This window comes from Anolis sagrei, chromosome 4 (genome assembly GCF_037176765.1).
Source record: "Anolis sagrei isolate rAnoSag1 chromosome 4, rAnoSag1.mat, whole genome shotgun sequence".
NCBI classification, from domain to species: domain Eukaryota; kingdom Metazoa; phylum Chordata; class Lepidosauria; order Squamata; family Dactyloidae; genus Anolis; species Anolis sagrei.
In genome coordinates, this window is record NC_090024.1 from 79,827,484 (window position 1) to 80,115,841 (window position 288,358).

At 39.2% G+C, this 288,358-nt stretch overlaps 8 protein-coding genes across 19 annotated transcripts; 5 read left to right on the forward strand and 3 right to left on the reverse strand.

Annotated features, from left to right (window-relative positions):
* Window positions 1-3,282: 3,282 nt before the first annotated feature.
* On the reverse strand, window positions 3,283-65,087 carry KDM1B (lysine demethylase 1B). Of its 3 annotated transcripts, none has more exons than XM_067467499.1 (21): window positions 65,012-65,087; window positions 30,345-30,438; window positions 27,930-28,054; window positions 26,210-26,299; window positions 24,770-24,881; window positions 23,643-23,759; window positions 22,110-22,148; window positions 21,108-21,258; window positions 19,514-19,692; window positions 18,995-19,171; window positions 18,147-18,221; window positions 16,419-16,556; window positions 14,671-14,842; window positions 13,722-13,849; window positions 12,415-12,546; window positions 12,176-12,250; window positions 10,247-10,363; window positions 9,594-9,719; window positions 8,866-8,988; window positions 7,366-7,518; window positions 3,283-5,540 (listed from the first exon to the last, which is right to left on the reverse strand). In XM_067467499.1, exons 1-21 carry the CDS (start codon window positions 65,020-65,022, stop codon window positions 5,457-5,459), a joined length of 2,418 nt encoding a protein of 805 aa, XP_067323600.1. In that variant the 5' UTR covers window positions 65,023-65,087; the 3' UTR covers window positions 3,283-5,456. The 3 variants fall into 3 exon arrangements, with proteins under 3 accessions (XP_067323600.1, XP_060630865.2, XP_060630866.2); XM_060774882.2 differs by having other exon boundaries at window positions 21,054-21,258; XM_060774883.2 differs by lacking the exon at window positions 65,012-65,087 and adding an exon at window positions 34,081-34,221 and having other exon boundaries at window positions 21,054-21,258.
* On the forward strand, window positions 34,276-56,763 carry TPMT (thiopurine S-methyltransferase). Its single transcript, XM_060774885.2, has 9 exons — window positions 34,276-34,402; window positions 39,469-39,620; window positions 40,844-40,936; window positions 45,430-45,562; window positions 48,561-48,613; window positions 49,598-49,672; window positions 53,076-53,161; window positions 54,960-55,004; window positions 56,485-56,763. The coding sequence occupies exons 2-9, from the start codon at window positions 39,481-39,483 to the stop codon at window positions 56,595-56,597; spliced, it is 738 nt and encodes a 245-aa protein (XP_060630868.2). The 5' UTR covers window positions 34,276-34,402; window positions 39,469-39,480; the 3' UTR covers window positions 56,598-56,763.
* On the forward strand, window positions 61,688-67,646 carry NHLRC1 (NHL repeat containing E3 ubiquitin protein ligase 1). Its single transcript, XM_060774884.2, has 2 exons — window positions 61,688-61,776; window positions 64,553-67,646. The coding sequence occupies exon 2, from the start codon at window positions 64,879-64,881 to the stop codon at window positions 66,082-66,084; it is 1,206 nt and encodes a 401-aa protein (XP_060630867.2). The 5' UTR covers window positions 61,688-61,776; window positions 64,553-64,878; the 3' UTR covers window positions 66,085-67,646.
* Window positions 67,647-85,722: 18,076 nt separating this feature from the next.
* Window positions 85,723-169,892, forward strand: KIF13A (kinesin family member 13A). 10 transcript variants are annotated; one of them, XM_060774874.2, is made up of 40 exons: window positions 85,723-86,203; window positions 91,275-91,368; window positions 112,884-112,896; window positions 113,734-113,794; window positions 114,468-114,560; window positions 115,687-115,867; window positions 117,653-117,740; window positions 118,941-119,075; window positions 120,709-120,821; window positions 123,123-123,234; window positions 123,820-124,032; window positions 124,682-124,792; window positions 126,685-126,819; window positions 129,271-129,401; window positions 132,249-132,335; window positions 133,020-133,186; window positions 133,699-133,909; window positions 136,705-136,867; window positions 139,023-139,163; window positions 139,836-139,985; window positions 147,002-147,166; window positions 147,602-147,775; window positions 149,244-149,395; window positions 149,902-150,034; window positions 150,133-150,279; window positions 151,827-151,871; window positions 153,404-153,503; window positions 153,804-153,930; window positions 155,401-155,456; window positions 155,858-155,982; window positions 157,050-157,226; window positions 157,701-157,793; window positions 157,960-158,112; window positions 158,546-158,623; window positions 159,160-159,204; window positions 160,266-160,377; window positions 161,812-161,960; window positions 162,380-162,484; window positions 165,034-166,090; window positions 168,070-169,892. In XM_060774874.2, the coding sequence occupies exons 1-40, from the start codon at window positions 86,149-86,151 to the stop codon at window positions 168,351-168,353; spliced, it is 5,931 nt and encodes a 1,976-aa protein (XP_060630857.2). In that variant the 5' UTR covers window positions 85,723-86,148; the 3' UTR covers window positions 168,354-169,892. The 10 variants fall into 10 exon arrangements, with proteins under 10 accessions (XP_060630857.2, XP_060630859.2, XP_060630858.2 ...); XM_060774876.2 differs by having other exon boundaries at window positions 165,037-166,090; XM_060774875.2 differs by having other exon boundaries at window positions 117,656-117,740.
* Window positions 169,893-179,802: 9,910 nt separating this feature from the next.
* On the forward strand, window positions 179,803-193,672 carry SIRT5 (sirtuin 5). The gene is made up of 9 exons (XM_060774871.2): window positions 179,803-179,899; window positions 184,544-184,680; window positions 186,558-186,691; window positions 187,102-187,327; window positions 188,404-188,491; window positions 189,490-189,543; window positions 190,471-190,588; window positions 191,308-191,423; window positions 191,651-193,672. Exons 2-9 carry the CDS (start codon window positions 184,554-184,556, stop codon window positions 191,724-191,726), a joined length of 939 nt encoding a protein of 312 aa, XP_060630854.2. The 5' UTR covers window positions 179,803-179,899; window positions 184,544-184,553; the 3' UTR covers window positions 191,727-193,672.
* A 1,453-nt stretch (window positions 193,673-195,125) lies between these two features.
* On the forward strand, window positions 195,126-202,552 carry NOL7 (nucleolar protein 7). The gene is made up of 8 exons (XM_060774873.2): window positions 195,126-195,368; window positions 197,937-197,997; window positions 198,550-198,608; window positions 199,019-199,050; window positions 199,362-199,464; window positions 200,627-200,748; window positions 200,835-200,912; window positions 201,933-202,552. Exons 1-8 carry the CDS (start codon window positions 195,166-195,168, stop codon window positions 201,998-202,000), a joined length of 726 nt encoding a protein of 241 aa, XP_060630856.2. The 5' UTR covers window positions 195,126-195,165; the 3' UTR covers window positions 202,001-202,552.
* Window positions 202,553-203,180: 628 nt separating this feature from the next.
* RANBP9 (RAN binding protein 9) lies at window positions 203,181-242,574 on the reverse strand. The gene is made up of 14 exons (XM_060774872.2): window positions 241,796-242,574; window positions 233,808-233,919; window positions 219,101-219,153; window positions 217,525-217,692; window positions 216,735-216,757; window positions 215,242-215,426; window positions 213,956-214,068; window positions 213,350-213,458; window positions 209,501-209,691; window positions 208,999-209,146; window positions 208,082-208,203; window positions 206,603-206,754; window positions 205,281-205,392; window positions 203,181-204,148 (listed from the first exon to the last, which is right to left on the reverse strand). Exons 1-14 carry the CDS (start codon window positions 242,244-242,246, stop codon window positions 204,018-204,020), a joined length of 2,070 nt encoding a protein of 689 aa, XP_060630855.2. The 5' UTR covers window positions 242,247-242,574; the 3' UTR covers window positions 203,181-204,017.
* Window positions 242,575-264,524: 21,950 nt separating this feature from the next.
* Window positions 264,525-281,998, reverse strand: MCUR1 (mitochondrial calcium uniporter regulator 1). The gene is made up of 9 exons (XM_060774870.2): window positions 281,584-281,998; window positions 279,623-279,742; window positions 278,702-278,805; window positions 277,174-277,275; window positions 276,157-276,198; window positions 273,924-273,995; window positions 272,416-272,469; window positions 270,245-270,359; window positions 264,525-267,765 (listed from the first exon to the last, which is right to left on the reverse strand). Exons 1-9 carry the CDS (start codon window positions 281,870-281,872, stop codon window positions 267,710-267,712), a joined length of 954 nt encoding a protein of 317 aa, XP_060630853.2. The 5' UTR covers window positions 281,873-281,998; the 3' UTR covers window positions 264,525-267,709.
* Window positions 281,999-288,358: the final 6,360 nt, after the last annotated feature.

Here is a 288,358-nt window from a genome sequence, read left to right on the forward strand (position 1 = left end):
TCCATGGTGAATCCTGAAACCAAACAGCAGGCGGTACTTAGGGCTCACTGTACTTTAACGGCCATGGTTGTATCCAACAGAATCCAGGGATTTGCACTTCGTTGAGATTCTAGAGCTCTCTGCCTGAGGATTCTAAATGCTTCCTGAAATGTGTATTTTTTGCTATAAAATGCATTTTTCCAAGCCCTGTACTGAAGTGATTTGATAAGTTTTGTTAGTTTTGATCTGTGTATTACAGTCTACTCTGAGCCAACAGTGTGCTGCCACCTGTAACTCATGTTTCATTATTTGGGCATTTGGTACTTTTTGGAAACAAACTCCACATTTAGAAGCCTTCCTTATGCTGAATTTAATTTTAGAAATAGTTCATTCTGGAGGGCATGGCCTTTAACCTTGTCAGTAGTAAGATTCAGTTCTATCACAACTAAGTTCTTTTAGGCTGCTTAAAGGTTGCTGTAAGGCATTGGGGGAAAATACAAAGTTTGAAAAATGATAGCAATTCATTGTATTGAGTGAATGCATAGCAGGGAAGTGGTACCATAACTTCTGGTTTCATGCTCATGTCTTCATACCCAAATACATGAAGAAAGTTTGTCCATATGCTTGACTACTGCATAATTGGAGTCTGGGCTTGTGGAAGGTAACAGGTGTCTTTGGCTGAACTTACAGACCATTGGTTGTCACCTCGCACACTAAAGTGACAGTGTGAAGATAGAACAGCTGCCCATGGCTGTGATGGCCATATGACACCATTCTTGAACTTCCTCTGCATGTTATTGTTTGAGAAGCTTAAAATTATTCCTTTCGCACTTCTTCCTCTATCACATCTCTTTCAGCAATATATGTTGTGTATATCAGATAGATGAAACTTGTGCCTAACCATATTCAGGTGAAAGAGAAAGTAGCCTGCATGTTGGATCAGGTAGAAAAGCCATGTGAATTGGGTTGCGGACCACTGTATTTTAGGAAAGGGGGTATCTTCGTGTAGTATAGAAAGCAGCAGCCATTTCCCCAATAGATGCTAGCACAGTTACACTATTTTTATTCTCGACAAAAGTTTTTCATAGAATGGACTGACACTTGAAGAAACAATTTACATTACAATTACATAGACAATTATATGAACTTAAAGCAGGACAAGGGAAGATGCAGCCTGTGGACCTCGTGCAACCCCAGTGTCCCACTCTCCTGTGGTTCCAAAGCTCCGTAATTCCTAAATGTTTATATTTTCCACTGATTTGGGGGCAATTTTCTCATTTAAAATACCCCAAAGCAGCTGGAAATACAATTTTCCCACTCAAAAGAGCTAAACAAACAACTGGGTCAAAAGTGGAACAGTTATAATTAGAGTACTCAAATGTGACAGCCAAAAATTGGTTCCTGCTCTTCACTGAAATTGTCTATCCTCAAGAAAATAAAAAATACTAGACTGGAGATGCCAAGAGGGATAGATTTATACTTACACTTCTGTTTAAATGAGATGTTAGGCATTTTGCATATGAAATCAACTTTTCTGAATTGCTTATTATACTGCTATAGTATCCGACTGTAACATAATATAGAATATAAAAAGAACAAAGAGAATTCAATAGAAATTATTGAAGACTTCACTGAGAGCCTATATTGTATCATGACCATTGCCAAAAAATCATTATGTACCTTGGTTCACAAAGACTGACATAGGATCTCCATTTGCAACACTCCTTATATCCACCCAGGCCTCTCATTCCACTTCTTTCGTCTAGTTGGAAATTATGTCTCAGCAAAGAAGAGATGGAGAAAAACCTTGTAGAAGCGTAACTACAGTAAACAATGTAATAAAGCTTGAGTTGGGAAAGAATGGAATTCTCTCATAGTTAATCTTATCACGGGGGGGGGGGGTGGAAAGACATTTAAGCCTGCTTCTTCAACTACAACCAGCATGGAAGTCATGAGTGGAGGATGATGAAAGTAAAAGGCATCCTGGATGCATTTTATATAAAGTTTTCAAGTGGTTTCTAAAAGGTTAATGATGATTACTTAGCAAGATTTATTTGATCTGGTTGTTTCATTTCAATGTGCATATTGTTAATTTGCAATAAAAGGTTTGCTGAAACGTTGAACTTTTTTGAGATGCAGAAACTTATTCGTACTCTTTATTATTTCTTCTGTTGCCTAATTTTCTGTTAGATAATGCCCCAAAACATCAACTAGACCTATATTTTATATAGATTTAAACTAGAAGACAATTGCATGGTAAGGAGTTCAACTGGATGGCCCTTGTGGCCTCTTCGAACTCTGTGATTCTATTAATTCAAAGACATAAGCATCTGATGGCCCACAATCAATTGTTGCTTTGAAGCTGCTATCTTCTGTTTCCATATTGCTTGTATTCCAAAAAAGGTTTGTTGTCCTCTGAAATAATTCAAAAGATTGGAGAGGTTGTACTGAACATGTCAAATCCTGTGCTTTTTGTGCTTTTCCGCCCAAGGGCTGAGAAAAGCGGTATATAAATGAAATGAAATAAATTTTGAGGCATTTCCCATTTTTATTGGTGTCCTTTTAAAAAAGTGCTTAAAATTGCAGCCTATATGCATGGAGAATACAGGCTGTAATTCCAAGGAGCTTTATTATATGTTGACAATGTTCCACTGAATTAACAGATGCTAGCAGATATCCACTGCAGCTCTGCCCACCTCTAACTAATAATGACAGAAGAAGGCATGCCATGAAGGTGGTGGCATTAGCCTTGTGCCATCTTGTGTGTATTTGTCTCTCTAGTGTAGAAGCAGAAGTAGCAGCACAGTTCATTGTTAAAAAGAAAAATTGATAATGAAGAGAAAATACATTAATAGAAAATTTCTGAAGGGGGGGGGCTTAATTTGTGATGTTACAACACCTTGGAGGACACAATATGAAGCAAAACCACCCCACCCCCCTGGGTAATATTTTAAAAAACTTGATAAAGTTTTAGGTTTAGGTGTGAAGAAGACATGGCAGAAAGTTATCAGCAGCCAATCATTTATTGTGATAGGAATGTGTTGGACGAAACCCATGGGTCTTCTTCTCTTTCATTTAAAACTATGTCTGAATCCTCATTTCAGTTACGGTTCAGGTATAATTCTAAACTACGATCAATATTCATATTAACTATGGTTTTGTTGAGATGAGCCAACTTTACAGCCATGGATTGAAGTCAGCCCTTGATTTTAACTCCATGCAAGTAATTTTCTGTTGAGATAAAAATGTTTATCATGACATCATGGAGGCTACAAAGGTTTTCCTAGAAAGGATCAAACACCATTGAAGAAACATGTTCCAGTTTTTATTGCATTGTCTTTAAGTCACCTTACATATCATGCTCCACTGCAAAAAAAATGCCTTTTAAAAATATTTTCCTAGATTTAAAAGGCATTCATTGTATATACATAATAGAAAAATGAGCATCTTAAACCTTTGTTTCAGAATCTTTTTTTAAAAAATTGCTTTGGGATCAAATCTTAAAAATGAACCCACTGTATTCCTGAATGACAGTTTAGATGTCTTAAATAAATGTAAAAAAAGAAGTTTCCATAATTGAACACATTTTTCTTTCTGTTATCAATAGGTACTTTTGTTATTTAAACATGTTTACAATGCAATGATTTACAGGTATTTATAGTTTAAAGGTTTCACAGTATGACTCCCAATGTTGCCTTAATGCTAATGACTAAAAATGCTTACATACCCATGCCAACATAATCTCAGCTCAAGTGCAGCCATCTCCATTGGTTGGTTTCATTTTTATTTGCTTGCCAACATACAGGCAGGAATGCTTAATGTAAAGGAGAATAATTTTAGATATGGAACAGTAAGCCTGTCCTAACCAAGTATTCTCACTGTTTTCTCATTTGACACATTCAACAAGAAATACAGAAAAATAAGCACCACCCGCCCCATTTTCACATTGTACACATTTCTTACTAAAAGTGTTTGTGACCACACTCCACTTATCCAACATTTACGTAAATATCAGCAGTTCAGCTTAAAGGGAACCTGGAGGGTTTCATAACACATCATCTCTTTTCAAATTGTCCTCTCCTAAACAGTTTTCATATACACAAAACAACTAGGGCTTTATATGTTTTTTAAAAAATTACCTATTTGGTTTCTTATAGCAAAACATAAAAAAGAGAACAGTTTTCAAACTAAAGATTTTCTTAGGGTTTCTTTGGAAAGGAATGCAGAATTGCTGCTCATGCTTCCATTCTCAAGTTGTTCTTCAGGAGAGAAAAAAAGTAAAATAATAGAAGATCTGTGTGAAGACATGAATATCTTTAACCATGTAAAGTTTAAATAACAGTACACTGTTTAACTGGATTTTGACCAGAGACTTGCTATTTCATCACATCCACTTTAAATCCGGTTTCTGCCTCCTGCAGAATTCTGGGGTTTGTAGTTTAGTGAGATTGTTAAAGACTCCTCCCTAAACTACAAACCCCAGGATTCTGCAGGAGGGAGCAACCGGATTTAAAGTGGATTCCTTCTCTAGTGTGATGTGGTCCTTAGTTTTTACAACTAAGAGTCCAATGTACCACTGGGAATGAAGTACTTTGAAGTACAATTATTTTCAGCAGAAAAGCTGTAAAGCATCTGTTTTCTACCATTAAAAGCAATGCTTAACTGTCTCTGGATGATGCCATGTCATTTTAATTTGCCACAAAAGCTATCTTCTGACCTTGTTTTTCAGTTTAAAAACTTGACCTTCATGCTTCCACAATTATGGACCTACAAATGACAATTATGGATCTATGAACTTTGTTTCCATGATTTAGAAATCTCACTGTACTAAATGGAAAGTCTCAAATCTGACATTTTTACTAATCCATTCAGATGTCCAGCAGATACTAAACATCCTAATATATGCAAAAGAAGGACTTTTATGACATTTCTGTGGATGAATTCAAAAGGAACAATTCCCAAAATAGGAATTTATAAGTTTAAAAGAAATTAGATACTATCGAAAGCCCTAGGACGATACTTCAGCTTCTCCAGCAGCTGTGTTTCAGACATATGGTCTGAAACACACAACACAATTCCTATCCATCTGTCCTCGATGACAGAAGTGCTATTCATAATCCACAACTTTCAAAATTCAATATCCCAGTCTTTTATAGTATAGACTTAACTCCCTCAAATGCACCACAAAAAGAAAAATCCAGAGCTGAAGGTGGTTGGCCAACACTGCTGAAAAGCACTTGCTCCTTCAGATGTTGCACTGATCAATCTTTAACCAGCATTATCCTCTCAAAAGTTAAAACAAAAAAAGAGGGAAATAACAAACCCACTTCTCGCAAAAGCATCAAGAGATTGTCTCTTAGGTAGCAAAGATTTAAGCACCAATTGCATCATGGAAAGTAATCCTGAAAGTTGGGTCTGAACAGTAGCAAGTTGTCATCAAAAATAAAATAAAAAATCTGTAAACTCTGAATTAGTATTCAAGATGCAGTTATTTTGCTTGCTTCTCGAACACCACTCAAATACGCTCCAGTAACAGTCTGTGGAAAGTGTCTGTTCGTGGCCTGTTTTTAAAAGAGAACAAGAAAACAAAGAGACATTGGTCAAGCACAAGCTATCTAGGCAACTATTCATTTTGATTAGATCAAAATGCATCTACGGTATATGCATAGCCTACACATCCTCAACCTATCCAAAATATATCATTTATATTTCATGTTCCTACCCATCCTGTCTAAAACAGGTCTGGTGAAGTGGTAAATTCACAAAAGTACACTACTTACAATAATAGGTTGTTTATCCAAAAAGCGTCTTAAAAGAGGTTTTACTTTTTAAATGCACAAAGCAGTTTAAATTGGAAAGACCAATATGAGCACTTTACAAGGCACTTTTTCGTTAGCTATCGATTAATTTTGGGCATTCCAGTTGCACTTACACACCTATAGAAGATGAAGCAGATTCTTGCACCCAATATAGGGCCGTTACCTCTTCAACAATTGTTCAAGTAAGATGGTAGACCTCATTACCTCTGAGGATGCTTGCCATAGATGCAGGCGAAACATCAGGAGAAAAATTGCCTCCAGAACATGGCCATATAGCCCAGAAAAACCTACAAGAACCCATGGATTCCGGCCATGAAAGCCATCGACAATACATTAAGATGGTATAGTTATTGGCGTAAAATAAGGAAGATTCAGTTGTACGCCGGTCTGTTTTAGTGAGCCTGATCTACTCCCATTTTGACAATAGCTTTGAAATTGACTGAAGTTCTATCAAATATTGATGCATGAAATCTACTATCCATCTTGACAAGTACTTTGTTGGACTGAAATCAGTGCTGAGGCTTGCGAGATCCTTTCAATAAAGTTATTGCTTGTTGTCTGTTTACCTTCCTGCTCATTTTCAGGCATCTTAGCTTCGTGTCCTACCTTGGAAGGTACAGTAATGTTGATATTTTAGTACTACCCAACATAGGCACACTCCAACAGCTGAGCCAAAGGCAAGAACGAGGAGCTGATGACTGATGCAAGGGCCATTGTGCAATTTCTTTTTTTAATTGCATATGTAACAAAAGGGTTTCTAGCCACTGTGACCTCACAGGTCATTCCTCATCAGGTGGAAGAGCAGCCTCTTGCTTTAGAAAAATAGTGCCTCCAGTTCCCAGGTAATGCAGGATGACCATAGGGATCCTTCCTGGGTACTAGCTCACCCTATGCATCTATGAAAGTAGACTAAAGCTTATGCTACAACAACTAGAAAGCTCACACTGTAACATTTTTCCTCAGCTTAGTCTCAAAGGTGCTACAAGATCTCTACATACTGATATTCCAGACTAAGCCTGCTATCTTTGAATTCTACCACAGAATTTTAGGAGAATAGGAATATCTTCCAATGTATCTCTTCTAAATATCAGTGTAATCAAAGCATTTCACCTAACCCCACATAACAGACCAGAAGTGTGATTATAATATATACAGTGCCTGACTTCTTTAACTGGAGGATTCTAAATAAGAGACCATTTATTTTTTCTGACAGATGTTAAAATTTGCTTTGATTCGGACTAGATGGCACACTGGTAGAGCAGCTTTGTGTATTTATACAAGCTTTTGTAAGGTCTAGAACAGTGGTTCTCAACCTGTGGGTCCCCAGATGTTTTGGCCTTCAACTCCCAGAAATCCTAACAGGTGGTAAACTGCGTAGGATTTCTGGGTGTTGTAGGCCAAAACACCTGGAGACTCACAGGTTGAGAACCGCTATTCTAGAACACTCACACTCTCATAGATTTAATTAACTCTATTTTCTTGTCGTTTTAATACTTTCTATCCCAGTCTAGTTTCTGCCTTATTAGACTGAACTGATTCAAGATGCTATGCATTATAGAGACTTCACCTCGCCAGCAAAGAAGATCTTTCCTTGTATGTCCTCAGCAATGATGTCATAAGCTTCACCACTTCCCCCTGTCTTTACAAAACTATATGCCATTTGGATCCAAGGGTCTTTGTTCCACCGTGTAACAAAGTACTTGATTGGGTCAGGAACATCCTACATTAGAGAAACAAAAGGGAAAAAACCCAATGACATCTTTATGATTTACAGCTTGTCCATGTAAGCATACAATCTCTCACTTTATTAAGGTGTGGTGTTTTAAAGATACATGGCCATTTAATGATCTGACTTAATTTGGGCATTACCACTATGGGCTTCTTGATCCACAAAAAAGTATGGTTTTCTACATTCATGGAACAAATAGATGCATAAAGATCTGAGAAGTCATCCACAGGGTTTCAAAATAAAATAAATGATAGTCGCAAAAGATGGCATTCAATGAGCTACTGGGATACAGTAAAGGATAACAATGAATAGCGCTGTGGCTAATGATGCAACTAGACTCAAGCCAAAAGTCCAGGGGAACCATGTCAGAAATATTAAAAATTAACTAGGAATTTTTTTTGTTACAAAAATGTGAGTCAAGCACTCAAAGGGTTAAATGGATGCAGTGACTCAGAGAAGCTGCGGTTCAATATAAGCAGGCGTGCCTGTTTCTTAGTAGCCGTCAATCTGAGGTAAACCTCAGTGGGGAAAAGGTCTCAGTCTGTGAGGCAGGCCTCTCAGTGTGAGTTAGGCCTTAGTCTATGACAGGGGTCCTCAAACCTTTTAAACAGAGGGCCAGGTCACAGTCCTTCAAACTGTTGGAGGGCCAGATTATAATGTGAAAAAATGAATGAATTCCTATGCACACTGTACATATCTTATTTGTAGTGCAAAAACACTTTAAAACAATAAAATAATTAAAATTAAGAACAATTTTAGCAAATATAAACTTATTCGTATTTCAATAGGAAGTATGGGTCTGCTTTTGGCTGATGAGATAGGATTGTTGTTGTGTGCTTTCAAGTCGTTTCAGACTTAGGTTGACCCTGAGCGAGAGCCAGGTAAATGACCTTGGAGGGCCGTATCCAGCCCCGGGCCCTAGTTTGAGGACCCCTGGTCTATGAGAAGGCCTGGTGTGAGAAGATTCGGTGAAAGAATTCCCAGGTTAAAGGCCTCGTGTGTAAAGCTACTATGTGAAGCTCCTGTGTAATTTCAGTGTAAGAGGAGGCTCTGTGAGAGCAAAGATGTTTATCTGCATGAGGAAGAAGCCCAGCATGGAAGTAAAGAAGGAAGTATAAAGGACTTTATTTGCATTGTGGAAACCTTGTTACTGTAAATAGTGCAACTATATTATTTTACTACAAAGAAAAGCATCCTATGGAAGAGATAACATTGGTCTGTGTGTTTTTGTGCTTTTTGACACATTGGCCTTTGGTGCTGCTAATAAGTTACTCTGCTATGCCTTCATGGGGAGGGTCTTTTGTTAATAAGCCCACTCGCCCAACAAACCAGACTCACCTGTTCCTTAAATAGCTCTCGGAGTACAGCCATGCATTGCTGTACAACTTGTTTATCATCTAGTTGCTTAATAGTTGCCACAGCATCACCAGTAATTACAGACATCAGAACACTACATTTACGCTGCAAATAAGACAGAAACAAGGACATTTTGTATACAATATTTCCAGAAAAATAAATATATAGTTCTTCCAACAAATTTAGTTTTCCATGCTCCTCTCAAACTAATATTTGTCAGTTCATAAAATATGAAGAACCACTGTTATCCCTTCTAAGTACATTCAGCCCTCCACATCTGCAGGTTTAACTTCTGTAAATTTGATTGATATGGTCTCACTCCAAAACAACCACAGAATTATAGTGAAGGATCTGGAGAGTACTAGAGAAGTCTTATCTTAGGTTAAAAGTGGGTTTTTTTAAATAGTTTTTACATTTTTGTAATGGGTCTTGCACTCTAACCCCAATGAATGGGGAGAGTTGTATATAGTATTCATTTATACATTGTGTGGGTGGAAAAATAGTTCTCATTTTTTTAAAAAAATCTGTCATATAACAAAGTAACTAATTTTATAAAATAAAAATAACCAAACTTTCCCAATTCTGCCTGACAAATTTTGATTTCTCTATTAAGAACCCCTACAACATAAAAAGTGAAATTTCATCAGTTTTTTTTAATATGGAAGTTCAATAAAACAGGAAGAACTGCCTTCGTGCAACGTTTAACATACTTGTGGATCCATGTCGTAGAAAACACTGAAGAGTCCACGTTTGTTGGAACTAGGCGGAATATGGCCAAAGTAGTCTGCTCCTTGAATCTTGCTGTCCCAGAATCTATAAGGAAACTGTAATGCAATCTAGAGAAGAAAGGGCAAGAATTATATCTTTCTTGATTCAGGCTTCAATCCTATTCACACCTACAATAGAGTAAGCTCTTCTGAACTTAATAGGCCAGATGAGGGAACCATACAGCCCCAAAATACTGTTGGATTACAACTTCCAGCATTCTTCACCACTAACTAAACCAGCTAAGTTGCTGAGACAATCCATCTACAGCACTGTTTTTTAACCTATCTGATATAAGTAACCAACAAACATTTCTGCCATATGATAGGGGAAACGAAAGGTCTGGGTCTTAACTCTGAATTTTCCTACTTCCAACAAAGGTAAAACTTTTTCCTTGGACTATAATTTGCGATGAAAATTGATAGTGGTAACAGTACAGAGACTCCTTGAGAAATGCAGTGTCCTCTAAGAAATTAACAGTTAGCATCATTATTCCTGTGAAACTTTTGACGTATACATGCTCCATTTTGGCTATAGGTACAATAGAATACTAAAGTTCATTGCTGCCTTTACACCCATATAAAAGAGAAGCTCTCACCTTTTCGATGACTCCTGCTCCTAAGCTATTGATAGCTTTCATTTTCCTCTCAGACAAGGCTGGGTTAAACTGAATAGCACCTTTGTGAAGAATAGTCAGAGGTACAGCAACTAAAACCTGAAGATCCAGAAGGAAAAATCTTATAATCCAGTAGAGCCTTTAGGTGACCTTATCACAGAGTTTTGTTAGCAATATTTGTTTTGAGAGGTCACTAGTGGGTTTCTTCCATGGCCAAGAGGTCAAACCCTGGTCTCCAGATTCATAGTCCAATGCTCAAACACTACCAAACACTGGCTCTCTATTGAACCCTTCAGTCTGTTTGGGGAGAGGAACAGAGTTTCAACTAGCCTCCATAAGTGCAGGTTGAGGGAGAGAAAGATAGTACTTTCTTGACATAATCCAGTTGACAAAATTAAAAAGTTCCACCTACTGCCAAGTACACTCAACCATAAAATGCCTTTTTAATTTGAATCCCTCCTTGACCAAGGAAAACCTTGGGCAGGTTACACTTTTTCCACCTTAAAGGGAGGCAATGGCAAACAATTCTTATCAAGAAACCAGGACTGTTGTAAGACAGAAATGACTTGAAGGTCCACAACAACGTCGTTGTTGTTGTTGTTGTTGTTGTTGTTGTTGTTATATTTACATATACCCCACTATATCTGTCCTACAGGAGACTCAAAGCATCTTAACATCAGCATACAATTTAAAATATACAAATATGCCAACATTAAAACAGGAATAAATATAAACAGTATTAAAAACTGCCCATTTATAAACCATTAAAACATATTCAAAATTGATCCTAAAAACCTTGTTCTTTGAAAGCCTGTTTGAATAAAAAGGTTTTAGGCTGCCACCTGACGGACAGCAGGAAGGAGGCCATTTTGGTTTCCGTGGGCAAGGAGTTCCAGAGTTGAGGGGCAGCCACTGAGATGACCCCCTCTCTCATTTCCAGCAACTGAGCTTGAGATGGAGGTGGGACCGAAAGAGGGGCCTCTCATGATGATCTCAGGACCTGGGCTGGTTTGTACATGAGATGTGATCAGCCATGTAGCCTGGACTTGAGCCATCTAGGGCTTTAAAGATTATAACCAGCACTTTGAATTGTGCCCAGAAACAGACTGGCAACAAGTGGAGCTGTTGCAGGAGGGGGGTTCTCCGTTCCTTGTAGCCAGCCCCAGTGAGCAACTTGGCTCCAGCTCTTTGGACCAGCTGAAGTTTCCGAGCACTCTTCAGAGTCAGCCCCACATAGAACGTGTTACAGTAATCCATGCAGGATGCAACTAAGGCATAGACCAACATGGCCAGATCTGGCTTCTCAAGGAATGGACGCAGTTGGCACACAAGTTTGTATTATGCAAAGGCCAACATCAACAAGAAGTGATCAGAGCTGCTACCAAGAAAGGAAGAATGGCCTTGGGAAACTCCTTGGGATTGAATTTGATCCAATGGCCGTAAGTTCCACATCTCAAAACTAGATGTTTGCTTACAAAAAATCAATGCCCTAATGTAGTGTTTACTACAGTAGAATATCTTTATGTTTTTATATCTAAAAGAGGGACACATTAAGAGAATGCATTTTCTGTTGCTGCAGATTCTTGCTGTTTAACAACCTGATATTCTTGTCCAGATTTCAAACTCAGGACCTTCTCAATGATATCCCAGCACATAATGAAGAACTTGTCAAGAATTCAGAATGCTAAGTATGGATAGAAGAATGGGCTGTTTGGGGAGAGGGGCAGTAACCTGATGAAAAAAGGTAAATAATTCCATTCTGACTAACACCTTTAATTTTACCTCTTTCTAACATCAAGAAGCAACCATTTAACCTCAGGCTGTATGTTGTATGAGTCACTCTGACCCAAGATATGGCCTTACTTTAACTTTCTGAAAATATATAACAAAGAGAAGGAAGAAAAAGGTCACCTTCTGCGCTGTCCACGAAGTCCCATCTGTTGAAGTCACTTGGACCTCATCCCCTGAGTAGTTGATACTGCGGACCTTGTTTCAAAAGAGAAGCAGAAAATCTTATGAAACATGCACTTGTAATACTATAATACCACTGCAGATATTAAATTGGATGCCAGCGGAAATAAGCTTGAAAAGTACATTTTAAACACTAAAAGTAAAGCACATTAGCCGTACTTCAGCTTTTCAGTACTTACTGGAACTTTTAATCGAATGTCCAGGCCTTCAGCCATTTTTTCAATTATAGCAGAGTATCCTGAGCTCAAGAGGGTATGATCACCAGCAAACTGAGCAAAAAATTCATTGTGATCCCAAGAACGTGCTGAAACCTACAAGAAAAGCATCATTTTCTTCATCTATTGATTACAAAATTCAGTGTATGCTGAAAAAGCAGGCTTGAGAGTGAGCTAGCCTGGATAGCATCTCCCTCTGTGGTGTGTCTCAATTCAAATACCGTATATACTCAAGTATAAGCTGACCCGAATATAAGCTGAGGCACCTAATTTTACCACAAAAAACTGAGAAAATGTATTGACTCAAGTATAAACCAAGAGTGGGAAATGCAGCAGCTACTGGTACATTTCAAAATAAAAATAGATACCAACAAAATTACATTAATTGAGGCATGAGTTGGTTAAATGTTTTTGAATATTTACATAAAATTGTAATTTAAGATAAGACTGTCCAATTCTGATTAAACCATTAGCCTTCTTCAATGTAAATGTATTTACGTATCCTTCCAATAATCACCATAGTTTAATTTAACTATACATTTTAGGGAAATGCTGTGTATATATGAATAAGGAAAAGTGGGAAGGACACACTGAGAGAGGAGGAAACGAAGGAGAGCTGGGTTGCTGTACAGAGAAGTGAGGGTCCTGACAGGAAGGTGTGGGGCTGAAAAAAGGGATTTCAGCCCCATACCTTCCCATCAGGACCTTCCCCCGACTATAAGCCGGGGGAGGGGGGGCTTTTCAGCTTTAAAAAAGGGCTGAAAAACTAGGCTTATACTCGAGTATATACAGTATATGCCAGCAAGACTCGACCCTTTTAAATGGCATGCAGGTACTGGCTACATATTTTCAACTGCGGCCATGGGACCTCCTATGGTCAAAAGCGCATTAAATATTTCAACAGAGTTATTCTCCAGCTTGATCTAACAGGATTCCAAGAAATCTTCCAATAATGCTAAGATATGCTACCATATAACACATACAATATTACATATGTTAAGAAGATAAAGATGCTAACATATCTTCTGATTATCAGTAGTGGGAAGATAGGCCACTAACTCATCTTATATAGTCCTTCTATATTTTCACAGATGCACATGCAAAGCCAACTGGATAGGATTTCCAGACTTATCAAATACCAGACGCATTTCTGACCTAGAGCATATCTACATTTAGTAAGGAATCAGCTGGTCTGGACCCTATTTTGCAGTATCTCTTTCTGTGTGTATATACATTAACTAAATGTTATAAATAAGATATTTCATGCTCACCTCATGGAGGTTGCTGCCACATGCATATTCAAGATTACTAATATGAAATTGAAGGACTTTTTCTTCAAGTTCACTGAACTGGATACCAGATTCCTGAATAAAAACTTTATAGATCTCTTGGATTTTATCTGAAAGTGAAATACATATTCAGTGGTCAGCAATAATTACTCTTTGGTTATACATTCCTCCTTTTTCAACAGCCCAATTAGTAAAGGCTACTTTCACTGTACTATTCTTAGTTCTAAACTGAAGTCTTTGTGATCACAATATTTATAAATACAAGTTGAGAATCCCATAGTCAAAATGCTTGGGACCAGAAGTGTTTTGGAATAAAGATTTTTTTTTTCCTTTGGATGACCTGTATTTCCTTAAACACAGATAATGAGATACCTTGGAGACTGAATTAATTTAAAATAAATTCTTTGTTTCACATCTATCTTATACACAAACTCTGACAGTAATTTTATACATGTGGTGCATAAAGCACATTTTTTTGTAAAATGTCCCATCTAAAAGCAAAGGTGCCAATATCACAGCCACTGAAGTGGACAATTTCAGATTTTAGAGTATTTTGGATTTTAGAATTTCAGATAATGGATGATCAAACTGTATTAGTCTTTTAGTACAGTCAAACTTTCATACTTTTGAGTCTCATTAAGTTCAACAAGGATCAAGCTACATATTAAATATTTTTCCCATTAAACAGGCCTCAAAAGTGCCCATCATATGGCAGCAATTTTTAACACAAGCAGCCAGCTCCCCTATACATTGTTATAATAAACATATCAAGTGCAACCTCATCATTTCAAGGTAACCCTGGAAAAAGTGGGGCCATAATACCAATAAGATTCAAGTGTTCCAAATAACAATATGAGCATATGAAGGAGTTGGCATTTTCCCCCAGTGAAATGCATGAGCCCTGAAGTCCAATTTCCTGTTTCCCCATTACCTCCAAGAGGAATATCCTGATGCTGGTTTTTATCTTTCCGCCAATCAGCAACAACATCAAGTATAGAATTGAAATGGAAGTCCATCCGCTTATCTATGGTGGGGTCAGTTATCCTTCCTCCTTCCTGGATCAGGTCACATTTCTCTCCAATTTTATGCATTTTGATGCCCATCTTTAGAATAAATATAGAGAAAAGGTATAATCCAAGTTATTCTCACATGGGATGCAAACCTTCAGTATTCAGAGATGATATCAAGCAACAACAGGAACTTCTAAGTAAGAGCTGGGGGAAGGGTAGAATTCTAAGACTTTAAAATAAAATTCTCCAAATGCGAGAAACACAAACACTGAATGACATTTAAAATCTTCACTGATAGATTTATATTCCAAAGCATCAGGATTATTTATTATAATAAAAATGTATGAGCCTCACATCATGAGCTATGAAGTGTTGTCATTCCAAACAAGGAAAACTATCTGCTGGAAAAGGCAGATAGTTTTTTGGTTCAATGCAGTAACTAATGGACCATTCAAGCAACCCTAAATCAGATGACCCCATGAGATGTAACATCAAGAATAGATAACCAGACTAATAACGTAGGCAAATTATGTTAGAGCATGCAAGAAATCAGTTAGTGCGTGTATCAGCTGTAAAATAAAATGCACCAAGCTGATTGGCTGGGCAACACCCAGGGAGCTGGTCGAACCTGAGACTTTCGGATACTATTACATTATTTATGCCTGGGCTGTGCAGGTGCTTGCAGAAAAGCAGAAAGAGAGAGACAGTTCGGAGTGTACTTTGCTTCATGAGCTGCTGGAGGAAGATTCTCCATATGAACAAAGAAAATCCATTTTAAATCTCTCATAAAAGGACATGGTGTGAGTCAATGTAACTGATCACATGATTGTACATATGTTGTTCTGAATTACGAAGAGTAAACTATTTGTTCTTTATTGAGTGGCATATTTTCTTTCTCTAGCAAGACAGTGTGTGGATCGATCAAACGTGAACTACACGTGATTTATTTTATATTACGCCACAAATTATTTACATTAAAATCTGTACTCTTGCTCTGAAGAACAAACATCTCCTGTTATATAATTCTTATTATTTCATTTCCAGAACAGGTACTGTTCTGAAGCTGTCCAATACAACTATATTCACAGGTAGGGAACCATACTACCTCCTTTTTCTCATGGGCTCATCACCTGGTGGTCTCCAGCTTTTGTATGGGGTTTTTTTTTATTCTAAAAGGCTAAAAGTGAGTGTCTAATGGTTAAAGCATTGAACTACAACTCTGAGGACAAGGAATTGAATATTTGAAGATTCTCACTAGGTATTTTTGGACAGGTAACACTCTCAGCTTTAGAGGAAAGTAATGGCAAACCTTGTCTAAAGAAATCTAGCCAAGAAAATTCTACAGAGAAATCAGAGCTGCCTTGTGTCAGAGATGGCTTGAAATTGCAAAATATCAAGGAAAAAATTGAAATGCTTCTCCTAATGTCTAGTTACTGGCAGCAAGAGCATTATACTAAACTATGTTGATATTTTTGGTTCCGACTCTTTTAGACCCGGCCCTTCTGCCACTAGAATGTGCTCAACCCAAACTCCTCCAAAATTGAATTAAGCCCTTCAGCTGAAAGAAGTTGCCAAGTCTCTTAAAAACAGTTCTTTGAAGTGAACAGAAGTTTATGATTAAAGGGATCTACATAGCCATATGTTTTCTCCAATAAAAATGCAAACCCACTTGCTCACACATTAGTGCTACCGGACTGTTGACGCAGCCATTAACAATCTGTGCTCCTTTTCCTACAGTCACTCCCTTGAAAGTCTTGTCATCCCATACTCTTCCTCCTATTCTGTCCTTTGCTTCAAGTACCATGACCTGCAACAACAAAATGGAACAAAAGGACAGTTCAATGAGAAACATTGCAATAAATAGTAGCTCTTCCAACAGTCAAGAGGGTAAAAAGGATTGTGTAATCCCGTTGATCGAAGAGTCTGCCCAGTCTGAGAGATAATTATAAACACTGAAACCTGCAGCAAATCATCAACCTAGGACTTTGGACTGTCATGTACATATCAGGTCTACCAATATGGATACTCTGTCCTTGATAAAAGACAATAACTGTAAGCTGAAAAGCCAAACAGAAAGGCAGAATCATTATTGTCATGTGACCAATTCTATCATCCATTGCAATAGCCAGAATCAGCCTTTTATTTATTTATTTATTTATTTATTTATTTATTTATTTATTTATTTATTTACTGTGCTTCCATACCGCTGTTCTCAGCCCGGGGGCGACTCACAGCGGTGTACAACATAGAAAGGACAGGGTGCAAATTACAAAATACAATCTAAAATCAATCTAGCAATAACCAAAAAACATCGTCATCAAAAACATCAACAACATCGTCATCAAAAACATCAACAATATCACTAATACAAAAAACCATTCGCGTCGTCTCATCGTTAAACCACAATCTAGTATCCTTTTCCGTTGTTCCATTCCTGTCGTCATTACCAATTATTGCACTTCTTGTTCGAATGCCTTCTTGAACAGCCAAGTCTTTAGTTTCCTGCGGAATATCATCAGGGAAGGAGCCAGTCTGATGTCCACGGGAAGGGTGTTCCACAGCCGAGGAGCCACCACCGAGAAGGCCCTGTCTCTCGTCCCCTGGTCTCAGCAGTTAAGTTTTATTCCTTACCATAAGTCATCCCTTCCATTGCATAGGACTACTATGGTCATTCTGGTTACAAATGATGGCAGTTGTTCGCCAACATATGAGGAGATTGCCATGTTAGGAGAAGCTGACTAGAGGTGGAAAAGACTACTACAAACTAAAAACTATCACACCAGCCTGTTGCTGTGCAGTAACTGCATTGTTGAAGGAAATGTGAACATATCAGCAACATAATGGTTTGGAAACAATCACTATAATAGCATTATTGTGCCCCCATTATTTGCTTCTCATTTCCTGGTCCTCTTTTTCCTAACTTGTATTTTATTTTCCACATCCCCTCATTTGCAAACAAGTATTTCTGCCCAAAACATTTTGGAGTGGAAATAGACTGCTTTGAATATTCCTTCCTCTATAACAGTGGTTCCCAACCTTTGGGCCTTAGGTGTTTTGGACTTCAGCTCCCACAGTTCCTAACAGCTGGTAAGCTGGCTGGTATTTCTGAGTCCAAAACATCTGAAGGCCCAAAGATTGGGAACCACTGCTCTGAAGGAGGAGACAACTCTGACAGTGACTAAGAGAAGGAAGGTGTGTGGCAAATTCAGCCCAAAATGAAGGTGTTTTAGAAGAAGGGGAGGAATAACATCAGAGCTAACCTTGCTAGGCATCTCTCTCCCTTCCCTTGGGTTCATTCTTGAGTTCAAGGTGGAGGTGATATATGTGCCTTCAAGATGTCTATTTGCTTATGAAGGCAGAAGTATTAAAATGTCATTTTTATATGAACATGTCTTACCTTAATGCCAAAGTTCTGAAGTTGCCTTGCAGCGGCTATTCCTGCTGGACCAGCCCCAACCACAATTACAGATTTCTTGAAGGAAGAAGAGAAAGATGCCGTATCATTCCTCTATTACTAATAGCACAGTTTTAGAGGTCTATAAACAAAACAGGTGGCGGCACAGAGAAATTACTTTTCCTTCTAAAGGATTCCTTAAGCAATTTCACACACTAGAATAATTTGGACAGGGATATACCTCATGGATGAGTACAGGTATTCATAATATATAAATATCTGGTTATATAACATGATAACAAAAAAAGTAATGCCCAAATACAGCAGCCACTCTATGCATAAATGTGAGACCACATTAATAGCGGCTATAAATATCACTTCGTAAATAATTAAAACTGTTCAACAAGAGTGTGCTACTAAAATAAGTAAAGCAAAGATAGAGGAGAAAAAGGATTGTATAGGTTTAATTTACCCCTGCACTGGGGTAAATAGGACGGCTGGCTGGATATCAATGACGTTTTGTTAAAAATAAATACATCTGCTGAAAGTCCCCAGCTCTGGCACTGTTTTTCCCCTGCAACTGATGAATGTATATTGTCTTTAGTCATTAAAGATGTGATGAGAGTGCACAGGAAGGAAAGGTGGATGTTGAAAAGAAAGTCCTAGTTTGAGACCAAGATTAGTATGTAAAATAATTTTGCTTCCCCGATATACAACAAAGCTGGAGCTCAGTTTAGACATTTGGCAAGAATTTCTAGAAGCTCAAAGTTTTTTTTCATTTCACCGTCCCATTATCCTGTTCATCAGAACTTTTAAAAATTGAATAATATACTGAATTTTAAGATACCTACATTGTGGTAGTCCTTGGGAAGAAGAGGCTGGTCCCGATTGACTGCCAAAACCCCCGTATTAATCAGACCTTTCCTGGTCATAAAATGAAGGATGCGCTCTGTTTCTCTGACACAGCGAATGCGCACAAGGCCACGGACAATGATGTGGTGGGTACACTTCTGAGGAGTTAAAGGTTCCTGTATATTGAACACCAAAAAAGACACACTGCATGAATGGCAGTCATAGATTAATGAGGCCCTGCTTCAGCTATAAAGCAAAATGTGCTTCATTTCCTGGGAACCACTCCTTATTATCTGTGTCTCTGAAGGTAATATAATAAAATAACACTGCAGTCACTCAATGGCATTCATATGTATACCCAAAGACATGAAATTACTGTGCAAATGAAGAAGATATTTTCTGGAGATGGGTAAGCAAAATTGTGGATGTCAAATCCATAGATTAGGGAGTTGTAGTGTAAAAATGAGGGTGTGTTTTTTGATTTTCTTTAAAGAGGTCACTCTTGCAGTTTTGCTTACTTTGCAGTTGGTGTACCACAGAGCCAGGATGAGGTTTCTCAGTGCAAGGTACATGGTAGGATCTCGTGAATATTCTGGAAAATCATAGAGTTCATCCAGTTCCATTACATCTGGCCTTACACACAGGGCTTTGCCACATTCATTTGGCTGATAGAAAGGCTGGAAGTATTTGTTCATCCCTGGAAAGCAATAAAACATATTGTATAAATTTAGCTAGGGGCCCCCAGGTGGCGCAGCAGATTAAATGGCCGAGCTACTGAATTTGTTGACTAAAAGGTTGGCAGTTCAAATCTGGGAAGCAGGGTGAGCTCCCACTGCTAGTCCCAGCTTCTGCCAACAACATGCAAATGTGAGTAGATCAATAGGTACCGCTTCTGCAGGAAGGTAATGACGCTCCATGCAATCAGGCTGGCCACATGACCTTGGAGGTGTCTACGGACAATGCTGGCTCTTCAGCTTAGAAATGGAGATGAGCATCACCCGAATTGGATATAACTAAACTTAATATAAATTTAGCTACACTGCCCTGAGTTCCCACCACTAGCCATGATATTGCAGTTCATGAGAGAGTACAAATATAAAAACTCCTGCAAGTGGATCTTAATCCTAAGTAAGGAAGAGCGTTCATTTGCTTATAAGATAAATAATTGCTTATTATATTTACAGCCCACTGTCCCTGTATGACAATAGATGAACTATACTCACCAGGGAGGAGGTACGTGTATGTTTGCAATTGATGAACTATGTTTGCAATTGATGAACTATACTCACCAGGGAGGAGGTACGTGTATCTCAACTATGTATACATTTACTTACTCCCAAGTAAATGTATAGACAACTAGACCTTTTTGATATGCCTGATATGTTTCTTGTTCACTTGGGAAATTGCTTATAAGAAAAAGCATACATATGTAGAAGGACCAAAGGACAAAAAGCAAGTTATGTGGTATTCTGGTTAAGCCACAACTAGCTATTTTTGTAGTAAAGGGAAAGACCACAAAGGTTAAGTCTACAGAATTAAAATTAAAATTAAGTGGCAAGGAATTATGCATTAGCCAAAACTAGCTATCCTTACAGTGACACTGTGACACAGTGAAACACCATATTATTAATCATACTGAATTTATGTTGATCCATGGGTTATCTATAAAATACTATTAGCTCACATCCAAGTGTAAATTGGTTAAGTGAGGAAAAGGGTTCTAAATTATTTGGAAAATGTCTGCCCATCATCTTGCCATTATTTCCTATATCCCTCCTATTGAATTAATTTGTGTCCACTACATAACAATACTATGTATTGAGGCAAATGAAACTATTTGTTTTTAATTAAAAGGTTTGGGAATAGTATCTTTCAAAACCTTCCTACTTCTTTTTCTTGAATTTGACATCTCATTCTCAAGAAGAGAGTGAACAAGACAAAATCAAAAAGGCATGGCAATTTGCCAGGTGTACAAACTATCCATTCAAAATGGCAATGCTTAAATCACAGCTAAGAGCAGAATATTCCCATGGCGATAGGAATGCATGCTTGGCTCACCAGCTATAGTAGGGGGAGTCTTTAAATGCTCCATTTTCACAGCATTAGATTCACCTATCAAACGGTGGGTACTTGTACAAGAAGGACTCATGCCCACACAGTCTGGGTAGTACGCTGAGAGCCAAGGAGCCGCCACACTGTCCTTCAGCAACGGTGGGAGGATGAGCATGGAATACCACCAGGGATCAGAAACCTCAGCAACCCTCTAGGAACAGAGTGTAGGAAAGTGATAAAGAAAGAATAATGACACATGTAACCAGGTTATGCGTTATTCAAAAGATAATGGACACATGGATTCACACACACACACATGTATATGCTTCTCTAACAACCACACTGGATGGGGGGGGGGGCTCATTGCTGCATCCCCAGATCCCTGGTTTTGAACCAGTATGAAGCAGCTGAATGAAACCACTGAGCTCTCAAAAAGAAGAATTGCCATTTTGGGGTGCTCTGTCAAAAGCCCAAGGAGAAGTCTCAGAAAAAAAATTATACCGGAAATAGATGTTTTAATTTAGAGTTTAATCAGGTGACTGAGTCACATGGCTCTTCTTCACCTTTTGAAATCTTCCAAACAAACAAAAGTAATGCATAGATTATATCGTGGGGTGTGTACTCAGGGCAAGAACAGCAGCAGCACAAACATCACAAAGTGCAATATGGCAAACTAGGACAGTCAGCCCTCCACATTTGTAGGTTTAATATCCGAGTATTTACTTATTCACAGATTTGATTTTATTAATATGCTCTGTCTAGGAAACCTCTAGGTCATCCATGGTGACTCTGTTACTGTTTTGGGGCTCTAAGTCAACATAGCCAGTGACTATTCCGATTGGCAATATAGGAATTGTACTCCCAAAAAAGATAGCCTCCCCCCCCCCCCCCCCCCCGCAATCACAAGATTTGTGTTCAATTAGACAGCTTCAGAGGTATTGGATCTTCTGCTTCAGGCACCAGCTAAGATCTCTAAGAAAATGCCAAGACAGAAATATTTTACAATGTTACATACATACTTTGAAGCACATCACCTCTGTTTTCCCAATACCACTTGCTTACCAGATCCTCAGGCATGGCGCACTGATCTGAGCCTTCTACCTGGAAAGAGCATAACTGGGTCAGAAAACAGAACAGTCCCCTGATAGTCATAGCCACAAAACATTATATCAGTAAGCTGGGTCAGTTCTCTTAAGGATATTTTTGTGACAGAAACAGTAGCAAGGTATTTTATAGCATACCATGAAAGATGAGAGGCAAATTAATGTATTACACTCAAACCTGTGTGCTAAAATACAGCAGAATTTTCTCAGAAAGTCTAGTGTTGCACTCTAGCCTTGAGGTCGCCCTTTTCACCCAGCATCACACCAGAGTCTAGTAGTATCTAACCACAGCAGTTTATTTAGAAAAACATGTGCAAAGGGGGAAAAGGCAGTAGAAAAGGTGCTATAAAAGAGCAGTAGTCCATATATACAAAGTTCAGTAGACCATAAGGTAAAGTACATGGAATCCAGGAAATCAAGATCATATGCATAAGTCCAAAAGAATGAAAATAGTAGCTTTTCCAAGGCAAAAGCTCTTATAGGAACATAGGCAAACACAAGACACTAGATTCATGAGCATGAGAGCTGATACAGGAACTTGATTCTATGGCAATGTTGTCTGCTCTGGAGACTGCAAGAAAAGATAATTTAATTTAAGCTCAGGGCCTACCAAGAAGCTATGAGGTCATGTCTGTGACACCTGGGTTTCAAAAAATTCTCATGGAGTTTCAATGACTTCTCATGGAGTCTTTCTGACCATCTAATTAATCTATCCTGCACTCCCTCCCTGCGGAGGCCTATATCGCAGGAAAACTCCTCATCTCCTGAAGGCCGATTCCCAAGAGAAACTGAATCCCAAACATCCTCTGTTTCCTCTGCAACTTTCTGATCTAAGGCCTGCAATTCAGCTTGTGATTCAGCCTGATCACACACAGACTCAGTGAGAAAACCATCATTTCCCACATCCTCTGAGGATTGCTGCTGGGCCCCAACAGGCAGTCTGGAAAGAGAATAATTTACAGTGAAGTTTGCAAGGGAAAACACTTTGCTCCCCTGCCCGCCTTCCAGTTTAGCCAGCATAGCTGATGTCCTTAGTTCCTGTTTAAGGAATATGCATATTCCTGTTTAAGAAAGCCTAGTTTATCCTGGTTTTCTATGGACAAATAGACAGCAATTGGTATATAGCATTTGATCTACATCTCAAAAAATAGATGGAGGAAACTTGGTCCCATTTTTTTAATCAGCAAGTCAAAGTATACCCAAAACAAAGTTGGTCAGCATAATATACTGACACAACAGAAGGGTGCCAATAGAAAACACAGATAATATATTTGCAGAGAGGCAAAATGTCAACCTCATGCAAACAGCGAAGGAGCCTTTTTTTGCAATACAACAGTGGTTCTCAACCTGTGGGTCCCCAGATATTTTGGCCTTCAGCTCCCAGAAATTCTAACACTGGTAAACTATCTGGGATTTCTGGGAGTTGTAGGCCAAAACACCTAGCGACCCACAGGTTGAGGACCACTGCAATACAGCTTGGCATGGAAGATACCTTGGTGGAATTGTTCAGTTTTGTGCCACATCGGTAGGTTTCGGCCATCTGTGAGGTAAGCTGGATTTCCTTTGTCAACTGACGCCACTTCCCACACTCTGGCTTTGTGCACTGGACCTAGAAATACAATTTTAAAATAGTATTTGTTCATATGTATTTAGGAGCAAAAACTGACAGAATGGATAAGAGATAGGATTCTTAAACATTCAGAATGACTCTTTCAGAAGGAGACACTGCTACCTGGTTAGACACACAGATATACCTCATGGTTGAGATGGCCATTCTAACCTCACCTTCTTCTCTGCAGAAGATTTGAATTAGTTTAATTAATTCAAGAGATTAACTTTAATTAAATGTAGCAACTGATGTTCGGAGACATTGTTGGAGACTACCTTGGAATGGAAGAACAACAGTGGTAAAAGACATGCTTTGAACCCAGGGAGTTCCAAGTTGAGTGCCTGCCATCTATGAGAAAGGCAGAGAAAGAGTTCTGCTTGCAAGTATAGATAATACCAAACTAGATAAAGTAATTATCTTGATGGAAAACAAATTCTAATTGTTTTATAGGCTAGAGATGAACCACTGGGGCTTTTGTTGGGGACTGGTTTCCTGCCACTGGGATCCTCCAGGTGCCACAAACTCCCAACAAAGGAATGGAAAGTAGCCTGAAATCCACCTGTAATTTTCAAAAGCAAGTATTTTAGCTGTAAACTGGGGCTCTGGAGCTGGAACATTCAAAGGTAAAATGCTGCTTTGGGTGGTTTTCATGAGTAGCATTTTGCCCTCTTTCCTTTCCTCCTTCTTTCTCCTCTTACTGGCCAGTCTAGAATCGGAAGAAGTCAAAGGACAAAAGAACAGTCTTGGGGGCCACATACAATCTTCAGGACCACACTTAGCCTATACAGTTGAAATAAAATATTACAGAACATTGTAGTAGATATATCTACCCATCGGCTAAGTTCTATGATAGTCTTATAATTGCTAACAAAGACAGAAGTTAAAATTTCAAAAGGATACATCTTCCATAGATGTACCGCTTAGCATTTCCTTCCAGTGCAATTACTGGCAAGGAGAATTTTCCAGATACTCTTTTCACAGGAGTATGCCAGTATCTATGATGAGCTTACCCAGTAAGGGAGCTGTTGGTCAGCCATAAAAGCTTTAGGGCTGGGCTCACTTTTTCCATTGCTGGTCCAAATCCTTTTCCAAGCAGTGTATTTCTCATAGCCATCCTTATGGCTAAGAAGAGTTCCAAAGGAAATAGTAAACAGAAGAAACATGAAGCTGAGCAATATTATTTTAATACTGCATGGTTATAATTTTAGAAAAATAGATAAGCATTAAGAGAACAAGGGGTTTTGTTTGTTTTTTTCTTAAACATGCATCGATTCCTACAATCAACTCAGAGATGATCATATATATGATTGTAATAATGTCTATTATGGTAATCACAGGATGAATATACATAGTATAGATTAAATGAAGAATGCATTTAATGATTTCCCGATGTCCATCCCAGTTATGGACACCCAAATCTATACAATGTTTTCAATGTCAGAATCTCTTCCATCCACTCAGATTGGTTTTTCCAAAGCAGACAGCCTTCAGCAGATAATTCAAGAAGACATTTCACTAAGGAAAGGTAAATGTAAAGGTGACATTAAGTGTAGTCGTGCCTGACTCTGGGGGGTGGTGCTCATCTCCATTTCTAAGCCAAAGAGCCGGTGTTGTCCTTACATGCCTCCTAGGTCCTGTAGCCAGCATGACTGTCATCATTACCTTCTTGCTAGAGTGGTACCTATTGATCTATTGATCTATTCACATTTGCATGTTTTCGAACTGCCAGGTTGGCAGAAACTGAGGCTAACAATGGGAGCTCACCCTGTCCATGAATTCCAACTGCTGACCTTCTGATCAGCAAGTTCTGCAGAGTAGCGGTTTAACCTACCGCACCACCTCGGCCCCAGACACTCCACTAATGCCAAATATTTTCTAACCAAGAGCATTTACACCGTGGTTTCCACTGCTGCCCTGGGAGTGAGGATTTGGAAAAGTTACTTTTTAAAACTACTCCTCCAAGAATCTTCCAACCAAAATGGCCAATTCTGAGTATTATTGCTCCAAAAATTCCAAGCTCCATGTGGAGCTTCACAAGGTTCTCACAAGCTACTGATATGTATTTATTAAAGAATACACATGTGCTGTTGGCTTTTAAAAAGTATTTGCTGCCATTTACTACAGTTATTTTAAAGAAGTTGTTTTCCAGTAATTGTGCAATACTCGTACATATCAGAGAATACCAGCATCAATTTCCTTGTTACTATATCTTGCTTAATTCTGCTACTTGCCATTTATTTTGCACTGTCATTTTAGACCTTATGCTAAAATTAAATCAGAAGGACCAGCAAATATTCTAGCAAGTACAATCCAGTGAACTTGTGCTGTAAGTCTTGCATAGCTTTATAGGTTTTAGCAGATGATTATTAGCAAGCTTAGCCATGACTTGAAAACATTTCCAAGGCACATCATGTCAAAAATAGCCATAGAATCTAAAGAGGATAAAATACCTTCGGTAGTAATGATCAAAGCACTCATTACAGAAGTGTTCTCCGCAGGAAAGATGATACCATCTTGAGGTATATCCATTTTTAGCACACCTAAAAAATAAAAAAAACCAACAGGAGTCAATTAATTAAAACTATTGCTTGTATCTTGCAATTTGAAAAGATGTTGGAACATCTCAGCTCACACCATCTATAAAAATTCTACACAAGATGGCTGTTACATTTCTGATCTTCCTTCACCCGGAAAGGAGAGAATAGTAAGAGGGAATGGGAAGGATAGGAACACTTGCAATGCTGTGCCAAAATTTGTTCCTCTGAAATACAGCCTACAGATCAAATATTTGTTGGTGATCTCTCATCCAAATACAAATCAGGGCTGATCCTACTTATCCTCCAAAACCAGACAGGATCTAGCGCCTTATTTTATTTAGGCCCTACATAGCTTAAAACCTAGTTCCATTTTCAGACTCATGCAGTTTGAAGGAAGTGGAAACTGCCAGCCATGTCCTATTACATTGCCACTTCTACAGAGACATTCAATCTGTTCTTATTATTCCTGTTGTGCAAAAGATCCCTGACAGAAGTGATGAATGCTATTTGAAATAGAGAATAGTGGAATCATGGATCACTTTAATAGTGGCTAAGTTTTGTCCTATTTATTTATCATGTCAGAAGTGAACTGAGGATACAGTTATAATGTATTTAAAAACACAAACAAAGTTAAAAACTTGGCATTATACTAAATGTCCTTTGATCAGAAACTGGTCACTTGGAATGCCTCTGGTATCATTGCAAGAAGATCCTCCATTGTGCATGAAGCAGGGCTCAGACTGAATTGAAGTAAGTGGTCTGTGGTTTGCTCTTCTCCACACTCGTATGGAGTGAACTCCACTTTATAGCCCTATTTATTTTATTTTTATTTATTTATTTGGTGCATTTGTTAACCGCCATTCTCAGCCCTTAGGGCGACTCATGGCTGAAGATTGGCTCTGTACCTCTGTACAGGAAATCCCAATTGGATGCCCCTCCCCCCACAAGGATCTTCCTCTAGGGGGAACCAAGAATAGGCAACTTGGAAGTCCCTGAACAGACTCAGAAGTGGAGTTGGAAGATCAAAAGACAACCTGCCAAAATAGCACTACCTAGGAGAATCCTCCACCATGTGCCACTGTGGAGCAGAACAAACAACTACACATCTGTATGCTTGCCCACAATGTCCTGTCTCATGCACAGAAGAAGAATTGTTTAAAGCTACAGACAATGCTGGCGCTGTTGCCCGTTTTTGGTCTAAAATTCTTTAGCCGCTTGTGCTTCCTCTATTTTATCAGTTTTATACTTATTTATGCAATGCTTTTGACATGAAATAAATAAAGAAAAACTGTAAGCATAGTAGGGATGAATTAAACTTGCAAATTTTCAGTTGTAACTTTGATTACAATTTCCTGCTTAACAAAACAAGGTAAGTACCTGCCTATACTTTTATTTTCGATTTATTTGCAGAATTAGGAATTTGGAAAATTAAGGTCTGAATCTGAGTCCTCACAAAATCAAGACCCACAAAATCAGGGGCATTTCTAGATTAGTTGACTCACCATTCAACATTTAATACAGTGAGTCTACTCTGTCAGAAGTTGTACTACTAATAGGACTAAAGTCACAGAAGTCTCTCCTAAGCTGATCAACCCAACCCAGATTCAAAAGGAGGAGAAAGATCAACCCAAACCTTTCCGCAGCACTGGCAAAGCAAACTGGGCATGTTGCAGTACATCCTGCTTTTTCACACTTCCGATATTTCTTCTCTGATGTATCTTCATCATCTTCAGGAGTCTCTGCAGCCTTCTTCCTTACCTAGCAAGACACAGCCTCTTAGTACAACAATCTGTATTAATATGCAGGTATTCCAGCTGAAAAGTAATCTTATACATAAAACTAGTTTTTAAAAAACTAAAAAGAACTGGTTTCATTGTATGCACTTTGTTGCATTGAAATACAGGAGAAACATAAGCAATTAGAGAAAGGGCCAGCTCTTCAATACAACAGTCTAAAACAGTGGTTCTCAGCCTGTGGGTTCCCAGGTGTTTTGGCCTACAACTCCCAGAAATCCCAGCCAATTTATCAGCTGTCAAGATTTCTGGGAATTGAAAGCCAAAACATCTGGGGACCCACAGGTTGAGCACTACTAGTTAAAATAACAGTACTCAGTGTGCCATACTGCAATGAAAACTAAGGTTCAGATCCAATAAGGAACAGTCGAAAATTACTGTATTCCATGTTTATGTGACAAAACTGAGATGAGTACAGAATTTAGGAGAAATTTGCAGCATCTTTGAGGCGAAGACTAAAATTTCAAGCACAACAACTTAAAGATAAAACAACTTCTTGAATGTCAGAGCAATGGGACATCAGAAAGTATCATTCTGCAGTTACTAGCTAGAGAGAATATATCTTGTTGCCTTGTGAACAAGAGTATGAAATAGTTCAGCCAAATATTAGTTCTACTGTCAGTTCTATTAACTTCAGTTATAATAAATCACATGCTTGCTCCTTTTCTTTTAACAGGTAGCAACAATGTTTTTGCTTCTGCCAGTTTTTGGTAATACGGTCTCAGTCTGCAATTCTGTTGCTTATATTATTTAGTTGCTTTTATTATTTTCAGGCAGGAGTTTACAATGTAATTTCCCTTGGTTTGGCATGCCTTGGATTGAAAAAACTTTAAAAAATACAAATAAACATTTTTTCTTAAATCCAATCACACCACAAACTACCTTCTAGTTGTATTGTCCTAGGCCTTAAGCAATGTAGACATATTTCAGAACTACTGTTCTCAGCCTTCCCTTAATATACATATTCAAGTGTTCTAGCCATCATCCCATCCTGCAATAACACTCCCCTCCGTATATGGAAGACCAGAGCTTGGAAAAGGGTTTTTTTTTTTGGACAAGAACTCCCAAAATTCCCTGGCTAGTCCAACTATTTTGGAAGTTGTGGTGCATAAAAGTAAACTTTACAAGCAAAATAATAATAATAATACTTTTTTTGTCGTGTCAGGAGCGACTTGAGAAACTGCAAGTCGCTTCTGGTGTGAGAGAATTGGCCATCTGCAAAGACATTGCCCAGGGGACACCTGGATGTTTTGATGTTTTATCATCCTTGTGGGAGGCTTCTCTCATGTCCCCGCATGAGGAGCTCGAGGTGATAGAGGGAGCTTATCCGCGCTCTCCCCGGATTCAAATCTGCGACCTGTCAGTCTTCAGTCTTGTATAATAAGACTAACAGTATAATATATTGTATATACATATAATATTGATAATAATATTATAATAATGTAATACAATATAATACTCATAATAATAATACAATATAATAATTGCATATTATATATTACATGTAATATTATTAATAATATTGCAGTACAGTGATATAGTACAATATAATAATATATAATACTAATATTGTGCTATGCTAATAATATAATATATTGTATGTACTTATAACATTCATCATGATATTATAATGTCATACAATATAACACTAATAATAATACAATATAATATTTGTTTAGATTATAATTATATGTAATATTACTAATATTGGTGAATTATAGTGGTATAGTACAATATAGTAATATATAATTCTAATATTGTGCTATGCTAATAATATAATATATTTTATATACATATAACACGTAAGCCGCTCTGTGTTCCCTTCAGGGTGAGAGAGGGCAGGGTATAAATATAGTAAATGATTAATTGATATTAATTAATTAACATTCTGCAGTATGGAGCCTCTCCAACCAATGTAGACTCCTTGTGTGGTTAAAAACCATCTGAATCAGAGGTGGAAACCCCAAAGCCGCCTAGATGTTGGCAGACTATAAGTCCCATTGCTGCTGGCCAGCATAACCAGTGGTGAGAAATGCTGGGAGCTGAAGTTCGGCAACATCCATGGTGCCACATGATTCCTAGCCCTGCTCTAAGCTCTAAAATTACAAGACAACGAGGGTTGTGGGATCAGGCAAAAAAAGTACAATGGAGGTAGTAGGGCTAACAATGCCTTCAAGACTTTCCCTGCATCACATGAGGACCAGAACAGGTAACTGTTTTAATGTCTTTTACCCACTTCAAATGAGATGAAGTACCTGTCTTCCCGAACTTCTCAGAGGAAGGTTATCATTAGACTGCTCCACCACCAGTGTTTTTTTCTTTGTTCGGACTCTGCTGCTTGACATGGTGCTGCAAGGTAAAAGCCAGGAGGGTGATAAGACGGCATGTTTGAACAAAGAATCATGGCAGTTAGTGCGGAATCAAAACACTGTAACTGCCTAGTACAAAGTGGACTCAAAGCACTATAATTTTCTGGACAAGCACCTTCCAACATGAAAAGCACCTAATCTACTACCACAAATGTATCCAAAGGTTCCGCCGAGTTCCATTCAGGAACTGCCTACAAGCCCAGAACAAGGCACCAAAGGCAGCAACAAATCAAAGACAAATTCTAAGGAAAAGTCTCAAAGTTACTTAGAAGCAATGTCTTTGGGCCTTTTCACACTATAATTTTGTGACACTATAATAACCATTTTTGTTACGCTGCACTTGGGGTGCCTTGTAAGCCGCCCCAAGTCCCTTTTGGAAGATGGTGGCAAGTTATAAAGATTATTATTTATATTTTGCCACCATCTCCCGAAAGGGACTCAGGGTGGGTTACAAGGCACCCAAGTGAAGCATAACAAAAACATTATATGAGTATAAAACAATATCTCACAAAATGATAAAAACAACCACTATCAACACATATAAAAAAGTAAAATAACACAATTTTAAAAATGCAGACAATCTGTAATTAAAACTAGCTGCCATCAATTCAAAACTAAAGTGCCAAAGTGTCAACCTCATATGGGTCCATTTCAGCCTAATCAAGACCAAAAGCCTGCTTAAAATTCCATGTTTTAGGCTGGATCGGGATTCTAATCTCTTTTGAGAGGCTATTCCAGAGCTGGGGAGCCACCACAGGGAAGTCCCTCTCTCTTGTCCCCACCAACCGTGCTTGAGACAGTGGTGGGACCGAGAGAAGGGCCTCCCCTGCTGATCTCAAAGCCTGTGCTATGCCAGTTCATAGAAAGAGATGCGGTCTCGAAGACAGGTCGGACCCAAAGCATATAGGGCCTTGTAGATAATAATCTGCACCTTGAATTGAGCCCACTTTAACTTCCCTGGCTAAATCCCAGGGTTTATATCTGAGGTGGCTCTCTAGCATATTTTAAGAGCCTCTCAGAACTACAAAAAATATATATTCAGGATCCCATAGGAGGGAACCAGGACAATTGGTGGGATCATGGTGCTATAATTTTACCATCTGAAAGAGCTCCTTCGGTTTCTCAAAACCCCCGTTGGATGGAACCAGGACCATTAAATTAGAATTATAATGCTATAAGTGTATAATGTGAAAGAGCCACAGGTTCTCAAAAGTGATGTATGGGCTCAGGCCTACCTTGAAGTCCCTTCTGACCCAAACAGGCCAGGGAAAGGAAAGCAGGGTTATTTTTGGCATATATATACTTCACATTTTTTTACCCTTCACTAATATGGCAAAAGCCCTCTGCTTATGGCTCAGAGGCATGCTCAGTGTGATCATTTGTGACACCAGTAGAACCATAGAGTTAGAAGACAGCACAGAACAGAGCTGTTCTACCTTCGCTTGAAAAACACAGGAGACAAATAAATGACTTGTCCAATTTCCTATAAGTCCACAATCTGTAACAATAACACAGTCCAAGAAAACAATTTTAGATCCCTTCCACATCTGAATAAAATATCACATTATCAGCTTTGAACTGGGATATATGACAGTGTGGACTCAAATAAACCAGTTCAAAGCAGATATTGTGGGTTATTCTGCCTTGATTTTCTGGGTTATATGGCTGTGTGGAGGGGCTCTTAGTGTCTTGGTTTTGAGACCTGTTCCTGGGATTATTTGGGGTGCGGTTTCAGACAAATGCATTGGACAGACCACATCAGCTCATGTCTTAAGATATGGTGACTATGAGTTTAGATGGTGACTGGGAGGCGGCATACGATCTATATGGGGAAACTGGTGCTATTTTTTTACTATGCCCAGAAACAGGGCTAACATTTGAGGCATCAATATGTGTGTTGTCCAACAACAACAACAAAATAATAGTAATAACAATAATAGTTATTTTAAGTCTGTTTATATGATTTATACAATGTGTTTATACAATGTGTTGGTTTATTGTTGATATGCTTGGGTTGGGGGATGTTGTTGTGTTCTTGTATCATGTAGTTTTGTCTTTTACCTTCATTCGCCACTTTGAGTCCCACCCGTGGGAGAAAACTGGGATAAACAATAACAACAACAACAACATTTTCAAAAAATCTTTGTTATCCACATCTCAAGGGGTATAAGTGAAAATACATATATGACATTAAAATGCATGCATTACAAGGCTGACATAAGATTAAAACACATTAAATGACAGACATGTATTAAAAAGCAGACATAAGACTAAACACATTCCATGTTGCTCTTAGGGCCCTTTCATACAACCCTATATCCCAGAATATCAAGGCAGAAAATCCCACATTATCTGAGTGTGGACTCAGATAACCCAGTTCAAAGCAGATATTGTGGGTTGTCTGCCTTGATATTCTGGTATATAGGACTGTGTGGAAGGGCCCTAAGTGCGGACTCAGGGCCTTTCCATACAGCCCTATATCCCAGAATATCAAGGCAAAAAATCCCACAACATTTGCTTTGAACTGGGTTATCTGAGGCCATACTGCCATATATTCCAGTTTAAAGCAGATAATGTGAGATTTTATTAAGCTGTGAGGAAGTGGCCTCCATTCAAAGCAGATATTGTGGGATTTCTTGCCATGATATTCTGGGATATAGGGCTGTGTGGAAGGTCCTTGGGTTATCTGAGGACCCTTCCACACAGCAGTATAACCCAGAATATCAAGGCAGAATATCCCACAATATCCGCTTTGAACTGGGTTATTTGAGTCCACACTGCCATATATTCCAGTTCAAAGCAGAAAATGTGGGGTTTTTATTTGGCTGTGTGAAAGGGGCCTGAGTACACATTCAGATAATACGGGACATCCTTGATATTCTGGGGCCCCTTTCACACAGCTGAATAAAATCCCACATTAACTGCTTTGAATTGGAATATATGGCAGGGTGGATTCAAATAACCCAGTTCAAAGCGGATATTGTGGGATATTCTGCCTTGATATTCTGGGTTATACTGCTGTGTGGAAGGGTCCTCAGATAACCCAAGGTCCTTCCACACAGCCCTATATCCCAGAATATCATGGCAAGAAATCCCACAATATCTGCTTTGAATGGAGGCCACTTCCTCACAGCTTAATAAAATCTCACATTATCTGCTTTAAACTGGAATATATGGCAGTATGGCCTCAGATAACCCAGTTCAAAGCAAATGTTGTGGGATTTTTTGCCTTGATATTCTGGGATTTTTTGCTTTGATATTCTGGGATATAGGACTGTGTGGAAGGGCCCCTAGAAATAGCCACCCTACCCATAAACACAGGCAGACACAAGCTAGCAAATGTATGTAAACATTTTAAGAAATGCTCCACAAGTGAAAGGTCTCTTTGGTTCACAGGAAACAATGATAGCCCTGTTCCTCCAATGGAACAGCCATGGCTGCATCCTGTGCTCAAGCTGGGCAGCACTGGAGCTCCTGCTGCTAAAGAGCCTTGCCTTCTTCCCTGCTCCCTGGGTGCAAGGAAGGCACCATGGTGGGTGGGTGACAATGGACTGGTTGCCCTAGCTAGCACTGTGTCGCCCGAGTGAAGGTGGAATGGAGGAGGCCTCCGCACCGCCCTTACCTCTCTGGGCTTCCGGATCCTCGGCCCCAGAGCCCAGCCCTCGTGGCCCTCTTGCTCTCTCCTTCCAACCACCGCCGCCGCCTTCTCTTCAGCCGCTGCCTCTCGGGCTTCCGCTGCCCTCAACGGGGAGGAGGCGCTGGCAAGAAGCACGCCCTTTCCTCTCCGCTTCTCCTTCCCTCTGCCCTCCGCCTCCTGGGCCTGCGCTCCACGGAGGAGGAGGAGGAGACAAAGGCCCAGGAGCAAAGCCTATTCTTCCCCAGTGAAAGCTGCCCTAGGCTGAGCCAGACGCTGACGCCTCTCACCCATCACACTTCCTCTACAGGTGACCTTTGTTGTTCTTATTATCATGGTCTGAAATGTACCTACATTGGGAGCGGAAGGAGAGTTGGGATGCCCTTGGCTTTGGGAGGGTGGCAGTAGTATGATAGCTGGGACTCAACGCTACGCTGATTGCGCAACGCGGGTCTGAATTAAGGGACACGTGAGCGAGTGAGCGCACCTAGTAAGCTTGCAATGGAAGGAAAAATAAAAGGAAAGGGAAAATACTGTTACATTGCCTAGAATCATTACTTACTTGCTTACTTACTTACTGAAGCGATCCCTCATTGGCAGAGTAGGATAGTCTTCCAGGATCAGTATTCTGGTTGTCCTCCCAACCCTGCTATATGCCTGCGAAACGTGGACTGTCTACAGACATCACATGCAACTCCTGGAACGATTCCATCAGCGCTGCCTCCGGAAAATCCTGCAGATCTCCTGGGAAGACAAGCGGACAAACGTCAGCGTGCTGGAAGAAGCAAAACCACCAGCATTGAAGCGATGGTCCTCTGCCACCAATTCCACTGGGCCGGCCACGTTGTCCGGATGCCTGACCACTGCCTCCCAAAGCAGTTGCTCTACTCTGAACTTAAGAACAGAAAATGGAATGTTGGTGGACAGGAAAAGAGATTTAAAGATGGCCTCAAAGCCAACCTTAAAATTTCTGGCATAGACACTGAGAACTGGGAAGCCCTGGCCCTTGAGCGCTCCAGCTGGAGGTCAGCTGTGACCAGCAGTGCTACAGAATTCGAGGAGGCATGAGTGGAGGGTGAAAGAGAGAAACGTGCCGGGACCACCTTCCACCTGGAAACCAATGCCCTCACTGTGGGAGAAGATGCGGTTCAAGAATAGGGCTCCACAGCCACCTACGAACCCACAAGGAAACGCATAATGGAAGACCATCTTACTCATCCAACGAGGGATCGCCTAATTCTGGTGGGTCACTTCTTGACCTGCATGTTCTTCTGCAGTGAGGGCATTGGTTTCCAGGTGGAACCTGGTCTCAGTCGGGGTTGGCTTGACGTGCCTTCCTCTTGGCATGTTTCCCTTTTTCACCCTCCATTCAAATTCTGCAGCACTGCTGGTCACAGCTGACCTCCAACTGGAGCGCTTCCCAGTTCTCAGTGTCTATGCCAGAGTTTTTAAGGCTGACTTTGAGCCCATCTTTAAATCTCTTTTCCTGTCCTCCAACATTCCGTTTTCCGTTATTGAGTTTGGAGTAGAGCAAATGCTTTGGGAGACGGTGGTCAGGCATCCGGACAATGTGGCCGGTCCAGCAGAGTTGATGGCGGAGGGCCATCGCTTCAATGCTGGTGGTCTTTGCTTCTTCCAGCACACTGACGTTTGTCCGCCTGTCTTCCCAAGAGGTTTTCCGAAGGCAGCGCTGATGGAATCGTTCCAGGAGTTGCATGTGACGTCTGTAGACAGTCCACGTCTCGCAGGCGTATAGCAGGGTTGGGAGGACAACTGCTTTATAAACAAGCACCTTGGTATCCCTATGGATGTTCTGGTCCTCAAACACTCTCTGCTTCATTCGGAAAAATGCTGCACTTGCAGAGCTCAGGCGGTGTTGTATTTCGGTGTCGATGTTGACTTTGGTGGAGAGGTGGCCGCCGAGGTAGCGGAAATGGTCAACATTTTCTAATTTTACACCATTGAGCTGGATCTCTGGCATTGGAGAAGGGTTGGCTGGTGTCTGCTGGAACAGCACTTTGGTTTTCTCGATGTTCAATGACAGTGTCTATAATCAAAGAGTTGGAAGAGACCTCATGGGTCATCCAGTCCAACCCCCTGCCAAGAAGCAGGAAAATTGCATTCAAAGCACCCCTAACAGATGGCCATCCAGCCTCTGTTTAAAAGCCTCCAAAGAAGGAGCCTCCACCACACTCCAGGGCAGAGAGTTCCACTGCTGAACAGCTCTCACAGTCAGGAAGTTCTTCCTAATGTTCAGATGGAATCTCCTTTCTTGTAGTTTGAAGCCATTGTTCGGCATCCTAGTCTCCAGGGCAGCAGAAAACAAGCTTGCTCCCTCCTCCCTTTGACCTCCTCTCACATACTTTATACATGGCTATCATGTCTCCTCTCAGCCTTCTCTTCTTCAGGCTAAACATGCCCAGCTCTTTAAACCACTCCTCATAGGGCTTGTTCTCCAGACCCTTGATCATTTTAGTCGCCCTCCTCAGGACACATTCCAGTTTGTCAATACCTCTCTTCAATTGTGGTGCCCAGAAGAAAGCTGAGAGGATAGCCATCTATAAATACGTGAGAGGAAGTCATAGGGAGGAGGGAGTGAACTTGTTTTCTGCTGCCCTGGAGACTAGGACGCGGAGTAATGGCTTCAAACTACAAGAAAAGAGATTCCATCTGAACATTAGGAAGAACTTCCTGGATGTGAGAGCTGTTCAGCAGTGGAACTCTCTGCCCCAAAGCATGGTGAAGGCTCCTTCTTTGGAAGCTTTTAGACAGAGCCTCGATGGCCATGTGTCAGGGTGCTTTGAGTGCAATTTTCCTGCTTCTTGGCAGAGGGTTGGACTGGATGGTCCATGAGGTCTCTTCCAACTCTATGATTCTATGACAAGAGTTCTTTCTCCCACCCTGGATGTTCCACAGATATATAAACCCCATTATCCTATTTCCAACAGACCTCACAACCACAAAATGTCAGGATGCTTCTGAAACATAGGCATACAGCCTGGAAAACTCGCAACAACCCAGTGATTTCAGCCATGAAAGCCTTGGACAATATATTGTCGAAGACATTCATGGCTGGAATCACTGGGTTGTTGTAAGTTTTTCAGGCTATATGGCTATGTTCTAGAAGCATTCTCTCCTGACGTTTCACCTGCATCTATAGCAAGCATCTTCAGAGGTTGTGAGGACCTCAGAGGTTGTAGGTCTCTGTGCATGACATGGCAATATAGATCCAGCCTGAAAGAGTCTGGCTCAGGGCCTTTCCACAAAGCTGTATAACCCAGAATATCCCACAGTATCTGCTTTGAACTGGCTTGTCTGCATCCACACTGCCATATATCCCAATTCAAAGCAGATCATGTGGAATTTTATTCAGCTGTATGGAAAGGGCCTGTGACTCACCCAGATGGGCCAAAATGTGTCCACGTTAGAATTAAAGCAGTTTTGGCACCACTTTGTCTGCTATGGAGTGCAGCAACACTGCAGTTTGGCACCACCATATCTGCCTTGACTCAGTGTAGTGCAGTCCTGGGGATTGTCATTTTAAAAGGTCTTTAGCCTTTTTCTGCAAAAGTGTTAAGACATTCGCCAAACGACTCCCATGTTTCCATAGCATGGAGACATGGCAAACCAAGTAGTGCAAAACTGCACTGATTTTACTGTATAGATCTACCCCCCAGTGCATTTCCTTCCATGGCAGGTAAAATGGTGGCCCCTTCTACACTGCCATATAATCCCAACAATCAAAGCAGATCATACACATTATCTGCTTTGAACTGGATTATATGAGTCTATACTGCCATACAATCCAGACTATCAAAGAAGATAATCTGGATCTTATATGGCCGGTGTCTGGATGGATTCAAACTTGGACTCCAGGATCATAGTCCAGTGCTCAAATTACTACTCCAAGCTTTAAAGATACTGTGCATAAAATGATATGCATGTATAATAGAAGCCTAGAGTTGGAAGAGACCTTGTGGACCATCCAGTCCAACCCCTGCCAAGCAGCAGGAAAATCGCATTCAAAGCACCCACGACAGATGGCCATCCAGCCTTTGCTTCAAAGCCTCCAAAGAAGGAGCCTCCACCACACTCTGGGGCAGAGAGTTCCACTGCTGAACAGCTCTCATAGTTAGGAAGTTCTTAACCATGATAGTTCTTAACGATGATAACAATCCGGTCGATTTTGGGATGACACGCATCTCTTGTGCCACTTCTTCGAGGGCATCGAAAGCTCCAAACCCAAGGAAATATATATTTTTATTCCTGCATAGCTTTTGTTTTTATATGTCATTATGTAAATGAACATATTCCAAAATAAAAATCCAAAATTGAGATCATTTCTTACCCCCACCCACCCAGATATTTTGGATAAAAGATACTCAACCCATATTGCTTCTTGGGTATTTATTAGCCCTGTATTTCCAAATAAGAGAAATTATGGATATTTTAGGGGCAGGTTCTCATTGAACACAAACATTCCACCATTTCCCACAAATTCTGCATCTGTGGATTCCACCATCCATGGCTTAAAATATTTAGAATTTTGCACATCATTGATGAAACACAGATTCACTTTCAGAAAGCAATCTGAGGAGCAGGGTTGGCTGGTTTTAATCAGATTTGCTTAAACCTTGCTTTAAAACAAGGGCCCTTCCACACAGCCATATAACCCAGAATTTCAAGACAGAATAACCACAATATCTGCTTTGAACTGGAATATCTGAGTCCACAGTTCCATATATCCCAGTTCAAACCAGATAATGTGGAATTTTATTCAGCTGTATGGAAGGGGCCTGAGAGTCTACTGTATATAGAAATGGAGCCAGCATGATGTATTGGTTTGGTCATTGTGCTACTACTACCATGGAGACCGGAATCGGATTCCTTGTTCTGTCATGGAAACCCCGACACATGATCGGGCACTGAGGTTGTGTCAAATAACTCCTCCTTCAATTTAATAATACAGTGCATTGTTCCAGTATTTGCCTATACAGGATCAATATTCGGACTGAGAAGGCCCATACATATGCGGTTTACACTCTCATTCAGAGTATAGGTGCATATCCATCTATCAGTACAGCCACAGGAAACACAGTCACTTTCACACAGAAGTACATAACATCAGGAGCTCAATATTTTCACTTTCCCCAGGCTTTGCTTATAGGACCTCTATTGCATTCTGAATGGCATTTTGCTTCTAGGCCCAGGAGAAAACGTCAGGCAGACCATTGGTCCTAGCACACGACGAAGCGGCAGATACAAATATTGCCGTAAACTTTATTGAAGGAAAGGTGTGGCAGAAACATAGTAACAATATAGGAAATTTAATAGACGAATCACAAGTACGTATTGGACTTTTTTCTCTGTACAAAGGTTTCACAGGCCATGGAAAATTCCCCAACTGCAGCCAACAATGAAAAATGTGATGACGCCAAGTTACAAGCAGACCGAGTGGTACCTGAGGAAGAATGGCTTCAGAAATGGGAAACAAAAAACATCGGGTTTCATAATGAAGAAGGACATTGGTATGTATTTTTGTGTTCCACAAATGCCGTCATCCCTGATCTGGTGCCATACAGAGTTTGAGTACAACTTCTGTCATCACTGGCCATCTTAACCAATAGCTAGGATTGTCAGAAATATTAAAAAATAACTAGATATAGATGGGAACTTCATGAAATAAAGAATAAAAATCTCTGGGCTTTTTGTATTAAACCTCTGAGAAATTAGAGGCTGCTTTATATAGTATATGAGAACTTTCTGGCTACAGCAAACAAAATGTCCGTGTAGTCCAAGTATAATCTTGCAGCAGTTCAATATAAAGGTGGTATACAGTAAAATCTCTGTATCCATAGGGCATACATTCCCAGCTGGATCATTGTAACCTGAAGCTGTCGATCCCATTAAATTACCTGAACTTTGGTCCTAGCATATCACAGATTTGTGTTGGAGGATCTAGAGATTCCTAGAGTTATTCTCTCTGCAAATTTTCTAGGTCCTCCAATGGAATTCCACAGTAGCCTCTGGGAAAAAATAACATAGATTCATATGAAATACCTAGCAATTTCCTAGAAATATTCTGGATGTGGATAAGTGAAAACATGGGATGCATTACAAAAGTCTTACTATATTTCACTTCTCATTTCTGTCTTGGAAATTTGAAGAGGGAAGGAAAGGAAAGTAACACAACAGCACCTTTAAGTTTAAGTGGTTATTATTTCTGTATGAGATTTCACAAATATAATGCCCCCTTCTTTGGATATAAACCCCTTTATTTTCCCCCTCCTCTCTTCTCTTTTATGCTCCAAGAGACTAACACAGCTACATCTTTGGAAATTTGAGGAACATATTCCAGAGCCTCTTTTTTGGCAGGTCTCATTCTGTAAAAGGCGAACTTGTCCTTGTTCAATTACAATATGGTCCCTTATACTGCCACCAATGACACGATCACTTTGGGATGTGTTTGTATATTAAGAGCCATTCTGAAATGTGAACATAGTCTCAGGGCCCTTCCACACAGCCATATAACCCAGAATATCGAGGTAGAAAACCCCACAATATCTGCTTTGAACTGGTTTATCTGAATCCACGCTGCCATATATTCCAGTTCAAAAAAGAAATTGTGGGATTTTATTCAGCTGTGGGGAAGGGCATCAGTAATTTAAAATTAATTATATCCTGCTTATAGGACCAGGCAGTAAAACCCAGTTGCCCTGTTTACCAACAACAATGTTCTTTTCTCCTGCAGCTCTTTCAAGAAGTACCTGGATCTCCTTCTGAATGGCAGGAATGGACTGAAAATATTTTTTCCACTTTGTGGCAAAACCATTGAAATGAAATGGTAAATGTGTGTTTGATGGAAATGGGGGGAATGAAGAAGCACAGCTCTTTCCTCTGTTTTGACATCGCTTTACAGCTCTGTTGGTGGGAACTATAAAACACAGGCCAATGCAAAAAAAAAAAAAACATGGAAAAAGAGAAGATTGTGCAATATTGTCAGTTTGCCCAGATGTACTTTGTATTGAAAGTATTCTTGTGAAATATTAATCTGACTCACAAGACACAACTTTGCTCTGATTTTCTGAAAAGTAACCTTGATCACTCATGTATGGCACAATCCTTCTCAGTTCAAAAAATGAAGTTAGCCTTCCTAAACCAGATATGTTAGACTACAAAGCCTCTCGTCCCTGACCATGGGTCCTTCTGCCTGTTCCTATAGTGACTTGTAGTCCAAAACATCCTGATAGCACCTGGTTTGGGAAGACGCTGTATTTCAGTTTGAAATGCCTCACAATCCACAGGGGTAATTTTGCGTGCATTCCTCACTAAATGGAATAGGAAATGTGTGCATACTGTAAGGACCGGGCTTTAACACAACAGGTTAACCACCAGCTGCAGTATATTTTGACAGTTCAAAGCCCAGATCAGGGTGAGCTCCCGACCTTTAGCCCAGCTTCCGCCTACCCAGTAGTCCCAAAAACAGAAATATGCATAGATAAATAGGTACTGCTTAAATTAAATGAAGGCGGGAGTTTACCAACAAGCTCTTCAACAGGGAAAGTGGAGCGACAGCACACATGCACACACATACCACGGCCAGAAACATGCACAGCCTCGAAGATGCCAAAGATGGGAAAGCCTATATATATCTCTCTATGTACAGTTGTGTTTTGTCAATGTATAATGACATTGAATGTTTGCCGTATATGTGTTCTGTGATCCGCTCTGAGTCCCCTTCAGGGTGAGAAGGGCGGAATATAAATACTGTAAATAAATAAATAATATTTGACCAGAGCTGAAATAATCAAGTACCAAAGTAGAAAGTGAGGGTCCCTAGTGTTCAAAATAATTGATATGCTCAAAAATTGCATGTCTGAATATTGATAGTATTGTAGTTCATGACCATTCAATCCATACAGGTGCAAATAAGTTTTGGGATAGTTGACTGTAATATGCATTGTGTTCACCATCACATTTGCAACATGGTGCATCTTCTCATGGCTCATTTGTTTGTTAGAAGCCACAGAAATGAGTGCAGCTTGGTTTGCATCTTGCTTCATGATAGAAAGAAGATAAAGGTTTGGGAAGAAAAATCCATAATGTTGGGATTAAGGTAAAAGTGGAGAGCTAGTATAGTATAATTACATCTCTGGAGATCTGAGTTCAAATTCCTGCTCAACAATGAAAACCCACTGGAGGTGCATCTACACTGTAGAATAAATAGAGCTGTTTCGGGTTATTGGGGAACTCCTTCAGCCACCTGTGGTGGAGGAGACCTTTGACGACCCAGCAACTGGGTGTTGCGAGTTCGCACACCATTTTGCAGGCAAAGTTGCTCAGATACACCTCGAGCTTGACTCCAATTTCATCGCAGTCCCAGAAAAGGTGATTGAGGCATCTGCTTGTCCGATTTTGTGGGATTCTTTTAGGCTTGTTCTTCCTGAGACCGTGGAAGAGGTCCTTGGGGCTGTGAGGGTGACCACTTCGGCTCTTGACCCTTGCCCATCATGGCTAATTAAATCGGCCAGGGAGGGGTTGGTTGATTGGTTTGTGCTGATCATTAATGCATCGTTGGAGCAAGGGATTTTTCCATCTAATCTGAAACAGGCTGTGGTTCGTCCACTCCTCAAAAAGGCTTCCCTTGACTCCACGGTGCTGAACAATTACAGACCGATCTCCAACCTCCCTTTTTTGGGTAAGGTGCTGGAGCAGGTGGTCGCCTCCCAGCTCCAGGGCTTCTTGGATGACATCAACTACCTGGATCAGTCACAGTCTGGTTTCAGGCCTGGTCACGGCACTGAGACAGCCTTGGTCGCCTTGGTGGATGACCTCTGCAGAGAGCTGGACAGGGGGAGTGTGCCTCTGTTGGTTCTCTTGGACATCTCAGTGGCTTTCGATATCATCGATCATGGTATCCTTCTGGGTCGTCTCTCTGGGATGGGTCTCAGGGGCACGGGCTTTGCTTATAGGACCTCTGTTGCATTCTGAATGGCATTTTGCTCCTTGGCTCCGGTCCTTCCTGTCGTGGCTCCGGTCCTTCCTGGAGGGACGAACCCAGATGGTGAAGCTGGGAGACTCCTGCTCGGACCCCTGGCCTTTGACCTGTGGGGTCCCGCAAGGCTCTATTCTGTATCCCATGCTTTTTAACATCTATATGAAACCGCTGGGAGAGGTCATCCGGAGTTGTGGAGTCAGGTGCCATCTCTACGCAGATGACACACAACTCTACTACTCTTTTCCACCTAACTCCAAGGAGGCCTCTCAGGTGCTGGACGAGTGCCTGGCCGCTGTGTCTATTTGGATGAGGAGGAACAAGCTGAAGATCAATCCCGACAAGACAGAGGTCCTCCTGGTCGATCGCAAACCAGATCGGGGTATAGGGTGGCAACCTGTGCTGGATGGGGTTACACTCCCCCTGAAGCCACAGGTCCGCAGTTTGGGAGTCCTCTTGGATTCATCGCTCACGCTTGAGGCTCAGGCGTCGGCGGTGTCCGGGAGGGCTTTTGCACAATTGAGACTTGTGCGCCAGCTGCGACCGTACCTCGCGAAGGCTGATCTGGCCGGGGTGGTCCATGCCTTGGTCACCTCTAGATTGGACTACTGCAATGCACTCTACGTGGGGCTGCCCTTGAAAACGGCTCGGAAATTCCAACTGGTCCAACGGGCAGCAGCCAGGATGTTAACCGGGGCTCCTTACAGAGAGAGGTCAACCCTCCTGTTCAAGGAGCTCTACTAGCTGCCGTTTATTTTCCGAGCCCAATTTAAGGTGCAGGTGCTTATCTACAAAGCCCTGAATGGTTTGGGACCACCCTACCTGCGTGACCGCATCTCCGTCTACGAACCCACGTGTTCATTTCGGTCATCTGGAGAGGCCCTGCTCGTGATCCCGCCTGCGTCGCAAGCGTGCTTGGTGGGGAATCGAGACAGGGCCTTTTCTGTGGTGGCCCCCCAACTCTGGAACGCCCTCCCAAAAGATCTTAAACAGGCCCCTACATTGGCAGTCTTCAGAAAGAACTTGAAGACCTGGCTGTTCCGGTGTGCCTTCTCAGATTAGGAATCTCCATTACCAAGTCCCAGAAGCACTTTAGTAGAACTAAGATTGCTGCACACCGCACACTGCACTTATTTTATAATCCTACATACCTCCTGCCACATCAGCACTTTTAATTTTGTACCCATTACTCTGGCCCGGCCCAGTTTTATAGTGTCTTGATGTATTGTTTATTGTTTGTTGTTTATACTGCTTAACTGTTTTTAATTTGCTTTAGGTGTTGTATTGTTGTGTTGTGTTTTGAGGCCTTGGCCTATGTAAGCCGCATTGAGTCCTTTGGGAGATGCTAGCGGGGTACAATAAAATAATAATAATAATAATAATAATAATAATAATAATAATAAATGCAGTTTGACATCACTTTAACTGCCATGACTCAATGCTATGGTTGAGTGCTATGGAATCATTGGAGTTGCAGTTTGGTGAGGTGCTGTTTGTCAGAGAAGGCTCAAGACCTTGTAAAATAACTCTGATGATTCCATAGTACTGAGCCATGGTAGTTAAACTGGTATCAAACTGCATTACATCTGAAGTGTAGATGCACCCTGGGTGATCTTGGGCAAGTCCTCCTCTGTCAGCCTCAGAGAAAAGCAAAGTCTGAACAAATCTTGTCAAGAAAACTCTGCATTAGGTTTGTCACCATAAGTCAGAAATTATTGAAGACACACAACAACAAATCTATGCTTGAGCACATGTCAAAACTCTCTAGTGTTTAGCTTGATTTAGTCTCAGAAATGGCTTTTAAATTTTAAAAAGCAATAATCTTGCCAAATTTTATTTTTAAAGATGATATTGACTTGTACCATGCCTTGTATCCTTGGACATATGGAACCTTATTCCCACTGAAATCATCCCAGAGAAAACCCTGTGTTTAAAATTCTCAATATCCTCAGTGTCTTCTCCTAATTGTAGACATATGCTGTACTGCTTTCATGTTCCTGATTTTCTGGAGGCCAGCTACATGTGATAGGCAAATGCATAAAAGAAAATGTGTGACTTGTACTTTGAATGCCATGGATAAAAATCTCAAGGAAACCAATCCTCCCTGAACAACTTTGATCAATAAAAACTTAGGCATCTCTTTCTGCCCCTCCTATTTTTTGACTTGAGATTCCCTGCTTCCAAAAGTACTTATGGGTTCTCTTGCATGCTTTGCCAATCCTCAGACACAGAGAATTGAGGCTGGCCCTGGCCTATGTGGATTTTGATTATTTAAAAAATGTTTTTGGAAGACACAGTGAAAAGCCATAAGTAATTGGGTTTAACTTTTGTTGTTCCATTAGGTTGTCTGACCTCGGTCACCATGTCATTGGTGTGGAAATTAGTGAAAGTGCACTGAAAGAGTTTTTCGCTGAACAAAACCTTTCCTTTACAGAAGAAACAGTTGCAGAAATCCCGGGCGCTAAATTATTTAAGGTTTGTACTGGATCCTTCATATATATTTTTGAAAAGATATGTGTCTTTTCAAAACAATTAACACAATAGACACAATTAACATTTACATGATATCAATGTGACTCCTATAAGACATATTTGCACATCAACCGACAGGCTCATTTCCTCTCTAGTAAAATTGGATTGAAACTGTAATTATTTTAACAATAGTAATTGGAGCCATTTTGTGATTTTAGTAGCAGAGTTCACAAAGAAGTACTTTGAAGGTCCTCATTCAGGTAACAGGCCAAATGTTGTCTATTCCTAATATAAACTCTGATTCCACTATAATCTGGAGACTGGAACCGTAGTTTTGCATAAATATGAAATCATACTTACAAGGAAACTTAGGTAATAGTGACCTTTTTGTTGGTGGTAGTGGTGTACTTGTAATGGAATGGTATAGTTAATAGTAAGTAATGTAGTATTGTATACAGTTAAAAGTATAAAATTAAAAGTAAAGGGAGAGATTGCTTTGTCGAGGGAAGGAAGCATTAGTGCTAGTTCCTGGTTTGCAAAACATGGTTTTCCAGGAGTCAGTGCAACCTCTGAACCAGTCAAGCTAGCTAGTTTTTCATTTCAGCTTTCTTAATGCACCTTCTGCAGCAAAACAGTCAAGATATTACCATTTGAAACCAGCCTTGATTCCTGTGGACTGAAGTATAATAATAATAATAATAATAATAATAATAATAATAATAATAATTTATTTCTAACCTCTCTCCCCGAAATGCTTCCAAATACAAAGGCAAATATTCAATGCCATATACAATCCTAAAAACACAGCACAATAAAATAGCAGATAAATCATGGTTTAAAAGCACATATAAAATTGACTCTATAGGGAGGGTAAACGATCAGGCTTCATAAAGCGAAATAGCAATAACTACAGTTTCAGTATAGAATCCAAAAATATAAAATATAAATGCAAAAGTGGCATTACAAATGTGTAAACACGGACTTTGGTGGGGAAGGAATGGGGTTTTATTACTCATCAACCTCTCCATAAGCTCTGGAGCATAGATGAGTTTATAGGTGTTTTTGAAGGGAGGGAGGGAGGGAGGGGGCTGTTCTAGCTTAGATGGGGAGTTTCCAGAGAGAAGGAGTGGCCATGGAGAAGGCCCTCTCTCTCATGTCCACCAGCCCTGCTTGGGTCGGGGAGTGGGACCAAGAGGTGGGCCCCCTCCAATGATCGCAGTGGCCAGATGGATTTGTAAATGAGGATGCGAGTTCTCAAACATTCTGGGTCTGAACTCTTAAGGACTTTGTAGGTGATAATTAGCACTTTGTATTTGGCCTGGAAACAGACCAGCAGCCAGTAGAGCTGCCATAACAGGGGAGTTGTCCCAAGTTAGCAATCTGGCTGCCCATCTCTGAACCAGTTGAAGCTTCCGAACTATTTTCAGAGACAGCCCCACGTAGAGAGTGTTGCAGTAGTCCATTCGGGATGTAACTAGAGCGTGGACTACCATGGCCAAGTCTGGTGTCTCAAGGTATGATCGCAGCTGGTGCATAAGTTTTAATTGTGCCAAAGCACTCCTGGCCACTGCCGACACCTGGCGTTCCAGGGTTAGCGATGAATCCAAGAGCACCCCCAGACTGCAAGTCTGTGTCTTCAGGGGAGTGTGACCCCGTCCAGCACAGGCTGAAACTCCACACCCTGCTCTGTCTTCCGACTGACCAGGACTACCTCTATCTTGTCTGGATTTAATTTTATTTATTTATTTATTTATTTATTTATTTATTTATTTATTTACTTTGCTTATATACCGCTGTATTTCAAGCCCGAAGGCGACTCACGGCGGTTCACAAACAGTAAAAACAGTAGAAATAGCAGTGGTTCCATACAACATATAACAATTGACTTAACACATTATTCATAAATTACCAATAAGCAATTACAATGCACAATTATTACAAAAAACAACCGTACCCAATCTTCTCATCATCCAAGCGTAGTCCAGGTTCGTCGTCCATTGTTCCATTCCTATGTTCCATTACCAGATTGCACTAAATTACTCAAACGCCTGCACAAACATCCAGGTCTTCACCTTTTTGCGGAATACCATTAGAGATGGTGCTAGTCTAATGTCCGTAAATTTGTTGGTCCTCATCGAGTCCATCAGTGATGACAGCCAACGGTTCAGGACCTGAATAGTGAATCTGCTTCGCATTTCTCTGTAGGACCTTTCCTGAAAATTATATAAAGTGTCCCTTTATATATTATTAACATTATATTGAGTGTTAATAAAATGAAAGACCTTTATTATACTGTCTTATACACACAGTGAGAAGGCACGTTAGATGTATGTAATTGCATTTTGCACATACCTTTCTAGAAGGAAGTCCAGTCTATAGAAGAAACAGCCAAAAATCCTGCAGCACTTTGATGGATCTATTATAACACAAGCCGTGAGCTTTCTTGGTCCAGAATATCCACTTTTTTGGATGCATAAAATATTTTTCCTGGGTGTCAACATTTATAAAATGTATAATATACATACACATAGATACATATACCTAGGTAGATATGCATGCATGCAACATGGTTGTAGAAGTAAGAAAATCTAAGTTAGCAATGATCTCAGAATGGATATCAAAGTTATACTACCAATAATAATGATGTTAAAAGTATAGACTCTGTAAAATTATTTTGTGGCCATTCTCCAAGTATCAAGAAGTGACCTCATACTCATAATTGATGGAAGTCCCAAAGACTAGAAGTAAATTTCTTGAAAAATAATAATTCAGCAGTTTTACACTAAGTTTTTGCATTGAAGTTCCTGTGAGTTCAGGAGATTTTTGGGGACCTCATGTGTTTAAGGCCAGACAGAAGAGCCCTTCCAAGTTAGGATGCATGTGTGGGTTTAAAATGCTGAAATAAAATTTAATGCTTTGATATAATGCTTGTTGAAATCTTACTAATCACACATTCTACTATTCTGGTTTTTTTCATTCTCTTTTCTTTTTTTAATTACAGAGCACAACTGGAAATATTTCTTTGTACTGTTGCAGTATATATGATTTGACCAGGTAAGAATTAAATGGTGCTTTTTATGTTCCCCATCTATTATAATGCTTATGGTGATGTGAATGTCAAAATGTAGCTAACTCAATCAGTCCATTTCACTAAAACTGCTCTTGAATAAATACTTTAATTTATGTGAGTTAAGCCTTGGCATTCCTCATGCTAAGGTACAAGCAAAGAACTAGTAGTTTTGCAAAACTCCAAAAGAGTTAGGATGGTAAAGAACCAACATATGAAATAAAATTCATTGGCTTTTTAGAATTGTGTGTCATTTCCTTAATACCATAATTACTAGTTTAATTATGTAGAAATGCTAATGCTGAAATTAAATTGGTTCCCTTGGTTGGAAAAATATAATTAAGCTGCCTCTTTTGATTAGCAAATGTCCAACTTCATTCAGAATTTAATTAATTTTAATCTGTTAGTTCCTATTATTTTATTCATTGGTGTGTTGTGCATTGAGAACAACTTGACATGTTTCACAATGTTTTGGGTCCTAGGCTTTAAATAATATAAAATATTTATATAATGTATGCTATATTTTTCATACCATGAATTTGAATTTAACACAAGAGCCATATCCTTGCAGCATAAGGAAAGCTTGTGCTACATTCATCATAATCCAATAAATGTATTTTGCTCTAGTTTGCACAACATTCCTTGTTTCATATGATCTGGATTATGTGATTTTAATTGATGCTTCAATGTTATGTTTTAATTGGCTTGGTTTTAATTGCTTCTCTTTACCAGTGTATTATATATGCGGCATCGAACTGTTGCCTTTGTAAGGCCGCCCTGAGTCTCCTTCAGGGTTGAGAAGGGCGGGATATAAATGTGGTAAATAAATATATACATTTGCATGGTTTTCCTCTTGGAGATTTTGAGTTCCCTCAGAAGTACTCTTTAAGACCTACTCTTCTTCTTTGCAGTATCTGTTTTTCCTATTGCACAGTTGTACAATTTCTGATATGCAACTTCCCTCCTTTTAGCACAGTTATTGGCAAGTTTGATGGGATTTGGGACAGGGGTTCTCTAGTGGCTGTTAACCCTTCCGAAAGAGAAAGGTCAGTACATGATAGCATATTTTATGTTATTATTAAAACTGTTCTGTTACACCATCATAACAGTGCTTTGGTTCTATTTTTGACACATCCTGTGTAGCACCACTTGGAAAATGGTTCAAAAGGGATCAACAGCTATTGAGTTCAGCTGAGTCAAGTGTTTTGGGAAGCTGAGAGGGATTTTAGTGACCTTGTATAATGGATTCTTCAACCATAGTTTCTCACATGGAGCAACCTTCTGGCTAGGATGGTTCATCTACAGCAGGCTGTTGTCCTGTGGGAGAGGGAATTTTGTCACATCCAGTAGTCAATTCCACCCCCTCCTGGGGACCAGCTTTAGATCCATCAAAAAAATCCCCAAAATGTTGTTTTTCAAAACCAGAAATTGCAGGTAGACCACTTCTGATTGAGGAGAGCAAATTAAGAGCTTCTCCTACATACACACTAAAATAAGGTCCTGGGCCTTCTTTTATTTCTCCATGTGTTCAAAAATAGCATTAGCTAAGGATAGCGTGTCTCCTCTGAATGAATGCCTGGAGGAGGTAATGAGCTGGATGAAGAAAAATGAATTGAAACTAAATCCATATAAGACAAAGAGGCTTGTCATTAAGGATCCTAACCTGGGAATGGAAGTGTGTCAATCAATTCTAGATAGGGTTACACACCTGCTGGAAGACTGAATTTGTAGCTTGAGAGTTGTCCCGGATCCATCTCTTCAAATGTCAGTCCAGGTAGATGCAATTGTCAGAATGCTTAGTATCAGCTTTGGCTGATAAACCAACTGCACTCTGTCCTAGATTTGGAGGAACTTAAGATGGTTGTGCACATCCTGGAACCTCAAGGTTGGCCTTCTGCAATGTGTTTTACATTGGGCTACCTGTGTACCAAGTTTGGAAACTCCAGCTGCTTCAAAATGTGGCAGCCAGATTGGTTACAGGGACATCCAGGATTGAGTATATTACACCTGTACTAAATTCACTCTAGTGGCTGCCAATTAGTTTCTGGGCAAAGTACAAGGTGTTGGTTTTGACCTTTAAAGGCCTACATGGTTTGGGTCCACACTACCTATAGGATCGTCTTCTCCCATACAAATTATTTCAAGACACACAACAATAAAAACATTATCATCCACCATCATCATTGTATACTGTGTCACTAGCCTCTAAAAGTTATTATTGCCCCCCACAATCGATTGCTGGGGACAGGGAAGTGACTCCAGAGTCCTTGAGAGTTATGTAAAGAGGATGTCTAGATTTCTCCTGTGATCCGAACAGGACCTTTATGCTTTGAACCATTCTGGACTGGCATACAATAGTTTGGAACCTGAGCCAGAAATGTCCCTTTCTTCCCTCAATGCCCCACAGAGACTCACTAATGATCATGAAACACAATGAATGGAATCTGCATTACAGCAGCACTGTTCATTTCAAAGGGATCCCAGTGCATTGTGTCTCTCCGGTCAGACAATATTGGCCTCCTGCTTTGCTGCTCATCAGAGTACTTTGTAACAGTGCCTTACATAGTGGGAACAAATGTTTCGGAGACATGCTGAGAACTCTCTGAAGTATCTGGAAGGAATAATGTATTGAAACATGGGAAGAGTGGTATATCCCCCACGAACACATGAATACAAAAGGAAGTCTGAGTTGTTCACACAGAAACCCAGTCGCCAGAGGCAAACAAAGACTGATAAAGATAGAAAGAGAAGGATGATGAAGCAGTCATCTTGTGGCACCCTAAAGCTTGACATGGCATAAATGTATCTCTAGTAGAGTTGACTTAACCAAATGCATGAAACGCTATCCCAAGTTGGCAACTGTATATTCACCTCTTAGCAGAGGTGGGGAAAGACAAAGCAGTGAGGTTAGAGTGAAATGGAGGCAGATAATTGTGGCTGTATTGTTACAGCATATTCACATCCCAAATTGGGCACCACAATTGAAGGGAGATGTTGATAAGCTGGAATGTGCCCAGAGGAGGGCAACTAAAATGATCAAGGGTCTGGAGAACAAGCCCTATGAGGAGCGGCTTAAAGAGCTGGGCATGTTTAGCCTGAAGAAGAGAAGGCTGAGAGGAGACATGATAGCCATAGATAAGTATGTGAGAGGAAGTCATAGGGAGGGAGGGAGCAAGCTTGTTTTCTGCTGTCCTGCAGAATAATACGTGGAACAATGGCATCAAACTACAAGAAAGGAGATTCCATCTGAACATTAGGAAGAACTCCCTGGCTGTGAGAGCTGTTCAGCAGTGGAACTCTCTAACCCGGAGTATGGGGGAGGCTTTTAAACAGGCTGGATGGCCATCTGTCGGGGGTGCTTTGAATGCAATTTTCCTGCTTCTTTGGCAGGGGGTTGGACTGGATGGCCCATGAGGTCTCTTCCAACTCTATGATTCTATGTCCTGCCATTTGTGAGCTAATTAGGATACATTTGTTGTTCTCTGTCTTCACATCAACTCTTGACTTCTGGTGACCCTCTCATAGTGTTTTCTTAGCAAGGTTTCTTCAGTGGAAGTCTGCAGTTGCTTCCCTTTGAGGCTGAGAGAGTGTCACCCAATGTGTTTCCATGGCTGAGTAGAGGTTCAAACTCTGGTTGCCTAGAGTCTTAGTCCAACATTTAAACACTATACCACACTGTCTCAGAATATGTAGTGGGACACAAACATATTATCTTGATTCTAGAACCGAACTGCCTGATAAACTCTAATTTAGCAGTTTCATGCCACTGAAGTGCCCCTACTGAAAAATTACCACTTTAAGCAGTAACAGAATAAGTGCAGGTCTCTTTCTCTTTCTGTCTCTGGGGAACTGATGTATGATTTGCTGCTCGACGTGATTGTTCATACTGTTTGCCTCTACTTATATCTCACCTTTCTCCCAATATTGGATCTAAGCCAGCAAGGGGAACACATATTACAAAAAGGCCATAAGCTTTTTCAGAGAAGCTAAAGCCAACTAAAATTTCTCATGATTTTTTCCTCAATACAGGTGTCTATTGTACCCATCCTATTTTTATCGAATTTTTACATTTCTGTGCACTGATTTGTGTGTGTGTGTGAGAGAGAGAGAGGAGCGACTTGAGAAACTACAAGTCACTTCAGGTGTGAGAGAATTGATCATCTGCAAGGACATTGCCCAAGGGACATCCAAATTTTTTTTGATGTTTTACCATCCTGTGAGAGGCTTCTCTCATGTCTCCACATGGGGAGCTGGAGCTGACAGTGGGAGCTCATCTATGCTCTCCCCAGATTCGAACCTCCAACCTGTCAGTCTTCAGTCCTGCTGACACAAGGTTTAACCCATTGCACCACCAGCGGCTCCTATGCACTGATGTACAGTATTTGATTCAGTTGTACATTGCCATGCTTTATTTATATACACCAATGACTGTTTTGTTTTTCTTCTTAGGTATGCCCAGTTGATCTTATCTCTGATGAACAAGAAATGTAGTTGTCTTCTAGTTACTTGTGAATATGATCCAAGAAAACATAAAGGTAAGGATAGTCTGGATGAAGGCATAGCTATATATTCTGTAGCTTTAACGCTGTGGCATAGTATTGTATTTAAATTCCCATCAAGAAGTGACCTTTTACAACTAGAGATGAGCAAGAAATTGGGTCAACAGATAAGTCCAGCAAGGGATTACAGAACAAAAGGCCAAACCATGTCCGAGTTCAAAAATGTATGTTGACCTATGAGCCAAGCATATTTTCGGTTTCCTGTTGTTTTATTGTATATTTTCAATTGTGTGCCTTCCCCTCTGCTCTTTTTAGCTTAAAATGTGGTTCCCATTATCTATATTCATAATAAAAGTGAAAATATGTATGTGTGCATGTGGCTGGGGTGCCTACTTCGACAGATAGACTCCCACTTCCACAAACAGTTTTAACTCACAGTGCTGAGGAGCCACCAAAAGCCCTCCCCCAATGACATTTCAGGCTATAGCAAGCACCATGAACATATAGCCCAACCCCAACCAATATCCTCCCCAAACACCATACTGCCCACCACCCAAGGAATGCTTTAATTCAGGGCAAATTTCATCCTAGATTTTACATGTTTCCTGCACCACAGAGACATCCCAGTGTTTCTTTCTCCCTCCATTGGTGTGGAATTTGCATGCACCCTCCCACTGCCTCTCCCTTAATCTTGTCCTACTCTTTTCAACTCTTTCTGCACAAAAAACAGAGCAGAACTAATAAGCGACTAAACATACTGGAGAAATTGGCTCCACATGATGGAAGTAGTAGTTCACCCTTGATCACATTTGTCACAGAACCACCATGAACTAAAAAAAATACTGGAGAGGTCGGGGGTGGGGGATTCACCCTGATTTATAGCCATTGAGGGACTGGGATTTATAGTTCACCTGCAATCAAAGAGCACTCTGAACCCCAGCAACAATAACCCTGGACCTAACTTGGCACACAGAACTACCATGACCAACTGAATATACTGGAGGGTTTGGGAAAACTGGCCATCATTTCTGGAAGTTGTAGTTCCAGAGACACTGTGACCACCACTGATGATGGATCTAGATCAAACTTGGCACACAGAACCCCTATGACCAACTGAACCTACTGAAAAGATTTGAGGGGACTGACGCGCCATGGTGGGAGCTGTAGTTTATCCTGCAGCTAGAGATCACACTAACCCCACTGATGATGCATCTAGAGCAAACTTGCCCAACATGACAAACTGCTGATGGAGTTTCAGGGGTTTAACCTGGCATGATGTGAGTTGTAGTTCACCCAGAACCTTATACATTTTGTAAAATAAAAAATGACTTTTTCAAGTAACCCGGGCAAAGTCAGGTACCCAAGCTAGTAGTTAATAAAAATTCCAGAAAAATAAATAAAATTCAGTGCTAAAAATATAATTAAAACAGACTAAATCGTTAATTATTAAATTACTGAATAGATGAACACCAAATGAATCTTCACTTAAAGCAGGCTACAAAACAGGGAGAATTCTGTTATTCAGTAGAAAAACATAATCATGGAAATCCAACTCACCTCCTTAAAAGTTTAGTTCAGACCTAAAATTGGAGTTAAGTTTAGGTACCAAGAGTAAAATCTCATGTAATGTTTTCAAAAAGCCCAGTACCCCACATCTGCTTGTCTAGTTTTGAGAGTGTGCGCAAACCATAATCAAACTACATTAAAATTAATTTGGTTGCGTCATTGCACTCACTTAGAAAAGCAACTATATTGTGGTTCTCAGTTAGCTTAGTGATGTACCTAGTTTGGTATTTCACCTTTTCCTTATCACATTTTTCCATTTCCTTTACAGGTCCACCATTCTATGTTCCTGATTCTGAGGTGAAAAGTTTATACGGTGAGTCAGCTAAAAACCCTAGAACTTTTAATCTTGATCAGAGTGCATTTAACAGACTAGATGCATATTCATGGCAACAGGAACAAACTTGACACGTCCTCCACTGAAAGCAGACAGCACTATTTTTACTTTGTAAGCAGGATTTAGAAGCACGTGCAGTCTGAAAATAGAAAAGAGAAATGTATCAAACTTCTCAGAAATCATTACTTCCCTAAAAAGTAGAACAGATTATTGTTTTGAGCTAAAGACAAGAAACCTGAATCCACATCTCTAGCAAACAGATCCTGTCACCTTGTGGTAGGAAGATATTTTCAGTGCTGAGTCCCTATAATTTAATCTGCAGCTTTGGATCCGTTCTTATTACCTTCAAAACTTTGAAACTTCCTACCATTTCCATAAATCAGACGTCCTATATGCTATATGATATAGATACCAAATATTTACAGTTGTAATTATTGCTAAAGGGGCTGTGGTGGTGCAGCAGGTTAATCCGCTAAGCTGCAGAACTTGCTGGCTGGGAGGTCGGCAGTTCAAATCTACGGGATGAGGTGAGCTCTCATTATTAGCCCCAGCATCTTCCAACCTAGCAGTTCAAAAACATGCGAATGTAATGAGATCAATAGGTACCGCTTCAGCAGGAAGGTTATTTTTTATTTATCATGTCAGGAGCAAACCAGTTGTATTGCATTTTTTAACAAACAAACAAACAAAACACAAAGTTTGCAAGCTAGGTAGTTTATTAAATGTCCTTTGACCAGTAGCTGGCCGCTTGGAGTGCCTCTGGTGTTACTATAAGAAGGTCCTCCATTGTGCACGTAGCAGGGCTCAGGTTGCATTGCAGCAGGTGGTCTGTAGTTTGCTCTTCTCCACACTTGCATGTGGATTCCACTTTGTAGCCCCATTTCTTAAGGTTGGCTCTGCATCTTGTGGTGCCAGAGCACAGTCTCTTCAGTGCCTTCCAAGTCACCCAGTTTTCTGTGTGCCCAGGGTGGAGTCTCTCATTTGGTATCAGCCATTGATTGAGGTTCTGGGTTTGAGCCTGCCACTTTTGGACTCTCGCTTGCTGAGATGTTCCAGCGAGAGTCTCTGTAGATCTTAGAAAACTATTTCTTGATTTAAGTCATTGACATGCTGGCTGATACCCAAACAGGGTGAGCTGGAGATGGCAGGAAGGTAACGGCACTCCATGCATTCATGCCGGCCACATGACCTTGGAGATGTCTAATGGACAAGATGTGCACCATTCCTCAGAGTCGGACTAAACTAGACTTAATGTCAAGAGGAAACCTTTACCTTTATTTATTGCCATAGATTACGTAATTTATTCCTGCAATACATAGTCAGAACTACTTATTTAACAGCATATATGAGCAAATGTTAGTTTCTTATTTTGATCAATGAATTACAGAGTACAGAATAAATCTCTGGCAAATGCAAAAAAGCAACTTTAATCTTTTTTTTTTTTACATTTCTTTTTCAGGCAAATTCTGTGATATTAAGTTTCTAGAAAAAATCGACAGTTTATCAAATCGACCAAAGAAGTGGGGATTAGATTATTTCTTTGAGGTACTGCATGTGGTCACTTTAAAATAGTCAAGATAATATCAGAATTGTTAAAGAATCTCAGGGAATGACAGCTTGATTGTAAAACAACTGAATGACTTTAATCTTTAGTAAAACACGCTTTGATGTGAATATTGTGTGTGCTTTAAATTGTAATTTTTGCAGATTTCAATAAAAATGATTCTGAGTTTGCTTAGGTTTGCCTCCCAATGAGTGTGTTTAAGGGAAGCTCATTGTCGATTACATTTCACCAGCACTGTGAAAGATACTTTCCCCTATTTTCAGTTAAAACGTTTCTGTATTTCTTGAGTCATGTGGTCATTACTGAAGGATTTATAAAGGATGATTAAAATTGTAGTCTCTTTATTAGTAAAAACCACACACAAGTTGAGAAAAAAATAAACCCATATGCATACGAATGTTTAAGCCCACCTATTTTGGCTACAAACATCTTTCTAAAAGAAAGATATGACTCTAACTATTCTGAAAGCTATTCCTCCTCCCCTTATGGTCTATCCCATTTACCTCTTGTGTTTTAATATAGTGAAAAATACCCATGGGTGTTAGTAATAAAAATTATTTTTTTTTAAAAAAAAGTTTCAGAAGACTTCCTGTGAAATATATGTTTCCAAAGACCTTCAGTCAACAATGCTGGGGCATTTCTGAAAAGCTTTTTCCTGAGTACAAGCAGTCCCCAAATAACAAACATCCAACTTACATAGGGCTCATTGTTAAGAACAGAGGTCAGACAACAGGAAGTGAGAAAGCTACCCCTTGGAAGGGAAATTCACCCCTGAAGGAGTCTACATGGGGAAAACGTGTCTCCGCTGAAGCTTTATCACTAATCCTTGTTTTCACAACAAGCCAATTTTTTTTTCCAAATCAGGGACAGAAAGTGAAATGAAATCTTCTGAACAGACAGCAAAACAAACAGTGCAAGCATGTTAACCCTTCCCTTTGCTATCCACAAGTAAAATATGTATCTGTTTTTAGCCAGAGTTACACTTTTAAAAATATTCTTGTTCTGACTTAAATACAAATTCAACTTAGGAACAAATCTACAGAATCTAACTTGTTTGTAACTTGGGGAATGCCTGTATTAGATGAGGATGACAAAAATGAACCCAAAGGCTATAACCCCCACTCCATTTAAATTGTTTGCCTCAAATATGCCACATACATGGCAAAAGGGGCAGTTTGATCACATTTTTGTTCCACTTCTTAGTCCCTGGAGTGACTTTTTCTGGTTGATATTCTATTTCCAAAGAGTTGGAGGAAAGGAGTGCTGTGTTTGACTCCCAACATCTACAGCCTCTCAAGTTTTCCTGAAATTACATATAGTAGCCAAATTATCACACTCCGTCCATTACCTAAGGGGTTTGCTCATTGTAGTTATCCACAAAGACTTTGAAACTTCTAGTGGATGTCGGGGAAGAATCAATGTGATTAAACAAAAAATCATTATGGGATGTGTCCCATTTGCTAATGGTGTCATTAGAAGTGACTTAAGTGATGCAATGGTGGCATTAAAACAATCATTTGCTGCAACCTTCAGTGCCTCGTATGCAGGCCAAAGGTCTTTTATGATTATAGATTTGGCAAGAAAGTGCCTGCCACTGCTTGTGACATACCCACTATTTTCTTTAGGCAGATGGGGCAATAAGAAGGAGATGGATAAATGGAAATTGCCTTACTCAGCTGACAACATACAGGATTACACTTTCTGCATGTCCTTTCAGATGTTGCTTTGTGAGCATCATCTTAAGATGATGAAATTCATGGAGTTTCTCTAAGTCAGCAGCAGGCAACTTGAAGGCACATATACAGAAGAGGATGGAAACGCCCTACTACAGGCAGGATGCCAGCTGAGTCAGGATTTTCAAACACTGCCTGAGGGCTAGGCCAAGGGAGTGGCAGTAGATCTACTTTTCCTTTCCAGCTGCATATTTGTCATTATTTTTAAAATTCGTATTTATTTCAGATTCAAGAACAAATACAAACAACAGAGTAAAATAGAAAATAATATACGAACAAAATAGGAAATAATATACAAACAAGCTCAGCATGTAGACAAAGCACAAGGGAAACCTTAGCATAGTGTTCCACTAGAACAGAGCTTTCCAAACATTTTAACCTGGAGACACAGGTTCTAAACATGTATCATTTCATGACACAGTAATTCAGTTTTACTAGCAAACCAGAGGTTTGCTACCCCTTATGAGAGACATGGACATATTCACATATTGTAATAACCAAATGTATGGGGAGGAACAAACCTGATGGTACTCAAGCTAATCAAGGTTCACCAAATCTAAAAGTGTTGTGGGGTTTTGTTGTTGTTGTTATTCCTTCTAATTTTGAGTGGGTTTGCCCAGCTAAGTGATCAGCCTAGAGCAGTGATTCCCAACCTTTGGGCCTCCAGGTGTTTTGGACTTCAGCTCCCAGAGTTCCTAACAGCTGGTAAGCTGGCTGGGATTTCTGAGAGTATATCAGTGATCAGCCTAGAGGTTCTTCAAAGAAGACATGTTGGGAAATAAAACCATTTAACATTTTGTCCAGTCTCCCAGGCCAAATTCTAGTTGGGCAGAGTGAGAATTCCACATCAGATGACAAATGATGGGCAGTGTAGAAGGAATAGTAGATTCCCCTAGGTGTTCCTCTCTATTTTAGGACAGTTCTGTGCCCTTCACAGTGTCTTCTGCTTCTCTTAAAGTATCCAGTTGCCTTTAGGTTAGTTTTCCTTCAGCAGTGCTGAACTGTTCCATTTTCTTATCCAATCAGCTTCTGTTTGTGAAATAAGGGATGTCATCTCAGCCCAAGGCAGAAAAGAGTGTTATGCCAGTCTCTAATTTCATGGTACATTTCAAAGGATCTGCTTATTTTACAGAAAAGTCCACTGAAGTTTTACAGTGGGGTTTGGAGCTTGTTTGATGCATCTAAGTTTATATTGCCTTCTTATTTTATGTATTGTTTAAGAGAAGGAAGCAATTAGGCACCCAGACAGATGATATTTGTTTGGGGACACTGTGAGTTCCCCAAACATATTTGAGAAATTCCTAGACTCTTTGAGTCATTGCTAGGGACAGAAAAATCACCAACAGTGAAGAACATTTTGGAGGTAAAGTAATGGCAAAGCAGTAGGAAAATTTACAGCTCAGTAATTTTTGAAAGCAAGTTAATGCTTGGTAGCTGCATTCCGTCAATAGTATTTGCACAACTAGACTAATGTTCCCCCCGCAACCTAAGGATAGACTCATATTTGTTTGCTCAAAGCATTCTTAGCCCTAGAGGTTCCAGAATCGACAAAACAAGTACTGTCCATTAGCTTACAATTGGAAAGGGGGAAAGGAAAACAAACTCAGTCAACAGCTCTGAAAGTTACAGAGCTATGGTAATGATCAATTAGAATGGAAACACTTCTGACACACAGAGAGAAAAGTAGTCCCTTGGAGCTAGACTCCCAGCAAGAAGGAAATAGTGCAACTTCCTAGAAGTTGTTTGATTGCAGATCCCAGAATAATTGAAGGAATGCTGGAGGTTGCAGCTGACTAACAAGTGGAAGACCCCACAATTCTGTCCCTAGTTTCAAAATATGTACCTTCTCTTCACACATTACTTCAGGAAACATAATCGCCAGATGAATGTGTAAAATGGTTCCAATCTGCAATGGATTTTTTAAAAAACAAAAAGTCCTAATGGAGCAAAGCACACAAGCGATATAGACAGGTTCTCTACCTTTGTCCCTCTAAGTAGCTATAGTGAGACAAATGGATACAGCACCCCTCCCAAACTTTGCTTTGCACAATCCCATGCCAAGTTATGTCCCACACCAACTGATTTGTGGGGAAAGTACTTTTAATTTATGGGAGACATATTGTTGTTGATCTCACTTTGAAAGAAGGAATATGAAACCTACATTTCCAACCTATGATGATCCTAAGGTGAGCCGATATCCGGGATTTCTTGGCAATGTTTGTTCAGAAGAAGTTTCTAATTACTTTCCTCTGGGGCAAAAAGAGTGTCACTTACCCAAGATCACCCAATGGATTTCACGGCCAAGTGAGGATTCAAATCCTGATCTGCAGAGTCATCATCCAATGCTCAGGCCACTACATCGTGTTGGTTCCTATAACCATGATTAATTTAGTGTTTCAAATAGTTATAGAGCTTCAGAATGAGTGCACTTTCTATAATGTCCTGCAAGAAGTGAAAAGGCAGACAATGCTCCCTACCTGCAAATCACAGAAGTTCAAGAAACTTGATTGAAAAAGGCTTCAAGTAATGTACAAGTATAACTCTTAACTGAATCTTTTTGAACATAAAAGTTTTGTAGAAAACATTGAAGCAGAAAACATTTGAGTAGAAAGATTTTGAAATTTGTTCATATTGAAATGAACAAAATATATTTTAATGTATTGTCGAAGGCTTTCATGGCTGGAATCACTCAGTTCTTGTGGGTTTTTTCGGGCTATATGGCCATGTTCTAGAGGCATTTCTCTTGACGTCAGGAGAAATGACTCTAGAACATGGCCATATAGCCCGAAAAAACCCACAAGAACTGAGAGAAAATATATTTTGAAAGTGAGGAAATAATCACTGCAGCGTAATCTATGAATGACAGAAGAGAAAACTGACCACAAGCCTCCAGTTCCAAACAGTTGGCCAATGTGCTCCATATGATGGAAGCTTGAGAGAGAGATCATGGCCTTTCCCTGATCTTATATCTCGATCAGTTAAAGGGGGGATGGCTGAAGCTATCTATCTCCTCTCTACCTAGAAATGGGGCTTAACGCAACATAAAATGTTTGCCACAGAACTACTCAGTCATCACTGAAATTAGCATCCTTGCAAAATGTAAATATTCATGTGGACAAATGGGAGTCAGTTGGTTAAATGGTTTCTTATATCAGAAGAGTTAGTATGACTCACTGGCTGTTGTCTTGGCATGGTCTCCTACATACAGTATGTTGATTCTTCCTCGTGTTGAAGCAGCTGTTCCCTCTGTTTCTGTCACTCTTAGCCTCTTTTGGAAATCTTTTTTGTAACAAGAAGAAAATACAGCAGCTGAGGAAACAGTTGCTGCAACAAGAGGTTTCTGTCTATGCAGATAGGGAAACTGAAAGATAACTGGTGGTTATGTGTAGCAAGAAACATGTCTCATCTTTAAAGGTGGGGAAGGGAATACAGCAGCACCTTGAAGACTTAACTGGTTTGTATTTTTGCATGAGCTTTCATGGATATTAATCTACTTCCTCAGATGTACTGCTAGAGAGATATTAAAGCCACAGGTTTATGTATATAATTCCAAAGCTGTGAGAATGGAATGGAAGGCAATACGATAGAGAAAAATGCATTAATCGAGCCATTAGTCTTTAAAAAGCTGTGTGAGGTGATACAGCTTTTTCAAGAGGCTGGTTGCAGAAAAGAAGAAAAATAGAAATCTTGTCCAAGAAAAAAATGGACAGAATTTTACGGCTCTGAATGGGACATCTGAGCTAGGTAAAACTTTGATCTGATCAACAGGATTACTAAAATGGAGTGAGCAGATCTAATTGGTGATAGGATCCAAGCTCAAAGGGGATAACTTAATTGATTTTTGTCACAGACCAGAACACATCACAAGGGATGAGTTTCTCATACAAGAGAAAAGGTAATTTCTTTTTTTTCATCAATTAATAGGTATCTGAAATGGCCAAAGTCATTACTGAAAGCATCACTCCCTCTTTGATTCAGACATTCCTCAGCAAGCTTGTGCAAGATCATCACACCAATTAATATGGTTTAGGCATCCTTCCTTACCAACTCTCACAGAATCATTTTTCAGAATCAACAGAACAGGAATTTCCTTCTTCAGATCCAGATACATATCTATATCTAACGTCTCTCTTCACTATTTAAGAATTCTTCACCACTGTGCATTCTCAAGCCTGTTCGTGTTGATTTGGAGATCACTCCATCTTCATGAGTTTTGTTTTGTTACAGAAGCCAAGGAAGATGCTGACATCATGTGTGATGCAGTTTTCACTACATAAGGAGCCACACTCACCCCAAACTTTATAAGTTGGGAATAATAGTCTGGGTGGATCTTCTCTGTCACATTTATTAGTTTCTCAGTGCAGACATGTGAACATATTTCTGGGATGTGCAAAGTTGAGCATCAGGATAGAATTATTACAAGGAAAATTAGGTGGTAATTTAAAGTGGAACACGTAGAAACAGCAAGGCAATCTAACAAAATTGCTGTTTATGAGCACACAATCATGCCCTATATGTTGTGCCAGCATTTCTCTTCTCCCCAACATAGAACATAAATATAGTGGTCAAAACTTTAAGTTTTTTTTTCCATAATACAGAGGAAATAAGTATAAAGAGTACAACATGGCATGCATACTCTCAGGTCTTGACCTTCCATGGTTTCACCTTCCTGCATCTGTCCCCTCAAGGACTTTTGTAAGCCTTCCTGGCAATTCTATAGTATGCTTCCACCAGAATTTACTGTAGATTCTCCCTGGGGAACTTACCAATTTTTTAAGGAGGAGACCTCTACAGGAAGTCTTCTAGATTCTCCAGGGCAACTCTGTTGTAAATTGCAAGAGAAGTCAGGGCTCTTCTAGGCAGGCCCAAAATGTGGGACCAGTCTTGCTTTCTACCTGAGGTCTCCAAACAATGCCTCAGTTAAAAGCAAATTAATGCAGAGTAAACCAGGCTTTCCTAATTCACTCTGCATTGATTAAACACCTCTAAAGACCCAGACTTTAAGGATCCTATTGGGACTGTCCTCTGCAGTCCCAGGGTCAAGCTCCACAGCCATCCCACTTCTTTGAGCGCCAAAAAGCCTGGAAGAACGGGATGGTGCCCACTCCCTCCCCTTCAACCCCTCATTTCGGCCCCCAAACTTACTGAATAGGCCTACCAGCAGCACAGGCCTCTCTCTACATCCCTCCTGGTGCAAGAAAATGGCAAATGAGGAGGTTGGGGGGGGGGGAGATTTCCCTCACCCCCTCACCCCCCCCCCGACATGTCACTTCCAAGCATGAAGAGGACTGTAGAGGCCTGGCACTTCTGACAAGCCTCTCAGGTAAGTTTCAGTTGACCTGGGATGCCATCTAGCCACCCTTCCCAGGAAACCCTGAATTTGGGTTGGGGGTGGGAACTACAACCCAAGAGGAAGCAGGTTGTTTTAATCCTATCATGTTTTATTATAGTGCAGAAGGGCCCTCCTCTGTTCCAATAGACTTTACCTTTCTGATAGCCATAATTTCTATTACAAGGTTGTCTCAACTGAAACTTTTTTATTTTATTTAGTTCCAGAAACTTATATGCTGCCCATTTCATTATAAACTTTTATACCTTTAAGAGTTATGTACAATAGTGAAGAATATTTTGTTGGATTGATCTTTCATTGCCTAGAATAACAAGCCACCCTACCACACATTGTGCAGAGCTAGAAAAGTTCCATTTTTCACAGCTCCTCCACAAAACCTTTAACTGGCTAGGCACGTTTTATACTTTTTAAAAGGTGCTAAAATGGTTGATTTCAGATCTGTCTGAAGACTGGGGCTTTTTAAAGCCACCTATTTATTTATTTACTGTATTTGTATACCGCCCATCTCAGCCAATTGGCGACTCAAGGCGGTTTCCAACAAATCAGTATACATAAAACATAATAGACAAAAAACATTAAACAGTATAAGATATCACAAAAGCAATAAAAGCAACATCATCAGCGTCTCATTATTCTCAAGCATTGTCCAATTCCATTGTCAGGTCATTCGATTTCCTATATTAGCTACTTTGTATTTGTAAACGCCTATGAGCATTATCAGCACAAACTCCATGCCTTCCTGCCTTTATTTGTTTTAATGGACTTTAATCTTACATAGATTGTTGATTAGTGGAAATGCTGCTGCAGTCATGATCCCAGATTTGACAGATTGAATTTCTGTTATGTGGCTACATTACTAATCTTTAGCTTCAAATTACAGATATCCAGGTGCATCATGATTATACCAATTTTCTCTCAAGCTAAAAATAATAGCACAGAACGGAACAGAGGAATGCATGAATAATGCAGAGTAACTTAGAACCTGCATTGGAAGAGCTCTTACGAAGCTGCTGCTTTTATTATGAGTTTCCTTGGGAGGGCAGCAAAGGACAACCAACACATTCCTTGTATAATCCAGTGCTGGAGTTCACTGGAAGCTGTATAAAGAGGCCTCTGATGTAAGAGGTCTTGTGACTATACCAATGTGACCATATGGCCTAGCGCACACTCCACCGACAGAGCAACAATCCTCTTAACAATAGACAAATGTCCAGCAAGACTTCTAAGAAAATACAGACAATGACTGAGTTGGTGGATCAGACTGAGAACTGTCTGCTTGAATGCAAGGTGTGCTTTGAAAAATACAACCAGCAGAAAAAACACCGGCCAAGGAACTTACCATGTGGGCATGTGATGTGCTTGGAGTGTGTTATGTCTTTGACTCACCCCCGGACCTTTAAGTTGGAGTGCCCATTTTGTCGCAGAGCCTGCAAATCATCTGAGACCAGCGACTGTTTGCCGTTGCTGCACCTGATGGAAATCCTGAGCCTTCCTCTTAATAATGCTCCAGTTCCAGGAAGCAGCATAGGGAGGACAACCGAGGACGTGTCAACACCAGCTTCTCAGGTCTTGACCTTCTCTCTTTCCTTTGGAGGATGGGGGACGCTGATCAATCCAACAGGAATTGCCGTGTGCCAGAGGTCTGGCTGTGCAGCAGTGGTTCACGATGGCAAAAAGAGGATCAAGCTGTTCACTTTCACTGGGAACTGCATGCAACAATTTGGAGAAAGAGGACAAGCAGGAAATGACATCAGGTACCCAAATGACATCACAGCCACATTGGATGGACATATCGTCATCACAGACAGCGGGGATGGTTCGGTCAAAGTGTTTGATTTTAATGGCAGGGGCAAGCTGGTCATCTCAGAGTCTTTTTGCTTGCCCTGGGGTTTGGACACTACACCTCAGAATGATATTATCATGACTGATTCAGAGGCAGGTACTCTGTATTGCTTAAGTGCTGACTTCAAAAAAGGGGAACTAAAGGGAGTGAGGAAACTGCATTCTAACTTGTGCAACCCAAGAAAAGTGGCTGTTTCTCAGACCTCTGGTGCCATTGCGGTCATAGAACATTTGATGGCCAAAGGACCAAGCTATGGCAGCACAAGAGTGAAAGTTTTCAGTGCAGAAATGCAAATCCTTGGTCAGGTGGACAGTTTTGGTCTGAATCTAGTTTTTCCTATAAAAATTTATGCCAGTGGTGTGACCTTTAACAAAGAAGGTCTTATAGTAGTAAGTGATGCTTACAACCAAGCAGTATTCTGCCTAGGAAAACCTGAAGAATTCCCTGTATGTAAGCCTGTAATCACCCAGGGTCTTTCTTACCCCTTGGCATTAACATTCACACCAGATAACTCTCTGATTGTGTTGGATGGTGGTGATCATTCCTTAAAAGTATACACCACTAGCTGAAATATTGATAAGGTATCACAAGGTATGGGGGAAATGGCTCCAGACCCCAGCCTTATACAAAGAATACATGGGAAACCTTCAGGCCTTGTAGGAATAACTGAAACAAGCCTTCTCCCCCAACTCCACCCCACCCTCATGAACCACCTCGGGGATTACGATAATCTGGGAAGGCCCTGTTCTCGGTCCCACCTCCTTCACAGGCATGAAGGAGGTGGGGACAAGAGGCAAGGCCTTCTCAGTGGTGGCCCCTTGGCTGTGGAACTCCCTCCACAGTGATATTAAATCAGCCCCTCCCTCCAGGCCTTCAGAAAAAAAGTGAAAACGTGGCTTTGGGATCAAGCCTTCAAAGAATAATTGTAATGCAATAGATGGGTACAGAATATGTGCAACGACTATTGGAATGGCCCCAGATTACGATTGTGGATGTGTGGTTTTAATAGTGAATGTAAAGTTTTAAATGTTTTAATGTGTATTAATTTTAATGTTTATTTTAATTGTATGTTGTTTTTAAGGCATGGAATAGTTGCCTATGTGTAAAGCGAGTCCCCTTCGGGGTTGAGAGAGGCGGGGTATAAATCTGGTAAATTTATTTATTTTATTTTATTTATTTATCGTGTCATCCGCAACCAGAACATTGTATTACATTTCTAACAGAACAAAACAAACAAACAGATAAAAAAAACCACAGATTTTGCAAACTTGGTAAATAAATAAATAATAGTGAGGTTGAAATGTGGTGCAGTTCGGTGAGGAACAGTTTTGGACTACAACCTCCACAATCCGTGATCTTGGTCAGAATTTCTGGGACCTAACATTAAAGATCCAGAAAGCCAAAATGTCTGGACTTCAGTCTAGCTGATATTAAATATATTTCAAGTGCAATTCTGCGGCTGAATCTACAATGCCATATAATCCAGATTATCAAAGAAAATGATCCAGATTAGGTGAGTCTAAACTGTCATATAATCCAGTTCAAATCAGAAAACCTAGATTTTATATGGCAGTGCAGATGGGTCTATATCAGGCACGAGCAAACTTTGGCCCTCCAGGTGTTTTGGACTCCAACTCCCAGAATTCCTAACAGCCTACTGGCTATTAGGAATTGTGGAAGTTGAAGTCCAAACACCTGAAGGGCCAAAGTTTGCCCATGCCTGGTCTATATACATGAACCTAGGAGCAAGTATGACTGAACTTAATGGGAATTTCTTCTGAGTTTCATGAGTAGAGTTGTACTATAAATTGGCAATTCCGATAGAAATTATGATATTTCTGTGGCTATTTATAAATTCCAGTATTTTCTGTATCAGTCTGTGGGCAGGACAACTTTTCTCTTACATTTTGAATGTCATTATGACCCCTTTGAACTTTTTTTTAGGAAAATAGACAGTTCTGGCATTAGTAAAAGGTCTTGATTTCTGTCGCTGCACAGAGAATGTCATAGGAGGGCAAAAGCATCAGTCAAGCTCAGAGCATGGAAGTAATGAGTCGCAACTATGTATTTGTAATGTCTTTTTGTAAGGTTACCTTTCAAAAGCAATATAACTTATGAGCATGCTGTCAACCTATTCGTGTAATGAATATTGTTTTTTGCTAAAATTTTAGCCATTTGGGATACTTTGAAGCATTTCAAGTTGTCTATAAGATTGATAGGATTTTGTTAATTTTTCTTTTATTCTCTTATGAATCCAGTTCCCTCTTTCCAAAAAGACTCAACAAAAGACAACAGAAACCATGAGTAATACAATGAAGTTGTTTTTGAAAAAAGATGACAATGAATAACAACAATAAACCCTCCTGATGAACAAGAAAGAAGTACTTTTTAAACATAATTTTCCAAGCAGTAAGGTTCTTGATACGTGGGGAAAACTTGCCTTTACAGGTTGAGTTGCAGTGTCATCATGCAAAGCCTTTACGTGGAATAAAACACGGCAAAGATGGGGCATGTTCAGGGTGGTAAGGCATGTGGATGGCTCACTTGTCTGCCATTATGCTTAACTCACACCTCGGAGCTAGTGAAGCTAGTATAAACCTGTCCTCCTGGAATAAAAGTCAAGAGTGCTGTGCTGGTTGAGTCTTGTACAGAACAGACATGATTCATCTGCTGGAAATGGATACCTTTTGGTGACCACTACTTCATCTATCGCTATAGAGCTCTATATACGGTATATTATAAACAAAGTCTAGAAAAGCTACATTCTTGGACCGGATCTCTCAATTAACAACCCAGCTGGGAAATTGTGAGTTATAGTGAGACACACAGACTTTAAGTGCAGAGCTTGCTGTCTGGGAGATCGGCAGTTCGAATCCATGGGACGAGGTGAACTCCCATTGTTATCCCCAGCTTCTGCCAACCTAGCAGTTTGAAAACATGCAAATGTGGGTAGATCAATAGTCACTAGTTTGGCAGGAAGGTAATGCCACTCCATGCAGTAATGCCAGCCACATGACCTTGGAGGCATCTACGGACAACGCCGGCTCTTCGGCTTAGAAATGGAGATGAGCACCACCCCCCAGTGAGACTCGACTAGACTTACTGTCAAGAGGGAAACCTTTATTTTATTACAGAATTCTTAGAAGTCACATTTTAAATGTGCAATAGTTGTTGACATTGAAAGTGAATGAATGCAAAGGCCATGTTACATATTTAAGGCAACTGCATATTACTTTTTTCCAATGTTTTACACAGTGAGTCCTCGGTATCTGCTGGGGTTTGTTTCCAGGACTCTCCAGGGATACCAAAACCTGTGAAAGCTCAAGTCCCATTACATAAAATAGTATAATAAAATGGCATCCCTTATATAAAAAATATAAGGTTTGCTTCCTGAATTAATTTTAAAAATATTTTGAAGCCATGGATAGTTAAATCCGAGCATGCAAAACTTGTGCATATGGAGGGCCGAGTGTATATATTTTAATAGAAAGCAAGCTAAGATTGTGGGCTTTAGTGAAGCAACTACAGAGAAGAGGTGGTTTGCTATTTCCCTTTCTGTTTTTTGGCTTAAAATCACCCCCGCACCAGCTGTTTCTTCTCTCATAGAAAAACATGTCTACCTGTATCATTTAACCAACAGGAAGAAAAGTAACTGGGAGAATTCTGAAAGTGAAAATGGGTAGAAGGGAGTAGCAAACTGAATTTATTTTCTGCTATTTTCTAACGAAATATGTGACCTTAAAGATGTCTTCCATTTAAAAGAAAAGTGAAGACATAAACATTGTTCTATCTTTAATGCATTTTGGCCCCAATACATAATTTTTTGGCATAGATAGGACATATGAGATCTGTATAAACAGAATATGTGCTGTAGTCCCAGCAGCACAAGCTATCCTTTAAAAATATGATTGCTTTCTTAAATTGAATATAGAAGAAGTGTGAGAAAGTTATTAAAATGGGATTAAGGAATCCTGGATTATTGGATTGTCAAATGTTTTTACTATAGTTCTATGGATTCAAAAAAGGAGTTTGTCGCCATTCTTTACTTTAGCACTTTCATCTTACATAACATTCTTTGGTTAGTTAAGAAATTACTCAGGAAATACTTGTGAAGAAAGTATATAAAGGGACCTTAATATCTACTGGGCTGTAGTTCCAGGACCCCCATGGATGGAAAAATACATGGATGTTAAATTCTATGGATGGTGGAATCTGTGGTTACAGAGAGCTAAATGTGCAAACATGTTTTGTTTCTGTAAAGAAAAGTTATCTGAGTTGGTTTGTTGAATAGAGCTATTTCGTGCACAACTCCATAGAGTGGAAGACCCTACTGGGGGTCGAATGAGGAAAGAGGTCAATTATTACCGATTCTTCTTATACCAGGCAGAACCTGCCTTCCCACCACCACCACCATCTTGGTGCTCTTCTGTGACTCCAAGCTTACACCAGATGCTGAACAGGTTCTGATCTTGTCTGTATGAAGGTATCATGGAACGTTGAAGTAACACAACGAGTCTACATTTTCATTAGTAAAAGTACTATTTTCATAAAAGTTTCCTACAGCTGTGGTCTACACCTGAGATATAATGATATGGCAAGTTCACTAGGAGCTACAACAAGACATCAACAAAGGGATTTCCAAGATTTGCAGCTTTTTTTTCTCCCCCTTCCCCTTACATACATTAAAGATTAACTGAGACAGAGTGTTTTAAGAGGATTAACTAGTTATTTTTAAATGCCCCATAAAATAAACCACAGCAACATTATCAAGTAGCTTTGGGCCAAAGAGGCATGATGGATGAAACCTCTGACTGGATCTCCTGACCACTTGTTTTCGTTTTAGACAAACCACAAGGCTTCGTTTTTCACTCTGCTACTAAAATATCTTTGTTTTCCTTTAGGGCTAAAGTCTATAATGGTTTCTTCACACAGCTGCACCCTCCACAAGAAATGAGGAGAATCCTTCTCCGGGGCTATATGGGAGTGGTATGCTAAGATGACACTATTGGAGGATAAAATCAGAACCCAGAGTTGGCATACTATTCCCTTTCTCTCTCCATCCTCTTCTCTTTACCATCAACTTCCTTCCATGACTTGAAGCCTGTGAGGAAGTAAGATTGGCAGGGCATCAATTGCAGTCTTGGGAAACTAGTACTTTTTCAGGTTTCTAAGTAGTGGGTGAGCAATGTTGGAAGAAGATAGTCTGCATATAGGAGTTTCCTTTAAAGCTTGGACACCATACTCTTGAACATGTCACAAATGAAAGCCAGGATACATATGGCCAAGCAAAATCAGAGCGTGAGTCAAGTCAGGGAAGGTTATTAATAAAGAACACACAAGCTAGGAGAGGATGCAACAGTTTGCTTTTGCCTGAGCCTATTTGGAAAGGGTTTTGTCCACTCCTTTCCCCCACTGCTGAGTTAATTGAGTGTAACCTCTTTAAATTCAGTTTGCATCAATGGACATAAGCTAAAGAAGAATGTGGGAGGAGAGAGAAACCGTGATATTTTATAAGCAGCTGAAAACAGAGGTACCAAATGTCCTTACCAAGTGAGGAGAGTTGGAGAGTAGGGGCACTCTCCAACTTCCACCAATTCCCAGCTCATACCAGGGCTCAGTAGCTAAGGTTGAAGAGCCATGGTTTGCCCTGTTGGGTTCACCAGAAAGCCATACAAGAGATAAATTAAAAGGGGAGTTAGTGAATACATGCCCTTGGATCCATCAAGCCATCTGAATCAAGGCAGCGAGTGAAGTGCCAGTATTAAGACCTGCAAGTTTTCTTGCACGGTGACACACATAGTCTGAAAGGAAATGGGGGCAGGGACTCCATCAAGTGCGCCAGTGAGCTTTCTATAAGTCTCAATAGCAATGCAGGGTATATGAAAATGTAGACACATGAAAAAACAAATGTGTCATCTTGACAAGGCCATGTAGGATGCAAGAAGGAAGAATGGTAACAAATGCTCCAGCAGCTCGGTGCATTCAAGCTCTCACTTTGCTTTTAAAAAGGTGTGCTCCCCATTCACCCCTAGATTGCCATCTAGATTTTACTTAAATTCTCTCGATTCTCCTGGATTCTCTTGTGCTTGATGTGCTGAATATGAATACACATGAGGGTATCAGCAGTTTTGTAAAGGGAAGAGAAAAAGAGAATGTTTACCTTCTAACCTTTGTGTCCCATCAGCATTGAAACACCGACTTTGTCACCCAATCTATCCAGGGAGTTCTGCAGTTGGGAACAACTCTCCCTTTACATATAAGTTGCTGGGTTAAGAACCATGGCTTCATACAGATTTGTATCCAATTATACACCTCTTTGTCTGTTTGTCTTCCTTGCATTGCTTTCAAATCAGGATATAGATACACGTTTGAATATGCATCCATTAATAGCTACTGGGAAATCTGTTAAGACTCGCTTTCTCATATACTTGAATACCAGTAGGATTACTTCATCCTTCTGGTAGAGCATATGATTCTCCCAATGTATTTAGCCAGGGTAAGTAGGACGAAGAGGTGTTGGGCCTCTTCATCCTACTTCCTCTACTTTGTGTCTCTTTTTAAAAAGATAATAATAATAATAATAATAATAATAATAATAATAATTAGAACCAATGCCATCAAAGCCAGAATTGAAAAGTCAATGACAGATCCCAAATGCAGACTCTGCAAGGAAGCAGATGAAACAATAGATCACATCCTCAGCTGCTGCAAGATCACGCAGACAGACTACAAGCAGAGGCATAACACTGTTGCTCAGATAATTCATTGGAACTTGTGCCACAAATACCATCTGCCTACGACAAAGAACTGGTGGGATCACAAGCTGGAAAAAGTTTCAGAGAATGAACACGTTAAGCTACTCTGGGACTTCCGGATTCAGACAGACAGATTTTTGGAGCACAACACTCCTGACTTCATGATCGTGTTAAAAAACAAAGTATGGATTGTTAATGTTGCAATCCTAGGTGCCACCAGGATTGAAGAGAAACAACTGGAAAAGATGACACGATATTAGGATTTAAAGACCTAACTGCAAAGACTGTGGCACAAGCCAGTTAAGGTGGTCCCAGTGGTAATCGGCACACTGGGTGCAGTGCCTTGCACTTGGCTTGCACTTAAACACAATCAGCCCTGACAAGATTACCATCTGCCAGCTGCAAAAGGCCACCTTACTGGGATCTGCACACATTATTCGCAGATACATCACACAGTCCTAGACACTTGGGAAGTGTCCGACGTGTGATCCAATACAACAGCCAGCAGAGTATCTGCTGTGGACTCATCTTGTGGTGTTTATAATAATAATAATAATAATAATAATAATAATAATAATAATAATAATAATAATTCAAAGTGTCTAACCTGTGATTGAATACAAAAGGCAACATAGTGATCTTGTTTGCTGTGTACTAATCTTGTTGTGTATCAAATAATATAACAAAGGGAAAAGGACTCCGAGGTTGAGCTCTGTCCCCATGGCCACTGATCAGCTATATGAGTCTTCATGGATATGCTCTGGTTCTCCTTGACCTCTTATAGCCATGATTTAGGATTGTATCTGCCAGTTCTCCTGCTGATATTATATATTGATTCCCAGTCCCTTTCACAGGATCTGTTAACAATCTGTTCAAGACACAATGAAGAATGGCTATCATCTGAGAAGTCTCAATAACTTGTTGAATAACTGGACTAATTCTTTACATTAGACAGAAGGATGATTATGGAAATCAAGTAATGTTGCCACACAAGATATAATTTCTGAAGTCTGTGAAGACTACAAAAAAAACCTTTGACATATGTGCAGAAATAGTAAATTTTTAGAAGAATTGGTACTACAACATGCTGAAGCCAAGCATGTGGTAACGGAATGATGCTCAGGGTCTCATTTTACCACTGCTCAGCTGTGAATAGAGACAGCATATTGTTTGTTTTACCCATTCTTCTTTTTTATAAAAACATAATTTCTACGAGGTTTTTTCCCCTAATCATTATTATGTTTGATGTCACAAGTAATGATGGAAAGAGTCATTAATTTGACTGTTCCTAAAATATGCAGTTTAATTTGTACATAGTTCTGTTCTTATGGACAGATACCACCTTAGAAAGACTAAGTTACTTATTATGTAAGTAGCAAAAAGAGAATGTTTCAGGTTTTTTCTTACAAAATGTCTTTTTCATGCTCAGTGTAACACCACTTCCATAAACATTAACATTTTTTAAGATCCTTAGTTACAAATCATTTACCCCTTCAAAGACATTCTAGTTGTAAAGAAATACTGGTCACTTCATCTGCCATAGATGGCGAAGCATTTTTTGTGCAAAATACAAAGATAAATAACTGATATGCATCTCTTTAGGACCCATCCCTTTTATTATCGCCTTCTCCTCTCAGAATCACCCGCTTCTGACATTACTTAAGAGTTTTCCAGACTATTGGAGGCTTCCTTATACACATTCTTTACCATTCAATAATGAAAATAACTTTTTAAAATATTAAATTTATTAGAAGCTTTGGAGATATTTGTTGTTGAATGTGCTGGATACAGTTTATTAATTTAATTGGTACAGATATAATACCTTAATATCCTTTGTATCCTGTTTTTCGATATTTTTGGAATCCAGTCAACAAATGAGAATTAGAAATAGCCCATAGTAGTAAATGTTTGCGTATTCACCGTCTAACAAGCAGATGGATAGAAGAATGAATTAGGCACATATTGCCCATCTGGATCTGACCAAAGTCCTTTGTTCCAATCACGCAGTAGCCAACAACTTGTCTGTGAAACTTCCAAGCAGTCCATATAAAAAAAAAGGCTGTGTTTAACACAGTGGGTTAAACTGCCAGCTGCACAAAAATCTTGCCGACCAGAAGGTTAGCAGTTCAAGCCACAGACAGAGGTGAGCTCCCACCTTCAACCTAGCTCCTGCTTATCTAGCAGTTCAAAAACAGTAATGTGAGTAGATCTATAGGTACCATTTTGACAGGGAGGTAAAAAGGTGCCCATGAAGACATACCAGTAATTCCATCAGGAAGGCGTCCACAGATAACAAAGCTCCTTGGCATGGAAAATGGAATAGCAGCACCTCCCCATGGCCAGAGTCAAGCACAGCCTCCAGATACCAAAGATGGAAAAGTGGGAAAGCCTTTACCTCTGTTTATGTACTGTCTGTCTTTGTTAATTGTATAATAAATTGAATGTTTGCTGTATATGTGTTCTGCAATCAGCTCTGAGTCCCCTCGGGGAGATAGAGTGGAATATAAAGTTGATTATTATTATTATTTTGCACAAAATAGCCCTTCCTTGGGATACAGAGGGATACTGCCTTCAGTCAAGAAAGGCACACTCTTCTTCTCCAGAAATTTGTATAATCTTTTAGAAGTTGGTGAGCATCACATAATCTGGTAATAGTTAATTCCATACTTCAAGTGCATACTGTATAAAGGACTATTTCCTTTATGTGTTCTGGCTTGCCCACGATTCATTTTCACTTATGCAGTATTATGACAGAGGAGAGAAAAATGTTTCCCTGTTCTCCTTCATCATACCAGGCATCCTTTTATACATCTCATCCTGTCTCTCCCTTTCTTCCCTTTGTCTTCCAAGTGAAAAATAATAATCCATTGCAAGTTGTAACTTTTCCTCATAGGAGAGTCACTAAGCCCCTTGGTCATTTCTGGTTGTCTTTAGTCTTTTTTTAAGATTCGCAGTTATTTTTTCTGAACTGTAATGACTGGAACTACACAAAGTCTACTAAATACAGTTGTTCTATAGACTTGCGTAAAGACATTATAATCTGGACTCTTTTATTTCCATAACAATGCCTAGAATGGAATTGCCAAACACATCTTATTTGGATTTTTTTTTTTTAAAATTGACTTTGCCATAATAATTAAAAAATACTCCTTATATACAAATCTGTCAAAGCAGGTAATGGGTTCCCTTTTATGACATTATTAATTACATTTTACAATGAGCGTATTCATGCTGATCTGCATTCTTACAGTTTACTCCTTAATGTAAAAAGTGGGATTATTTTATTCTGTAGATACTAAAAGCTAGAGGCACATTTTTGACACTATATTTGCCCTAAATACATAATAATGTGATGAGCATTTTTTTAATAAGCTGACCTCCTAGGTTATTTTAGCAGGAGCCCCCAGCCCCAATTTGGGATTTGTATTCACAATAGCACTGTAAAGATCTGTTTCAGCCCCACTTGCATACCAGACATTCTTTATCGCAATGATGAAGAGAGTGAGTGCTTTTGAGGGAGGGGCGAATAATGGAAGTCTTGTCCTTGCAGCTCACACTCATTCATGTTACACATGTCATGAACTGCCTGTGACCGTTAATTGCTTTTTAGGAGTACAACATTCATTTTCTAGCTTTGGAACAGTGTACAGAAATGAGGATTAACTTTAATGAATAGAGCAGAAGCTTCAAATGTGAGACTTTAATGGGATATTTGATCTTATCTTAAAGTTAATAACTTTTTTTTGTATTAGCAGGAAAGCTAATGTATCCTTGTCTTTCATTCTTTCTCCCCTCCCCTCCCCCAACACACAAATTCTTTTGTGCCTATTATAAAACACACTAGCATAATTGTGCAGATTAGAGAAAAGAAACCTGTCTCCCTTTGTTTTCCGTTGTCTGAAATAATCAGAGGGGGTGTTTTACAAAATATGGTAGGTTTTTTGTGGACTTTCTCAATAATTGATAGAGTTGTCTTATACACACAGACACATACTCGAGACGTAACAAAAGTAGAGACTCAAAGATTTCAGTGGTTTTTTTAAGGGGCTTTAGAATGGAGATAGGAAATGCAATGTAGTTACTTAGGTGATTCCTCGTAGTCCAAGGATGATGGTCCTCCAAGTGATGTGTCTTGGTGGTGGATACGTAGGTGGCTGTGGAGCCCTATTCTTGATCTGCATGTTCTCCTGCAGTGAAGGCATTGGTTTCCAGGTGGAAGGTGGTCCCGGTCAGGGTTGGCACGTTTCTCTCTTTCGCCCTCCATTCACGCCTCTTCACAGCTGACCTCCAACTAAAGTGCTCAAGGGCCAGGGCTTCCCAGTTCTCGGTGTCTATGCCAGAGTTTTTAAGGTTGGCTTTGAGCCATCTTTAAATCTCTTTTCCTGTCCACCAACATTTTCCTGTGTCACCAACACAGCATAAATCTCCACTGATATTTCATCCAAAGGAAATAAACACTGTAGGCAGACACACATAGGCAAACACAGGGATGCTTTCCAACTCCATAACCATACATATATTATTGTGCAATGATGATGATCCAATAGGCCACCTGGAGATTGGGAATACCAATGAAGCAGCATTACAGATCTATGATTTTATATCACAAAATAAAAGGTGGTGGAAAAGTAAAAGTTCAGATAACAAGCTAATAATTGTATGGAAATACAATATTTACAATGATTTCTTTGATTATCTAGGTCAAGGGTCCTCAAACTAAGGCCAGAGGGCCGGATAAGGCCCTCCAAAGTCATTTACCCGGCTCTTACTCAGGATCAACCTAAGTCTGAAACGACTTGAAAGCACACAGCAACAATCCTATCTCCTCAGTCAAAAGCAGGCCCATACTTCCCATTGAAATAGTAATCGTTTATATTTGTTAAAAATTTTCTTCATTTTAATTATTGTATTATTTTAAGTGTTTTTTGCACTACAAATAAGATATGTGCAGTATGCATAGGAATTCATTCATATTTTTTAAAAATTATAATCTGGCCCTCCAACAGTTTGAGGGACTGTGCCCTGGCCCTCTGTTTAAAATGTTCGAGGACCCCTGATCTAGGTGCTTCTATCAGTCATAACAAGCCTACCAGGGTTATCCAATCATCTGAAAGACCAATCGGAGATCTAAACATTAGGATGTAAACCTACACACAATTAAGTCCCATTGTTTGGAGCAGGCCTGGTTTGTCTGTACATGTTTAAAATTGTAGGGTCAGACTCCTTCCTCCAATTTCAGAATGTTGTTTGATATACAAATGTGGCTTGCCATATAACTCTTCCATCTTCTGTAGGCTGGTGCCAACATCTTACTTCTTCAGGAAACAGAATAGACATGGTCCATGAACACTGGCATTGGGAGAATTATGAAGGACATTGATGGCCTGGGATCAGGTTGCAGTAGTGTCAGCTTGAAACTGACAACACAAGAAAATTTGAGCTTAGAAATAATGCTGTTTAGCTGCGTGTGCCTGTCTACAACAGATAAGGTACGTGCTACAGCAGCTGTCTCCAGAATCCCTTACTGAGCATGAATGAAGAGCAAACAGGGAGAACGGGGGAAAGTTGATACTGCCTCACCAGCATATTCTGTGCATTATACTCAAAAGAAACATAGATTCATAAATTGGGCCACCAAAATGACAATCATAAAAAGGTGGAGGCTGGTGAACTAATAAATTATCCATGGATGCATTTTGTAAGAAGCTTTCAAGATGCCCCCAAAAGTTCAAAATATTATGCAAGGCTTACCTCATTTAGTTGCTTCCTTTTACATGTGCTTAGTTTATGTTCTGAATAAAACATTTGCTAAAACATGTAGAACGGATTTTCCTTTTTGTGAATACTGTATACCTATACCTGTTCTTTCCACGTTATTTCTGCTTATATAACCAACTATTCCGTTAAAAAAGTCATGTCAGAGAATGCACCTACTGTATTAACTGAATTATACCTGGATTGCCTGGAAGTATCTTTCCAGGGTCTCAATCTGCTGTGTTTAATGCATTGCTGCATTTGAAGTGCAGTTTAAAAAAAACAGCATGGAAGGAAATAAGTATCAAGAGTAGTACCATGGCAGGAAAGCTCATTTTCTTTCCCTGCCTCTCAACCACATCTCAAGTTGAATTTTGCAGTGTAATTAATTCCCCCATGAGTCTAGTATGGGATTTCTTCCCAGTATATATATAATCATCAGAACAAAGATTTTCATCAACACCTCACAGAGGAGGAAAGGTTTAAATTTCCCTTCCAAGGAGATTGCTATAATCCTGATGAACAGCCATTCCAGCTGATGACATTTGCTTTAAAGTCCCTTCGGGGAGAGAGGGCGGGTTATAAATAAAGTATTATTATTATTATTATTATTATTATTATTATTATTATTATTATTTTAAAAGAAACAAAACTGTCGAATTAATACAGTTAATTCTACAGTTAATTGCCATGGCTCAAAGCTATGGAATCCTAGGAGCTGTAGTTTTCCAAGGTCTTTAGCCTTCTCTTCCAAAGAGTGCAGGTACCTCACCAAACTACAAATCCAGGATTCCATAGGATTGAGCCATGATAGTTAAAGTAGCGTCCAACTACATTAATTGTACAGTGTAGATGCACCCTAGATCCAAGGCATATAAGTGGTTTATCCCAGGTCTGTTGCCTCAAATTCTTTCCACTTTTATTGCATATGATGCTGGATTTTTCATTTGGAAGCACTGCCTGATAAGTAGACTACATATTTGAACAGAACTCTGGAGGGTCCTTCTACACAACATAATTATGGCACCGAGGTTCCAGTTTAACTGCCATGACCGCTGCCTCATCTACACTGCCATATTATGTGTTTGAAACTGCATTGTATCGTCAGTGTAGACTCATATAATGCACTCAACTGCACTATATGAGCCTATACTGACCATATAATACTGTTTCAAACTGCATTATATGGCAGTGTAGATGGGATCTACATCCTATGGAACCCTGAGGTCTGTAATTTGGTGAAGCCCTAGAGTTCTCTGGTTGAGAGTTCTAAACACTTCTACCTAAACTACAAATCTCAGCTTTCCACAAAAAGGAACCATCATAAGGAAAATGAAATTATAGTGCTCCATGAATATTATGTAACACCTATCTATTTTTAACGGCGCTCCATGCAGTCATGCTGGCCACATGACCTTGGAGGTGTCTATGGACAACGCCAGATCTTTGGCTTAGAAATGGAAATGAGCACTATCCCCCAGAGTGAGACACAATTAGACTTAATGTCAGAGGAAACCTTTACCTTTACCTTTACTATCTATTTTTAATACTTGCTCTTTCATTGAGTTAAGGTCCTTAGTGATGATTTGCTACTAAAAGCAACAACTTATAGTAGTTTCCAACAATCATATATGATGCTGCTTGGAATTTTTCCTCAAGACGAAAATCCATTAACTGCTGATAAGCAAACTAAGAACATCTGGAAGACCACAGTTGCCCATCCCTGCATTACTAAGATGACCTTAATCTATCTTTGTAAACATCTGGCACAGCTCACTTGCTTCAACTCTCCAGAGCTGCTGATTGAATTGATTTATTTGCACTGACTATTTAAATAACAGCACTGAAGACACAAGATACTACACAAAAACCATATAAATTATCAAAAACCATAGTTGAGATCCATACATATAATGAATGTACTGTCAGTTGATTAGGAGACATTTGTGTGGTATAACAATATGTAGAAATTAAGCAACTTGTTCAGTCCTAAAAGCTGCTGCTGTTCTAACTTTCTTTCTTGCTACACAGTATGTTTCTCATGGCACACCATTGCCTTTACTCCCCTCTACTTCTGAATGTTGGCTCTTTTGTGTATAGTGTATGGATATTGGCTGTATAGAGCTAGTGAAGTGTAGTGGTTTGACTTGCTGGACAACGACTCTGGAGACTAGGGTTTGAATTCCCCCTCAGCCATGGAAACCTACTGCATGACCTCAGGCAAGGCACACTCAGCAGAAAGCAAAGGAAAGCCCCTCTGAACAAATCTTGCGAAGAAACCCTTGTGATAGCTCGCTTTAGCATTATCAGAAGTTGGAAATGGCTTGAAGGATTACAACAATAACTGTATGGTTTATACATGCTTACATGTCACATCTAGAGATTTTATTCTTTTTATACTGATGTCTCCAAACACGGATGTTATATCTCCAGTTATTAGAGATTAGTGGGTTGTTGTCGGTTTTTCGGGCTGTATGGCCATATTATAGAAGCACTCTCTCCTGACGTTTCGCCTGCATCTGTGGCAAGCATCCCAAGAGGTTGTGAGCTATTAGAGGTAACTTTTTTTTGACAGATCTTTTCAGAATCCTGCAGCCGATGGTTGCGTTGGCTAAGAAATTTTGGAAATTAAGTTGTAGTTCAAAAACAAACACTCCAGGCCAGCTCTGATTCAAGTCATGTGATGAGGCTCTGATCACTGCTACTGCCCTTCCAATTAATTCCATGAAGAGTTAACTGAGATTATGCATGGTGAAGGAAAGCCATTTTACTCCTGCTCATAAGCACTCTGTCCCAATATCTGCATGTTCTGTTGCTGAACACTGATAACACGATGTAACATGATTTTTGTTCCTGTATTATAAATTTCATTTCCTAATTGGCTCCATCACAAAAACACGGGAAAAGTTCATTAAACTGTAAAACATTGTTTTTGATGGACATCCTGCAGCACATTTTGCTATAGTTTTTCAATGAATATCTCACAGAGTCTCAACCAATTCAACATAGTTTATGACAGCTATAAAAAAATAAAGTTCCTGGAGCATAACAACTACATCCAAAGTAAGTAGTGCATTCTTAAACAGGACATAACACTTTCAAGACAGGAACAGAATATTTTTTTCAAATTTGGTTACATACGGTACTGTAATGAAAGCAAGTTGAAGGTGGAGCTTAGCACCAAATTAGATATATGCATATGAAACAGACACCTGCTTCATCAACTATTATGAAGGGTATGGGCTTTAAAAAAAACTGGGGCTCTATCACATTCCTTTCAACATGAGAAAATGATCCCTATCAATATTATTTTGTATCCAAATAGATTATTATTCCATGTCAAAAAGCATTGCATAAAATAAGTTTTAAAACTTATAAAATAAAGGAATCATAAGCAGCTAAATAGTTTTAGACCAAAAATGGGCAACAGCAACTGCATCGTCTGTAGCTTTAAACAATTCTTCTGAGGCAGGGCATTTTGGGCAAGCATACAGATGCTGAGTTGTTTGTCCTGCTCCACAATCGCACAAGGTGGAGGATTCTTCTAGGTTGTGCCATTTTCCATATTGTCTTTTGATCTACCAACTCCACTTCTGAGTCTGTTCAGGGACTTCCAAGTTACCCATTCTTGATTTGCCCCTGGAAGCGGACACTTGTGTGTGTGTGTGTGTGTTGGGGGGTGGGGGTGGGGGAATCCATTTAGAATTGCCTGATTTTGCTCCCCAGAGGGATACTCTTGCTGTTGCTGGAGGAACATTGAAAGGACTGGTGGTTCTCGTGAAACTATTCCTTGATTTAAGTCTACTGGGAGGAGGCTGATAGCCAGACAGGGGGTGGCTTTCAGAGTGTTCAACTTTATTTCTCTCACAATTGGCAGCAACTTTTCATCACACATCAGGGAAGGCAATGCCAGCTAGTTTACAGAGCCTATCAACAGGTGTAGGTTTAAGACATTCTTTGATTATTCTACACGTCTCATTCCGTATTATATTAATCTGCTTTGTGTGGGCAGATTTATGCCAGACAGGGCAGGCATACTCAGCAGTTGAGTAAAGCAAGGCCAGGGCTAATGTTCTTATTAATTTCAACATAGTTTGTGGAAGCCACAAAAATAAAGTTTCTTGTATATAACAACTACTTTCAAAATAAGTAGTGCATACTTAAACAGGAAATAACACTTTCAAAACAGGAACAGACAATTTTTCAAATGTTGTTACCTATTGTAGTTCAATAGACATAATAAAAAAGAGATAAGGAAACCAAGCCAATTCAGTTAATCATTCTTGATGTTACATAATCTCAGTAATACTTTCTGATTCAGAGAAGTGGGCCAGCCTTTAAGACTGTGGCCTAAAGCAGAAACCAGGTGAGGACTCCATTTAGCAGTCTAAAGACCTTGGCCGGCACTTAAACACAAGATAAATGTTAGGCAAAATATTACAGGTTGAGCACTCTTGTCTCACTCCATGTTGGAGATAACAACCTTCTCAAGCCTCCTCTGTTTAATGTTATGTCTGTTTATAATGCGTTGTTTAATTTCCTGAAGTGTATGTCTTCTTTGCTTTGCAGTTTCCTTAGCTCTATGTCAGTGATTTTCAGCCTGTGGGTCCCCAGGTGTTTTGGCTTACAACTCCCAGAAATCCCAGTCAGTTTACCAGCTGTTAGGATTTCTGGGAGTTGAAGGCCAAAACATCTGGGGACCCACAGGTTGAGAACCACTGCTCTATGTACTTAAGGCAGTGGGAGGGGCTGCAGATCATGTGACTATTTAGAATGCAATTCCACAACCGAGGGGCCACCACTGAGAAGGCCCTGTCTCTCATCCCATACATTCACTTTTAGGGTGTATGTATGAGGAAATTATGAAATATAATTAATATGTTTAGACTTTGATCCCATCTCCAATATACATATGTATATGCATCGACAGATATTCCAAAATCCAATAAATAAATCCCCAAGACTTCTGGTCCCAAACATGTTGGACAAGGGAAACTCAACCTTTAATCTTCAGGCTTCACATCAGTAATAGCCAGATAACAGCACTGAGTGATTTTTACAATCCTTCTCTGGATTGCAGAGATAAAGCTATGAATAATCTGAATAACCAGACCACAGGAGCTGGGCTGAAAACCACAACTGGCTCACAGAGACACACTGATAGGCTTAAGAATTTATCTTGTCCTTCTTCACTTTTACTTTTATGTAAATGTTAGAAAAAATGAAAACCATCACTCGCAGTGGTCAAGAACCAAAGGAAGCCAGGATCAAATGTATCCTATTTAGAAATGTGTACCCACCACGCGTTGCTGTGGCCAAACTTCCCTCCCTTCCTTTCCTTTTTTTCATTAATACTCTCCTTCCTTCCTTCTCTACCTGTTCTTGGACTGCAACTCCCAGCAGTCCTCCTGATCAATTTACCTATCTATCTAACTCTATCTGATTTATCTCTCTTACCTATGTGGAGGAATAGGAAATTGGAAATATTCATGGATTGGGATGCTCTCAAAGAAATCCAAGGAGAAGAAAGCTTGCAGCTTGGAAGCAGTGCATTTGGATCATCCTCCTCTCTTAATGGGCCTGGTCTAGGGGATGCTGGAAGCCTTAGTTCAGAAGAGAGTGTGGATATACTATTGAGTGTTTTGTTTGCCTGGGGGGGGGTCATTTTGCGCATGCGCTGTAGTGTCTTTTAAGGGTTTTCCCCCCCTTTAATTCCCTTCCATTGTGTTTTTCAGTGCTTTTGTGCTTGATGGTCACTTGTTGGCCTGATAGGTGTATTGTGTCCAAATTTGGTGTCAATTTGTCCAGTGGTTTTTGAGTTCTGCTAATCCCACAAACGAACATTACATTTTTTTATTTCTATAATTATTTTCGAGCTAAGGCAGAAAAGAAAGTTGAGACAGGGGGAGGGAAAAGAAGATCAGAGAGGCAGACAAGCTAAGGTGATTCCTATCGGGCAAACCATTTTCTTCCTGGTCCATGTTCGTAAAAAAGTTGCCCCTTTGCCCTACATTAAGGTCATTATTGTTCTTATCCTGATGAGTCAAGGCTCACATGAGACGTGAGACGGAGTTCAGGCTCTTTGTCATCTTGCTCTTCAGGACTTTCAGCCCGTCCTTCTGTTCATTTCACGTTTCTCGCAACGTCTTCAGGGGCTCCCCCCACTTTCCTGAAGTCCCCCCCCCCAAAAAAAATCAGGCTGCATATTACAATCTCAGCAACAGCAACCGCCCTCTTTTGCCTTGCTGCTCATCGCAATGTCAACTTTTTTTTTATTACTCCCCAGTCTCCTCTTCAACTTGACACCACCGCCCATCCAGAAGAGAGAAGGAGGGAGGGGTGGGAATGTTCCCACCCTGACTATTCCCCTTCTGCGCGTGCGCCAACGCGTCCGCGGCTCGACCATACAGGCGCGCGGGCGGGCCACACAGCGCCTCGCGAAGTTGCCTGGAGGCGTTCTACCCTCCTCTTCTTTCGAAGGCGTTCGGTTCTTTCCGTCACCCTCCAACTTCTCCTCCTCCTCCCCTACTGCTTTGCCTATAAGGCGTTCGGCTCATTCTGTCCCTCTTCTTCATTGCCAAGGGCGTTCCGTCATTCTGATTTTTCCCGTTGCACTCATTTCCCCCTCCTTTGCCTTTTTGGCCAGAGGCGTTCGGCCATCTCCGTCACTTTCCGACATCTTCTTTGGCCTGCCGTTGTACCCTTCTCCCCCTCTTTGCACCCCCCTCCCTCTCCCTGACCTTTTCCCGAAGGCATTCGGCCCTTTCCGTCACTTCCCGACCTCCCCCTTCCTCGTCCCGTTGTACCTTCCTCCTCCTCCCTGTATCTTTTTTTTTCCTCAAAGGCGTTCGGCTCTTTCCGTCACTACCCGACTTCTCCCTTCCTCCTCCCGTTGTATCGTGCTCGTAGGGGTAAAGGGGTAATGTCCCCTGACATTAAGTCCAGTCGTGTCTGACTCTAGCGTGTGGTGCTCATCTCCATTTCTAAGCCGAAGAGCCAGCGTTGTCCGTAGACACCTCCAACGTCATGTGGCCAGCATGACTGCATGGAGCGCTGCTCGTGGTATCTTTTTTTTTTCCTCCGAAGACGTTCGGCTCTTTCCGTCACTCCCCGACCTCTCCCTACCTCGTCCCGTTGTATCCTGCTCGTAGTAGCTTTTTTTTTTCTCCGAAGACGTTCGGCTCTTTCCGTCACTACCCGAGTTCTCCCTTCCTCATCCCGTTGGTTAAACTCCTGTGCCAGCAGGACTGAAGACCGACAGGTCATAAGTTCGAATCCGGAGAGAGGCAGACGAGCTCCCTCTATCAGCTCCAGCTCCTCATACAGGGACATGAGAGAAGCCTCCCACAAGGATGATAAAAACATGAAATCATCCGGGCGTCCCCTGGGCAACGTCCTTGTAGACGGCAAATTCTCTCACACCAGAAGCGACTTGCAGCTTCTCAAGTCGCTCCTGACACGACAAAAAAAAATCCTACTCGTAGTATTTTTTTTTCCTCAGAAGAAGTTCGGCTCTTTCCGTCACTTCCCGACCTCTCCCTTCCTCGTCCTGTTGTACCCCTCCTCCTCCTCCTCCCCGTAGCGTTTCTTTCCCCCGAAGGCGTTCGGCTCTTTCCGTCACTCTCTTTCCGACTCTCCCGTTGTACCCATCTCTCCCCCTTCTCCCTCTTTCCCGAAGACGCTCGGCTCTCTCCGTCGCTTTCCGACCTCCCCTCCCGCCCAACCGCTTGCCTGCCTGTGCCTGGAATCTCAGCCGTGAGGGGGGAAAGAGAGAGACTGGTGTGCAGGGAAGGAGGGCGCCTCCGCCGCCGCCGCGGGGGCTGGAAGATGGCGGTTGGGGCGGGGGAGAGGCGACTGCCGCCGGTGCTGCTGCTGTTGCCGCCGCCTCAGGAGCTGAAGCGGGACCACGACGACGACGACGACGGGCAGCGTCCGGGCTCCTGGCGCAAGCGGCGCTGAGGCGGCGGGGACTGAGCGCGCCTTCTCCTCTCCCTTCGTCTTTCTGCATGGACCCCGGCGCCGGGCTTGTGAGGGAGGCCCCGCGGCGCCCTGCCCTGCCCTGAGAGGGAGAGAGGAAGGGGAAAGCAGCGCCGCCTCAAGACTCAGCCTGCCAAGCCGGGGAAGATGTCGGACACCAAGGTGAAAGTGGCAGTCCGGGTCCGGCCCATGAACAGGAGAGGTAATAATCATGCCCTCAGGAGGGAGAAGAAGGACTTTTGCTCTTCGCCTCTGGAGGAAAGCCTTGCGAGGCGACCTGTTGTGCGTTTAGTTTAGAGAAGAGGGTGTCGCTCAGCATTGGGCCAAGTTGGGCCCTCCCTCCAGGTGTTTTGGACTCCAACTCCCACCATTCCTAACAGCCTCAGGCCCCTTCCTTTTCCCCCTCAGCCGCTTAATGGTGGGAGTTGGAGTCCAAAACACCTGGAGGGAGGGCCCAACTTGGCCCATTCCTGGTGTAGCTCTTCTGAATGCGACCCAAAGGCTTTCCTTGAGGCTCATCCTCACAGAAGGGTTTGGAGATGCAGGGAAACGCAAGAGGACTCTTCTTGTTGTATCCTAGGACCGTTTCTCCTTAGATAACCTCCTGACCTGTGTCTCTTTCTTCTTCCTCGTTGGCTTCTCTCCGCCTCTTCCCCCCTCTTCTCTTTTCATAGTACAAGTCTGAAACTGGTGGGATGCATATAATAATAATAATAATAACTAGCTGTCCCCTGCCACGCGTTGCTGTGGCCCAGTCTGTTGATCTAGAAAATAAAGAAATGAGAAAATGTTGGTTTCTAACATATGTAATTTCTTTATGTTTGTGGGTAAACAGTTTTTCTTGCTGTTTCTTTGTCAGTGTTGATGTGGAGAGTGTCTGGTTTGACTACTCTGGAACATGCAAAGTATAATTGTCCTTCTTTAGGGGCCCCTTTCAAATCTATGACTATTTCTGTGTGTGTGAATCATATCTATCTATATGGCTGGATGGCTCTTTGTCAGGAAGGCTTTTTTTTTTTAAATGATCTTTATTTGGTTTTACAACTTTATAGACATATACATAGACATATGAAACATATTGACCCCCGGTATCAGAAGGTATACTTTACAAATTCCTTGATCCTCAGGGATCTAGGTAATTGATACATATAATAGATGAGATGGGGTCAGATTTCCCTTCCCTCCCCCTCCCCCCCACAACATCCATCAAAATCCACCTCCCCCCCAGCAAGCATACCCCCCCTAACACCCATACCCCCATTCATACAAACTCGTGACAAACGATGCACAAGAATTAGAGACATACAAAATTAAAAAGACTTCCAATTTGTTTCCTTACAGAATAATTACCTATAGTGTTGCCTGACCTATTATTCCTCGTTTCGAGGTATAGTTTCTTTGGCCTAGTTATTTGTATGCTGAATATCTCTTTGATCATTTATTTTTTTCTTTCTGTTCCCTGAGCATAGCTCCCTTCAGCTCTTGTTTTTATATATTCATCTACTTCTGACCATTCCGTTTGTTTCATTGGTTTGCCAGAAATACATTTTAGGTGGTAGGTTAATCTGTCCATATCTCTGATATCCATTAGTTTGTCTAGCCATTGTTCCACTGTTGGTGTGTGTTCCTCTTTCCATTTTTTCGCGAATACCAGGCGAGCCGCTGTTGTTATGTACGTGAAGATGACGTCTTCATTGCTATCCATCTTTAGGTCTTCATCAGTGAGTCCTAATAGGAAGTAGTCGGGCTTGCACGGGATGTTCTTTTTTATAATTTTCTGGGACTCTTCTTGTATATTTTTCCAAAACTTCTGTGAGGCTGGACAGGACCACCATTGATGGAAATAGGTGCCCGTTGACTTTTTACATTTCCAGCAAGTATTCTGGTAGTTCTTGTACATCAGGCTCAACTTGGATGGTGTCAGGTACCACCTATGGAATGTTTTGAGCCAATTTTCCTTGAGTGTAATAGAGTAGGTGTACTTTATTGTCAGGAAGGCTTTGATTACGTTTTCTTGCCCTGGTGAAGGGAGTTGGACTGGATGGCCTTGAGTATTTTCTGTTGATCATGGGGGTTCTGTGTAGAAAGTTTGCCCCGATTCTGTCGTTTGTGTGGTTCAGATGCTCTTTGATTGTAGGTGAATTGTGAATCCCAGTACTACAATTCCCAAATGTCAAGGTCTATTTCCCCTAAACTCCACCAGTGTTTATATTTGGGTGTATTCAGTGCTTGTGCCAAGTTTGGTCCAGATCCATCATTTTTTGAATCCACAGTGCTCTCTGGATATAGGTGAACTACAACTCCCAAACTCAAGGTTAATGTCCACCAAACCCTTCCAGTATTTTCTGTTGGTCATGGGAGTTCTGTGTGCCAAGTTCGGTTCAATTCCATCGTTGATGGAGTTCAGAATGCTCTTTGATTGTAGGTGAACTATAAGTCCCAGCAACTACAACTCCCAAATGACAAAATCATAATTTTTGGAGTGATGGTCACTCCTTGTGTTGTGAGACGTTTTGTTGCCAAATTTGGTGTGATTTCATTCATTGGTTCTTATGTTTTTAAGGTACTCATTATGCACAGAGCATTTATATATATATAGATAATAATAATAATAATAATGATAATAATAATAATAACTTTATTTATACCCCACCACCATCTCCCCAAGGGACTCGGAGCGGCTTACATGAGGCCAAGCCCAACAGTACAGCAATAAACAAAAACAATAAATACAATACAATTAAAATAAATCACATATAAACAATAACCAATAAACAGTAACACACCAAAATTTAAAAAACAAATGTAAAAGTTTAAAATTAAAAAATAAACGCTGGACATGAAGAAGGTAGGATATAACTGGTATAGGGTTTTCAAGAGAAATTAGGGGAACGCAGTAGTAAAGGGCATTCTGAGGGAATGTTGCTGAGAATTTCTTTATTCTGGGAAGGCACACTGGAACAGCCAGATTTTCAAGCTTCTCCTAAAGACTGCCAGAGTTGGGGCATGCCTGATGTCCTTGGGAAGTGAGTTCCAGAGTTGGGGGGCCACCAACGAGAAGGCCCTCTCCCTTGTCCCCACCAATCGCGCCTGCAGAAAATGAACACGTCAAACTCCTCTGGGACTTCTGAATTCAGACAGATAGAGCTTTGGAGCATAATATTTCTGACCTCATGATCGTGTTAAAAAACAAAGTATAGATTGTCGATGTCGCAATCCCAGGTGACAGCAGGATTGCAGAGAAACAACTGGAAAAGCTGACATGATATGAGGATTTAAAGATCGAACTGCAAAGACTCTGGCACAAGCCAGTCAAGGTGATCCCAGTGGTGATTGGCACACTGGGTGCAAGTGCCTAAAGACCTTGGTCTGCACTTAAACACAATCGGCGCTGTATTCAAACTGCTAGGTTGGCAGAAGCTGGTGCTGACAGCTCACCCTTCTTCCCAGATTGGAACCGCCAACCTTTTGGTTAGCAAGTTCGGCAGCTCAGTGGTTTCACCTGCTGCGCCAACAGGGGTGAATGAACCATTAATTAAACTATGTAACAAAATTGGGAAAAATGTTCTGTTCCTGGTTCAAAATGCTATTTCCTGTTTAATTGTGCAGTCCTGACTTTGAAAGTACCATATATTCCGGAATACAAGGCAAGGGGGGGGGTATAAGATGACCCCCAACTTTTGATGATAAAATACAGAGTTAGGGATATACTCTCCATTTAAGACTATCCCCCTCTTCGAAGACTATGCCCCTGCGGCCCCCACCGCTCACCGTTCAAGGACCTTCTCGCCCTCGCTGCTTACCTCCTCTGAAGGCCACTGGGCTTGCCTAGGCCCAAGTAAATGGGGCCTCCAGATGCCGACTCCAAGCAGCACTGGGCGACGGCGTGCCTTGGAATTGCTCCCAAGAATTCAAGGAACTACTGCTCCCAGCATGCCTCTGGGAGAACATCCAAGGCACGCTGTTGCCCAGCGCTGCTAGGAGTCTGTGTCCAGAGGCACTTTCTTGGGCCTAGGCAAGCCTTCAGAGGAGATAAGCGCCAAGGGCAGAGGAGGTCCTTGAATGGAGGGAAAGAGAAAGCCCAGCGGGTCATCACCCTAGCTGGTCTTTGTGGCAATACGGCCTGCCACTCCTCCTCTCCATGCCCTCCTTCCCTCCACCCTCCTCCTCCCTCCCTCCTCAAGCCGCGCCACTAAGGGCAATTTTATTTTTTTCTTTAACTTATTATTTTAATTTATACTCAGCATACTAGATGAACCCCAACTTTTAATAAGATTTTCCAGGCATTAAAAGTCATCTAGTACCCCTGAATCTATGGTAGTTTTTATACTCCAAAAACTTTGTTTTTTGTGGCTGCCACAAACTATGTTGAATTGGTTGAGACCCTGTGAGAGATTCATTGAAAAACTATAGCCGAATGTGCTGCAGGGTGCCCCTCAATCAGAAACAAAGTTTTTGCAGTTTAATAAACTTTTCCCATGCTTTTATGATAGAATTGATTAGGAAATGACATTTACATAGTGTAATAAGCCCACAGAAATGATTTGTGAACTAGTATAGTATACAACAGCATGGTCTCATGTTTGGGGCAGCAATACAGGATTCAGAAAGAGAGTGGAAGTGCTGAAAAAAGCATACAAAAAGACGAAGGGAGTGGAAGAAAATAGGGCAGCTCTTTTAAGAGGACAGCATGCCCTTGGTATCTGCTTGGGTTTGGTTGCAGGACCCCCCATGGACGTCAAAAATCCATGGATTCTCAAGTCCTGTTATAGATAATCACATAGTGAAATGGTACAGAATGGCAAATCAAGACTTGTCTTTTGGAATCTTTAAAATCAAGGTTTGACTATTGGATGGTTGAATCTGTGGATGCAGAATCAATGGATAAGGAGAATTTGCTTAATTGGTGTAGTTACTCTTAAAGAGAATAACAGCTACTTCTGTGAAAACTGCTGTGGGAGTATCTTACTGTTTGGGAAATTGCCTGTCTTCCCATGGTTCAGAAAGAACGCTGGCTGCAATAATGGACAGCCTCGGTTGATCTCAAGGCTTCCCAACTTCTTGCTCCATGTTTTAGGAGGGATGGGATGGAGTACGGGAGTGGGGGAGGGGGGGGAAGCAACACACCCATATCTCCTATACTCATACAACAAGTGGGAGTTGTTTTCTGGACAGCATGAGAAAGAAACAGGAAAGAGCTTGCTGGCTAGGGATGAAGTCCGTATCATTCTGCAAGGGAATGTTCTGAACTTCTCTGTTCTGTCATGTTCCAGAACTGGAGCTGAATACCAAGTGCATTGTTGAGATGGAAGGGAATCAGACTGTGTTGCATCCTCCACCTTCAAACAACAAACAAGGAGAAAACAGGTAAAATACATCTAAGCTTATATTTTCAAGAAAGGTGAAGTATCAGCTATTTCAGAAACTCACCTCTATTTAGGAAAAAGGTGTTCTGGAACATATTTTATATTTAATTGCAGTGATATAAACAAGGAACATTAACCTGCAACACTGAATGTTGAGTTGTGTGAACAAACTATTGGTAGCCTTGTAACTGAATATCACAATTACCTTCTAGAGTTGAGGAAAAAATATCTGGAAAGTTGTTGGAATTGTTTATTAGATTTTAACAGATGTACTTGTGACTGGATTGACTCCTTGATTATCTTGTTGTTTGTAACTGATTTTAATGAGGTGAAAGTGCTGAAATAATTTATGTATCTTGCATTTATTTGTAAAGTCCTGAACAAAATGGTTGGAAGCAATCCAAAATACCAATGTTCAAGACTATAAAAATAGATATTTGTTTTCTTTATGACTGGTCAAGAGGGAGATTGTGCAAAGGAGAGGGATGGAAAAGTTATGTTATTGTCCATTTCTTGTTATTTCTTTATTGTTGTGACAGTTTGTCATTATAGTGAAGTAATTTTAGTTAAGATTATTTTCTTGGAAAGATTTTATATGCACAGGATAGGTTACCAGGGAGCAAAGGTTGTAAATGTTTTCTCAAAATATTTTTTCTCAAGAAATGAAAGTAATTACTAAGAATGAGAAAAGATAGAGGAAAATTGGGAAACTATACATTTATAGGGCTTCTGTGCTGCTCTGATTGACATTTGCATCTGAATTAGGAGGTAAACGGAAATTTGTACAATCTGTGGTATTTCATCTACATTAGATGAACGGTAGCTGCAGCTATAAGGTATTTGTGCCCTATTGTGTCCAAGCATTTTTGTGTACACTGAAAAATCATTATTTCCCTGAAGAATGGAGGGGTATAATGTGCTCTGAATAATGTGTCCCTGGTACTAGACCAAGCATGGGCAAACCTTGGCCCTCCAGGTGTTTTGGACTTCAACTCTCACAATTTTTAGGAGCCAGTAATTAGGAATTGTGGGAGTTGAGGTCTGTAACACCCAGAGGGCCAAAGTATGCCTATGCTTGTACTAGACTGACAGTATTTTGGACCATGGAATAAACAACTGCTGTGCAACTCAGTTTTCATACCCAAATATGATCAGAAGTGTATTTCTGGATTGGCCTTTATGTTGTTTGGTTGGATTTGGGTGGTTTGGGAATGTTAGAATAATAGAATCATAGAGTTGGAAGAGACCACAAGGCCATCCAGACCAACCTCCGGCCATGCAGAAAAATACAGTCAAAAGGACTCCCAAAAGATGCCCGTTGAGCCTCTGTTGAAAAACTTCAGGAAAAGGAGACTTCATCACACTCTGAGGCAGCATATTCCATTGCCAAACAACTCTTGCCATCAGGAAGTTCTTCCTGATTTTAAGGTGGAACATTTCCCTCCATTACGCCATGTCTTAGTCTCTAGAGCAATAGAAAACAACATTGACCCCTCCTCAATGTTAAATGGAAACTTGTGTTGGGAAGGGGGCATGATGTTTTGTGCTGTTTGGGAATGCTTTTTACCTATTGTTTTAAACTGGAGAATACTTGGATTGCAGTTGTTTTGGAAAATGCAATGCAGGCTGCATTTTCCAAACATTCTTCAAAGACAAATCTGTGTAGAGTGCTTGATAATAATCGGCACTGTTATAACCAAGCATATAGGCAGAAATTGCTTCTGGAAACGATTGTTGGTGAATCACCTGAAGCTAAAGACAAATGTTTCTGGTCATAGCACCTTGCAACTCAGGAGGATCAATAATAGATCAGGAAACGTTATTGGACTGGAAATGTGATACTACTGAAAATTTCTACCTCTTCTAGCTTACGTTGTTGTGCTTGATGTAAAGTCAGCTGACTTAGCACTTGCTATCCATTCCTGTGCAGAATTAGGTGTAGCTTGAAAGTGATAGGCTTAAGGATAAAATCAAGCTGTTAGTAAGATCAAATTGCCTGATCCAGAATAGTCCTACTGTAGCATCATACCTTGATGAAGGATGGGTGTTGGATCTATCATCACAGGGTTGATGAACCAGTTCTTGATTTTGCTTCTTCTTTTTTTGTACCGGCTTTGAGTTGAACAGGAGCTCTCCTGGTGCTGGATCCTATCCTTTCAGAGTTTCAGCTCTACCAGCATTTCCAATCAATGTAGAACAGCTGCTGGAGGAACACTGATAGTTCGCAGATCGCGGGTTAGCACATCTGTGGGATGAAGGATCTGTAATATTTCAGTTTTCTTCAATGGCAATGCTAGTTCATCTTCTTTCTTTTTCACATTTTATTTTATGCAGTGTATTTTTTAAGAAAATTTCTAATTTATATATTTCAAAGCATTATTTTTGTTAGTTGAAATGAAAATCATTTTAGGCAATAGAGACAGTTTGTTGCATTTGTGATGGCTGATACAGTTTGTCCTTTTATTTAACATTGCTTCAAGCTTTAAAGGAAGTTAGAAAGAAAAGGTTCCAGCTCTAGGGAGTTGGTTGTTTTGTTGCAGTGGCCTCAGCTGAAACTTATCTGAATGGAGTGTCAAGTGAAACGAGACAGCTACCAACTGTCTTTTTAGCCAGAGGACTTATCAGCCAGAAGGGAGCTGCTATGCAAGCGCTCTTAATATCACCTGCTTGAGGTAGAAGATAGAATAACAGCTGACAACAGTCTTTGCCTTTGTTTATAGGAAACTACAAAAAGTATCTGATCTTGACCTCTTTAAAACTGCTCTTCTTGTTAAAACATCTCAGGACGTGAAATTAGTTAGGGTTTTTTAAAAGTTAAAGAAAGAAAGCATTTATGAGCTGCTTTAGCGATTTCACTAATCACATTCTAGACAGTGACCTAGATACTATTCTAGTGAAGCACCATTCTCAAACTCTTATGTTACTGAAACACCAGAGTTCAGGTTATAAATCTATGGCAATGTCATTTCTGATACATATGAAATCAAAGTGGAAGTAGCTTGTAATTCTTCTTGTTGACTCCATACTGTTGGAATACTTCTGTTTCATGTGTCTTTAGACATCAATGATTGAAATCCCCAAGTTTCCCTTTTCAGTCAGACAGACTAAACATAGTCCTTATTCAAACAATAGAAATATCAAAATACATCTCTGATGAAAAATTTTCAGGGATGTTTTTGAATGAAAATGTTTAACTTGAGGAGGGTTTTTTTAAAAAAAAAACCAGACCAATTGCTGTTCTTAAAAATTTTTACAACTTACTCAGGATTTTTTTCTGGCAAGTTCTGTATAATTAAACATATGCATGTTAAATAGCTACCTTTTTCAAATTTCTAGAACAGGAAAATTGGCAAAAGCCTTATTTTTTATCTCGGCACATGAAATATGTAATGTATTGTAGTTTGTAAGAGATTAGAAAGTCTTAAATATAATTAACTTATGTGGGTATGGAAGGGATCATTATGCTTGTACTGAACTGTTATCCTTGCAGCTCAAAGAGGTCATTAGAGGTGTGTAGGCAATGTTAAATATAGCATTCTTTTAGACACAGTAAATGGTATTTTTGTGAATCGCTCAGAGAACTGTGTTACTAGGTTGCTGATACAAATAAAACAAATAAGCAACATGTAAATTGCCTCTCATGCCACAGTTAATTTAACTAGATAACAATACAATTAATGTAATTAAAGCTTACTGAAGTAAATGTTATTATAGCACTGCTAGTTGAATAAGAAAGACTTCAATATGGTTGTAATTTCTTTTAAATTTTCTTTTAAAAATAATTTATATTTTGCTTTTCTTCCAATGGTGAGGGAATGGCTGAATGGCTTATAATGTATAAGAAAGTTAGTGGGCCATCTTTCTTACTTGGTTATGAAATGCTGTGTAATTTTCATTGTACAAAATTGAGACATGAGGAATTGGTGGCCATCCAGATGTTATCTAACTACAGCTGCTATCATCTCCCACCTTTGCTTGTGCAGGCTAGAGCTAATGGGAGTTGTAATCCAACAAAATATATAATACTGCTATTTCTTCCACTCAGTAAATGACTATAGTGAAGGTGTAGTACTCTTTGTGCACATGTGCAAGTAGAAATTTCATTAATTTAGACCAGAGATTAGCATTTGTGTCTTTCTCAAATACACTGATTTGTTGAAATGTTAATCCATGCAGATTTGTTGCAAATTCCAGAATGGCATGGGATTTCATGCACAGCTAAATATAAAAGTTCACTAAATTGTTTTTTTTGTTTGTTTTTCATATTCATAGTATCTTTATTAGAATTTTAGTTACAATGGATAAAAAGAGAAAAGGGGGGAAAAGTTCACTAAATTGTTAATTATGCATTTGCTATCAAAAAGCACTATTCTGATATATCTTCTCAGGCTTCTAGTGTGGACATTATTTTGCCAGGTGTCTGTGTTTCTAGAATGTCTTATAGAACTGATCAAAGGGCATAGTAATTGCTTGTGCAAAACCAACTTAGCTTCCATGTTTTGAAAAGGTTATGTAACATACTGACTAATTGAGTTTTATATCTAATGATTGCTTAAATGAGAACACTATGCTTCCAGAAGTGGGACCTTCAACAGAATGTTGGCATATGGAATGTCCTTGGTTAGGACATGCCAGCTGCTCATGCCCTTTTAAGGTATTCTTTGCTTTTTGGGATATTTGTGAATTCCACTCTTGAGATTTTTCCCCCTCAAAGATTGTTTTACATATTAAAAGCCTTGGGTTTCTCCGAAGCTTACAATGAGTGCAGCATTGGTAGTGATGACTCCTGCACCTCCACTCACCTCCTGATGATGGGGCTATCATGTGAATGTACACAGGGTCCTGGGCTTTAAGAAGGGGGCAGCAGCTATGGGATTGGCAGTCAGGCTTGCCTTTCTGTTCTTGCTGTGCACTCTACTGTACAGTATTCACAGTTTTTCCATGTTCACAGGGTTCTTGCATCTCTAAAGCTTGTGAATGTGGAGGACTGACTGTACTATCAGAAAAAATGATTTGTATTCTTGTTGCCATAAAAAAAAAACCTTAGAGAGAGAATAATTTTGTGCCAACAAAGAAATACTCTGTACGGCCTTTAAAACGGGCAACTCAGGTTCAGGAACAGTGTGTTTTCGCATTATTGCTACATGTGTATTAACACCTCTTAGCACCTGTAGTAGTAGTAGTAGTAGAAGAACAAGAACTTTTTTTTCTATCCTGCCTCCATCTCCCCAAAGGGACTCGAGGCGGCTTACATGGGGCCAAGCCCTAGGCAACATACAATTAAAAGCAGAACAATAACATATTAAAATAGCATAAAACAGCGTCATCATAAACAATAATAAACAAGCATCACAAGCAATAACAGAAATACCTCATTTGGGGAGGGGGTCAATGTACGCATGAGTTAAAGGATAGGCTCGTCAAAAGGTGGATAGAGCATATAGTAGCATAGGAATAGAGCAATTATAACAGGATCATTTCAGCTTAACTAGAAGTGTAGTAATCAAATATAGGAACTTGAATTCAGGTCATGGTTAGGGACCATCTGTCAAAAGGAGCCGTCAGTTGAATGCAGAACTAAACATCCACGTCTTTAGTTCCTTATGGAATGTGGATAGGGAAGGTGTCAGCCTAATCTCCCTGGGGAGGAAGTTCCAGAGATGAGGGGCCACCACCAAGAATGCCCTTTCCCTCATCCCCTACCAACTGCGCCTGAGACGGGGGTGGGAGCGAGAGAAGAGCATCCCCGGAAGATGCTCGTAGGGGAGGATGGGCTCGTAGGGGAGGATGCGATCATGAAGATAGGCAGGTCCTGAATCATTTAGAGCTTTATAGGTAAAAACCTGCACCTACTTATTGGCAGCCAGTGGACCACCATGGTGAAGTCAGACTTCTCAAAGTACAGTCTCAGCTGGCGCACAAGCTTTAACTGTGCAAAGGCTCTCCCAGCCACCTCCGACACCTGAGCATCAATCGTCAGCGCTGAATCCATGAGGATCTCCAAACTGAGGACCTGTGTCTTCAGAGGGAGTGTAACCCCATAAAACACAGGTTGCCACCCCATATCCCGTTCGGCCAAGCGACTGACCTGGTGGACCTCTGTCTTGTCAGGATTCAAATAACACTTTAGGTTGTATTATTGCTTACAGTGTTACATATACATATATAGATGTATAAGGAATTGAATGCACATCTGTTTCTAAATATTTTTTTAAAAAAACTTTTAAAATAGTTTTGTGTTCAAATTGACCACTAACTATATAAGCTTTTCAATGAATCTATCTTAAAAACAGCTTCAGCAGATGGGTTGTAACATATAATAATCGAGTCAATATACTTAGCTAGAACATGGAAAGACAGTTGGTCAGCAGAGCATCTTTACCTGCTTAGATATCAACAGCATCATACCAGTGTAATGATTTTTCATGTCTCTTGGAGCCCACACTTGATAAGTTATTAATTGTACAGTAATAATATCAAGTGTGTTACCAATATAATGCTTTTATTGTTTCATAGTATTCTACAGTAAGTTCTTTCAAGGTCAAATTCCCTTCCAAAATCTCTGATTCATATAAACTCATAACATTGTTGAAACACTGATTCAGCATGTGCAGTCATTATACTTAACCTCTATCCAATGAAATGACTCGGGCTTTTTTGTAGTGACCTGCCCAAGAGCTGGTAGTCCTTGTTTCAAGCATTTATTTAACGCAGAATAGACATTTGACAGAAGTCTATATAGATGTTATATCTAAGGAAGGAATGGGAGAAATGTGGCCCTTGTTCCCTCCATATTCCCTATACTCTTCTTTTTTCCTACTCCAAAAATGTGAAATGCCCCTTTTGGAAGCCTGTAGGAGCTTGTTTGCAAAGCCCCTCTTGCATGCCTTGTTTGCTTCCTTTAACTTTTTAAGTTGAAGCCTTCTTGCATACAAAATCTTTATAATACAGCTTTCAGTGCATCCCAGAATACGTCTGTAGTTATAGCTACATTAGGTGAGTTTTCTTGACAGATATGGCCAACATCTCCTTTAATCTTGTGTGTTTTAGTAAGGAGAATGAAAATTACTATCCAGATCAGTTTGTTTGATTAGGCAGAAATAGTTTCAGTTCTAGGCTTAGAGATGTGTGATCACAGATTGTTATGGTGGCATAATAGCCAATATTTTAACTACTTGAGGGTTGGAAGAGGAAAAAGAAAAATGAGAGGGAGGGAAGAGATTTTTTTTTATAAAAACGTATGCTAAGCTGCATAAAATAAATAAATAATTAAGAGGAAGTGGATAGCCTGCAAGGTGTATGTGAGAGAGATGATACAGTAGTCTGTGTAATTGGTGTTAATATACTTTCGTATCAATTTTGCAATCCAGGGATACATTTCTGTCCCACCTAAAGTTAAGTACAGCAGCTCCCAAAGACTGGAAATGTTGTGATATGGCTGGTGTAATTTTATCACAGTGCCAACTTGGAGCATAAAAAGAATTTATTTACATCATTTATTTAGATCACTTATATCCCACCCATATCAGCCTGCAGGCGACTCACATCGTGAATCAGCTATCTTTGTTTTTTAAGGGATACATTTCGTTCGTCGAGATAATGTAAATAATTCCCTGTATGAGATGGACATTTTTCATTATTATGAGGGTAAATCCTCTTACTTCAAAGGTCTTCCTTTAGAGATTTCATCTGAGTAAAAATTTTGTCCTAATAATAAGCTGAAAAACACTTTCTTCATGTTTTTGACCTGATAGGAGTCTTGAGGGCAGAAAATGTCTGGGTTATGATAATTAACTGTTCTCAGAATTTTGTGGTGTTTCATAATATACCCCGAGCAATTTGCATGTAATGATAATTTCAAGCCTAGAATTTCTACTTTGATACTTGCCTTCTTCTGTATGTTTAGAGCTATTCATTCCTTGGCACCAAATCATAAAAGATTCCCAGTTCACCATACCCATAAACAAGGAACAGAACAGAACTGGAATTAAAACAAATAGAATTATAACTGACTTCTAGAGTAGCAGCCCTGTGATGTGCGTTCTTAGCCAAGAATATAATTGCCCAGCTATCCCAGATGATTCAAGAAGGACTGACTGTAGTAAGTTCCTAGGTTATTCCAGCCTGTTTTCCCCTCTTCTGTGTACCAGTTTTCTGAGCAATCTTAGAAAATGTTACTAGTAGCTACTTGTTCCTAAAATAATAAGGCATTGGCAAAAGGTGGAAAGTGCTTCTACTAACTTTTCTTTTAACAGTGTTCCAGTTCTACTATTTTAAGTTTCCTCAAACAATGGCTCTTGCTAGATTTTTTGTTTGCTTGTTGTTTTGGTGGGGCATGGGGGGTATTCTGGCATCTAGTGCATTAACAGGTTCTATATCACTTTTTGTCTCCTGAGATCTTTGTTCCTTTTGATACTGAGATATCTGGTGCTTTACATAAGCTACTGCATGAGCTTATGGTAGAGGTTGTAAAGTTTCTTCTTAGAGAACATCACTAGTTTGAAGAGAAACCTAGAGTGTATTGAATTTCTACCTTCATGAAATCCTCATTAAATATCTTTTTGTAGAGAGATTTTAATAAATTTTAGAACTTTTCTATTCCATGGTTTCATTTTTTAGTGCTTGCAGAATACAGCATTTATTTGGATATGTTGCAAACCATGTGATGTTTGCAGCTCCCACAGGACCCTTCAAACTTATGCAAAGTGCTCTGATATAACTCAGTTGTTTCATTTGCCGAGGCCCTTTGTATCCACTGGAGTTTTAGTTTACCCCAGATATGAAAATCTGTGAATGCTCAAGGCCTGTTATGTAGTAAAACCAAGACATGGTTTTGGATTTTTTTTTTAAAAAAAATTGAAGCCATTGATGGTTGAATCTGTGGCCAAGTGCATTATATAGCAACCTGGACAGACTTTTAGTCACCAGATGAGAGTGATTGTATTACTTCTCTCCTTTCATTCTGCTAGTCCAATAGTTTTAAGTTCAGTCTGCATCTTTAGTTTTCCAGATTACAAACTTATCTTTTACTTTTCAATGATAGCAAATTCTACTTCCTAACTAGTTTTGTGTTTATAGACTGCAGTGCGTTAGTTCAGTTTTCTGGAATTCCGCTTTTAGCTGTTACAAAAGATGTTTCTTGAAACCCTTTTCTAGTTCTTCCACTCTAGTTCTGAACTCTTAGCACCTTTTGAGTGGCTCTCTTGCTTATTTCATCACCCCATTACCTAATTAACATATGCAATCTGAGAAGCTAGCTTGAACCTGTTCTTAGGTAACCGGTGAATAGAAATCGATAGGCATACTTGGAGTAATTCAACTTACAGTCTTGGTGAATGGGAAAGTAGCAGTCTTAAAGCTGCTATTTTGCTTATGAGCAAGCTATGCCATGATATTCTCTTAAGAAAAGAAAACAAACAGTTGTAATATTATAAATCATAGTCTGATACTGAATCTCACATTCAGAACCAAAAGGTTTATCCATGACTGTTGCGCTTCAAGAGATCTAAGTGCAGCTTTTAATATCCATATTAAAATAGTTCATACTTTAGCAAAAATGTACAGATAAATCTAATAGTTTGGGCATAGTAACAAAAAAGGAAATAAATATTTGAGGTATATATGATATTTTTAAAAGAGTCTCTGTATCTCGGCTCAGTCATAAATCAAAACAGGGACTACAGTCAAGAAATCAGAAGCTCTTTTAAGAGGGCAACTGTGAAGGTATTAGATGTGGTCCTAAGTATGGAGATATATCATTGAATACCAAAGTCAAAAGCATAAATATCAATTTAGTAAAGGACTGAATCTCCTTTTTCCAAAAATCTTATAGTAGACAATAGTTTGTAAAGACTTCATTGCAATTTGTATTGAATTGCAGATGGACTGTAATTTAATATGGAACCAAATTGAGAAATGTATTATGGATGGTAGAACTTCATTGTTAACAGTGCTAATCTTTGTTTTAAACATCATATTCTGCTGTAAACCAAGTATTATCACACTGCTTAGCAAATTAGTGAAGAACCGAAATTAAATACTGGTATTTTTTATCTTGAATTTAAGTTTATAAACTGAAAACTCTGATAATTTGTAGCAAATAAAATGAATATTGGAATCATATTGGAAACTGGGGCAGCAATAGAAATGGTGCAGGGCAGAGGGAGATATGGTGATGGCAGGGTAACATACCCTTATAGAGGAAGGAGAGAAAGGTGTTTAGTACATATCCCATCTTCCAGTCACCCTGCCAACCTGAAGAACTTGGAGAGTGAGCCAGACCACCCACAAAACCTCACCTTGCTCTTAAGCAATGTCAGGTCAGTTAAGAATAAGACACACATAATATATGATCTCATCAAGGATGAAGGGGCTGACTCAACATACTTCACTGAAATCTGACTGCAAGATGATCGTGCTCCGACCCAAGCCTTCCCAGCTGTGTACTGTGTCAGTATCCAGGTGAGGGAAAGTGGGTAAGGCAATTGAGAAGGCAGTTGCCCTCCAACTTCAGATAGTTTTGGATGACACATACTTCCTTGACCCATTTCAAACTGGCTTCAGAGCAGGATATGGAGTTGAGACTGCTGTGGTTGCCTTAGTGGATGATCTCTGTCTCAACACTGGCATGGGAGTGTGTCCCTGTTGGTGCTTCTAGACCTCTCAGTGGCTTTTGATACCATTGACCAAGGCATCTTCCTGGAATGCCTGGGAGGTTTGGGTATCAGAGGCACTGTGCTGCAGTGGTTCCAGTCTTACCCCTCACGAAGATTCCACATGGTTGTGCTTGGGGATAGCTGCTCATCAAAAAAGGAGCTGCTATGTGGTATCTCACAAGGTGCCATTCTATCTCCAATGCTTTTAAATATTTACATGAAACCACTGGAAGAGATAATCCATAGGCATAGGGCAGGGTGTTATCGATATGCTGATGACGCCCAAATATATTTCTCTGTGCCTTCAAAAGCAGCTACAGCTAAGGGTAGCATGTCTCCTCTGAATTAATGCCTGGAGGAGGTAATGGGCTGGATGAAGAAAAACAATTTGAAACTGAATCCAGACAAAACAGTAGTGCTTGTCATCAAAGGTCCTAATCTGGGGATGGAGGTGTGCCAACCTGAAAGACCGTTTCCACCTGAAAGACCGTTCACAGCTTGGGAGTGCTCCTGGATCCGTCCAAATGTCAACTTAGATAGATGCAATGGCCAGAAGTGCTTATTATCAGCTTCAGCCGATATGCCAGCTGTGCCCCTTCCTAGATTTGGAAGACCTGAAGAAGGTAGTGCATGCACTGGTAACCTCAAGGTTGGAATTCTGCAATGCACTCTACCCTTGTACCAAGTTCGGAAACTCCAGATGGTTCAAAATACTGCAGTCAGACTGGTTACGGGAACCATCTAGGAGTGAGCATATTACACCAATCCTAAAGTCACTCCACTGGCTGCCAATTAGTTTCTGGGCAAAGTACAAGGTTTTGGTCTTGATCTTTAAAACTCTACATGGTTTGGGTCCAGGTTACCTAAAGGATCACTTTGTCCTGTACAATCGGCTTCACACACTTAGGTCCTCTGGGGGGCAATTACTCCAACTAGCCAATGGCAACCGCTACCCAGAGGACCTTTTCATCGGCTGCTCCACAATTGTGGAACAATCTGCTGGTAGAGCTCCGACAGCTAGATCAGCTGTCAGAATTTAAGATACAAGTGAAGACCTATCTCTTCCGGCAGGCCTACCCAGGTAGTTTTAATGGTGAATTTTAAACTCCACTGTGTGCCCAGTTTTTGTTTTGTGTATTTTGATACGTATTTTATGGAGCTATGTTTTAATATGCGTATTTTACAGAGTATTTTTAAATGATTATGGGTTTTATGTTTCAGTAATCTTGTCACCTGCCTCAAGCCGTGAGGAGAGGCGGGCAAGAAATAAAACTGTTATTATTAAACTGTCATATTAAAATTATCTGAATTTCATTTATGGCATTTATTTTTAATAAGCAAAAGTAAGTCTGCTCTAATAAAAGCTTGATTATCAAATATGGCCCTGGTCTGCACTTTATGTCTTTCATAATATTTCATTTGCCTTCCCCAAATATTTATGAGCTACAGGAGCTTTTCTTGGTGGTTTCATTACTTTAGAATTTGAATATAGAACAAGACTATAGAACCAGAAAAAAATATTAAACTGCTTCCCAAGACTAAGAGCTCTTCCACATAGCCATATAACCCAGAATATAGAAGCAGAAAATCCCACAATATCTGCTTTGAACTGGGCTATCTGCCATATATTCCAGTTCAAAGTAGATAATGTGGGATTTCATTCAGCTCTGTGGAAGAGGCCTAAGGCTTTCAAACATTACACCTTTCACATAATTTGGGTTGCAAAAATAAGAGTTCTAAAATAAAAGCTTAAGAGTTCCCAGCTTTACTGGGGGAGGGTTGGAGAACTACTTCTCTATAGTCTAATCCCTTTTAAAAGTATCAAAAGTATAAGGTGACCTCAAGAGTAAATTGAGGGCAGGTTTTGGGTACCAAATTATTAATTTTGCGACCATCTCAGTTATTGTAGATAAACTGAGGTTAAAATTTAGAGGCATGTAATGAACAACTCTTTTTTTTCTCCTTTGAAAAATGCACAGATGGAACATACTTAGAAAGAGCTAAAGAGAAGAGCAGCTGTTTATTGGAAGGGTTACAATGAGGGGGTGTGATTGCATTGCTGATCTTAAAATGTCAACATCTATACATATAGGGGAAAAGAATATAAATGAGGAATGATAATACAGCCTGAAAAAAGGAGGGGGAGGGGACAAGGACATGGAATGCAACATGCCTCTATTGGAGACCTAGTGCAAAGGCAATGACAAGAGAGAGGTGAGATGCTCCCACCACATTACTGAAAAGATGCCTTGCCAACATTTTTATGGGGAAATGTTTTTAGAGTGTATTATTTTCCCAGACAGTCTATTCCATTGTCAAACCGTTTCTTCAGTAAAATGATTGCTCCTAATATTTAGGTGGAATCTCTTGTAATTTGAATCCATGTGTTTATGTTTTAGTCTCTGGAGCAGTTGAAAATAAAGCAATCCGTTTTCAATTCATTGCACTGATGCTTCATGCCAATACAATAAGACAGAGTTACAAATGGTTTTCAGGGCATTTTTAAAATTCAAGAGTAACCTCAAGCACTCTTGCATGGCCTCCAAATATGTTTTAATTAAATGTGTATTTTGACACACACACACCCCTCTAATAGCTCCTACATCACAAATGTTTTCAAAGTGTGTGATCCACTGAATTGGAGTGAGGGAGGAGAGTAGAATGGAGAATAAAATATGGATACTTTCACTTAATTATTTAAGTGTGGTAGCACTGTATGAGCAACGTTAAATACATAAAGGATTACAAAGGAGTTCATTCCAGCTCGCTTAAAATAACAACATACAATAGGATATGTAATATACAGAACTCAACATAAAATCCACAGGAGGGACTTGAAGACAGTGCATGCCACAAGAAAATTCTGTGACTGGTTGAGGATTAAACAAACGAATGCATCCCTCCATCCTATTCCATTTCCATTCTTCTTTAGTTGTTCCAAACCCAGCTCTTCAGTTGCTTTCCAGCTATTCCTTCACTTCATTCTGCTCTGGCAATAGAACCATGTGATACATTTCTTCCAGTGGCAATATTTCTACTACTTAGACCTTTCTGTGTTATTGTTATCTTCCAGAGGAAAAGTCATCCAGACTAAAAATCTGATGTGGAAAATTAACTTGTTAAAGTTTAGGCTTAGTCTCAGCTTTTACTAGGAAAATTCATGACAAATGAATTACAACAGTTATTTTCAAGATGAGATTGAGGGAAAGCAAAACTTTTATTCCCCCTCACCCCACTGCAGGGTGGCTACATTGTGCAATTAAAGTGATATCAGACTGTACTGACTCTACAGTGTAGATGCATCCTAAGTGCACTGTACTCCATCATCATGAAAAGGAAATGGATTTACAATGGAAGTAGGTTTGTTGGGATTTTCCTTATGATTGATCTGTTCACTTTAAATTGTTGTCCAGATGAATGCTCCATCTTCAACCAAGAAGTGGAAAGATAAATTTGTATTGTGGAAGATGGCAGAAGATGGAATAGCAGTTCAAGAGCATACATCTGGGATAGCCTTGAATTGTATAATTCATTTTACTTTCTCTTAAAGTTGAAGTCGTTATTATGCAAAACTGCATATATGTTTATTTTGTAAGAAAGTGAAAATTAAGGATCTGTGTAGTTCTGCACATATATGATGGCTAACAGCAAAATTATTTTTATTCATGTTAAAAAAACACAATAGCAGCACGTCTTTCAAGATAAAGTGAGTCAGTTGTTTTTCTACCCGAGGCTGAAAATCCCTAACAGTAAAATTTCCACAATAATTAAATTAAAACCTGGAGTGTACTGCCTTTTTGTCATATCCAAAATCAGCTGTCTGAGGTGGCTGCTTCTTTCAGATGATTGATGTGTAAATGGCTTCCTTCTTTTGGTTGAGGTTTCCTGCTATATAGGGTTTCAGTGGCTGAAAAAAAAGCCACATTGAGGTTTTAGCAAGAGTTTCAAACCTTCATATTAAAAAAAATTAAAGAAGACACAATAGTAGTCGCAGATGATAAGAAGTAAGACTGGAGAATCTAAAGCAAGCAAATGAACTTCCTTGGGAGAAGTTGCAGTATACAAAGGGAGAGCAGAAATGAGATAGTGGTGCAATATTTTAAAGAGAATGTGTATAGAAACAATCCCCACCCACAATTTCAAACCTGTGAATGACTTACTAAGGTGAATTACTAAAAAAAGACCTACAACCAGATCGAAGTGAAATGTAAGAATCAGTGGACTAAATAAAGCAAAAATAACTGGTCATAGGAAAGATAGCCTTAACTGATTAGAATAAGAGACAAGATCAATAAGAATAATAGAAACAGTGAATAGAAAATGAAAAATATTTCAGCATATAAACAAATATTGTTTACTCAATCATGTCTCATTATGCCATAGGAATTTCATATTTAATGTTCTATTCCACAGGCAAAGAATAAGCAACCTTTGAGTACTTGCATTGCAGCAGTTTAGAGACCTCTCATTTTTAAATGCTTTCCCAGTAGAAAGGTTCTCTGCTAAGAAGAATGTTGGCGATATGGGATAGCTTAGCTGCCTTCTTCACACACATAAACAATCCCCACCCACCATTTCAAACCTGTGAATGACTTACTAAGGTGAATTACTAAAAAAAGACCTACAACCAGTGTCTATGTTTAATTTAATATTTATTTTGCTAAAATACGTGTATCTTTCTATAATGAGATCTCAAGGCAATGTACTGTACAAGTAAAAAGAAATGTTGTTCATTCGTTCAGTCGTCTCCGACTCTTCGTGACCTCATGGACCAGCCCACGCCAGAGCTCCCTGTCGGCCGTCACCACCCCCAGCTCCTTCAAGGTCAGTCCAGTCACTTCAAGGATGCCACCCATCCATCTTGCCCTTGGTCAGCCCCTCTTCCTTTTACCTTCCACTTTCCTCAGCATAATTGTCTTCTCTAGGTAAAAAGAAATAGAAGTCAATATTTAATGAAGTTATCTGTTTTGCATTCTGAAATAGTACAATTCAAAATATTAGTTCTAGAGCATATAAATGTGAGATAAATTGTCTCATCAAGCACTTACTTCCTTTTTCTGTTGCTTAACAATTGCATCTAGAGTGCCCATAGGTGATATTTTCCCAAATAAAGTGATCTTTATGTGATATTCTTGAACAATTTAATTAAGCTATGAGCAAATGGAAAGCTTGCATTTTTTAAATGATAGTCTAAGAATATATTATTTACATCTTACAACTGTCCTGTTAAAAAGTTCATTCAGATATTTAAGTAATCATGTTTCTCATTACAGGTCCAATACCTTATTATGCTACTGAATGGTCATTTTTCTAGTTATACTCCTTTGCTACCAAGCTCTGCTTCTATTAAATCAATCCCTTTCGGGTTAAGTCATGTATCAAATGTCAGAAAGATTTCTTATTTTCTGCCTTTTAAAGATCAAAAATCAGTATTTCTTATTCTGGGTTCTGAGAATTCCAGAGTGACACATGAACAATTATACTAATGAAATGAACATTTATACTAATGTTTTCAAGGTCACTGCCTTGTGTTAATTGGCTAGAATTGTGATAGCTACATTTTAGTTGTTCTGGCAATGACTTGCAAACATGGGTTATTTCCATTTTAATGGAGGAGATGCTAAACTTGACAAATTATCTTTAACTTTCTTAGTAGAATTCTATAGTTTCAGTATTGTTTGTCGGGCTTACATCGATTTGTTCTGCAGTTGAGTAGATGGAAAAATATGGTATGTGACACTGATATGAGAGTAGTCATTGAAATGTTGGATGTGGGAAATCTGAGTTTGTCCATTCAGCCATAAAACCCGCTAATTGACATTGGGCCAGTCACCTTTCGGCTTTATCAGCCTCTTGGGGTGACTGGGTATTTGTAATATTACTCCATTTTTGTATTTCACATAATAGGGAACTTTTACAGTTTTGTTTCAGTTTCTACATTGCTATATGTAGAAACTATTCCCAGGAGAATTATAGTTTGTGTGAAAGGGGAAAGATATGATTTATTGCTGATATACCCTTAACTATGCTTACTTCTGGTATATTCATTAAAATCAATACATTCTTTATGGCAATTCTGTGTGCATCATTTAACAATATCATGTATTTGAAAAGGCTGTATTTGTTTAAGTTACTTTAAGATTATAGCCCCAAGGCTGTAGCTGGCAGAATGACAGCGTGAGAACTCATTAAACAAAGTGATCGCTGCAAAAGTTTCATTCCATGTTAATTGCTTTCCATATTAACTATGACTCCTGGCTGAGCTGATCATTTGCATGACTACATTCTGACCCCAAAGCATTCTTCTGGGTGCACAAACAGCCCGCCATTCCTGTGCTGGAATGGAAACTATTTCATAATGGTTTCTTGGTGGGAGCTGTTATTACTTGTGATTTTTTAAAAAACAATTAAGACTCTTTGCCAAATTATAGAAATAATCACAGTTGAGTAGATGGAAAATGATATTTAATTATTTAATTTTAATTATATTTCTGTTGGAATGTTGGATGTAGGTGTTACTTGCTGGTTTAATTATTTTAAAAGGAACTTTTTCCACAAGAGTAACTTTTCAGGGTAACACATGATAGAAGTAAGTGATTGAAGCACACTGTGTTCCTGCCTGTTCTTTCATGCTTGGGTATGTAGAGTTCCTAGTCTTCTTTTTTTGTGAGAGATTCATCCCTAATTCTTCTTTAGCCAAAAGCACCATCAACTGGTGGACTCCAGCATGCCAGGGCATTCCTTCTCCTAACACCAATGTCTGTTTGCCCTACACTCCAAAATGAGAGGTTGGGAATGAGCCAGAAAGCAAAACTTTGGCAGCAATATGAGAGAAGTAGTAGAACCGCTATCTTAAATCTTGTGTAGGCATTGTTACATGTGCAGTCACTTTTAAACTTTCTCACGTCTAATATACACATACAATGCATACCCAAAATGAGTATCATGGTTTTTCTTTGCTTTTTTAAAGAACAGAGCTCTGAAGTAATGAGGCAGAATAATTTGTCTGCTGGTTGACCTCTATTAACCTATTCTTGATTTATCCAGTGCCACATAAGAAGCTGCAAACACAGCAAAAAGGCATACTTTCTGCAACAGAAAGTATGCTCCTGTGAAAATGATTTTCTGCTTTGCAGTAACAGAAAGACAGCAGCAGTTTGTTTGCAGGAGAAGATCTGAGTCTTTTATTCTAAATATTGTTTTTCAGAGGTTGTAGAGTACTATTTAAGTTCAAATATTCATGTGTTCCATAATCTTTCTTAGGTTGTGAGTCTTTTTAGTGCTTTGTTGTCTCCTCTGCGTAGCATTAGCAACTTTTCAAAGTCTTAAAAGTCTTCCTTAGTTTAACTATTTACCTGAGATCTTTCTACTGGAAGCTTGGATTGTATACTTGCAAGGGGCAGTGCTCTACAGGTTGGCTTGACTGCTTTCCACCATTATAAAAATATCACATTACCATTAGATCCTAGAAAAGGATTTAATGCCCATGAGAAAATTCTATAAAAGCAAGACCATGGCACTGTGCAGGGGGCATAATCTTGGCTGTTCATGTGAGTATGGTTGAAGTCATTATTATAACAGGAATTGCAGCTTTCTTCAGCAGTATATTTTCACAGAACATTCTCTTTATCACAGAAGAATTCCTGTTGATTCTGCATATTCAAAGCAATGCATGAAATAATTGTTTCTATTACCTGTCAGAAAATAGAGATTGTTGTGTGAAAACATGCATTTTTGTGTAGATCTGATTGAACTCTGACCTGTGCAATTTCCATGCTGTGGTTATAATGGTTTTAATCTTACAACTTCTGAAAGAGCATTTAACACCTATGTTCTTTAGGGGCTTGGGCAGTTGTAGGGTAAAACCAAGAAAATCCTCAGTCCAAATGAGGGTTAAAGAGCATACATGGTCGAAGGCAATCCAGGAGCAAAGCCAGAAAAAGCCTCAGAGACAAAGGACACAGTCAAAAGCTCCCTTTAAGAACTTACATAAGTCTTGTCTAAGAGAAAATTAAGCAAGGGTGCCCTGATCTAAAGGAGAAATTCTGTTCCAGCAGCTCCTCCAGCCAGGAACTCAAGATTTGAAATCACACCCACTCATCAGTTGCAACTCATAACAGATTTCTGAAAGTAATCATCCGCATAATGAAATCTGTATAGCCAAGAAGCCCTTTGCCACAGTGAAGGATATTTCCTGATCATGAACATGTTGGCTTGCTTTTAAGGCATTACCACTCCCCGAGGCTTAGTGACCACTTTATTTCAGGCTCTTAGGAGATCACATTAGCGTTAAAGACTGAGGTTTTCATCTCCCTATCGCCCGGTTTGCTCATACAGAATTCTGGGAAATGTAGTTTAAGTAAGCCAGGACCTCCCTAGCTGAAAATTCTGAAGGCCCTGTCATAAACTACATTTCCCAGAATTCTGCATGAGCAAACAGAGTGATTGGGAGATGAAGGCCTCCATTCTGTAATACGAATATGATCTCGTCCTCAACCAGCATGACACTTCATTGCCAGGGATGAACTGTGAGTCTGAATTAGAGATAACATGTAACCTCTGTGCTGTGCTGTTTTGAATATAATAATCAGTTTCTGATGTCTGGTTGGCATTGGCAGCCCAAGGCCCAAGCAGGAGAAGGGGGCACCTGGGCATACCCATGCCATTACTGTGGAAAAATTGTGGTAGGCAAAATGCAATTCAGCATACATGACCTCAAGAGTTGCTTCCAAAGTCAGGATACTTTTTTCTTTACTTGATCCCATATTCTCATATTCAGATTGTACATGTATCACTAAAAAAATTTAGGATTAGTAACTTCTCAGAACTTAATTGCAATAGTGTTTTCTAGCTTACTATAGAAGTCTTTATTTATGATGGAAAATCTCGCTTCATTAAGAATAAAATGTTGCAAAAAAGACTTTATGTATGAGAGAAAGAGAATGAGAGGGGGCTCAAGAGAGCAGACTTGAAGAGAATTAATACTAACACTACTTGAATATTGGTGTCATGCTATTTCTATTAGTACAGATTCATGGTATGCATAAGAATGTGCAATAGGGAAGACTATACAAAAAGGTCTGATCTGCATTGTTCATAAAAAAGTTGCTTTTATGTCTTGTCATTTTATTTTATCACTGGATATACCAGCTATCCTTTAATGATGTACTTGCAACATTATTTCAAAAGTTTGGTCACTGAAGAAGGGACTTTTAATGAGTGGGTGCTTTATTGATTCATTTAAAAATGTATTTGCATTTCATTGTGTTGTAGTAGTATTGCTTGTTTGTGTTTTCATAACATAAGATAGAGCATGTGTTTTGAGTCACCCAATTGTGTTTTGGATCACCTTAAACCCCAGCATATAGAGAAAGGCAGGATAGAAATATTGTTTTAAAAATAAAAATTTCAGTGAAGTGCTAAATAATAATTTGGTAGCAATCATTCATACGCCACCAGAGGTAATTATTAACTAAAGGAGTAACCAGAACTTATCACAATATTACAACATTGGCTGCTTCATTTGTATTAGCCTATGTAAACTTTGCACGGAATGTCACATCTTCCCCAAAAGAGAAACCAACATTAAGCCTCATTTCACTCACAAACTCATTTACTCTAGGATACAATATAGCTAATAAAACTAATAATTTCTTTAAAAAGAGAACACTTTTAAAAAAATTAGTTATAAAAGGATATCATGGGCCATCTCATCCAACTTTCTGCTCAATGCAAGATCTTCAGCTAAAGCATCCCCAGTAAAGAACTATATTCACTCTTTCTGAAGTTATCCAACGAAGGATACCTCACTACCTCTGTAGAAAATTAGTGCCACTGCCAAACCATCAAGAAGTTCCTTCTAATGTTTAACTGAAATATCCTCTTCTGCAATTTCAGACTATCAGACCTGGTCCTATCCTCGAAGGCAGCAAAGAACAGGCTTATCCCCTCCTGTCTATGAGGGTTCTTTTTAATACTGGTAGCCAGATGATGTTCATTTTCATGGTTTCCTTCTTTCTGTTGAAATTGTCCACATGCTTGGGGATTTCAGTGGCTTCTCTGTGTAGTCTGACATGGTGGTTAGAGTGATCCAGCATTTCTGTGTTCTCAAATAAAATGCTGTGTCCAGGTTGGTTCATCAGGCGCTCTGAATTAGTGTGCAGTGCCTTTCATGTTCCTTGATTCATGTTTGGGCTCTGTGTTTGGTGAACATGAACAAAATCAACAAAATCTGGCTACCAGTATTTTTTAAAAAAACACTAAAATCAGGACAATAAATAAAGAGCAACACTCAAAAAGCATGGGAATTCCAGACAAGAATCAATCAGAGCTAGCTAACACATCCCAACAAAGGATCCCCCAGGCAGGAAACAGCCAGATTTTGAAAGTACAAGGCCATTAAATGCTAATCAAGGTGGCCATTTGCAACATTCACACTTGCCTCAAGCAGACGAGTTCTTTCTCCCACCCTAGACATTCCACAGATATATAAACCTCAAATGTCTAGTTTCCAACAGACCTTACAACCTCTGAGGATGCCTGCCATAGATGTGAGTGAAATGTCATAAGAGAATGCTTCTGGAACATGGCCATACATCCCGGAAAACTCACAGCAACCCAGTGATTCCAGCCATGAAAGCCTTCAACAACACAGTGATGAATGTTCATTTTCGAAAAGAACATATTTTTCTAGAGCAATAAATATTAATCCTAAACCCACTAGAATAATATTGCCCACAAATACATATAGAGTATACTATTTGTTCAGGCACTAATAAAAATATTTTCATTTTTTAACGCTTTCTACTTATGTGGATGATAAACAATCCTCTTCTGGCACTGTTGGATTTCCATTCCACAGGAAACAACCAAAAGTAAGTGGCCTTCTTATCCTCCTTGTTCTGCCAGGACACAGACCATTTGCTGTGTTCACAATGTTATATAACATGTCCAAGTATTCGAAAGCTATATCCACTCTGTTCCGATTAATAATGTGATTTATGGCAGTTTCTTGTATTACCGTTACACAATAGGTTTATAAAAATGCAGATCAAAGTTGGGAATTGGGTAGAAAAAGGCTAGTAAGTAGTAAAACAGTCCTTTGTGTTGCCTGGTTAATCACATGAAAGTCTGATTCCTTGACAAGTTGACAGTCAAATATGACTAAAAGGCATATTCAGCAGATCTGATTTAACAGATGGATATACTAGAACTAGACTATTAGTAACGGACAGTAAATGTAGATGTTTGTAAACAAAATAAAAGACTTAATATTTTATGGGTCTTGGTCCTAAATATTTGGATATCAGTGTACTTCCTCAATACACTGTTCTTCATAGGTGAGCCCTTTTTCCCTTTTCTGGTGCATCAGTGAGGGGTCGAGCAAATAAGGAGCCCCATTGCACCCCATGTTTTGCACCTGAGACAAAGTGCACCCTGCATTTCCCTTGTGGTTTGACACTGCCACAGACTGCTACCTGCCAGGTCACTAGATTAACCCACTGCCTATATATGTGGTATCACATCAAAAGAAAGCTACTTTTCCTGCTGAGAATGAAGGTAAATTTTAAGATTCTAGTACCATATAGAAATTTGAATAGTGAAACATTGAGTTTAAAGGATGTCTTTTTAAGACCTGCAAGTATTACCTTGCTAATCAAATTGGTGTAAATACAGAATTGAAAAGTTTTTATTTGAATTTTCTTATGTAGGTGTTTGCCTTCGATTACTGCTTTTGGTCAATGGATGAATCAAACACTGCAAAATATGCAGGTATATATTTTGTTACTTGTTTGCTTGGCTGAGCAAGTAGTCAGACAAGTGACTGAGGAATAAATGGTAGAGGTGTGAGATAGGCACTCTCAGTATCTTCTGTCCTGAGAGCCTGTTACCTGATGATTGCTGTTGCTTATTGTGTATCATTGAAGGCATGATTTGTGCCTTCTTGCACTTAGAAGTTTGCTTGTAGTCTTTATGTATCTGCTACATTTATCTGTCTCCCCTCTCCCCAATTGAAATCATTATGTCTCTAGATGAGAAAGAAACCATGGGATATAGAAACCACCCAGATCATGTTGTTACCGCTCCTTAGAATCTTAGAAGAGAAGTATTATAAGAAAAAAATACTTAAGACACTTGGAAAGCCTGAGAAATTAACATTGACTGGCTTTAATGAAGGTGTTATTTTAAAAGGCTGCCTCTAATGAAGTAAGCTGGAGTAAATAAAAGTTTATGTCAAATCAAATTTATTAGCTATTTTGCTTTTCCTGTTATTATTGAAATAAGTTAGAATAGTCATAGATTCAGGTATTGATTTAATTATTTAAAATATTGCTGTTTTATTTTTATATATGGGTTTTGTTATTTACAATTGAGTAGTTTTCTTCTGGTGGACATATTTAATATTTAAAGTTTTTGTTTCTCTTTTGTGTATTAAATGTTATAGGTCAACAAGTAGTGTTCAAGTGCCTTGGAGAAGGAATTCTAGAGAAGGCCTTTCAGGGATATAATGCTTGCATTTTTGCCTATGGACAAACAGGTGAGATAGTGCTATCTTTCAAGTGAGGCTGTTTCATTGCTCCAGGGTTTTGCCATATTCCCACATTTGGAGAATAGGGAACAAGTCACTAGTCTTTTTTCTCCAGCATGAACTTCACCTTTGGATTCACTTCTCTCAGTCTCAAGCATTTTGCCATGAACTATGGCTATATGGAATCTGTTCTGAGGAATGCTATTTTTCTTATCTAAATGAACAATGTCTTGGACCTCTGGTGCAAGCCTAATATAGAATGTACCTAATGCCTAGGTAATTGTTCTCTCAAGGTCTCCAGAACAATTCTGTGGTCCACTTTCAGCAGAATTTCCAGTAGAACTTTCAGCAGATATTGAAAATAGAACTGCTGTGGAGGCCTAAAGAGAACACTCTCTTTAGGTCCTCCTTCATGATTATATAATTTTCAAAGGTCTTTGCATATAACTGACAATGCATGCAACAAAATTGTATTATAAGCATGCCTATTGTACAACAAGAACAAACTACATTATGATTATAATTACAAAATGTAAAGCTTACCAAGTAGTATACAATTACAGATAAATTGCACTGTGAATTCTGATCAATTTCACAGTGCAATTTATTTGTAATTGTATACTGTTTGTTAAGCTTTTCTTTTTCACCTTTCATGTATTTTAATTGTGTGATACTTATTCTGCTTTTTAGAAGTATAAATGGTTTGAGTTCATATTCAATGTTTGCATTTGGGTTGCTAGTGAATTATTCAGCACTTCTAATAAGAAACTCAATTAAATTACTTGACTTCCAGTCCTAGCACACCATACAAGTGTGTTGGAGAATCAAGAGATAATCTCTAAAAAGATTGCTACGTCTTTCAATGCAATTCTGTAGTACCTTCCAGAGAATGCATACCCTAGAATCACCTAGAAGACCTAACAAATTCCTAGGGAGACCATTTCTCTCAACCCACCCCCCACCCTTTCTTTTCTAAACATGGGTAAGTGAAATTGTGAATATGATCTGTGAGGTTATGGGGTTCTTGTGGTACTCTAAAATGCTCATAGTGATTGTGGGTAGTATAGAAACTTCTTCCAAAAATCCAAATAATGTTTAAAGTAGATGTTACTTTCCTATATTTATTCTCTTTCAGGCTCAGGAAAATCCTTCTCAATGATGGGCAATGCAGAGCAGCTGGGTCTGATCCCTCGCCTCTGCTGTGCTTTATTTCAAAGAATAACATCAGAAGAAAATGATTCACACACCTTCAAAGTTGAAGTGTCCTATATGGAAATCTATAATGAGAAAGTCAGGGATCTCCTAGACCCTAAAGGGTGAGTAATTGTTTTCTGTTACTTAAGATGGGTAAATTGAAAATAGGAATGTGTGCATTGAGGCTCAGATTATAGCTGTAGTCTTGCATTCTTAAATATGGCTTTCCTAATTCATGTGTAAAGCAGAGAAAAGCAATATTAAAGGAGTGAAAGGATACAAAGGTGAGAGGAGTCCTGACTTCTGGGTACTCTTTGGATTTTAAAATATCACCCCATCCCAATTTTATATGTGAATTGACAGAATGACATTTAATCTCACAAGTTTATGCCTGTCCCTTCATGTTAACGTGGATCTGACTGGACATGTTGGGTAGAATCTTAGATCTCATCCCTACTGTATTTCCTAGATGAAGCTGGGATAAGCCCTGAAACAGAAAGGAAGCAAACAAACAACAAACGGTAACCTTGGCCTAGGGAGCGACCAAATCCCAGCACTACTTTCAGTCCAACACTAAAGTTCATTTCAAATATCAGTGTTTTATAAAACTTCGTATGTTTTATATGCATATGATGCATGTGTGGTATTATCTGTGGAGATATGATAGCCATGTATAAATATGTGAGAGGAAGCCACAGGGAGGAGGGAGCAAGCTTGTTTTCTGCTTCCTTGGAGACTAGGACGCGGAACAATGGCTTCAAACTACAAGAGAGGAGATTCCATCTGAACATTAGGAAGAACTTCCTGACTGTGAGAGCCGTTCAGCAGTGGAACTCTCTGCCCCGGAGTGTGGTGGAGGCTCCTTCTTTGGAAGCTTTTAAGCAGAGGCTGGATGGCCATTTGTCAGGGGTGATTTGAATGCAATATTCCTGCTTCTTGGCAGGGGGTTGGACTGGATGGCCCATGAGGTCTCTTCCAACTCTTTGATTCTATGATTCTATGATTCTATGACTATGAGATTAGTATAGGATCTTTGTAGAGTTTGCTTGTTAAGAAGATGTTTTCAGGGTCTGACACTGTATGTCACCATAATGTGTGGTTGCTGGCCCTAGGCACATAATACTGCAGTTCCTACATTGCTAGCATCACACATGGCAAAGCTTAGCAAGCAATACAGGTCACGGAGAGATGTCAGCTATTGTCAAATTGGAGTTGACCAGGGTCAGTATAAAACGGATCAGCATATAGCTGAATCTTTACTTCTTATATTTTGCCAACAGATTTATTATTTGAGCCTTATTTGACAACATTAAAGTAAAATGTCATTCCTTTAGAGCAGTGGTTCTCAACCTGTGGGTCCCCAGGTGTTTTGGCCTAAAACTCCCAGAAATCCCAGCCAGTTTACCAGTTGTTTAGATTTCTGGGAGTTGAAGGCCAAAACATCTGGGGACCCCAGGTTGAGAACCACTGCTTTAGAGTTAGCTCTTGTCATTTAGATGGATGCCCTTCAGAAATGATCATATTTTTCCACAACAGACATTTGTCTTAATAATTAGCATTTGCTGTAGAGATACGATATTTGCTCTTATTGCTATAGCACTGGTGTTTTGGTAACCTAATTTCTGTACAATAATAGTAGAGGACAGAGTAGAGGACTAGGCTCTTGTGAGAGAAGCTGTCAGTGTTGTTACAACAGTCTTCTCTATATTCCCTTTAGTGTTGCAGCTGCGAAAGTAAGATGAAAACGGAAGTGACTTATGTGTGATGTTATGAGAAATCATGTTCTATCAATATCTGTAATAGTCTTTGTTTTCTAATAAATTAATATTTTCCTGTTAACAAAGATTTAATATATTGCTTGGTGATTATTGTTGAATTTTAAATTATGATAACTTTTTCTTTCAAAGAAGTCGCCAGTCACTCAAAGTTCGTGAGCACAAGGTTTTGGGTCCATATGTAGATGGTTTGTCTCAGCTAGCTGTTACTAGCTTTGAGGTAAGTAAAAAATAACTACCATATCTAGTGAAGTTAATGTATTGCGAAGGGTGGAATCAGGGACAACGTATATGGAAGCCACAGCACACTGGTCTGTACGAGGCTGGATAAACAGCTGAATGGATGAAATAAGAGAACTTACCCTCTGAATGGAGAAGAGGGATACCCACATGTAATATTTATGGGGAAAGTAGTTTATCAGTTCACAATTTAACCAATTCAAATGTATGCATTAATGTTTAATCAATTGCTAGAAAAAATATAGACAATATATATACCTCCCAAATATTTAATAGCTATTTATTATTAATGTTCTTATATCAATAAGAATATTTCTGCTAGCAGATTATAAATGAATTCAGTCATAGTCTGTTTCCTAAACACTTTTCTAGGTTTGGAAGAGAGGTGAAGTTTTAATACTAATTTTATTAAAGTTGAGTAATTCTGTCATTAGATTTGAAGTAATTCATGGGCTTTATACATGTGTAAAAGCTAGTGATTCTACATGAAATAACTCTCGACTTAAAGAAGGGCAGTATTCGTGTAAATAGGATGAAATATTTTGTAACTCTGTCCTAAATATTAAGATCTTGTTCTCATTACTGCAGGGAGAGGCAGGTAATAAATTATTATTATTACACATTTGGCAAGGACCTGGGCTCCTCCCAGGCTATTGGACTTTCTTCCATTATATGCTACTTTCTTGGTTCTCTTTTTGCTTTTTTTTCTCTTGGTTTCTCTTTTTGCTGGTAGGCAGAACATTTTTATTAGGGTTGTCATTTTGTATTAAAATAAGAATATATTAAAAGTAAACTTAAACATATTTATTTATTCAGGAACATAAATAAGTTCCAGGATGATCCAGGCTGGTGCCCAAGCTTCCTTTCTAGCTAAGCAAAACAAAACAATTATTTGGAAAATTAGTTAAATTTCTTTCAAGTACTGGATTATTCCTGAAAACAGCTGAGAAATTTGATTTCAACAGTTTTTCAGGAAGGCACCTGGATGAATAGTCAGCCCATTGTGAAATAATTTTACATAAGGGAGGAGATAGTAAAGTTCACATGTAAATGTGTAATAGTATAGTTTGTACTCCCATTTATTTATTTGATCAATGTCATATTTTACTTTTTGTAATATGCTAATTTTATACAATAGGTTGTGAGAGAATGTTGCAAATTGTTTCATGTTGTGCTTCAGGATATTGAGTCATTGATGTCAGAAGGAAACAAGTCCCGAACAGTTGCAGCAACCAACATGAATGAGGAAAGCAGCCGCTCCCATGCTGTATTTAATATTATAATTACTCAGACACTTTATGATCTTCAGTCTGGTGTAAGTGAATTGAGCCTAAGGGGTTTTTTTTAAGTTACATTGGTTGTGTGATCTAAAACATGCACTTATAATTCCCATCCAATGAATTCAGTGTCAATCTGGATTTTGGTCTTTTAAAACTTGCACTATAAATGTAATTTGAATAGAAATGCTTTTAAAAAAATAATTATTCAATTAAACAACATTACACAAAAAATAGTGCTTTTTAATTTGGGACAATAACCTAAAGGAATTGCAAATCACTTCTGGTGTGAGAGAATCAGCCATCTACAAAGATGCTGCCCAGGGGATGCCCGGATGTGTTACAGTCCTGCGGGGAGGCTTCTCTCATGTCATGTAACCTCACCTGATAGCTTTACAATGCCATGAAACACATGTTCTGTTGAGGACGCACATTTCCATGAGACACCATATTTTATTTATTCTAAACCATAAAGGATTTTTTAATGTGTATCTAGAATTTGCCTCTGTGCAATAATTTGTGAGAATGGACAGGTGTGTTTCAGCTATCAGAAATTGGAAACAGTTTTAATAACAAATACAGGTCAATCCTTCTCAGATAACTCTACTTTGTGCATTCAAAGAATAGACTAGAAAACTTGAAAGACATTATACCAGAGAGATTTTTTGTCAGTTCCCATCTCAAGTGCCTGAAATTAGTTCTCTCATGATAGACAGTTAAGCTATGCCCCCATAGAGGTTTTTCCTCACGTGAAAAGCTAAAATATCAGGGAGAGGTCTTGACTGAGTATAAAAGACAAACCTCTGTGGAAGGATGGGACTGCAGTATCTTCAGATTAATCAGAGGGATTTTGCAAGGTGTGTCATCCCTGTGTGTATTTTTTGCCAATATGCACAGAATGAATCTTGTAAATAAAGCAAACCTTTTTTTCCTGGCGCATCTGTAGTGGAGAGAAAATGGAAAGAGTACTTTCATACTTAGTTGTAACTTTTTAAGTATCCTTTATTTTTGCTTTTTGGCAGACGTTTCTGACAGTTTTGATACCAAATTAATGTATTTTCAAATGAAAGTTGAGTCCAGTTATTCATTTTAATAACCTTTAGTTCTCATAGTTGGGAAATCAAATGTCAAAATTATGATACAGACAGGCCCGTAGCCAGGATTTTGATTCGGGGGAGGGGGGGGGGGCTGAGTCTGAGTAAAAGAGGGTCTACCCTAGCAAACCTTTTGTATCGTTACCCCAATACCCCCATGCATATGGGATATATTGAGTATGGTGATCAGATCATGATATGAATAAACATAACAGTTTAAATAATGCACCAGTAAGGCCTTCTCGCGGACCACCATGAGAATTTCGGGGGGGGGGGGAGCTGAAGCCCCCTAAGTCATCCCCCCCCCCCCGGCTACATGCCTGGATACAGAACAAATTTGTTTTGGATGAAAAATGGGTATCTAAAGATATTTGTAGCTGTTGAATTATTATGAAGCCTTTACAATAGCATGTAAGTGCCTTTGCATTTAGAAACCCCAGTAATAGTATTTTGCTGTACTAAAAGATTTTTTACCTATCCAATATTTTTGTTTGTTTGTTGTTTTGCAAAGTCAGAACAGCTATTAAAGCAGAACTCTTGGTTGTTATGTTTTATGTTTCTTTGTCTTTTTGCTTAGAACTCTGGAGAGAAAGTGAGCAAAGTCAGCCTGGTAGATTTGGCTGGTAGTGAAAGAGTATCTAAAACAGGAGCAGCAGGAGAACGTCTGAAGGAAGGCAGCAATATAAACAAGTAAGTGCACTGGTGAAATCAAATTCCCCAAGCCAGATATTAATTGTAGCTCCAACCATTAGAAAAATCTATCAAATCAAGTTTTAAATCAGCTGGTTGCATACAAATGACATCTTTGCATTCGAAATCTTATGATAAGCTACTAATGAGCCAGCCATATGATCAATGTGAGATCTTTAACTTGGAGCAACAGCAGCATCAATTCAATGAAAAGATGCTCACACCTGATAACTTTTAAAAAAAATTAAGGATAGTGGCAGACATGGCATCAAATACCAACCAATAATGTACACTTTTAATAACTGCAGGAATCTTGCATCTAGTTATTGTATCCAGTATTGAAGAGAAATTGTATCCAGTATTGAAGTAAAAATGACTAACAGTAAAAGCTACAGTTTTAACGGTGTGTGGCCTTAAAAGATGTCAGAGCTGCCCATAACTTCAGTGTTGGAGTTATATCTCATAGGGAATGTATTTTCACAGAAAATAAGAAAAACAAAATATATCTCTGCTTTAATTACAGGAATTTACAATAAAAATAATTCATATAGTTCTAAGTTTAAAAGAACTTTTAAAACTTCTTGATTTTTTGTAATAAAACTATTGAGTGTATAAACAGTTAATAAAACCACAATCAATTTTATTGGCATAGTTTATAGTTATCCATATGTACCAGCTACTCTGCTGCTAATGTTGCCTTGTATATTGCATAACAATATAAAAGAATTTGATAGTTAGCTTCATGATCATGTGTTTATTTTCTGTTCTTCTAGTGTGAACAAATACATCAATTTCTTTCCCTGTTCCCACTACTGATGTTGGTATTTTTTTTTTATCCATGGTAACTTTTTAACCAAGGATTGAATTTAGCTTACAGCAACTTCTGCCACCACAGGGACATATTTTCAAAGCACTTCTACCAGTTATAATCTACTAAACATACTGAAAGATCAGGACAGTGTATGCCTTACTATGTCCAGTGTGACTTACGTCCTGAATTTTTCATCACAAGCATGTACCCAAGAAATTCATGATTACTTGGGGTTTGAGTCCTTCCAAATTTTTGCCTCTTGATTTCACACGTGATTTGAAATTGAGTTTAACTAGATGCAAGATGTGGCAGAAATGTAGAAGATCCTTTCTATCTAATTATACTTTGACTCAACCTGGAGTAGATCCAACTTAACCATTATTGTTAAAGCTGTTATGCTGATGCTTTTGTGTAAACATTCTTAAATTATTTAATAAGCTTTTGATTTCATTATTGCATTAAGTTTAAGCTTGAAAACAAACCAAATGTTCACTTAATTCTTTTTTAATTGATTACTAGAATTTGAAACTTACAGTAGTTTCGCATGTCTGCTCCTGTAAATGATAAAACAGCGCAGAATAGAAATGGGAGGCTCACTTTGTACACATTAAAAAAGGCACAAATGAATGAGTACAAATGCCCTTATTCAATGCTAAACATGTGGGAACAATGTGTGTTGAATTTCAGCATACCGTAGCTCAACTTCTACTCTGTTCTCCTTTGATTTAACATTTTGTTATCAGTGTGTTGTATGTTGCACATAGCTAAATATGCTTATATATGTGAGGAAAATAAACTATAAAACCTCACAGTGATATCTCTTATAATATATTCCATATTAGATTGCTGAAGAGATGTGATTTTTAAGCTTGTTTATTTCCAGATAAGAGCATTTTTTGCAGTTCAGTGCATAGTAGCACTAGAAATTAATAGTTCTGTTGCATTTTCTACATTTCAAATCTTTATTTTGGAACTCCACTGGATAGTTATACTTGTTATCCATAGAGTTGTATTTACTGCTTTTAAAACCCAAGTAAATCTACAGACTTATCCCTTTTATTATGTTTTTATGATCTATTGTTTTTCTGTTTGGATTCTTCTGTTGAAAAGCGGCTTTGATTTGATATGGTTTTATTATTTCCTTAAGACCAAATTCCTTGTGAACTTCTACCCCTTCCTTGGTTTTGTCTTTTTGTATCTGCCATGTTCCTGGGTGGTCTTTTCCTTGGTCTGCACTTTATTCAACTGTGTGTGGCACAACAGAGCACTCCTTTGTAGCTTATTGTTAATGTTCATTATGACCTGCAATCCATAGGATTCACAATGCTGTCTTATCCTTCTACACATTTACTGCACAAATTCTTTTAAAATCTTGACATATTTAGTTCATTTTATATTGCAATTCCAGCTTTTTCTTACAAGACTGATTCTTATAAGCATTGTGTCATTGGTTTTGTGTTCAAGCCCATAACAATTTGCTGCTCTTCTAGGTCACTCTCAACACTAGGTTTGGTTATCTCATCACTTGCAGACCAAGCAGCAGGAAAGGGGAAAAACAAATTTGTGCCTTATAGAGATTCTGTGCTCACCTGGCTTCTCAAGGTAAATCCTTACTTTGATTCATAGATAGGAATGAAAGATTAAATGTCTTTAATTGTTACTGTCATGTTTTCATGTGAACCCATGTTTGGTTTTAAGTGAGCTAAGAATAATCTGCAATTGCAGCCTATTCCTACTGTGACATGCTTTTTGCTTCCTTTTTTAATATTTTCAAAATGTTACTTATTTCCCACTTTGATTTTGCAGCCATTTCTAATGTGAGAGGTAAAAATCTTCAGTGCAGTATATGTCAGGTTCAGCTAAAGTGATATAATATCATAAAAATCATATAAAGTGATTTTAATATGAAATGGAATGTTTTTAAATGTTTAATATGTATTAATTTTAAATTAATTTTAATTTTTAATGTTTTGGAATTGTATGTGTTTTAGGCATTGAATAATTGACTCTATGTAAGCCGCCTTGAGTCCCCTTCAGAGTAGAGAAAGGCAGGGTATAAATAGGATAAATAAATAAATAAATACCATAATTTTGAAATTATGCTAAATTTATATTTTATAAATATAAAATATATGATTATGATTATGCTAAGTTTATATTTTAAATTTATATTTTCAACCTGTCTAGGACAACTTGGGAGGAAATAGCCAAACAGCTATGATAGCTACAATCAGTCCGGCAGCTGATAACTATGAAGAAACACTCTCTACACTGAGATATGCTGACAGAGCTAAAAGAATAGTTAATCATGCTATAGTGAATGAAGATCCAAATGCCAGGGTCATCAGAGAACTACGTGAAGAAGTAGAGAAGCTAAAAGAACAGCTTTCTCAGGCAGAGGTAAATAAAGCTGGTGAAAAATTTACCTGTGATATTTCATGAAATGTGTGAAATAAGAATAGTTTTATGTAGTTTTAACAGCTAAAAATTTGGAAGAAGTTATTACCGTAAGTCCGCCTGTTGAAATATGGCTAGAATATCCTTAGTGATTCCAAATCTGCTGTGAAATTTGTGTCACAATAGTTTTGGTTCAAGATAATTTGATGTCGTGCACACACTCAGAGAGCCTTTATGTTTATAGCAGCAAAATCACAGCACAGGCATATACAATAAGAGGAAGTCACAGATAAAAAGGAAAACATACTTAAAAGTTACTAATCTCAAGAATAAAATTTGCAACAGTGTCACAAAAGAATGCATCAGAGTTGTTCAGAAGATATGGAATTTCATAACATTGGGAACACTGTGAAAAAATTGAATTCATGTATCTCAACCGTTAAATTGATGTGCTGCATATTAGAAAGGGGAGAAACCAGTGGCATACAAAAAGAAAGAGAAAGAAGAGCAGGGCGGGTATTTTAAATATGTATGCCCAAGGAGGAGACACTATTTACAACCCTCATGCTATCCCCTCTTAATTGTTTTGTTTAATTAAAAAAGAGGGCCAAGAATCTGAAATAGTTATCATTGCCATCTTTTGGATTTTAAGGCAATGAAAGCACCAGAATTGAAGGAAAAATTGGAGGAATCTGAAAAACTTATAAAAGAATTGACCGTCACCTGGGAAGAGAAGTTAAGAAAAACAGAAGAAATTGCACAGGTATTTAAATACTTTATTACATTTTAAAGCTAAATAACATATCCCTATTTGCTTGAGCCTAACACACCATGGAATCTAATGCATACCTCAATTTTCAAAACCTTGAAGCCAAAAAAAGTATTTCACGCTGAATGTAATGTGCGGTGGCAAAGAATGCACCCTTTGTAATTTGGCCATTACAGTTGCTACCTGCTTAAAATTCCTTCTTTAAAAACAAAAGTGTTAGAACACCAAAGCTCTCAGCAATGGAAAAAAAATTGGGATGCATTAATGCTGTAGAATGAATCCACTTTAATTGCCTTGCTTCAATGCTATGGAATCCTTGGGGGTGTAGTTTTACAATTTATTTATTATTTATTTACTTTACTTCTATACCGCTATTCTCAGCCCGGAGGCAACTCACAGCGGTTCACAACACACAGGAAACAGCAAAGTTCAATACACCAATATAAAAACAGTTAACAACCTAATCAATACACAGTTAGTACACAAATTACTATAATAACCAATCACTAGCATCTCATCACTAAAAACATGATCCAGATTCGTCATCCATTGTTCCATTCCTATGACATTACCAGTCATTGCACTAATTATTCGAATGCCTGCTGAAATAACCAGGTCTTTACTTTTTTGCGGAATACCATTAGAGATTGAGCTAATCTAATGTCTGTGGGAAGGGCGTTCCACAGCCGGGGAGCCACCACCGAGAAAGCCCTATCTCTCGTGCCCGCCAACCGTGCTTGTGAAGCTGGCGGGATCGAGAGCAGGGCCTCCCCGGAAGATCTCAAAGGGTTCATAGGCCGAGATGCGGTCGGAAAGGTAGCTTGGGCCGGAACCGTTTAGGGCTTTAAAGGTCAACGTCAGCACTTTGAATTGAGCCCGGTAGCAAATCGGTAGCCAGTGGAGTTGGCGCAACAGGGGGGTTGTATGCTCCCTGCGTTCCGCTCCTGTTAGAATCATGGCTGCCAAGCGTTGGACTAGTTGAAGCTTCCGAGCCGTCTTCAAAGGCAACCCCATGTAGAGAGCGTAGGCAGCCTTCTCTGCCAAATAATGCTGGTGTCCAACCAAACTACAAATCCCAGGATCCCATAGCATTGAGCCATGGCAACAAAATTAGAGATTAGGTCCCTCAAATAGGAACTCCATGTGCTGCTGAAACAGCTTTCCCTTTTGCTTTGTATTTTACAAATCTAATGTGCACCCTAATTTTGGCAAAGTAATTTAGCAAAAAAGGGGGATTTTAAGTAAATTGAGTAGTAGTTTTGCATCTTTTAAATTAATTGACAAGCTCAACTGAAAACAAGTCTTGGATCCTGGCATCCCAGAAAGAACTTTCACAGTAAGTACATTGTCTCATATTCCATCATTTCAAACAAAATTGTAGGTCTGTGTGCATGACTTCACTAGCCTTGGTTTCAAAGACTAATGAGCTGATGTAACGGATATAATAGATAGGGTAGGCCTACTTAGATAGTCTTCCTTATATTAGTGTCACTTATCTGCTCCAGTCCTATTCTTTTATGTTGGTGAACATTACTGATAACTCCTTTTGCTTCCCTTCAACATGAGGAACATTGCTACTGATTTTAAAAAGTTAATTTTACACCTCATAGTAGAGTGGTGTCAAGACAAGTGTATCCAAAACAAATATGCTATTCTGCTTGTTCTGTCTTTTGAAACTGTGAGAGCATGAAAACTGATATAGAACCTGTCTGTTACGATACTGTGGGAACTCTTGTGTAAACATTTATACGTGAATGCTAGCAGCTGTTTATCTTCCGCTCGTGATTCTTTGGATACAGCCCATAACATTTTAGTTTGTTGTTGCTAAAGTCACTGCTAAAACTAACTACATCTTATGAATTTCAGATTTTCTGTGTATTTTACAGGAGAGACAAAAACAGCTAGAGAGTATGGGTATTTCCCTGGAATCTTCTGGTATCAAGGTTGGGGAAGATAAGTGCTATCTGGTGAATCTAAATGCAGATCCTGCACTCAATGAATTATTGGTTTATTACTTAAAGGTAAAAAGATTATAAATCTAGTAATGGTCTGATTTTGACTAAGTTTTTTAAGGTTCTAAGCTGACATTTGTGCAACTGGATCTTGAAAATATAGCAGACATAGTATTCTTATTGTATTCTGTCTAAATTGAGTCTAAGAATAAGTATTTACAGGGGCAATTTTGTAAAAGGCGTATTAGTCAGTGCTTATAGTCCTAGTGATAAAATAGAAAAAAAAAGAAAAAAATTAAATGCCCTGAGTTTTATTAGTTGCAGCTGAAGTGCATAGGGCATGGATCCAGGTACCAGTCCTCCTCCTTGCCAATGATGCCTCTCTACCCTCAGCATTGTGACTGGGGAAAAAAACTTGCAGAATGACAGTATGAAGGAACCAGTATCAGTATAAACCACTGCATGGTTCCCCTGTCACATGGAATTGAACCTGGCCCCACATTCCCTGAACTGACATATATTGGAAAAGCTGAATCACCAAGATCTCTTAAGGGAATTCCCAAAATAGGAGCGAATTGACATGTTGCCTCCATTTCCCTCCCAAACTGAATCTAGCTCAATGTCTAAAATAAGTTTATAACAGATAATTAGACTTAATAAAGCTGTGACAAAATACACGAACCCACTAGCTTTACCACATTGACCAGTTCACCTCTGTTGGTTAGGATCAGTCCAAAAGAGCTGATCCTAATGTGTTCTTCTCTGCCTTCAGTATAATGAAATGGTCTGCAAGACTGATGCAGAACTGGTAGACTTTACATTCTTGGCAAAGTTTGATTTCCAAGAAATATGAGGCTGGTTGAGGTTTTCCATTACTGTCACATCTCTCATTTTTCAATCTTAGATCATTTAAATAGGAAATACCCTATTTAAATCTTTAGCTTGGCAAGTTATAGTACATACTCGCAAGGATGTTACTGTTGTCGAAAGCTTTCATGGTCGGAATAACTGTGACTTTTCTGGGTTGAATGGCCATGTTCCAGAAGCATTCTCTCCTGACATTTCACTCACATCTGTGGCAGTCATCCTCAGAGGTTGAGGTGTCTGTTGGAAACTAGTCAAGTGAAGTTTATAAATCTGTAGAAAGTCCAGAGTGAAAGAAAGAACTCGTGTCTGCTTGAGGTAAGTGTGAATGTTGCAAACAGCCCCCTTGATTAGCATTGAATGGCCTTGCAGCTTCAAAACCTGGCTGCTTCCTGCCTGGGGGAACGCTTTGCTGGAAGGCCCTGATTGATTCTTGTCTGGAATTTCCCTGATTTTTGAGTGTTGATCTTTATTTACCGTTCTAATTTTAGAGTTTTTTAAATATTGGTAGCCGTCTAACACCTCCCAACAAGGATTCCCCCAAGCAGCAACCAGCCAGGCTTTGAAGCTACAAGGCCATTAAATGCTAATCAAGGTAGCCATTTGCAACATTCACATTGCCTCAAGCAGACAAGAGTTCTTTCTTCCACCCTGGATATTCCACAGATAAATAAACTTCATTTGTCTAGTTTCCAACAGACCCTTCAACCTCTGAGGATGCCTGCCATAGATGTGGGTGAAACATAAGGAGAGAATGCTTCTGGAACATGGCCATATCGCCCAGAAAACTCACAGCAACTTGATGTCTTTGTTATTTATCTTACCTTTAATTTTTACACAAATGCTCTGAATCAGTTTTCCCTACTCTTAGGGATCTTCTCCCAGGTGTACTCATATGAAATATATAATGCTGATACTCCTCTTTTTCAATTGGAATAGGTTGTATTTTTTTTAGTGTCTTCCAATCATGAGAATCATTCCACCAGATTTCAGTGATGCCTATTATTTACTTCCTTGTGTTAGGAATTCAGGGCCATCTTGATTGTGTGCCATGTTTGGCATATCTTGTAGGAGAAAGGACATAGAATCATAGAGTTGGAAGAGACTTCGTGAGCCATCCAGTCCAACCCCCTGCCAAGAAGCAGGAAAATCAAATTCAAAGCACCCCCAACAGATGGCCATCCGGCCTCTGTTTAAAAGCCTCCAAAGAAGGAGCCTCCACCACACTCCGGGCAGAGAATTCCACTGCTGAACAGCTCTCACAGTCAGGAAGTTCTTCCTAATATTCAGATGGAATCTCCTTTCTTGTAGTTCGAAGCCATTGTTCTGCATCCTAGTCTCTAGGGCAGCAGAAAACAATATACTATTAGTACCCTGTGATAATAGCTAAATGATACAGTGTACAGAGACATCAAAGGCCAGAGTCATGCCGTCTGATTCCTTGGTGCTGTTTTTTCTGCCCACTCTTGAGTATTTACACTGTTGACTCTAGGACTTGATGGCTGCAGCTTTCTGGAATACCAGTTCCCTCCTCCCATTTAGTTTAAAGCCCTCCTGATCAGGTTTGCAAGGTTTTAGCAAATACATTCTTGATAAGTAAGTCTGTCTTTGAGTTTGTAGAAGAAACCGGTTTTATTTTTGTTCTGTCTCACCCAGGATCACAGTAGGGTTGGTGCTGACACCTCACAGGACATACAGCTGTTTGGGATTGGGATCCAGTCAGAGCACTGTGAAATAGACATTGCTCCAGATGGAGAAGTTACTCTCTCGCCAAAAGAAAATGCAAGGTAAAAACAACTATAAAACCAATTTTGATTTACAAAAGGTCACTCTGCCTGGCAGTCTGTTAGTGATGTGTGAATGTGTAAATTTCCCCTATGAATGCATTTGTGCATTTTGAGTCCAAAGGTACCCTGACTTACTGAATAGCCTCCAAAGCCACCTTCATGGCCATTCCATATTTTGGGTGGAGTTGACAAGATCACAGAATTTTCAAGCTATACTCTGGTAGCTGGATGAAATGATGACATGAGCACTGAGGTCTCCTAGGGTCCTTCAGATGTCTCAGCACTACATTCTGGCTATATGGGTATAACCAGGCATTTCTGTGATTCTGCCCACTCCCCACAAAGCACAGAATGTTGTGTATGTGTGTATGGCTCAGCCCAGTGTAGAACCACATGTTTCACTGAGCATACAGTATTGTGGTGTCTGGCCTCTCATAATCAAAATTTTCTCTACAAATTCTGTGATATAGTGATGCATCCTGCTTTGCAGTGTTCTTGATACATCAACATACAAGCTTCTCAGCGGGCAACCATATTTTAATTCAGTGTTTTGGCTAATGTTTTCTCTAACTCTTTCTCTTTTAAAATTCTGAAGGACATTAATTTTTAATTATTTAATTAATCTTAGTTATTGTGCCTAATTGTTGCATGAAATCTTGAATACAGGAAATCTGTTCCATTTTACATGGTGATAATACTATAATTGAGAACTTCTGGATTTGCAGTTCTTTTTAGCTAACTTAATTGTGCTTCACGTGGACATTTAACACTTGTTTCCCCTTTGTTATCTTTGTATCTTTTCAAAATTGGAAACAAAGTAGAGAAATACTATATAAAATATTTTCCTTTTAAAATTACTTGTCTTAGCTTCATTTTTGAGACTTGGCAGTTTAACAAATGTTTAGAAATTGCCTCTGCTTGTTCCACATTTTTGTATTTTCTATGAGGTATGCTTTAGCATTCTGTACTGAAATGCTGTGGACTTAAGAGTACAGAATTCCAAACAGATGGCATTAACTGTTGATGTGGTAGACTTACATTATTTGGAGTTAGTCATTTTTGACTGGCAAGAACAAAGAAGCACGGCGCTGGAAATAAAAGTATAACTAAATAGGCTTTGTTTTCTTTGTGCTGCATCCAAAATTCCTAAATAGGCACAAGCCTTGTTACCAGAGTTACAACTGGCAACAAATTGACTCATTTCATTGTGAATTCAAATAAGAATCTAAAATAAATTGTGATATGGAAACAAATTAAAATGTTGTTCCATGTAGTTATTTACTGCATCTGAATGTTTGTGAGCAGTGAGAAGAATACAACTATTCAAAAGGTGTTTTTCTAAGAAGATTAGATGCAAAAGATGTGTATCTCTGTTTTCATGGGTTTTTGGCACATAAAAATTATTTTTTACTAAATCAGATTTCTTTCAAAGTGTATTAACATACGTATATTATTTTAAACTAGGGTAACGTGGAAACTACTTCTTCCGTTAAAGTAATTTGATTCTGGTAGAATTTGTATCACCGAGGAAGTGGCATATGTATGTATCTCATTAAAAAGGTTTTGACCAAGTTTATGCAGCCTGCTTACAATGAACAGCCTGTGACCTAATTACTTAAATGTATGTGTGTATGCTACATTGCTAAAATAGAAGACCTGTCTCCCTTGTTTATGGCAAGGAGGTGCAGCTGCAGTAGTTGTTTGTCAGTAGGAATCAGCCTCTTGTGACATACAGTCTTCATGAGTTAACAAAGACTCCACATTTGTTTGTTTTTACTTCATGCATATTCTAATTTCTGAAGGTAGGAAAACTAGATCAGTTTCCGCTACTGTTCAATTAAAAATACTGAATTTTAAAGAATCTTCTCCATCTATTGAAATAATGGATAACTCATTGATTTATTCCAAAGTGGACAACAAGCAAGTCTAAGCAAAGAGAAAACATGTCTGCCTAGTTAGTCTGAAGCATAACACGCATTAGAGAACATAACTTTTAGAGAAGAGCCAAAAAAAAAAAAAACCTTTAGAGCAGAATCTCCTCATGTAGTATACAACCAAATATAATTATGCTAGACAATGGTTTTAGTTGTTAGACTGAATAACCAGCAATTTCTGATCTGTTTGGAAAAACAGAGGTTTGCTAGTGCATAAAAAAGCAGCAGAGCTCCCCATGTTTTTATTCATTGCCCAAAATGTATTCTCCCATAAAATAACTTGTTTCATATAATTCACTGAGGAGACAAAAATGAAGTACACTTTGATGGAAATAACATATTTGGTATACTCACAACATTCATGTGTTCAGCATACACAGGTACAAAACTTATTAGTCCAGTTTCAAATATCTTTGAGATGGTTCCCTGTGCCAGCCGGCCAGGGCATCTCTCTTGTAACAAAACAACTATCAACAGGTCACATAGTCAAAAGGAGAGAGAGAGAGAAAAAAAAGAGCATAGGGTCTGCAGCCCCTTTTACAACTTCGCAAAAACCATAGAGTAAAGGAAGCTGCACATCAGAACATACATACAGGAAACAGTAAGCAACAAGATCATAGACAAATAGATTGCTAGAGAAGGTTGTCATTTCCAACAATACGGACTTGTTCTATCTCTAATGTACATTCATTTTAGTAAAAAGAAACAACCCTGTAATATAATTCCAAGAAGTCATGGCACATATCTATCCTCCAACCAGACCCGAGGGAAGTTTTAACCAGTGGGAAGGAAAGAATGGACCTACCTCTATATTTCTGTCTTTAAGAACAACCCCTATAATCTGAAATGTAGTAGATTTTAATTTTAAAAAATCCTATCATCTGAGAACTTGAACACTGTGATTTCTTTGTAGATCCTGTGTAAATGGCACATGGGTATATTCCATAACACAACTTTGGCATGGAGATAGAATCTTATGGGGAAACAACCACTTTTTTAGGTAATATTTTTACTTCTCTTTTACTGACTTACTTTTTGAACTATGTTGATAGTGAATAATTTTATTGCATGGGGAAATCTATATAGCTTTAACTAAGAGGTGCGTGCATGTGACAGTTCAAAATTTGGAAAAGTCAACGTTCCTAAATTTATGTGAAATAAGTGTAAACTGTGTCAAGCCTCCCTAGACTTTGAAGAAGTTCACAAAATATTTTCTGAGTTTTGTTTTTCCTCTAATTCGATAATTGTGTTGCAGAAACTTTTTTTCAGATTCTTTCTTTTTTTTCTGTATTATCATCATATTCCTGTAAAGAGGAAACCCATCTTGCTTTGCGCTACCTAGTTCACTGTTAATTACGTTCCTTATCCCTGCTTCCTTAAGTTAAGTGAAGCCTGCATTTAAAACAAAAGTTTTATTTCTGAGCAAGAGAAATGCCCAAATATTGGCTAAGCATATTCATTTTAATAACCTGTATAATAATTAAAAACTCTATTTTCATCTTTAGCATGTTTACTCTAACTTTTTTATTCTAGACATATTTTCATTCCTTCTATTCCTTCTCTAGAATCCTTCAGTGGTAGAATTCTTACCAGCGGCATCTAAATAATTATTATTCTTCCTCCACTCTGTGTTTTTGTGCATCTACCAAGATATTTAATAAGGAACTTTATACATTTCAAACAGAATTAATCTACCTAAGAGAAAGAGGCGGGATTGGTTGAAAGATTCTGAAAAAGAAATGCTGTTAGCAGAACATGATTTCGATGCGGCTAGTGAAGCTTCTTCAGAACCAGACTACAACTACGAATTTGCACAGATGGAAGTTATAATGAAGACACTAAATAGTAATGGTAAGGAAGTCATATTTTAGGGCTGTTGAAAATGCCAAACAACAGCATAGATTTTCTTTAGGCTCTGCTAATTAATTATTACTATTATTATTGATTGGTTTGCCTTCACAATAGAGGAATGTGGAATAAATTCTATTGTTATCTTGTAGTTGTTTTCATTCTGATAGACTGATCTTAAGTATCTTTCCTTGGAAGTAATTTTCAGAATTCTGCCTGGTTTGTTTCTCATTAAGTAGACTTTGGATTGAAGTCTTAATCTTGTTACTTCAGTAGCCATGTTGACAAAAACTACCCATAAACTTCTTAAATCACATTTTTTCAATATTCCCTTCATTCTTTTTTATATCACATATGTGATAAAGGTACATTAGATATTAGAAAAGAGACAGAATGTGGGATTGTGTTCTTGTGTGTTTTAGAAACAACAAAGCTAAAGTATGCTACTATATCAGCAACATAACAGCAAAAGAAGAAAATAAATCCTAAGGTGTTGAGACTTCCTTTCTGCTTAGATCCAGTACAAAATGTGGTCCAGGTCTTGGAGAAACAGTACTTGGAAGAGAAGCGTAGTGCTTTAGAAGAGCAGAGGATTATGTATGAGCGCGAACTAGAACAACTTCGCCAGCAACTCTCTCCAGAAAGGCGATATCAGCATTGCAGTGACAGACTGTCAGATGCTGTCCAGACTACTCAGCAGAAAGTGAATCTCTGGTCAGAAGAGAGGTGAGAACAATGATGATTTGTTCAAAGTATTAACAATGGGACAGAAGTTGAATAATGGAGAAAGATATGATTAATGGTGCTTTCCTAAAATTCAGAACACAGGAATCTAATAGCTTTTACTGTAAATGTAACTTAGATCTACCAAGTACCTGCCTGGGGGGTATCCTGATGGTTTTAAAGACCTCCAGTTTACTTCTAGAGGTGAATCTGGGGATGTTTTTGAGGCTTAATTGGCTGGAACAAATAGAACAAATGTCACATTAAATGTTAACAGGGTCGCTACTTGAGTTCATCACTAGAAATACTGAAAGCGTGTTTTCATTCATTCTAAAATGTCGGTTGCACACACTACATTATGTTCTTCAATTATGCAATTGTAAACAAATACCAATATATGAATACAAGCTCTAATGTAGTCATAAAACATACCGTCCAGTTTGATCCTACTACAAGTAATGCAGTAATATACTGGAGCATCCATTATTGTTGCATTGTTAATTCGGCACAGGAGACAAGTTTGGAAAGAGATTCAGGAATTGTATACAAGTATTGACTATTCTCTTTGATAGCCTGATGCAATAGGTACTCATTTGACCAACCATGTCTGCCAAGTGGAGAAAAGTGGGCTTTTTATGCCCTGTATTGATCCCACTATGCATGCTGGGATTAGATTTAACTGAGCCTTCAGAGTTTGAAGAGGAAGTTTGAAGTTAGTGAAAGTATGAAATGCTGACATAAGTGGTTGGTCAGAAATAAGAACTCTGGGCAGGTGTTTGAGATTCAAATTTACTTTGAGATGTTTGGAAGGATTATTTGGCTTTGAAATTAAAGGACTTTTGAGTTATGAACAGATGGGTGAATTAATGATTTAAAGAAAATAACATTTGCATTTTAGGCAGATTTTTGTCTAATCTGCTCTTTAAAAAGATAGCACGTAACGTAAATCTTGAGATAATGAAAGGCATATTAATTCTGTAAGACCAAATCTGTTCTGTTTTATACAACTTATTCAGCTGAACTAAATAAGTTCAGCTGCTTATTCAGCTGAGCTTATTCAGCTGAGCAACTGAACTTGCTGGCCAAAAGGTTGGCAGTTTGAATCTGGGGAGCCGAGTGAGCTCCTGCTGTTAGGTCCAGCTTCTGCCAACCTAGCAGTTCGAAAGCATGCAAATGTGAGAAGGTCAGTAGGTACAACTTCTGCTGGAAGGTAACAGCATTCCATGCAGTCATTCCAGCCACATGACCTTGGAGGTGTCTACGGACAGTGCTGGCTCTTTGGCCTAGAAGTGAGATGAGGGTATAGGGTTACAGCCTGTGTTGGACAGAGTTACACTCCCCCTGAAGACGCAGGTTCGCAGTCTGGGTGTGATCTTGGACTCATCGCTGAGCCTGGAACCCCAGGTTTCAGCGGTGACCAGGGGAGCATTCGCACAATTAAAACTTGTGCGCCAGCTACACCCGTACCTTGGGAAGTCTGACTTGGCCACGGTAGTCCACGCTCTGGTTACATCCCATATAGACTACTACAACGCTCTCTACGTGGGCTTGCCTCTGAAGACTGCTCGGAAGCTTCAAATGGTCCAACGAGCGGCAGCCAGGATGCTAACAGGAGCGGCACTCAGGGAGCATACAACTCCTCTGTTGCGCCAGCTCCACTGGCTGCCAATTTGCTACCGGGCACAATTCAAAGTGCTGGCTTTAGCCTTTAAAGCCCTAAACGGTTCTGGCCCGACCTGTCTGTCCGAACGCATCTCCTCCTATGAACCAGTTAGGACGTTAAGATCGTCTGGGGAGGCCCTGCTCTCGGTCCCACCGGCTTCACAAGCACGCCTGGTGGGGATGAGAGACAGGGCCTTCTCAGTAGTGGCCCCCCGGCTGTGGAACGCCCTTCCTACAGACATTACATCGCCCCCCTCCTTATTGGCATTCAGGAAGAGAGTGAAGACCTAGCTCTTCAAACAGGCTTTCAACTAAGCAGTGCAATTGATTGATTACTGGAATATGGATTAATGGACAACGAGATCTGATGCTGATTCTATTGATGAGATGTGATGGATTGTTGTTTTCCTGTATTGTTGTATTGATGTTCTGATGTGAATTAATTGATATTACTGTTTTAAATGATTAATGATTTTGTACGCTGTTGTTGATACTGGTTGTTAACCGCTCTGAGTCGCCTGATGGCTGAGAAGAGCGGTATACAAGTGAAGTAAATAAATAAATGAGCACCATCCCACAGAATCAGACACAGCTAGACTTAATGTCAGGGGAAAACCTTTACCTTTACTATTCAGAACTCTCCTAGTCAAATAGCAAAATGCTAAAATCTTTGCAATTTATAATGGCTGGTCCTGCTTTTATTTTTTTTTAAATGTGAGAAGTAGATCTTTGGTTAAATGAAATTAATGTTCTTTTTTTTTTTTTGAAAAAATACTTCAGAATAAGAACATAAAACATAGTTTTCTTTAGTGGTTCTTGATTGTGTATGTTTTTATAGGAAAGCATCCCATGTTGTTGCTTTCTTGACATGAGAGTTGTACTCACAGATGTTAGCAGAGATGCAAGATAGATACCACCCACCAATAAAGATTTGATGATGTGGCAAAGGATTCTTATGTCTACAGTTATCTTTCATTGAAAATTTTGGGTGCAGTAATTTTAAATGTTTAAAAGCAAAATTCTAATCCCAAGATTTAGTTTATATCCTTCCAGTGAGAACACACACACACACACAAAAAGAAAATGATCTTTTCACTCTAGAATAGTCTATCACAATATTTCTTTTGACTCCCCAGGGATGAGTTATTTCGCCAGAGTCTTGCAAAACTAAGAGAACAAATAGTTAAAGCTAATACCCTAGTAAGGGAAGCAAACTTCTTGGCTGAAGAAATGAGCAAGCTAACTGATTATCAAGTTACACTGCAGATCCCTGCTGCTAATCTGAGTGCCAATAGGAAGGTAAGAAAACTGGTAACTGGTGGCATTTTGTATAAGCTCTTAACAGAAAAAAAGTTGTTTGGATTCAGAAATATATTTAAGGGAAAGGATAAGAAACAGTTGGGCACATTAAAAAGTTTGAGTCAAATAATGTATTTTTATTTTATGTGTTTAAACTTTTCTATATTACCTCCCATCTCTCAGGGGCTCCCAAGATCTCCAAGGCAATGAATAAATAGCTAAAAGATTACAGAGATAAAAATATTTTTAAAATATGCATTTCTCTGGGGGTTTTTCTGTATCTGTTAGCTTGTACAATCTTTAATGGTACATCTACAGTAGAAACAGCATTCTTTTCTGTGCTGTTTTCATATATGCAGAGACAGGTGTGGTATAGTTTTATGCTGATAAAAATCTAGTCTTTATTTGTTTAAAATATATAATCTGGGCTTTACTTTAGTAGGACTGATGTCTAATTGATACGTGCACCAAGGTGACATGGTGCATCTTTCACAGAATTACAGTCTGATGGCAGCTGGGATATTATTTGTTTGAATCATGGACGCCTTCATGTGCAAGGGCAGAAAGCCAGTATGTTAGAGTCACCACTTTTTTCCTGCTGATGTGTTGTTTTCATATGTAAGCAGGTCTTGTTCCATATCAAAGAAATACTTCTATGTGTGAAGGAGACAGTAGGCCCTGGTGTGAAATAGGCAAACATATCTCATGGGGGGCTGCTGGGGAGTGGAGTGTATCAAAGGGCAGGGGCATGCCTCTGTGAGATTCAGACAGGATCTTGAACTAGCACTGACAAGGTGAAGTTGACATGGGCTCAACTCTTGGCTGATTTGAAATCCTCTTGACTCTAATGCCCCCATCTTTTTGACAACACCATTGTTAAGACTCAATGGGAAACTCTGAGGCTAAAATTCAGATGTTTCCAAAGGCATATGCTCTCATTGTCTTGGTCATAATCCATACTGGCAGCCCCATGAGACCCAAGAATTATTTGTCAGAAATATTTAAAATTAACTAGGTATTTTTGATTGCAAAAATGTGAGTCAGGTACTGAAAGGGTTAAATAGCTGCAATGACTCAGCAAAAGCTAACTAAGTGTGCCTGTAGCTTAGTATGCCTCAGTGTTAGTTGCCCTCAGTATGAGAGAAGCCTCAGTATGAGAAGGCTCCAGTGTTCAAGAGGCCTCAGTCTAAGAGAGGCCTCATTGTGAGGTAAACCTCAGTATTAGTAGTCCTCAGTGTGAGAGGCCTAGTGTGAGAAGGCCTGGTCAGAAGAAGCTTCGGTGAGCGAAGCCCCATGTTGAAGACCTTGTGTGTGAAGCTCCAGTGTGAAGGCTGCTGTGTGTAAAAAGCTACTATGTTTAACTCCTGTGTAAGATTGGTGAGAGAAGAAGCTCAGTGAGAATAAAGCTGTTTATCTGCATGAGAAAGAAGGCCAGCATAGAAGCAAAGAAGGACATATAAAGAACTGTGTTATGGAAACCTTGCTCTTGTAAATGGTGCAACCATATTATTTTGTTATAAAGAAAAGCCTCATAAGGAAGAGATAACATTGGTCTGTGCGTTTTTGTTCTTTTTACCACTTTTGGCTACTGGTCATGCTGCGGCTAATAAGTTACCCTCATGTACATTTATGAGGAGGGTCTTTTGTTAATAAGTTTCTCAACATTATTTACGGGTTCCTGCTCTACACCTTATTCTTTTTCCCACTTGTATTTTCCAGTGGAAAGCATGGTTCTTCCCACTTTATCAAAACACCATTATTGAGGTGCCATTTTTCTCTCTTCCTCCACCTTGTGGCCATTCTCTAATCCCCTCCTGGCAGCCATTTTCAGCCTCCCATTCCCAGTGGGCATTTTGACCCAAGTTTTCCTAATGGGCATTACTTCAGGGCATGACCACTACAAAGCAATAATGAATCTGAAGATAGTTTTGTAAGGTGTGTAAGGTTAGACATCAAGTAAATAAGAGTGATGTGTAGCATCACTGATAAATGGGCTGCAGTGTTGTAGCTGCCGCTGAACTGGGCAATTAGATGCCATTGCCGAATGTTGGATGAAATAATAATTGGCATATGTGTTCCATTGTACTCTAGAACTTACACTGCAAAAATCAAACTTTAAAATGTGTTTTAAGTTCATTTTCCTTTCTTTCTTCAGAGAGGTGCAATAGTAAGTGAGCCTGCTATTCAAGCAAGAAGAAAAGGGAAAGGTACTCAAGTGTGGACCATTGAAAAACTAGAGAATAAATTAATTGACATGAGAGATCTCTATCAAGAATGGAAAGAAAATGCCCATGAGGTACGGAATCAGTTTTCAAGTGTGGCTGAAACGTTCCTTACCAATACTGTCCTTTGAAAAAGAGCATATTTCTGCAAATCCTATTCACTAAAATCTCATGTTAATGAGGAAATCTTTGTCAGACAGCATTTTCAGTTATAGCTTACGTATATTAGTTGATTATCTTGTTGTAATTTAATGGCAATATACACCTTTGATAATCATCTAAATATAATGAGTTCCTTCTAACAACTGTGTGTTCAGCTGTTTAAAATTAATAAATACATTTTGTAACTTATTGTCAGCATATTACTTTTGTTAACATAACATGTAGTGCTTGCATTTAAAAATAGCATGGCAGGTTCTTTATTTCCTACTAACAGTATTTTATTTGTGTCTTCAGTATGATAGTCTTCAACTTACTTATTTTAAAATGGAATAAGCTTGTGGTCCTGTTAATTGATAGTTTTCAGTAGAATATAAAGATGGATTATTTTTCTCATATATTCTAGTCTTAGTATTTTACATACACTCATTGATACTTTTTGCCTTTATTTCACTTGCTTTGTAGAGGTTAAGTTAGAAATCTAAATATGACAATATAGGATGTATTTTATAATATTCAGTATAATGGGTTTTCACATTGTATCATTTACGATTTTGAAATAAAATTTGTCTTTTAAAAAAAAATAGATGAAGAGACTCACTGGAAAAAGAGGTGATCCTTTCTATGAAGCACAAGAAAATCACAACTTAATTGGTGTAGCAAATGTATTTTTGGAGTGCCTTTTCTGTGATGTTAAACTTCAGTACGCCATGCCAATTATTAGCCAGCAGGGAGAGGTAAGTCTCTGATATCTGACTTAATTTGGTTTCTAAAGGTGACACTTTGCCATGAATAGATTGTTGTTTTAGTGGAAGGATTTGTGTTAATCTAGAGAGCTGCTGTTTGCTTGCCTTCTTTTGAGTACTACAGTTGTATCTTCAGGGAGACATGTAGTATTTTATGTATTTTAATAGTTTGTAATGATTTACTGGTTTTAACCTTTAATACTCACATGTTTAATTCTATTTCAGTGTTTATATTTCTTAGGTTTTAATTTATGCATTGGATTGTTTTTAGCATTGTTAGTCACCTTTTGTCTCTTTTAGCAGATAGAAAGTGGGATGATGATGATGATGATGATGGAAATTGAGATTAAGGTGATGATAGCACCTGGTAGTAGAAATGCAAACAATTGATTCTAATACAGTGGTTCTCAACCTGTGGCTTTCAACTCCCAGAAATCCTAACAGCTGGTAAACTAGTTGGGATTCCTGGTAATTGTAGGCCAAAACACCTGGGGACCCACAGGTTGAGAACCACTGTTCTAATCGTTTCTTGATAGTTAATAGATAACAGGAAGTGACCTCACATAAAGCCTGGGAATAAAGAGACATCTTGTGTACAACAGAGCAAAGGAAGTCAACACATCAAGTAATTCAGTTTTTTCTTCGTGTCCTCCGTGAAATGCACACCTATGGGTTCTCCCTGCGCATGTGCAGCAATCCGGAACTTCTAGAATATTCAATGAATTTTTAAATGATTATTTTAATGAATAAACACAAGTCCCGCCCACTCCCCACCCCCCCACCCCCGGTATATAAGCCCTGGCGTGCGCCTGAGAGGTAGTTCCTTTTTCCGCGCCAAACAGGCAGCATCGCCAGGACTTCTCTTAGCTTTTCTTCGACTCTCTCGGACTTTGACTCAGGACTGCTTTTTCGACCAACAGACCTCTCCTCCCCCGACCACGGACCGATTGACGACTCTCCATTCAGGCTAGATGTCTTCCCTCTGTTTTAAAAATTGCTCAGCTTGCGGGGCTAACCTCCCCGAAGCAGACAAGCATTCCAAATGTCTATTATGTTTGGGAGAAACTCACAACCTCCAAACTTGTGAAATTTGCCAAGGGTTTACTTCCAGGGCGCGTAAAGGCAGAGACGCCAGACTTAAAGTGCTGCTTTATGAGCGGGCCTTGGCCCCGCAAACGGCTCCTATCCCCTCCCAATCTTCCCCTGTTCAAGAAACCTCCCAGCCTCCCTCTCCACATGTTGGAGATAGGCGAGATAAGAATCAGGCAGACACTCCCACTGGGGAGCCGCCTAAAAAGAAATCTAAAGCACCTAAACGGACCACGAAGTCTGCTAAATCAAAAGAAAAACCAAACAAACAAAAAAAGGGACGGCAACTCACTGGTGTTCAGCCCTTGAGCCCTCCTATACTACAAAAGGTGCCTTTTCTCTCCGGTTCCACCCTGCAACTCCAGGAACCGCTTCCCACTCTCCTCCAAATGGAGGACCCCTCCCAACTTCCTCCCCTCAAACTCTTAGACCACATGGAGCTGGAACCGCAGCCTACAGCTGACCCCTCCCTCTCCCCTCCTCCTCTCCCACCCTCTCAAAACTCACCCCTCCCTTCACCCAGCCCTCCCCAAAGCCCGGAACCGGATGAATCACCATCCCCTCGGCAGCCTAGCGCTTCGGCGCAATCCACCGGGCACCGCCGCCGCTCGCCATCCCCGGTTCCGCGGCAGCCTACAACCCTCTCCTTTCCCCCGCCCAAGAAGATGCGCACAGTGCCTCCGTTCCATCAACACCCTTATGGGTATCCAGAGTACCCTTACCATATGTACCCTCCCCCTCCTCCCTTCCCCGTTTATCCTTTTTACTACCCACCCCCCCCTGACTCATTCAGGGGAACCCATCCTACACACTATCCTGATCCTAATTTTCCCCAACCCCCACGTGAGCCTCCCTCAGCTACACTATCTCGACCTCCGGATCCCCAAGAGGAGCTGGATCCCCAGACTTTTCCTATAGATCCTAAAATGCCCCCCCATCTGGAAACAGACACAATCGATTTACAATCCACAGATGACACACCAGTGATTCAGGATCCCCAACCAGACCCTGACCCTTCCCCCCAACACTTAGAAGATTTTAAAAATTTCTCAGCTCTGTTGATAAGACTTGCAAAAGCCCTAAATCTGGCCACCCCTGAGCCTTCAGATACTGTTACAGATCCATGCTTTACCTCTACTGAACAACAAACACCTACATCCACTACATTGCCCACACTCCCATTTCTTTTAAAGATTCTAAAGAATACAGGAGTTGCCCCGGCCTTGGTTCCAGCAACTCCTAAAAGAGCAGAAAATTTGTACCGTATTGATCTTTCCACAGCCTCATGGCTCTCTAAGATGCCTAAGGCTAATTCTGTGGTGACCGATGCTCAACCAAAACCTGTACAAAGAAACCAAGCATCCCCCTCTGACAAAGAAGGGAGAAAACTAGATACTATGGCCAAAAAATTCTATTCCTCAGCATGCCTGTTCGCACGCATGGCTCATTATGGGGTTTACATGAGTGTCTACCAATCTACTCTCTGGAACAGGATATCCCCATACCTAGAGTTATTGCCACCAAATGACCAACCACTAGCTAAAGCCTTCCAACAGGAAGCCATCCTCTTAGCCAAATTACAAAAAGATTTAGCAAGAAACACAGCCGATACTGCTGGTAAACTAATTGCGGGATCAGTAGCCCTTCGTCGTCACGCATGGCTTAGGGCTGCGATTCTTTCCCAATCACAACGCTCTCTCATCGAAGACCTCCCTATGGACGAAGCAGGCCTCTTCAACCCTGAGACTGACTCACAGCTGAAACACTCTCATGAGATGAAACAGACAATGTACAAATATGACCAACAACCGTACACTTATCAACGACAGCGTTGGGGCTCCTACTATTATCGCCCTCAATACTACAATAAACCCTATAACACCTCATTCTACAGAGGACGACAACGGCCGTATACGCCCACTGCAACTACAAGACGCCCTTCGCTTCCCTCAAGAGGTCAGTACCGTGGTACCAGACCTTCAAACAACAACAGACGACGTTTTTAGCGTTTCCTCCCCTTCCCCTCCACCCACTCAACAACTCACTTACCTCAATAGATTACAGTCATTCCTTCCACAGTGGCAAGCCATCACCACAGACACTTGGGTCCTCGATATAATTGACAGAGGATATGCAATTGAGTTTCATGACTACCCGCCCGTGGGTAGAATCATCACCACACAACCCTCCCAGACCATATGGGATGAAATCCATTCCCTACTTACTAAAGGGGCGATCTCTCCGATATCCCCACACACATCCAACACCTGCTTCTATTCTCGTTATTTTCTCATAGACAAAAAAGATGGCGGACTACGACCCATTCTGGATCTCCGCAAACTTAACACTTTCATCACCCCACGCAAATTTCGTATGGTCACCCTGCCCAATATACTCCCCTTCATTCCCGAAGGCGATTGGCTAGCAACAATAGACCTACGAGACGCATACTTCCACATCTCAATTAGACATTCCCCCCGAAGGTTCCTCACCTTCTCGGTTCAAAATTATCATTTCTCGTTTAATTCTCTACCTTTTGTTCTTTCCTCTGCCCCAAGGGTGTTTACAAAGTGCATGGCGGTCGTAGCCGCACACCTTCGCCAACAAGGTATAACAGTTTTTCCGTACCTGGATGACTGGATGTTGGCCTGTACTTCAAAGTCTCAATTGTACACAGACATTCATTACACCTTATCTCTTTTACAGGATCTCGGCCTGGTGGTAAATCACGAAAAATCACATCTTCAACCAACTCAACGCATCCAATTCATAGGAGCCATCATAGATTCTACACTCCAAAGAGCCTTCCTCCCAGAAGACCACTTCATGAAACTTCAACAGGCCATTCTCTCTCTCATCCTCTCACAACAGGCCTCAGCATGGGCTATCCAGTCTATACTTGGCCACATGGCAGCTACCACCAGTGTAACCCCCTTCGCTCGGCTTCGGATGAGGCCTCTACAAAACTGGTTCATCAGAACCTTCGACCCACTCCACGATCCACAATCCCGGATCCTTCACCCACCACTCATTGTCCTCCGCTCCCTCACATGGTGGACAAAAGCACGCAATGTTCGCCTCGGCATGCCATTCATACAGCCACACCCATCCATGTCCCTGACAACAGATGCCTCCAACTCAGGCTGGGGAGCACACCTCAAAGGCTTCAAAATCAGCGGGCACTGGCTCCCGCAAGAACTCCACTTCCACATAAATGCACTAGAAATGATGGCGGTGGAGAAGGCCCTTCGAGCCTTCACCCACATCACCTCCGACCAAGTTGTCCAAATAGTAACGGACAACACTGCAGTCAAATATTACATCAACAAGCAAGGAGGAACTCGGTCTCAAATACTAACATCAATCTCGACCCGCATCTGGGAATGGTGCATTCAGAGAAACATCCTCCTCACGGCCATTCATCTACCAGGCCAAGACAACATACTGGCAGACTCATTGAGCAGATCAACAAAAAACAACCACGAATGGCACCTACACACGTCCCAATTCCAGATCATCACACACAGATGGGGGACGCCTACAATAGACCTATTCGCGTCCCCAGTGAACACTCACTGCCCAACATATTGCGCAAGGCTCCGCCCTCACGCATTCCCAGGTTGTCTCGGAGACGCATTCCTCTTCCGATGGACACCGAACCTCGTCTACATCTTTCCACCCCTTCCTCTGCTATCCCCAGTCATAGCCAAGATAATTCAGGACAATACGGATTGCATCCTGATTGCCCCCTGGTGGCCACGCCAACACTGGTTTGCCACACTCCTACTAATATCCAACAGGGAATACTTCCACCTCAATCCCTTACCAGACCTTCTCTCGGTGGAAAATGGGCTCGTTCTCCACCCAGACCTTCCCTCCCTCCGACTAACAGCATGGAGGATCAGACCACATTAAAGCTATCAGACGAAGTATCACGCATACTCCTTGCTGCTCACAAACCATCCACTACAAAATCTTATGCTTACAAATGGTCATTATTCACAACATACACTAATTCAATAGGACACAATCCAACCACGGCACCCGTCCCGGTGGTACTGGACTTCCTGGTTCACCTTTCCAACAAGGGATTTTCCCTCTCCTCAGTAAAGTGCTATATAGCTGCTATATCATCCTTTAGAAGGCAACGTGGCTTTCCGTCCCTTTTCCAGGATCATTTGGTCCAATTGTTTCTAAAGGGATACAAAAATGTCCACCCCCCTGCCTCCCCCCCTCCCCCACAATGGAGCCTAGAGCTGGTACTATCCCAGCTATCAAAGCCGCCCTTTGAGCCCATGGCCTCCAATGATATCTCTCACCTCTCTTGGAAGACAGCATTCCTGGTGGCCATCACCTCTGCCAGAAGGGCCAGTGAACTCACGGCCCTCAGATCAGACCCACCGTACGTGAGATTCCATGATGACAAGGTCGTCCTGCGAACAGATGTCACTTTCTTACCTAAAGTAGTCTCCCACTTCCACATGTCTCAGGACATCATATTACCAGCCTTTTTTCCAAATCCATCCTCCCCACTTGAGGTGGCTCTCCACTCCTTGGATGTCAAGAGAGCCATTTCATTCTATTTGCATAGAACATCCACTCATAGAAAATCACCAAAGCTCTTTTTAAAATACAGGAAAGACATGATGGGGCACCCTGTCTCTTCCCAGGGTATAGCCTCTTGGATCGTCTCTACGATCCGACTAGCCTACCAATTGGCGGGAAAACAACCACCACCTCGGGTGGTGGCGCATTCAACCAGATCTCTCTCCACCTCCCAAGCTTTTTTGCATGGAGTTCCGTTGGACCAGATCTGTAGAGCAGCGACGTGGTCTACACCATCCACGTTCGCATCACATTACAAGCTGGATGTGTTGGCCAAGAAGGATGCAGCCTTCGGCAGAGCCGTACTGTTTTCCTGCGTGGCATGACCCACCTCCAGGTCAGTAGCTTGCTATTCACCCATAGGTGTGCATTTCACGGAGGACACGAAGAAAAAATAAAGGTTGCTCACCTGTAACCGTATTTCTTCGAGTGTCCATCTGTGAAATTCACACAACCCGCCCGTCCTCCCCTCTGTCATGCCTCTTTTTACCATCTATTTGGCGCTATGGGAACTACCTCTCAGGCGCACGCCAGGGCTTATATACCGGGGGGGCGGGGAGTGGGCGGGACTTGTGTTTATTCATTAAAATAATCATTTAAAAATTCATTGAATATTCTAGAAGTTCCGGATTGCTGCGCATGCGCAGGGAGAACCCATAGGTGTGAATTTCACGGATGGACACTCGAAGAAATACGGTTACAGGTGAGCAACCTTTATTTTCCTTCATTCTCCAACCAGTGCTTAAGTTCCCTTCATATTGAGTTAGATCAAAAAGGAAAGGTTTTTTACAGATTATTTAGAAGGATGGTTTTGTATCTTCCATTTCATTTCTAGATGTGTAAATGTTAGTCTAAAAAACACATTAGAATTGTACTTGTTATAGTTCTGGCTCTTATATGTAAGTTGGACTGTTCCAACAATTATTTATTTATTTGCTATATTTATATCCCACGCTTCTCACCTCGAAGGGGAGTCAGAGCAGTGCACATAAAGGCACAGTTTGATGCCATACGATACATACAATACGTATCCAGCTAATAAAAACATATACAATCTGAAAAGAAAACAGAGTACACATTAACACATACATTAAAACACCCAGTAAAACATTTCAACATTAAAATTATTAAAATCACATAATCCAATATCATAGTTCAGATAATTCCTGTTATCATTGCACCATTCCATACTCGCATATGATTTACAGTTTTTCTGTGATTTTTTTGTTCATTTTCTGAATGTGTGTATTTGTTTGGGAGACTTATGCTATACAGTGCCTCAAGGCTTACATCTTAATATTTCTGTATTGCAGGTTGCAGGGCGCCTGCATGTTGAAGTGATGCGTGTTACTGGTGCTGTCCCAGAACGAGTCATGGAGGGAGATGACTCTTCTGAAAACTCCAGTGAAAGTGGAAGCTTAGAAATCATGGACAACAATGGAGAAATTATTCACAGGCCGAAAAAACTCACTTGCAGGGTGAGGGCAATACTATATTACTTTAATATTATAGAAGCACCAGATGTAGTAGTGCAATATTCTGTGTTGCTTTCATATTTTACATTAATAGTAAGTGTTTCTGCAACTGGTCTAGTTTTCATCTGTACTTGCATGAACTTTCAAACATGTCCTTAGAGAACATCACTGTTTGTAATACCGTTTTTACCTTCAGTAACAGTTTTAGGGGGGAAATCCATTTGGCAAGTTAAGTTAACAAAATGAACCTTTAAGAAATTTAAGAATTCAAAGCTGGAGAAACTGCAGAAGATAAATTGTTCTGGTTTTACAAATACCAGTACATATGTGAAAAGTAATTTTTTAAGGTTTATGAGCCATTTACACATAACTGAATACTCTATTTATGAAAATATATTATTATAAATATGACAGCATACTGAATTTGATTTTGTCCAGGTGATAATTAAAGAAGCAACAGGACTACCACTAAATCTCTCAAACTTTGTGTTCTGTCAATATACCTTCTGGGATCAATGTGAGTCAACTGTTGCTGCACCAGTTGTTGATCCTGATGTGCCTTCACCTGTAAGCAAGGATGCCCACTTTACAGTGACTTTTTCCCATTGCAAGGTAATTTTGTTCAGCTTTCAATTATTGTAGACTCCATGAATTACATAGGGTTTTGTTAAGCAAGGAATATTCAGGGGTTGTTTTGCCAATTCTTCACCAGCTTTAAAAAAATTGAACATTTGTGGTCCTTGGTATTTCATATGTAGACTTTAAAAATGTTTCAAAGAGTGGTGGGAGTAGTTGTCAAACTCAGGTGGTTAAGAGGAACAGGGTGAAACAAACTCTGGCTTAGATCACAATCCACAAACAGCATCGTTCTCCATCTGTGGATGATGAAAAAAGCAAGGACAGAATTAACTGTTTGAAGACTGGGGAAAGAGGAGGGACCAGTCCCACATAATGGTAGGGATAGGATGAAATCCTTCTGATAAACAGTAGGTAAAACTGTTCTCTCCTGTGATGGTGATGGGAATGCAAAATCGATATGTATTTATTTATTTTCAAAGTGGCTACAGTGTAGTATAATAAAATAAATAAAATAACATATAATAACAACTAACAATAGCAGGTATCAGATCAGTTACAGTTACAGTTAAAAGCAGAGAAAAGATATTCAGTATCAACACACATATCAGTTATGTGTGTTGATACTGAATATCTTTTCTCTGCTTTTAACTGTAACTGTAACTGATCTGATACCTGCTATTGTTAGTTAGTTGTTATTATATGTTATTTTATTTCATAGTTAGTTAGTTGTTATTGTCTTCATAACCTTTCTTGTCATTAAAAACCGAGCTTTGTACTTTATTTTAAAGAAGTTAACCGCCCTGAGTCCGCACGGGGAGATAGGGTGGGATATAAATAAATTATTATTATTATTATTATTATTATTATTATTATTATTACTACTAAGTTGGTAGTTGTATCTATTTCAGATTTATCACAGTGGTATGAAGCTTGGACATTACAAGTTGAATCTCTCTTATCCAAAATATTTGAGATAAAAAAATGCTTTGGATTTTGAATTTTTTTCAGCCTTTGGAATATTTGCATATTCCTAATAACTTGGACATTTTTTTGTATATACATCTTATTATACACATAGCAGGAAAGTAATTTTATACCTAAGATGTGTAATAGTTTTGTGCATAAGACAAAGTTTCCATGCATTGATCCATCAGCAAGCAAAGGTGTCACTATCTCATCCACCCATGTTGCCAATTTTGGATTTTGTAACATTTCGGATTTTGGAATTTCAGATAAGTGATGCTCAACCTGCATTAGATTTTGATCCCATGTGGCAGAATAACTGAGATTAGTAATGATATGACATAGATATATGGACAACATTCCATGAAATCATAATGCACTGCATGATAATTCATATGAATTAATTTGTGGTATTAACTTTCTCCATTGGGAGAAAGGTAATTATATTAGCACAAATATCTTAACAGTTAAAATGCTCTCAGTTTTTGTCTTTGCCACAGAAATAATAAAATGAGGGTTATTTGCACCATTTTTTTAGGATTATGTGGTGAATGTAACAGAAGAATTTCTGGAGTTCATTGCTGAAGGAGCACTTGCCATTGAGGTTTGGGGTCACAGATGTGCTGGAAATGGCAGTTCAATATGGGAGGTGGATACTCTTCATGCAAAAACCAGAACTTTGAGAGACAGGTATCTCTATATCATTTGATCTTCATGGCAGTGAAGCCTCATCAGAATCAGGACATTCATTCAGTGAAAGAAGGAGTAGATGGGAGAGTGGTGAACTGGGGAAGAGAAAAAGTGTAGTTGTGGTTGGAATGGAAATCTGAAATATGAGAGAGACAAAGGGACATGTGTGTGAGATAATGTCGGAGGAGAGAAGAAAATGAATGGAAATAATTAATTTTTTTACATGGGGCCCTTCCAGGTAGGTCCTATATCCCAGGATCTGATCCCAGGTTTTCTGCATTGAATTGGATTATGTGAGTCCCAACTGCCAGATAATCTGGGATAAACAGAAAACCTGGGATCAGATCCTGGGATATAAGAGCTGTCTGGAAGGGCCCATAGTCTGTTGGTTTGGCAGCAAGAGTTTTGTGTGCCTTAGAACTTTACAGCCAGTCAGTTGAAAGGAAATGCTTTTAGAAATTTTCCATTGAGCATTCGTGTTAATTTAGTTTTTGGGTTGTGTTCAGATGGAATGAAGTAACACGCCGGATAGAAATGTGGGTTTCAATTCAAGAACTGAATGAAATGGGGGATTATATGGCTGTGGAGCTTCATCATGCAAAGGATGTAAACACAGGAGGAGTTTTCCAACTTAGACAGGTACAGTGGAATTTTCTGTTCTTAGGGAAAAAAACAATCCCAATTTCCCAGTAAATGTTTACATTATTTTATGTTTTCTCCTCTGCTTATTGAACCAGGGCCATTCTCGTAGAGTTCAAGTGGCAGTTAAACCTGTGCAACATTCAGGAACATTGCCACTTATGGTGGAAGCCATTCTGTCTGTCTCCATTGGCTGTGTAACTGCCAGGTCAACCAAGCTGCAACGGGGCTTGGACAGTTACCAGGTAAAAAACCTTTAGTTTAAATTACTGAATTTTTGAAGTGTGGTACAAGATTGATTTGTAAAACTACATGGTTTGGAATCTATGTACACTGTAAGTTATACTTGGATGATGGTTTTCTTAAGAACTGTTAGCCAAAATAACTAAATAGAAGGTCAATTCTAGACTCAGCATCATGTTGAGTATCATATATCAGAGGAAAGCAGCTACCACTTCCCTCAAGCTGTGCTTGTTGACCTTATAGACACATCTGGTTGGCCTCGAGAAAGAGAAATCATAGTAGGTTACTCTTTAACATGCTAGCAGCATTCTCATGTCCCTTAATTTTTGTATATTTGAAGCTATTTGAAGGAGACTAGAAAAAAGTATGCCAAAATCTGGTACCATATTTGTGTTCATTGGCTACATTTATTTCCCTTCTGAGAACTTCAAAGGTATTAGGTATGTGCAGAATGTTGCTAAATAAAATGTAGAAAGATGTCAAAATGAAGTATACCATTTTCCTTCAAACATTTTGGTCAAACTAATGTAAAACAAGTTGAGCTACATGAAACAAACACATCTGATTTGACAAGGTCATTATTGCATGAGATTAAAAAAGAACACTCATCCATATGTAGCCTCTTGGGTTGTGTGTTTACTTTCACATGCTGATTCCCTAACAAGTGTGTGGTGCAGTGTTTTAACAGCTCAGATTATCTGTTCAAAAAGACTGAATCCAAGTCCTTCCAACCACCAAAAGTATATAATCACATATTCATTGTTGTAAAGCACTACCAAATTGAAGGTGTAATAATTAAGACTGCCTTCACTCATTAATGTTGATGATTACTATTATATGGCAGAAAAAAGATTAGACATTTCTCCCTTCAATTATCATTTCAAAATATAGGCAGTCCCCAAGTTACAAACAACTCATAGTTTAGAAGGCAGGGAGGGGGGAGGGGGAGTGAGACAATAGGAAGTAAAAGAAATCTACCTTTTGAAAGAGAAATTCATTCCTGGAAGAGTTATCATGGCGAAAATATGTCTCTACTGAAGCTTTGTCACCAGTCTTTCTTTCTACAACAAGCCAAATTTGCAGGACTTACACTTAAAAATGTACCTGTTCTGACGTACTTACAAATTCAATTTAAGATCAAACCTACAGAACCTATCTTGTTCGTAACCTGAGGACTGCCTGTATATGTAAACATAGAACATTGCCAAATAGCACTAAAGGCCTCATTTTAAATTATTGCTGTCCCTTGAGAACATGGAGGTATATTTGTCCAAATGAGACCAAAGCATGCCCAGATATTACCACTGGGGCCTTGTTTTGTGCATCCTCTGCAGTGTGTGAGATGGGAAGGGCACCTGTTCCTGTGCTTTTGCTGGTGGGCCATTAAGGCTAGACTTGGAGATTTTTCTTTTTAAAAATCTGCATTTGTACGTGTTCTTATTTGGAGTGTGTCAGCAACATTTGCGTGTGTTCTTATTTGGAGTGTGTTAGCAAAAAAAAAAAAAAAAGCATGTTCTATATGTTCATAAAGTGTATTTTTTTCTACCAGAAAGGAGGAGGAGATGATGATGATGGTGATATGGATAGTTATCAGGTATTGCTGCTGTTGCTATCAAATCACATGGCATGGGGCACAGCTAATGCTAATTGTCATCAACTCCAACAAGCCTCCAAAAGAGCAGTTGCACAAGGGGGAGTAGGATTTGGAATACACTTTGCTTTAAAAGGTCTCCCTTGATTTACAGAATTAGTCATTTCAATTAAATTGTACAGTACACTATTTTATTTCACACAACATCCCTATCTGTCAGTATGTTGGGGTGGCTGAGTTATGAAAGAATAAAAAAATATTTTTCCTCCCTTCCATTAAATATGCCACAGTAAAATGTAACCATAAAACTAATACAAAAAGCTAAAGATCAGAAGGTAAAATTTCAGAAGCCCAAAACCCAGAGTATCAAAAAGTAAACAGTGTGATAGAATTCAGACCATAGAAAATGATCTTCCTGTGTTGTTGATGAAAGACCATTATAGGATGGTCCTTCTTTAGCTTGAGCACAATGACAGAGACTGGTGATGTTATGTTAAAGACAGTCTTGCAGCATTCTGAAGGGATGCTTCCCTCACGCATGATTCCAGCTGTCATCCTCCTTATCCATTCACTGGAATCACACTGGTGAAAAAGGATGGTGCTTTACTAGCCTTTCATGATAAACACCTTAGTCTACGTGTGATGGTTGAGCTATATCTAAACTCATATCTAGTGCAATCATGAAGAAATAGGAGAGTGGTTAAGCGATTTGTGGCTGAGGAGCGTGGAATCCCTCTTTAGACACTGAATACAGCCCTGCATCCTTTCTTACCCAGCACTCCTCTGCTATTTAAGTACTCTAATTTGGGAGCATTATTGCAGTATGAAGACTGTCTGAGGGAACTATGGCTTCAGGGTATAAACAGCAGACAGAAGGAAGGATTTGCACTTAACCATGAAGCTGCCCTGCACAGGTTTCTTTATGATTATGACAGATCTAGTTTTAAATCCACAGCCCTGTTGCTGTTAAAAGTAGATTGAGCCTAAATTAGCCACTAATTTGCTTCCAGCTGTTCATGTTGCTTCCTGATAATGTGTTATAAAGACTGGATTAAATATATAGTGTCAGAAAGCATGATTGCATGATGGATTTTGTTTGCATGAGAACGATTTAGTTTTCGGGTTGCAGTTACTTATTATGGAATTTACAGTGATTTTAAGGTTATCTGGGTTGATAGCTTTATAATCTCTTTCATTTCCATATGCTGCTAAATAATTTGTTGGCCACTGTTTTATTATTCTGCTTAGGTCTGCTTATAAGTCACAACTGTACAATGGATAACATTGACCTAGCTACGGAGCAGCTGATGCAATGACACTTTTTCTTTCTTTTTTGCTGTTTGCAAATTGGGCAAGCTTACTTTCCTGGGTGATCTCTTATTTCATGTAAATGAACACTTATACTTTTGTCTATGAGCCATCAACACTACTCAATTACTATCTCCAATCAAAGCTGAAATTATATTAAATTAAATGTGCATCTTATGATTTGGGGTATGTTTTATGTTTAGAAAAGAGTGCTCTCTCTTCAATAGGAAGAAGACTTAAACTGTTTGAGAGAGCGGTGGTCTGAAGCACTAATAAAACGGAGAGAATACTTAGACGAGCAGATTAAAAAAATCAGCAGCAAACAAGGTTGGTGACCCTTGGATTTTTATATATGGTACTTTGAAAGAAAATTGCTATTAAAAATGCAGAGTGCTATGGTGATATATTATTTTTGAAATAGTTTCAAAAAATATTCCTGAACTGTTCTTGAAAGACACATTTAGTGAGACAACTGTTCTGATATTCAGCTCATTAGAAAACCGTCATTGAAGGCAAAAGTCTTACTGATTGTATTATATTTGACTCATATTTGCGCTAATCTAAAGCAGGCTCCAAAATCCTAAGCATTTCATGGAACTCATATGCTATTATCTTTTTCTACCATAGAAAAAACAGATGATGACATGGAACGAGAAGCAAGGCTTGTGGAGCAATGGGTGGGATTAACAGAAGAAAGGAATGCTGTCCTGGTTCCAGCCCCAAATAGTGGGATCCCAGGTGCCCCTGCAGACTGGTATGTGCCAAAAAGGCATTGATTTGCAGTTGGCCTACATAAAATATTTTGAGTGAATATTACATTCAGTTTGCAAAGTAGGAGCCCCCAGTGGTGCAGTGGGTTAAACCCTTGTGCCAGCAGGACTTGCTGACCAACACGAAGTGGTTTGAATCTGGGGAGAGTGGGTTGAGCTCCCTTTGACACCTCCAGCTCCCCATGCGGGGACATGAGAGAAGCCTTCCACAAGGATGGTAAAATATCAAAAACATCCGGGTGTCCCCTGGGCCTTCCAGACGGCCAATTCTCTCACACTAAAAGTGATTTGCAGTTTTCTCAAGTCACTCCTGATACGGAAAAAAGTTTGCAAACTAATAAATACCAAAAGGGAAAAGAAACAACTGCTGTGTTAAGTCCATGTATATCTCTGTATATATTGAAGTTTTTCAGATCACATTACAATAGTACTATGAAGACAATTAACAATGGAGGCAGTCCCACAGTTACAAACATCTGACTTACAAGCAACTCATAGTTAAGAATGGGGGTGATACAACAGGAAGTGAGAGAAATCCACCCTTTGGAAAGAATTATCATGGGGAAAAGGGTCTCCATTGAAGCTTTCTCACCAATCCTTGTTTCCACAACAAGCCATTTTTTCAAAATGTAATTATCACAGGGACAGAAAGTGAGGTAGAATCTTCTGAACAGGGGCACAAAGAGCAAAACAAACACCACAGAAATGTTAATCCTTCTCTATGCTATCCAAAGCTTATATATATGTATGTATATGGAGTTACACTTTAAAAGTGTACCTGTTCCGACTTTCATACAAATTCAAATTAAGAACAAACCTACATAATCGTGTTTGCAACTTTGAGACTGCTTGCAGATAATATTAGAAATGAATATTCAAAGTAAGATTTTTAAAATAGTGTATCATACTATTTTTTTTTACATTTGAAGCATCCAGTGTCCTTTGGGTATTAGTATTCTTCCTTGATATTTCCTGTTCTGTGCCTCCACATAATATCAGGGGACTGTATTATGTATGGAAATAATTACCTCCAATCATCCTCAATCCAAGAATATAAAAATGGTTAAATCTGGTTACATTTATTTATTTAGATATCTTTTTAAAGTGTTGTTTTCATTGTCCATTCCAAAGCTTTAAAAAGCCAGCGTGTCAACATCAGCAAATGATTGATAAAATGTATAAAATATTATTAAGGTTATAGCAAAGCAGTTTCATATAGCATTTTCATGTTTTGATGCAGATTTAATTTAATTCAATTTTTGAAAACCTTCTCCATATACAGCATCTGAAGAAGAAAAGTTAAACTTTGCAGTTTTTTTATTGTGTATCCCAATTGTTAATCTTCTGTACTGATGCAAATTTGAGTAACTCTTTGATTGGATTGTGTTTTTCATTAATATATCTGTACAAAAATATGATTCATTATATTGATTGAGATGCTTTCTTATGGTTAGGATCCCACCATCTGGAATGGAAACACATGTCCCTGTACTTTTCCTTGATTTGAATGGTAAGTTGGAGTGAGCACAAGTTTGAATTCTGATTGCGATTCTACACTATATGGGCAGTAAGGCTTTTAAAGTTGAAGTGACTTCTTCAGAATTCAGGTTTTTCTTACTTACTGTGTTTCTCAAAGCTTATCACTTGAATTATAAAGCTCTTTCTTAATGCAATAAAGAAGCATTCCAAAGTATATTCTAAGCATCTCAGTAATTCTTCCATAAAGCAAAAATCCATATTAAAATGATATGTTTATTAAACTAACTTGAGGGTCACAAAATAATTATTCAAGACTCTGAATTCTTCAGAATTTGTTTTAGCTGTAAGAGGATTTTTTTGCCAAACACTATGTCACATAAAATTCCTTAATGCTCAAACTTATTTTTGTGTAACTTCATTTTCTTTTTTTAGCTGATGACCTTAGTGCCAATGAACATCTTACAGGTCCAAACGCATCAGGTGTTAATTCAATACTACCAAAGGAGCATGGGAGTCAGTTCTTTTATCTACCAATCATAAAACACAGTAAAGATGAGGTAAAATACAAAGAAGTTCTTCTAGACAGCTTTTATGGTTATTTGATTGCTTCTGTTTGCCTATCATACAAGTATTTAATTTATATTGAATAGAGCCAGCCTTCAACATTCATTATAATTAGGGGTGAAGGACCCTTGTGAAAATGGAAAACCTACTTTTTTCACCTGAAAGAACACCTTTCTAGGATTTCTGCGTTTACCAGTACAACTCCATTATAAATTTCCAGTAGAAGCTGACTCTCAAATAGTTCTGAAATACTATATTAATCAAACTGGCTAATAATCACATCTTCAAAAGTTAAACAAACACATGTGGAGGACTGGCTATACCTTTAGTATTCGATCGCTTGTTTCAGAATTCAGATGTTTATTCTTTTCTTTAATAAATAAGGTGCAAATGTTTTGTTTTTTATGTAACAGAGTGGCTGCTGTTTTTGTCTCTTTCATATGTGGTTTAGAGATTTTTCCCAAATTAAAAATCAAATATCTATTACATGTATAAAAGTCTATAGTTTTTGAAATCTGATTGGAATTATTCATTCCGTTGCTTATATGCTCAGAGGTATTCAGGAATACCTCTGTGTTTGTTAGTCATAGGTAATTTAATTCTCCCTGTATAAACTGGATCTACTGGAAGTGTGATTATGTCTGGATGTAAACCATTTGATCCAAAACAAATAGGAGAAGGATAAAATATTTATATACAACTAAGCAACTTGTGGTGGCCTCCAAGCAGTTTAAAATTAATGGTGTAACAAGTTTTGCATGTGGGCAGCAACCTCTATGTTACATATGTTGGAAGAAGAACTCTCCTACTGCCTCAAATGCATTTTTATGTAGTAGTGTGCTTCAGAAAGTTGTGTATTACTGCTTACTTCTTCCATACTTTTAGAGATAGGTTTGGCTGTAACCAAGTCTCAATTAAAAATTGCTTCAGGATTTTCAGTGCTGCTTTTATAATTTTGAAGGGTGTTCATGAAATTGGAGATTGGCCATTTCTACATTTCAGATTTATGCTTGAGCAATGTAGATCAGGTTCTTTTTTTTCAGATGTTACTGTGTTTTAGGTTTCCGCCACTGCTGCCTGGGACTCTTCTGTGCATGATTCAGTGCACTTGAATAGGATAACACCTCAAAATGAGAGAATCTACTTGATTGTTAAAATTACAGTCCAGCTCAGCCATCCAGCTGCAATGGAACTGATGTTGCGTAAAAGAATTGCTGCTAATATTTACAACAAACAGGTAATCGGCTTAGTCATGTAATTTGGGTATTCTTTCAGCTTCATGTATCCTATTTTGTATTTTATCTTCTGTTTATCATAGTTAGAAGTGAGAAACAATAAAATAAGGCTGTAATTGTGTCCATGTCATCAATATTGCACATTCATCTGTGACATATAGCTTTTGTACAATAGTAAATACCATTGTGACAACAGGTGTTATACTTTGAGCAGAGAGCACCGGTGGCACAATGGATTAAACCCTTGTGCTGGCCGGACTGCTGACAGACAGATCAGCGGTTCAAATCAAGGGAGAGTGGGTTGAGCTCCCTCTGTCATCTCCAACTAGGAATTGCTTTTGAAATAGTGCAAATTGCAATTTAAAGAGTAAATACACAAATATGTTTCCAAAATAGGTTTTTCCCCCAGCACATTTAGTAAGATGCAAACTTAGACATTTTGTTTATAATTTATTTCAAAATGGCATTTTCTCTAGAGTTTCACCCAGAGCCTCAAAAGAAGAATATCCATGAAAAATGTCTGGTATGCCTGTGGTGTCGCCTATGAAATCGTGTCAAATATACCAAAGGTAACTTTTATTTTTTTTCTTTCAAGAAGTGCAATAGTTGAGACCAGCATGCAGACTGCTTGCTCGAACCACTACTTTGAGACATCGCGAAGAGGTCTTTGTATAAGGTGAAACTGAGTAGGGTTGCAGCTGCATATCAGTTTTATCCAGAAAACATTTCTTTTAGGCCACAGAAGAAATTGAGGATCGAGAGACTCTGGCTCTAATGGCAGCTAAAAGTGAAAATGAGGGTGCCTCTGATGGTGAAACTTATATTGAGAAGTATACACGTGGAGTGTTGCAGCTGGAAAATATTTTGAGTCTTGAACGATTAAGACAGGTGAGTCAAAGGAAAGCTCCAACTCGCTTAGTTTAACTGTAGTAAAACTGTGGCCGCCAGGGATATCATTAAATAAACTTTATTTATATTCCACCTTCTCTCCTTGAGGGGATGTTCTTGTTGTAGTAGATGTCGTAGACCGAAATAATGTGAACTTGGTTTTAGTATACAGTTTTGTTGTTATGTTCTACCAGTGTTGCACTATTGACTAAAACATGGTTATGTAATTATTTTTAAAGAGAGTACTCTTTATAAATAAATATAATATGTGGATCTTGCAATGAACTTTAGTCTTTGCCCTAAACATACCTTGCTGAACTCAGTGAGGCATATTTGTGAATAAGAATGAATGGAATTTCACTATTATTTACCTACAACTGCCAATTGACATGTGTGTGTTGGGGGTTTATTAACGTTTTCTATCTTAAAATAGGCCGTTACCATAAAAGAAGCTCTTTCTACAAAGACCCGACACATACAGAGGAGTATTAGCACACCAAATGTTCACAATGTAAGATGATTTTCTATGTTTGTAGACCAATATTTGGACAAGTGTTTTTTAAAATAAGTATTAGGGTACTGTGGTGAGGTCAGTATTATTCCCATTTGCCATTTGAGGCAATTAGCAACAAAAACATGAACTAGAATATTAGTTTTAAGTTAAAAATTGGGAAGAGATTTTCTTTCTTCAGATTAGTTAGTTTAAATTGCTTTCTAAGCCACATACAGAATATCGGTTGATGATGAGTAATGTATTTTTATTTAATAAATAAAGGAATAATATAAATGAAATATAAATGATATATTCAGTACACATTTGTCAGGTGTAATTAAGCTCCATGCTTTCACAAATGAAGGTTGAATGAATATTGCAATCCTGAGTGTTTCGTTGTCATGGTTCTCCTTATATTATACATCACTTGATGGCCTTTGTGGGCTCTTCCAAATCTCTGTTTCTATTACTGTTGTTCTCGTGTGCAGCCCAAATTATTGATTAGATTTTGCTTGGATTCGTTTGGCTCATACTTATCCATTGCTGTATTTTAGGTTTCTTCTAGTCGATTAGATCTTTCTGGCTTTGATGAAGATAAGGTAAGGAAATTCAGAAAAGTAATTGGGAACAACTGTAGCCTTATAAAATATTTAATGCTGTAGTAGACTCTACATGAAATAATTTCAATCTTTTTTTTTAATTGGAAGAAAGGAGGGTAGAATGGGTTTGCCAGGATACTTACAATATGAATTTTATCAATTGAAAAGATTCCAAGTAATTTCTCCATGTTGTTGGAAAATAGTAGGCAGTGGAAGTATACTGTTTGGTTTTCACTGAATGAATACATTTTGTTCACATAAATAACTGATTAAACAGGTTTTATGAATATGTGCATGTAGCTGGTCAGTCCATTGAGTTCCAGCCACAAAATCACAGATTTCCTGTCATATCAGAATGTTGTACATACTTTTCATTAAGGAGTATAAGTACTTATTTTGAAGGATCTGAGCAGGACTTTTGATGATAGGATGACGGAGACTTCTCATATGTGGGGAAGGCCATAATTAGAATTTAACAACAAAATAAGTAATGCATCCTATTGTTATCTATTTCTCAGCATATTGGGCTTGGTGGCGAGGAGACGAATCGAAAGCTTATACTACAGCGAAATGTGACAGAATCATAGAATTAGAGAAGATTCAGAAAGGGAAGTTTGTTTTTAAAAAACTCACAAGAGGTAGAATAATAGAGGAAGAAGAGTGATGCTTATCTGAAAAGAATGAAAATGGGAAAACTGAGATAACAAGGGATAGTTCTAAAACGATTTGCAGAAAGATTGTGATTCTTCTATTAGACATGGGAAGCATGTCCTTTCAAATAGAGAGCTACTGGGTAGCTTTCAACCCAAAATCATGGAGAGGTGATTGAACCCATACACTAGACCAGTGTTTCTCAAAGTCTGCTCCTGGTGTTGTTTTGGACTTCAGCTCCCAGAAGTCCCAGCCACTTTATCAGCTGTTAGGAGATGTGGGTGCTGAACTCCAAAACACTTGGAGGAGCACAGTTTGAGAAACAGAAAGAATCAATTGTTATCTCACAATATTAACTTTGAAAATATTACCGTAATATGTTCCCGCTTTTTTCTCAATTATGACTTTAGGGCTGGTCAGAAAGTCATCTAGATGTATTAGAATGTTCTTCAAGTTATCAAGATGTATCATGTTATGGGACTTTACCCCGGGAATCACCTCGAAGAAGTAAAGATGCTGTTGGTAAGATTTTATTTTAAGTGGATCAATATTTTTGAAATAGTGACAATAGAGTCCGTAGTATAAAGAGAATGTACCCCTATATTTATTATCTTGAAACTCTTGGTGCATTTGTACATGTATGAAGAACTCAGTGTGCATATTTATAGTGGGGGTTTTTTTAATCTGATAGTAAAGACAGTAGTGATACTGGTTGGAGAGGATCTTAACATTGCAAATAGTTTCCTGAGCTATACATCAGAACCTAAAATCAGTTTATGTAATGTGTGTGACTGTGAGTTTTCCGGGCTTTATGGCCATGTTCCATATGCTGGACCACTCTAATAACCACCATGTCAGACTATACAGAGAAGGCATTGAAATCCACAAGCATGTGGGCAATTTGAAAGGAGGAAACCATGAACATGAACAAAATCTTGCTTCTAATATTTGAAAAACTCTAAAATCAGGACAGTAAATAAAGGGCAACACTCAAAAACCAGGAGAGAAACAATCAGGACCAGTTAACACCTCCCAACAAAGAAAATCAGGACAGTAAATAAAAAGGATCACTAAAAAAAAGAGGGGGGGGGGTTCCTGACATAAAACAATCAGGGACAGCTAACACCTTCCAACAAATAATTCCTCCAGACAGGAAGCAGCCAGGCTTTGAAGCTGCAAGGCCATTCAATGCTAATCAAGGTGGCCAATTGCAACATTCACACTTGCTTCAAACAGACAAGAGTTCTTTCTTCCATCCTGGATATTCCACAGATATATAAACCCCACTTGCCTAGTTTTCAACAGACTTCACAACCTCTGAGGATGCCTGCCATAGATGTGGTTAAAACATCAGGAGAGAATGCTTCAGGAACATGGCCATACAGCCCAGAAGACTCACCGCAACCTAGTTTATTTATTTATTTATTTATTTTTGTCGTGTCAGGAGCAAGTTGCTTCTGGTGTGAGAGAATTGGCCGTCTGCAAGGACGTTGCCCAGGGGACGACTGGACGATTTGATGTTTTTATCATCCTTCTGGGAGGCTTCTCTCATGTCCCCGTATGAAGAGCTGGAGCTGATAGAGGGAGCTCATCCGCCTCTCCCCAGATTTGAACCTGCGACCTGTCGGTTTTCAGTCCTGCCGGCACAGTGCTTTAACCCACTGCGCCACCGGGGGCTCCTAGTTTATGTAATGGATTGACTCACAGAGTTATGCACAGTCCCATCAGTTTTTACACTTTGATGATGTATAGATTCCCTGTTGTATGTCTATCTTAAATCCTATTTCTGTGTTCAGTGATAAGAACAAAAGTGACCACAAAAGATCCAATTGTTATGCCTTATCTTCTTTTCATCTTGTATATTTGATGGTTTATTTTTGCAATCTAATGTTAGAATAGCTAACCTTGTGCGCGTGTGTATACGTATGTGTTTGTGTGTGTTTTTATTCTCCAAAGGTTATGTGTCGGAGAATCCACATGCATCAACTGTCAGCCCATTTAAAGCATTCTCTCCACAGCCACCCAAGTTTTTCAAACCCTTAATGCCAGTAAAAGAAGAAAACAAAAAGACCTCTCTTGAAACTCGGCCTCTGCTTAGCAAAGAGGTAGGTCATTGTAATGAAGCAATTTTTTGTGGATTCGAACACATTCCTGACTTTTTCCTTGCAGCTCGCCTTTGTGACATGACAAATTTAAAATCCTGAATTCAGTTGTCCAAGTTCTTTGTCTTTATTTGAATGGTGTCATATATCAATTTTTTTGTTCTTTTTGTAACTTTTCTGCATGGAGTTTGTTTTTACTTAAATGTGTCTCTGTGTATAAAATATCTGCCCCGTTTCAAAAGCTCATATTTTTCACAAACAAAGATTGTATTTTAAGTCAGGAAAGATGGGTTCCTTTTGTTAATGTGGGCCGTTCACCTTCCTTGCCTCAGTTGTTTTAATAAGAGAGCCGCCTGTTTTACTAACTTGCATGGTTTGATGTTAGTATCTTCTTTGTGTCTTGTATGTCTTAACCTTTGCAGAGCATGCCATCATCTCAGGTACATAGCACTGGTTGTGTCTTGCCCTCAGGAAATAATACCAGTAGCATGCCAGTAGAACCCAATAGCATACATGAGAAGAAGATTGTAAGTGTTGCACTTGTTTCTATCATAATACCTGGTGGTGGTGTAGGGCCCAGATATGAACTTTTGAGTTTTAGAGGGGGTAAACATGTGCATATGGGGTGCCTCACTGCATGCTGGCTTCAATGCATGTGACATAATGGACAAATCATTTATGTAATTTGAGGGGAAGAGTGGTATTGTGTTGGATCATATAAACTAGCAAACATCGAATTTCATTTCCCTCCATCTTTTCCATTGGTCAAAAACTGAAGAGTTACCTGTCATTAGTTTTCCAGAACCTTTTTGTTTGTAATCTAAATTGTTTTTAGATGAGTATATAATTTGTCTTAGAGAAAAAATAAATGTTAAAAGTGTGGAAAAAATCACAAAATTTCTTTTCCATACCCATTTTTCTACTTCTGCTCTAAACCATAGCATACATTTATAATCTCCTACAAGCCAAGAACTGTTTGAATTTTTTGCCCAACTAGTCACTTTTAATAATGAATAGTATTTTTCTATTTGCTAATTCTGTATGTTAGTAACATGTATTTTTGAGCAATACAGTGCTATTCTTAATAGCACTTTGCGGTGAGATTCTTGTGGTTTGTTTTGGGGAAGCAGCTGACATTCTTAACTTCTTAGTCAAAGAATGAATGGATGACTAAAACACAGAGGCTAGAATTGCTATAAATATAATGACTTTAAGTCTTATTGCTTAGAAACAACAATAACTCTTTGATTGTCATGGGAGTTATTTAAAATTAATGGCACAGTAGACTTGTGTAAGGCTACCCTTGTGCTTTCTGAAGATCAAAATATATCTGAATAATCTTTAGACTCTAATATTAGCTTAAATTGTCTGCTGATACTTACGCTGTCCTTTCTTCTGTTAAATTCAGAAAATGTGGTATGAAACAGAATGTGAACAAGAAAACTTTGGCTTAATACAGTTATAAATGAATTTATTAAAGCAAAAGGCCATATTAGTCAGGTGTTCTAAAGAATGAGTACTAGCAAGCCCTTTACTCTTCAATGAAGCAAAACCCATGTGCCAGGTGTTTTTGTATAATTTTAGTGAAGGAACACAGATGCATTCATTTTAAACTGTTTGTTCCTGCGTATACCTGAAACCTCCAGGAACAGCTTTGATTATAATATCATTTAGTGTGTTTCTGGACATTTTTGTGCAAATTTTGTGAAGATTTCTAGAAATATTCTGCATTCTGATGTACTAAATTTGTTGTTATCAACTGGCATAAAGTTGACTTCAGCTTATAGTGACCCCAGGAATGAGAGACTTTGAAGTCTTGAAAAGGAGTAGCCATTCATCTACACAATATGTTTCTATAAAGGACAAATGATACACATCCTTGTTCTTTACAGGAACTGACTGCAGACAAGTACAGATAAAAATGTCTAAAATAGTGGCTCTTTCAATGTCCTTTTTACATTTATTTTTATTATTATTTAAACACAAAAGAAGAACAGTGATATACATTAACAAACAAACAAAGCATGCAACATATGAAACCAGTGACATACACAGTAGACAACACATTCCCTCAACCCGTGCCCCCACCACAATGGGCTTCCATCCCTGATCACTATGATATCTATACTTTATAATACCTACCCCTATAAGTTCCCTAAATAGTTACCTTGCAGCATCATTAAAGTCAGCTTTTGCCTATTTTTTCAGGATATGTTAACGCCAGCTGCCATTTGTTTGTAAATTCTTCATTACTTTTGCTTCCAAGTTCATTAGCTAACTTGGCCATTTGTATGTAATCTATTAATTTTTTCTCTCCAATCTCTCATGAGTAATTCTTTATTTCCCTTCCATGTTTTTGCTATAACCATTCTTTCTGCTACAAAGCTATACTGACGTATTTCTTTATCTTCCTGGTTAATGTGACCTAGTAGGCACATGGCTGGACTTTTCTTAACCATGTTGGTGAGCATGTTATTTGTTTCCACAATTATCCCTTTCCAAAATTGTAATACTATCAAACATGACCACCAAACATGGAAAAGAAGTACCCTTCTGATTTTTGCAAAATCAGAAGGGTACTCTTTCATCATCCTTGATGACCAAAGCTGACTGCATAATAACTAAACAAATAATCAAATAATCTAATCTGATATAAATCTCTGTGATAAACATGTTTATTTTGTGGCAAATGCAAATTTTTGGAACAGACTATATGCATCCATTCTTGCAAAAGAGACAAAAATGCATGTTAGAACAGTTAAAATATTTGTTAAAGAAACTAGAACATTGTGAACAAAGCAAATGTTTAAATAAAAATGATGTGAATACAGTTTTTCCATCAGCTGGATAGGTCTGATTTTATTTGTTTGTTTATTGGATTTATACCCATCTTTTTCCTGGAGTGGGTGTGCATGCTGTTATTTTGACATACCAGCATATTTACATTAAAACTGTTGTATGAACAGTATTTTCAGTTCTTTTTAGTATCTCATCACTATGTTTATTCTTCATTAACAAAATGTCGTGTTCTGTTTAAAATGCAGCCATAGTAAGTTAATTTTTTTTTCAATATTAGCAGGACTCTGAAGAAGATGATGAATTGGAGGCCCTTAACAAGAAACCTTATGTGCCCGAAGAGTTTGCTGACTTCAGTGTTTACAATGCCAGCCTGGAAAACAGGGAATGGTTGTCCTCGAAAGGAGACTTTGTAAACTCTCGCGTTCTTGACAAAGAAGTATCTCGTAGCCCCACCACAAGCAGTATTACTAGCGGCTACTTTTCCCACAGTGCCTCTAATGCGACTTTATCTGATATGCTTGTTCCTTGTAGTGACAGCACAGATCAATTAGCTAATCAGGTAAGGGATCTGGACTTGAGTGACCACTCTGTAGCCCACCTCACCTGTGACTTGAAAGCCTCAAACAAGGAAACTTCAGAGCCAGAAAAGGACTTGGCTAAACATACAAGATCCAAGTCACCAGTCAAAGGAAATGGTGCCTTAGCAATAGAGATTCCAATATCTGAAAGTGCTGATACAGATGCTGCAAAGTTACATTCTTCATCTTTGGGGATGTCGGCTAGTAAAAACAGACCACAAGGGATTGAATTTCCATCTCGAGAAACAACCATAGAGCGAACTTCAACTGTTTTTGAAGATCATGCATTTACGGAATTCATGGGCGTTGATGATGGAAAGGAACTTGAATATTCAGTACATCAGCCATTCACTTCCAGTGGTAGTTCTAGCAGAAGAACAAAACTGTCAGCTGTTGGAGTGAACAATGCATCTCCCAAAAATGCTCACAACCAGGACAACCCTGTGAGCCATTGGGAATGTCTACCAGTGGGACACCAGCTGTCAAACAGTACTGAGGAACATTTATTGGCAGTCAGAGTAAAAGAAGCTTCCTTTTGCCAGAGCTATGCAGATTCTTTAATAGCAGAAGATTTCACTAGAAAAAGGATTTCTGGTGCCTCTGATGAAGATGTTACATCTCAAGAGCACCTTGATTGGCTAGCAGTGGGGGAACATGTGTGCATTGGTAGTAATAAGATTGGTATAGTAAGATACATTGGACCCGTGGATTTTTCAACCAATACCTGGGTTGGCGTTGAGCTACATTTCCCAGTGGGTAAGATATTACCATTTTCAGAACATATTAAGTATCCTTAATTTGATAACTCATTTATTTTTTGTTTTTAATTTACAGTACCATAGTGCCATATATAATATATATTGGAAATAATTACATTACGTATAAAAAGTCATTAAAACATCAGATGCCTTTGTGAATTTTGACCCACGCTGAAATTGGGAGTGAAAAGATCAAGTCATAGTAAGCTTCTAAGTCTCCCACCATTCTGTAACATTGCTAAAACCTGCTTTTTCAATACTGTTAGCATTTTTTAAAAAATGATTTTTAATTGTGAACCACCTTAAGTGGAACCCTCTTCACAAACCTTCTGCCACCCCTCCTTTCATGGTTGCCTCATATTCGGGATTATGACTTCGGGTCTTTAGATCACAATGTATTTTTAAAACATTAACTTAAAAAAACCCACGATCATTTCTAGCTACTATGAATGGAATCATTATTCAATTGAATCAGTTGTGGAAATTGAATCAGTTGTGGAAAAATTCAAACTTGGAATAGTTTTCCGATGCCGCAATTTTAAATTCACAATACGTCATTTCAATTTTAGACTTAGATATTGACAGGTTACTATAAAAAATGGATGTTTCACACCTAGGAGATTTATTTATTTATTTGCCATATTTATATCCTGCCTTTCTCACCCCGGAGAGGACTCAAGGCAGCCTTACAACAGGCAACAATTTTATGCCATATATACAAGTGTTAAATAAGCATTTACAGTGGAGCCCCCGTGGCGCAGTGGGTTAAACCCTTGTGCTGGCAGGACTGAAGACCAACAGGTCACAGGTTCGAATCTGGGGAGAGGCGGATGAGCTCCTTCTACCAGCTCCAGCTCCTCATGCGGGGACATGAGAGAAGGCTTCCACAAGGATGGTAAAACATCAAAATATCTGGGCATCCCCTGGGCAGTTTCCTTGCAGACGGCCAATTCTCTCACACCAGAAGCGACTTGAAGTTTCTCAAGTCGCTCCTGACATGAAGAGAAAAAAGCAATTAAAATTAAAACCAAACAATTAAAATGTGTTCTTGAGGGTTTTTTCGGGCTATAGAGCCATGTTCTAGAGGCATTTCTCCTGACGTTTCGCCAGACCTCACTACCTCTGAGGATGCTTGCCATAGATGCAGGCGAAATGTCAGGAGAAATGCCTCTAGAACATGGCTCTATAGCCTGAAAAAACCCACAAGAACCTAGTGATTCCAGCCATGAAAGCCTTCGACAATAAATTAAAATATGAATTATTAAAACATCAATTAAATTAAAACTTCAGTTAAAATCACGCCATACAAAACATTCACAATTCTTCATTTGTAAACAAATCAGTGTCTTTAATATAATATTTCAAGTTCAGCTAAAATGCCCCTGCCTCCAGTTCTATTGGACTCCACAATCCACCAGCCTCAACTAATGTGATTACTAATAAGTGATGGAAATTGTAGTCTAGACATTGACTCATCATCTCTGTTTCTAGTGCAGGTGCACTCTGCTTTATTAGGAATCAGGTGTGCTCTGTTTTAGAAAAAGTACAAACAGGTATTAAATGCAGTCTATTCCAAGCATGCCTCTACATTCAGAGAATATTTATTAACAGAAATGACAAATGAAGTCTGTTTTCCCCCTTGTTCCTTTAGTTATATGGCAATAAGCTACATTCGTATTTACATCTGCATCTATTTATAGTTGTATTTAGAATCCCAGAAACTACTTCTGTGCACTCTGAAGTGTTTTTTAAGTTGTGATAAGTTGGGATATAAATAAAGTTATTATTATTATTATTAAGGGCATAAGCTCAATCAAAGCAATATTCCCCAGCAAATTTCTCAAAAATATTATTGAAAATTCCAAAACAATTCCTCTGATGGTCAGTGGCTTCTAAATCTCCAGCGTAATTCTTATTGCGATGTACTGAGCCTCAGTCTAACAAGACGACCATTTAACTCTGTGTCTTTGCTTTAAGGGAAGCACGATGGAACTGTCAAAGGTAGAGAGTACTTCCGCTGCAAACCGCAGCACGGGGTGTTTGTTCGTCCTGAATGCCTCACAAAAGCACCAGCCCCAACCAAGACACGCAGCAGCACTTCACAATCTCAGGTATCACCAGACATGGAGAAGTGGAAGAGTTCAGTCCTGCAACCGCCATCCTCTTTCAAAGCTGGGACAGAAAGCTTCTGTCATTCTGGAGATGCTGCAGCTTCTGCTTTTTCTAGAAAACAGGAGATCAGGAAATCTTGGATTAACTGAAGCTGCCATTTTGTTCTTGTTTTTGCACTTGCTGCACACATCACTGTGTGGAAAACTTTTTTTCAAATAAATTGTATAGTTTTAATCTATTGTTACTGAATGTTTGAATTATGGCTACAGTTCCCTAGTTCTTTTAAAATAATAATAATATATATAGGGACTGCGTTATCACTTGCCTGCCTACAGGCAAACATGTCTGCACACTAAATTGCAGTTAAGGTGCAATTCTATACTCACCTGGGAGTAAGCCCCTTTGAACCTGGTGGAATTTATGGCTGAGTCACTATGTATAAGAGTGTATTCTTTGTAAATAGAACTGTGAGGTACTCCACAAATTAGACCTGACTTAAAATAATGTATTTTACAGTGTGGGAAGTCAATGGGATGTACATATGTACCTGAGGGAAAACCTACCATATGCTGTTAATTACCAAAGAACTTAAGTTAGGCTGATATATTTGCTGTTTATATCCCGGTTTTTATTGTATATGTTTGTTTTAAATGATAGTGTGGTGCCATTTTTCTAGAGATTAACACCGGGCACAATGCTGCCTTATATCCTGTTTAATAAGCACACTGAAGAGAGACAGCTTTCATTATTATTATTATTATTTTGTATTGTCTTCCTGTGGGCCTGCTACTGTGCTGACTTGACATTTATGGACAATATTAACAATGCCGGCAGCTTGTACGTCTGGCATGGTTCATGTGCCAACCCAAGCCAGTCAGGCAATCTTGATGCAGAAGCAGTATTAACCGCAGAGGAAGAGATGGATGGACAACATTTTCAACAAATGGCTTCTCTTTTGGCAACTGGGACCGGAAACAAAGCAGCAGCACCTCCTCCTCCCAATGAAGGTGCATTGTTTTGTTACTGGCAGTGACCAAGCTCTGATAAAGTGGTCTGAAGTGATGTGATCTGTAGATTTCACTTTTAACCATGGATTTGTATTATGCTTTTTTGTTTTTGGGGAGCTATTCCATGTATAGATACTGTGCAGGATGTTTGGAAAATAGCAAATGACAAAACAGAAAGGTGTGAATGGCCTGCTGTATTCTTTATTTTTAGAAAGTATGAGATGATGGGACCTTAAAGCAAGCTGCTGCTCTTCTCTGATTTATATGTATAGTAAGCTAACTCCTAGTATTTTACAATTATTGTAAAGAACTGTAATTTATATTCTTTTTCTGCTACACTGTATTTAATTGGTACAGAATATTTGCGTGTTAGAATACAGATGATTTACTATTTTATAAATGTTTGTGCCTATTTGACTTAATACTCTGTAACATAAAACTTTTATGAGATATCATGCTTAATTGGTTACCAATTCATAGCTTGGCATAAGCTGCATTTACGGCAGGGACAGTTCAGTATTAAAATAGGTGAAGTGTATTGACTGATCATGTCAAAGTCCTCTGTGAAACAATAATTGTTTCCTCCACCCCACAGTTTGAGATACATATGGTAGGTACTTGCAACTAGGTACTTTATAATTTGTGTAAAAAATGTAGTTTAAAAATTGACACCTCCCCCCCCCCCCAAAAAAAATCTGGATCAGTTTATCCATGTTAAGTACTCTATGTATGTGTGTGTGGTAATTATTCTAACAGAATACTACACTTCTTTCAGTACTTTAATGGCCACTTTATTAAAATATTACTGGTTTGCATACATGTGACTTTACTAACTATGATGCAGAATTTTAGTACTATAAAGTAACCCCTTTTCCCCAAATAAGTGTAAATGAACCATAGTAAAATGCAAAATATGATGCTATAAAGCAGCCTTTTGTTCTGATCCTAGAACGTTATTTGCTCACAGAAAATGCTACACATTGTAGTAAAAATTAAATGTATTCTTCAAAAAAATCTAATTTGTTCTTAAGTGACCTAAACCAATGAAAGAATATTGTGGCAACTGTGTACTGTCAAGGAGCTATACCCATCATTACACTACTTTAAAAAGAAGAACAGAAGGTCGCAGTATTTCACTACAGTAATGGTGGGACTTGTTAGACTGCAGTTTCCAGCAAACCCAGTCAGTGTAGCCAATAGAAAAGAATCTGGGATACCTATTCTGACAACATTTATATATTTACCTGTGTAACTGACTGCAAGGTATAGTTGTTACCTACTATTCTATTTGTAACGTATTGAACTTTATAGTATTTACCATGTCAGAAGCGAATGATGATACAGTTATAATGTATTTTAAAACACAAACAAAGTTAAAAACTTGGCATTATACTAAATGTTCTTTGACCAGAAGCGGGCCACTTGAAGTGCCTCTGGTGTTACTGTAAGAAGGTCCCCCATTGTGCATGTGGCAGGGCTCAGACTGCATTGTAATAGGTGGTCTGTGGTTTGCTTTTCTCCACACTCGCATTTCATAGACTCCACTTTGTAACCCCATTGCTTAAGATTAGCTCTGCATCTCATGGTGCCAGAGCCCAGCCTGTTCAAAGCCTTCCAAGTCACCCAGTTTTCTGTGTGCCCAGGAGAGAGTTTCTCATCTGGTACCAGCCACTGATTGAGGTGGCTTTAGAGTTAATTGAATTATATATTGAAGTGCATTCATACATTGGGGTTGGGGGTGGGAAAGGAGTCCACAAAGACTGTTGGGTTGGATCATGTCTTATGGTGCTGGAGAGGAGACTGTATAACCATTTTATCAATTCCTTCCTACCATATGGATCCGTGTGCCTCTGAAATGCTGCCCCACAAGATCTGGTAACCCACCAAGACAGTATGGGAATGTGTACATTAAGCTTTCAGAGCCAGAAGGAATTAGGAAAAAATCACAATTCCATTCACTAAAGACCACTCTGGATTTAACACATTGCTATATTGTGAAGACTATAATTTTTAACTCAAATAAAACATTAGGTGCATGTGTGTCATAATACACTTAAACACTAGATTTATGTTAAATGCAGCTATTAGTGAGCTAAATCTGTTAGTTAGTACCCAACACCACTTTTTTTCATCTTTCACATTAATGCATAACATTTTTTAAAAATAAGGTTGAATATCCCTTCTCCAAAATGCTTGGAGACTGAAATGTTTTTGATTTCAGAATACCCAACTCTAAACACAACATTCATTTATGTATTATATATTCATAGCCTGAACATAATTGTATGCACTTTTATATTTTGTGCATGAAACAAAATTTGTGTACACTGGTCCATCTGAAAGCAAAGGTGCCATTATCCCAGCCACCCACGGGGTCAATTATGGAGTATTTTGGATTTGGAGTTCCAGATAAAGGATGCTGAACCTGTTCATGCTCAATCATTTCAGTTTAGTATTCATAGCAACAGTTCTCAATATTTATTGATTTAAAAAGTTCTATGAAGACTTTAGAACAGTGTTTCTCAGTATGGGGGTCGGGACCCCTAAGAGGGTCATGAAGGGGTGTCAGAGGGATCACCAAAGACCATCAGAAAACACGGAATTTTCTGTTGGTCATGGGGGTTCTGTGTGAGAAGTTTGGCTCAATTCTATCGTCGGTGAGATTCAAAATGCTCTTTTTGGGCATATTGAGTATTCATGCCAAGTTTGGTCTGGATCCATCATTGTTTGAGTCTGCAATGCCTTCTGTATGTAGGTGAACTATAACTCCAAAACTCAAGGTCAATGCCCGCCAAACCCTTCCAGTATTTTCTGTTGTTCATGGGAGTTCTGTGTGACAAGTTTGGTTCAATTCCATCACTGATGGAGTTTAGAAGGCTCTTTGATTGTAGGTGAACTATAAATCCCTGCAACTACAACTCCCAAATGACAAAATCAACCTCCCCCCAGCCCCACCAGTATTCAAATTTGGGCGTATCGGGTATTTGTGCCAGTGAATGAAAATACATCCTGCACATCACATATTTACATTATGATTCATAACAGTAGAAAAATTACATGTCTCCTTTGTGAACTAATAAAGAATATTAATTAATTATCGTTAATTATCTTAATTATTAATAACTTAATAAAATGTAAAGTCATTTTAGTAGGTACCAGATCCAGTCTGGTGTAAAAGCTAAGCAGTGTTGACCCTGGTTTGTATGTGGAAGGGAAGACTGCCAATAAATGCTAGGTGCTGTAGGTATATTTCAGAGGATGGAACCAGCAAAACAACTTTGGAGTATTATCTAAGAAAACCCTGTGAAATCGATGGCGTCAACAGGCAACACATACATTTCTCTGGTTTCTCTTCAGATTGTATAAATCTTTTGCCTTTTACATACATTTCATATAACCTGTACATTCTTATTCTTAAAGCAAACAGTGGTCATTTAAGAAGGTAAACACTGCCAAAGATAAGGTTGTGCCAAAAAGGGACACAATGTGGATTTAAAAATTAAAACCATTTGGTCTTAACAAAGAGAATCCTCTTCCTATGAAAAATAACAGATTTTCAGGCATCTCAGTACCTTCAGATATATCATGCCCCACTTTATTCAAGCATCTACTCATTAACATATAAGATATGTTAATATCTAATGAATTATTTTCAAGAAAATACATATCTGCAGGTGTTTGCTCTAAATATATGAGTGTACAGGATATAAGCAATTGTACACTCATTCAAATATATTTTATGCCTAAATGTATGTACTTGGATGTTTCATTTAAGTTCTTGGCTGAAGAAGTCCTTAAAATGTCTGCAGACAGAAATGGTTTGAGTGATTTAGTTATGAAACATTATTTTTAACTGTTTTCCCTTCCCTTTTATTGCCTTTTGTTTCCCCCGGCTTACAAATGTGTTTAAGAATATTTTGTTAAGCTTTTCCTGTCCTTTTTTTCTATTCAAAATAATACATTTTAAAGAGGAGCAGGTAACTTACAAAAAAACTGTTTAGAGAGAAGAGTCTTATGAAATTGGTCTTTTAGCTACAACTTTTGAGCAAAATATGTAAATAGTGTGTCCTGATGATCAATAATCTGTACAGATGCATTAATGCAAACCTTTCTAAACACATCCTCTGTGCAGAGATTACATTAAATTGTCAGAAATATGTAGCAAGAATATATATTTATTTTTAAAATATGTTAACAAAAGGTATAGACTTAATTTGAGGAGTGTGTCCCATTGTTTTAACTCGGGAGATTCCAGCGTATGCTTTTTGGTTTATTTTCTAGTTTGATTGAAAATTGCCAGTTTACTGGTGTGAAACAAAGTGGAAAGCTCTTATGCCGCACTTAAAAAGTAATCTTGTTTCTGAAGCCATGCTTATCAAATCATAATGCTGCCTCCTTACAGCTATCAAACTAGGACTAGGACGCAGAACATTTTCATTAAATTGGAAGTTTGCAAATATGGGGCCTTGCATCAGATACATTGATGGCCTATATTTATATGTTCAAAGTAACTAACAACATAAATACAGTGTGTGCATGTGTTTATCTGGAGTTAAAGCACACATACAAACAAGGTAAGTAAAATAGTAAAATGCAATTATTTTAGAAGAAAATACTGTTAATCCCACAAAGAAAGAGCTGTAAACAGGAGTAAAAACCCATTAGCTACTATGTTTTCAAGTCCCTGAACTTTACTCTGTAGCTGTTACAGTGTAGCGGAAGATCCTTGGAGAATGAACATGACAGATAAATTAGGAATTTCTAAAGCTTGGATACAGCCACTTAAAAGTCCTTGCCCTAATATACAAGTCTACAATTTGTGAACATCCTGCAGCTCCTCCACGATGACATGATGGCAACAGTCTTGGACACCAATGGCTCCCAAAGCGACCCATTTAAGATGGAATCAGGTATCAAATGGGTGTGTTATTGTCCCAACCTCATTGAGAAGTCAACATTGACACTGAAATACAACACTGCCTGAGTTCTGTGAGTGCAGCATTTTCCCAAATGAAGCAGAGAGTGTTTGAGGATCGGGACATCTGTAGGGATACCAAGGTACTTGTTTATAAAGCTATTGTCCTCCCAACCCTGTTATACGCCTGCAAAACGTGGACTGTCTCCAGACGTCACACTCAACTCCTGGAATGATCCCATCAATGTTGCCTCTGAAAGATCCTGCAAATCTCTTGCGAAGACAGGCGGACAAATGTCAGTGTGCTAGAAGATGTGAAGTACCACCAGCACTGAAGCAATGCTCCTATGCTATCAGCTCCGCTAGTTTGGCCACATCGTCCAAATGCCCGATCTCCGTCTCCCAAAGCAGTTACTCTATTCCCAACTCAATAACAGAAAACAGAATGTTGGTGGACAAGAAAAGAGATTTAAAGGTGGGCTTAAATCTAACCTTCAAAACTGGCATAGACACCAAGAACTGGGAACCCCTGGCCCTTGAGCACTCTAACTGGAGGTCAGCTGTGACCAGCAGTGCTGTGGAATTAAAAAAAGGCATGAATGGAGGGGAAAAGGAAGAAACATGCAAGAGGAAGGCACGTCAAGCTACCCCTGACTGGGACGACCTTCCATCTGGAAACAACAGCCCTCACTGTGGGAGAACATGTGAATTAAGAATAGGGCTCCACAGTCACATTTGGACTCACCACCAAGACACAACACTTGGAGGGCCATCATATTTGGACAACTAGGGATCACGTAAGTAAGTAGATCTCCAATATTTCAAGTTTTCTTAATAGAATTGCCACATCTTTTATCAAGAAACTTGGTTATGCAGTTAGTTGATGAAGTCACAACCCAGAATGAAACAAATGGTATTGATATATGGTTACTATTTAATGTTTGTGGTATTTCCCAGCACTGTGAAGGTGCAAAATATTTCCTGCTGTTTCACAAAAGCTAAGGAAACAAAAGCAAGCTGGCACTTGTTAGTTGCTATGCCTTCACGCCCTTTGCCAAGACCTATCTAAATAAGTTCGGATCCAACCCAAACCCTGAGTAAATTAGCAGATATAATTTCTGCACCATGTTATATCAGATTAAAAAACACCCATTTCGGGAAGGCACATTTGCAAACATAGCTAAGCAAATAACATGATATTTGAGGCCAAGGCATGATCAAAACAAGTTCATAATACTATACTTACTTACTTACTTACTTAGGCGATCCCTTGTTGTCCGAGTAGGATTGTCTACCAAGATCGGTGTACTGGTGGTGGGTCCGTAGGTGACTGTGGAGCCCTATTCTTGACCTGCATGTACTCCTGCAGTGAGGGCATTGGTTTCTGGGTGGAAGGTGGTCCCAATCTCAGTTGGTTTGACACGCCTTCCTCTTGGCACATTTATCTCTTTCGCCCTCCATTCGTGCCTCTTCAAATTCTGCAGCACTGCTGGTCATAGCTGACCTCCAGCTGGAGAACTCAAGGGCCAGGGCTTCCCAGTTCTCAGTGTCTATGCCAGAGTTTTTGAGGTTGGCTTTGAGCCCATCTTTAAATCTCTTTTCCTGCCCACCAACATTCCGACTTCCGTTCTTGAGTTTGGAGTAGAGCAACTGCTTTGGGAGACGGTAGTCAGGCATCCGGACAATGTGGCCGGTCTAGCGGAGTTGATGGCGGAGGACCATTGCTTCAATGCTGGTGGTCTTTGCTTCTTCCAGCACGCTGACATTTGACCACCTGTCTTCCCAAGAGATTTGCAGGATTTTTCAGAAACAACGCTGATGGAATCATTCCAGGAGTTGCATGTGACGTCTGTAGACAGTCCACATTTCACAGGCATACAGCAGGGTTGTGAGGACAATAGCTTTATAAACAAGCACCTAAGTATCCCTACGGATGTCCCAGTCCCCAAACACTCTCTGCTTCATTTGGAAAAATGCTGCACTCGCAGAGCTCAGGCGGTGTTGTATTTCAGTGTAAATGTTGACTTTTGTGGAGATGTGGCTGCCAAGGTAGCAGAAATGGTCAACATTTTCTAATGCTACACCATTAAGCTGTATTTCTGGCATTGGAGAAGGATTGGCCGGTGACTGCTGGAAGAGCACTTTGGTTTTCTCGATGTTCAATGACAGGCCGAGTTTCTCATATGCTTCTGTGAAAGTGTTTAGAGTGGCTTGTAGGCCTTTTTCTGAATGTGCACAGATGATGTCATTAGCATACTGGAGTTCTATAACATGTTGTTGTAACCTTAATTTTGGCTTTCAGCCTGCTGAAATTAAATAGCTTGCCATCTATCTGATAGATGATTTCCATTCCAGTGGGAAGCTTCCTGTCAACAAGATAAAGTATCTTAGCGATGAAGATGGAGAATAAAGTTGGGGCAATAACACATCCCTGTTTGACACCTGATTCCACCTTAAATGGGTCACTTTGGGAACCACTGCTGTCCAGGACAGTTGCCATCATGTCATCATGAAGGAGCCGCTGGATGTTCAGAAATTTGTTGGGGCACCTGACTTTTTGGAGCATGGTCCAGAGAGCGCTGTGGCCCAGTGGGTTTCTGTATCCATGGTTCAAAAGATTGCAGTTTCGTCTGTAAGAGCATCCTGGGCAGGCCAGCAGTGATCTGCAGCTCAGGAAAGGAAAGGTTTATTAAAGAGAAGGTTTTGTGTCAGTAAAGCGACACAAAGTTTCACTTTAGAGAGGAAAAGTTACAATCTAGGATACTTTTATTGGGGGGTTAGCTACAATGAAACAGGGTGAGCTCAGTTAGGTTTGTTGTTCATTCGTTCAGTCGTCTCCGACTCTTCATGACCTCATGGACCAGCCCACGCCAGAGCTCCCTGTCGGCCGTTACCACCCCCAGCTCCCTCAAGGTCAGTCCAGTCACTTCAAGGATGCCATCCATCCATCTTGCCCTTGGTCGGCCCCTCTTCCTTTTGCCTTCCACTTTCCCCAGCATAATTGTCTTCTCTAGGCTTTCCTGTCTCCTCATGATGTGGCCAAAGTACTTCAACTTTGTCTCTAGTATCTTTCCCTCCAGTGAGCAGTCGGGCTTTATTTCCTGGAGGATGGACTGATTGGATCTTCTCGCAGTCCAAGGCACTCTCAGCATTTTCCTCCAACACCACAGCTCAAAAGCATCGATCTTCCTTCGCTCAGCCTTCCCTAAGGTCCAGCTCTCACATCCGTAGGTGACTACAGGGAATACCATGGCTTTGACTAGGCGGATCTTTGTTGTCAGTCTGATGTCTCTACTCTTCACTATTTTATCGAGACTGGACATTGCTCTCCTCCCAAGAAGTAAGCGTCTTCTGATTTCCTGGCTACAGTCTGCATCTGCAGTAATCTTTGCACCTAGAAATACAAAGTCTGTCACGGCCTCCACGGTTTCTCCTTCTATTTTCCAGTTGTCAATCATTCTTGTTGCCATAATCTTGGTTTTTTTGACGTTTAGCTGCAACCCGGCTTTTGCGCTTTCTTCTTTCACCTTGATTAGAAGGCTCCTCAGCTCCTCCTCGCTTTCGGCCATCAGAGTGGTGTCATCTGCATATCTGAGGTTGTTAATGTTTCTTCCAGCAATTTTCACCCCAGCCTTGCATTCATCAAGCCCCGCACATCGCATGATGTGTTCTGCATACAAGTTAAAAAGGTTGGGTGAGAGGATGCAGCCTTGCCGTACGCCTTTCCCAATCTTGAACCAGTCTGTTGTTCCGTGGTCAGTTCTTACTGTTGCTACTTGGTCCTTGTACAGATTCCTCAGGAGAGAGACAAGGTGGCTTGGGATGCCCATCCCACTAAGAACTTGCCACAATTTATTATGATCCACACAGTCAAAGGCTTTAGAATAGTCAATGAAGCAGAAGTAGATGTTTTTCTGAAACTCCCTGCCTTTTTCCATTATCCAGCGGATATTGGCAATCTGGTCTCTCGTTCCTCTACCTTTTCTAAACCCAGCTTGGACATCTGGCAACTCTCGCTCCATGTATTGCTGGAGTCTTCCTTGCAGGATCTTGAGCATTACCTTACTAGCATGAGAAATAAGGGCCACTGTACGGAAGTTTGAGCAGTCTTTCGCATTTCCCTTTTTTGGTATGGGGATATAAGTTGATTTTTTCCAGTCTGATGGCCATTCTTGTGTTTTCCATATTTGCTGGCAAATGGCATGCATCACCTTGACAGCATCATCTTTTAAGATTTTAAACAGTTCAGCTGGGATCCCGTCGTCTCCTGCTGCCTTGTTGTTAGCAATGCTTCTTAAGGCCCATTCAACCTCACTCCTCAGGATGTCTGGTTCTAATTCATTCACCACACCGTCAAGACTATCCTCAATATTATTATCCTTCCTATACAGATCTTCTGTATAGTCTCGCCACCTTCTCTTGATCTCTTCAGCTTCTGTTAGGTCCCTGCCATCTTTGTTTCTTATCATACCAATTTTTGCCTGAAATTTACCTCCAATGTTTCTAATTTTCTGGAAGAGGTCTGCCACAACCGTCCCGTCTTGGGTGGCCCTTCACGGTTTCGCTCATGACATCATTGAGGTGCTCAAGCTCCAGCGCCCCGACAAGGCGGTGATCCTTTGCTGGAGTCAGTTAGGTTAGAAGAGGAAAATCTCTGTGTTAAGGCTGCTGGTAGAGCCACAGTCACTTTGTCTTTATCAAGTCCAGGTTCTGAGGAACTGCGGAACTCCCTGCTGTGACTCAGCTTGAAGTCAGGGACCTGTGTGCTCGTCCTCATTGTCAGTAGGTGACTTGTGGCATTTGGCAGCAATTCCTCTAGCGGATTTTGAGTTATGATGTCACTTATATATAGCATTTATAGCAAATAGACTAGCCGTCTCCTGCCACACGTTGCTGTGGCCCAGTCTTTTGATCTGAAAAATAAAGTAATGAGAAAGTGTTGGTTTCTAATATATGTGATTTCTTTATGTTTGTGGGTAAACAGTATTTCTTGCTGTTTCTTTGTCAGTGTTGATGTGGAGATTGTCTCGTTTGACTACTCTGGAACATGCAACATATAATTGTCCTTCTTCAGGGGTCCCTTTCAAATCTATGATACTATATCTGTGTATGTGTGAATCATATATATCTCAATATCACAACTACAACTCTCTATCTATCTATCTATCTATCTATCTATCTATCTATCTATCTATCTATCTATCTATCATCTATCTGTCTCTATGGCTGGATGGCTCTTTGTCAGGAGGACTTTGATTACGTTTGCTTGCCCTGATGAAGGGAGGCCTTAAGTATTTTCCGTTGGTCATGAGGGTTCTCTGTGGGAAGTTTTAGATAGATAGAGATTCAGTTACATAGATTTAGCTTTCTCTGCCAGACTTGAAAGTTGCTCTTCAGTAGCAGTTCCCTTGTCACTGAGATATTCCAGGCTAAAAGGGGTTTAGATCTTTGTAACAGAGGATTATGGATTTTGGGGGGAAGGAGATGCCCCCTCATGCCTTTCATTCTCCCGAATACTAATCCCCTCAGAATCAATGGGTTTGGGCCATTGTAGGCCGTGAGGAGGCGGTTGCTAGGCAACGGGGAGGGCGGGGCCGCGGGGGGAGAGGAGACGTGCCGCGCGCCACGCAGCGCCGCCTCTTCTTCCACTTCCGCCTCCTGAGCCTATCAGAGGCGGTTCCTGCAATGAAGTCCGCCCCTTCCTTTCCTTTCCCTTCCCTTCCCTTCCTCCTCCTGGCCTTGGAGTCTGCAGTTCGGCGGGAGGACTGACGAGGTGAGTCGCCCTCCATCTCCTCTACGTTGAGGCAGCCACTTTGGTCGGGAGTTAGGAAGAACGACGAGAGTTATCCTCATGTTGTTGTTTTATTTGTCTCTTTATTTCCCTCGGGTTGCAGCTACTACACTGTAGAGTTAAGGCAGTTCAGCACCACTTTTACCTGCCATGGCTCAGTGCTATAGACTCTTGGCAGCTGTGGTTTGACAAGGCGGAGAAGGCCGGAGGCAAAGCCACAACTCCTGTGAGGCCATAGTATGAGCCCTAGCCATTCAAGTGGTGTCAGACTGCATTAATTTTAGAGTGTAGCTGCACCAGAGGAAATGGTTTCCCTCCATTACTCAATAAACCAGGCATGGGCAAACTTCGGTCTTCCAGGTGAACATCGGATCTCTTACAAGATACTGATCCTGACATTTAGAGCTCAAAATGGCCAAGGACCTTTATATCTTAGGGACCGCCTCATTCCTTTTCCCCATCAGTGGTCACCTCGATCCACCCAGGAAAATCTCCTCTACATACCGGGTCCTAGGGAGGCACATTTGGGAGCTATAAGGCGTAGAGCTTTTTCGATCAATGCTCCAATTCTGTGGAACTCATTGCCTCCATATATTAGAGCAATGTCGGAGTTGCGACCTTTTGCAAAGGTGCTCAAGACTTGGCTGTTTGGCTGTGCATTTAAGTAACTGGATCAAATTTTGCCATAGTCACTGCTGAATGTTTTTATGTTGAATGTTTTTATATTGAATGTTTTATATTGTGTATTTTAAATTGTAAGTCGCTCGGAGCACCTTGGTGGAGAGCGACTAATTAAGAAATAAAGTGATGATGATGATGATGTTTTGGACTCCAACTCCCACAATTCGAATTGTGAGAGTTGGAGTCCAAAACACCTGGAAGGCCAAAGTTTGCCCATGCCTGCAACAAACCTTTCAATGCAATATTTATTTTTGTGTTTTGGGCCCAAAAAGTGGAAGTTATTTGGTTTGCTTCCTTCGGGAGGCCTTTCTGTCTGTTTTTTGGGACACAACAGTATTACCACACTATTATTTTATGTATTTATTTATTATTCAAACTCATATTCTGCCACTCCCCTGGGGCTCGGAGCGGCTTACAAGAACAGGCTAAAATCTAACACAATTTAAAAACAGCAATACCAAAGATCAAAGGCCTGTCGAAACAGATATGTCTTACATGCCCTGCGGAAAGCTGATAAGTCCCGCAAGGCACCGACTTCAGGTGGCAGAGTATTCCAGAGTGATGGTGCCACTGCTGTAAACGCTCTGCGTCTGGTTGCTGTTAGACGCAAGGTCTTGACATTGGGAATTTCAACAAATCTTGGTCCTCAGAACAGAGGGATCTCTGGGGTTAGTAGGGGGAGAGGCAGTCCTTCAGGTACAGCAGCCCCAGACCATGCAAGGCCTTAAAGGCGAGTACCATCACTTTGAAAGTGATCCAGTGTTCAATTGGTAACCAATGCAGCTGCAGTAAGATTGGTGTTATGTGGCATCTCATCGGAATTCTTGCACGAAGCCGAGCAGCTGAATTTTGTACCAACTTGGGCTTCCGGATCACCAACAGAGGAAGGCCACTGTAACTGTAACACAGGAAGGCCACTGTTATTCCACTGTAACTGCATGGAAACCTTATGTGGTTCATAATTTAGTGAGGCCTGGAAGCCGATTCTAAAAGCAGGCAGTCCCCGAGTTACAAACACCTGACTTACAAACAACTTTAGTTAAGAACGGGGTTGAGACAATGGGAAGGGAGAGAAATCTGCCCCCCAGAAGGGAAATTGGCTCTGGAAGGAATTATTATCATTTCGAAATTCAATGATCACACGGACAGAAAGCGAGGTGAAATCTTCTGAACAGGATCACAGACAGCAAAACAAACACCACAGGAGTGGTAACCCTTTCCTATGCTATCCAAATATAATTTTTGGTTGGAGTTACACTTTAAAAATATATATGTTTCAACTTTTATACAAATTCAACTTAAGAACAAACCTATAGTGCCTTTTTTGTAACTTGGGGACTGCCTGTATTCCAGGTTGCCGTGGCAGTTAAAATGAAAGAACATAACTAAAATAATGTGGTGTAAGATAGGGCCCTCTATCCCCAAAATGTATAGCATTTTTGCACCCTATATTGTTATAGCTATCTCATTTTGCTTTAAATGCCCATGGCAGCATGATATGGAATGTTGTAATTTGCAGTTTTGAAACTTCTCTGCTAAAAAACTTTTGGATCTCACTAAATTACAAATCCCAGAACTCAAAATGACAGTTAAAGTGAGATAATAGTGCTGGAGCAGTGTAATGTAATGGAGCTCTTGTCTTTGTAGTATCCCTCATTTTTAAAATGAGGGTGTGAACTTAATTTTAATTCCAGTCATTCATATGAATGGATTTGTTAGTTACCGTTCATCTAACTCATTGTTTGCATCTAAAATTGGATTTTGCCCAAAATGTGTGAATCTCCTTTTGTGCATGATTTGGTAGTTGTTCATAGGGTCAGTATAAGTTGAAGTTGACTTGAAAACAGTTAATAACAATCAGAGTACTACCAAGTCTTTTGCTTTGCATGTTACATCTCGCGTTTGAAGTTTTATAGTAAGCATAGTTCAACTGGTGTAGACAAATGTGCATCAAGGCCATTTTAACTTATGGAGATACAATTAAATCGCTCAGCAAATAATTTCATGGTCAGTTGGTGTTCAGTGCACTGTTTAATAAAAGAATCCCTTACACAATAGACATGTTTTTCCAGAATGGAGCACCTGACATCTGGGGTAGCAGGGAAGAAAGGATAGACGAGGACAATGGTGGTTGGTTGATTGATTGATTGATTGATTTCTGTGTTTGTGTGCCTTCAAGTCATCTGCCAGCTTAGGGCAAACCGATTCACACAGTTTTCTTAAGCATGGAATATATGAAGGTATTTTTGCCCATTCCTTCCTCTGAAAGATAGTCTACAGTAGTAGTAATGACAATATTCGTTTTCATAGAATCATAGAATAATAGAGTTGGAAGAGATCACATAGGTCATCCAGTCCAACCCCCTGCCATGCATGATCAAAGCACCCCTGACAGATGGCCATCCAGCCTCTGTTTAAAAGCCTCCAAGGAAGGAGCTTCCACCACACTCCAAGGCAGAGATTCCTACTGTTGAACATCCCAAGTCTTAGTTTCCAGGGCAGCAGAAAACAAGCCTGCTTCCTCTTCCTTATAACATCCTTTCACATATTTATACATGGCTTGAGGCAGGTTACAGCATAGCTAAAAACTGTGTTAATCATGGTAAACATTCTATAAAATACATATATTAAGACATATTTCTATAAAATGCATAGTAAAATACAAAGAACAAAGATTAAAACGCAAGATGCAAATTAAAATTCAGGATTGAATTGTATTGTAAGCTCAGCCATGGAAACCCACTGGGTGATCTTGGGCAACTCACACTCTCACCCTCAGAAAAAGGCAAATGCAACCCCCCTCAGAACAAATCTTGCCAAGGAAACCTCGAGATCGGTTTTCCATAAATTGATAATGACTTTGAAGGCACATAGTAACAAGATAAAGGAAGATTTTGTCACACCTGAAAATTCATAGGAGGTACTGCAGTTCGAAAACATGCAAATATGAGTAGATCAATAGGTACTGCTCCGGCGGGAAGGTAACAGCGCTCCATGCAGTCATGCCAGCCACATGACCTTGGAGGTGTCTACGGACAATGCTGGCTCTTCGGCTTAGAAATGGAGATGAGCACCACACCCCAGAGTTAGACATGACTGGACTTAATGTCAGGGGACTACCTTTACCTACCTGTAAAGGCTTACGTTCAAAAACTAATGTTATACACTACTTTTAAAAATACTGTTCAGAATACCCTTTCAGTGAGAATAGATTAATTACAGTTTCCAGTGCTGGGGGATCTTAAATATTTCATAACTTCTTTTTTCTTGTAAATAGTCCCCAAAACTTATAAGCCTGCATTAATATTTTTACTAGCATCTAGGTGCCTGGTGGAAGACAGCTGGAGAGATTAATTTTTAAGTGGGCCATAGGATTTGGGTCTCCCTCCCCTTTCAGCCTCCTTGATTTTTGTGCTGGTTGCAGATAATGGACGGAGCACTTCTGACCTTCCTCTGCTATTCCACTCTCTTGGCTGCAGGCAATTTCCAGCCTCTTTTGGATAGTGCTGAACACCTAGGCAAATACAGAGGTTCCATGGGTCTCCTTTAGTCAGAACTAACTTGCCCCTGACATGATAAATAAAGAACTAACAATAGGAATCAGGCCAGTGTCTTTCTCTCAAAAGAGTCTAACATGAAGATTAAGATGAGAAATAGCACTTATAGTACTTTGAAGGTTTTTCATGCTGGATGGGAAAAGACGTTGAGATTTCATTTTTGTGTTGCTAGGATTGTGGTAAATATCTAAAGCTTCTTTTGAAATAGAGATTGTCTGTACATAGTAGCAAACATAATAGCTCAGTGTGAAATACTTAATCAACCCAAAGAAGAAACCACTCATTTCCTCGCCTTCCAAGTGAAAATATCTAATCTGTCAGTGGAGCTGCTTTGTTGTTTACTTGTCAGGCAGATATATTCAGTTTTCCATTTAACTTTTTTCTACAGTTAGTACCGTATGGTGATCCTGATGAATCTTTTCCAATCTGCTACGAGGCGGTTGGTTTCTCAAGTATACTGTGGTCTTAAACCTGCTTCTTCTAAGAAACAAAGGAGCTGCATTGAAATGGCGCGGCCCAGTTCAAGTAAGATTAGATTCTTCCAGTAGTCCTTCTATGAGATAAGATGTCTGTAAACTGCATTTTTTAGAAGTGAACTCACCTTGACATGCAAACATTTGAAACCTTCCCTTTGAATCACTTGGGTTTTAAAGCTACAATTGATGGAGACCACTGATTTTACAATTGGTGGGACCTATTGATCTATTCCTTTTTTTAAATGTTTTTATAATGCCATTTTATGAAGCATCAGTTTTGTAAGATGACAACTTCTAATCTTTTTCTTATTTAAGGATTGAATTGCACAATATTTTGTCACAAGTGTGTATCAAAATCCATTTGTAGGCAGGGGAAGAAGGAGGAAGAAAGTGTGCTCCTTCTAAATCAAACTGGTTTTTGTTTCTGATTTCAGAGTCTAGCCAAATTTAAAAAAAAAAGTTTGGGCATGACCAGTGTGGTAGATGGGACAAAAGAAAAAGCAGAAGATCAATCTTTGCAATAGCTCCCTTCTTATTCCTTTCTGCTCATGTATTCTTATAGCTCCATTCTTGTTTCATAATTTGATGTGAAATGTGTTAGCTTCTCCTGCTATTTCCATATTGTCTTTTGTGTGTGTTGCAGGAGTAGTTAATGTATGCCTACAGTCTTTAAGGAGTTTTCAGATTAATAGGACACGATGCAACATGTAGGAAAATGCACTTATCTAAATTAGTAGAAACCATTGATGACTATGCTGTCTCAGGCACATAGTCAGTAAAAGGATTCGTAAATATAATTGTGATGGGAATACGCAGCATGGTTACAACCTTTGCCCACAATAAGTCTTATGGCTAATTTTAGAATAAATGTGTATAACAAATTGGTAAGTACAACTAAGGTCAGTGTTTCCTTACCTTAACATATTTAGATAGCGTATAAAAAATGAGATGGCAAATTGATTTTTTTTAATTCTACAAGGTATTAGTTACAAATACTTTTAATAGTGTACAGTTTTTATGATTTTAAGGTTTTAATGTTTCTTACTTTAGTCTTTATAAGTGTTCTTAGTTTTGATTTGGTTTAAGGACCCTCAATCTTAGGTTAAGATGGAGATGAGATATAAATGATTATTATCATTTATTGTTATTAATACGTTCTGTCATGGTTAGTATATACTCGAGAATTTTCAGCAGGTGAGGTTTTGATTGCAAGAGCTTTCTAGTCTTCTTGTCCAAGATCCTTCAATTGGCCAATGCCTTATAAATATTAGAACATGTTTTATACATTTAGATTGTTGATGGTTACATTTTTATGATGTTTTGAATTTGAATTTTACTGCATTATATTTTAATTTCTGTCTTACTGGGCTTGGTCCCCATGGAAGCCGCCTGAGTCCCTTCAGGGAGATGGTGGTGGAATACAAACATAAAAGTATATAAAACCTCGAAATAAATAAAATATTATTATTATTATTATTATTATTATTATTATTATGTTTTATTTCATTTAAAAAAAATGGAATGACTGACAGGTAAAAATTGTAGGGTATCCTCTTTAGCACATGGGGTTATAGGATGAATGGCACTATTAATCATGTATTACAGTATTTCCAGAACAGTGATTTCCAAAATCTGGTCTTCCGTTGTTTTGAAACATTGTTCTAGAACAAGGTTTTAGCATTTGCAAAACAAATCAGTATTTGTAGTTCCAATAGATAACAGTAATGTTAAGATATAACGTTCTGACCACATTTTTGAGATAAGAGATCAGTTTCTTCTGTGCCCTTCTATCCAACCATTTTTATAGCTAGCTTGGAACTTTAGCTCAAGTTTTACACTTCCTAATGAAAGTTGCTTTCTATTTGTTAGACTATGTGCTGCTTCACAATGTGACAAGATTGACTATTCTTCCTTTTATTTTGAAAGACATGGCAGATTTTCGAGAAGCATTTGCCAAAGCAAAACACATAGCCATTATTACTGGGGCTGGTGTCAGTGCAGAGAGTGGCGTTCCGACCTTCCGAGGTGCTGGAGGCTACTGGAGGAAATGGCAGGCTCAGGTGCGTACCCTCCTGCTCTGCACTTTCAAGAATGCTCAGTATTGTTACTTGATAATACATTAAATGTGTTCAGGAGCCTGGTGTGCAATTGTTAAACCTGGAAATGTTAGCTAGTTGGCCTGGTTAATGATATCTGTTAGTTATGACAAAATATGTGCTCTCTAGGAATTCTCTAGGACACCCAGTGATGCTGTGGTATCTCTCCATTGGATGTTATCCTACAGTGGTTCCCAACCTTTGGGCCTCCAGGTGTTTTGGACTTCAGCTCCCATATTTCCTGATAAGCTGGCTGGGATTTCTGGGAGTTGAAGTCCCATTAGAGTGCACCATATTAACTCCAGCTGTTTTCCTTTTATAGTTGCTTGGGATGAAAATGGTGTCACTTTGTGACTGCTGTCTTCCCTTGGCAGGAATTGGCCACCCCAGAGGCATTTGCCAGAAACCCTTCCCGGGTTTGGGAATTCTATCATTACCGGAGGGAGTTGATGATGACTAAACACCCAAACCCTGCTCACGTTGCCATAGCGGAGTGTGAGGCCAGGCTGAGTAAGCAAGGCAGAAGTGTTGTGGTCATCACGCAGAACATTGATGAGCTCCACAGGAAAGCAGGGACAAAGCACCTCTTAGAAATTCATGGTGAGCATTCATAGAGAGTTTTTCGTCTGTCCTTTCGATATAGCAAAAAGTATTTTTGAAAATGTCATATTCCAGTATGCCGGCTCTGATCATATATGGTTTCAGTTTCTTAAAAAAAACATAGGGAGATCTCCATAGGTTTCCCTTGAAGGGGAGGTTAAAACTTTGAGTAAGAACTGCAAGCGCAACAAATAAAGATCTTAAGTGCTGAGTACAACCTTTCTCACTGAAACCATTTGCTGTCCTTTCTCAGCTTTCCCTGAGGGCTGGAGGATTGTCCAAAGAGCTCCCATTTGGAATTGGTAATACCTTTATTTTCAACATGTAAACAAGGTCTTTACACCTTGATCATATATTGAGCTCACTTATTTTTACAAGTTTAAATACCAGGTCGGGTTTTTTTAAAATTCTGGAAATGTGGGTTTACAAAGTCTGCTTGCAAGTACATATTTTATGAAATTTTTGTGTATGTTACATGGGAGAAATTGGTCTGCATTGTATTAGTAGCCTCAAAGGAGCCCCCGGTGGCACAGTGGGTTAAACCTTTGTTCCAGCAGGACTGTGGACTGAAAGATCAGCGATTCGAATCCAGAGAGCGGGGTGAACTCGTTTGTTAGCTCCAGCTTCTCATGCGGGGACATGAGAGAAGCCTCCCACAGGATGGCAAAACATCCAGGTGTCTCCTGGGCAACATCCTTGCAGACGGCCAATTCTCGCACATCAGAAATTACTTACAGTTTCTCAAGTTGCTCTTGTTGAATGATGAATTAGCTCTTATGTAGACCCCACCGATTCAATTTTTGTTATGGTTACCAACAATATTTTGGCTGTTCGTAATATCTCAATGATTTCTTTTAAATTGAGCTTTCTGTCTTGGCAAATTCAGCATTTCAATATTCTCTTGCAGATAAGCAATTTCGCTTTTAAGTCAAATAATATTTTGTTCTTTGCTAGAATTGCTGACTTTTGTAATTTTCAGTTCCTCTTTGTAAGTAGTTTCGTATAATCAAGGGAAGGCAAGGGGTAAAGATGTAACCTGGATTTGTTTTGTTTTTATTTTGTCTTTACCTTCACAGGGAGCTTATTCAAAACACGATGTACCAGCTGTGGAAATGTAACAGCAAATCATAAGAGTCCAATATGTCCTGCTTTGGCTGGAAAGGGGTAATTTGTTTATGTTGTGATATCTACAGATGACGTTGGTGGGGAGTGATGTAAATGGTCAGCTTCTACTAGGGACCTCTCTCATAAGGAAAGCTCGGTTGACATGATAAGGATGGGATTCGGTCATAATGGCATACAGACTACATATGTGTGCATGGAAAGGTCTTCTAATTCAGTCACAGGGAAAAGAAATTAAAATACCCTCCAAAAACATCATCCATAATTGTGGGGTGCTGCTTCACAGTTTTTGGGATTTTCCTAAGCAGTTTCAAAACTATGTATTTATCAAAACAGCCCTTGAGGCATTTTTATAAGTCAGTTTATACTCCATATTTCTTTTTAACTTTATTTCCATTTCATAAGAAACTGAAAAGCTGTCTGATAGAGCAATTAGGGCATTTTAAAAATGAAATAGCAAGGAAAGACAATTTTTATTACACTGATTTCTGACAAATGCTTTCATTTGTCTTCAAATAAAAGATTTATTAGTCACTATGCTGTTAAGAGAATTGTTCTTGCTTCCCTCAAGCTAATATCAGCACAAAATGATCTGTGTACTATTGATCATGGAACATTGTAACAAAATTTGGATTCATTTATGTTCCTGGTGTGAAAGTGTTATTTCCTGTTTAATTGTGTGGTACTTACTTTGAAAGTAGTTGCTATACTCCAGAACCTGTGTTTTTGTGGCCGCCACAAACTAGGTTGAATTGGTTGAGACTCAATGAAATATTCAGTAAAAAAGCTGTAGCAAAATGTGCTGCAGGATATCCCACAAAAACAAAGGTTTTGCAGTTTAATAATCTTTTCCCATGTCTTTATGATAGAACCAATTAGAAAATCACATATAACTCAGGAACAAAAATTGTGTTACATAGTGTAATTGGAATCAATATTCTTACAAATGTCCTTGATAGCAGGGAGAATATGTGTCTGGATTTAACAAATGCTGTGACTTGTTTATTTCCATTTTATTTTCCTCCTGCCTTCCCTTCCAGTGCTCCAGAACCAGATGCGGAAGATACCCGGATTCCAGTGGAAGAGCTCCCTCGGTGGGTGTTGAGCTATTATGACAAATGTATCATGGATTATAGAACTTTTTTGCCACATACCAAACCAGAGCTGTTTGTTTGATGAATTGCCATCCAAGCACTTTTAGTGTATTTAGCCATGCTTTTGTTCAAATCAGGATTTCAGGGGAGTATACACAAAATCTAATTTTCAGTACAATAAAAAGAACGTTATAACTAAATCACTACAGTGAAAATGGTATGCCTTTAAAAAATCAAGTCAGCTAAAACCCGCACAAATTTAAAATGCCTTTGCATTATTTTGCAACATAATGTGTGATAAAAGTGCTATGAGCTTTTTAAAGGGTTTTTTTTTAAGTGTTTCTGTACATAAAGGTATGCAGATCTTTATGCCTGAAATGCTTTCTCTAAACTCGTATCTCTTTGTTAAACTAAGGGTGCATCTACATTGCAGAATGAACGCTGCTTCACATCACTTGAATTGCTATGGCTTCATCATCTGGAATCCTGGGAGTTGTGGTTTTAGAAGGCCTTTACTTATAACTAGGTCCTTATTAAACTACAACTTTGAGGATTTTATAGCATTGAACCAGTCAGTGGTGTCAGCAATACCTAAAGTGGTTTTCTTAGGTTGGATCATGCCTTTTGTTGTACTGTGTGTTTTTTAGACACCTTTTGTCATATGTAAGTTGCACAGAGTCCCTTCGTGGATATGGAGACGGGGTACAAAAATGAAGTTGTTATTACTGTTAGCACAATTGCCCCTTCAGAATTGAATAACATTTTTGAAGTATTTTAAATAGATTGTATGGTAAATATGATAAATAAAGGATCGAATTATTTCAGAAGCAACAGTTTCAGTTGCCCACTAGTAAACTTGGTATAATTCCAACAGAAACTGAATGAAATTTACTAACTATTCCCATCATAATTCATATTCTTCTACAGGTGTGAGGAATGCAGCGGCCTCCTACGGCCCCATGTTGTGTGGTTTGGAGAAACCTTAGATTCTGATATCCTAACAGAAGTAGAAAAGGAACTTGAGATTTGTGACCTCTGTTTGGTGGTAAGTGGGTTTTTAAAAAAGATTTTTGTTGTTGTGTTTAACATTACAGGATACTAACTTAGTAAAATGGCATGTTTTCAGGCAAAGATGCCAAGCTATACTATATTCAGCTCTTGGGAAATAATACTAAAATATTTCTATAGCACTAATTTTATTAAAACAAAAACACCTCACAGCTACCAGGTTGGATACATGTTTTTGTTATTAAAACAAAAGTGCTGATAGACTACTAAAGGATTTTAACAACCTATTCATATATTTTAAGGATTTTCAAGGTGGTACCCCCCCCCCCCCAAATAATATATGATTGGTAAAAGCTTACCTTAAGTTAAGATCAGTGTTGATTTCTAAAAATAGAATGCAGTTATCTTTTTCCGCAAGCAAACATTGTTTATTTAAAAATCAATAAAAACCCCATTATAGGGTCATTTTAAAGTTGGAAATAACTTGAATAACAAACTAAGTGTACCTCATGAAATCATGAGTTTCTTCCTGTCCTCTGTCCCACGTGGTTTTTCCTTCTTTTTTATATTAACTGTAGCAAAATGCAGGGTGTCTTTATCAGTGCAAATGGTATTCTGAGTTGTTTAAAGCCTGCTTGCAAAACACTCGTTAAAGAGTATTGTTGATGTTGGTACAGTATTCTGGTTAAGAGGATGGGAAACCTGGTATCTGGGAAAGTGACCTTGATGAAGTGTATTTTCTCTTTTTTTCCTCAGGTTGGGACTTCTTCTATCGTATATCCCGCTGCAATGTTTGCTCCTCAGGTGTCTGCCAGAGGAATGCCAGTCGCAGAATTCAACATGCAAAGCACTCCTGCAACAGACCGATTCAGGTAATATCCCAACATATTTTTAAATTTGAGGAAATTTTCTTACTTGTTGCCTTTCAAATATATGCTATATTGCGCTGGGCCAAATGTCATCTCTGTCTCTCTTCCACCCTCCTCCCAATAGCTTTGAGATTTGGGTTTAGGATTTTGAGATAGTGCATTTATATGTTATATGTCTATGTATTATTTGATAAAGCACTACCTAACTGCTGAATAACTGGATGTTTCAGGTTCCATTTCTCAGGTCCCTGCGGTACTACGCTGCCCCCTGCACTTTCTCGCCATGAAACGGAGATCATCTCATGAGCCTTTCTCAAAAAAACACTGAAGAGAAATAGAACTGTCAAGTTCAGCAGAGTTCAAACAAAAGTAAAGCTTTGAACTTGTAGAAGACACCATGATTGTTACCCAGCAATGAGGTCTGAGGATCTCACTGAACAAAATAGATCACAGTTCTCAGATTCATTACTAGAATGAGCAAAGGAAACAAATGATCATGGGCAGCATTTTGTCGGACTAAACACTTTCTTCATGCGAAAGGAAAGCTTACAGCTCTAAATGTAGTTACATGAGGATATTTGTGTTGCAAAGCATCAGGTTATATCTTTATTCAATTCTAAACATGGAGGGATGTTACCATACCTGTACACTTCACAGAATGATTTACTGATATGGTGTAAAATTCTTTAAAAAATGCAAGGGTTAATTATCGAATGGGCAATAGACAGCAATGAAATAAAGTCAGTACCTTTGCAGAAAATCAATGAAACAAAATGGTTTTCTCAGGAGATGTTTTACACTCCAAGAAGGTTCAGTCTGAGACTGCACTTATTTCAGATCATTGCTATGTGCCTTCAAGTCATTTTGGACTTATGGCAACCCTACAGCAAACCTACCACAGGGTTTTCTTGGCATGATTTGTTCAGAGGGGGTTGTCTTTGCCTCCGGTTGAAGCTGAGTACAACTTGACCTAGTGGGTTTCCATGGTAGAGCAGAAATTCAAATTCTGGTCTCCACAGCTATTGTCCAGTGCTTAAACCACTACACAACACTGTCTCTGTTTCTGATCATACAAGACAGCCATTGAAACCATATCTGGAATATCTACTTGCATAGTATTCTCCCCCCCCCCCCACACACACACACATCAAGAGCCAATTTTGAACTTGCTTGAATATATGGGCTTACTTATTACATACTTTTAATTCTCTAATGTCATTTTAAAAAACATTAAAATAAGATTAACTTGTTTTCAGTGTTTCAAAATGGCTTTTTGTATCTGAAACATAAGATTTTGTTGATAGGTCTCATTAGTAAACCAGTGTTGCTGCGGGTACCACAGTAATATCATTTTGCCTTCTGGAATCTCCCTCGTGCTAGAAGAAGGGGAGATGGAAGCTTTCTTAGACTGATTTCCCTCTGTGATTTCCATCTGGAATGGCAGGAGGGAAGGGGAATTGGTGAAGGCAGTCTCCCTGTCCTCTTCCTCTGTGGGGGATTTCCCACAAGGTTTTGAGTGATTAACCAATCAGGATCCAATCCATAAGTTTTTTTGAAGTAACTATACAATGCTTCAGGTAATAACTGAAGCACTGTATTGCATGATCTGTGTTGGGCAAGTGGGCTTATTAACAAAAGACACTCTCCATAAATGCACAGCAGAGTTAACTTCTTATCAGCAGTGTGACCGAACACCAGTTGCCCAAAGTGATCAAAAGAACAAAAACATGCAGACGAATGTCCTCACTTCCATAGGAGGCCTTTCTTTATAGCAAAATAATATGGATGCACTATTTACAAAAAGCTGGCTTCCATGACACAAAGTTCAACCTTCACATTGGAGCTTCGCGCATGAGGCCTTCTCTCAAAGACTGAGACCTTTCTCCCACTTGAGGCAAACTAACACAGAGGCCTACTAAGCTACAGGCACACCTGCTTATATAGAATTACGGCTTTTGCCGAGTCATTGCATCCACCTTTCAGTGCTTGAATCGCATTTTTGTAATGAAAAATACCTACTTGATTTTTAATATTTCTAACAATCTGAATCCAATGCTTTGATATTCTCAAAAACAAGTTGTATATGAGAATATTACACTATGTAACAAAAGCTGTTTCAGTTTTGAAAGTGTTGTTCCTATTTAAACTATGTTGAACTGATTGAGACTACCAGATATTCATCGCAAAATGTGCTGCAGGATGTCCCGCAAAAACAAGGTTTTGCAGTTTAATAAACATTTTCCATGTTTTTATGATAATTTTATTTTTATACCCTGCTACCATCTCCCCGAAGGGACTAATAACATGGAGACCAGGCCCAGCCCCTCTTTCTTTTTCCTTCCATTTTCCCCAGCATCATTGTCTTCTCTAAGCTTTCCTGTCTTCTCATGATGTGGCCAAAGTACTTCATCTTTGCCTCTATTATCCTTCCCTCCAATGAGCAGTCAGGCTTTGTTTCCTGTAGTATAGGCTGGTTGGATCTTCTCGTGGTCCAAGGCACTCTCAGAACTTTCCTCCAACACCACAGCTCAAAAGCATCTATCTTCCTTCACTCAGCCTTCCTTATGGTCCAGCTCTCACATCCATAGGTGACTATGGGGAATACCATTGCTTTAACTATGCAGATCTTCGTTGCCAGTGTGATGTCTCTACTTTTCACTATTTTATCAAGATTGGTCATTGCTCTCTTCCCAAGAAGTAAGCGCCTCCTGATTTCTTGGCTGCAGTCTGTGTCTGCAGTAATCTTTGTGCCTAGAAATACAAAGTCTGTCACGGCCTCCACGTTTTCTCCTTCTATTTCCCAGTTGTGAGTCATTCTTGTTGCCACAATCTTGGGGGTTTTTTATGTTTAGCTGCAACCCAGCTTTTGCACTGGGTTGCAGAAAAAGCTCTCCACCACCCACATCCACACTGTGTTCTAAAAAGCCCAAAACAGATATACCCCATTGGATTGCTGGTTGACCTACATTACCAGCTGTACATAATAATCAACACCATAAGGTTTTTCTTCAACACACACACACACGGTCCTGCTATGACTTACCGCAACAGAAACCAGATTTTAAGTGGATTCATTCTCTACTGTGAAGTAGTTAGAGGCATTAAAGTGTTACATGATTAAAGATTTGGATGATAAAAATCAAAACACTGTAACAAAATTCGTGGGGGGAAATCTTCCTGGTTTGAAAGTGTTATTTCTTATTTAATTGTGTGGCACTTACTTTTTGAGAGTACTCCAGAACAACGTCATTTTTGTGTCTGCCACAAAATGGGTGGACTCTCAGATATTCGTTAAAAAACGATACTCTTGCATTCAGGGCAGGCCTGGGTAAGCTTGGGCCCTCCAACTCCCACCATTCCCAACAGCCTCAGGCCCCTTCCTTTGCCTCCTCAGCCGCTTAAGCGGAAGGGGCCTGAGGCTGTGAGGAATGGTGGGAGTTGGAGTCCAAATGCCCTGGAGGGCCCAAGCTTACACAGGCCTGCCCTAAAGTATAGGATTCTCCTGACAAGAGAATCTTGAAGCCTGAAGTCGAGTCAGTCAAACCTGGGCTGCTCCTCCCACGGCTGCGAGATGTGCTTCCTCAGTTCTCGCGAGGCTTCCGGTGTGTGTTTGGGACTTCAACTTCCAGGAGCCTCAGCTGCCTCGGCCACCGTCCAGGGTTTCTGGGAGCGGAAGCCTTTCACACCCCATGACGTGGGGGGAGGGAGCTCTGTTTCCGCGTCAGCCGGAAGCGGGTTGAGAAAGATGGCGGCGCGGAGGACTCGTGCGTCGGCCAGGAAAGAGGTTGTGGAAGAGGAGGCTGAGGCCAAGGCCGTTTCCCGGGCGACGGGGTCGTCCTCAGAGGAGGAAGAGGACAGCAGCGAGGAGGCGCCCGAGGAGGTGGCCTTCGTGAGCGCTCGGGAGGCGGCCGAGGAAGAGCGACGCGCGGCGGCAGAGCGCCATCGCAGGTGAGGCATTGGTAGGAGTCGAAGTCCAAAACACCTGGAGGGACGAAGTTTGCCCAGACTTGCCATTGATCTTCGCCAAGCGCACACTTACTTTTGGCAAAGGCCTGCAACCAAAAGCGCAACTCTTTGGAGAAATGCCTCTAGAACATGGCCCTATAGCCCGAAAAACCCCACAAGAACTCTTTGCAAACCCTGAGCCTCATAGAATCATTAATTTTATGCCATGCATTTTACCCTGTATGTTTTGGTGATGTTACTTGGAAACCTCCCCGCATCCCCCTCGGGGAGATATTAAAGTGTTATTATTATTATTATTATTATTGAATCATAGAGTTGGAAGAGACCTTGTGGGCCACCCAGTCCAACCCCCCCGACAGATGGCCATCCAGCCTCTGTTTAAAAGCCTCCAAAGAAGGAGCCTCCACCACACTCCAGGGCAGAGAGTTCCACTACTGAACGGCTCTCACAGTCAGGAAGTTCTTCCTAATGTTCAGGTGGAATTTCTTTTCTTGTAATTTGAAGCCATTGTTCCACGTCCTAGTATCCAGGGAAGCAGAAAACAAGCTTGCTCCCTCCCTCCGACTTCCTCTCACATATTTATACATGGCTATCATGTCTCCACTCAGCCTTCTCTTCTTCAGGGTAAACATGCCTAGCTCTTTCAGCCGCTCCTCATAGGGCTTGTTCTCCAGACCCTTGATCATTTTAGCCACCCTCCTCTGGGCACATTCCAGCTTTTCAATATCTCTCCAATTGTGATGCGCGGAATTGGACACAACATTCCAGGTGTGGTCTAGAGGGGTATCATGACTTCCCTGGATCTAGACACTATACTCCCATTGATGCAGGCCAGATTTCACAGAGGAAAACTGGACCAAGTGTGGCCAAGCCACCTTCTATCAAGGATTCAGTCAGGTCTGGTTTAGTATTTGCTTTTAAAAGCACCGTGTTCCGTTACTTTCTTTTCTTTTGCCATCCTCGTAGGTCAGTGTTTCTTAAATTCCTTTCTGGATGTTTTGGACTTCCAGTTACTTAACAGTTGCTCCCCCAGTTACTTAACAGCTGGTAAAGTGGCTGGGATTTCTAGAAGCTGAAGTCCAAAATACCTGGAGGAGCAGTTTGAGAAATACTGTAGTATGTTCCTTCTCTAAACAATTCCCCAAATGCTGGAGCTTTTTTCCAAAAGATACCAACTTCAGCTGAACCACTTTTACAATTTCTGCCTGGTTGTAAACCGCCTTGAGTCACCTTCGGCTTTGAGAAAGGCAGGATAGAAATATCATAAATGGGGTGGAGGGGGGCATGCTGAGCAGCACATGCTTTGTACTGAGGTGATTTGATACACGTTGATAGTTTTGATCTGTACATAAGTATTCTGCTCCTGGCCAACATTGTGTAAATATTACACTATAAGTACACTTGGGAAAAAAAATCTGTCCTTGTTTGAATGCATTTCTTGTTTAATTGTGTGGTTCTTACTTTGAAAGTAGCTATTATACTCCAGAAAAGTCATTTTTATGGCTGAGGGTAGTACTGTTTTTTCCTACAGTCTTGTAATTTTCCTTAATGAAAAAACAGCGTTTTTGCAGTTTAATAAACCTTTCCCATGCTGTAATGATAAAATTTATTAGGAAGGGGCATTTATAACTCAGGGACAAAAATTGTGCTCTGTAGTATTAACAGCTTTCAATTGGGGGGATTTGGTATCTTTTGGAAACAAACTCCACAAATAGAAGTGCCTGTCCCTGCATACTCTGAGATGATTCAAAAGGATTAGCTTTGTTACTCAAACGATACGGCTTTTATTGGTTGGAAAATACTGAAGCCATAATTGTCATTGTGTGCCTTCAAGTTGTCTCCTGCTTTAAGGCCAACCTCAGGTGAACTGCTCTCAAGGTTTGCTTGGCAAGATTTCTTCAGAAGAGATTCTTCTTTGTCCTTCTCAGAGGCTGAGAGAGTAATTCACCCAAGGTCACACAATGGATTTCCAGGGCTTAGTGGGGATTCAGACCCTCATTTCCAGAGTAATATCCAACGCACAATCAACTGAGACATGTGAGCTCTCTCTGCTGAAATGTATTTACTGCTGAAACATGAGTCCTACCTGCTAACAATGGCAATGGGGTTTTTTATTTAGATTTCATTAGAAGTTTGTAATTAGTTTTATAGGTTGTCCCTAAATGATGCAGGAGAAATAGAAGGTTGAAATGCTGCATTTTGTGAACTGACACATAGGGTGTGACTGTATGTGTTGTAGCTTTCATTTTTAAAGAAGCAATGAAGGGATTACAATTCTAACTACTTTTGAAAACTGGGGATACAAGACTTTTTCAAAAAAAATTACAAGTATATGATACTAACAAATTACTTACTGGAGGTTTTGGATAAAGGTAACTGTAACAGATGATTTCTTAAAAGTAAGCCCTAGCTATGCCCATCTTTGGAATGCAGACCTGCCATCAAGTAATAAAGAAACTTCATGGTTCTACTGTCTTAAAGTGTGTATGTAGACAGCACTTCATACCACGAAGCAAATTCATGTGGATTGTTCTTCATTTTTCCACCCAGAGAAAAGGCTATCATAAAAGAAAAGAGAAGACAAAGAGAAGAATTGTTTAAGGAACAAAAGGTAATAAAGTTCTGTCTCCTCTCCTTGTCTTGGGAGCTGTCAAACGGAGTGGGGAAACTCTCATCCTTCAGCCGCTTTGGACCAGTGATCAGCCCACAAGGCCAATAGGGCAGTATTTGGGGAGCACATTTAGTTCTATCCATTTGTGATGTCGTTGATATATACTAATGTGAAAAACAGCATTCTTTGTCACACTCAAATGTATCTCCATGTCATTTGTGTTGTTTTGGTTCTCTCAAATCTCAAAAGAAAATAAAACAAGCTATCAACTTCTAAACATATTTTATCAGTAAAAAACACTAAGATGAAGATTAGCTGCACCATTAGTGTTATCAGAAGACTGATTGTCTGGAAATAGTCTTTACTTACAATATTCTTTACTTATGGTTTCTAACTTTATAAATTGCTCTGTGTTTAAAAACACATTTAGATTTACATTTTATAGAACATTTTGCATAGTTTTGACTTGTACTGTTTTAAATATGTTAGCTGCTTTAAGAGAACGACATAATATACATTGTTATTATAGTAATCATCATGCATTCATTTCAGAAAAGAAAGCTGCTTCCTGCCAGTGTGTTAGAAGAGTTGGCATCATCCGCACAGAAAAGGTAAACAAAAACAGATTTTCCAGTGTTAATTTAAATAAATTGTATTGTGCCTTTGGCCAGAGAAATTGTGACTTGCTCGATGCAGCCTTTTAAATTTGTTTTCCTCTTGCATAGCAGCGGCTGCTTTTTGTTCATGATGTTCCATAGAGTATATGCTATTTTTTTGTCCAGGTTCAAGGAGGCCATTTCTTAATTTGAACTGTCTCTGTATTCATGTATTGAATGTATTAACAGTATAGCTCTAGGACACCTTCCAAAACCTTCCTTGGTGTCCTCAATACGTTCATGATGTACAAACACAGCAATTAGCTATACTTCCCATGTGTTCTCCGAACATTACCAAAAACAATTACATATTAATTGGTTTAAAAATAGCTTCTTATAGTTTTTTTTCCTTTTTTTTTTTTTAGTAAAGAACAGCTGCCCGATAAAACACATCAAGGTATATAAAAATCCTTTTCTGTGTTATATTTCAGTTGTTATATTTTCTGTGTTTGGATCTGACATAATGCTAATAAATCCATATACTGATTATAAGAGAGTCATTATATCATTAGCTTTGTGTAGTCCAGGGTTAGCACTTCATATAAACCTCTGTTAAATTACAGTTCATAACTCAGCTTTTAGCAGTGTTTATTTTTCAAAAGATTATGTAACGGTTTAGCTTGCAGTTAATTGAAATGTATTTTAATCCTATATGATGTCCCAACAATAACTGCAAAATGTAAAAAAAAGTATCAAATTGTTAAACAGATCAGACTGCTGAAAACAAGTCTGAAAGTGAACATGACTCTGAAAGTGAAAATGAGAAAGAAGACACAAACGAAGACAGTGAAAAGGAAATACTGCAAACTAGGTATGGCTTAGCAATTCTTACTTCATATGCCACATTTTGGTAAGGATACTACCTTAATGCATTCTGAGTACATTTGATTTGTCTAGTAGTACCTGTCCCATTACAACAATCTAATTGGTGGCTTAACATAAACTAAAACCATGGAAAGCACCATAGAATCTTCATTATGCATTGCAGATTGAAATCTAGAACAATAATTCAGAAGTATAACAATGAGGCAAATGGAAGATGTGGTGGCAACGTTCACCATTTTGGACCTAGTAATTTATGTGATGGAGTAGACTTGAAATTGAGCCGGAATCTTGTTGTCCATTTGTGATCATAAGCCAGCTTAATGTAGTGGTTTGGACATTGAGTTATGATTCTGGAGACCAGGATTCAAATCCCTGCTCAGCCGTAAACTCACTGGGCGATCTTCTGCTTGTCACTCTCTCCCAATCTTAGAAAAAAGCAATGGCAATTATCTTTTAAACAAATCTGGTCAAGAAACCCTCCAGGTGTTTGGCCCCCAACACAGAATTCCTGGCCATTGGACAAGTTGTGATAGGAGGTTCACTATAGGTCAGGCCTGCACAACCGGCATCCCTCCAGCTGTTTTGGCCTCCAACTCCCCGAATGAATCCCTGCCCAACTTGTCCAATGGCCAGGAATTCTGTGTTGGGGGCCAAACACCTGGAGGGCCGCAATTTATGCAGGCCTGCCATAGATCAGAAACTATTTGACGCAAACAGAACTCATCCATGTTGGAGTCATCAGTTTCCACCAGGGCACACAATTTGTGATCCTAATAGAACTGTGAATTCTAATAATTGGCTGTGGCTGATGGGAACTGCAGTTCAACAACATCTGGAGGATCACATGTTGCATAGTTCTTTTTAATACAATGGACATCTCCATGTTTTTGTGACAGTCCCTCAACTGCCTTTGTGGAGTTCTACCATCTGTGAACCAGGGATTTGAAATGGTGCAACAGTGGTAAGCTTATGCTTAGGATGGCTTTTTGGCTGCGAGAAGCTGTGAAAAAGTGCTTGATCCATAGGAAATCATGATGATAAAAACATGTTCATAAGAAAAAAATCAGAAACTTGGAGCATTCTGAATGTACTTCTGCTCCAGTGAGGCAAAGGATAATACAATGTCTTATCTTTTCCTTTATCATTAGGCTCCAAGAAAGTTACAAGGCAGTGCGATTAAAAGATGAGAGTTTAACGAACAGACAACAACAAGCAGCCAAAAACTTTATACAAAGCCATCTGTATGGAGCAGGCTCTAACAGAACTACTGGTAATATGTTTTCTGCCTGATACATTTGCAGAATACATGATCATCTGCTTGGACAGCCTGATTAAATTGCTCATTTGTCTTTTCAGCAAACCAGTATTTTTCTGTTGAAAACAAGAAAAGTAAAGTTAAAAAAGCTGCCATCCAGTTTGTGAACAACTCCTGGGGTGAGTTTTTAACATCTCTCCATATGTACGTTTTGTTAGGACGATTTTTCTGCTAGACACAACCATTTGCTATCTATAAAATGCTTGCCATGTAGGAGTAGTTTAAAGCACTATTCGGAAGACTAAACCTTCTGGGTGCATTGCTCCCACTTGTAAACTTCAGGCTTGGCTTAAGTGCGAGAGGAAATTGACTGAAGAGTGTATATGTATAAAAGTACCAAGTAGAGTGGATATGGCAGAGCTGCAGCCAAATATCCTGACATCAGAAAGAAACAAGGAGGGATATAGCTGCATTCCAGCCTGGAGTTATGTCAGGTTAAAAAAACCTAGCTAAAAACATTGATTGGATTGTATACCTTCTTGTGTTTTCAGAAACGGGAATAGGATTTGCTACTTTTCACTCTTTATTTAAAAAAAATTGTCAAGAAGTCTTTAACTTTGAATTTTTATTCCATTGTCAAATTTTCCTAAATGGTGGGGAGATAAAAAGGTCCATTACTTTTATAATGGTTTAGTTAAAACTTACTACTTTTCCAGGCAGGGAGCACAATGCTGTGAAAACCTAATCAATACACTGAGGCCTATTTAGACTAACAGCATGAGGAGAAATATTTGTACAAGACCCCAGGGTTTGTTTGTTTTTTGTAATGTCTGCTGCTTGTTAATTAAGAAGCTTTTGTACAGCAACAGTAAGCATTGTTGAGAACCTTTTGCACATCTTTCCGTAATTTTTCACTTTTGTAAAAGTTTCATAAGTGTTTTGGGGCAAATGAAATTTGTATAGGTCGTTTTAATATGAACGAGAAAATTGAGAGAAGATCCTTTGGTGCAGTAGTTTCCAGCCAGTGATAAATGACCCCTTGGTGGGACTGACATGTTTAGTAAAAAGAGAATTTAAATGGCAGGGGCCAGATTTAGTCATAGGTGGATAATTCTCTTATGGTAACAGCACGTGCTTGCAATGAAAGTATTAAACCTGGCATTAATGATCTCTGAACTACTTGTTTGCTTTCCCTCTAGGTGAAGTGAAGAAGCAAAAAGCTAAGCAATTTACAAAACGCTGGGTATCTTCAAAAATAATCCCCTGAAACCTTAACAGCATTTTGACCAATAACTTATAGAACACCACCGGAAAAGCGAGCATATGGATTTTAGATATTGTTTAAAATTGTTGAATAGATCTGTAACATTTCTGTAACTTTGTACAAATGCTATATTCAAACTTAATGGTAATACTGGATATTTTTTTCTGAATAATGTTTATTCTTTGGAACTTTGCTGTCTAGTTGAAACTTGTCCTGGTGTATCTTCCAATTCAGCCTCTTCAGTGGATATATTTTATCCATTTTTGAATAAAACTTTGGCTTTTTAACTAAAACAATTGTGTAGATACTTAAAAAAGCAGGGCTTAAGCAACCCAGTGCTCCCTTAAAATAATTGTGAAGCCATGGTTGGCAAGGATTTTGTTTCTGTAGTCCAAAAACACCTTGAGGGCACTAGCAGCCTTTCTCTCCTATAAAATGGAATGAATTGGAACACAAAGGGGGGGAATGTTATAGCACCAGTTTTGTATTGTACTTGTTTTAAGTGCTTCACTTGCTATCTTTCACATTTATCATTAAACTGACTATAAAGGGAAATTAACGGACGCCACTTCATGCCATGTCTGTGATGTACCCTTTATATAGTGCTTGGTTCTAGGTATAAAACAGATATACTACTTCATTACACTAGAGGAAAAAATCCACTTAAAATCTGGTTTCTGCCTCCTGCAGAATTCTGTGGTTTGTATCTTAGTGAGGCTGTTAGAGGCTCCTTTCTAAACTACAAACCCCAGAATTCTGCAGGAGGCAAAACCCGGATTTTAAGTGGATTTTTTTTCTTCTAGTGTGATGAGGGCCATATAAGCTGCCAGTTTCTTACCAATCAGGATTCTCAGTGCTGGTAAAACTGAAGCTTATAAAAATTGGGAACTAGCTGGCCGTGGCATCCATCGAAGGGAGGCTGGGAAACCCTTCACCAGCAGATTTTGGGGTTCAGATGAAGGGGAATTACATTCCGCCACTATCAGCAGAACAACAGATGTCTTAATGGATGACAGAAAGCGAAGCACAGAAATCTGTCTGGCCTCATCTATCTGATGCACGCAGCCCTAGCAAGGCATGGGAACACAACCTTGTCTCAATAAATGGCAGTTCCTTCACAGCAGTCGTATCTAAATGCAAATATAGATGTCACTTAATTCAAAACATGAGACAAGCAAGAAGGTAAGGTAGCCACCGTCCTCCCATAAGTAGAAGTATTTAATGGCTGGTTAATGATGATATCACTACATTTTATTGCAATAGAGTACTCATTTAAGCACTTTTAAAAATGCAGGGTGTACAAAGATTAAATTAAGACTGAAATTGACTAAATATTTGGTTTTATATAAATAGGCCATAACCACACTGTGTTGACATGTAATACTGTTATAATACAACAGTTAAACAGGTGAGTCTACAACGTAAGTTGTCTGCAATTAAACAGGAAATAGAGTTGAAAAGACCATGTTAAAACAAAAACCACTAGGAAACAGGTTGAGATTTTAAGTAGCAACAAACATATTCACTCAGCTCCTGAGTATTTCAAGTTTTACAGTACACATTAAAAATATTTCTTCCCATCAATACTATACAGCCAAACTGTCAGGTACTTATGCATTTTGCAAATTACACTGATTGATCTATGTAATAATGGGGGTGAAAGTTGGCAAATTATCCTGCTTGAAGTTTACGTCACCCACATACTAACACATCCACAACATTATCTATTTGACCCTATCTTTCAGGAGGTAGGGCCTTTTTGGTTTGTTTGGAACAATTCAAGGATTTGTTGATCTGATGTTACTGATGATATTTTACTCCGGTTAAGGATGGAAAACTTCTCCTAACAGTAGTTTAGAAAATCATTTGCATCATGCTGTAAACTAGGAAGCAATGTAAAGCAACAGACCTGTCCTTAGTACATAATTTAAAAAATCCAAACTCCCAGTTGGCAGAGCTGGTCTACTTTCATGTTGAATATATGCCATATTACACACCTCAGACATCTTCATATGCATAGCTAGTGTAGATAATCTTCCACTGTGGCAAACGCACAGGATCCGATTCCTGAGCGGGCCATCAATCCTAGACATTGTGAAGCTTGTCCCATTGCAAGCGCAAGCGGAGGCTGCTTTGGTAGATTATGTGTCTCTGGAAACAATCGACAATTATTTTTTGTACTATGTTACAGGACAGAAAAATCACAATCTTACAATCATGTGCTCAAGAAACCCAACCCTCCATGATTTGATTTAGATTTGCCATTGTCCCAGAATGGGATCGATTTTAGCCAACAGCACAAATTAAAATGAAATACAGCTAAAGATAATATAGGTTCAGAAATAAATTATCCATATAAAACACAGGTTTAAAATGGGACAAAAGCAATTGAAACAGCCACAAGAACAGCACCGTAGTCTTTATCTCCTATTCTGCACAACCAGAATCCTAAAAGCCTGCTTCAATTAAAAGGGGGGGGGGTATTGGTAGTTGGGGAAAGCAGGGCTTGTCTAGATGTCGTAGGGAAGAATTGTATAGCCTGGGCACAATCACTGAGACGGCCCTCATTTGTATCCTTTCCAGATAAACCTGTGAAGCAGAGACAGTTTTCTCCCGAGGATCTTAAAAGTGGACCAGGCTCAAGTAGGGAGATAAAGCCTTTTAGTAAGTCTAGAAACATGTTCTAAAGTGTTGCTCTCAACTATTCCAATCCTAAGCTTCCAAGCAGGGCAGCTGAAGGATCACAAGAGGCTCAGAACTACTGTTCCAATTTGGAGTTCTTAAACTGAAGGCTTGAGGGCTGTAACTGACATGGCATGTTTCTCTCCATTCAAACATAGCAAGATCAGCATTCCAGAGAAAGTTATGGTGCTGTAGGATACAAAGCATCATTTCCCCCAGCCAGATACTTCCCCACACTTTTCACCCCGAGTATGATTTAGCAAAGCTTTGGCAGATGCAATTAAGATGCCCTGTCTCTTGGAAAGCACGCTTCCTCTGACCGGTTATCAAACCATACATGCATTTTAAGGGCTCAAAACCCGGTGAAAGTTGATATTCACCTAGAAAAAGTGACTGTTTATGTCATTGTTTTTGTGCCAATATACAGGGCAGGATAAATGTCCTCGATCAGCTACTGATTTTGACTATTTACATTTCAGCCTTTCTTTATGTTCCACAAACTTAAGAATCATCGTTCCTTGCCCCATTCACAACATAGAAGTACTCTTAGTTTAACGCATGTATACAGTTATGTTGCAAGAGGAAAGTTGACAAAGCTTACCTAGTATTGCACTGTTGAGAACGGAGCACACGGGCTCCCTCTGAATGGGATCCAGCTGGTTTCCCACGGGACTGCTCCAGGGATCCGAATATGCAAGTAAACTAAATGCATCCTGTTGAGAAATCAGTGGTTATTTCCTACAATAACTTCCACAAAATTTTAGCTGTTACTATCCAATCAAAATAAACTACATATGCTTTCTCTTTTAGTTTTTATCTCACTCTTTAGTCTCTTTAGAACATATACCATGTTGGGCAAAAAATACACTCCCAATAGTGTGTTAAATGTCTGTCTTTAAAGTCATCTGTGATGGAAGAGCTTCAAAAATAGTATATAGCATGGTTTTTCACTAACAGAGAACAGATGGAACAAAAAGGCCTATTATGTTTGAAGTTTCTTTATATTGCTTTCTGAAGTTCAACAACATGAGGGAGTTAAGAAAGCCCCATACAAATCAAACCTATCAAAAGTAATAAAATATCATTTAAAGCCAAGTTTAAAAAATGTCTTTTGACCTTCTTGAACAAGGAGGGAATGGGAACCAACTGGAACTCTGAAGGAACATAGTCCAAATTTAGGAGCCATATAAGATGAATTCTCTTTCTATATGCTAATAGCAAGATTTCTGCAAGCAGAGACATCTTCCAAAAAAAATCTCCTTCTGTTCTGAATAACCAGACAGGTTTATGTGGAATAGCTAGCTTATCAAGCAGGAAATGGCCCTAGGAAAAAAGGGACACACTGCCTATTTTCTGGCTGTCCTGGAGGACTTTGTACACCATTAGGGCTGTCATTTTGGCAAAAGTGAAAAAGCACCACTTTTTGGAAGATGTTTTGTGGAAGGGAGCCTTCCAAAAGATGCAGTGAACTTGACAACATGTTTCTTATCCCTTAAAAAGGGTGGTTTGGGGGGAAACACAGCATTTTGTCTGAAATGTGTGTCGGCTTTGCCATGACCACTGAAGAAGGAGGGAATAGGATTCCCCCTTGTCATCTCCCAAACCACATTATTTCAAGTCCTGCTCAAGGCCATGTCAGCCACTTTGTTACTTTTGTCTGTAAACCCACCCTGAGTCCCTTTGGGGAGATAGGGCAGTATATAAATATATCATCATCATCATCATCATTATTATTGTTATTATTTTAACCAACTTTTCAGGCATACATTGTACTGCTTCAAAAAATTCTTGAAGAATCACATCACTATCAAAAAGGGAACATAATTACAGTACTAATATTTTCCCTACCTCTTAATATAAGTGTATCATATTACTGGTATTTCATGTGTGTGAGTGATAATACCACAGGGCATTTAAACTTACTTTGAGCATCTTCTTATTTGCTGTATTTTTGCCACACTCTCTTCTGAGTTGTTCGCTCATGGCTTGCAATTCTCTGCCAAAGTGAATCATTCTTTCAATGGCTGCCTGGCTGCCTCCACACAGTTGGCGTCTCAACTGACTGGAATCAACCTCTGCAATAACAACAAGGAATCTTTACTTGGCATTGGCCATTTAATTGGTCAAGAGACAAATGTTGGTAGTAAGAATGGGGTGATAGTTATGACTCCAACTTATATACCACCTTTACCACATCACCCAATGTATTATGTTCCTTTGGTTTTATCGTAACAGTACAATACACATGAATAACAGAAAAAGTCAGAAAAAAATTCATCTGAAGCAAGGGATAATATGATCTGGCAGATTTTCTGTGAGAAGGAGTTCCTATAATAAAAAGTACTAATAATGGAAGGCCATGTTGCCTCTTGGAGATGTATCTAATTGGGCCTCTGAGGTACAACTTAAGTAGCATTATAAAGAGAAGTACTTAATCCTATGTGCATTCCCTAGAAAGAGGGCTGATGATACATAAAGGGAGATAATTCCAGAAAACACTTCCAGTACTGCATTTTGGAAATAAAAAAATTACCATCTGGGACAGAAAGTAAATAAAGCATATTTAAAGAGCTTTTACAACATTATAACATAAACGTCTTTTGAAATTTCCGTAGGAGCAGTTATTAAAGAGTTATGGAAGAATGGTGTTCAAAAGAAATAGATCTAATTCCGGAAAACAGCCCATTAAACTTACAGCAACCCAGTAAAGCTAATTCAATCTTTGGGTTTGCAGAAGCAGTGTCAGAGTTTTTGGATCTTGGCACAAGTTTCACTATGAAGAGCAATTATATGAAAATAAGGGCAATGAAACAAGCTGATAACAAGAGTGGTTCCCCCCCCCCCCCCACTTAACTGAACTGGTTTATACACTAAACGTTTGTCTTTAGAACAAGGTTATATTGATTTAAGAGGTTTCATTCTACCAAATGAAGGTCTAGTAACTTACACTTCAGGGATGCAATTAAGGAGATTTTTGGTTCAGGAAACAATGACTGACAGTTTTATAGATAATATGAGAGATAATGCTCATATTATCGAAGATATCATACAGAAAACATTTCATAATTTCTGATTTGTCTATCTCATCTAGACTAAATTGAGCATTTCATGAAATTGTTATGCAAATTATGAAGTTGTCCTACTACTGCTGAGAAAGAAAATGCTACAATTTCAGGTACAAACCCAACTTGAATCCTAGAAAAAATAGGGCTCACTCTAAAATTTCTCCTTAGAATTTTGAACTCAATGCAGTCAAACTAAAGAATTGTAATTTAAATAATCATTGAAGAATTATTTAAACTTCCCCAAAACAAATCTGAGTGACTCTAAATTTCATCTGAAAATCATTCCAAGTAAATTAAAAAGTGATAGTAATAATATATAAGAAATATTGCTGCAGACCCATTTCTGTGTCACATTCCTCCATTTCGTGATCATGTTTAGAACTACCATTTAGGAAGCCATTGGATGACGTCTCTGCAACCCCATTGGAGTAGTGATCTGTTTCCATGTCTACATCATTGCTGAGAAGAGAAAAATGCATCATTAACGCCATAAAGACCTGGGACTGGGTCTCATTTTTGAAGCTTCTGTTTTCTAAGTTCCACAACCAACATTAAGTTTCCTAAAACATCCATTCTGTTTATGGATATTATGCATACAAAAGCATACAAAGAATCTGAGGCTTAAAAATTAATCCTTGTCACTTGGAAGATGATACAGACTCCGCTGAGGAAAGACAGCTCATTTTGGGGCAAAGTGTCATCATCTGTTGGCTCTTAGGTCTAAGGGATGGTATTAAAAGCACAATATTATTGAGAAAACAATGAAGCATTTGATAAATGGTGACTTAAAAGATATACAACAGACCTGGCTTCCAATATTAGGAGGTCTTGAGCAAATTTCCCTTACTACTTGCCTGCAGTGTTTGCTCACTGAGTGTTACTAGTGATGTTCAGCCCACACTACCTAATGACGGTCTAGAGCAAGTCTCTTCAATCTGCGGCCGTCCCGGTGTTTGGGACTCCCAAAAGCCCTAGCCAGCTTATTCAATGGTCAGGAATTCTGGGAGCTGAAGTCCAAAACACCTGGAGGGCTGCAGGCTGAAGAGGCCTGCTCTAGACCTTCACACCGTACATTCTTATAACATATACAGTGTTGCCTCATGATCCCTCATGGCTGCCACTACAGAAAGGAAGCAGGAGGCAATGCCACTTTAATAAACTGTCATTCCCCCAATCAGTACAATACTGGGTTACATAACGGACAAACAGTACTTGTTGAAAAACAAGAGATTGTAATGGATTTAATGTACTTACCTAGAATAGCTATTAACCTGCTGTGATCGGGTTACATTTATGTTATTGAGTTCTGGTACATTCAAACTGGTAGACTGATGTTTACTGTGACAGTAGGACTGATGTACTTTGTTTGATATCACTCCATTACTGCAACTACTTTCAAAACCTAGAAGCAAGCAAGTCAAAATATAAACAATTAGAATAGTATTAGAATAGGTGAATGCTCTTCATGTAAATCTATTTCTCTAGAAAAATAACACCATCATAGAATGTGAGAATCACACATGCAGAGTTCCATTTATTTAAAGCCATGCTTTGGGATATAGTTCACATGACTGTCTTCATTGTGGGTAAGTATGCAAGATCAGGTAAGCTTCTAAATCATTACTCTCAAGAGGACAAACTACACATTCAGCCCTGTACTACAAGAACAACACAAATGAATTCATATCCTAAACAGATAAGAGCTCAGAAATTATATACTTCTCCATAAGGCTTTCTGTCACTGCTTTAAACTCACCAGAACAATGTGTGCTACTTCCTTTGCCTGTTGCTAGACTGTGGATATTCATTCCATGACTGGGGCTCATACTGGGACTACTAAATGACCGAGGACTAACAGGATAACTATCTTGAGATTTTGGACTGTGACCTCCTAGACACCGCACTTCACTGTCTGTACCATTGACCATTTCTATGAACTGGCGTACCCTAGAAAACATAAGAGAAGAGTTACTTTACATAGCTAAGGTAACATTTCAAAAATCTAGTTGTGCTACTTTCATTATTAAAGACTAGTCTGGCAGCCATTTTGCTGCAGTTTATTACTCAAATGAACATCAATGACACAACCATTATTATGGAAAAAACATCACCTTATTCCCACTCATTAGATACAAAGGTGTACAATAAAACCACTTGAAAACCACTACAAAAGGCATAAGAGGAGTAAGCTGCAAGATAGAGAGAAGGAAGGAACCCTGCTGCAAAAACAAGAAAATATTTCCTAATTGCAGCTGTTTCTTCATATCCCATGTAAGGCAATGTAGTAGTGAAATCTGGTTGCTTCAGTGGCACCACCAATTCCAAACACACAGCACCGACCAATAATATGCCAACTGTTCCCAACAATAAGGCCTCAGGAAGTTCGATTTAAACCAAGATACAACTTCAGAAAGGCAGATTGGACTAAATTCTCAGACATGCTAGATGACATGATCACATTGGTCGCGCCAATCCCTGAGGAATACGAGCATTTTATTGAAATAGTGAAAACCTGCTCACGGGCCTCTATACCGAGAGGCTGCAGAACCAACTACCTTCAGGGCATTACTCCTGAAACAGCCGCCTTGTTGGAAAACTATTACAGGCTCCACAACGAAGACCCATTTAGCGAGCAGACTCTTTAGGCAGCGCAGAACATTGTGTCCTCCATCTCTGAAGCCAAGAAAGAACAGTGGATCAAGCTGATCACAGAGGTCGACATGGGCAGGAGCAGCCAGAAGGCGTGGAGGTTGCTAAGACGGTTGAGCAATGACCCCTCACAAACTAATACCCATGCCAACATAAAGGCAGATCAAATAGCACACCAACTCTTGAAGAACAGGAAACCCAACCTTGCCACCAAAGTAGAAAAGAAACCAATAGCCAGACAACAAGAGATTGAGAACAACAACCTTCATGAACCCTTTACATCTACTGAATTGGACATGGCTCTCAATAAATGTAAGAATGGCAAAGCAGCTGGCTTGGATGATCTACGGAGGGAACAAATAAAGAACTTTGGCCCAAAAGCAAAGTGCTGGCTACTGGAGCTGATGAACAACTGCACTGCATCCTGTCAGATCCCCAAAATCTGGAGGAAAGCAAGAGTCATTGCCAGCTTGAAGCCAGGCAAAGACCGTAATGATCCAAAAAGCTACAGACCAATCTCCCTGCTGTGCCACCTCTACAAAGTTCTGGAGAGACTCATTCTGCATAGAATTATGGAAAAAATAGACCCATGTCTGATTCCAACAGCAAGCTGGCTTCAGGAAAGGCAAAAGCTGCACATTGCAAGTGCTGAACCTGACTCAGCACATAGAAGATGGCTTTGAAAAGCAGCAGATCACAGGAGCTGTCTTCACAGACCTGTCAGCGGCTTATGATACTGTGAACCACCTCCTCCTCCTGAGAAAAATGTATAATATCACAAAGGACTACCATCTCACCTGTTTCATAGGAAATCTGCTACAAAACAGGAGCTTTTTTGTTGAGTTCCAGGGCCAGAGAAGCAGATGGCGGAAACAGAAGAATGGCCTGCCTCAGGGGAGCGTGCTTGCTCCATCCATGTTCAACATCTACACAAATGACCAGCCACTGCCAGAAGGGACAGAGAGTTTCATCTATGCTGATGATCGTGCCATTACCACTCAAGCAGGGAGCTTTGAAATGGTTGAACAGAAGCTCTCCAAAGCTCTGGGTGCTCTAACTGCCTATTACAGGGAAAACCAACTGATCCCTAATCCATCTAAAACACAGACATGTGCCTTTCACCTTAAGAACAGACAAGCATCCCGAGCTCTGAGGATTACCTGGGAAGGAATACCACTGGAGCATTGCAGCGCACCAAAATACCTGGGAGTCACTCTGGACCGTTCTCTGACCTACAAGAAGCACTGCTTGAACATCAAACAAAAAGTGGGTGCTAGAAACAATATCATACGAAAGCTGACTGGCACAACCTGGGGATCACAACCAGACACAGTGAAGACATCTGCCCTTGCGCTATGCTACTCTGCTGCTGAGTACGCATGCCCAGTGTGGAACACATCTCACCATACTAAGGCAGTGGATGTGGCTCTTAATGAGACATGCTGCATTGTCACGGGGTGTCTGCGCCCTACACCACTGGAGAAATTACACTGTTTAGCCGGTATTGCACCACCTGACATCCGCCGGGAAGTAGCAGCCAATAGTGAAAGGACCAAGGCAGAGACATCTCCAGCTCATCCCTTGTTTGGGTATCAGTCAGCATGTAAACGACTCAAATCAAGAAATAGTTTTCTTAGATCTACAGAGACACTCGCTGGAACACCTCAGCAGTGAGAGTTCAAAAGTGGCAGGCTCAAACCCAGCACCTCAATCCGTGGGTGATACCAGATGAGATACTCCCTCTTGGGCACACAGAAGACTGGGCGACTTGGAAGGCGCTGAACAGACTGCGCTCTGGCACCACGAGATGCAGAGCCAATCTTAGGAAATGGGGCTACAAGGTTGAATGCACCCTGAGCCCTGCCACATGCACGATGGAGGACCTTCTTGCGGCAACACCAGAGGCACTCCAAGTGGCCAGATACTGGTCAAATGACATTTAATCAGCTACCAAGTTTGCAAAATTTGTGGGGTTTTTTTATCTGTTTGTTTGTTTTGTTCTGTTAGAAATGTGGTACAATGTTCTGGTTGCGGATGACACGATAAATAAATAAATAAATAAATAAATAAATAAATAGTGAAATCTGGTAACAACATGGTCCTTTCTCTAAATATCTGTCAGAAGCAAGCTCTATTGATGTACATTAACTTACACCCAGGTAAGCAGACACAACCTATTGCCTAAATATTGCAAAAAGATCATGTCTTCTTCACTCCTTAAGGAAACTGAAAAGAATAGTAAACAGAACATACAACATTCTTGAATATACTAGAGATACTATTATTTGTCATCAAGCTGATATATATTTGTTGTAAGAAAGGGTATTTTTGAGCATGAACTTTAGCAAATTTGTATACATAAGAAACAATAAAATGATTCCAGAGTTGTAGGGAAAGGAGTAGATTCTGGGCCTCATCTCCAGCAACAACGGGTGTGCTATTTCTTGTATTTTTAAGTGCTGCATGATCGCTCTTTATTATGCTTTCAAAACAAGCTACTTGCCCACCCAGCTACTTAACTCAGAATGATGTAACATAAATAGATCTCTTTGTGACCCATTTTCCTTCTTTTACCAATTAGGTAGATTAAATATAAAAAAAGCCATGCTGATCGACAGTAGGCATGCAGGGACCAAGAACGGGATATATGAAGTTAGTGCCAGATTCAAAGGCACAAATAAATGGACATTATTTTTACGTTCTAAAGCTTTGTCATCAGTTGGGGACCCCTCCCTCCAGCATCAACTACCGCTCTGGGCCAGAGTGAAGAGAGAGGGGGCCAAGGGACAGTTATATAGTAATATATACTACTGATATTGTACTATGCTAATAATATAATATAAAAAATTCTTTATAATATTCTTTAAATATATTTCAAAAATGATTTGCAATCTACAGCCCATGAACAACTTGATTCCTAGACCAAGTAAGTCGGTTGCTTTATTTGATTACTCACTTCAAAGCAAATAAAAGATTAGGATTTCTTTCTAGTAGGCTTGGATACAGTTGTTGTGTTGTTTCAATGGCTTCTCCCATTCTTCCCGCTAAAACCAGTTTCTGAATTCCTGTTCAAAAAAACCCCGAAAAGTAAGTTTGAGCTCTGTACATATGGGGGATAATTCAAAAACATCTGAGCAATTCTAAGACCCATGATTTAAGCTAGAGAGTTACCCACACACAAACACACTTTAAAAATAGCCATCTGTTATTGGGCTTCTACAGATGCCTTTAAATATCTACATAAAAATATAGTGATTGGTTTAAAAATCTTTCTAATTTCACACACATAACTATGTTTTATTGGTACTGTATTTCTAAGACAGTCTTCCTCCAAAACAAGTGATGTACGACAGACATCATAATGTTAACTGAAATTCCTCACTAAAAATCCACACAGAAGGGCAGGGGGACCAGAAAGCAAGGCAGAAACAACCAAAATTCCCAGGAGAAAATGTCTAGGTACTTATGATAATAATGGAAGACATCCAATGTCATGTCCCAATAGGGAAGCATTTTTGCTTTTGTTAAATTTTGCTGTATTCAAAAAACATAGTTCACTTACTTTGCCTATTTTTAATGGATGCTAATTCTTCTAGTACAGTCTGATCAGTAGATCTAGCAAAGGCCTCTGCTGTTGCACAATATCCATGATGTACCAAATAAGAAGAAACCATTCTGTTAAAAGATGTCAAAACACATGTATGTAAAAATATAGCAAATGCCTTAATTAATACCAATGGAAAATCATTCAAAATCTACCAAGAAGATTAAAATTAACAATACTTTGAACAACCCTATCTTGAAGCTTCTATGGCAACATGTTACTAATTTAGGAAAAAAGATAACAATAAGTGGTCTTTTTCCTTCACTTGCATAGTCTAATACAGTGGTTCTCAACCCGTGGGCCCCCAAGTGTTTTGGCTTACAATTCCCAGAAATCCCAGCCAGTTTACCAGCTGTTAGGGTTTCTGGGAGCTGAAGGCCAAAAACATCTGGGAACCCACAGGTTGAGAACCACTGGTCTAGTATGAATTGATAGTACACTCAACAGTTATTCGTGATTGGTTCTGGATTACAACTATCCCAATTACTCCCTTTCCCGCTATTAGTTTAACCCCAATGTTGTTTCCTTCTGTAATATCAATGCGTCAATACATACAATTATAAAGAAACAACAAATACGGCACTTTTGGCAAATGTAAACCACCACTGGCAAATATTTCTCAACCTAATAAACTAATTCTTGGTTCCTAACCGACACGTGTATCATTATTCTAACATTCTCACATAACAGTTTTATTTCCTTTAAACCACTGTGTGGAAATCAGGTCCTAAATCCAACATAAGGCTGTGCTCATTCCCCCCCTAGACCCACCAGTTTTTGGAGCTACTCCCGAAATTGCTCTATGGAGGCCAACATACATGAAAAGCCCTTTTTCCAATGGATAGGTAGCTGCAACAGTAGGTGAGAATGCTCCTTAGCATCTTCTGCAAGCTCTCACTGTTCTATAGTGCTGAATCTTGCTCAAATGCTTAGAAAAGCTAGCACATATTTAAAGTATTACCTAATCCTATTTTTTAAATATTGAAGAGGAATGCCATAATATGGAAATATGGATTTTTAAAACTATATGTACTGGATGCCTGTTTTAATGCTTGAGTTAATACTTAAAACCAAATATTTTACAGAAGTACTATTATGTCTAATAAATTTAGCTACTAGACATAATTGCATCTAACCATCTCTCTCAGGCACTACAACCACTAACAGAAAAGCCTATAGATACAGATGTGAAGAACAGGGTTTGTAAGGCTGAACAAACCAGTTTCAAATCTTCAAATTCTTACTTTTGAATCATTGTTTGCCATTCTCCTTCCCGATCTCCTATCGGGAATCTGTCAATCTGAGCTTGAATTTTGGTTCGCCATTCTCGCATATAGTCTTCAATATCAAACACGAATGGATGTTGCCCAAAATTAGCATCCACCACTTCTCCTGGTGTTTGAAGTCCAACTGTAGGATACAGGTTTGGCTGCAAGAGATTATTGCAACACATACTTTCATCTCTGAAAATCCAAACATATTCATTTTAAATCAGCATGAAAGCATTGGGTTATTTTTACTGAGTGGTAAAAGCAACAAAACCCAGGAAAACTCAATTGGCAGAAAAAAATGAACTTTAAATAAACATACAGTCACACGGAAAATATACACAGGCAGACAGATCATTATGATTCCATTACCATCCAAAATGCTAGGTTGGCTGTCATGTCTATTGCAAACCTAATAGTAGTAAAATTTTCTTATCATCAGTATTATTATGTTTTACCAAAGCTACAAAATAACAGTAACTTATATTTATATCATCTCAGGCTAAAACCCTGGTAGAACTGGATTAAAATATTGTAGGCAGCAGGATCAGGATTTTGCCTTTTGCTTGTTATTTATTTATTTATTTTATTTTATTTACTGTATTTGTATACCACCTTTCTCTGCCAATCGGCGACTCAAGGCGGTTGTTAAGCTGTTGCCAGTCAGAGAAGACAACAGAGGGACCTGTGAATTCTTAGTTTTCCTTAAATATCAGGAATCACCAAACATTCTGACATTGTTTTTATATTGTAATCTTGTTGACCTGGTAGTCTTTCACGTGTCTTCAGAGTGAGTTTGTGAAAAGTGGCAGATAGTATTTCCCAACATGAACCATAACATAATTTAAAACCAATCCATCCTACATGGTCAAAACAACTATCATTAGAACAATGGAAGTCATCTTATACCAAGTAAGACCACTGGCCCATGTTTCTTAGCATTGTCCATATAGACTAACAGCGTCAATATACTAGTCAATCTATTTGACTAGCAATGACTCTCCAGTCTCCACAGTCTTACAGCAGGTATTTTTTACTTCCAGTTATTCTTTTTTCCCCTGAGACTGGAGGAGCCAAGAAATGAATCTAGGATTTTCTTCATGCAAAGCATGTGGTCTGTCAGCCATTAAGGCTTCAGCCCTTAGTATACATAACTAAAATATTTTCTGAAGCATCAAAGACAATGGTTAGTCAATGCAAACATACCAAACAGGAGCGAGTTTTTATAGTGGTTTCCCAATATGTCTTCCAAAATGAAAAATTCTTTTAAAAGAAAACCTGTTACCATCTCACTTGAAACAAAGCAATGTTTCTATTAAGTAATGAGACTAATTTAAAAATTACTAATTGTAACTGAAATAGTTTTAAAAGACTATAAAAATAAATAACCTAAAAAATAAATATTATACAAGAAGAGCGAAAGTTTTCTAAAGATAGGAATGTATGAATAATTTCTGAAATTATCTTACCGGCAAATCTGTAAAAGCAATACCTGTAATCAAGAGACATTACATACATTATAATTAAAACATACATTTAGAAATATTCAATACAGTTCTCATGTCAGTGCCTTTGTAATTATATTGGAACAACCCAGATTTCACCAGAACAGAAAAGGTTTGTGGTTAGAGGGTTTCTAAAATTAAAGTATTTAGTTTGATTTACTGTACCTATTAATATACAGCAAGTGAAATTGCACACTGAAATCAAAGAGAAGACAGTGAACTGTCTGGAAAGAAGAACAAAGTTCTGAACATATGATACCACTTTTTTGTTATTTAATCAGAGACTTCTAAAAGATACTAGGAGAAACACTGCTGTAAGAAACAAAATCCTACAATGGATCTTCAATCTCCACATGTCAAGTTTCTCATTGATTGTACTACACAACCCTTCTGTTGAATGAAAAACTGGTATTAACCAGATGTGCAACCAAATTCACAATTGAAGTGTGCTTTTGTAATTTCTGGTATAGAAAAAGAGATTAAAATCATCTGAAAAAGCAAATTTATGTGCACAATGACACTGTCTTACTTTGCTTCTGTGACTTTATGGTTATTGTTCCTTAGACAAAAATGTTCAATCACTTCCACAGAGGAGCTTACACATGCACAAGTCATCAACAACATTCTGGCCTTTCTGGTAGGCTTAAGAACTGAAAAATCCACATAATTCTTACTATATCAGATCTGGATAGACACTATAACAATCTGAATACATGTAGTCACAAATACAATAATCATCATAACTCTGTCATACCCAAACTATGTCCATTCTTTGTGTAGAAGCAGGTATTGTTGATAAGGTTTACGCAGCAACCAATGACGTCACCAGTTGTAAATGTTGGCCCATACGGTTGCCCAGTTCCAGAAGAACAAAATGAATGTCCATCGTCTCCATGGTAACCATATGAATGCTTATCCCAACCTAAACACAAAACATTATATTTAGTATTTGCCACATTACGAAGGGCTCAGAATAAAGGATGTTAGATCCAAGTTTAGACATGTTTAGAGTAGAGTAATGGAAGAAAACGAACTCCATTAATTTCAGCAAGCTTATCTAGGTCTGAATTGAATATATTGGCAAGAACTGAGAAAGACCACATCATTGAACAAACCTCAAAACGTAAATTTTTAGGAAATCCTGAAGCCATGCAAAAACTAAAACAAAAACAAAAAATCACAATTTTTATTGGCTGCTGTGAAAATAATAATTGAGAATTGAATCCTTTGGAAAATCTGAGATATAATGCAATTGTAAACTTCTAATTACTTATGAGAAGTAAACTGACTTTACTTTTTAAAGAAGATGAAATCTATTATCTATAACTTAGCACAAAACATTGTAATCAGGATGCTTATGAAATTTTAAACTATACATCAGTGGAGGGTTCCATACTAAATTTTTAAAAGGAGTTTTAGGATTTGCCAAACAAAGCTGTAATTGAGAAGATGTTAATTGTAGAACAATGTGAACCAAAGCTTTGAACATTTTCAGACACAAACAAACAATTATTTCTGCAGAGCACACATGTCAAGTGCAAGGCCCGTGGTCTAAATATGGCGTGTGAGGCTTTGAATGAGAAGGCAACATTATTACATTTATATAGTCTTACAATTACATATGGGTCTTTGAAAGTAACCATAAGGCTGATGTGACCCTTGGGGAAAATGAGTTTGACATCCTCGCTATAAGGGCATCAAGACTCCAAGTGGTAGTGCATAACACAACAGATAAATCAAGTAGCTGTATCCTAGGTAACCACTTTAAAAATGTACTATATAACAACTCTCCCATTAAATGGCTATCTCAAGCTATCTGATATGGGGGACCAGCAATTTCCCACCCCCAACTATGCCAGAGACTCACACCATATTTGTGTCTATAATTGCATCTCTTTCCTAGAAACCTGCCAGGGATCAGCACCAATCCATGGATTACCACTTTGAGCTGCACTGCTTAGAGTATACTTTCCCCAACTGAATTTCACAGAAATGTGCTTCATTGTGCTGTATAAAGCAATGACTTGGGCACAAAGATGTATTTCTATTTAATTCATTTATATAAGTAAATGTTGGCTGCCTAGTCATGTTTATGGTATTCCTGCTGCATTTCAGAGTGCAACTCATCCCAGACAAACACTCCTAAGTTTCTGAACAGCTTCTGTTCTGTTCTTTTTCTCTGTCCCCAGTTATTTTATGTAACAATGATAGCTTTCACTAAAACTGTTCTCATTTAGAAGAAAATGAGGTACATAGAAGATGAACTGGTTTAACAGCTCACTGAAACAAACAGATGATACGAAAACCAAAGTAATTACTAGACATCATACCTGGCAATCTGTTCATGTTCACACCTTGAGCAGAAAGGCCAATTCCCATATAACTGTAAAAAGGAAATTAAAAATATATTTTTTGTGTTTCACAAATAACCTCTTCAAAATAAACAAATTGTTACTGGAAAAATGAGTTGTAATTTCTAACAGATAGGTAAGGCAGTTCTACAATGAATTAAACACAGATATGCTTTTTCCCCCCATAAACAACAAATACAGTTCACTTCCATTCCTATTACTGTAATCTACAATCTTAAGAGATCTACAGAAGTTCCAGAGAATTTTTTACACAAATCTTGGCCTTGTTGTACTTTTTTCTGTAAGTCTTAAGGATACCAGTTTCTCTTCTTCTGTAATCTACATAGAATTAATGGTCTTCCTGCTGGACATTTCTGTTTTGTATTCCTTTCTCAATATGCTTCTCCTCGGATTACAGAAGTGACATCGTTTTAATCAGAAGCACAGGGTGAATGACTCTCCAAATGGCAATGTCTTGGCTCTTCTAATTCCAAGATAATTAGGTAAAAATTACTGGACAGTGGGTTGTTGCAGGTTTTTCAGGCTATATGGCCATGTTCTAGAAGTATTCTCTCCTGATGTTACTCCTGCATCTGTTGGAGGCATCCTTGGAGGTTGTGAGGTCTGTTGGTAACTTGGAAAATTGTATATCTGTGGAAAGTCTAGGGTGGGAGAAAGAACTCTTGTCTATTGGAGGTAGGTGTGAATGTTTCAATTGGCCACCTTGATTAGCATTTGATGATCTGACAGTTTTTAGGTGTAGTTTGTTACTGCCTGGGAAAATCCTTTATTGAGAGGTGATTAGGTGTTCCTGTTTGTTTCTTGTCTGGAGTTCCCCTGTGTTTGAGTTTCATTCTTTACTTACTATTATAATTTTAGAGTTTTTTAATACTGGTAGCCAGATTTTGTTTATTTTCATGGTTTCTTCCTTTCTGTTGAAATTGTCCACATGCTTGTGGATTTCAATGGCTTCTCTGTGTAGCCTGACATGGTAGTTGTTAGAGTGGTCCAGAGAAGTCAGCCATAGCAGAGCACCTAATAAACCAACCTGGACACAATATATTATTTGAGAACACAGAAATGCTGGACCATTCCTTCCTGCTACCAATTCTGAAACAAAATAAAACAAAACAAAACCCTCAGACAAAATCATGTTAGGAGCAATGCTTGGGGGGGGGGGGGGTGTTGACGGCTGGCCTCGGTCCCCTTTACTGAACTGTAGTTTAGGACTGTTTGACAAGACTTGCCTTTGTTTTCCTTGGCCATTTCAAAGAAAATGCACATCTTATCAATACCAAGCAAAAGAAGAGGAGGAAGAAGTGAGGGAAGACCTGCCTACTGAAAAACTTGGTTTCAGCAGGATAAATAGCATACTAAATCTTTTTTAGTATGGTATGATAAAAAACAAAGATGGCAGGGACCTAACAGAAGCTGAAGAGATCAAGAGAAGGTGGCGAGACTATACAGAAGATCTGTATAGGAAGGATAATAATATTGAGGATAGTTATGACGGTGTGGTGAATGAATTAGAACCAGACATCCTGAGGAGTGAAGTTGAATGGGCCTTAAGAAGCATTGCTAACAACAAGGCAGCAGGAGACGACGGGATCCCAGCTGAACTGTTTAAAATCTTAAAAGATGATGCTGTCAAGGTGATGCATGCCATTTGCCAGCAAATATGGAAAACACAAGAATGGCCATCAGACTGGAAAAAATCAACTTATATCCCCATACCAAAAAAGGGAAATGCGAAAGACTGCTCAAACTTCCGTACAGTGGCCCTTATTTCTCATGCCAGTAAGGTAATGCTCAAGATCCTGCAAGGAAGACTCCAGCAATACATGGAGCAAGAGTTGCCAGATGTTCAAGCTGGGTTTAGAAAAGGCAGAGGAACGAGAGACCAGATTGCCAATATCCGCTGGATAATGGAGAAAGGCAGGGAGTTTCAGAAAAACATCTACTTCTGCTTCATTGACTATTCTAAAGCCTTTGACTGTGTGGATCATAATAAATTGTGGCAAGTTCTTGGTGGGATGGGCATCCCAAGCCACCTTGTCTCTCTCCTGAGGAATCTGTACAAGGACCAAGTAGCAACAGTCAGAACTGACCACGGAACAACAGACTGGTTCAAGATTGGGAAAGGCGTACGGCAAGGCTGCATCCTCTCACCCAACCTTTTTAACTTGTATGCAGAACACATCATGCGATGTGCGGGGCTGGATGAATGCAAAGCTGGGGTGAAAATTGCTGGAAGAAACATTAACAACCTCAGATATGCAGATGACACCACTCTGATGGCCGAAAGCGAGGAGGAGCTGAGGAGCCTTCTAATCAAGGTGAAAGAAGAAAGCGCAAAAGCCGGGTTGCAGCTAAACGTCAAAAAAACCAAGATTATGGCAACAAGAATGATTGACAACTGGAAAATAGAGGGAGAAACCGTGGAGGCCGTGACAGACTTTGTATTTCTAGGTGCAAAGATTACTGCAGATGCAGACTGTAGCCAGGAAATCAGAAGACGCTTACTTCTTGGGAGGAGAGCAATGTCCAGTCTCGATAAAATAGTGAAGAGTAGAGACATCAGACTGGCAACAAAGATCCGCCTAGTCAAAGCCATGGTATTCCCTGTAGTAACCTACGGATGTGAGAGCTGGACCTTAGGGAAGGCTGAGCGAAGGAAGATCGATGCTTTTGAGCTGTGGTGTTGGAGGAAAGTTCTGAGAGTGCCTTGGACTGCGAGAAGATCCAACCAGTCCATCCTCCAGGAAATAAAGCTCGACTGCTCACTGGAGGGAAAGATACTAGAGACAAAGTTGAAGTACTTTGGCCACATCATGAGGAGACAGGAAAGCCTAGAGAAGACAATTATGCTGGGGAAAGTGGAAGGCAAAAGGAAGAGGGGCCGACCAAGGGCAAGATGGATGGATGGCATCCTTGAAGTGACTGGACTGACCTTGAGGGAGCTGGGGGTGGTAACGGCCAACAGGGAGCTCTGGCGTAGGCTGGTCCATGAGGTCACGAAGAGTCGGAGACGACTGAACGAATGAACAACAACAAATCTTTTTTGTAAAATGTTAACAGGAAATTAATATTTCTCTTTATTCAAGATGTTCAAAGCTATGCTTTGTTGTTCTCATATGTGTCTTGGGGTCATCTCCAACTTATGGCAACTCTAAGCATTTCCTTGGCAAGATTTGATCAGAAGGCGTTTGTTTTTGCCTTCCTCTGAAGTTGAGAATGTGTGATTTGCCAAAGGGCACCCAGTAGGTTTCCATGACTGAGTAAGAATTTGGACCCTGGTCTCCAGAGTCACAGTCCAACTGTTCAAACCACTAAACTGTGCTGACTCTCATTTATAATTTCTTAAAATGAGTCACTTACCATCTATCAAGCACTGAATTAAAAGCTAACATTTAATGCAAAAAAATGAGTGAATGACTGAATTTATTATTAAAAGATACATTTTTAAACTCCTATTTATGTTTACTATGAAAACAAATAATTTTACGGTACTATAAAACCTAAGAAGTTTTATTTGGCATACATTTTCATGGTGTACTACCCACTTGTATCTGATAACACAGGCCGTAGAAAGCATTCCATAAAACCTTTTAAAAACACATAGACAGCATCTAAGGTGTGTGTCCTGTTTAAAATATTTACTGCTGTGGACATCCTATTAGATCCATAAACAAGAAAGCAATAATAAATTCCAGAATCTAGAGGATGCTAACCAATAGAATTATCCACTGGGCCCAACTGAATGAGAATCAGAGCTTACATTTTGATTAAATACTTGAGCAACTTATTCAGTTATGAACATTCATATTTATGGCTATCAAGTACACAATATGAATATTCACCTTCCACTTCATGGAGAAGCACATTTTGCTTTAAAATTACCATCACACTTCTTGATATTTATTAGAATCCAATGTCATATTTACTGAGAAGTTATTAAGCTTCAGTCTCCATTCAAGTATGTAATTTTAGTATCTTTGCATGTATATATTTATCTCTTTCTTACAAGCACTAGACAAAAAAGTATGTGCTACATGGCCAAGGATTTTAAATTCTGCCTTGAGTTGCAAACAAATGTTTTAATTCTTATAGTAAGTATAAAGGTTAGAACAGTCAAGAACTGTGAACTTGCTTCTTATGCATGATGTTAACTAGAATAGCAGAGCAGTATCCCATTTGCATTTAACTACATTTTCTAAATATGGAGAGGCATGTTGTTGGATGCAGATAAACTTTCTGGACTATATCTGGAAGAAGCACTGCTATTAATGGTCACAGCAGATAGGAGAGGCTTATCTAGAGCTATTACTCACCTGCAATGACACAGGCAGTACTAACTCCAGGTCTGGTGCATTGAGCAATATGTACTGTGGTCAAACACTTTCTTCTTTTAGTGGGCTTATCATGGCCTACCAAAAGGACTCTATAGGCTACAGCTTTCTGAATAGCCAAGTGCTACTACTTTAATATCTTATACTGTTGGACATCATATCACCTTGGGTCACTGCAGATTTTAACACAGCAGCTAGACTCAAGTGCCTCGTCTGAGGGACAATAAAAGAGGGTCCAGGTGCTACAATCTGTAACATACCAACCCAGAGAACATTTGTTTAATATTCAGTAATAAAAACAAACAAAACCATGCCTGAGCTGTGGCTTGCATTATTCCACCTAACAAATTCACGAAGGAAGACCTTTAAGCTTTTTTGTATTATGCTTTTGAAGTGGGAAATGAAATGCAGATCAAATATAAAGAAGGTTTTGCAGAGGTTTTTAAAGTTTAAGTAGGGAATGAATTATGCTTGCAGCAAAAAAATACACTTGGTGTCTGACCGGATAGTCCCTACCGCCATATCTGATGTGTGTTTACTTGCAGGTAGTCCATGATGAAATCACTGACTTTTATTCCTGGACGAATGTGTACAGAATTGCTGCCTTTAAGTGACAGAACTTAGTAGAGGGAGACTCCAAATATTAGTGATGGGGCTCAAAGTTATCTCAAAACACCATTCTACAAGCTGGATGTCCTTTCCTAGTATTGTGGGTAACTGAGTGAAAGAAAAGAACAGCAGTGGTACAGTGCATATATTTATACTCAGTACCTACTACTTCCGCTAAAATAGGGATTTAACCCAGCTTACAATGAATACATATCACAATATCACAATATGAAATCTGCATTGAGAGAAAAGTAGAGATATTCAGGTCTTTGTTCTGATCTTGTTTTGTATACATGTGTGTGTTTTGCTTGCATTTTCAGTTGCTCTTATCATAGACTGCTTGGCTAGTTTTTCTTCTATGTTTTAGATCAAAACTATTTGCTGGGTCTTAACAACAATCAGTATTCTGATTAGATAGGTACAGCTCTTGTATTTTACCCATCTCACTCACCTTCCATTCCAGTGCCTGTTAGAATAGTAAAATAATAAAAGGAACTATTGATTTGAACCTTTTGAACTAGTCTTAAGTTGAGTGGACCTGCCAAGCGGTAAGTCAACACATAAGCAAATCCCAAAGATTTAATGGGTCTACCCTAGTAGAGACTAAGATCAGGAGTTAGGTTACTCCCTCCACCATTGGGGAGGATTTGGTAGGAGGGAGATACATTTTAAAATGTTCATCTAAATTTTTACATACACATCTCTTACTTCCTCCATTTCTCCTCTACATATGCCTTTCTCACCTATTCTCATGAAGTATACCTATTTCATTACGGCAAACATTCTAGGCATGATCCCTAACAAACCAAACCCTAGCTGTTGGTCAAAGAAAGAAAGAAAGAAAGAAAGAAAGAAAGAAAGAAAGAAAGAAAGAAAGAGAAACAAATCTGGGTAAAGGATACTAATTTGAGATTATGGCAAGTGCACAAGAATAACTAGATAGAAAACAAAATAGATGACAGACCTCTGAAAACATGTGATGGTTGGATAACAATTAAAAACTAGAGAGGAGAGAGAGAGGGGGAGAACAAAATAGATTGAAAGTGACAGAACTCTGAAAACACATGGTGGTTGGATAACAACTATGAATGTATTCTGACTTAAGAAGGAGATGTGCAAGCAACCATGTTGGGGAGGAACTAATACTTGAAAGCTATTTCTGTGTGACAATTCTCGCAGACACTAAAAGCAAGTGGAAAAAAGAAAAGAAATAAGCAACATGTGGTATGTAGAGAATGTAAACTGAAAAGAACATACTATCCATCAAGAAAGTTGAGTACTGCCCAAAGGCACATGAGCAAGCAAATTCTCAACTACCTTGTTCATTAGTTAGGCAATAACATAGCAGCAAACATGACGCGACTTTGTCAAATATTCAGGAAGGTGTAGCAACTGAAGGACAAGATACTAGGAATGATTACTAAACTATGCTATATTTCAAAGCATAAATAACATTTTGGTTTCCAATTAGGGCTAAAGCCAATCAAGGTCTGCCATAATACTGTAATTAAGTCATATATTTCTTAATTATTTCAGTTTTCTTTTTACTATCTCACTCAAATAAATTCCATGTCCTATAAATATTCTCAATAAACTGTGTATTATAAAAGTCACTTTTCCCCTCAGACTGTAAGCTATATTATGAAACCAGCGATATTTAATTGGAAATCCATGCTACAATACAGCATGGATTTATGAGATGTATTTGAAAATAACTTTGAAATAACAGGTTTCATAATTTTATAAGAAAAAATTTATCTAACATTCACTGCTGTTTTTGACTCTAAGCAGTTCTCATGGCTTCATAATCTTAGCCCCAATTAGATCTTCAAATTATCAAGAAAAGATGCCATTTTATTTGTGCTGCTGCACAAGAGAATCTGAGAGAGTAGGGAAGAACTCCAGAATACAACTAGCTACAGTTTAGAATTTTGCGTAACATTTAAGATTTATACTAAATACAAGACAGTCAAACACCCAACACTATTTTTATAACAAGTTTTACATGAGCATTGTTACAACAGAGCATAATTAAGTAAGCAGGAAATGTAAACACAAGTAATTTAAGACAGACAGAGAGAAGGATCTAATACGCACAAGAGTAATGGTCATTACTTCTATTCCATTCATTTTATACACAAAGGTAGTAATCACATTACATCGTTTTAAAACTTTGAAAAAGAAAAAAATGATAGCTATCCAACCAATCGCTGTACAAATATTTGAAGAATGAATGAAGTTCCCCATAAATCTACCTGTGGCAACACCAGATCAGCAGGCTGTACTCTCACACAAAAGTTAGCCAAGCATTTAACAAGTGTATAGTATATATGTTTAGCAGAGAGAATTCTGCAAAGCAATTTCCTTTCCATTGGGTTTCTTTAAAATGGCCACCATGAGCACAGCATACAGACCTCATAGAGTATCCTACATAGTATTCAGAAACATCAAGAAAGCTACTAGCAGAACAAAAAATAAAACAAAAGCCCACATTTTGCAATGTTATCCTCTATCTGAGGGGAGCACTGTATGTGACTGCCATAAACATATGTATTTAAAAGTTTCAAATATATACTAAGCAACGGAGCAATACTGCTTTTCTTGAAATACTGTCCCAGAAGGGTACGGATAGGGCAGACGGTGGCCTTTTTGCTTGCTTAGTTGTTCTCTCTCTCTCTCTCTCTCTCTCCCTCCCTCCCTCTCTCTGTGTACACATTTTGTACATGATCTTGGGCTTATTTACATAAAATAAAAATTATGTAAAGTTAGATATTTCAGACTGGACACATTTTTATACATTCATGCTTCAAGCTGGGACTTCAACTGACTTCAATTTACTTAACTGATAAATTTATGACTACTTCAATGCCTTCTATTTTCTGAAAGTAAAGAATGCAGAACAACACTACAGAACAATTCTTTGCTTTGAGTGAAAGGAATTCCGGTGACATATAATACGTAAATACTGAAAAGCAAATAGAAATTATTCTGGGACAACAGCACATTTGAATTCACTGTATCTACTGTTATGAGCTGTTGTTTTTCCTTAGCTAGGAACTCTGAAACAGAGCTCGCAACCACTATGACTCCGTGTGTACAAAATCAAAAGAGAAGTTACGTCTGTGCTCTTCGGTTGCTTGACTAAAACTGCTAATTTATATAATAATTTGTTTTAGAGGTGAGCACACAAAGCCTCCAAATGTGCCTCAATTGCAATCTAATTTTTGGACATGGGCCATGGTTTCTAGAGCTAATAGACGTTTGAGAAAAGCATTATCTAGCTGAGCACTGGTTTCTCATCTGATTTACTGTGCCATATAAAAAGTGTTACCTTAGCTCAAATATTGTAATTTGGTAACATTTCTGATTCATTTTTACAAAGAAAAATAGAGTTTAACAATTTGTTTTATAAAAGTAATAGAGTTAGGTTCGTGATATATGGACATGTTTAACATTCAAGTTTTATTCTACATCAGTTACATTTAATGGGCACTTCTTTTTTTTTAAATCTTTTTTTTAATCCACTCGTTAACCAAAATGAAAACAAACATCTTGAGTTATAACAAAAATGGTAAAGGGCACCATCCCACAGAGAATTAGGCTTATTTAAGCCCAGTGAAATCAAGTACACCCAGATCAGTGAACTGAAATCGAAGGGCATGTGCACCATCATGAACAGTTAGGAGAAAAAGTGAGATATTAATATAATAACTTTTAGTTGGTTGTCCTGCCAAACTAGTCATATAATACGGAATTTAAAGTTCTATCTGAAGCAGTACTTTTGTGATAAAGTGAACTAGGAAGAGCATCCAAAACATTAGGCACTATACACAAGCAGAGAGAGCTGATTGCTGGTCAAATGTACGTAATGTTTTATCTGTAAAATTACTAATACAAATGGCAGAGTTTGCCAGACATGTTATATTAATACAGAACCATTTCAAATAGTTTGATCACCATTTATCTATACATGTTAAGAATGCAATCTTTTTTTCATCAGTATCTCCAAACAAAATTACAACAAACCTGTAAAAATTAGGAACATCTCACACCAGACAGGACTATGCCTCAAACAAATAATAGAATCCGCATTTAATATTTTTAATCATGTCAACACTAATAGCCTATAAAGATAACAAGTAAACCAAGATAAATAACCACAAAAAGGAAGGTCTAAGTAGAATTCCAACAACTCCTAATACAACTACATCTGATTTTAACATTTCAGTTGACATGAGAACAGAAAGCAATATGGTCAATATGTATCCAGTCAATGCATAATGCTAGGCAACCACACCTGGGAACATGGAGGAATTTTGTTGATCTTATTTAAAGGAATTATTTTCACATGTTCAATATGACTGTTTCAAATAGTGCACAAAATCAACACAGAGCTGTATCAACCCAAGATAGCAATTTCCAACTATCTATTTCTTTTCTTTTCGATACATTAAAACTGGATGTAGTGTTTTGAGTATTTTAATCTGTTAGAGGTGATTGGAATTCTATTCAGTTCTGCCTGTTTGTGGCTAGTTTGGTTTACTATTATCAACACCGGCTATTGGTGTTAACATTATTAGAAATAGTATATATTATTCCTGTCATTTTTCTGAGGCATTTTATTTGTTATGATCTTGCTGGAATTAAGTATGTCTTTAAAACCCTTTCCTCTTGTTTCGGTTCAAATGACCAAATCTTTTCTGTTTCATAGCAGATTCACACTCTCATATAGTAAAATGTTTCTTGAGAAAATTATGGTTAAAATTTAGAGTGTAAATCTTAAGAGTGTAAAATTTGGAGCGATAGAATTGCTTCCCGAGCAGAATCAGGAGGAGGTAATCTACCTCTCCAAATCAGCCTCACATACATAAACTCCTCTGAAGGACTGGACATCCCCGCCAAAGCCAATTTCTGATCGCTGCTGAAATCTGCAATGGAGAAAGGAGTGAATGAACATTCAGCCATTTGGATTCTGCAGTGCCAGTGTGACACTGGATTGAGGCCTTCATTTTCTCTATAATATCATCTTCAAAACAATATAGTTACCTTAATATATGTGTGCATTATTTCACTTTATTATAGATTTAGTGGGGGTTGTCTTAGGAAAGTGATTATGAGAGTATGCCAACTAACTTTAGATTAAGCCTCCATGAATTCAATACAATGTACTTCTTAGTAGATAGGCAGAAGACAAAGGTATTACACATAATACATGTGAATATAGTACACTCTCTAGGATTCTTCAATAGTCAATAAAAATAAGAGTGTCTCAAATAGAGAGTTAGATTTTTACAGTTTATTTTTCTGGATTTCACCAAACTTTCTATTCAGTGGTACCTTTCATTAGCTAATATTTTGGCATATATCCAACTGAAGCATCAGATTGACAATTAGCACAATTGCAATGTGCATTATACTGGCTCCACTTGTTTCACAAGAAGAGAATGTTTTAGTGCAAAATACTGGATGGATTTAAATAACACAAATCAGAGAATTCCAGGGATCTTGGCATCTCTGTTGTGAACAATGTTCTTTCTGGCCCAAAAGTTCTACTTCAAGTAGGAGTAGCTAAAAAGCTACAACTGGTCAAACGTAAGTGTATTTTCCCCTCTTGTTTATTTCTCTCTCAATAAAGCAGGAGAATAATTTATGGTTTTATGTTTTCTGAAAGGGAAACAGACTAGCAAAGACAAATACTGACATTCAGATAATAAGCCATGAAGCAAAGATCTGCATTTGTTGATATGCATGGAACCAAACAGGCTCAAGGCACCAGCACACGGTGTTTTTAGTAAGCAAAGGTTCCTACAGATCCCAATTTTGCCAAAATATGTTAATGTGGTGAGGACAGAAGCAGTATTATACCAAAAATGTCCCTTGCACACTGACACATCTGTAAACCATATCTGATGGTAGTTTTATCCTGCATCAATGAAAAAGGGAGCTATGTGTATAGAGATGTATACCTCCAGTAGGAATCCTGGGTGGTGCTCTTATACTTGTGCCCTACATATGTAAATCCTCACAAAAGCAAATCAGCAATTTGAACTGCATGACAATTAAAAATCAAAGTGAACACATTCTTAATGGAGTGATTCATTCACATTCTTCACTTTTGAATATCCATATACAGGGAGTCCCCAAGTTATGAACAAGATAGGTTCTGTAGGTTTGTTATTAAGTTGAATTTGTATGTAAGTTAGAACAGGTACATTTTAAAGTGTTGACTCCAGCATAAAATACAAATATACTGTATTAGCTTTGGATAGCATAGGGAAGGGTTAATACCCCCCCCCCCATGATGTTTGTTTTGTTGTTTGTGCCTCTATTCAGAAGATTTCACCTCTCTTTATGTCCCTGTGACAATTGAATTTTCAATTTAGATTTGGCTTGTTGTGGATTGGTGAGAATGCTTCAGTGGAGACACCTTTTCCCCACAATAACTCTTCCAGGAGTGAATTTCAATAACTCTTCCTAGGGGTAGATATCTCTCACTTGCTGTTGCCTCACCAGTGTTCTTAACTATGAGTAATTTGTAAGTCAGATGTTTGTAACTTAGAGGCTGCCCGTATTAGCACACTCATAAAAGTATATTTTAAAGAGCAAATATTAAGTAGGAGCTGGAACTTTGAAGGAATTCCGTAACTTGAAGAAACGAACACCAGTATCTTCAAGGTATCTAGCAATTTGAGCATTCTATCTTACAAATATATATCTATTGTGTTCATAGCAATATATTTATCCATGTTATTGATGATATTCAATGTCAGCAACATTTAACATTAGAATACAGACCAAAAATGAGGATTATAAAATGCTACTGATTTCAATTAACTTATACATTATCAATACCTGGATAACTATAATCAAAACAAATATGGATTGATGAATATTTTAATTATCTCTGGGCTATAAAAAATTAGATCTTCCTTAACTGATTATCTAAAAATAAATCTTATTCGTGTGAGGCAGCCAGTATATTTACACGTTTTGTGTTTGAGAAGAAGTATTTTTAAGGTTAAATTACACCAAAATAAACAAATCTTTAGTTCATTCACAGCTATGAAGGAAATGGAGAGGATCTAAAGTTGTTAGGAAATTGTATTTCAGAAGGGAGGGATAAATGTCTCAGTGTACTACAATCTTTACTTGATACCTCTAATATTCTCTGCACCTGTATCTTAAGACACAGAGATGCAGTTACCTACTACTTAGTAAGCACAAAGTGTCACCTAACTCCTGTAGAAAATTGCTTCTCAGCTAAAACTGTTATAACCTTAATTCTAAAATTAAATAATCAGAGAAAAGACACCCAACGAGTACAACACAGTTAAATGAGACTTAAGGAGAAGCACAATTTAGAAACACAGCAGAAAGGTAAATATAAAAATATGTAAATATTATTGCTAATGGAAACTATCAATCTAGTAAATCTTCTAAGAACATGATGTTCATGAACAGCTGGTAATGTTCAAAAGCAAGTCAAGTGGAAAGATTTCAGAACTGAAAAAAATATACTAACCCACCTGGCAGTTTTTCAACATCCACAACAGAAGATGAGATCTTCAGGAGGAGAAAGTCTAACAGCTGATTAGGAGTCCCCCATTTCCCAATATTGTTATTCATCAGGCTGTGACTGCCCCGACTTGCCTTAAACTTGGCAAGATCAATTCACAAATGAAATGTAGCATACGATCTTTCTAAGATAAATATTACATATTTAATTAGAGTAGCTTGATTACCTAGGAAAGCTAAATACTCATAGAACAAAACACCTTTAGAGGAAACACAGAAAGAATAAGGAGATTCTCCCTAACTAGGGAATATATTCTAGCATGAAAACAAGTTATGTAATAGTGCTTGGAAGTATAGAGACAGTGTGAAATGCAATGAAAAGGAGGATGCAAGCATAAGAGCCAGAACAACACTATTCAGGCTGTCATCATATATCTACTTTCCTTAGAATAAGACCAACTGAACTCACTTGAAAATAGACTAGCATAGACTAGTATAAAAGTATTATTTTGAGAATCCCAGTAAAGATGTCTCTATCATCTGTAACAAACAGCAGTAACATATGTTAGTGCAGTTATTTCCAGAGATTGCTAGATCCTAATCCATTGTAGATACAAAAGCTTTTCCAAGTCAAAATAATCAACCCCAAACATCTGATCTCATAAGCCTCCCCCCCCCAATAAAAAACATAGTGACACTCCACATTTAAAGTATTCACTTTTCTTTAGGTAAGTACCAAAGTATCTAGGTCATCTTATTCCAACAACAATTTAATTAGAATTGTTTACATCCTCAGCACATTCATTGTAACAACAATTTGATACATATCACATATTCCAGTTTTGCCATTGCTTAACAAAAGCTGAGTGACAAACAAGGTCTGACACAGTGAATTCCAGGCTAGGCAAAGTTAAAGCAGGTTCCAAAGCTTGAACTGCCTATGTTGGCTTTTAGTTTCTTCATTATTCCTGCATGCTAAATACAGAGTGAATTACATAAATGTTTATCATGTTATTACTCAAATTTTGGCATTTTACAAACCTTATTCTCCCCCAGAACCATAGTGAGGTAGATCCTAAATGTTCACGTTTAGAAATAGCAAGATGTGGACCATAATTACTTAACCTGGATAGAAATTTAGATCATAAAAATTCAAGAAAAGTTGACTAAGATTATCTTCTACATATCAATCTGGAAAAGTAAAGCCTTCTACTTAACAAGATAGATCTAGTTCAGACAGTCTTCCAAAGATAATTATTACATAAAATGAATATTTGCCCACACAGTAATTTAGTAAGTTCAGAATTATTCCATTACTACAGAATTATTGCATTATTATGCCCAGAAGCAGATGAAATGCTCCATCCCAGTTACCACTGTGGTGGCCTCTACAAGAGAAAATAAGAGGCAGCATCTGCTGAACTCATACTACCTTGGTCTTTTCTACCATGTTTTAATTAGATTGTAAGCCTAAGATAAGGGAACCGTTTAGTTGTTCTTTTAATTGTAAAGCGCTATCTACAATGATAGCACTATATAAGTAAATGCTAGTAATAATCATATACTTCGAAGCATTGTTTTGGAATTTTTAAAAACCTGTCAGACAAGTCTTTCAAAAGGGCCAATGTACCAAAACAGGCCACAGGACTCAGGGAAAGTGATGGCCAATTTGCATCCTCAACAATAATTTGTCTTGTCCAGTATGCATGAGGTATGCAGACTAATATACATCAGCTCTAATCATATAATAATAATAATAATAATAATAATAATAATAATATAGAAGTTCTAGAGTAGGAAGTACTACTTAAAAGGACCATAAGCGAAAACTATTACAGAAAATCCAAAAGCAGTTGAACCATCAAAAACTGGTCAGGAAATACATTTCTGTTTGCGAAAATATAACTGAAGTTTACACTATTTTTTTGAGTTTGTGCAACTAACCATTTACTTTATTTTAAAATCCTTGATTTCTGTTATAGGTTTGCAACCTAAAACTCTGGATTAAACCTTTACAAGTGAAGAATATGTGTCTACATGCCTAGACTTTGTTTTATTAAATTACAAAATATAGTATATCCAAGACTATGGATTTTAGAATCTTAATCTTGCTATGAATGGGCATGAAACTGAAGTTATTTTGGTAGAAATTGTCAGTTTGCATTAAGTAAAATTTAAAACAAATTTAAAACAAATATGCACTAAAATCTTACCCATCTCTTCCTTTACTGACAATTTTAACTTCAAAATAGTATATTCCACAAGCAGCAGGTATAGGATGGGTGGCTCGAACAGAGGCAGCATCTTTGGGAGTTTTCCCATGACCTGAAAAGTATATTAAAATGTACTTTAACATATAATATTTAGTATAAACATTACTTAAAATATTTTGTTGTCCTAATGGTATCACACTAGATATCAAGATCAAATCCAGAGCAAAATACTTCAAAAGGCATGACAAATTAAATGTGTAGTGTATGCATTCAAATTTACTTAACAATCTCCTTTCTAATATTATAACATTCATTTTATTTCTATAATAAGGACATGACAAATTAGCAAATACTAATTTTGATAACTTCCAGGAGAAACTCTAAATGCAGAAAATCAGTACTTATGCACTCATTGTCAAAAAGTATTTACAGATGTGAGAGTTTATATCTCATATCTTCCACTCAGAAATGAGAAATTTTAAAATGAAATGTGTGCAATTCCCATATTTGCATATACAGTACAACTCCCTTATCTGTGGGACCAGGACCCACAGTTTTATTCACCCACACCTGGCAAAATAATGTCCTAACTAGGCATTTCCTAGGTCCTCCAGAGCACCAGAATCTGTCCAATCGGGTTCGCTATTACCACAATTTCCGCAAATCTCGGTAAGCCTGGGAGTATGTCCCCCTTGGATACAGGGAATGCACTGTGTATTCAAAAGTAAAATGCATTGTTTTAAAATATAAGTAATTGAACATTATTTCAAGCAATGGGAACTAAAATAAGCTGAAAGGGCTTTCGGTTTTTGAAAAGAACATATTTCTGTAGCCTGGGACAAGCAGTAGAGAAACAAGTGAATAACAAGTGAACGAACACAAGATGAAAAAATAGTTAAACAAATCATGATTTATTTTGACATTGCGAAGCTCCTGTGACAAACGAGACATCATGGTTTGAAATCAACACCATGAAATTGCTAAACAAGTTAATTACTACCAATGAATTACTTAAACAAAATAAAGTTTATCATAAACCACACTTCTTGGTTTACACATGTGAACAACCCAGGAATCACCTAAAGCAGAAAAGAACTTGATTTTTTCCCCTCCTTTCAGACACAAAAGGGGAGGAATGAATGCAAGCAAAATGTTTTACAATTGTTCTTCATTTACTTAGAAGAGATTCTTAACTTTGATGAGACAGACTCTTAAGGTAAAACAAAGAGAAAATAAAAAGGGAGTGGATGGGAAATGGAGGTTACTGTTACCAATATGCTTGTCATGTCAATATTGTGACCATTAGAAGCTTCTCTGAAAGCCATAAGTTGCCTTCAAAACTACTGCTGGGGAGACATTATGGATCATACCAGCATCAATGCAAGTTATTTTTCAAAAAATGAAAACAATGAGAGACTTGAAAAGAGCTTCCCATTCAGTCAGAAACCCTCCCAAAGGCAGATTCTAGTAAGATCTGGAGATTAACCCTTTAAAGTGCTTCACTTTAAGGCTACAAACTAGTCCTTAGTTAGCTGTCTAAGTGAAGAAGTACACATTTCCCCCAGAAAATTTACACATAAAGAATAGAAGATCAAATGTAAAGTTAGATTCCTCTGAATGTTTGGGTGCTAATACAATCTTAATTGGGAAATGCAATTCCAAATTATTTTAAAGACAGCTTTAATGTGAATGTTGAAAAACTTAGTAGCAAAATGCTGAAGGGAGTCTATTAAGCAGTAACATGGTGTAACATCAACAAAATTTCGAATGTGTTTTAACAACCATGGGCCAATACCAATACTTACTATAGACTGCTTGACAGAGTGAATATCTGGTGAAATGGAATTTGGGAATCAAAACACCCTAAATCAGGAAGACCTTTCACTTCCTCTAATCTAGTCCCAACATGGCCTTTTCACTTAGCATTCTTCAAAAGAAAGCAGGCCCTGGGTAAGTTGATCTCATGTGTACCTCTTTAAAACTTTCAAATAATGGAACACCTCTATGCTGTATCTGATTTAACTTGTGAGGTACCCTGACAACCAACACTGGAAAACACAAAGACAGAAAAAAGGGAAATCATAATTAATGATAAAAAGGAGGGATTTTAAAATCAATAGACAATTTACATTAGACTTACAAACAAGCCATGGTTAACTATACTACTAGCTTATTACAATTTAGTTCTTATAATTAACTTGTTGGATCATTATTACACTAAGTTTTAATGAAGTTAACAAGAAGAATTGACTCTTACACAGTTTTAAAATATATGCTGACATCAATTCATTTTGATTAGTGTAGTTCACATTGTATATTATTACACCACTACATAAATTACAGTATGATCCCCATAACCATGAAACTGGTATCCAGAGTTTCACATATCCGCATTTGACAAAATTCGTAATCTCTAGGACTAGGTTCTTCAGGTAATTCTATAGTATGCTTCTACCAGAGGTTAGTATATGGTCATGTTGGAGAATTAAGTAAATACCTAGAGAAGATGACTCTATGGAACTTCAAATAAAAGTCATTCAATTTTTTTTAAAGTTTAATTAAGTTTCACTAGAGATATTTTGTGGAGAGGGGTAAAGTTCCTAATGTAATTCCAGTAAATGTAATACTTGTTATTCTTTGATAGCTAATTAAACCTTTTAAAAATTTCTGGCTCTGTAGTATTTACATTCGATTATTATATGTCCAAATACAACGTACCATTTTCTTTTTTATATTTGGAAGTGTACAGTACTGCACCTTATACAGTACTGTCAGTATTTAAATAAATAACCTTGCATGAAAAAAGACATCTGCTCATTCCTATAGAAATTTGATCTTCCTTCACAGCAGAAACAGATAGACAGCATTTTCCTATTTATCTACGTAAAATGCACCAAAACACCACTGTGTCTCTCCAGATGTCTCTCCACTAGCATTCATTTCAATGGAAACTTATCTAATCAAGTGTTCTGTATTTTCTATTAACTAAAGGTTTTTCTGAAAAGCAATAATTATTTCTAAATGCAGTATGTTTCATATAGCTTTTTCTTCCACAGGTGTGGTCATAATTCATTGCAAGTTCTCCAAGGAAAGTTTAACACTATTTTTAAACGCTGAAGTAGAAGGCAAAAACAAAAGCCACTAAATATACTTTTATATTATGCCAGGCCACAAGCATGCTATTTTTTACTTGTTAACAAAAAAAAAACCCCAACAAAAAAACACAAAGCAAAACAAAATACAGAAGAGAAAATTATGAGACAACCAGGAATTATGGCAAAAGCATAAGCCAAGACAAAGCAAAACAAAGTACGTACTTGAACTATGAGCATGTTAACAAAAACAAAAGATAAACAAAACCAACCTGAAAGTTCAAGCTAATGGCTGCATTGAGAAGTAATACTACACACCTGAAAGCAGCCATTAACTTTAACTTTCTATTAGTTTTTAAACTATGTAAACTATGGTTTAGCCTTACAAGAATGAATCATCTTCCTTTTTGGCTTGATTGCTTGCTTCTCCCTCTTCTCATCTGTCAAGCCACAAGATGGAGACTGAAGACTCCTAGTTCTATTTCAGACTAACCACAATATAGCATGCTGTCCACATTCTAAACTCCAGTTCATGTTAACAATTGTTAGTGAAACCAGGATAGCTTAATGAATTTGTGGTTCAGTAATCTGTTACTCAGAGTTTATCTGAGTTTGTGTGAGACAGAAACCTTAATTAGAACCAATGTTGTTCGAACTCCTTCCCATTGAGGTAGTGGAAGAATAGGGGGAGCACATAAACCTGCGGGGTGACCACTTTAGGTTCATTTTCATAACACACTACACAAGGCTTAGCATTACACCTGCACTATCTTCCATTCAACATTTTTAGTCAACACCTTGCCTCACACTTAAAAGAAACACTTATCTTTGGAAGCAGCCTTTGGAAAGTCTAACTTCCTAGTAATATGAGGTTTTATGTGCTTTCCTTGGGAGCAAAAACATTATTTCAGCTTGCCCCTTAACACTTCAGTGGTGTAGCATACATTCATTTTTTCCAGCCTTTGAAGAGAATATCAAATTATTAATTCACCATAATGTGTCTCTACAACAAACCAATCATTGAAATATTTAACATTTTCTACTGAACAGATACTAGATCCCAGCAACACTTGCCTTTTCATAGAAGCTGTTATGTGTTGATACCATTCACTTATACAGTGGGTCCCTGGTACGTGCTGAGGTTTGGATCCAGTACCATCTATAGATCCCAAAATCTGAGGATGCTCATGTCCCATAATAAATAGTGGTGTAGTACAATGGTGTCAGTTACATAAGGTCTCTGGTTGTATAATATCACAAAGGACTACCACCTCACCCGCCTCATAGGAAACCTGCTACAAATCAGGAGCTTTTTTGTTGAGTTCCAGGGCCAGAGAAGCAGATGGCGGAAACAGAAGAACTGCCTGCCTCAGGGGAGCGTGCTTGCTCCATCCATGTTCAACATCTAACAAATGACCAGCCACTGCCAGAAGGGACAGAGAGTTTCATCTATGCTGATGATTGTGCCATTACTGCTCAAGCAGGGAGCTTTGAGATGGTAGAACAGAAGCTCTCCGAAGCTCTAGGTGCTCTTACTGCCTATTACAGGGAAAACCAGCTGATCCCTAATCCATCTAAAACACAGACATGCGCCTTTCACCTTAAGAACAGACAAGCATCCTGAGCTCTGAGGATTACCTGGGAAGGAATACCACTGGAGCATTGCAGCGCACCCAAATACCTGGGAGTCACTTTGGACCATGCTCTGACCTACAAGAAGCACTGCCTGAACATCAAACAAAAAGTGGGCGCTAGAAACAACATCATACGAAAGCTGACTGGCACAACCTGGGGATCACAACCAGACACAGTGAAGACATCTGCCCTTGCGCTATGCTACTCTGCTGCTGAGTATGCATGCCCAGTGTGGAACACATCTCATCACACTAAAACAGTGGATGTGGCTCTTAATGAGACATGCCGCATTATCACGGGGTGTTTGCGCCCCACACCACTGGAGAAATTACACTGCTTAGCCGGTATTGCACCACCTGACATCCGCCGGGAAGTAGCAGCCAATAGTGAAAGGACCAAGGCAGAGACATCTCCAGCTCATTGGGTATCAGCCAGCACGTCAACGACTTAAATCAAGACATAGTTTTCTTAGATCTACAGAGACACTCGCTGGAACACCCCAGCAAGCGAGAGTCCAAAAGTGGCAGGCCCAAACCCAGCACCTCAATTCATGGGTGATACCAGATGAGAGACTCCCCCCTGGGCACTCAAAAGACTGGGCGACTTGGAAGGCGTTGAACAGATTGCGCTCTGGCACCACGAGATGCAGAGCCAATCTTAAGAAATGGGGCTACAGGGTGGAATCCTCGGCATGCGAGTGCGGAGAAGAACAAACCACTGACCACCTGCTGCAATGCACCCTGAGCCCTGCCACATGCACGATGGAGGACCTTTTTGCGGCAACCCCAGAGGCACTCCAAGTGGCCAGATACTGGTCAAAGGACATTTAACCAAATACCAAATTTACAAAATCTGTGTGGTTTTTTTTCCTTTCTTTTTTTTTCCTTTTTCTTTTTAATCTCTGTGTTTGTTTTGCTCTGTTAGAATTGTAATACAATGGTTGCTGATGACACGATAAATAAATAAGTTACATAAGGTGGCAAAATCAAGTTTACTTTTTAAAATTTCAATGTTTTTAATATTTTCAAACAATTGATGACTGAATCCATGGATAAGGAAGGATAACTGTGCTTTGAGCAAAGACTCGAGTTTATGAAAAACTGACTTGAATGACATCATTTTGTACTCTGGACAAGAACAACACATTGGCTCTGTCTCCCATCCTTTCCTATACTCATTAGACAATTTTACCAAAGCCTGCCTTTCATAACTCAGAAGATTATCTGGATGTGTGCTTTCCAGGTTTGTATTCATTTGTGTTCTTTGGGCTTTACTATCATAGTTGTAAGGCAAGTAGTTGGCAGTTGTTGCCTATTTGGTCCTATTTATACACATCATTTTTGCTACACATATAAAAGGAAAATACTATGTGAGGCAAGAAATCCCAGCAGAGTGGATAATTCAGTTTCCTTGATATGAAATTTACTTTCTCCATTATTGACTCATGAAATTTATGGGGAAGATTAGATTAAAATACAGGGGAATCTGAAATTGAAGAACTAACATTGACTGAACTTTGAATTGTATTGTTCATAAGCAAGCACAATGCCATAGACAAAATTCCCAGAAATAAACAATGGTTCTCTAACCTTTCTCCTCAAAAACCTTTCTTCTCCTACATTTGTTCTTCCAACTTCAGCTGACCTTTGCTCTCTTGCTAAACAAACACACATTCCTTGCCCTAACTGGTTATTTTTAATTGGACACGTCACACTGACTGGCTTGCTTTCTCCTCCCCTGACCCCAAGCTGTGATTTAGCAAGAGAACTGATCAGGCGGGCAGCAGAAAACCTGCCAGTTTATATATCCTCCTCTAACCCAAAGCAGAAAGCAAAACATCCTTACATGTTTGATGGGTGGAGAGAAGCAATCGCAGAGGGAGGGATAAAGTCGGATTGTCTCCACTTGGGTTTCCGAAACTGTTCAGAAGACCCAATGAGAGTTACTTCCTGTTGTTCTATTTTTCCACATTTCCCCCTCCCTCCGTTCCCCTATGTGAGCTTCTTCGCAAGATGCTACTAAGGAAGGAATACACAAATACACACACATTACCAAGGAGTGTGTGTATACACAAATATGCTACTAAGATATATATATATATATACACACATACACACACACACTCACAAATATATGCTACTAAGAAAGGAATACAGATATACACACACTCACAAAAATATGCTAAGAAAGGAATACAAATATACACACACTTACAAATATATGCTAAGAAAGGAATATAAATATATATACACACAAATAAGTGCTACTAGGAAAGGAATACAGATAAACACATTCACAAATATGTGCTACTAAGGATTGTATACACACACAGACAAAGAAAGGAACACTGCACACACACATATGCTACTAATAAACATGAATATATTCACACGCACACATATGATTAAGACAGGAATATCATATATACAGTATATACCAGGCATGGGCAAACTTTGGCCCTCCAGGCATTTTGGACTTCAAAACATTTATGGGAATTATGGGAGCTGAAGTCCAAATCAGCTGGAGGGCCAAAGTTTGTATATACTCATCTATCTATCATCTATATACTACTGGTATATACTCATCTATCTATCTATGATAGTAAGGAATATGTTATACAGTATACAAACATATATATGTATGTATATATATGTATGTATGTATGTATATATAAACACACATATATGCTACTAAGATATAGACATAGATACACAATACACAAACACACAGAGAATATATACTAAGATATAGATATATAAACACATACACAGGATACATATATATATTTATATATATAAACACACACACAAACTTGTATATGCTTATTAAAGGGGAGGAAATAACCGCAGAGATTAACGCCACAGATCCCACCCCATTTCTCTTTCATACCCTATTAAGACCAGAGGCAGAAGGATCTGGTTTAACGCGAAAGGGGAATAACAATAATCCCAGGCCTAGTTTCCTAGAGAACAGGCCAGATTGCTCAAAATCCCACCCGAGGCCGAGGAAGGAGGCAGGAAGGCCCAAAATGGAAGAGGGGATCCGTGTGAGAAGGGGGGGGGGGGTGACTATTGTCCTCCGAAGGAGAGAAGGAGAGGGAGGGGGAAACTGCTATGTATTGAAGAAGAAAGGGAGGGGGCAGCATTGTTGGAAATCGGGGTGCACGCGCGGGGGGGGGGAGAGGGGAGCGCGCCCTCCCTCCCTCCCTCCTTCCGGGGCCTGGTCCCGGGCCTGCTCCTGGGCCTTGGGCTGGCTGCTCACCTTTGTAGTGGACGCGCAGGTTGTTCTGCGAGAGGCCGATGTAGCTGAACTTGTCCTTGGGGCTCCAGGAGCGGGGCAGCGGCGTCTCCCCCTCGTCCACGGCCGGGTAGAGGCGCTTGAGGCGGCGCTGGAGCTCCTTCTCCTGCTCGTTCAGGGCCGGGTCCCCGACGCTAACGCCAACGCCGCCGCCGCCGCCGTGAGGGAAGGCGGACGGGGCCCCGCTCCCGGCTGCCATGGAGGCGGAAGACGAGGAGGCCGAAGAAGGAGGCGGCGGCGGGGCCGAGGTGGCGGGCGGAGGTGGCGGCGGCGGGTGAAGCAGCAGCGGGGACGGGCCTGTGTGGGCCGGCGCTTGAGGTGGCGGCGGAGGAGGCGGCGGGGGAGGAGGAGGAGGGGGAGCCGTGGCCGGTGGCGGAGGCTGCTGCTGCTGCTGCTGTTGTTGTTGCCCGGACATGCCGGCCTCGTCCGCCCTCGACGGCAAGGGGAGGAAAGGGTGTCTACACGGAGAACAGCCCGAAACCGGAGTGACAGTCTGAGGGGGGAGAAGAGGAGGAGGAGGAGTCGCGGCTGCCTCGGCTGACGGAAAGCAACTGAGCTCGCGCGAGGACGAGGAAGAAGGGGTTGGAAGTGACGAAAGGCGGGGAGGATGACGTCGGCGGTGACGACATGAGCTGGCGGCGCGAGGGAACGGGCGCGCGAGTGAGTGAGTTAGTGAGTGAGGGCGCGCGCACCCACCCTCGAGACGAACGCGGCTCCGCTCGAGCTGAGGGGAAAGAAGGCTGCTGTCTCTGCTGCTGCTGGTAGGTAGGACAGTGCTATTACGCGCGCGCACACGCAGGCGCGGTGACGTCGGCGCGGTCCTGGAAAGTGGAGAGAGGGCGGGTGCGCGCTTTAGTCAATGAGAAAAAGCAAAGAAGTGTGCAAACTTGGCCCCACTTGTAAAACTTCTGAAAACGACACAAGCCTCATCTCATTCAGAATATATATATATATGTATGTGTGTACATACATATATATGTGTGTAGGTTTGTGTGTGTGCAATATATATATTCTCATTCAGAATATATGTGTGTGTATACTGTATATTTTCATTCAGAAATGTGTATGTATACTGTATATATATTCTTTATATTCTGTATATATAAACACCTTTGCAGAAGCATACGAGAAACTCGACCTGTCATTGAACATTAAGAAAACCAAAGTGCTGTTCGAGCAGACACCAACCAATTATTATTATTATTATTAAACTTTATTTGTACCCCGCTAGCATCTCCCGAAGGACTCGATGCGGCATACAAAGGCCAAGGCCTCAACACAACAACAGCATAACAAATACAACTCAAAGCAAATCAAAAACATAAAGCAATAACAACAAAACGTTACACCATAACACAGTAAAAACTAGGGCCAGGCCAAGTAATGGGTACAGATTAAAAAGTGCTGGGTGTGACAGGTGGTATGTTGGATTTCAGGACAAGTGCAATGTGCAGAGAATCTTACAACTGTAATAAAGTGCTTCAGGGACATAATGCTGGAGTTTTCCTATTCCAGAAATAGCACTGATGGAATCGTTCCAGGAGTTGCATGTGACGTCTGTAGACAGTCCACGTCACCAGCCAACCCCTCTCCAATGCCAGAGATACAGCTTAGAAAATGTTGACCATTTCCGCTACCTTGGCAGCCACCTCTCCACCAAAGTCAACATCGACACCGAAATACAACACCGCCTGAGCTCTGCGAGTGCAGCATTTTTCCAAATGAAGCAGAGAGTGTTTGAGGACCGGGACATCCGTAGGGATACCAAGGGGCTTGTTTATAAAGCTGTTGTCCTCCCAACCCTGCTATATGCCTGCAAGACGTGGACTGTCTACAGATGTCACATGTAACTCCTGGAATGATTCCATCAGCTCTGTCTCTGAAAAATCCTGCAAATCTCTTGTGAAGACAAGCGGACAAACATCCGCGTGCTGGAAGAAGCAAAGACCACCAGCATTGAAGCGATGGTCCTCCACTGGACCGGCCACGTTGTCCGGATGCCCGACCACCGTCTCCCAAAGCAGCTGCTCTACTCCGAACTCAAGAACGGAAAACAGAATGTTTGTGGACAAGAAAAGAGATTTTAAGATGGGCTCAAAGCCAACCTTAAAAACTGTGGCATAGACACTGAGAACTGGGAAGCCCTGGCCCTTGAGCGCTCCAGCTGGAGGTCAGCTGTGACCAGCAGTGCTGCAGAATTTGAAGAGGCATGAATGGAGGGTGAAAGAGAGAAACGTACCAAGAGGAAGATGTGTCACGCCAACCCTGACCGAGACCGCCTTCCACCTGGAAACCAATGCCCTCACTGTGGGAAAAGATGCAGGTCAAGAATAGGGCTCCACAGTCACCTACGGATCCACAAGAATACTGATCCTGGAAGACTATCCTACTCGCCCAATGACAGGTCACCTAAATAAGTAAGTATATATTCTGAATGAGAAGAGACTTGTGTTGTTTGCAAAAATTTTGCAACAAGTGGGGCTGAGTTTGCATATCTCTTTGCTTTTTCTCATTTATATGTACATATATGTATGTGTGTACATGAAGATATATATATGTGTGTGTGTGTACATATATGGAGCCCCTGGTGGCACAGTGGGTTAAACTTGCTGACCAAAAGGTCAGCGGTTCAAATCTGAGTAGCAGTGTGAGCTCCTGCTATGAACCACAACTTCTGCCAACCTAGCAGTTGGAAAACATGCAAATATGAGTAGGTCAATAGGTACTGCTCCGTCGAGAAGGTAACGGTGCTCCAAGCAGTCATGCTGGCCACATGACCTTGGAGGTGTCTACGGACAACATCGGCTCTTCGACTTAGAAATGGAGATTAGCACCACCCTCTAGTGTCGGACATGACTAGACTTAATGTCAGGGAAAAACCTTTACCTTTACCTATGTATGTATGTGTATATACACACACACACATATGCATACACACAGGCAGTCCCCAAGTTACAAACATCTGGCTTATAAACAACTCACAGTTAAGAACAGGGCCAAGACAACAGGAAGTGAGAGAAATCTGTCCCCAGAAAGGGAAATTCACTCCTGGAAGAGCTATTATCATGGTAGAAATGTGTCTCTACTGAAGCTTTCTCACGCATCCTTATTTCTACAAAGCCACATTTTTCAAAATCCAACTATTCCAGGGGCAGAAAGTGAGGTGAAATTTTCTGAACAGGGACACAGGCAACAAAACAAGCACCACAGGGACGTCAACCCTTCACTATTCTATCCAAACTAAACAATATGTATATTTGGCTGGAATTACACTTTAAAATGTACCTGTTCTGATTTACATACAAATTCAGCTTAAGAACAAACCTACAGAACCTATCTTGTTCGTAATTTGGGGACTACCTGTACACAAAATATGTGTGTGTGTATATCATAGAATACATATATACATACAGAATGGGAAAATGCATGCATGCACACTGTCATTCCTCCACATTTGCAATTTTGACTTTTGCGGAGTTGGTTATTCAATTCATGCATCAGATTAAAAACTATCTCCCTGGGAATCTCTTCTTTATTCATGGGTTTTCCCTTTCACGTGAGGCCTGTGGCCTTAACCCCAGCAAATGTGGAGGCCTGGCTGTATAGACAGATCCTGAATGAAGTGAAGAAGGGTTTTTTTTCCACTTAAGCTTATAACATTCCTCCACTTGAAACCTTGAGACAATACAGTAGGCTTCAGTTACAATGTCAGTAATAGGTAGGGAAAACTTGTCCTTCTGCTGATTTACCACCAACTGGTATTTCAAATAACATATAGTACAGTATGTTGTCCTATATTGGTGCAAAATAGGACTCTGCTCACTCTTTTGCCATTAGAGGCAGCACAGGGGAGAGCATACCATTTTACATGTTTTCTCTCTCTCCCTGAACATGAAAATATCACTAGTACAAAAGTAACACAGTGTGATGAGGTCCTAAAACAAACTTAATTTAACACAGTTTTACTGTATTATAAAAACCGCTTTTTATTATTTAAAATAATATTTATTTGATTTTTTTCACCAGTTAACTGAGGCCCCCTCTACACTGCCATATAATTCAAGTTATCAAAGCAAATAATCCACATTATCTGCTTTGCGCTGGATTGTATGAGTCTACACCACCATATAATCCAGTTCAAAGCAGATAATCTGGCAGTGTAGAAGGGGTCTGAGAGTTCATTGTAGAGTTCAATCAGGGGGGAGATAGGATTGGGTTCTTACACAGTTTAACTGTTTGTTTTTAATATAATTGATTTTTTTCTATTTTAATACCATTAATATTTTATTCTATTTTAATGTTTGTATATTTTTACATTTTAAATTGTATTGCAATGGTTTTACTGTAAACCAGTTTGAATAATAAATAATAATCTATATAAATAAAAATGTGATGTTTGTTTGGGATTAACATAACTCAAAAACCACTGGACGGATTGACACAAAATTTGGACACTACACCCCTACCAAACCAACGAGTGACCATCACTCATAAACCTCTCCCAAAAAAACAGCAGAAAGGACCTAAAAACCCCAAAAAAGTAAATGACAATACAACGCATGCGTGTCAATGACAACTCCCAGCATCCCAAGTCCTTTAGGAGAGGAGGGTGCACCAAATGCACTGCTTCCAAGCTACAAACTTGCTTCTCCTTGGATTTCTTTGAGAGTATTCCAATCCATACATATTTCCTATTTCCTATTCCTGGACTGCAACTCTCAGCAATCCTCCAGATAAATAAGATATATATATTAGATATAGATAGTAGGCAGACAGATGAATCAGGTTCAGGAGGATTGCTGGGAGTTACAGTCCAAGAATAGGTAGAGAAGGAAGGAGAGAAAGAAAAAAGGAAGGGGAAGGAAAGAAAGAGTTAGAGAAGGAAGGAAGGAAGGAAGGAAGGAAGGAAGGAAGGAGAGATGGAAAGAGAGAGGGAAGGAAGGAAGGCGAGAAAGAGAGAGAGAGAGAAAGAGGGAGGGAAGATTGGTCACAGCAATTTGTGGTGGGTACAGCTAGTCTTATATAAATAAAAATGTAATGTTTGTTTGTGGGATTAATATAACTCAAAAACCACTAGATGAATTTGGACCAAATTTGGACACAATTCGCCTATCAGGCCAATGTGTGACCATCACTCATAAAAACACTGAAAAACACAGCAGAAGGGACTTAAAAAGCTAATAATAATAATAATAATAATAATACATTACAATGCATGCACAAAACCACATATATACACATATACACACATATATACACACATATATACTCACACAAAACACATATACACAGATTGGGCCATAGCAACACATGGCAGGGGATGACTATAAATAAATAAATAAATATCCCAGGATGTTTTCCAGTGGTATACAAATTCCAAATTATAGTAATCTGAACAAAGCAGCAGTACTCAGTTTTCTTCTATACTCTTTAAAGTTTGTATTACATTTTTCATGGGACAACATTTCCAATTGCGACATTGAGCTATTTATAATTAACCAAAGGCCGTTTGGCTTGACCACACCTTGTCCGTGTTTACCCAGAAGTAAATCCCACTGCTTGCCCAATTCTATTTCTTTAAAGCCCCACTTGATTCAATGAGTCATCTTGCAAGTGTCACCTTCATCCTATATCCTCCCTTCTCAGTTACTGGTTTTATCTTATCCCAATTGTGTTTGTTTATTCAATTACATAGGTGCCCCTCTTAATCCCTGGCATGGATTGTTTCTTTTCTCCAAGACTTATCTATTTCATTAGTTCAATTTTAAAAGGTTAGATATCTTGACCATGTTAACATTGATCAGTAAGGCTTAATCTTAAGCTCCGTTGAACAGGAGGATCCAGCGTGATGTCATGCTTTGAGCACTCTGGAAAACAGGGTTCAAATTTCCGCTTCACCATGCAAACCCACCAAATGACATACTCTCTCAGCCTCAGAGGAAGACAAAGGTAATCAATTCCCTTCTGAACAAATCTTGCCAAGGAAACCCTATGATAGGTTCAGGTCAAGGTCAATTTAGTTCAGAAACAACCTGAAGGTACATAATAACAGGAAGCATGGGTAATCTTAGTGTTGTGAAACTGCTTTTCTACATTGACACAATGGTGTGGTATAATATATATGCTTGCAAACGATGGTACAGGTTGAGCATCTCTTATCTCTCTATATAAAACTCAAAGTATGATTGTGTTGTCGAAAGCTTTCATGACCGGAATCACTGGGTTGCTATGAGTTTTCCAGGTTGTATGGCCACTTTCCAGAAGCATTCTTTCCTGATGTTTCGCCCATATTTGTGGCAGGCATCCTCAGAGATTGTGAGGTATGTTGGAAACTAGGCAAGTGGGATTTATATATCTGTGGATGTCCAAGGTGGGAAAAATAACTTTTGTCTGTTTGAGGCAAGTGTGAATGTTCCAATTAGCAAGCTTGATTAGCATTGAATGGCCTTGCAGCTCAAGGCCTGGCTGGAATCCCCCCACCCCACCCCACCCCATAATGGGCCGATAGAAAACAGATATTTGGCACCCCAGAGTGAAAACAGATATCTGCCCTCCCAAATTCGGAGGATCCCAAAAATCGGATCAGGGCTTCCACTGAAAGCTGGGACACTGAAACAAATCCAGGTTTACCCAGATTGCGCAAGCCTGTTGACTACTAGTGATACACACTGTTTTCTGTTGTGATTAACAATAGGATTCAGGCCATAGTCTTGGTATCTGAAATTCTGACTTGGACAAGCCATTTCTGTCTCAAAATGTTTAGTATTAAATTCACGTTGTAATTCCAGAAAAGTAATCTGGAATAAATATTTCCACCACCATCTGTTTTCAAACAGATTTGTTGAGAGCAGTTCAGTATATAGAATCAATTGCACTGCGGGTACATAGTATAGAAAATAATCACCTGTATTCTGGGTTGGGAGATGTATCATACCTTTGTAACTACAATATGCATCCTGCACAACCCAATTTTTCTCTGCCTCAACACACATTTTTCATGGCTGATGAAGAGTGGGGAAGGCAGTAAATGAAGAAGTGTTTTCCTATAGCTGGACGTGCAGCAGCAGATACCCTTCAGGACCTCCTCAGTGCCAGAGCTTGATGTTATTTTTGTGGGTCCAGCTGAAAATCTGAATAATCTCTGCACCTTTCCTGCTCTCCATCATCCAAGACAGGGACATTTTTGGGAAAGGGATAGAGGAGGAACAGAGGCAGCATAGAAAAGCGCATTTGGAAGAGACTCCACCAATACATGGAGAGAGAGTTGCCAGATGTACAAGCTGGGTATTCCTGTCTGAATACTATGTTCTGGCATATTAGGTCGAAGTCTGTATAAACAACAGTATTTAGAAAAGGCAGAGGAATGAGAGACCAATTTGCCAATAAAATAAAATCACAATAAAATAGTGAAGAGTAGAGATTGGCAACGAAGATCTGCATAGTCAAAGCAATGGTATTCCCCATAGTAACCTATGGATGTGGGAGCTGGACCATAAGGGAGGCTGAACGAAGGAAGATAGACGCTTTTGAACTGTGGTGCTGGAGGAAAATTCTGAGAGTACCTCGGACTGCAAGAAGATCCAACAGGTCCATACTCCAGGAAACAAAGCCCGACTGTTCATTGGGGGGAAGGATATTGGAGGCAAAGATGAAGTACTTTGGCCACATCATGAAAAGACAGGAAAGCTTCGAGAAAGCAATGATGCTGGGTAAAATGGAAGGAAAAAGGAAGAGGGGCTGACCAAGGGCAAGATGGGTGGATGTTATTCTTGAAGTGACTGGATTGACTCTGAAGGAGCTGGGGATAATGACGGCTGACAGGGAGCTCTGGCGTGGGCTGGTCCATGAGGTCACGAAGAGTCGGAAGCGACTGAACAAATGAGCAACAACAATTGGTCATTGTGTAATTAGAAAATAATTCCAGTCTCCATGATGTCCAGAACAGTAAGTTACGGTGGAGCAAACTAAACTTACATCATCATAACTCATGAACACAATGTCAGCCAATGTAGTTTTAATAATTCTGTTTTTTTCCCATTATGGTTGCAGGATAACTTCTTGACCATGATTTAGCAAGAGCCAGGCTACAATATGGTTTTTACATAAATATCTTGCCCAGTAATTTTTGTTAAATCCTGAACAATGATTTATATTTGGAATATTTCCTGTAGAACTGCTTTCAAAACTCTGCTTAATGCTCACGCTAAGCCACATGTGAGCCGTTTACCCAAGACAGTGGTAACAAGAGTATGGAAATACATACTACTAAGTACATAATTGGAGGAAATACAATAGTTCTTTGAAAATCTACTGGTATTGAATGAGCTATTTTAAAAAGATTGTCAGCCACATAGTGCCAGTTTAAAGAGAGGTTTTAGACTGTAGTAACTTCTGTGGAGAATGGAAAGCTGTGTTTTTAAAATTATTATTATGGACTGCCAATTCTGAGATTAAGACCTTTCTTAATCATCATCCACATGCTTAGTTTTGCTTTATCAAGTTAGTATGGGATTTTGCATTATATCCGTACAAAAAAACAAACAAACAACAAACCACCAGTCCAGACAGAATATTAAAAAAATAGTATTTATGGCAATGCATCATAGCATAAGAGCTATGATCTGACATAATTATGTCAAAATGTGCTGAAATTAAGCTTGTTTGGATCCAAACAATGTCTGGAAGTAGGATTGCCAAGAAATATTCTATATTTTGCCTGGAGTTCCTTAAAAGAAAAGTAGGCAATCTCTCAAGTAGATAAAATATTAATATAACCGCGGAAATTAGTTTAGGGTAACAATGTTTTTGACTTCCTTTTGAAATGCTCTTCTGGAGGGACTTTTGTGAGGGAGTTTCATATAAGCAAGATTTGATTTTCAACTAGATTTTATTTCTGTCTAGAATTACCCATCAGCTAGAATATTATCCTTATTAAAATGATACCCATATTAATATTCATAGTTGGTATGCAAGTCAATACATTTATTTTGTACAGCTAAAGCAGGCATGGGCAAACTTGGGCCCTCCAGGTGTTTTGGACTCCAACTCCCACAATTCCTAACAGCCTCAGGCCCCAGAGCTAGAAGCATAGTAGTGTTTATTATATTCTATTGGCAGTCTGCAAATAAACGTTATTTTAAAATCCAGTCGTATGTTCTAGCAGTAGGTTATGAAATTGGTATTCCTTTCTGAATACTATGTTCTGGCATATTAAGTTGAAATCTGTATAAACAACAGTATTTTGATGGGCTTAAAAAACATTATTTGAGCATAGGAGTGTGCTGTTCAAGAAAACAAGTTTAATCATCACAACATATTGTACATTCCTAGACAGAAAATACATTCTCATTTTCCCTAGTGGCTGCAAGTCAATCCTGCTTTCTGCTGCTAGAAAATGTCTTCCTTACTAATCTACATACTTGTGTTTTGCATATTTAGTGATTGGCAAAACCTGAACTGTTTGCATCTCTTCTCACTTTGTTGGGAGATGGACCAAATATTTCTCATCTTTTAGGCACTCGTTGCAACATTACTTTCATTCAGTTTTAATGCAGCACATTGAGACAATGCAAGAGTCTTCATCCATCTTGCTCAGAGTTCACAGCGTGGTCATTACTTTTCAGTATTATTTTCAACACTAGTTCCAGCCCAGTATTGTTATTTCATCTAACACTGGGAGGTGAAAATTAATCTGGTGCGGTGTATGGAGGTGTTTTCAATAGCTTTGCTTGAGAAGTGAAAATAACTCGCTGTCTTGTCACTCATTCTGCCTACGCTGTGGGACTAGAGGTGTGTATTTTGAGAAAGGAAGCCGGTAATAACAGCTGTAGGACCTACTCTGCATTCCTTACAGGTAGTTCAGGAGGCATTTGCTTGTGACATTTACTCATCACATATTCTTTATAGAATTATGCAACTTCTCTTTATTGCACAAGACAGGTAAATAATCTCTGCGTTACTGTTTATTGGTTATTGTTTATATGTGATTTATATTAATTGTATTGTATTTTTTGCTTTGTTTGTTGTTTTTGTTTATTGATGTACTGTTGGGCTTGGCCTCATGTAAGCCACTCCGAGTCCCTTGGGGAGATGGTGGCGGGGTATAAATAAAGTTATTATTATTATTATTATTATTATTATTATTACTACTACTACTACTACTACTACTATCCCACTGCCTGTCTGCTTCCTTCCTCTGACTCTACTGTCCCTAGCTATCAATATGTAAAACCTGTCAACAGCTCTTCTGTGCTGACATGCTCGTAGTAAAGTGAGCTCAGGGGGTGGGATTCTGTTCCTCTCTTCCCTTCATTAGTCCCGAACCTGGATATTTTCCTTTTTATTTTCTGCTAGCTTGGGTACCCGGTGTAAAATAGAAGTCAGTGTTTTTATTTTACAAAATGCATAAGGTTGTGGGTGAACTACAACTCACATCATGCCAGGTTAACCCCCTGAAACTCCATCAATATTTAAAAGTTTGTCGATTTGGGCAAGTTTGCTCTAGATGCATCATTGGTGGGGTTCAGTGTGATCCCTGACTGCACGATAAACTACAGTTCCCACCATGGTGGGTCAGTCCCCTCAAATCCCTCCAGTAAGTTCAGTTGGTCATGGGGGTTCTGTGTTCCAAGTTAGGACCAGATCTGTCATCGGTGGTGGTCACAGTGTCTCTTGATGTAAGTGAACTACAATTTCCAGAAATGAAGGTCAGTTCCCCCAAAAGCCCTCCAGTATTTTCAGTTGGTCAAAGTGGTGATGTGTGCCATGTTTGATCCAGGTCCATGGTTGGTGGGGTTCACAGTTTCTCTAGTTGTAGGTGAACTACAACTCCAAAAATCAAGGTCAATCACTCCCAAACCCTTCCAGTATTCAAAGGGTTATGGCAGTGGGCGGGATCATGCAAATTCCACACCAGCGGAGAGAGTCAGAAAGACTGAGATGTTTGTGGTGGAGGAAACACATAAAATTTAGGATGAAATTGTCCCTGTATGAAGCCTTTACTGGTGGGTAGTCATATTTGCGGAGGACCCTGCCAGAGCTCTTGAACATGTTCACGGCACTCACTATAACCTGCAATGCCATTGGAGGGAGGGCCTTTGGTGGATCACCATAGGTGGAGATCATAGCTGTTTGTGGAAGTAGGAGCCTGTCTGTGAAAGTGGGCCACATATACACATATATATTTTAACTTTTGTTATGTGTACAGATTAAAGGGTATAATGCCTTTTTTGTTTTAAAGCTGGAATTCTGCAATCACGCTAAAAATAAAAAAAATAAGGGATAATTATGATGCAGAAAGGCAGATTTACGAGGGTGTGTGGAAGTATGGTTGTGGGACCACAAATTGGAAAATTGGGGCAATTGCATGATTGAAGACAGTTGCAATATCAAAGGTGCTCAACCCAATATTTATCAGCTATGAATAAAAACATGAATAGTGGGTTTGTGCAATAAAGTCCATAGTATTGCCTAATGTCTTATATAACCTTGGTCCAATGGTTATAGGACAAACTGTATGTTTCCATATGGGCTTCCCATGATCTAAAATCTTCAGGAGAGCTGCTTCTCTCAGCCCCACCACCTTCACTGACATATGTGGTATGGATACAAATTTCAGTCTCTGGGTGAGAAAATGTCTCCTTACATGTTGTCGTTACAAAGGCAGGCAAAGTTTATTTTATTTTGATGTCTTTAAAGATGAGGATCTTAACGTGACGCTTAAAACTGCACTCTTTTAAACCTTTTTATGTGTATGTGTATGTTTATTAGTGTCCCAACTAAAGGACCTTTAGTAGTGGCCAGCTTCTTAGTGACCAGTCTGACCCAATTGAGAGAACAAACTGACCTTCCTAAAGCAAATCCAATCCATCTGAACAAAAGATGCAAGGCAGAGAAAATGTAATCCTAAAATCTTGAGAAGACAAGGTTTCACTAATTTTGTATTTCTCTCTTTCTCAGTTTGCGACATCTGGAAAATACTCCAAGTATTCTGATATGATTAATCATAGAAGCATAGAGTTGGCAGAGACCTCGTGGACCATCCAGTCCAACCCCCTGCCATGAAATATGAAAATTGCATTCAAAGCACCCCCGACAGATGGCCATCCAGCCTATTTAAAAGCCTCCAAAGAAGGAGTCTCCACCACACTCCGGGAAAGGAGTTCCACTGCTGAACAGCTCTCACAGTTAGGAAGTTCTTCCTAATGTTCAGGTGGAATCCCCTTTCCTGTAGTTCGAAGCTATTGTTCCACGTCCTAGTCTCCAGGGCAGCAGAAAACAAGCTTGCTCCCTCCTCTCTATGACTTCCCCTCACATATTTATACATGGCCATTATGTCTCCTCTATGCCTTCTCTTCTGCAGGCTAAACATGCCTATCTCTTTAAGCCGCTCCTCATAGGGCTTGTTCTCCAGACACCTGATTACTTTAGTCGCCCTCCTCTGGACACTTTCCAGCTTGTCTTCTGTGGGAAAATATATTCCATTTTGTATAGTGCCAAATTTCTTTTGTTTCAAGTGAACATGCTTGGTCTTGTTTTCAAGACATTAAAATGCCCCTCTTTATCCTCTGTTTGACTGAAAGTTAGGGACTAAATTTACCTAACATATAAACCCTGGAGGAGACTGAGCCACTCTCCTTGCAACTGGAAGAGCAGAAGCAAGTAGATTCTGTATCTTTTTAAGGTGGTATTAAGTATCAGTATTTCTAATTGCTATAAAAATATTTTCCTGAAAATGCCTTTTGAACACATGCAAAGAACCAGCTAGGAGTGGCACAGCTGCAAATAAGACATCTCCATCTTCCAGTCACATGACAGTCATTTTACATTTTAAAGTTGGGAAACATTGTTTCTTTGTACGGGAGCTCTTTCAGTAGATCATATTACTTAGTATGTTATGCAAGATGTTCTCCCTTTGCTACACAAGCACAATGCCTGATTTGTGGCATGCCGGTGCAACTGTGCTGCTTATTCCCATTATGATGATCTTTTTCCTCACCCTGCTCACCTTTTCACTAGACAGTTAGAAATCAAGTCAGGGCTTGTAGAGATCATAATTTCCTGCTGGGTCACAGTGCCCTGATTCAAGGTGAGACAATATCGTGAATTGCTACTCTCTATGCTGCCATGGCAGAAGGAAGCAGCATTGGCAAAAGAATATCCTAAAGCGAGCAAACTTCTGGCTGTAGGCCAGAAAGATCATCCTGATGGACAGCATGATGCAAGCTTCAGCCTTCCATTTGCTACCCATTGCACTGTTCCTAATCTATAGCAGCAGCATAACATACAACAAATTAATCTATGGCATTTCCTGTCTGTTATTCATGCCAAGAAAAAAATCCCCAGCATTTGTTTATTGGCTTCTCGTGAAGGTAGGTCTAGTGTCAGCTCCCAACCATCCAAGGCAACTTAAAAGCTTCCCAGCATCAGACATCTATATCTATCTTCTCTTTAACTTTCCCCACAGTTCATCCTCACAAACTATTGCTCTGGGGCTCTGTAGGGCACTAACATGGCAGCCTACCCCTTCCACACGGACCAGTGGCAAAGTGCCATTTCAGAGGGCACTTTGCCAAGAGCCTCTACATCTGGAGTTGGACTTGGCTCACTTTTTCCCCATGTCAGGAGCGACTTGAGAAACTGCATGTCACTTCTGGTGTGAGAGAATTGGCCATCTGCAAGGACGTTGCCCAGGGGACTCCTGGATGTTTTGATGTTTTACCATCCTTGTGGGAGGCTTCTCTCATGTCCCTGCATGGGGAGCTGGATCTGACAGAGCTCATCCACTCCCTCCCTGGATTCGAACCTCCAACTTGTCAGTCTTCATTCCTGCCGGCACAAGGGTTTAACCCACTGTGCCACTTGATTAATGTTCTAACATGGCAGCCTTGTCCTTCCACACGGAACAGTGACGTTACATCACAGTGCCATTTCAGAGGGCACTTTGCCAAGAGCCTCCACATCTGGAGTTGGACATGTCAGGAGTGACTTGAGAAACTGCAAGTCACTTCTGGTGTGAGAGAATTGGCCGTCTGCAAGAATGTAGCCCAGGGGACACTCGGGCTTTGATGTTTTACCATCGTTGTGGGAGGCCTCTCTCATATCCCCACATGGGGAGCTGGAGCTGACAGAGGGAGCTCATCTGCTCTCTCCCCAACCTGTCAGTCTTCAGTCCTGCTGATAGAAGGGTTTAACCCATTGTGCCACTGGGGGCTCTTGGCTTGCATTGCAAGTGCATGATTAGAAAATGTGTATTAGTAACCAAATCCTATTGCCATCTTATTCTATACTCTCAACATTATGAATTAGATAGAGACCCAAACTAGTAGTCCATGATATTTTTTTACCAGCTTACTGTCTCTTTTCTCATAGCATTCTGAGGGAAATATACTAAAGCTTATTACCTATGGGAGCCCCCCCCCCCCGATGCCGAAGTGGGTTAAACTGCTTAGCTGCTAAACTTGTTGACTGAAAGGTCACAGGTTCGAATCCAGGAAGCGGCATGAGCTTCTGCTGTCAGCCCCAACTTCTGCCAACCTAGCAGTTTGAAAACATGCAAATGTGAGTAGATCACATTTAGATCCAGCAGGAAGGTAACAACGCTTCATGCAGTCATGCTGGCCACATGACCTTGGAGGTGTATGTGGACAACGCTGGCTCTTCGGCTTATAAATGGAGATGAGCACCAATCCTCGGAGTTGGACATGACTGGACTTAATGTCAGGGGAAAACCTTTACCTTTACCTATAATCTATGGCAGGGAAAGTAACATGTGGCTCACTAGATGCTTTCAGACTGCAACTTCTCTATCCAACTAGTACTTGAAGGACCACATACCCATTGGTGTGGCATTGTCATGCAGCATCATTGCTCCAAGCAGTACTTGCTTACTTAGACGATCCCTCGTAGTCTGAGGATGATGGTCCTCCAAGTTTGGTGTCCTGGCGGTGGATCCGTAGGTGACTGTGGAGCCTTATGCTCCAAGCAGTACTGACATTACAATTCACTAGCACTGTGGTAGAAATTAAGAATAGTATATGCCACTGCATGAGCTAGCCCTTTTGCAGCCCACACAGGCCACTGATTCTGACATAGTGACATGTAGTAGAAGCTCTATGGAACTGGTTTTTTGCCCTGCAGGGAAGAGAAAGAAGAAAGTCCAAATTCTGCTGATTGTGAATCTTGTACTGTGATGGCCATTACCTTATTGTCACCACCAAACAAAACACAACAAGAGTACAAAGAGTAGAAGGAGCAGGAAGCATCTGCAATATAATAAAGACCATATTTTCCCACATTAAGCACTAAAGGCTTCTTTGTTGTGATGGCCTGGTGTGGAATACTGCTGTCTCCAAAGGGATACTTTCCTGGCATCAGGTCTCTTGTCCTTCAGGCACCAGCTGAAAACATTGTATTGATTCAGAAGTTACATTTTATTTGAGTCAGGTGGATGTAGTAGTTACAATGCTGGACAAAGACCAGGGACACCCTGGTTTCAAAGTGTGTCCAAGTCGTAAGCTTATTGGGCATATTTGAACCAATGACTACCAATTATTTTATCTTACAAAGCTGTGGGCACATCCAGGCTTAAATCCCTAGTCAAGCGTGAGCATTACCGAGTGTGCTTGACCAAATGACCACCACACTCCATCTGAAGTACAGGTCTGTTGTGAGAGAAGTCTCCCTGCAAGATTGCAACGCAACCGGGCAGGTGTCCCCTGGGCAATGTCTTTGCAAAGGGCTGATTCTCTCACACCAGAAGCAACCAGAAGAGGAAATGATAATGCCATGTAATACAAGTTTTGTTCCTGGATTATAAATGTCATTTCCTAATTGGTGCTATCATAGAAAAATGGAAAAAGTTGATAGTATTGAAATGCAAAAATGTTTGTTTTTGCAGGATATCCTGCAGCACGTTTTGCTTTAGTTTTTCAATTAATATATCATCGAGTCTCAACCAATTCAACATAGTTTGTGGCAGTGACAAAAACCAAGTTTCTGGAGTATAACAACTACTTTCAAAGTACAATGAAACAAGAAATAATACTGTCAAACCAATAACAGATCCCCCCCCCCTAAATTTTGTTACATAGTGTCACAAGCAAAGAAAGCCAGGGCTTCTTTAAGTAATGGCAGGATTTATTTATTATTTATTTATTTCCAGTATTTCTACCCCATTCCTTCTCAACCTCTGAAGGGGGATTCAGGACGGCTTATATTTGGCAACAATTCGATGCCACTACATATAACAAAGCAATATAACAGTATTAATAAAAACAGTATTAACAGTCGTATCACCATTCCAGTAGAATTCCATATCCAAAGTGCTATTTATGCCTGCTGTCCAAAAACTTGATACCAGAACAACAAATTCAATTTCTTCCAAAAAGACAGGAGGGACAAAGCCGATCTTACCTTGGTGGGTAGCAAGTCCCACAGGCAGGGGGCCACAGCCGAGAAGGCTCTGTCTCTTGTCCCCACCAGACGTATTTGCGACGCTGGTGGGAGTGAGAGCAGGGCCTCCCCAAATGATCTTAAACTGTGAGGCGGGACATAGAGGTAAATGCATTTGGACAAGTAAGCTGGGCCAGAACTGTATATGCATATAAATGAGGAATACTAATGATCCCAGTTTTCTTGTTTTTGTCCCTTTATGCTTTTGTTTTAAAGGTAAGCCACTCTGAATGTCTTTGCACTAAAGTAAATATGCAGAGCAGTACAATAAAAAAGACAAAGAAATAGTAAGAGGCAAAGTTTCAAAGGTAAAACATACAATCACCAACTCTTAACGTTTATGTCTCAATTTGCTCAAGCTGTCTACTGTGTTAGACTTCCAGCAATCGTAACATAAGAGGAGATAAGAAGGGCAAACAATTTCAGGTTCAATAAACTGTTTTTATCATGCTTTTTTATTCCACGCTGCATCTCTATGGGGCCTTGTTCTGTAGGCTTGGGTGAAGCTGTCATTCCTTTAATCCCTGCATGAATGTGAGCACATGCCAACTGATGGCATGGCATGTGGCCAAGTGACTGTTGACAGAGAGAAAGCAAAGGCCATGAAAGATTACAGCGATGCACCTGTAGGCAAAAGTCAAACTACTTCTCCATGTGTGTTATGTCAAGTTTGAATGCTATTCTAAAATCTGTAAAGTTAATATGTAGTACTATAGCGCCAGCATGTTTCAAGACTTTTACTGCCAGAAGAGATAATTGAGGGAAGAATTGCTTTCACGCAGGATAAAATGCAACTTCTTTTAGGGAGACCAGAGTTTCTTATAACTGCAGCGCAAAATGTTTTAATTGTACTTTTAATGTTACCAGAAGGAAAATAGCAAAGACTTATGCAAAGGCTCATAGTTATGCAGGTTAAAAGAAGTAGGTAATTGGTTGCTGTGTGTTTTCCAGGTTGTATGGTCATGTTCCAGAAGCATTCTCTCCTGATGTTTCACCTGCATTTATGGCAGGCATCCTCAGAGGTTGTGAGGTCTGTTGGAAACCAGGCAAGTAAGGTTTATATATCAGTGATTGAGGCAAGTGTGAATGTTGCAATTGGCCACCTTGATTAGCATGGAATGGCCTTTCAGCTTCAAAGCCTGGCTGGTTGCTGCCCAGGGGATCCTTTGTTGGGAGGTGTAAACTGGCCCTGAAGTGAGAAGTTTGACCCAATTCTATCATTGGTGGAGTTCAGAATGCTCTTTGATTGCAGGTTGAACTATAAATCGCAGCAACTACAACACCCAAATGTCAAGGTCTGTTTTCCCCAAACTCCACAGTGTTCACATTTGGGCATATTGAGTATTCGTGCCAAGTTTGGTCCAGATCCATCATTGTTTGAGTCCACAGTGCTCTCTGGATTTAGGTGAACTGCAACTCCAAACCTCAAGGTCAATGTCCACCAAACTTTTCCAATATTTTCTGTTGGTCATGGGAGTTCTGTGCGCCAAGTTTGGTTCAGTTCCATTGTTGGTGGACTTCAGAATGCTTTTTTTTTAATTGTAGGTGAACTATGATTCCCAGCAACTACAACTCCCAAATGAGGCAAAAGTATTTGTGCCAAATTTGGTCCAGTGAATGAAAATACATCCTGCATATCAGATATTTACATAACGATTCATAAAAGTAGCAAAATTACAGTTGTGAAGTAGCAACAAAAATAATGTTTTGTTTGTGGGTCACCACAACATGAGGAACTGTATTAAGGGGTCACGGCAAATAATATTTTAGAATCAACAGCTGAATTTCTGACAGCTGTACAATAGCAGACCTACGAAACAATACATTTTAATGGCATCCTGTTAGACCCATTCAATCAATTGTTCAATGGTGCATCAACACGCAGGTACTGTAAATCCCAATGACTCAGTAAGCTCACTTTAGTCAAGACTAACAACAGAGATTAAGCCTTTGACTGCCTACTAGGTTAATGACACCTGTTGAGAATCTTATTTTTAGATTTCACAAAACAACAATGGAAACAGATTTACATGCTTATTTTCCATCAAGAATACAGTAAATTAATATTGGTTTAATTAGCAAATGAAGATGATCAAAACTGATCATTTTTCTGTAGGCCAGGCTGAGAGTATAATGTTGGACTGTGTTTTATGAACAGATATATTTAGTACCTGGCTTTGATGCCCGTCTTTCTATTCCTTCTCAGTCACAAGGATGACGGAAGCCCACTTGAAAGTCAACCAGCAGCCTGGCCCAGAACAATGCGAATACGCCCACACCTCAGCTAAGTGACCCAGTTTTTCCATATCATCAGAGACAGTTCAATGCAGGAAGACAAGCTACTGAGCTTGTGAAAAATGAAAAATAATAATAATGCCAATTAAATTAATTAAGAACACTTTATTCTTGTATCTTGTTTCCCCTTTCATCCTTCCTTCTTACATTTAAAAATCAAGTTCAGCCGTAGCCTGCAATTTCAAGGACCGCTTCCTCCATCTTGAAATAAAATGCTACCTTCACATTGTCTAAGTAGATCCAAATTGTCATAATCTGTATTCAAAATTCTAACTCACGTCATTTATCTGCCTCCTGCTTGTGGCACACTATAATCATCCCAGTGGATTTTAATTCAAGGCTGCTTGCATGAGGTCTATTGACTACTATTTGCATTGAAAGCTTTCCTCGGGGCTAGTAAAGTGACAGTCTTCCTGAATTTTCCTCCTCCCTCTTACCCACTCCCCAAGTTCCTCATATCTGGGTACAGTTTGAGAATAATTCATATGGCGGTTAGAATTCAGTATGTCCCATTAATATTGACTATTGGTTGGGTAGGAAGCTATGCACATCTATCTAGGAGTAGGACTCCCTGAAGAGAACCAGCACTACTTCCTAGATGCACAGCAAAAATAACAGGTGTGTAAGACTGCTGGTAGGGCTCTCTGGTGGTGCAGCAGGTTAAAATGCTGAGCTGCTGAACTTGCTGACTGAAAGGTCACTGGTTTGAATATGGGGAGCAGGGTGAGCTCCCGCTGTTAGCCCCAGCTTCAGCCAACTTAGCAGTTCAAAAACATGCAAATGTGAGTAGATCAATAGGTACCGCTTCTGTGGGAGGATAATGGCGCTCCATGCAGTCATGTTGGCCACATGACCTTGGAGGTGTTTATGGACAACAGCGGCTCTTCAGCTTAGAAATGGAGATGAGCACCACCCTCCCAGTCAGACACAACTAGACTTAATGTCACTATTACTTAAGGCTGCTGGTGCTGGAGGTTTGGGAACCAACTGGTACAGATGGGGCAGCTAGGTTATGAGGCACATATATAAAATCAAAATATGTCTGCCTGTCTATACCACAAAGGTTGTTGCTAGGTGACAATCCAGTTTCCTTTGTGATGTCACTGGATTGCCTGTTGCTTGGTGAAGAATTGGTTGTTGCTAGGCGAAGTGTCCTCTGTGATGTCACTGGGAAAGAAAGGTGACATGTATAAGAAGGGAAGTGAGGAAGGAAGGAAAGAGCTACCAAGAGAGCCATGGAGACATTGTAAGGTCCTCTCAGAGTTGGAGAAGGGAGAAAGCGGAGGGAAAGAAAGAGAAAAAGTAGGGAAAGGAGAAGGGAGGAGGGGAATAAAGAAAAGGAGGGAAGGAAAGAAGGCAAGAAAAGGGAAAGAGAAAGAAGGAATGAATGAATGAATGAATGAATGAAAGAAAGAAAGAAAGAAAGAAAGAAAGAAAGAAAGAGGACAACAACCCCTCCAGCACCTGTGCAACACCAGGTAGACATGCCAGTTAGGAGATAACATGCATAAAACAGGGGCCTATCTTTGGAGGATTCTGCCAACAGATGTGATCATGTGGACTTTTGTTGTGGTTGCTCTCCTTACTTACTTACTTATTTACTTACGCGATCCCTCGTTGTCAGAGTATGATGGCCTTCCATGTGTAGTGCCTTGGCGGTTGGTACATAGGTGAATGTGGAGCCCCATTCTTGACCCGCATGTTCTTCCACAGTGAGGGCAAGGGTTTCCAGATGGAAAACGGTCCTAGTCAGGGATGGCTTGATGTGCCTTCTTCTTGGCATGTCTCTCCCTTTTGTCCTCCATTCCTACCCCTTCAAATTCCGCAGCACTGCTGGTCACAGCTGACCTCCAGTTTGAGTGCTCAAGGGCCAGGGCTTCCCTGTTCTCGGTGTTTATGCCACAGTTTTTAAGATTAGCTTTAAGTCTATCTTTAAATCTCTTTTCCTGTCTACCAATATTCCGTTTTCTATTGAGTTGGGATTATAGTAACTGCTTTGGGAGATGGTGATCAGGCATTCAGATAACATGGCCAGTCCAGTGGAGTTGATGATGTAGGAGCATTGCTTCAGTGCTGGTAGTCTTTGCTTCTTCCAGTACGCTGATACTGTCCGCCTGTCATCCCAAGAAATTTGCAGGATTTTTTGGTGGCAATGCTGATGGAATCGTTCCAGGAGTTGAGTGTGACGTCTGTAGACAGTCCACATTTCATAGGCATATAGCAGGGTTGGGAGGACAATAGCTTTATAAACAAGCACCTTGGTATCCCTACTGTTTCATTTGTGGATCAATTTCACCAGTTCAGGTCCACTCCTTCCACCTGGTTTTGTTATGCTTCTCTGTTAGTGGTTTATTTTGCATTATAGAAGTTCAATATTTAGTTATTTATTATGATGTTGCATGCACGTTAGTGTGCTTACTAGGCACTTCGTATTTTTATATTGTGTTTTTGTGATTTTTTAAAAAAGTTAGAAGTATAAATTTCAAAGAAAACGGCACATCCATTTCTGAAAGTTAAACTCATGAGTTTATGAACTGACAGCAGGTCCTTGATCAATATAAATGTTAACAGCTTACACAGTAATTATATCCATAATTACTTTGCACTGTTCATCTATATATATTAAATCAATGCTTAACTACACTCACATCTCCAGAAGTAATTTATACAGAACCTCTCTTGGGTTAACATTGCAACTAAACAAAACTAAGTTGGTTCCGATCATAAATTAAAGCATTTTATGTTATTATCTTTGCACATCTGATCCTTCATTTTTTGCATTGTAACTAAAATGCTTATTTTAATTAAAACTTTCATATCCCCACCCTTCCAACTGAAGCTGACCATTATCTTCCATTAGCACTACTTCAATGGGGTGAGTGGCATAGAATCAATTTCCAAGGTAATTTATTTCAGGAAGAGATAATACTGGAGTGCATACATCTCCGGAGAAGAATCCCAATGTCTGGATGACAATCTCCATTTTCTGGAAGGAACCTAGTTATCCTAGACTTGTAGGCATTGTAAGGATAATAATAATAATAATAATAATAATAATAATAATAATACATTTTTTATGTTCCGCTCTATTTCCCCAAGGGGACTCAGAGTGGAATACAGTATACACATATATAGGCAAACATTCAATACCTTTTATACAGTGAATAACAACATACAATACACTAACAAAGACAAAGGTTTCCCTTTCCATCACCGGTGTTTGGAGGCAATGTTCAACTCTGGCCATGGGGAGGTGCTCTTGTTCCGTTTTCCATGCCAAGGAGCCTGTTGTCCATAGACACTCCTGGTTGTTTTGTCGGCATGACTGCAGGGCTTCTTTTACCTTCCCACCGAGGTGGTACCTATTGATCTACTCACATTACATGTTTTTGAACTGCTAGGTAGGCAGAAGCTAGGGCTGACAGTGGGAGCTCATCCCAACCTGGGGCTTCAAACTGCCAACCTTCTGGTCAGAAAGTTTTGCTGCAGCTAGCGGTTTAACCTGCTGAGCTACTGCTGTGTAAGAACATTAGCAATAAAGGCTTTGATCATATTTTCTTTGAGCACTTCTCTCAGCTGATCCATCAAAGAGATAATTTAACAGTCTCTGTATTGAATTGTATAATCTGTTGTAAAATGTCTTGGGAATCATTTATGTTGAAAAAGGAATTTACTTATTGATCAATTGTGGAGCTGTTTTACCCATCAAGTTTGTTGAGCTGGAAGTGCATTTTCACCTTCTTGATGCTTGTATTTTAATGTATTTTTAAACAAAATGATTTAGTCCTATTCTCTTGGAATAAATTGGTACATAAAATATCTCTCTCTCACTTTAATCAATACATACAATATTAAAGTACAACTACTTCCTGTGGATCCTATGTATATAAAGGAAATAAATTCCAATTCAGATGTTTTTGGTAACACATAAAAAACAAAAAGACCATTTCATCCTGAATCATTTATTTTTTGCGTAGAATAATTTATTTCACATAGGAATAATTCTGATATTAAGTGAACCTGCGTCATCAGCCTATATATATATGTATATGCAATACAATCCCAGAAATGCATTGATTCAAATCATTCAAAATATCTTTACTGATGGCTTTCACACAAAAGCCTTTTACCACCACAGTAATTCAGGACTAGGAGGCTAGAAACTTGATTGCAATTCAAGGTAGTTAAAGAATTAAAATATAAAATAGCAGCATAAATTCATCGTCTGGACAAGAGAAAATAACATAATGGGGAGAGCAGTGCTTTGGCATCTATTGAAGGCCAGACACAAAAAGGGGTGCACAGAGGAGGGAAAAACTGAGGACCTCATTAAATAAATGTCAGTGAAGCCATTTATGTGGTCCTGAATCTACTCCTTGGCTTACACCCAGAACAATAACACTTGCTTAAGGTTACAGGCAATCTTTCCAGAAGGAAACAAGACTACATGCAGCATTTTAATAAACATAAGGCAACCCAAATATGAGCAGCTATCTTTTTCCCTGCCCACCCATTCTCCCCACCTTCCAAAGAGAGACTCCATTATAATTTGACAGTGCTGAAAATCTCACTTCTTCAACTCTGTCAGGAATGTGAACAGAATTACATTCTCTGATAATAAGTATAAATTGATCTTAGTGCTTGTGAGTATGCAAATTTAGGATTAAAATTAATATATTTCCTTTTTATTTAAAAAAACAAATAAATTTGCAGGGTGCTAACTGGCAATACAAATACAGGCCAAGTATCCCTTATCCAAAATTCTTGGGACTAGAAGTGTTTTACAATAATTCTATTTGCATATATGTACATAATGAGATATCTTGGGAGATGGGACCCAAGTCAACAAACATGACATTCACTTATGTTTCATAGACACCTTATACACATAACTTGAATCTAGTTTTATATAACATTATTTTGTGCATGAAGCACTGAACCACCAGAGAGCAAAAATGACACAATCTCAGCCACTCATGTTGACAATTTTGGAGCATTTTGGATTTTGAATAAGGATTACTGAAGGTGTAATGTAAGAACTGCGTTTAAGTTGGAAGCAGGGCTTCCGGGGCTTTCTGAGATTACGGAAATGGTTGCAGAGCTAGTATTTAATTCAGAGGTCACATTGGATGCCAGCTGTTAATCATACTTAAAAGAGATGGACTAAATTAATGGAATGTAAGTATGATTACATTTGGATCCAGCCTACTGAAGTGGCTAAATTCAGAGTGACAGCTCCTAGCAAAATATTTTGAATAGCATTTCATTTCCAAACAGTGTGGACATTTCAGATTTAATCTTTGTATGGTACCAATCTTTTGGCTTATTTACTCATATGCAAATCTAGGACAGCCCAGTGATGACTGGAGCACAGCCTAAGCTCAAGCAAGCCAAACTGCATTCCTAAGCTTCCGTGCGTCTTAAGCATATCCCACTGAAATCAATGTAATCCAATTTTAAACCACTTTATGGATGATAATAGGCCTAAGTCCGGCCAATAGACAATAATTTAATGCAACTTGATTGTATTTCTTTAGAAAACATTTTGCCGCTAATTCATATTAGACACAGATATTTATAGATGTACAAGCACATCAGCTGAAATTCAGCAGCTTACATATGAAGAGGTTTGGAGCTGGAGTTACAAAGTATTTCAAAAATAGTTATTTATGCAGAATATTTGCACCAACAAAAACAAGATCAGACTATTTAGTGATAGCTTTGTGGTTATGCTTATCTTCCATATTATTCAATAAATCCCTCAAATATTTTTTATTGCCCCACAATGTTAAATGGTATTGATAGTAGCAACAAACCAAGTTATTCTAGAGAAGCCCATCTTCATTGTGGGATTTCTCTGCACTGGAGTTATTAGAAAGTAATAAACAGTAAATAATTCCGAACATTTCAATACAATTTCAGAGAGATTTCCCACAACTGGGCTGCATTTGAGCTTAGTTTGTTGTTGAACGTTATTGCTAGCCCAACATTACCAGGCATATCTATATGCATTGCAGTCTTTTGCCCACATGCCTGACAGTAAGCTCCCTTTGCTTTTGAGCCGATCTATGGAGATCTGCACCATAGGCCTCTTACATGCTTTACAACAGGGAAGGGGCCAAGTCCCAACCTACTTCTATAGCCCAAGAGTTTTTGTTCACAATCTGAAGTAAGAAAAAGCCATTTCGAGTTTTCAGAAAAGGCCCCTGATATGTCTGAAAAGACCGAGAGGCTCCTGGAAATGGCCTCAAGTGAACAATGGTGCCTCCTAGATACTTATGAGGATATGCCTACTTAATTATTGCCTCTTCCTGAGAATTTGGGGAGCAGGGGGGAAGGTTGTGAAGCTGTCCAACATTCAGGGGAGCTGATACAGATCCCTACTTATTACACTCTGTTGCTCTTAATCTACAATAGCATCCAATATACAGCCATTTAACCCATGGCAGTTCCCTTATGTAATGCAACCCATTGAGACTTTTTCCTTTATTTTATATATATATCTCAAAGTAGCACCAAAGATATGGTTTTCAGTCTACCATTCACTTGGCATTTACCTTTAATGTTAACTGTCTACAACCTCCACTCATAAAACATTAGCTGAATAGACACTGACAAGGTAGGCCACAATAAAAGAATAATTATCTATTAAATGCAATGACAGACTTTACAGGAACTTTTAACAACTCATAAGGATATATATACATTGTAATTTAAAAATTTCCTGCAGAATAGGAACCAAATTACATGATGGTTAAGGATGTCCCTTCCTTTCCTTTCACTTACTGCTCACTTTTTTCTTAGAACTTGGTAAGTAACAACTAAGTAGAAACGCCAATAATTTGGCATCATGACGCTGGGACACATTCAGCAATATGCAAACCTCAGAACTGAGCTTAGAAATACGTATATATTAGGTGGGTGGGCAAAGCAGTGCAAAATATGGTTTTACTTAACATACTGATTCGTGTATTTATTTCCAGACACATTCTTTGGTTACATTCTGTAGTTTAAGAAATAAATACAATGGCAGCAATTGTTTGAAGTAAAGGCTACATTATTTCAGATAGGCAATAATGTGTCTTTTTCCTAAGGCAAGATGGTACAAGTTGCTTCAAAAGAGACCCTCTGTTATACCCATAAGCGGTAAAATCCCAGTGCTACCGTAAGGCATGTAAATACTGAACCTGTAAGAAAAAAAGGTGGGGAAAAAGTACATACCCAGTCAAAACATAATCCTTTTGAAAGCACCAATCTGACAACACAGACATCTTATAATACTTCAAACTTCAACCTGAATCTGCAACAATGCATTGTTAGACAACATGGAAAGCAAGAGGGATGTGCACATTTACAGACAACCCATGATCTGCATTTTGTTTTTGAGTGCCACTTTTGAAAACTATGCCTCGGCAACCGTGCAGTCCCAGAAAGGTCCTGGCAGGCCTGTATGCTTTGGGCCTATGTGCACAGGCCTGCTGCCAAGCGCCGAGTAAGCAGCGCTCCTTACTTGGTGCTCTGTTGCAGGCCCTGGCAGGCGTGCATGAGTTTGTGCCATTGTAGGCACAAAGTGCATGAGTTTGTGACATTGTAGGCCCAAAGTGTGCAGGCCTCCCAGGACCCTTCTGGGCCTGCATGGTTGCCGAGCGGTGGAACGCAAGCCTCAGCAAACCACCAGCCCTGCGCCAAGGATCGCTGATGAAGACACCTCAGCACAATCCCTCTTCTCTCTATAACTATGATGCCAAAAAGCAGGCTTGGAGCCGGTACCCACTCCTGCCTGCCTTTTGTATTGCATTTATTTTCGTTCCGGGAGGGGGTATTTTATATTGTGCCATCCAAATGGACAGAACGAAATGGAAACACAAATTAAACGGATGACACATATACCGGGTCCATGATTAGTATACAATTGGTCCTCCCCACTCACTGGTTTGACATTCACTGATTCTATTATTTGTCAGTGTGCCATCAGCCCACAATGTTGTTTTCTCTGCTGTCTAGAATAGGAGCAGTGTTTTGTTCTGGTTATTTAGCACATTGAGACAGATTGAGATAAGCCCTCCCATACCTTGGCTCAGTCTGTACTCCCATCTTGATGGGCAGTGTTTCTCAACCTGGGGGTCGAGACCCCTGTGGGGGCCGCGAGGGGGTGTCAGAGGGGTCGCCAAAGGCCATCAGGAAACACAGTATTTTCTGTGGTCATAAGGGTTCTGTATGGGAATTTTGGTCCGATTCTATTGTTGGTGGGGTTCAGAATGTTATTTCATTGTAGGTGAACTATAAATCCCAGCAACTACAACTTCCAAATGTTAAGGTCTATTTTCTTCAAACTCCGCCAGTGTTTACATTTGGGCATATTGAGGTTTGGTGCCAAGTTTGGTCCAGATCCATCATTGTTTGAGTCCACAGTGCTCTCTGGATGTAGGTGAACTACAACTCCAAAAATTCAAGATCAATGTCCACCAGATCCTCCCAGTATTTTCTCTTGGTCATGGGAGTTCTGTGTGCCAAGTTTGGTTCAATTTCATCATTGGTGGTGTTCAGAATGCTCTTTGATTGTAGTTTAACTACAAATCCCAGCCACTACAGCTCTCAAATGACCAAATCAATCCCTTCCCAACCCCACCAGTATTCAAATTTGGACATATTGGGTATTTGGGATTTGAAAATCCATCCTGCATATCAGATATTTACATTACGATTCATAACAGTAGCAAAATTACAGTTGAAGTAGCAATTAAAATAATGTTATGGTTGGGGGTCACCACAACATGAGGAACTGTACTAAGGGGTTGTGGCATTAGAAAGGTTGAGAAAGACTGGACTAAGGAGCATTGAGGAGTTTGTGCCTGGCAACTGGGGGTTGGGGCCAACTCCTTTCAAAGGCCAATGTCACAACTGCAAAATCAAGGCCATCAAAACAAGAAAAAGTAGTCCTGAATCCTATGCCAGAAATTACTTTATAAGAGCTTCAAAATTGTAAAATCTTTTAAAAGTTGTTTTTTTGGAATACCACTCAACACAACCATACTGACTAAGTAATTCTGCAGTTTGTAGTTAGAAGAAAGTAATTTTTTCAGCTCAGCTTTATTGTGCCACTGAAATGGTGTTGTGTGAATGTACAAGCAGCAACCTCAGTCTTCAGTAGGGGGTTGGCTGTGGCAATGCTTAGTGCCTTCCCCTTCCAAAAACTGAGGCTATTGTGTGAATGTGCAGGCAATAGCCTTGTGCTATGGGAAGGAGGGTGGGGCACCACGTCCACATTGAGCTTTCCATTTCGCAAAACGGAAAAGCCCTCTGGGCTTGCTCCCTTCCATATTTACTGCTGCTCACTAAATCTATCGATTTTCCACTTTCCTGGGAGTCCTGTGTCCTTAACCCCTGTAAATGTGGGGGACCAACTGTATAATGGTAAAATATGTAATAAATTACTGTTTTATCATCTCACTAAGATTTAACAGAAGATTTACTGTATATGATAATCTTGTTGAGCCTAATCAGAGATTTCCTTGTTCTAAATCAATGGGCACACTATCACAAAACAGTTTGTACCATTAGTTAAGCAAGCATAACTTTTGATGTAAAGATCCCTAACAGATGCATATATACAGCAGACAACTGAGAAAGGAAACTAGACACATGCAGTGGGACAGATCTACTTACCTGCTAAATATTTAATGTTGTCAAGTTTGTGCGATTCAAGCATTGTTTTCAGACCTGCAACTTCAGTGTCTATTTTCCTGTCTGTTTGCGTTAAAGCCCGATCTTGATGTGCATGCTTAAAAGAAGAAAGGTGATGTTTCACTATTGCGTAAATATTTCCACTAGAAAAGACCAGAATCTCTGAAAGGTAGCTTTTTACATAATTACTTTACATAACTCAAACTTGTAAGAAGAAATTGTCATTTAAACAACCTACCCTTGAAGTCAAAAGGGCTTTAGAACTCTTAGCTAGCATTTTGAATTGTGCCCGAAAATGAACTGGCAGTGAGTGAAGCTATTTCAACAACAAAGCTGTGTTTCCTGTAGCCAATCCCAGTTATTTCATTTCATTTTTTAACCTATTGACACACCCATTCAATTAACAAATCTTTGCCATGCAAATTTTACCTCAATATACATATACATTATTCCAAAAGTCACTTTACCTTATATGACAGTTTATATATTCCTCAGATGTGTATCACCCGTAACCCATACTCTTCCCCTCTATTTTCCCCCTCCCTCCTGGAACAGCAATTCCAAATGATGTCATTGCATCAATTTAACCATGTGGAAAGCCTGGTTCAAAATGCTATATCTATCATCTCTGTCTACTTTGTCAGTTAGAGTAGACCATTTCTTATACCAGTCTTCATTTGTATGACTATTCATATACTTGTTTTTCTTTGATTAATGAAATCTTTGATTATTCCAAGAGATAAGACTACCAAGTTTCCAAATCCCATCTTGTATTGTCTCTACATTCTCAGGCTATCTTAGCCTGTATTGTGGCTATCATATATTTTAGGATTTCTGTCCAATTATTGTTATCTTCCTTTGCCTCTATAGTTAGAGACATGAATCTAGCTTTATCCTACTTTTTTTCCATTACATTTCTTATTTTACTGCAATAGTTCTGGATTTTTCTGCAATTCTACCATATGTGGCCAATCCCAGTTAGCAATCTGGTTTGCAGCTCTTTGGGCCAGATGAAATTTCCAAATATTCTTCAAAAGCATGTGTCACTATGGGCAGATATGACATCTCAGGGAACGGGTGCAACTAGTGCTTACATTTTAACTGTGCAAATGCACTCCAAGCCACTGTTGCAAGGTGAGTTTCCAGGGTCAGAGCTGAATCCAGGAACACAACCAAGCTATGGAGCTGAATCTTCAGCTGGACTGTAGTCCCATCCAGCACAGGCTAAATCCCGCTTCCCTCATCTGGCTTTCAACTAACCAGGAGCCCTGTGATTTATCTAGTCCATTACTGATAACAGGTGCTGATCTAGGACCAAAATGTCTCCCTCATTTTGTGGTGATAGAGTTGGGTAATATCCTCATACAGATGGCATCACACTCAAAAATGCTGGACCATCTCCCAGAGGTTTCATGTTTATGTTAAATAGCACGAGGGACAGAATTGGGTCCTGAGGGATCTCACGGGCTAGTGACCAAAGAATCAAGGAGGGGTTTCTTAGCACCACGTTCTGGGATCATTCATCCAGGAAGGAATGAATTCAAGTATAAAATAGTGATGCCATGGCCCATTCCAGCAAGCAACCCAGAAAGATACCATAGTCAATGATATCAACAACACATCGAGACTATAACACAGTCATGAAACATGCTAAATGACAAATGCTTTTCTTCATCCTTGTCACTGAACACAGGCTTAAATCCATTTGTTAGTCTCAGCTAAAATAAAGCCAATGAATTATATAAACTTATTTAATTGCTGATTACAATATTTTATTAATTTCAAAGACCTAAATTAGGTGAAAAAGGCATAAAAGATTTTCTGATCATCAAATTAAAAGTTCTAACACAGTCACTACTCTTTAATGCTGGTTCCTCTGAGGCACCTTCCAATAATATTACATGATCCATAACTTTGAGCTTATAAAAGTGTAACGCAGAAAAATTATATGATTTATACAGCACATCCATTACTTCCTACCAATTCAGGATAAAATTATACACACATTCTATCTAAACATAATTTTTGACACAGAGAAAAGGTATTTTATTCTAATGTTACAAATATTTAAGTATTCTTTTTATGAATGGAAGTATATGTACTTCTGTGCAATATATACAGAGGAGATAGATGTTTCGGTTCGCATTTCTTACCAATTCCACTATTTCTGTTCTCATTTTCAAAAATTTTCTCTCATTAAGTGAAAACTGAAAAATAAAAGCAGCAGATTATGTTCTGATGTAAAACAATGTATTAATCTGCACTTTTTTGGTAACATGGTTTTTTTATTTATAATGTCCCCCAGCATCAATATAACAGCTTCTGGCTTTAAATGCTACAGTCTTTATTCTTCTACATCAGGGGTCCCCAAACTAAGACGGGCAGACCAAATGCAACTCTGCAAGGTCATTTCCCCATCCAAATCTCTAGACTTAGGACTGTCCTAAGTTTGACACACAAAAGGCACACAAAAACAACAATCCTAATTAAACTGACTAAGTTGTCAGCCAAAAGCAGACCCACACTTCCCTTTGAAATACTGGTAAGTGTATGTTTGTTAAAAATTTTCTCAATTTTAAAAATTGTATCGTTCTTTCATGTTTTTGCACTACAAATAAGATACGAGCAGTGTGCATAGGAATTCATTCCTGTTTTTTGCAAACAATAATCTGCATTCCCCAACAATCTGAGGGACCATGAATTGGCCTTCTGCTTAAAAAGTTTAAGGACCCCTGTTCTACATCATAGCTTTCCAAACTGTGTTTTGCAACATGTAAGTGTGTCAGCTTTAGTGTGTTGGTCTGTCATGTGAACGTAACGAAAAACCTCTAAATCTACATAAAATAAGCAATATATCATATATTTTTACAAATATAAATGAAATGTTTTCTTGAGATATGTTGTTTCCCCACATTTCGGTATTACAACTTATGGATGTATCCTTATCTTTTATAACGGACTGGTTTAACCTCCAGTTTGCTAGTAGAACTGAATTACTGTGTTATGAAATTCATGTTTAAAAAGTGTGTTAACATGAAAGGTTTGGAAAGCTCTGTTCTATAGAATGACCATGCCAATGCTATGAATTAAGTTATCAAAAAAATACCATCCATCAGGATTTAAAATTAAATACTGGTAAATGTACACAGAACTTGGAAAGCCATTCAATATGCTTTTCAATTTTGTTTGATAACTCAGAGAGTTTTTTAGACTGCCAAAACACTATTTTTGCTATGTATAATAACGTATATATGAGTATAAAATGCACACTTTTCATTGTTATTAAGCATTCAGAAAGCAAAGCTGCGGAGGCACTAAACCAGAGGTTCTCAACCTGGGGTCCCCAGATGTTTTTGGCCTTCAACTCCCAGAAATCCTAACAGCTGGTAAACTGGCTGGGATTTCTGGGAGTTGTAGGTCAAAAACATCTGGGGACCCCAGGTTGAGAACCACTGCACTAAACCATTTTTCCATATGTGCTTTAAGAGACAGATGTTCTACTTCCTAATCATATTTTAAATCTAGTACTTTTGTCACTCTATTCAACACTATTCCTAAAATATCCTTGCACAATCTTTAGATCAGAAGTGGTGGAGTTTCTGACTAATTTATCTATGGCAGTGCTTTTGAATAATTTTATGTGAAAGAAAAACATACATACCAATTCTTTCACTCTGCTTTTTTCTAGATTGAAATCTAACTTGCTGTCAGTGCGTACTTTGGAAGTTTCATCCTAGAGAAAAAAATGTACAACATTAAAAACAGAAAGACTGTTTACTGTTATCCAGATTCCCTAACCATTTTGTAAGAAAAGCAACACTGTATTTAATGTTTCTTTGATTTGTTTATTTCTCCCAAACCTCCAAAGTGTTATTTTTCTAATTTTGCTAAAACAAGTGCCTCTTAAATGTGGGGGAAATGGATCTTCTGACCCGAAATAGCAGTGTAAACAAAAGCAATACTATATTTCCATTTAAAAGAGAGGTAAGCAACTTTGAGGCATGTGTGGTGATATTTCCCACTCGCACTATCAGATCACGTCCAATTTCAGTTTTGACCAGTTTTGGCAGGTTTTTGCAATGTTTTGGAATCATTGGGACATTTGAGAGGCTGGAGATTGAAAATACAATGTTTTGCAGCAGTTATGAACTCTTTGGATCCATTCTGGGGCAAAAACCAAGCAAACCTGTCCACAAATAAAATTGAATGGGAGGAAACTGGGGACCTCTGGGGCTACGAAACAGGGTCCCAGTGCTTACTCTTTCCCCACTAAAGGCATAAGTAGCGCAAGTAAAAAGCCACACAGAAATCAGTTGCCATTATTTTATGTACCTCAACACCCACTAACTACAACTGTGAACAACCTCCACTGACTAAACTATCTATTAACTATATATAAACCCCCTTTTCAACAACATAAGCCTCACTGATATCAGTGAATGGTAGATAAATAAGGGTAAGAGTTCACATGTTCTGTGATCTGACTGTATTTTTGTGCCATATTAATCTGGTCTTTAATTCATTTCCGCTCTGCTTTATTATTATATTACATTTTCAACTATTTTAAGGAGCCCCACACAACTCTTTTAAACAACTTGGATGGTGGGGCTAGGTCTGTAAAGCAGTGTACAAATATCAATAATTTCAGGTGGATGCAGAAATGTACCAAGCTCAGACACCAAAAGACATTTCAGCAGTTTGCCAATACCAGCTTCAAAGTGAAAAGAGCAGTCTTAGAAATCCCCATATACTTCTCCAGTCTGGATTAAAAGGCAAGTCAGGAGAGACTTTCCTGCTTCTCTCCACCTTATAGGCTGTACATAGGGAACCTGCTCCCACTGGGAACACTTATTACCCCCTGCATGTATTCTTCTGCTCCCAACAGATGCTTTTAGAGATACAACCTGGGAAAGTAGTCTCCATGCAAATAAACAGACTGGAGACTATGGACTCCACCTATCTACAAAATGACTTCCTTCAAATGTGCAAGGGGGAAATGAGAAAGCCAAGCTGTTTCCTAATTATGGGGCTCACCCATGAGTCAATCCAATGTGAGCTATGGGGAAGTAATGTAAACTACTATGCATACACAATGCAAGTATTTTGTGGTTTGATCCAAATTCAGCCTTTGAGAGATTCAGATGAAACTGATCCCAAATCAGTTAATGATTCCAGATGGTATTTTAATGACATTTTCAGTGGAGTCAGGTCAGGCTAATACGACCTATGACATCTTCTCCTTGAGTGATTGCTCACTAAAACTAAAGCCATTAAGGAGATTTTTTCTTTCACACATAGTTAACAAATAATGTATCTTCTTTTTTTTGAGGGGGGGGGGGGTCTATAACATTCTTTTTATGGCAAAAAACGCAAGCATATGAGAATAAGTCTTCCAAAATTGGGGGCTAGGCAAGCTGTCTCTATTAAACCCCCAAGACCACAACAAAAATGGTGATGTGGCCCAAATATTCTCTTCACAGAAAAATCTGTACTGTTTGGAAGCATCCTTGACTAATCCTACAAAAAGCAATTGATGCTAGGAATATGTTATGTTGATGGGCTCCTCTCAAGACCAGCCAAATCCTATGGGACTTGAGGGTGCATCTATACTGTAGAATTAGTGCAGAATTAATGTAGTTTGACCCCACTTTAACTACCATGCCTCAATGCTGTGGAATCATGGACGTTCCAGCCAAGTAGATCTGAGGCCTCACCGAAGTACAACTTCCAAGATTCCATAGCATTGAGCCATGGAAGTTAAAGAAGGTCAATCTGCATTAATTATACAGTGTAGGTGCACCTTGAGTCCCAGGTAAATGAAATCTATAAAAATCTAACAGAAAGTAGAAACATGCAAAATGGCTAACTAGAAATTATATTATTCAGTATCTTACCATTACTTGCTTTTTCAGCTGCTGAAGTTCAAGTTTTATTTTCTTTGCAGTAAAAAAGAAAAGACTTAACATTAACGTAAGATACAAAGTAGCAGTGTATGCATCTTAAGCTGAAATCAACTCAAGTTACTTTGATGCCGCTGAGGAAATAAGTAAGTGGAGATTTTGGAACTTCAGAACTAATATTTCAAATATTCTTGAACAATTACAAAAATCAGACTGCTCATAAGCAGCTATATAGCTTTCAGTATGAAAAATAGGCAATGCTTGTAACCTTTGTATGCTATGTAAAGTGGGGAAAATAAGCCTTCCTTTCAGAAAAAAAAAAGAATTCCATGTGTACTTTAGTTTTTCCTGAAATGAGCTGCAATGTATTTAACAGACTATGCTAGCTGTATCTGTAGAACATGAACTAAATTTACTGATGTGTCGTATTCTGTTTGGGTATTTTAAAACACTAAAATCGAAGTAAATTTACCAGATAATTGTTTTTTTCTGTTTTGTACAATAAGTACTGTCCCTGTTCAATTCAAAAGTTATCACCACATTTTGTTTTCTATGGTTATTTTTACTGGTATGTTTCCTCTTTCAGACATAGAAAATCTTGTCCAAAAAGCCAGATTTAGTATACAACAAAACCAAATGCCACTTTATAGTCTCTTACACTATTTCTGTTCCTGGTTTGAAAGTGTTGTCATACTTCAGAAACATTTTTCTGTAATTTTGTAATTTTCTTTAGTAAAAATATGCCATTTTAACCTTTAAATGTGTAGACCACCACAAAAACAAAAGTTTTTGCAGTTTAATAAACTTTCCCCATGTTTTTATGATAGAACTAATTAGGAAATGACATTTATAACCTAGGAACTAAAATTGTGTTACATAATGTAATTGCTATAATGTTTTCTTTACCTCTAGACTGGGATGACTCATAATGCATTTTGTGGTTACAATAATGAACAAAAACATAAATCCAATGTAGTGTGGATAAACAGCCACTTTTATGGCTGCTTTTACCTCATTTTCTGCTCGGAGTGCTGAAAATTCACTTTTCTCTAAAATAATCATATCTTTTTTCACAACACCAATACGAGACATTATCTGTTGAAGAGCAATTTCCTGCAAAAGAAAAAAAAAATAGTACTACTGGTGCTACTACTTTCATCAGACCAAAAACTATTGTGAACTAGTATTTCAGTACTAACTGGAAAAACAGTGCTCCATGCAGTCATGCTGGCCCCATAACTTTGGAGGTGTCTACAGACAATGCCAGCTCTTCGGCTTAGAAATGGAGATGAGCACCACTACTCCACCCCCCCCCCCCGAGTCAGAGACGACTAGACTTAAAGTCAGGAGAAACCTTTACATTTACCTTAATTGAAAAAAAGCCCCAGAACCTAATTTAATCAAAAATGCACTGTCTCTATGCAGAGAAGAAGTCCCACCGGCATTCCTGCATTGCGCATAATTTGAGCTAGATGGGCATACCACTAGATAGACAGAGAATAATTTTATGGCACTGCCCCATGTGCAATAATGCACTCACACAAAACATCATCCCATTACTGCTCTATTACAGGAGGCCATAATCTAATACTCATTTTAAAACAGTAACCTCCATGCACTAAATAAACTACAGCAGGTCACATTTCAAGCCGCTTGTTCAAGTTATGTATGAAATTATTTTTGTTGGGAGCCAAGTTGAACTTCCAGAGGGCTTAAAACTGATACAACTGGTATGAAAAGACATTTAGTTCCTTGAGAAGCCCTTTGCATCCATGCTATATGTTCAGAAGAAAGGGAACGAGGACAATGAAAGAGGGCAGTATTGGGCACTGGTATTACACTTGTAGAAAAATGAGCCCCTACCACTCATTTCTTGTTTAGGTCAAGACATAATAAGCCTAAGATGACAAATCTTAAATATATTCTTTCTATTGTTAAACACGTTGTATAACTAACATAAGGAATTATTTTTTCAAAGAACTGATACTGTTGTATAACTAACATAAGGAATTATTTTTTCAAAGAACTGATACTGTTATGCACAGATTGCAATGGTTCTGTGTTAAGTCTAAGTTTGACAATATTTAAGTATTAACAATTCTATACATGCCCATTGAATCTAATGCACATTTCAATTCTCAAACCCCTGAAAACAAAAAAAGTATTTGCTGTCAAATCTAATGTGCAGCAGCAAAAGATGCACTCTTTGGGATGCTCAATGCTATAGGGTTATCAGGGCTGTAGTTTTACAATATCTTGAGCCTTCTCTGCCAAAGAATGCAAATGCCTCATCAAACTACAAATCCCAGGATTGCTTTGCATTGAGCCATAGTCATTAAATTAGAGATGACGCCTGTCAAATAGGAGCTCCAGGTGCAATTTCTCCTTTTGCTTTGACTCAAAACTAAGATTACCTTATTATGTGAATCTAATGTGCACCCTAATTTTGGCAAGTAATTTAGCCAAAAAAAAGGTGACTATTAGATTTGGGTAAATAGGGTATATATCTTTCTCGTAAGATATATTTAATATAATTAACCTGTTGTATTTTTGTGAGCATGTCCTTGTATATCACATCCATGTTGCTCTTCATAATGTTCATTAAAGCTGAAACAATGACTTCAGACTGTTGTGTAGTGAATCCTACAACACAGAACATTGTTATTTCATAAATATTAATTATGTGTAATTTACATAAAACATAAACAAAATCTCTGAGACATGTAAAGGCAATCATTGGCAATCCTTTATATATTAACATACTCAGGAGATAAGCTTAATCTTTCCCATGGCATCAGCCCAAGCGCTGAGGTAGCACTGAAACTCGTCTGAAGTCAACTCATATAAGTAACTCCCACCCATGGAAAAAGCACATACACAGAGACCCTAACTATTACTACTGAATATATATGTGTGTGTGTGTGTGTATACACACACATCCATTTATCTATACACATAATTAATTAATAATACACATAATAAAAGGAAAAATATGCATGTGTGTAGCTGGGGTGTCCACTTAGACAGGCCAAAATTTGATTACTGGAGGGGCTTGGGGAGAACTGGCCTTCCTTTCTGGAAGTTGGAGTTAACCCACAACCAGAGAAACAGTGACCTCCACCGATGATGGACCTGGACCTAACCTGGCACACAGAACCCCCATGACTAACTCAATCTACTGGAGGGTTTTGAGGGGACTGACTCACCATAGTGGAAGTTGTAGTTTACCCTATAGCCAGAGAGCACACTGAACCTCACCGATGATGCATCTAGAGCAAACCTGCTCAACTTAATAAACGTTAAGTACTGATGGAGTGTCGGGGTTAATCTCGCATGATGTGAGTTGTAGTTCACCCACAACCTTATGCATTCTGTACAATTAAAAATAATTGACTTTTTCAAATAACCCTGGCAATGTCGGGTCCCCAAGATAGTATATCAATAAATAAAATCAAATTACCATTTGCTTCCAGGAGGCACACGAGGGCATGAGTGTCAAAATAAAGCTTTCTGCTTCCAGACAGAGAAAAACTACCTTTGGTGCTTTCGGACTGTATAGGTGATGCAGAAATGTTTACATCTAAATAAGAAAGAAGTGTCAGCATAGAGTAAGAAGATATTGACAATGTGAAATAACCCTTCCTGGGTTACAGTCTTGGATAATTGTATAAATATTTTGCAGTGACAATATTTCCCTTTTTAACAAGTCCCAGCTTTTATCGGGAAAGATACTAAGTTCATCCCTATTGGAGTACTTTCATTATGGGATTTCCCAGCAAAAAGAGTAGAATTACAATAGGAAGGCATACATATAAGTAATAATAATAATAATAATAATAATGTAATCCTCCTTGAACTTTGGGGAGTGGGCAGGTAAGAAATAATAACAACAACATTGTAACACACCGTAGGCCTCAGGTGGGAAATGATGATCATGTATTGTCGAAGGCTTTCATGGCCAGAATCACTGGCTGTAAGTTTTTCGGGCTGTATGGCCATGTTCCAGAAGCATTCTCTCCTGATGTTTCGCCTGCATCTATGGCAGGCACCCTCAGAGGTTGTGTGGTCTGCTGGAAACTAGGAAAATTGGGTTTATATATCTGTGGAATGTCCAGGGTGGGAGAAAGAACTCTTTGTGAATGTTTCAATTGGCCACCTTGAGTGGCATTTAATGGCCTAGCAGTTTCAAGGTGTGGCTTCTTACTGCCTGGGGGAATCCTTTGTTGAGAGCTGTCCCTGATTGTTTCTTGTCTGGAGTTCCCTTGTTTTTTTTAATGTTGTTCTTTATTTACTGTTATCATTTTAGAGATTTTTAATACTGGTAGCCAGATTTTGTTCATTTTCATAGCTGCAGGTGAAACGTCAGGAGAATGCTTCTGGAACAAGGTCATACAGCCTGAAAAACTTCCACAACCCAATGTTTTTGTTTTATTATATTATTATTTTACTGTTAAGTAATTTTATTTGATGTTATTGTCTGTTTATTTTGCCTTATTGTTATTGTTTGGGCTTGTCCTCATGTTAGCCACCACAAGTCCTTACAGGGAAATGGTGGCGAGGTATAAAATTTATTATTATTTGATGTTATTGTCTGTTTATTTTGCCTTATTGTAATTGTTTGGACTTGGCCTCATGTTAGCCACCCCAAGTCCTTATGGGGAAATGGTGGCGAGGTATAAAGTTTATTATTATTATTGTTATTATTAACTAGCTGTCCCCTGCCACACGTTGATGTGGCCCAGTCTGTGTATATGTTTTGTGTGTGTATATATGTGGTTTTGCGCATGCATTGTAATGGGTTTTTTTTTTGGCTTTTTAAGTCTCTTTCACTGTGATTTTCAGTGTTTTTATGAGTGATGGTCACTTGTTGGCCTGATAGTTTTACTGTTTTACTTGATGTTTTATTACTTGCTTATGAGTTTATTGTGTATTGTATGTTGTTGTTGTCGGCGGCCTTGGCCTTTGTAAGCTGCATTGAGTCCTTTGGGAGATTTTGTGGGGTATAAATAAAGTTAATAATAAATAAATAAATAGGTGTATTGTGTCCAAATTTGGTGTCAGTTAGCCCAGTGGTTTCTGAGTTATGTTAATCCCACAAACGAACGTTACATTATTGTTTATAAAGATGATGATAATGATTACGTATGATTACATCTTATTTGCTCTCCCCCAATTCTTGGGGAGGGTTACAATACAATAAATAAGAAGATAAAACCATTTCAAACACAGATCATAATCCACAGCCAGTGGTTCTCAACCTGTGAGTCCCCAGATGTTTTGGCCTTCAACTCCCAGAAATCCTAACAGTTGGTAAACTGGCTGGGATTTCTGGGAGTTGTAGGCCAAAACACCTGGGGACTCACAGGTTGAAAACCACTGCCGCAGAGTAAGACTAAGACACATGTTCTTCAATCACCTCACCTCGCCCTTCGACGGCTCGACTGAGGAAGCGCGGCCCCGGCGCACGCGCACTCCTGGCTCCCGGGAAAGGGTCGCGCGCCCCGGCTGCGCTCGCGCCATGGGCTCCCAGCGGCGCGAGGGAGCCCGCGTGCTTCCCGTCTCCTAGGCAACGGCGCGTGACGGGCCAGACCGTGACGCCGCGCCGTCGAGCGCCGCCAAGGAGAAGAGAGCCCGACTCCCGCCGAAGGAAGGAGGCCGCCCTCCTCCTGCTCACCACCCACACCGCGGCTCTCATCCGGCCTCCCAGCATCCCGAGGCTAAAGGGCCTTCTTCCTTCTTTGTTCCATGGCTACGGCACTCCTCTGGACTGTCCCCTCTCTCTCCCACACGCCCCACAAGTTGCTGCTTCCGGGAACACAGGCGGGCCGCTTCGGCGTAGCCACTGCGCATGCGCCCCGACATTGCTTTGGATGCTTTTAAGGGAGCTTTTAAGGGCAGCCACTGCGCACGCGCAACCATCAGCAGCGGGTTGTATCCAGAGACGGTGCAGGGCTCGGTCTACGCTGCACAATTAATGTGGTTTGACACCACTTTTAACTGTCATGGCTCAATGCTGTGAAATCTACCGGGTTGTAGTTCTACAATACTGGTGTCTCACAACTCTCATGAATCTCTAGCATTGAGCCATGACAGTTAAAGCGGTATCAAACTGCTTTAATTATGCAGTATAGATGCAACCTTTGTTGAAGTTGTTTTGGACCAAACTATGTATCTTTTTTCAGTCTTACCTTAAAAGGAACAGTCAAGGAACACCAGTATCAAAAATTAATGCAAGAGTGGTGTTAACTGACCCCACACATACACCACCTTCAAGACAGAAGGCTGAAAAAGAGTGGCTATTTATGTAGGAGTAAGTATCACTCTTTGGTAGGAAAGGCTAAATAGTACCTTGCAAAACTACAGCTCCCATTATTCCATAAGCATTAAATCATGGCATTTAAAGTGGTAGCCAATCACATTAATTCTGCCGTGTAGATATGTACAGTAACTGAGCAATGCCTGGAGGGTTATATTATCCTCATATTCGACTAATTAAATTAGTTCATATGTCAGCTACAGCTCTTTTTTGTGTTAGAGTTAGAGAATTCTCCCAAAAATCGAGCATCCAAAAATATAAACAAGATACTTAATTGAGCAGTCAGCTCACAGCAAGCAGAAAAGTGGAGCCCCCACACTGTTCTCCTTTCAGAAGGAATTTAAGGCCTGGATGTTTGGACAAGTTTTTGGGAATGTCTAACCCCAATTAATGATAGCTGTGCACTTTTGTCTTATTCCCTAGTTCATGAGCTACAACTTGCACTATCCCATTGTTGCAACTCAGCAGGAATTCACCTTGCTCATAGTACTCACCAAGAAACCAGACATGGTAATAAACAGTTTATTGATAGAGCACATGGACGGAAGGGCCAAAGGCACCATAAGCAAATAATAGGGTAAAAACACAAGTGTTAATATAGAAAGCAAGTTCCATGGGCAATAGGTAAATCCAAAAACAAGAGTTAAAACTTGAACATTAATCCAGAAAACAAGGAACAAAACAAGAGCACGAATCCATAGGTAAATTCATAAAGCAGGAAGCAAAACTTGACTAGGAATCTTGGGCCTTGAGCTTAATGCATGAACCAGGAACAAGATAGGAGTTTCCCACTCTAGTAGCGACATTGCTTAATCTGAAATCCTAACAGCTCTCTCTCTCATTTAAGGGCTGCAAAACATGAACACATACCTTTGACCCTGAGAGGCCTGCTTCTGCCTCTCCTTCCCATGGCTTTGCTTGCACCTGAATTTCCTCCCCTTCAGGAGCAGCCTGGTATCTCTGTCTAAGCCAGTTGCTTCTTCAGATGAGCTAAAGTTATCCTCCCCTCCCTGCCTGTCAGCTTAGAAAGCAGTTTCACTCCCACACTCAGAAACAACATCACGCTCCAAACCCCCCTCTGTTCTCCCAACTAGAGAACCACCTTGGTCCAAAACCCCCTCTGTCTGGGCACCCACAGAACCATCAGGCCATGCACCCCCAAACCCCTCATCGTCATCAGCTGGTTGAACTACAACATCCATTCCCCTGTTCCTGGTTAGTTTGCCATGTTTTACGACAGTTCTCACCATAGGTTATTGGGCGCTGTTTTGAGTTAAAATAATTGCTTTATATGCTTGTGGGGTTTTTTTTTTTTGTATTGTGTGTTTATCTTTTGCATTATTCCAGGCACATTGAGCTGTATGTAAGCCTCCCTGAGTCTCTTCGGGGAGATGGAGGCGGGATACAAAAATAAAATACTACTACTAATAATAATTATTATTGTGTGGCTGCAAAATAATACTCAAGCTTATCAGGCAAAGATGTAGAGTTCTTTACAAGTTACCAAAAGATTTATTTACATATAAGTACTACATTTCTTGATAGGAAAGAATTGGGTCTAAGCATCTCTCTATCTCCAGAACTTCTAAGTTCCAAAACAAAAGGAAAAACCTCCAAACACTAAATCTCTTCAAACATGTTGTAAATCGCCCTGAGTCCCCCCAGGGGTGAGAAAGGCGATATATAAATACAGTAAACAAATAAATTATAAATAGAGTAGAGAAGGGTCTGAATGCAAAGATGGAAGAAACAAGTCTTCAACAAAAGTGCGTAACGTGAAGAGTATCCATTCCTCACCAGGATGAGACAGAAAGAGAGAGAGATAAATAGATACATTCCAACTGACATCCAGGAGTCGGGGGGGGGGGGGTTCCCTCAGTCTATTCTAAAACTAACTCTTCCTCATTGAGGACTGCAGGCTTGGGCAGTGTGCTTGAATTCCAACATTTTGAAGGTGCTATAGGTCAGTGTTAATAGCCTTATTTTCTGACTGTTCTTGCGAAATTATCAAATTTGCTCAGATCAAGAAAACATAATGGAAAATGTTTCTGAACACGTTTCAAAGGCAGCTCCACATATATCAGGTTGCAGTGATCCAAATGGTGTATAACTAAAGCATGTCTCATTCTGACCGGATCAGACAACAAAGAATAATATACCCTGCTTCAAATGAAGGAAAATCAGTTCATTGTCTCAGTATACTGAAATCAGTGTACTGGCATATAGTGTAAAGTGTACTTTACACTATATGCCACGACAGTAACTTTGATATGTATGAGTTTTCAGACAGTTGTCTTTTTCGCCTGAATCATTTACTAGATGTAACTAGATCTCCTTTGATATTTAGTCTTCAAAGCCTAAATTCAAAATCATTACTTGTGACTATTGCCAAAGAAAATGTTTGCAAAGATTGGAACATTCACTTTCATGTCGTTTGCATGCTCTCCATCACCTCTCAATTGCTGAGAAGAAAATGTATGAAAGATGCATCTCGGAAATGATTCATATAGGATGTCATTACAACATATAGTCTTTTGTAGGAATTGGAACCGGAAAATGGAAAATGGAGATTAGGGAGGAAGAAAAAATGGAGGACTTGGCTGACTAGAACCATGCATAGAAGCATGGTGTTAGGAGATAAATACAACATGGTCCCCAGATTCATTGGGAATATATTCCTGGACTTCATGTGGATACCCGAAACTGCAAATAATAGTGAACCTATTGAAATGAAGGACTTCTGGTCCAAAAATACTATCGAGCCATGCTGGAGGATTTAGAAAATGCCTAGAGAGAATATTTTTATTGGACATGGATAAATGAAACCATAGATATTGGTCCTGCAGATATGGGAATAATATTGTTTATACAATCTCAGTATTTTGTGGCTGAAACAATGAATGAGGTGGCACTTCTGTGGAGATATGACAATATGCTGTTACAAAATGACATTGTAGTTTACACTTGTGGGATGGGATAATTCATGTATGGTATGTATGTATGTATGTATTCATGTTGCTGGATTTGGAGTGGCAACACTCTTTAAGGTGGCAAGGATACAGAAGCTTTTTTTCAGGAAAAAAACCCCAGTAGCAATACTAAAATAACTGCTTCAGGTCTACAGTCCAGTATCCAACCAACAAAATAAATGGGTCGCTGTGAGTTTTCTGGGCTGTATGGCATGTCCCAGAAGCATTCTCTCCTGACATTTTGCCCACATCTATGGCATGCATCCTCAGAAGTTGTGAGGTCTGTTGGAAACTAGGCAAGTGGGGTTTATATATCTGTTGAATGTCCAGAGTGGGAGAAATAACTCTTGCCTGCTTGAGGCAAGTGTGAATGTTGCAATTGGCTGCCTTGATTAGCATTGAATGGCCTTGTAGTTTCAAAGCCTGGCTGCTTCCTGCCCGGGGAAGTCCTTTGTTGGATGGTGTTAGCTGGCTCTGATCATTTCATGTCAGGAATTCCCGTTTTTTTTAAATCTTACTCTTTATTTACTGTCCTGATTTTGGAGTTTTTAAAATACTGGTAGCCAGTGTAGATCCAGCCTCAGATTGAAGAGGAAATACATTTTTTCTAAACTGGATTATTGCCACTGAGGGCATAATAAAGCAGCTTTGGCACAGCAATAGCCACGATCTAATCAAAGGAGAGCATTATTTGTAATAGGAGGGCCAACTTGAATCCTATTATGAGTGGCATACAAATCCAACAAATAAATGCATAAATAAAAATGAGTAAAACCAGCATTCCCAAATAGGAAGCTGTCTAGATTGCTGGACTGCAACTCTATCTTTGCTGGGGATGAAATTTGAGCGTGTAGCCAACTGCTCTCAGGATAAGCTGCATCAGTACAGAGACTATTGTCATTTGCAAGAAGGGGCCCAGGAAGACTGTAGTTTCTCTTTAAGTAGGAAAAAAGAGATTCACTACAGATACTTCCCCCATGTCACACAGCTCAGAAATATAATAATCTAACTGAAAAGGAGTATTTCCAGTGGAAATATACCAGAAGCGATCTGAGCTCATTGTTTTTGAAACAGAAGGGACAAAAAGAATAGGAACACATCCTGGGGGATTTAGTTCTGATCTGTCTTGTATAAGCATTTGGTTACTCCCAAAAATTTCCACCTTCTTCTGAAGGGATGTTTAGTCATCAGGGTTTTTTCCCCTGTTCTGAAGCCTAAAAAAATATTGGTTGTAGCAAGCATGTTTTCCACATAATATTCGGTGACTGTATAGTATGATGATTGAACAAAGCTGATGCTTTTGGCACACCATAAAGTTTAAGCATTAAGCAAAGCTGTGCAATAACTCCATCTGCCCATAGATGACAGCAGCTTCTAACAAAGCTCTGTTCAGGCCATTTAAGGTCAATGAACATTGTGAACACAAAAGACAAACAGTGAAACAATTTCTAATTTGTAGCTTAATTTACCCCTAAACCAAAACCATAGTGGTAAACACCACTTTTCTATCAAGGCTATTCTTTGATCTGATTCTATTTCATATCGACATAATCAGCACCGATTATTCTGGAGCAAAAATATATATGAGTTGTCTCATATGTTACTGCAACCTGTGGAATATTTTAGTACATATAATAGCACCACATAATCTTCCTAATCTCCTGTTATACCACACAAAAAGCTCCGTCTTCCTAAAACTCACTGCCACATCTCCTTATTTTCTCGCCCTCCCCATTTCTCTATTACGCCCACACACTTACCACGAGATGTGCTATATTTCCTGCACATATTTCTAAACCACTTTCAGATATATCAATTCAGCCCATAGTGTCCTTGAATATGCTAATTCCAAAATACCTTGAAATACCTTTAATAATATTGTCGTTGTGCCCATCTTGAAAATAGCTTGCTACCCATCTGTAAAATAAAATCTTGAGTTCTGTCTTTGCAATATCTTCTGTGGAAGATCTCATTATTTATCTCTGAAATCTCTCACCGCCATCTTGATTGTAGATATTCCTACAATCCTTGCCATGTCCTCTTGATACTTGCCTAGCAACATGAACAAACTATTTCCATGAAACTTGAGTGGCTATTCACAAAACACAGTTACAGCACCGTGAGTCCACTTTAACTCTCACAGCAACATCCTATGAAATCCTATGACCTTGAGTTCAGGGAGGTATATTTAGAATTCCAGCTCAAGCATGGTGAAGATTTGAGTATTTAATTTATTTATCGTATCAGAAGCAAACCAAAGGTACAGTTGTAATGTATTTAAAAAAAACACAAAGTTTAAAAACTTAGAATTATATTATATGTCCTTTGACCAGTAGCTGGCCACTTGGAGTGCCTCTGGTGTTTCTATAAGTAGGTCTTCCATGGTGCGTGTGGCAGGGCTCAGACTGTATTGTGATAAGTGGTCTGTGGTTTGCTCTTCTCCACACTCACATGTCGCGGATTCCACTTTGTGGCCCCATTTCTTAAGGTTGGTTCTGCATCTCGTGGTGCCAGAGCACAGTCTGTTCAGCACCTTCCAAGTCGGCCTGTCTTCTGTGTGCCCAGGGGGGAGTCTCTCATTTGGTATCAGCCATGGCTTGAGGTTCCAGGTTTTTGCCTACCACTTTTGAACTCTTGCTTGCTGAGGTGTTCTTGCAGGTATCATGATTAACCCTATGTACAAGCACTCAAATGAGAGTTTAATGATGACTCTGGAGACTAGGGTTTAAAACCCCACTCAGGAATGGAAACCCATTGAATAATATTGAACGAATCACAGTCTCAGAGGAAAGCAAAAGCAACCCTCCTTTGGCCAAACCTAGCCAAGAAAAGTCAATCACCATAAGTTTGAAATTGCTTGAAGGTGCTCAGCAGCAGTATTTACCATGTTCTGCCCAATAATTCTAGTGCT

Excerpts from the sequence above, each read along its gene's own strand:
- NHLRC1 (XM_060774884.2), top strand. The coding sequence starts at position 64,879 with ATGTCCAGCAAGACTTCTAAGAAAATACAGACAATGACTGAGTTGGTG.
- TPMT (XM_060774885.2), top strand. The coding sequence starts at position 39,481 with ATGGAAAATTCCCCAACTGCAGCCAACAATGAAAAATGTGATGACGCC. Across the intron at positions 53,162-54,959 it reads TGATCCAAGAAAACATAAAG|GTCCACCATTCTATGTTCCT; the intron begins GTAAGGATAGTC and ends TTTCCTTTACAG. Across the intron at positions 55,005-56,484 it reads TGAGGTGAAAAGTTTATACG|GCAAATTCTGTGATATTAAG; the intron begins GTGAGTCAGCTA and ends TTTCTTTTTCAG.
- NOL7 (XM_060774873.2), top strand. The coding sequence starts at position 195,166 with ATGGCGGCGCGGAGGACTCGTGCGTCGGCCAGGAAAGAGGTTGTGGAA. Across the intron at positions 195,369-197,936 it reads GCGGCAGAGCGCCATCGCAG|AGAAAAGGCTATCATAAAAG; the intron begins GTGAGGCATTGG and ends TTTTCCACCCAG. Across the intron at positions 197,998-198,549 it reads AATTGTTTAAGGAACAAAAG|AAAAGAAAGCTGCTTCCTGC; the intron begins GTAATAAAGTTC and ends CATTCATTTCAG.
- SIRT5 (XM_060774871.2), top strand. The coding sequence starts at position 184,554 with ATGGTGATCCTGATGAATCTTTTCCAATCTGCTACGAGGCGGTTGGTT. Across the intron at positions 184,681-186,557 it reads AATGGCGCGGCCCAGTTCAA|ACATGGCAGATTTTCGAGAA; the intron begins GTAAGATTAGAT and ends TTATTTTGAAAG. Across the intron at positions 187,328-188,403 it reads GCACCTCTTAGAAATTCATG|GGAGCTTATTCAAAACACGA; the intron begins GTGAGCATTCAT and ends TTACCTTCACAG.
- KIF13A (XM_060774874.2), top strand. The coding sequence starts at position 86,149 with ATGTCGGACACCAAGGTGAAAGTGGCAGTCCGGGTCCGGCCCATGAAC. Across the intron at positions 120,822-123,122 it reads GAAGGCAGCAATATAAACAA|GTCACTCTCAACACTAGGTT; the intron begins GTAAGTGCACTG and ends CTGCTCTTCTAG. Across the intron at positions 166,091-168,069 it reads TGAGCTACATTTCCCAGTGG|GGAAGCACGATGGAACTGTC; the intron begins GTAAGATATTAC and ends CTTTGCTTTAAG.
- RANBP9 (XM_060774872.2), bottom strand. The coding sequence starts at position 242,246 with ATGTCCGGGCAACAACAACAGCAGCAGCAGCAGCAGCCTCCGCCACCG. Across the intron at positions 233,920-241,795 it reads CCTGCGCGTCCACTACAAAG|GTCATGGGAAAACTCCCAAA; the intron begins GTGAGCAGCCAG and ends TATACTTTTCAG. Across the intron at positions 209,147-209,500 it reads AAGTAGCACACATTGTTCTG|GTTTTGAAAGTAGTTGCAGT; the intron begins GTGAGTTTAAAG and ends GCTTGCTTCTAG.
- MCUR1 (XM_060774870.2), bottom strand. The coding sequence starts at position 281,872 with ATGCTGGGAGGCCGGATGAGAGCCGCGGTGTGGGTGGTGAGCAGGAGG. Across the intron at positions 278,806-279,622 it reads GTGCCTCCTGGAAGCAAATG|GATTCACTACACAACAGTCT; the intron begins GTAATTTGATTT and ends TCTGTGTTGTAG. Across the intron at positions 273,996-276,156 it reads AGCTGAAAAAGCAAGTAATG|GATGAAACTTCCAAAGTACG; the intron begins GTAAGATACTGA and ends TTTTTTCTCTAG.
- KDM1B (XM_060774882.2), bottom strand. Across the intron at positions 28,055-30,344 it reads TGAGAAGTTCGGGAAGACAG|GTAAGGAAGAAGGCTGCAGA; the intron begins GTACTTCATCTC and ends GTGTCTTGCTAG. Across the intron at positions 12,547-13,721 it reads GTGGCAGCAACCTCCATGAG|GTTTCAGCACGTTCTTGGGA; the intron begins GTGAGCATGAAA and ends CTTTTCTTGTAG.